Source organism: Chrysemys picta, chromosome 5, assembly GCF_011386835.1.
Source record: "Chrysemys picta bellii isolate R12L10 chromosome 5, ASM1138683v2, whole genome shotgun sequence".
Taxonomy (NCBI): domain Eukaryota; kingdom Metazoa; phylum Chordata; order Testudines; family Emydidae; genus Chrysemys; species Chrysemys picta.
The window spans coordinates 11,001,706-11,286,349 of record NC_088795.1 but is presented as its reverse complement, the minus strand read 5'-3'; the positions used below and the strand labels follow the sequence as shown (position 1 = coordinate 11,286,349).

At 50.8% G+C, this 284,644-nt stretch overlaps 4 protein-coding genes and 2 long non-coding RNA genes across 21 annotated transcripts; 4 read left to right on the top strand and 2 right to left on the bottom strand.

Moving 5' to 3' along the window:
- The first annotated feature begins 17,514 nt into the window (after positions 1-17,514).
- PRAG1 (PEAK1 related, kinase-activating pseudokinase 1) lies at positions 17,515-64,017 on the top strand. Its single transcript, XM_005283980.4, has 7 exons — positions 17,515-17,594; positions 17,853-17,922; positions 22,190-22,607; positions 25,235-26,793; positions 45,630-45,787; positions 53,984-54,648; positions 62,678-64,017. The coding sequence occupies exons 3-7, from the start codon at positions 22,242-22,244 to the stop codon at positions 63,716-63,718; spliced, it is 3,789 nt and encodes a 1,262-aa protein (XP_005284037.2). The 5' UTR covers positions 17,515-17,594; positions 17,853-17,922; positions 22,190-22,241; the 3' UTR covers positions 63,719-64,017.
- Positions 64,018-78,853: 14,836 nt separating this feature from the next.
- Positions 78,854-102,441, top strand: DCTN6 (dynactin subunit 6). 3 transcript variants are annotated; one of them, XR_010601203.1, is made up of 8 exons: positions 78,854-79,000; positions 94,693-94,757; positions 96,506-96,611; positions 97,929-98,017; positions 98,366-98,510; positions 98,893-98,940; positions 100,996-101,138; positions 101,983-102,441. XR_010601203.1 is itself a non-coding variant. In XM_065595913.1 (7 exons), the coding sequence occupies exons 1-7, from the start codon at positions 78,972-78,974 to the stop codon at positions 102,079-102,081; spliced, it is 579 nt and encodes a 192-aa protein (XP_065451985.1). In that variant the 5' UTR covers positions 78,889-78,971; the 3' UTR covers positions 102,082-102,441. The 3 variants fall into 3 exon arrangements, 2 of the variants coding, with proteins under 2 accessions (XP_065451985.1, XP_005284036.1); XM_065595913.1 differs by lacking the exon at positions 98,366-98,510 and having other exon boundaries at positions 78,889-79,000; XM_005283979.4 differs by lacking the exons at positions 78,854-79,000; positions 98,366-98,510 and adding an exon at positions 92,913-93,039.
- Positions 81,183-86,775, bottom strand: MBOAT4 (membrane bound O-acyltransferase domain containing 4). The gene is made up of 3 exons (XM_065595914.1): positions 86,527-86,775; positions 83,437-83,661; positions 81,183-82,265 (listed from the first exon to the last, which is right to left on the bottom strand). The coding sequence occupies exons 1-3, from the start codon at positions 86,643-86,645 to the stop codon at positions 81,302-81,304; spliced, it is 1,308 nt and encodes a 435-aa protein (XP_065451986.1). The 5' UTR covers positions 86,646-86,775; the 3' UTR covers positions 81,183-81,301.
- A 37,520-nt stretch (positions 102,442-139,961) lies between the features above and the next one.
- On the top strand, positions 139,962-273,879 carry RBPMS (RNA binding protein, mRNA processing factor). Of its 14 annotated transcripts, XR_006175900.2 has the most exons (9): positions 143,251-143,535; positions 175,232-175,309; positions 186,285-186,323; positions 187,711-187,773; positions 210,842-210,992; positions 238,962-239,092; positions 255,265-255,334; positions 268,528-268,633; positions 272,150-273,879. XR_006175900.2 is itself a non-coding variant. In XM_042856312.2 (8 exons), the coding sequence occupies exons 1-7, from the start codon at positions 143,473-143,475 to the stop codon at positions 255,325-255,327; spliced, it is 588 nt and encodes a 195-aa protein (XP_042712246.1). In that variant the 5' UTR covers positions 143,249-143,472; the 3' UTR covers positions 255,328-255,334; positions 273,556-273,879. The 14 variants fall into 14 exon arrangements, 10 of the variants coding, with proteins under 10 accessions (XP_065453520.1, XP_065453521.1, XP_005284031.1 ...); XR_010601684.1 differs by lacking the exon at positions 268,528-268,633 and having other exon boundaries at positions 143,244-143,535; positions 238,962-241,204; positions 273,556-273,879; XR_006175902.2 differs by lacking the exon at positions 255,265-255,334 and having other exon boundaries at positions 143,249-143,535; positions 273,556-273,879.
- Positions 195,121-203,523, top strand: LOC135983874 (uncharacterized). Its single transcript, XR_010601688.1, has 2 exons — positions 195,121-201,217; positions 201,446-203,523. It is a non-coding gene; the product is annotated as an uncharacterized LOC135983874 (long non-coding RNA).
- A 1,578-nt stretch (positions 273,880-275,457) lies between the features above and the next one.
- On the bottom strand, positions 275,458-280,881 carry LOC122174294 (uncharacterized). The gene is made up of 3 exons (XR_006175899.2): positions 280,237-280,881; positions 280,030-280,123; positions 275,458-277,670 (listed from the first exon to the last, which is right to left on the bottom strand). It is a non-coding gene; the product is annotated as an uncharacterized LOC122174294 (long non-coding RNA).
- Positions 280,882-284,644: the final 3,763 nt, after the last annotated feature.

Here is a 284,644-nt window from a genome sequence, read left to right as displayed (position 1 = left end):
CAGATACGTGTGGCTTACAACTGTGCCTAAATCCCATTGGTTTCGGAATTCCTAGCCATGTTAGCGCTCCCTTAGCCCCACCAGGTGTGAACCGCCAAGCCTGAGTGCGAGTCCTCCCTGCTCCTGCTGCCAGGCGTCGCCATGGGCCCATTTTGTTAGTTTACACGGCGAGGCGGCTTTAGACTCTATGCCGCAACCCTGCAAACCACTACACACACGGGGGACTCTGCTGATGGGACGGGTCCCATTGAGGCCAACGCAACTTTTCCCAGGAGGAAAGTTCCCAAGTTGGGACCAGCTGCTCGGCTGGTTTCAGGGGCCGTCACCCCACTGAGGTCAATGGCGCTCTGGGGATTTACAGCAGCTGAAGAGCCGGCCTTTTATTTTACTTGTTTTTAAATGAAAACAAAATGTGCAGAATGTTGTCAAATGCACCCGGCAAGATGGGATCTTGAAGGGGGGGTCTGCACACGTGCTCCCCAAGGGCTCTTCTGGGCTCACTGGGCTGTGGGTTTCTGTGGGACACGTACATTCGCCCCCATGCAATTTCCTAAAGCTCAGGCTTTAGATGCTCTGGGATAGCTCAGTGGTTTGAGCATTGGCCTGCTAAACCCAGGGTTGTGAGTTCAATCCTTGAGGGGGCCACTTAGGGATCTGGGGCAAAATCAGTACTTGGTCCTGCTAGTGAAGGCAGGGAGCTGGACTCAAAGACCTTTGAGGGTCCCTTCCAGCCCTATGTGATAAGTATATCTCCATATATTATTATTATATAACGGACCAGACTTCCAGACGAGCTCAAAGCACTGGGTGCGTGCTGAGTGGCGAGCTGCAGTGCTGACAGCACCACGTCCCGAACAGAAAGGGGTTTGACTTTATACAGCTGGATAGCCTCTGGCTTGGCTGGTTTAGACACAAAAGTCCTGCATCTTGGCAGGGGGTTAGACTACATGGTCCTTGGGGTCCCTTCTAACCCTGTGGTTCTAGGACTGTGCAAAACGTTACGATCTCACAGAGATCTGGGCCCCCTTCAGTCGCCCATCAGATCTAAGAGCAGCATGGCATGCTCCTTGGCCACGTCGCTAGGGTGGACAAAATCATCCCAGCCACCACGCTCTCAAGCTCTCCATCGACGTGCAAAGGGGTGCACGCCTGACCGGACCCGGCACCCCCCGCAGGGCTGCCCCAGAGATCTGTGGATTCATAGAACTGAGCTAGATCTGGGAACTTCACGACACGATGCCTGGTGCAACCCCGTCACCCGTCGTCACTCTGGCTGGCGCAGTGGTCCTGTGTCTGTAGCGCTGGCCACCAGTGCTGCTGCGCACGTTTGAAATCCTGGCCTGTTACGTCTAAATAACCCCTCTGTTTGTACCGATGAGTGGAAATCCTTCTTTCAATCACAGCAAAGACCCCAGACAGCATTCTCAGCACTGAGCAGCTGTGGTGCCCTGTTCACTGTACCTTGCCCCTTCTTCCAACCAGTCAGCAACACTCCCTTCTTGTTCCTCTCTCTCTGCCTCTTCCATCTAGTTCACTCCTTCTGGATCACAGCACCAGGCATCACCTCTGTCCTGCAGTGCTCGGAGCTGCCTAATTAATCTTTCTTTGGTGGGATGCCAACTTCTGCAGCTGCTTCCCTCCCTCTCCCGGCCGGTGGGTACGACACTTACATCTATTTCTGTGCAGTGGTGTAGCTGTTTGCTCCCATCATTAACAATCCACCAGCCAGGCATTCAGAGCCATTGTGTCTGGCCCTGGCTGCAGGCACCCCACCCCCTTTGCTATGCGTGTCTGTAGCAGACGGCAGGGGAAGAGGATGCGCCGTTTGTGGTGGGCTAGGAAGGAAAGCTGCTACCGGCCATGCCGATGGTGCACCTACTGCCTGTTGATTAACACCGGAGCGCTCTGACCACGTCCGTCGCAGAACGCTGGAGGCTCGAACCGCTGCGGAACACGGACCTGCCTGCTTGTTTCCTTTACAAATTGAGCGCAGGTTTCATCCGTCAATCAGACGCGCTAGACATTCAAATCGAAACAAGAGGGGCCCACCCGTTGCAGCCTGTGTGCCCCGGTGACGGGTGCTGAACAAACACACCAGCGGCGCGACTAGCATGGTGCTTGCCAGAAGCTCTGGCCTCACTTCAGCCCCCTGTCCAGCAGGGAAGCCAGTAGCTGTAGGCACAGGAAGGACGATCATGTCTCTAAAGCGCTGCACGTCTTCCCTTGTTTCCACGCTGCTAGTCCTCTAACAAAGAGAAAACGAGTCGGGTTTTGAATGTGAATAGAATTAGAATGGATCTCTGTGAAATTTACATATATTTGCATGCCGCTTGCCTGAGAGGGAGGGGGAGAAGGATGCAGGCCGGGGGCGGGGTTGTGCTAGGAATGCAAAGGGGAGCAAGGCAACAGAGGGATTCTGTGTGACGGGGGGCGGCCGGCGCTGCATTGACTGGCGGGGACAATGAGGGGGATGAGCTGCAGCACTGAATGCTGGGACGGGTAGCCCTAGAGTCTCCGGGGATGCACCCTCACGTGCAAACCCGTCTGTGGAGGTGAGGGGGTCTCACTTTTGGCTCCCTGCCTAGGAGGATCTGAGTCCTAAACACGTAGCAGGAAGCCAGGCGGCTGGGGCAAGGAAGGGGCAAGCCAGAATCCCTGCGTGGCGCTAGGGTGACCAGATGTCCCGATTTTATAGGGACAGTCCCGATTTTTTAGGCTTTTTCTTATATAGGCTCCTATTACCCCCCCACCCCATGTCCCGATTTTTCACACTTGCTGTCTGGTCACCCTACGTGGCGCAGCGAGAGCGGCCAGAGTTGCTTTGGCATGATACTGTTGCCCTGATCCTAATAGCATTCCTTGTCCAGTGTTAGCCCTCCGCTCGGTGTCTGTTTCCCCCTGTCCTTGCCCTGCCCCACTCTGTCCCCCACCATCTTTGTATTCCTGACAATGCTGGGCCTGGCTCACCCCATACAGCCTCCTTTACAGCCCCTTTGGGTGCTAGAGAGACTCCTGCTTGGCCGGTGTGCGGCGCTCTGAGGCCGCAGTCGGTGAAAGGAGCTACCGGGTGCACCGAACGCTCACTCCCGGCGTCCAAACGTGGGCCGAGCTCTGCCTGATGCTGTTGGCCTTGGCAAGGCTGCATGTCTCACGGCATGACATGAGCATTTGACAACTCCAGCACCAGTTTGCAGAGCTGGCTGGGAGCAGATGGCTGGGGTGGGGCGCTGGAAGGACGTGACGGCTGTAGAGCCCTTATCGGGCTGGCAACTCACCTAAGAGAGGTGGCTTGCGGGTGGGGGAAATAATCTTTCAGAGTAGTTCATAGAATATCAGGGTGTCATCTAGTCCAACCCCCTGCTCAAAGCAGGACCAATCCCCAGACAGATTTTTTCCCCAGATCGCTAAATGGCCCCCTCAAGGATTGAACTTACAACCTTGAGTTTAGCAGGCCAATGCTCAAACCACTGCGCTATCCCTACAGACCCATGCAGCATCCGAGGTGTACAGAGCAGAGCCCCAGTTCTGTGCTCCTCCTTCTCTGCATTCAGCCAGCGTGAGCCATTCCGCCTGTACAGCTGCGCTGCTGTGTGCGTGCGTTTCGACATGCAGCTAGACAGAGGACCAAACGCATGGGCCCACAGGGCCTTGTCTACACTCAAAAGCTGATGTAGCTAGACTGGCAACGCCTTCGAGTGTCGACCCAGACCCTAATGAAAGTGTAGCCGCTGAGCCCCCAGGAACCCTGGGAAGGCAACAGAAGCTGACCTCTCTCCCCTTGCTATAATAGTTACTCCTTTTTGGCCCTCATGATTAGCCAAGATGTGGGATCTAGTGGTTTGGTTCCGTTAGGAGGAGTAATTGATGATGGAGACGGATATTTCTTTGATGCAATCTGTTGGCTTATAAAGGATGTACAAAGTCCTGGCTCCCTGAAGACAACAGAGGTCAGACCACAGGAGACAGTTTCTTTGCTCCTAGTTCCAAGTCTCTTTCCAGCCAGCACTCTGCCCAAAATGCGCTCTCTCTCTCTCCAGGCTTTTTCTCAGGGCCCCATTCACAATGCTTGTGCTGGCTGTAGCCGTGTCTTTCCACTCCTTTTCTCCCCATTTCTGTGGTGTTTCTCACCGCATCTGGCCCACACGCAGCTCCACCGATCAATGCCCCAGCCCAGATGTTTATTACATTAGTCCCTAGGGAAACCCCTGGGGCATGTGATTCAGCTTCCACTCACGTCTTGCCCTCGGCCTGTGCTTTGGGTGGTGGCTCTTATTGTTTCAGTGACGTGGTTCCATAAAGGAGCTCAATTGTTTTTTACACTTACCCTGAATGAAGGGCAGGTGTTACAGCCACCAGCTTCAATGAAGTTTAACCCAACCCATAACTCTACCGTTAATCTATGACAGCTGTCCCTGCATCACAGTCCTTAAGAACCCCTCTCTCCTATCATTGGGCCATCCTGGTTGTTTTGGTTTTTAATTTTAGAAAATGGCCCCCTTAATCTTGGAGTTTTCCAAGAGGACATAGAATCATAGAATCATAGAATATCAGAGTTGGAAGGGACCTCAAGAGGTCATCTAGTCCAACCCCCTGCTCAAAGCAGGACCAATTCCCAGCTAAATCATCCCAGCCTGGGCTTTGTCAAGCCGGGCCTTAAAAACCTCCAAGGAAGGAGACTCCACCACCTCCCTAGGTAACGCATTCCAGTGTTTCACCACCCTCCTAGTGAAATAGTTTTTCCTGATATCCAACCTGGACCTCCCCCACTGCAACTTGAGACCATTGCTCCTTGTTCTGTCATCTGCCACCACTGAGAACAGCCGAGCTCCATCCTCTTTGGAACCCCCCTTCAGGTAGTTGAAGGCTGCTATCCCTGACATCCCTGAGACGTTCCCCCGGGTACAATCTGGACTGCCGAACAGCTGTGTCCCCTCAGTTCGCCAACCTGGGGTGGCCTTTTACACTGCTTCGCTATGAAAGCAACCACTCCTGGGCTGCCCACACACAGCCTCTAGCATGTAAATCACTCCCAGCTGTATTATATGAGTGGTATAGCCAGCCACTTCTGAATTATATTAGAGAGCCACACCAGCGAATTCCCAGTCCCCAGAAATGTGTGTCTTCTTGTACTGCTCATCTCTCTCCTTTTGGACAATACAAGCTCATAGAAAGTCTGTCATTTCAATAATAGAAAGTGATATGCGCAAATCTTATTATCCCAAATGGAGGTTCCCAAACACTTCAATCCAAACATACACTGATTTAGATAAAATAAGTTTATTAACTACAGAAGATGGATTTAAGTGAGTACAAGTAATGAGGCATACAAGTCAGAATTGGTTACAAAGAAATAAAAGATAAAACACAAACTAATACATAATTTAACAAGCTAAGTGATTTCGAAGCAAAAACACTCTCCCACCACCAGCTTCATCAGTCTCACTGGCTGACCTCCTTTCAGATGGGATGTCTCTCCAGTCTAATGATGCTTCCTTTGTCCTTCAAGTGTTGTCCATGCTGTGAGTAGAGATGAAGGGAGAGTGTCCTCTGTTCTCACTTCTTATAGTTATTTTCCTCTTCGAAAATCATCTCCAACTGGGGTTGAGGAGACAGAAAGTCTGTTTGCATGAGAACCTCTAACTCAGTGGTTCTCAAACTTTTGTACTGGTGACCCCTTTCATACTGCAAGCCTCTGAGTGCGACCCCCCCTTATAAATTAAAAACACTTTTTATATACTTAACACCATTATAAATGCTGGAGGCAAAGCAGGGTTTGGGGTGGAGGCTGACACCTCGCGACCCCCCCATGTAATAACCTCGCGACCCCTTGAGGGGTCCTGACATTGTTCCACTGCCAGGCATCTGTTGGCAGATTTCGGCAGGAAGGCGTGCCGTGCCACACCTATTCATAATGCATCGTGGTGCATTGGGCAGAACTCAAATGGGTCTGAAAATCAATGAGCTGACTTGAACCTTCACCAGAATCAGATTTGGCAGGAGTAGACGATGCCAAGACACCCAGAGAAAGCCTGTTCTTTGGTGTTTGTAGTCAGCCAGATCCAGAAAGTGCTGTGACAAAATCCAGGTTGAGGAGATTCCTAGGCTGGGGTCCAGGTTAAACAGATAGCATTTGGATTCTGACCCAGCGCTCTTCCCAGCATTAGTTGTACTTAGAGCTGGACAAACTCATCCATTCCCATCAGTGTAGGACTCAGCTCACCTTGACTTTCCTTCTGGTTTTCATGAGTTTCAGTATTTTTAAATGAAAGCGGAGAGTCTTACGTAATCACATGGATTCAGGAGAAAACTGTGATTCTTGCAATACAATTATTAGCGTTGGCAACATTGTAAAATATTTGTGCTTGGGGGTCCAGTTCTTGTTGTTTTGAAAAACAGTCACCTTCATCCTGCCCAGAGAAACTCTGCCTTTGCCAGGAGCCCTGGGACTCAGCCCAGACTCTGATTTGCAAGAGAAAGTCTTTTGCATGTTTTAAGATGCAACGGTAAATCTCTTCACTATAAGGCTGGATTGCCTGGAGAACCGCAGTTCACCCCAAGCTTGTAGCAGTGCAGGGGAGAGACTCATCCTGGGTATGTCAAACTAGTATCAAGTTTACGTGGAAACGCCCAAGAGGCACCAGAGATTTAACTTGCAATTCAGCTGCACATACGCAAGGGAATCGAAACTTTGACATCAGGAGGTGGAGCAGTTTTTCTCTAATCTTTCTTTTTTTCAATCCCTTTCTATGTGACTGGGATCTTCTGAAACGCTCTGAGAATACATGATCTTCTAATGGTGTAGGTAACAGCGAACATTTACTGAGAGATTGGAGGGCAACAATACGTCACACTGTTTTGTCAGTTTGTTTTGTGCATTGATGTACCCTATAGTCACTCTGACGGTTCCCTCTCACTAGTTCCCCCGTTGTTCGAGTGGTCTTTCACATAGCAACAGAGAAGGAATGTGTGACTGTCAGTAACAAAGATTGGCAAGTGGGACGCAGGAGGAGGCGGGGCCTGGAGCTGCTTGTCCTTATTTTGGAATGAGTTAGATTTTGGCTGGGTGGAGCCCCAGAACTTTGGCATTTCCGGCCTTTTGAGTGCTTCTCTTTGAGACATCAACTTGCTGTCTGGTGTTAGAGGGTCACTGTGTTAATGACAGGGCCCAAGTCATCTTCTCTGCAGAAACAGCCCCTCCTTCCCACCGCAGCTAGGCAGAGGCCTGGCCTCAGGAGGTTATTGGAGAGATGGAGGAAGTGCTCCCTGAGCGCTCACCATAAACCAGTGGAGCTGGGCAAGAGGGAATCAGAGGAAGGATTCACCCCCCCAACCGTTCCCATAGGAGCTGGGCTATCGGGACCTCTGCCATCAGGTATGGCCATACCCACCTGGGGGTTTCCACTGCATCAGGGCCATTCCTATCTTACAGGACAGGTGAACGATTGGACTGGAGCGGAGTTCCTCAAGGGTCAGTCTTGGGACCAATCCTATTTGACATTTTCATTCATGACCTTGATGCAAAAAGTAAGAGTGTGTGAATGAAATTTGCTGATATACAAAGTACCATCAGTACAGACGAGGATCGGAACATTATACAGGAAGATCTGGATGGCCTTGGAGCCTGGAGTAATGGAAATAGGATGAAATTCAATAGTACAAAGTATAAGGTTATGCACATAGGGTCCAATAACAAGAATTTCTGCTACAAGCTGGGGTCTCATCAGTTGGAAGTGACAGCGGAGGAGAGAGACCTGGGCGTGTGGGTCGGTCACAGGATGACTGTGAGCCACCTTTGTGATGCAGCTGTGAAGAAGGCAAATATGAACCTAAGATGTATCAGGTGAGGCATGTCCTGTAGAGAGAGCAAAGTATTGATGAAATTGTACAAGGGCCTGGTAAGACCTCATTTGGAATATGGGTACAATGCTGGTCTCCCGTGTTTAAGAAAGATGAATTCAGACTGGAATGGGTGCAGAGGAGAGCTACTAGGATGATTGGGGGAAGGGAGGCCTGTCTTACGGAGGAGACTCGAAGAGCAAAACAAAGGCTATTTCTCTCTATAAATACATTGGGATAAACACCAGGGAGGTGAAGAGCTATTTAAGCTGAAGGACAGTGTTGGCACAAGAACAAATGGATATCGACTGGCCATGAACAAACTCCGGCTGGCAGTTAGAAAACGGTTTCTAACTGTCAGAGGGGTGAGGTTGTGGAACAGCCTCCCAGCAGGAGTTGTAGAGGGCAAATAATTTGATTAGTTTTAAGAACAAGCTGGACAAATTTCTGAGGGCATTGTCTTCTGGGGTTGCTTGTGATGGTGGGGGATGGGGCTTGGCATCCCTGAGGATCCTCTCTGGTTCTCTTATGTTCCTAAATCTCATGTGTCAGTACTTCAGCCAGTCACCTGCAGGGGCCAGGGTGTCTTCTGGTGTCAAATGTATTCTGGTGTCTTTTTGTTTTTTTGGCCTCCTTCCTCTTAAGTATCAGGGATAGCCACGACTGGAGACAGGACACTGGATGGGTGTATGGGGTGGGAAGCTCTGAGGTGGCACCAAGCATCCTCTCTCTCTCAGGTACTTGGCTGGCACTTCTAGCTCACATGCTCATGATCGCCATGTGTGGGGTGGGGAAGGAATTTCCCCCCAGGTCAGATTGGCAGTGACCTTGGGGGGGGTTTCACTTTCCTCTGCAGCGTGCAGGTGACTGGCCAGGGTTATCCATGTATCTCTCACTTTAATCGTTTCTCTGCCCTTGGTGGAGGCCATAGGCACCGGTCACTCCCTCCTGTTCTCTGCCTGTGGCACGCCACAGTCCAATGTCCTGTGGGCTGTAATGTTTCGGTCTCATTTCCGTTGTTGGGTTTAGTGTGCGGGTTGCTGGTGGTGTTCATGGCCTGTGGTGTACAGGGGCTCAGACTAGATAGCTGGTGATTCCTTCTGGTCTTAAACTGTACAACGCTGGCAAATGTCCTTTGTGGATGGTGCCATGGAGTACGGCCATTCCCCCGCCGAACAAACCTCCCTGTGTCTGCAGAGCCACAAACCCCCACAGAGGACCGAGTTAGGCAGTATCTCTGTGCCTCTCCCCCCAAACTTGCGCACAGCAGCCAATTCGGTCAGATATTTGTGTGTTTCCTGGCTCCCATGTCTGGACAGGGAGCCGGTCATTCCCCAAGGGATGTGACCACAGGAGGGAAACGGTCTGGAGTCTGTTCCCTTGGCACGCAGTGAGGGGGGAATGTTCCTCAAGCAAATGTGTCAAATTAGCGTTGTCCGTTGCCAGCAGGAAGGTCAGCAATTCTCATTACAAGGCTTTTCCAACTCCGTGTGTGTGCGCACGCGTGAGCGCACAGATAGCTGTGTGTGGGGGTCACTTGGGGGGGTATATGTATGACGCTAGTCTATATATCAAATGGTAGCTGTAAAATCATACTGTGTTAGAGCTTGTCTCCCCACATGCTTAGGAAAAGAAAACCACCATTGTGCTGATGTGAGGAAGTGCCAGAGCTTGTCCCAAATATCTTGGTCATCCTGTTCCTCAACCAATTCTCCTGATCATTACTGTTTTATCCCACTTCATATGAATGCAATTTGTATTTCTGTACACAAGAGGGCATTATGCGAAGAGGGGAAAGGGCACCATCAAATCTCCGTGCTGACACATGGTCACTATAAGTCGAGGGATTGAAAGGCCTTTTTTATTATTCCCTTTGAACTCTGGGAAATAGAGTCGCCGCTGTTCTGTGCGGGGGATTCCCCCGCCCGCCCCTAATTCCAGTAAATCGCAGTTATTCTGGTGGGGGTTGTTAGCCTCCACAACGTCCCTATTATTCATTGACTGGGTAAGTAATTCGGGGCAATGAACCTTTTTCACATTAGAATTTTAAAAGTGCGACCGTTCAGATGATTGTACCATTACCATATAGAAACACAACCACATTGTCTAGTAATATGGAAAGATAGGTAGATAAGGAAACTGCTGACCACAGAGAGGGTTTTTTTTCTTTTTTTTTTAATGGAGAAGGGCTGCTGACGGAGTGGTTCTGATCTGGCTCAGATAAAGGGATCATTGTTGCTTGCAGACAGCACCACCCAGGTAGTCAGACGTCCTGTTACGGGGTGTGTGAAAAATCCTTCAACAAGACCATTTTGTGTGCAAGGTTTCTTCAGCATGGCTCCACATTTATTCTTTGTTCATAACAAACAATATGATTGTCTAACATTCATACAATACCTTCATCAGAGGATTGCAAAGCACTTTCCAAACTATAACTCATACACAACTGTGGGACTGGTTCTGCCCTCGCCTCGTGGCATAAATCTGCAGTAACGCCATGGATGTAGATGGAGCTACACTTTGAGATCACAATCGGGGCCTGTCACTTCACTTCCTCCATCGCTGAAATGCAGCCACCTTTCGAGTGTAAAGTAGCAATGCTCTGCCACACTCCACACAGCTTTGAGCAGGAAGTAAAGGAGGTACCTTTGCCCAGGGGGATTTAGAACCAGCCAGGATGCCTGGGTTCAGAGCCATCTCTTGCAGAAAGTACCACAGGTGGTCAGGATAATAGTTGAAAGACGATTACCCCAGCAATACGGTGTCCCCTAATGCCAAGCTGGGGCATAGGTTCAATACACTTCTGTGTCACCAGTATGATGAAGCTCTCCTACATCAGGAGTGACCAGAAATAGATTGCCATATGATGGCTTTTCGTGGGCATTAGATGAGTGGGCTCCATCCAGTTCCTGCTGGTGACCACCCATCCCATGCCCATGAAAAGCCGCCATATGAGGGCTTACAAACTATTTAAATCAGTGGGGGTCCGCTGACCACATCTAAAATTTCCAAAGGGGTCTGCACCACCATTCAAAACTTTTTAGGAGTCCACACATGAAAAAAGGTTGAAAACAACTGCTTTAAATAGTTTGTGAGCGCCTCTGGTGGTGCTCCCTGTGTTGCATTGGTATGCGTTCACTGCTTCTGGAAGTGTGATTGCAGCATGTGTAGACATACCCAAGGTAGCTTTAGTCTTGCTAGCTCAGGTATCAACAGCAGTGAGGCCGCAGCAGCATGGACTTCAGCACGGGCTAGCTGCTCAAGTATGTACCAGGGTCCCAGGGAAAGCTTGTGTTGAAGTCTGTGCTGGAGTGGCTTCACTGCTATTGGTGCTGGTTAGATTAAAACTACTGCTGCAATCACACATGATGATAGTCTGTACCCCTATGTTCATCCCTTTTTCCAAGTCTGTGATACATTTTGTGCAAAGTATTCCTTGTGAGGAGTTATTTGAAAATTCATAGTTTGCTGATCATTATTGTCCTGGTAAAATATGTTTGGCAACATTGTATGTAACGTGATAAGATTCTACTGTATAACATTACTCAGACATGTTCCAAGATTAGAATAGCAGCCACAAACGAGTTCCTTCGAGACAAAAGGCAAACTGATGCCTCAGCCAGATGTCAACAAAATCAAATGGTCTATCACCTGGTTAAGTGGCCATTCTTTGACAGGAAAAAGGGTGTGACGGAGAAATCTACATTTTGGCAAAGAAACAGCTGAAGGTTCCCATCCCCACAGACTTGCTGTCTCCTGAGCCTCAGTTGGAGATGATTTTCAAAGAAAAAGAGAGCTATAAGAAAGGGCAACAGATGCCCCAAAATATTTCTCCCTTCATCTCTACTTAGGGCATCAACCACACTTGAAGGACAAAGGAAGCATCTTTGGACTGGGAAGGCATCTTGGCAGATGGAATTCAGCCAGTCAGACTTCTAGAACATGTAGTGAGAGAGACTTTTGCTTTGAAATCACTTAGCTTGTTAAGTTAGGCGTTAGTTGCATTTTATCTTTTTATTTCTTTGTAACCAATTCTGACTTTTATGCCTCATTACTTGTAATCACTTAAAATCTATCTTTCTGTAGTTAATAACCTTGTTTTATTTAAACCAGTTTGATTGGATTGAAGTATTTGGGGAACTCCATTTGAGATAACAAGATTTGTGCGTATCATTTCCTATTAATAAAATGACAGACTTTCTATGAGCTTGCGTTGTCCCAGAGGGTGCTGGGTAATACAAGACACACATTTCTGGGGGGAAGACTGGGAATTTGCTGGTGTTGTTCATGGCTGGGTGGCTCAAGCACTCATACAGTATAGCTGGGAGTGATTTGCATGCTGGAGGCTGTGTGGGCAGACCAGGAGTGGTAGTTCTCGCAGCGAAGCAGTGTAAAAGGCACCTCAGGTTGGAGAATTGAGGGGACACAGTTGTCCCTCTGTCTAGATAGTATCCTGGGGAATGTCACACACCCTAATTGCATTGTGGACATGCCCTCCGTTTTAGAAGCCAGGTGGAGCAGCAGTATGTAACTAGGCCTTGCACGTTGTATATTTTTAATAAACATGGTTATTTGCCCTCCGCCCTCCTCACTGTGCCCGTGTGGTTCCTCATGTTATCTTGGTTTTATACAGAGCAAAAGACACAACAATGGGCCGATCAGCTCTCAGAACGTGCTAGGTATCTGTGGCTTGTGATTTGATGGCTTGCCTAGCTGAATCTAATCTGTCTGTCTCCAATGTGCGGCTCAGCAGAGTACAGTATATCTAGATGCCGATAACTGTAACAATATGTCTACAGAAACAGGCCAACATTTCCCAAAGCAGGTGCCTTGCAGTGGCACACAAATCAATCTACTGATAAATCTAAATATGGATCAGAAGTGCTGAGCACACAGCAGCTCCCTTTGATTTTCAGCGGGAGCTGTGGGTGCTCCACACCTCTGAACATCAGGCCACGCAAGTGATGACATTTTGAGTATCGCCTCGGCTGAGTGCATTGCCGTCAGTACACTGCTGAGTGACTCAGTCTCCATTGCCATCCTCCCGGCCGTTTTCGAAGGCATTATAACCACTTGAAATCAACATGACAACAAGAGAACAATACATGCTGAGTGGGTGCTTCTGAGGACGGTGCCTGGCTGTTTCTGTGTTACAATAGTATTGTCGCTTTTGTCATCGACCGGCAGACAAGAGCAGCACTGTGCAGTGATTTTAAAAGCCACGTTTCATTCTGGGCACCTGTTCCTTGGTAGCATTCAGTCAAGGGTGGCTGCCTGTCATGGCGAGTAACTATTTGCCAGTTATGTACTGGAAGAGAATGCCGGTTAAAAATAAACAAAAATGACCAGGGTTTAAAAACAGCAAATTCCTTTCCAAGAGGATATCTACCAATGACAGCTGAGCTAGGATGACCTGGCTGGCCTCTCCGGCGTTTTAGGAGTTACCACATGGCCCTAGGGAGCATATTAGATGACACAGCTTTATTTTAAGGAGATTCAGTGACTTAATCAGTAAAAGCTTTTCTTTTATGCTCAATTTGCTCGATCTTTTGTAGACTATTCTCCAACAAAACCACCCCTCCTGGGAGAGGCATGCCGAAACAGCTGCAGGTGTCCAGCAGCTGACAAAGACCCCTTGTTAGTCAGCTCCATCGTATGTGGTTTAGTGCCCTCCCCCGCAGCCACCACCTCAAGCAAAATCTGGACACCCAGTCAAAGGAGCTATTATCCTAGAGTTTCTTAAGCAAGCAGAGCAGAGGTCCCTCTTGGATACTGTCCCCCCGGGCCAAGAAATTGCTGCATTGGTCACTGACCGACTTCTTCATTCTCAACACTCTGTGCAGAGATGGGAATTCATAGGATTGTCATCTGGACAAAGGATTAAGCAGTGGCTTTGTTACTGGTAAGATGACTCACTATGCCATCAGTGCTGTTACTTCTTCTCTTCAGTTCATCTAAACTAACAGGGTTCCTAGTGTTGCTGTATCAAGCCAGCTCCAAGTTTTAACTGAAGTCTCACAACTCTTTGAACGGTAATGCTGCCCAGGTCCTGTGAAGGACAGGTTGCAGCAGTGCACAAAGCAAACTAAACCAATGCCAGATATAGAGGGAAATCTGGATTTTCAGGGACAAATTTGTTAACGCTGTTTGAGAAGCAGCATGGTCTGATGGACCGGATGTGGGTCTGGCAGTTAGGAGCTTTGGTTTCTAATCCCAACTCTCCTGGTGACTCGCTACGTGGACGTGCTACATAAATACGAAGCATCGATAACAACAGTGCTGATGCTTTGAGCCCGCAGATGTTAATAGGGAGTTAACTTTGTTGGGGGATGAATCAGAGACCCATTGAAGATTTCCCGTTTTAGGTCTTATTTTAGTAATCTCAGCCCAGAAATTTGGAGTTTGTTAGCAAGGTTCTAATCCCTTGGGAATCAGGGAGAGGGGAAGTGTGTGAGATTTGGGCGGGTCTGGCCTGTCTGCCTTGGAGAGAAGTCATGAGGGCTGCTTATTGGTCCTTGGGGTGCAGCTCCTGCAGCCAGCCTGTAGGAGAGGGGGAAAGCGATAGGATGAGAGCTCTGCAGGTATGGTGACGATCCACTTGCATGTAATAGGAATGAACGGAGAACTGGGGTGACTGCCCACATGATGATTTTAGGTGAAAGGGGACCTTAATTGTCAGTCAACGTACAGCACTCCAGGGGTCTGATCCAAAGCCCATTGACGTCGAAGGAACTAGTCCCATATGATAAATTGCCTGACATGTTTTTAGATCCTTAATTATTCTGCTACCGTTATTTACTCACTTATTATATAAGGCTGGTGGGTGGAGGTTCTTTCACTACTTTGTTACCTCTGACTTAATCGCAATAACATTTTTATGACTGGGATGTGGCTCAGACAAACTGCGTCTTAGCACCGGCCCCACCAGTGAGCTTTCACCCCAACGCTCTCAGCTGACATGGGAAGACACAGCACAGATGCATGGACCAGTGCCACTGTGTAGGGTCAGCCAGAGCTTTTTCCCCATGTCGAGCTGTACTACATTAAGGCCCATGGCTGTGTGGTGTTCGGCACCCTCCACTGACCATTGACAGGTAAATAAATCCTGGATTTGCTAAATAAGAATGTATAGAGAGCATTTAAAAAGGAATTTTAAGAGAGATTTAAGTATCTGTCACGCTCTCCGAATCTCCATTCAGAGGTTGAGACTCTTGGGATGGAGACAGCCATTTTAATGCTACTTTCTGTCAGGGGTTCAGTTTTGTAATGCAAAAGATGGACTGTAAAAATCACCTTCACCATCTAAAAGCACTGGAAATCAGGGAGTTCCAACCTGCACATTTGGGGGCTAATAGGACAGTTGGTTTAACTAGTAATAGATTTATATTTCAGGGGGGAGATGGGGAGTTAGAATACCTGATAACAAACATCCTTGAAACTGATCTTCATCAGTGCTTTCTAATTCTCCAACCTGGCCAGCTGGGAACTCATTAATTTTTCAGCTTTGTTATATCTGACACTCTAAAAAGAGTTTGTGACCAACTCTCCTTTTGTAAAAAGTGAAGTGCTCGGAATATTGGAGTTTTCATACACAAAGTGTCTCTGGGATTGCTTTAGGTCCCATGATAGACTGTTCATTCAGCACTCAGGAAAACGACGCATCAGACGAGAACCTGACAGGGTTACCAGAGGTGCTATAATCTCATTTTATCATTATTATATGTTTATATTTTACGGGGGGGGGGGTATCAGCAGCTTTCATAGAATCACAGAACAGAGTCATAGGGCCCTTGAGAGCTCATTTAGTCCAGCCTCCTGCACCAAGGCAGGGCCAAGATCATCCCTGACAGGTCTTGGTCCAACCTGTTCTTAAAAACCTCCAATGATGGGATTCCACAACCTCCCTTGGAAGCCTGTTCCAGAGCTTAACTACCCTTATCATTATATGTTTTTCCTAATATCTAATCTAAATCTCCCTTGCTACAAATTAAGCCCATTATTTCTTGACCTACCTTCACTGGACATGCAGAATAATTGATCACAGTCCTCTTTATAACAGCCCCTAACATATTGGAAGATTATTATCAGGTCCCCCTTCAGTCTTATGTTCTCAAGACAAAACATGCCCAGTTTTTTTAACCTTTCCTCAGAGGTCAGGTTTTCTAAACCTTTGCTCATTTTTGCTGCTCTCCTCTGCAGTCTCCCTGATTTGTCCATATCTGGCCTAAAAGGTGGTAGCTACAATGGGACACTGCTCTCCAGTGGAGGCCTCACCACTTTAGACAATTACTGCCCGTGTCTTACGTATAACACTCCTATCAATACACCCCAGAACGATATTAGCCTTTTTTTCCCCATTGTTGACTCAAATTCAATTTGTGATCCACTATAACCCGGGAATCCTCCTTTTCAGCACTACTACTGACTTGCTAATTATTCCCCAGTTTGTAGTTGTGATTTGATTTTTAACTTCCTCAGTGTAGTACTTTGCATTTGTCTTTACATTTTATTTTTATTAAATGATGTATTTAATGAATAATGTACTAAATTGCTGTAAGAGGCTCTAAGGGAGGGCTGTGGGGGTGCTGAGGAAGGTAGTTGTGGGATGCTGCTAGGGAAGGGCCATGGGGGGGCTGGGGGAAGATTGGGGGTGCTTGGGGGAGGGGTTGGAGGAGTGCTAGGGGAGGCCATTGGGGATGGGGGGTGCTGCTGGGGGATGCTGTAGGGGAGGGCTGTGGGGGCCTGGGGAGGTTCTGGGTCAGGGCCATGGGGGTGCTGCTGTGAGAGGATTTGGGGATGGGGCTGTGGGGATGCTGCTAGGGGAGGCTGTAGGGGAGGGTTATGGGGGGCTGGGGGAGGATTTGGGGCTCGGGGGTGCCGCTGGGAGAGGCTGTAGGGGAGGGTTATGAGGGACTGGAGGAGGATTTGGGGCTCGGGGGGTGCCACTGGGGGAGGCTGTAGGGGAGGGTTATGGGGTGCTGGGGGAGGATTTGGGGCTCGGGGGGTGCCGCTGGGGGAGGCTGTAGGGGAGGGTTATGGGGGGCTGGGGGAGGATTTGGGGCTCGGGGGGTGCCGCTGGGGGTGGGTTATGGAGGCTGGGGGACGATTTGGGGCTCGGGGGGTGCCGCTGGGGGAGGCTGTAGGGGAGGGTTATGGGGGGCTGGGGGAGGATTTGGGGCTCGGGGGGTGCCGCTGGGAGAGGCTGTAGGGGAGGGTTATGGGGGGCTGGGGGAGGATTTGGGGCTCGGGGGTGCCGCTGGGGGAGGGTTATGGAGGCTGGGGGACGATTTGGGGCTCGGGGGGTGCCGCTGGGGGAGGCTGTAGGGGAGGGTCATGGGGGGCTGGGGGAGGATTTGGGTCTCGGGGGGTGCCGCTGGGGGAGGCTGTAGGGGAGGGTTATGGGGGGCTGGGGAGGCTCGGGGGGGTGCCGCTGGGGGAGGCTGTAGAGGAGGGCTATGGGAGGATTTGGGGCTCGGGGGGTGCCGCTGGGGGAGGGTTATGGAGGCTGGGGGAGGATTTGGGGCTCGGGGGTGCCGCTGGGGGAGGCTGTAGGGGAGGGTTATGGGGGGCTGGGGAGCCCAGAGGGGAGGCTCGGGGGGTGCCGCTGGGAGGGGGCTCAGTGCCCGCCCGCCGGCCGGCAGCGCTGTGCCAGGAGGAGGAGCCCGGCCCCCGCCCCCGCCCCCGCCCCGCAGTGCCGCTGTCCCGGGCTCGCACGGCGGCGCTCTGCGGGCGGGCGCTGCGCGGAGCCGGGCTGCGAGGTTTGTGTGCCCCGGGGTAGGGGCCGGGCGCTGGTGCCGCAGAGCCGGGGCGCGGGCTTGGCTGGTGCCTGGTCTGCCCGGGACTCAGCAGCCACCCGGGTCCCTTGCCCGGGGGTTTTCCTGCAGTTCCTCGCCAGTGGCGGGCCCCGATCTGCAGCCAGCCCAGGGTTTGTCCGGCTCGCGGGGGAGAGCCTGGGCTGCCCTAGGCTCACAAAGGGATTTCATTCACTCCAGCAGCGCTCCTGTATTTCCACGCAGGTTCCCGGGGGTAGATCCGGCCCTGCCTTGCAAGTCAGTGACCGTATTGCGAAGGTTCCCCTTGGCGCAGGTAAGTCTCCTCCAGCACATGGCTCCCACAAAGCCACCGGAAAGCCCAGCCCGAAGGTCTGGCTGGGACGAGCTGGCCAGCCCCCGGCGTTCCCAACCCGCTTGAAAACACACCCAACGACGTGTTTGCAAAGGCAAACTCTTTGCAAACGGAGACCGGGAGTTTTGCATCAAGTTGTCGAAGGCCAGAGCACTTTAGTGTAATTGGAAACCGTGAAACAAATGTGGTCTCCGTTTGTTTAAACTGAGCTTGGTTTCCAAGTGCATTCCTGCCACTGATTGGATTCCAGTATGTGTCAAAGAGTCTTAAAATCGTGATCCGACTCTTAACTCCCTGACTTGATTTAGCCAGTGTAAGGTTGCCACTTCCTCTTCGCCTACATGTGCTTCTTACCTCCGAAATATCTAAACGTGGCTAGGCTGAGTTAAAATGTCCTTAGTTATGCGGTGCCTGAAGTCAGACCCTTATCACCTTGGCATTAGTTTAACATACTTCACAACCAGCTATCCTCTATTTTCTATCACCCAGAAGCATGGGATGTCTTTTAATGGCTTTTTATGTCACTGAAAATTCTGATTCTTTGAACTGAGTGATTCCAGGAACATTGGGTTTAGCAAGATTCAACCTGTCGCTTGAATTTCATTTCCTGTATTTTGCAGTATTGGGAATTTTTGTGGATTTTACGGTAGAAGTATACATTTAAAATTACATTGCCAATCTATATTTGTGGAAATTCTCTAACATTGTATTGGCTTCACAGCTCGGTGTGACTTGATTTGTCACCAGCGGAACTGGTATGAACAAATTTTCATAGCGAGATTCCTGTTGAATAAGGTGGATTTTGCATGGGGAGAAAAAGGAGTACAGCAAAGTCTGTGACCGGTGTCACCCTTTTGCAGAATCTGCATGATTGGGATACTTCCATTACTCCCATCTTTGCTCTTCTGGACCTGTGATAGTATCAAAATTTACAGTGTAAATTTCCGTTGATTTTAAAAAATAGTCATTATATACTACATAATGTAGATACAAGGTAAAGTTTTGCTAACAATTTAATTACTGCAGTGTGGTTGTATATAGTTGTTCTCAATGTTGATGTTACAAACCTGCAGCCATTCAGGAAGCTTGTTTTCACACAAACGAACAAAATCAGAATGTGATCTTCCATTCTAGTCCTTTTGGCTCCACAGATAACTTTATGGATGCAAATAGCTTTACCTTTTGAGCATTTAATGCTGCAGAAGGTGCAGTTAATTAAATTTCTGAGAAGGATGTACACTTGTATTTTCAAATGTGAAATTATAAAAGGTGCACCAGTCACTTAAATGATATCTTTGACCATATGTGACACAATGAGCTAAAAAATTAACAAATTATCATCTATTGCAGAATTTCTTTTTGCCTAACCCACTGCAAAGGGTTTGGGGATATAGAGGAACAAAGGTGGATGGTTTGTGTATCAGGTGAAAAAAGGTAGAGATCCCTCAGCTTAGTCTATTCTTTAGTGCGGTTATTAATGAATTTTAATTAAATAACATTAAAATGAAAATTAGAAAAGAAGCAATTTCTAGCTACTTTGATGTGGATTTAAGTTAATTTCACTGTTACTGCCCTCCCCTCCAATTATTTGTATGGTGGTAACAGTTTGTCTTTAAGTTAAGTGTCACATGACACAATAGGCCTTGTTTGGCAAATTTAGCAATTTTTGTCATGGTATTAAACATGTTTCCCATTATAATCCTTTTGCCTACTTTTTGATCCCACTACTGGTATAAAAGGGAAATTCTGCCCTCCGACTGTACTGACGTTCAAAGTTCTAAAGCAGTTAACTGCTGCATTATAAATCAAAAGCAGTTTGAAAAATCTGAAGGGAAAATAAAGCAGGAATATATTATTTTAAAAAATGTGTAGGCTACAGTAATGTGTTACTTATACTGAATTGTGGCGCTCTGGCATTCACCCCATAGTTAATGTTGCCATTGAATTTCCATTAATACCATATTTTGCCTCCTTCTGGAATCCACAAAAAGTAACATTTGACTTAAAATTGGTAAACTTAGGCCTGGAGCTGAGGTAGGCTTTTTTAAAAACAAATGAAGTAGATCAGACAAGAGGTTGCTGAGTTATAATATCCTAACATTCGAAATGTTGTTGCCACTTTACAGCAGAGAAAGAGAACATAGTTTGTTGGACTTGCTCTCTCTCTGAGAACTAGTGCAGAGCACCAAAGTTTAGTTGATCAAAGTCTAATTTCAAAAGCGAACTTTTAAATTTGGACCACAGCTAAAAATTGTTGACTCTTCTGAGCTTAGTATAATGCATCAATTGACTGCTGAGCTTTTATTTAAAAAACTCCTCAATCTTTAGCCCCTTTTCCTTGCAGAGAGAGACTTCAGGATGCAAACCGATTATTAGGGAGTCTTGTCAGTGTAAAAAGGATCGGTTTTCAACCAAACAACCCAGGAGCTGCCAAGTCTCCTAAGGCTTGCACGTGACTGATGATTCCTTCAGCACTCAGGAGGGCCATGTCGATATGCGCCTACAACATTTCATTTTAATGTTTTTGTGTGGTTGAGACCTAGAATATGATGTCTTTGTAGTGCCACCAAAGGATACTAGAGCCTCAATTTGCAGCCTAAGTCTGGTAAAGCTAGTGCTCTTTGCTTTAGGGGATTTTGTTGATAACGCCTAGCTGTTGTGATGGGTTAATACACTGTAACACAGAGGACAATGTATACCAGGGGTCGGCAGCCTTTCAGAAGTGATGTGCCGAGTCTTCATTTATTCACTCTAATTTAAGGTTTCGCGTGCCAGTAATACATTTTAACATGTTTAGAAGGTCTCTTTCTATAAGTCTATAATATATAACTAAACTATTGTTGTATGTAAAGTAAATAAGGTTTTTAAAATGTTAAGAAGTTCCATTTAAAATGAAATTAAAATGCAGAGCCCCCCGAACCGGTGGCCAGGACCCAGGCAGTGTGAGTGCCACTGAAAATCAGCTCACGTGCCGCCTTTGGCACGCGTGCCATAGGTTGCCTATCCTGATGTATACAAAAGCTCTTATTCAGAGTTCAGTACTGAGGCCTGGGGGTACTGCTATCCAGAGGATTGGGGAATGACTTTGGTTCAAACCCCAGAATTTCTCTCTCGCTCCCTAGAGCCCTGATTCTTGGAATGCCCCCAAACTAATGAGAGTTCCTAGGGAAAGGAGTTGCTTCATGTTGCTTTACATTAGCATCTGTTGACCAAAGGAAAGTTTTAGGAATAAAAGGGCTAAGGGAGAACGCGGTATGGAAGGATTTTCATTGAGAGACATGTTTTATCTGCACATCTTCCCTTCTCAGCAACCCCAGGGTTTTCCTGGGGTCAGCTAAATTGTCCCTGCTTTCTGGGACTCCAGTCCCTAAAGATTTCCCTAAGGGGTTAATTTCAGGTAGCTGTTGTGAGAATTTGGTTAAACTAGGCAGTAAAGAAAGGAGAATGACCCAAAATAGAAAAACGGTTCCTGGGGGATTTTTTCTTTCCATTACTGGAGAGGAAAGAGGGACTGGATTCCTCGGCTGCAAGTAATCCAGGAGCAGAGAGTGGTTAATCTGTGTGTTCCATTTCAACCGTGCAGACAATAGGCTATTTCAGTTACCTGCAGTTACAAATAATAGTTTCAGTTAACACAGATTTTTCTCTCCGATCAGATCCAGCACAGACGAACAGCCTTTCTTTCTGTGTCACCCTTTTCTTGGAAATGGTTTCTATTACTTTCCCATATAATCCTGATTTAGGGTGCAATTACTGTTAAATTTCAGGGGGATGTGGTGGTTGCCAAAGCACTGGGTTACAGAACTCTGAGCTCTAGTCTTTGCTTCACTGGTCCTGTTTCTTCCAGCAGTAATTTTGTTTTTAAAGGGAATTCCTCCCCCCAATCCCGCTTTCACAACCATGAATGGATATTTACAAGACACACCCTCTGTATCAGTTGCCCTTACCCTTGGTCTAGACCCAGCATGAGTCTGGTTACATGTGCTTGGTAAACAATGAATTAATTCCCGAAGGAATGTTGCTTGTTTGATGTACGCTCCGTCCTTGTAGAGTTATGGGTAGAAGTTGAGGCTTTTTAGGTGATTGTACAGCCTTTACCTAAACAGTGAAAGAAGCCTTGGAAATAGTGAACCTTTGTAGTGAAAGTAGAGTAAGTGTAATTATAACCTCCCCCCCATTTAAATGAAAATCTTCCAATTGTCATGTCTAAAATGTTCTGCCTTTCCAGGTAGTTCAGCTGCAGGACAGTCTAAATCTTTAAGACCATCTTCAAAGGGTGAATGCAAAATGAACAGCGGCGCTCAGTACACAAGATGCAGAGGGCCATCTGTCTGAACCAGGAGGACTTGAAAATGTCTGTGTGCAGTAACTTTGTGGAGCACATTTGGAAGCCTGGCTCCTGCAAAAACTGTTTCTACCCCAAACGTTCCCACAGGCTGCAGGCATCCCTGGAGCTGGAAGCTAGCAGCTTGCCCTCACGCACCCTGAATGGAATTCGAGCCAAAGCTGAGGATACGCCTCTGGAGGATGAGTGTGTGATTGCCGCACCTTACTCGAAGCCAACGATTGCAGTGAAGCCAACAATGATCAACCCAGATGTTTCTGACGTCTGGGCGGATGTGAATATGAATGCAGAGATCTCGCAGGTAATGATTAATAAGAGGTGTGGTATTGTACAGTGCTGCGCCCGTTATAATATTTGCTTTTGGTGGGGCACAATAAGGATATTTGCCATGACAAGACTACTGTGCGTCTGCCTCCATTACTTTGTATTTCTGGGGGGGTGTAAGCCAAGATCTATCTTTTCTGCCTCATCTGCTTTCCGCTGGGTTTTAAACCCCTCGACACCAGAGGTTTGTGTTTCCGATGCAAAATGCTTGGCTTCCTGCGACACTACTCGTTAAATCTAGTGGGACCTTGTGTAAATTAGATGATACTGACCAAGATCACAAACAGTTCTTGAAGAATCATGTATAAATCTGATACTTTAAAATAATGTTAGTCGCTCAGTATCTTGTTACGTTTTTAATAGTTTTTTTTTCCTGGTGAAAATTTTCTGCTTGACAACCTGAGGACTGAAATTCTCTATTTATATGCTGCATAGGGCAAACAGGGCCTGCTTGCCTCCCTCGTTCCTGACTGGGAGGGACCACCCGTAGTGGTGAGAAGATCTTCATGCCCAGGTAGTCCTTGGCCTCTCTGCTGAGACTGAGAGCAAGTTTGCCAAATGTAGCCATTGCTCTGGTGTAGATACCTGCTCACTAGTAACTGAACAACTTATTTCACACAGACCATCCAACCACCATCAGCTGTTAATGGTTCACTGTCAGAGTGGGCTTATAACCTGGCAGCCTAGTGAGTGTTTCTGTGTTCCATTGTAAATCCCCTGAACCATTCAGTGCCCCTTAATATCTTCCTAAATCCGATGGCTGAAGGGAGACCGGTGTATTAAGCTATGCTTACATCCAGAAATGGGACCAAGCAGCAGAGTTGAGCTCAGCGGTTCAGCTCTGGAGTTTTGATTCACAGCCTTTCTAGCTATGCCAGATAAATACTTGCTTAATAGCTTGAATACTGTGTGTTTTATCTTTGCCCGATGCTACTTGCTTCTCTGATATCCTTGAAATCCCTGCCTACGTGCTCACCCCCACTGACTAACCAGTGAGCAGAGGAGGTGTGTCAGGGATACAGCTGCATTACAAGGTCTTCCTCTGGGGGCTGATCATTATAGCTGTGTTGAATTCATCCTGCACCAGCCAGCCCTTTCTTTGATACAAAGACTGCTCCCACCCAGGCAGAAAGCCAGAGGATTTCCTGATGTATGCCCTTCTCCACACCTACAGTGGGGGCTGCTAATAATAGACTCGGCTATAGGGAACCGTTTTAGAGTGAGTGGAATAAAAGTGCTCCAGTTCGAGTTTCAGTACTCCACTTCGCTTCTTTTTAGGGCCAAATTCTCATTCAGGTAAACGCAGCTTAAACTTCATTGAAGCCAATGGAGTTACACTGGTTTTCCTCCTGTTAGTGACGGCAGAAGTTGGCCAATGGTGAAGCGTCAGTTCCTTATAAGCGGATTCTACCATGTCAAATCCCTAGGAATGCGACAATTTAGCATTTAACAGGCATGGATTGCACTCTTCATTCCATGGGATTCTCACCTCTCTTCCCTTATTGAACAGAGGACAAGAAGATTTATCACTACCTCATGGGGGAGGGAGGTGGCAAGGAAGAATCCTTGATTCTCAGGTCTTGCTACAGCTGCTCTCCAATGGGAGTAAAGATAAGGTCTTCCCGAATGCGGTGGGCATGCCCCCAGATACGTACAGGAGAACCTCAGAGTTACGAACACTTTGGGAATGGAGGTCGTTCGGAACTCTGAACAAAATGTTATGGTGGTTCTTTTAAAAGTTTACAACTGAACATGGACTTAATACAGCTTTGAAACTTTACTATGCAGAAGTAAAATGCAGTTTTTAACCACCTTAAATGAAACAAACAGAAATAGTTCCCTAACTTTGTGATATCTTTTATAACTTTCCCTTTATTTTTTTAGTAGTTCACATTTAACACAGCACTGTACTGTATTTACTTCTTTGTTTGTTTGTTGCTGCTGCTGCCTGCTTGCGTTCTTCTGGGTCCAAATGAGGTATGTGGTTGACCGGTCGGTTTGTAACTCTGGTGTTCGTAACTCTGAGGTTCTACTGTAGCTACTAGTGCCTCTGGCAAGGGCAGGAAGAAACCAGATGGAAAAAGAGATCTTTTGCCAAGTAGGCCCTCTCCTGTTACAGTGGAAATTCCACATACAATGAAGTGTTTTCCCCGTGGGGAACCCTTCATTTTAAGAGGGTTCCAGTCTGTAAGATGTACAGCTGCAAAGCTGGTTTATAAAAAGGAAAGGGGAAATAATGCCACATGGAAGATATACTCTTTGTAATCTACGCCTCTTTAATTCTATGTTGATTGCTCTAATAGAATACACACATCCAGTACGACAGGTTGAAAATGTTATTCCCTGTCTTGACTAGGAAGGAAAGGGGATACCTTATTCACTATATTGACATAATTAATAATGCAAGGACTGCAAAGGGTGCAGAAAGTAGGACAAGTGTAGCTTCAGCAGACAAGGTTGCAGTAATCACCAGTGTGGTGAGTACACAGGTGCAGAGCAGAACTAACCACACACCTGAGGGGAGTCGGCAACAAAACAGCATTTGCCTTTTTCTTTCTTTTAATGCACGTCCTGAACATGTGTTTTTATCGTTGGCCCACGTAGGTCAGCTGGAGAATGGCCTCTGAAAACCACCTCATTGTGAAGCCAGGAGAAGCACAAAGGACATGCCTGGACCGTTTCAGCACCAGTGCTGGGCGAAAGCCCTTCATTCATGATACACCGAATGATTGTGCTCCTCAGTATCTCCAAGGCTGCTCCAGGGGGGGCCTGCCCGGCCTGGAAAGCAGAGGGGAAAAAAATATCCCCTTCAACAGTTTGGTGTTGGAGGGCGAGATGGGTGGATGGGAGGACAGAGCTATGCTTCGTAACAAGGAGAAGTTTGCCTGTCCACAGAGAGGGTTCTGCCACCAACCCTCCATCTTTGCTGACCGAAGCACTGATTCCACCCCGGACTCTACTGGGTGTCCGGCCTTTCGGCAAAGAGAAGGCACAGCAACGCTGTCCTCGGAGAGCAGTGACAACTGCTGTTCTCCAGGCTCTGAGAGCGAGAGCGGGGAGTACTGTTCGATCACAGACTATTGTAGAGAGAGTCCTGTCCCACCCGACGCGCCGTGTCCAGAGAGCCAGGTGGCATGGCGTGACCCCGGGGAAAACTCGAGCGACCCTCGGCGCACCGTCCTGGCACCCCACCGTGCCCCTCACATGCAGCCTGCCCACGGTGAGCCCATTTATGCCGAGAGCAGCAAGAGAAAGAAGGCGCCGCTAAATCATTCTGGCGCGCAAACAAAGCGAGAGGGGCCGGCCCGCAGCCCTCTCAAAGAGCAGGCCCACGGCCCATGGCGAGACGGGGTGCGGTACCTGAGCAGCGAAAGGGAGTACCAGGATTCAGCCACACAGGTAGCAGCAAAGATTACCATTATGGCAGCGCACACAGAGGAGGATAACAGGACAATATTTCTGAGCAGCCCGGACTCCGCTGTTGGAGTCCAATGGCCCTGCGCTAGCCCCACCTCTCATCCAGACTTTGCGATCCCTTCACCTTCCTTTGGGCACAGAGAGGGCTCTCAAGCCGGCAGTGAGATGGGTTCGGGTGAAAGCAGCCCGAGGTTTCACCAGCAAACGCACAGCAAGGGCATAGTTAATGAAAGTCCCGCTGTTCCCCCAAAGATGTCCACCGGCAGCCCGCCTGACAGCGAGGGGACTCCCATGCCTTCAGTCAAGCCTCCTGGGGCAGAACTCTGTGACAATAATGGCCATGGTGACCCCAGCATCCAATTCTCATCAAGGAACTGTACAGATCCTAGTGCCTTGGGGACACTGCCTTCTCTCTGCTCTCATAGTAACAGGGTCTCTGCAGAGGACCCCAACAGGGGTCCTCCAGCCTCATCCTATGAGAGGAGGCATAAATACTACGGTGCAGGATGGAGCAGGCAGTGCCGGATAGAGGAGGAAGAGGAGGAAGAACAGGGCTTTTTAACCTGCACACAGGCCAGGGAAGTGGAGAATGGAACAGCTTGTCCCCCTCCCGTGGAAGACTGCTCTGGGCAGGAAAAAAAGACGGGGATGAGCAAATCAGCATCTTTTGCTTTTGATTTCCCTAAAGACAGCAGTGAAACTGAGGAATTTGCACCTCCACCTCCACCTCCAAAGAAACAGCCCAGGTATAGACCGATGTGTGTGAGTGTGCACGTGCTAATTTACGTCCTGTAGATAGTCACAAATGATAGGTTCTAAATCAGTGGTTCTCTGCCTAGTTACCATTGTGGGCCCTAGACGAGGCCAACATTACCTGTAGGGCCCTGTGGCTGTCACATGGGCCGCAGCTGTGTGCTGATTGGGCTGTAAGTTGGGAATCGCTGTTCTAAATGCTCACAGCGGAACTGTCTGCTGCAGGGATAGATTAGAACAGGGATGGCCAACCTGAGCCTGAGAAGGAACCAGAATTTACCAGTGTACATTGCCAAAGACCCACAGTAATACGTCAGCAGCCTCCCACCCACCAGCAGCCCCGCCGATCAGCGCCTCCCCCTCTCTCCCCGCACCTCCCGATCTGCTGTTTCGTGGCGTGCAGGAGGCTCTGGGTGGGAGGAGCGAGGGCACGGCAGGCTCAGGGGAGGGGGCAGGAAGGGGTGGAGTGGAGGCAGGGCCTGTGGCAGAGCCAGGGGTTGAGCAGTGAGCACCCCCCGGCACATTGGAAAGTTGGCGCCTGTAGCTCCAGCCCCGGAGTCGGTGTCTATACAAGGAGCCGCATATTAACCTCTGGAGCCACAGGTTGGCCACCCCTGGATTAGAAGGAAGCTTCCCCCTTTTGTCCTTATTTAAAATCTAAACAGCCCAATAAAAACTGACTTTCAGGAATGTGGGGAATTGCTGTGTAGCGGTATACTTGCTTTCTCAGCATACCAGATTGTTTGCAAGCCCTGTGCAAATGCTGTGATTAGTTATGGCAATGAGTCAGGGCTCGTATGAAGAAGTAACTCCTGTTTTGTTTCTTTGATCACCGTATTCATGTTCGTATTGAGCATTTCCCACGTCTGACATGGGCAGAGAAGCCCTCTCGCGTGCAGGTATACTCGGGTACAAACTGATGAACGTGGTACAAGAGCCTAGGTGATTTATGTGCCTCTGTTATGAGGGAGCTTATAGCACTGCCTGTCGATAAGGTTGCCCAACACTTTCCATAATAAGACCCTATGTTCAGTTGCTTGTAACTTTGCCACACTTCAACCATCTGCCCTGACACTTTTCCATGTTGGGCGTCTGCCTCCGTTGAATTTGTTTGGAAATTTTCAGCTAAAATGGTTCAGCCGTTCCCAAGACCAAAGTTAGGGGGAAAATACCGTGTTTTGTGTGTGCTTAAAAAAAAGCATTGCAGTCATCTGGTTGAGAAGCTCTAGCACCTCCCTGCTGTGAAACAGGGACGTGAACTTTGGTGGTACAGTCTGTGATCACATAACTACAGACTGTATCATGATGTATATGCACAAGAAGGGAGAATTAAGATTACACGAGCCACCTTCATTCTGGCATATTCTAACTTTTGAGTGCTTGACTTTGCAAACTTAAATTTCTTTTTAACATAGGTGTGTGTGTGTGTGTGTGTGTATACACACACACACACACACACACACACACCTCTACCCCGATATAACACGAATTCGGATATAATGCGGTAAAGCAGTGCTCCGTGGGGGAGAGAGGGGCTGCGCACTCTGGTGGATCAAAGCAAGTTTGATATAACGCAGTTTCACCTATAATGTGATAAGATTTTTTGGCTCCCAAGGACAGCGTTATATCGGGGTAGAGGTATGTATATATATCTATATCCAAAAAAGCCCTATATATGGATAGATAATAATATAGACTCATAGACTTTAAGGTCAGAAGGGACCATTATGATCATCTAGTCTGACCTCCCGCATGATGCAGGCCTCAAAAGCTGACCCACCCCCTTTCCCTTGACTCAGCTGTTGAAGTCCCCAGATCGTGATTTAAAGACTTCAAATCGCAGAGAATCCTCCAGCAAGTGACCCCTGCCCCATGCTGCGGAGGAAGGCGAAAAACCTCCAGGGCCTCCGCCAATCTACCCTGGAGGAAAATTCCTTCCCGACCCCAAATATGGCGATCAGTAGAACCCCGAGCATGCAGGCAAGATTCTCCAGCCAGACCCGCATTGACCATTGATACCAATTACCAGCGATGGCACGTTATTGACCTATTGACTAAAATCACGTTATCCCATTAAACCATCCCCTCCATAAACTATATGAGTGAAAGCTGTCCACCTGGGAAGGATATAGTTGTGCTAGGCATTAAATCTCACTTGGCTTCCACTATATAACAGGCACTCTCAAAATGCGTTAAATTCTTTATCTGCAGCTGAGTGTCCCTCAAAATTGAAACCCAGTCAGGAGATCTAGTAATGAGGGGTAGTGACTTTCCCCTTCCAGTCACTGGTTTGAATTCAGCCCAGGTCAGTAACGACTGAAGTACTAACACCTGATTGTTGTCTGGTGACCTGGGAAATGCATTTGGTGGGCTCTGTCCCATCTCAGTGCCTAGGTGACCCCTCACAAAACCCAGACCCACACCTGGACATCCCCAGTGAGTGTTAATGGAGAAGCTAAGTATTGCAAGTGCATGGAGGCTGCGCTGCCCTCTCAGGTATGTTTATTGGCCGAGGAGAGCGGGGAAGCTTGCAGGCCTGCTGCCTGTGCCCTCCCTGTACTTGTTCTGGGGATAAATGTCCGTGGAGGAGCTCAGCCTGCAGCTGGCAGCACTTTGTCAGAGCAACTTGAAACACCTCCGCCCAATGCCAGCTCTCTCAGTGCGATTGCACAGACTGAAAGCTCGGTCCCTGCAGTGCCACGGGCCGTGTAAGCACTTCGATCAGCGGATGTGAGTGAGGGTCACCGCCACACCTGAGAACTGGCTTGGGGGTGGTAACGTTTGAGCCGCCTGGCTGCGTGCGAGATGATAGATTCACAGTGTGGCCGGAGTCAGGGGGTGTCCTGCGGCTCGGAGAACAAGCTGTGAGCCAGATTCTGGTTCCCTCGCTCATGTGGGTTTGCGAAGGTTTCTTACAGCGTAACAAAGAGAAGAAACGAGCTTTCTGAAATGGTTTAACAGTGAACAAATGACATTTGTGCGTGTGGCGGAGGGGAGGAATGGCGCAAAGAACAAAAAGCTTTAAAACTCATCCCAGGCCGAGGGACAAGAGTGCGTTCCTGGCATGGCAGCTTTTCTGAACCTTACGTGGCCCCCAAGCAAAGCCAACTTCAAACGCTCTGACTGTGAATTGGGGCACCTCCAGGTTGCAGGCACAGGCAAGAACGGGGCTACAGAGAGAATGAGCTTTCACGCTTTGTTTTGAACATTTAAAGAGCTCAGCTGAGACATGTTTAGCTGTGAGCCCATGAATTTCCTTTCAGGGCTGTTCCCGCTCTGTCTCTTGCATTGAGCTGTGGTTTGTGATTGCGATTTGGTCTTGTTCAGACCTAAGAAGCAGAGCCGGTTGTGGTGGCCGGTTGCTGTTGGGAAAGGACAGTTTAGGACCTCCCTGAGTCTCACTTGAGCATGCTGGAATTTATACAGGAAATGGCTCCTAGGAGAGAGAAACAGAAGTCCCTAGCAGGGCCGGATGAAGGCAATCTGCGTCCTTCAACACCATCAGTCCCCCTGGCCCTGCCCCTCCATTGTGGCCCCACTGACCATTTGGAGTGGCAAGGTGCTCCCTCCCACGCCCAGAGAGGCAGAAATATGGAGTCCCTTTTCCCAGGCAGAAGCAGCAGCAAGGATGGTCCTCTTCCTCCTGTGAGCAGCAGGGGTGGCAGCGGTGGTGGCAGGAGGGCCCCTCAGTTCTAACACCCCAGCTACTGGGGTATCTGCTTGGGTGGGGGAGTCAAGCCTGCTGCGTTCTTCCCCTCTTGCTGGGCTGGGGTTGGAGTTAGCAGCCCTCTGGAGGCAGGAGACCGCTCCCTGCTCGTAGAGGTAATGTCTCAGGCTCTCTGAACACTCAGGCAGAGGTTACTGCAGTTGTTATTCTTGAGTCACCTTTAAAGCTTTTCTTCACATCTTTGAGGGCCGGAAAGTACTTAAAAAACATTGCGATTCTGACATCCTTATTGCATGACTCCCATGTCTCGGGTCCTAGGCAAGCCTTAAATCAGTCCTAGTTACGGGGGTGGTTCTATCCACTTGTACCTGGATGACAGTAGGCATTGGGTATTATGTCTCACTAGCGAATGCCTTGATGCAACCTGCCAAACCTACCTGCTTCTCACCCAAAGAGCACAGACTTGCCCAGCTGTCAAACCTCCTGCAGCCACCACAAGAAGCTACCCGATCAGGGGCACAGCTGCGTCAGTTGGATAAATTCCCAAAGATTGGGGTACTTTTGAGTGCCCTCGTTTTCCTTTTAACCTCTACTTCTTTGAGCACGTTTCATGCACAAGAGGCTGTACTCTTCTTTGTGGGTATGCACAGTCCGTATTTGTGTGTGTGCACTGATGTATGTACGGGGTGGGTGTGTATATCCACCTCTACCCCGATATAATGCGACCCGATATAACACGAATTTGGATATAACGCGGTAAAGCAGCTCTCCAGGGGGGTGGGGCTGCGCACTCCGGTGGATCAAAGCAAGTTCGATATAACGCGGTTTCACCTATAACACGATAAGATTTTTTGGCTCCCGAGGACAGCGTTATATCGGGGCAGAGGTGTATTATTACTCCTCTTGATCTGTGACAAATACTGCAAGCAATAGTTATACAAACTATTTATTTGCTTAATATATGAAACCTTAATACATATTATTGATTGACATGGTCAGAACACAGTCAAAACATAGTCATGGAAGATGGGAAAATCCGTTTCTTTGGCTTCCATGACCATTGAAACTCGTGTGGAGGTGCGAGGCTAGATTCTTACCTGTGGCGGAGGAACACTCAGTGCAACCTGGGAGGGGAGAGGTGTGTGCAAAAGTGACTTTAAGCCAAACTTGGCGCTCTCCTCATGCTGGGCAGTCTGTGTGCAGATCTGGCCCTAGGCTAGCATACTTTGGAACTGTCTAAAGGCTGCTCTCAGTTGTGCTCGCGGTCAGTGACATTGTAGCAGCCATGCATTGCCTGTGTGCAGGGATCACAGAGCATGCCTGCTGTCCACCAGCCACGCCCCCTACGCCAGCCTGAGGGAGGAAGGGTGGCATAGGAGCCATTGTGCCAGTTCTGTGGCACTGAAGGGTCCTTCCACATTGGAGTGATCCTCCCATGGCCTGCTAAAATGATTTAGGGCCATTTTGTGCTAGCAGAGCTGTATAAAGCAGACTCAGTGTAGGGGAGAATCTGGGCCTTAATATTTCTTGCTCATTTAAATGTCTAGTTATAATAGTAAACAGATCTTTGCTACACGCTAGAAACCAAACAGACGTTGGCATGGGAGACTAGTGAGCTTTCACACTCGGTGGTTGGCTAATGGAAGACAGAGCACGTCATAGAACCAAGTGGGGAAACGGCTTTTCTTTGGGGAGTAGATAAGGAGTGCTTGAAAATAGTTGCCTTAAACTGTACCTTGGGGAAAGGAGCTTTGCGCATCTATCCAAATGTGGGGAAAGTAATGGGGAGGGGTGAGAGATAAATATGAAGGCATACAAAGCAAGAATGGTCCTTTGAAGATGTCTGACTTTTCAAGGTAAAAGGAATTTGCCATTAACTTCTGTGGTGCCTTCGAGCAGGAGTCACCTTGAGACTCGACAAGTATAAACCATGTGCCCTGACAGTTCAGGAAAAGAGGGTCACAGTAAGACATTGTATATTGAAGTTAAGCCCCACGCACTCTTCCCAGAGTTGAATTTATTTGTTTTTCCTTTTACGTCTTGTGCTTTACTGCACACATGTGGTTTTGTGCGGGAAAACGAAACCTATTTGATTGGCTTTTCTAATGACACTTAATTACTTATTTTAAAGCAATCTAGAATATATTTTCATATTAATTTCAAAGCGGAGAAACAAAGACCAAACATGTAATGTGTTAAGGTTGTTCACCCTCAGCTATAACAGTTTAAAAAACAAACCAACAACTTCTCTGCAGTATTTTCATGGTGCAAATAAGGCTCTGGTCTGAAATGAGAGTTATCTCCAAGGTAGCTGCAGGCACATTTACAGACAGGTTTTAAATAATGGGGTTGTGCCCCCCTTTTTTGTATTTTTTGGATATATACAAAAAGTCCTGAACCTCTTGTGTATGTTTAAGCAGGAGGGGTACTGCTTGTTTTAAAACTAGACTGTTAGATCTTGTCTCTCCTGGAACTTTGTGGAAAACCGAAGAACTAGTTGAATTATGACATCACAAGAAAAGAGATTGAAAGCTGATTAATTGAAAGGGGAAGGGATTTTTAGTCTGTTTCACATTAATTAGCCATTGTAACAGTTTACAAAGCAATGTGGTGGATTCTCCATCGCTTGGAGTCTTTAAATTATCATTGGATGGCTCTTTCTAAAAGATAGGCTCTGTTTCATTCACAAGTTATTGGGAGTGATGAAGGAATCCCTGGGTGAAATTCTGTGCTCTGGGTCAGACTAGATGATCATAATGGTCCCTTCTGGCCTTAAAATGTGTGACTCTTTAATCTTTTTTTATAAGCCATTACAAAATCTCTAGGTTAAGGTTACTTTTGGCATTAGTTCTCTAATTGTTTCCAACATAATTAATACATCTTCATAATATAGTCTAATAAATACATGACTCATATTTTGAAAGTGAATGGTGTATGTAATAGACGAGTATGGCTCGACAAATTCTGTTGTTAGTCTGTGCTGTAAAACAGACAAGATAAATGAGATCAGGGCACACAAAGGCTGCCTGTTTGCGGGTTGTTGCTTTTGACAGAGGCTTTAGTGTTTTACCACGAAAAAAGGAGTGAGAGGTACAAAGTGATGATGGTAGAAACAGAATCACCAGGAAAAAGCTTAAGATGCAGAGAGATCAGATTTGTTTCGAACTGGAAATGATTGCCAAAGGGACGATCACGCTAGATCTGGTTTTTATGAATTGGTATACGATTTTACATGAGTGTCTAAGCTAGCTTTCAGAATCATCATCTATTTAAAACCCCCCACAGGGCCGCTTCTGCCATTTGGGTTTGTGTGAGTGGATCAAGGGGCTGAAATAAAGTAGTATTCTGGCTGCAATACACTTTTCTTTATCATTTCCTTTTTGTTGAATTTTTTTAGGCATATAAAGTCTATTCAAGTCAGAAGGAAGAATGATAGAAATCGACTTTATTTTTAACTTCATATTCCTAGGACCCTGTAAATGCATGAACAGTCACCGGGGTCATTAAAGAAGTCTTAAGATACATAGCCCGCGTTACAGTTGCCATTAGGACAGCCTTAACTAATGTACTGCAAATGTGTAATAGTGAGGAAAGCAGAGAACAAAATACATCTACAGAACACGCGGATGCTGACCTGGAAGCACTTCTCATGCACTAGAGAGTGTTGCATGGGGCAGGTGGCTTCTGAGGCCAGCTCAGCAAAGCATTTAGGACTTCGTGCAGTTCTGCTGAAGTCACTGGAAGATTTGCCATGGAGCGCCACAGATGCAGCATCAGGCACTTACCCACATGCTGAAATGCACGTTTAAGTGCTTTGCAGAATGAGCGACAAAACCAGGAACGCTTCTGACACTGTGGCTGTGTCGTCAGATCTCTTTGTCGGGACACTTGCTGACGTGAAGGGACAAAGGGTGTTCTAGGACAGTGAAAGAGCTGACTTGCAGTAGTCTCCGTGGTTATGGTGTCACTAGATAGATGGAGACACTACAGAAATACAAATAAGAATCCATATGTACTGATCATAAAGGTGAACATTAACCCTCAGTCACTTGATGGGGATTTGGGACACTGGAGAATTTTAGTCCCATAAAAATAAGCGCTTGGCAGAGTCGGCCCCTGTGTGCGTGTTTGTGGGTCGAGTTAGAGCGCAAACCAGTGTATGTGGTGTGTTTGCAAGTAGGGGATTGGATGCGGGGGAGAAATCCAAGTAGTATCTTGGTTTTTGTTTAAAGGAAAATGATGATTGTTGGCGGGGGCTGAGGTAGTGTCAAACGTAGATCAGAATAAATGGAAACAGGAAACATGCTTACTTTTAAAAATAGTCCCATATTGAAATAGCGATTGAATGACTTTACTTCCGTTCGTGTCTGGCCAGGCATGTGCAAGAAAGGAAAGCACAACTCAGACAGACACAGGACAGAACTCGCTTCTCCGGCTCCGCATCCCACAACGTTTTGTGTGCGATAGAAAATCATATGTTGATATCTCCGTGTATGAGTCTTCACGTGATTATTGCTTGGCATGCTGGACAAAGAAGCATCCTTTATTGACTTGGGCTACTAGTCAGCAAAGAAGGGATACATGGGGCCACCCTGTTCTTGTCTCGCAGACCTAGTTTGAATAGCTGCTCTACTTCCGTGCCCTCTGTAGGAGCTGGGTAACGGGGCATGTCCGTGGTTTCCAGAGCAGCGCAATAGCATGGTGTTAACACAAAAATGACACGTCTGATGAGAATACAAATTTCACTTCCCCCTGACTTATACTAAAGAGACTATGCATTGCTGACAACTAGGCTGAACCCTGGGTACTGCTGAATTGGGGCTCAAAGTGCTAATGCTATGAATGTAGTCAAGCACAAGCCGTGTTCAGCACCGTGTCAGAAAGGGGTTTCTGCAGTCTTGTAATTCTCTGTTTTAAAGCTTGTTTTCAAATGTTCATTCCTGTGCAAGTGGAGGGAGTTTGTTCATATACCCTTTTCCTGGCTGCACCAGGACAACGATAATCTCATGCTTTCCCACCGTGCCAGAAACCAGGGGCACCCCATAACATACGATTCCTGGAGAGTGAACGGGAGGAGAGCAGGACCCATCTGCAAAGATGGTGCCCACACAAGTGTGCACTTTGTGCCCCTCCACAAACACAACCCAAAAATCCTTATCGCTGCTCCAAGCCATCAAGATTTGTAATGATTTGACCAGGTTTCTGGAACATGCTGAACGTGATTGGTCCCTGTATACGCTTGTAGCTAGGATCGTTGTCGTTTGTGGTATGGACTTAGCGTCAGAGGTGCCTAAGATTATAATTAATAATAGAACTCAGTAAAAAATGAATTGTTAAAGTTGATGGTGTTCCTTTGAAATCAAACCCCAGATATGAGGCAGCTTGTTTGAATTTGAATGCCGGCCATGTGTTTTAACAGTATAGCTCCATTGTTGTTGTTCCCAGCTACAATAGGCTAGGTTACGTTTACATAACCAATGAGACCTCTGAATTTTATGGAGTTTTCTTGCCAGTTTAACTCAGTTTTAATGTTGCGGTCAGGTTTGTGCTTGAGTTTTATTTTGTAATAGTCAAATTGGAGATGTTTCCTAAAATGTTGTTGCAACTTATATTGACTTTGAGGCTTTGTCTACACTGCCAAGTTCTCGCCAAAACTTTTGTCTTTCACGAATGCTTAAAAAAGCTCCCACCTCCCCCACGCAAGACAAAAGTTCTGCCGCAGCAAGTGGCAGTGCGAACACGGCTTTGTCGGCAGGAAAGCACTCCTGCCGACAAACTGAACGCCGCTCGCGGGGGTGGAAGTTTTTTGTCGGCGAAATGCCGACAAAGAGCGTTTACACACGCCGACTTTTAGCGACAAGGCTGGGTCGACACAGCCCTGTGGCTAAAAGCTGTGTGGCGTAGACAAGCCCTCAGATTAAGTAGCGGTCATGAAAAGTGTTTTCACCAGTAACCGTGTCTGCATCTAACTTGAATTCAGTTGTCTGCAAATGGAAAAATAAAATCATGCCCTGGCTTCATAGATTACATATGTATAGCTCTTACGATTCTGAACTGTCAAGCAGTTATATTAAGCGTATGAATCAATAGCACCATACAATGTAACCATCCAGCCCCTTCCTCCCAGCTTGGAGGCTTCGTATTAGGCTGAATAGATGGGCCTTTGCAGTTCAGTTCCGCATTACACAGCGGAGTGCTGCAGACAGCACTAAAAAATAGCCTGTCGGGGATGGCGGACAATTATTTCTTATGTACAGCACCTAAAGCTATGACCCTTTTAAAAACCGAGCCCCCGTGTCACAATGCAGTCTGTCAGAAGAAAGGAACAGCAGCAGAACGGTATGGCCCTGTTGAGGCAAAGTGAACAAACCAGAAGGGAGCTCTGCACTCCGTTATGGAGAGCTAACTGTCTTGCCAGAGTGGAGGTAGCGATTAGGTTTCTGTTTAAACCAGTCTTTGGATTCCTCTTTTGATTTCAGTCTGGGATTTCATGTGCGTGTTTCTGCCCGAGGATTATTTTTTAACTCGGTGATTTATCAGACAGGTCATTTGGGAAAGATGACTTCTTTGTAAATGAAGGCTATGCCTTTTTTTCTTTTTCTTCAAGTTTCCCATCTTTTTTTTTTTTTTGCCACTTAAAAAGCAGTGTGGCTTGAAATTGCTAATTGTTGGCCTCATTGGGGCGTGGTGGTTTTTGCATCCTTTGGAACGCAGACGGATTGAATTTTTGCAATATTTCTAGGTTTTGCAAGTGACTTAGATCTTCATGCTCCATACACTTGGTGCGCCTCTTATCTTCTTCCACACTACAATAAATCCCTCCCAAACAGAAGGAAAGTGCAAGTTGTTGTACCTTTTTTTGCCGTGTGTGTATTTATGCAGAAGGAGAGAATTTAGGACTGAACTATAAATACTTTAAAACTTGCATGTCCCATTCCTGAGAGTTGTGATCCGCTCCTTTTGTCTCCAAGGGTATGTCTGCTTCCCAGCGCGGGTCGAACAAGATGCAGAAGCTCGAGCTAGTGGGCTTAAAATTGCAGTGTTGCTGTGGTCTAGCTGTCTGACGCACACTCACCCAACCCCCTTGGTAGCCTGAGCCATCACCTATGCCACAGTGGCCACACTGCGATTTTTAGCATGCTCACTCGTGTAGAACTAGTGCATGTCTGTCTACCTGCTCTGGGGAGCAGGCCCCCAGCTGCATACCCCAGAACTGCAGACAGCCCTGTATTCGAGCGTGCTCGTGTCTCTTGACATCTGCACAGTGCCTGCATTCTGGGTTACATGTGTGAAACTGCAATATTAGAAGAAAATAGATGGCAATATTCTTTGTCTTATCTATTGTGGGTTGATGGATTTTTAGTGGGTTGCACACCTTGACCGAAACGGAAAGCAGCAGCTGCAGCAGCTAAGGGGGTGGAGGTTAATAAGTATGAATGTTTCAAGGTGGACAAACATTCACCAGCACAATGCTCCCTTTCATGTAATGATTGCACCACGGCTGTGCTGGTCTGCACTGGAGTAATAGTGCTGGCTAATTTATTCGGGTTGCTTCTTCCCTTTTGTCGTGTACAGCTCATTTCCCCCCCCCCTTTTTCAAGAGAATGCCTTGCACAAATATCTACCAGTTTCGTCCTGGGATTTTGTTTGTTTTCCTTTCTTTCCATTTCTTACTGTGTTATTTATCAACATTGTCTTGATCACGCTAGGTCCAATCTTTAAAGCAGCTGTTTAAGAAAAAGTCCTGCAAAATCCCCTTTGGGGTAAAGTAAATGTCCACAAGTTGAAGAAACAGAGACCAAAAAGGATTTGTCTTAGTATAATGAAATGTGTCCTTCTATCATGTTAACATTGCAGGCCACTAACTGAGGCCTTCTCTATATTCAAAGCTGCACCTGTTTCAGTAAAGGTGGGTTCTGAAACCAGATTAAATAAACCAGTGCAGAACCCTTAGGGAATGCCTATGCTGCAGCTGGGAAGTGTGATTCCCAGCGCCGGTAGACAGACTTGTGCTAGCTCAGCTCGAGCTAGTGTGCTAAAAATAGCAGTGTGGACGTGGCAGCTTAGGCGAGCCCCCAAGCTCAGACCAGGGGCTTGGACTTAAGCAGCTCGCCTTACCCACCATTGGAGCCGCAACATCCACACGTGCTTCCCAAGATACACAAAGAAAGGAACCCAGGCAGACCCATTGTATCTGGCTGTGGCACTCTTACAGAAGGACTATTGGGATATAGAGAAACCATCCTCAAATCACTGACCACCCAAAGGGCCAGCTTCCTCCAGGGCATAACCGACTTCCTCCACAACATTAACAGCCTCCCTCAGAACACCATCCTTGCCATCATGGATGTCACTTCTCTGTATACCAACAGTCCTCACAGTGACGGCATAGCTGCCTGACTCTAATATTTACAGGACAATGGACAACCCTCTGAGATCCACCCCAAACACATCGCCAGATTCATCCATTTCATCTTCACCCACAACAATTTTACATTCAACAACAAACACTTGGTCCAAACCATGGGAACAGCTGTGGGTGCTTAGGACGGCTCCCCAGTATGCCAACCTCTTCATGGGCTGCCTTGAAGAAGAATGTCTGGACAGATGCACCACAAACTGATGATATTTTCATCCTCTGGACGGATGACTTCTAGATTTCCCTCATAGATTTCCACCACAGCTTCAGCAAACACCAACCGTCCATTAAACTCTCTGTGGAGCATTCCCACGCTAGCATCAACTTCCTAGACACCACGATCAGCTTCAACAATGGAACCCTACAGACAACTACACACAAGAAACCCATGGATCACCACACCTACCTTCACAGATCCAGTAACCACCCCAAACACACCAAGAAATCGGTTACCTACAGCCTGGCACTCAGATACCACAGAACCTGCTCCAAGGTGAGAGTCCGGGATACACACCTTAACACACTCAAAACCGCTTTTACCAAACAAGGACATTCCACCGGGGAAGTAAATCGCATCACGGAATGGGCCTCTCAAATGCCCCGAAAGAACCTGCTTCAATGCAGAAATAAAACCTCATCCGACCACACACCCCTAATTGTCACCTACCACCCCACACTGGAATGCATACAGGGTATCACAAACAGCTACAACCCATATTCGATGGGGACCCCATCCTGAAAGAAATCTTTCCTGAATCCCCTTTTCTGGCCTTCAAACAACCCTCCAGCCTTTCCAAGCTCATCATCAGAAGCAGGCTCTTCACCCACGGGTGCTGAGAGCCATTGACCCAAACTGTAAACCCTGTATATTATAGAAATCACTTCAAGCCAGGGGGTATAGCAGCTCCCCAGCACCCGTACTGCCATAGACCAGTACTCATCAACTCAGAACGGCACCAGACCCGGCCAGAACCAGATGAAAAACCTGCAGACATAGCGCCACTGCTACAATGAACAATACCACACGATCCGTTCTTAGGATTCAGGGTCTGGAAAACCTGCCTTACAGTGCGTTTAAGGTTGTGATTGGGTCACCTCTTAATCTGTAAGCACCTGCACCTGGTTGTAGAGGGCTCTGCAATCTAGCAGGCAAAGGTATAACGAGATTCAGTGGCTGGAAGTTGAAGCTTGAAAATGTCCACCTTATTTCCAGTTTGAATTTGTCTAGAGTGAAGGTAATTAGCCATTGGAGCAGTTTGCCCGGGGAAATGGTGTTCTCCATCCCTGGGAGTCTAAATGAAGATGGATATCTTGTCAAAGTTCAGCTCTTGGGCTTAGTCGTTGAGGGCGAGACCCACAAAGGGAGCTGAGGCCTGTGTTGCAGTGCACAACTTTTAGGCCCCCTGCCATGGGATGGAATCCAGAAGCCCAAGTTGGGGGGCCAGGCTCCTGGCACAGTGCACGGGGAGAGTTTGGCACCTGATAATGGGATCCCCAAAAGCCAGCAAGCTGAGCGGGGAGCTGCCTAAACCAGGCAATGGGAGATGCCAAGGAGAGGGGTGTGGCCCTAAGTCTAGGTGAGAGGCAGGCGCACGTCTCTGCCTGGGATTCGCAGCAATGAACCCATCCTGATATTGGGCACCACACCTATGCCCTTTCTTGCAATAAAAAGAAAAAATATGAAGAGAGGCGCCCGTGGTTGGAGCACTCAGTCAGGATGTGGGAGACGGGGGTACAATTCCCACCTCGCCTTTGGAACAGGTACTTGAACGTGGGTCTCTCACCTCCCCGGCGAGTGCCGTAATCAGTGGGCGACAGCCATGCTCTCCCTTCCACTGGCTCGGTGAATCGTTATTTATACGCAGTGGAACGATTTCAAGGAGAGAGATTGAAAGACACCCGCCCTGGAATACCTCATCCGGGTTAGGGCACTCCTGAGAGGTGGGAGATGTGGCAGGGGGGGAATTGCTCAACCCGGGGGCTAAAAGTTATAAACAAGGGATGAGGGGGAGACTCCTCCATTTTGTACGAGGCCTGACTTCTGGGTGGCCTCAGCGCACTCCTGCTGGAGCAGCCCCACAGGTAAGATAGATCGGGGGGACACCTCGTTTGAGGATCCTGCTGGGGCTTACGGTGAGATAGGTGCATGGGTATCAGGACCAAGACAGTTGTGCACACGCCCAGTGGCAGATTTTTTGGGTACCGCAGGAACTTTATTGGCAGAAACGTAAGCACCTACAGGATTAGGCAGCAGCTGAGCTGGGATTTTGAGGACCCAAGTTTTGGATTTAGATGCTGAAAGTATCAGTTACGCACCTAAATCATTTTGTAAATCCGATGTAGCCCTGAGTGACGTTCTGTCGGCTGTGCTATGGTGAGATACACTAGATGGTCGTAATTGTTCCTTCTGTGGATACTAACTATTGTCAACATCATTTTCCTTCTGTGGGAATAGCATCCAGGGAACAGCAACAGGCACCCTTGTGGTTGTGAGTGTGTCATGAACATATCCTAAAAGACCAGGGAGTTATTCAGACCAGTTCAACTGGGCAAAACTTCAATGGAAATTGAATCTGAGTGAAGGGATTTGGCCCTATGTTTTTCTGCAATAGTCTGTATAAGCCTTCATTATTTCGCTCTGACCCTACTGGCCTGGTGAGCTGTTCTTCAAACCCTGGTTACAGAAGAGGGGGATGTGGAGCAGAGACATCTAGACCATATTGGAGATAATTTGCTGCCCTAGCAGTCACATCTGAGACTGAGAGTTGCATACCATGTAGGAAGCAGCAATTTCTATTTCAGTTTTGTGCCTACTCAGGAAGTGCATTTTACATAGGTCACTGAGGTACCGGGAGGAAATAGAAAGCTCTCTGTACATCTGACTTCACCGCAGTGCTGGGTTGGGCGAATGCAACTGCCTTTGCATCAGGACCACTCCGTTCCAAAATGGTGGCTCAGAACTCTCTGTGGTGTCCCTGTAGTGTGCTGAAGGAATAGGTGTGGCTGCATGCAAGGACATTGGACCCTGCTGAACAAAGTTTGATCTCATGTTCTGTACCGGGATGGTAAGATACCTATGCATATTTTGGTTTTGCTGACTGAAAAAAAATCTAAGGAAGGATTTTAAATAGCTTTGTTTTCAAATTTATTTTTAAAAGCATGATTGTGTTACAATAAGACATTTATTTATCTTCTATACCAATGAAGAAATTCAGTCTAATTTTACACTTTGAATTTTTTTTTTCCTTTGGAGCGTTTCCAAAATATCACTTAGACTTGCAAACGGGTTGAGTCACGGGTGTGCATGAGTGAATGAGTATCATGCTGTTGACAGAAACGCCCAGCTAAGTTTTGCTAGGTATGGGGAGGGGGTATTTTACAGTGACTGTAAAAATACACTTATTGTGTGTGTGGATATTTTTACATGTTTTATTGTAAATTAACTTAAATTTGTAAGTGTAATTATTAATTGTGAATTATAAGGTGCCCCTGAAGTTTCCTAAATTGTCTAGAGGAAGCCTACTGCAATGACAAACTGTATGTGCCAAATTCATCCTGGACATATAGTCATTGTCTTCAGAGGAATTATGCCCAGGGTGAACTCAGCTCTTAACTTCCCATTAATATTTTTAGATCAAGCATGCTCCTACAAAAGGAGAAGTCTGACAATGGTTTCTTCCTGTCCTTTTCTTTCATTTTCCTGTCAGCATAGCTAGAAGAAGACTGTAGTAAGCATTCCCTCTCTCCCTCTCCTTCTCTAAAAAGCATGAAAAAATTAGACAGCTTACAGCATTTCTTGTGCTCAGAGTTTTTCTAAAGAAAAAGTAACCATATAAAAAACAGTCGCTGCATTCCCTCAGAGTGCCTCATTGGTACAATGCAGAAGAGAAATTCTATGGAACTAGGCTGTTTCTGGGTGGTAGGAAAACATCTGTCTTTTGTGGGTTTCTTAATAGCTATTCAGCCTTCTGAGTAGGAAAGGTAGACTATTTAGGGGGTTTTAACTAGTCAGACAGCAGGCACTATGGAAATCAGTTCTCCTTTTGTAAATGACTTGTTATCCAATTTTGATTTTAAGAAATATTCTATTGAATTTTATCAAACAATTACATTTTAATTTCATTTGACAATTACTTACAAATAATCTAACCTTCACCAGTCTGTGCGGATACAGTCAGAAAGTATGAACTGTAACAGAGCCGGATGCATTTGCACCATTGTAAAATGAGCAACTTTCAAGTCTGTTCTGTTATTTGCCAGGGGAAAAAATGTAGAAAAGGCATGGGTGTTGCTTATCTTAAACAAAAGTTAATAGATAATAGTTTGTGCCTTACTACAAATTATTCATCTAAACTATAACTTTGGTATACTGTAAACAACGCTTCTATGTTTCTAGATAAAAATGTGTCTAGAAAATAATGGAACTTATTTTAAAATACTTTTTTTAAGTCTTCATCTTTTTCATGGTTTCATTTTCTGTGCAGTATTTCCTTTGTCTCAAAACAGGTGAGAAGACTCCACTTCCTGCTAAGTAGTATCAGTACCATGGCTGCTTTCAGTGCCAGACCCAAGAGCCAGTCGCAGTTATGGAAATATGGAATCAGTAACAGACAGTGTTTTAGCTCAGTGTCTCAGTTTCCCCATTTGTAGAATGGGATTAACGATAGTCACATCCCCCTTTGTAAAGTGCTTTGAGATTCCCCTGATGAAAAGCACTAGATATAATTATTTCTTGACTTGCACATCAAAAACATTGTGAAAGGCAAGTGCCAGGTTTAAGGTCCAGACTCATCCCATCTGCTCTGTCCATCCAGTACTTGAACTCTGAGTATGGACTGACACTGACCTTAGAAACACTGCCAGGGCTTAGTCAGCTGTGATGCAATGTGGCCGTGGAGCCCAGACTTGGTTTTAGCTGGTGAAAGGAGCAGCAGACTAGAGCGAGGGTGGTGTTCGTTGTCTGGTGCGTTGGTTTCTGTGTGCTGGAGCACAGTGTGGGTTGGAGTTGGCTCATGTCTGTGTTGACTCCTTGAACTGACCTGTTGGCACAGTGCATTTCTTGGGCCAGAGTTGGGAAGCTGGAAGCTTTCCCTGTAGCGCTATGTTGACAATGAAAGGTTTGCCATGTCAGAGTGTTGACACTGAAAGGCTTTTTGACACCAGCTTCCAGGACTGGGATAGAGATTTTACCGACAGCGAGTGGGTTTTGATACAACTCATTTTTATTTTATTTTTTTAAACTCACTCCCCTATGCCTTGATGTGTGTGCAGCTACCCGTGGGCTCAGGTCTGAGCCTGTAAATCTTTCCATTTTGCTGTGCAAAGCATGACATTCCGGGGTGCAATCCAGAGCAGTGAGGTGTTGTCACCAACCACACACTGGCTTCCAGCAGCCTTTGGTGACGGTTTACAGGGAGACCCTGACATATTCCCAGCCCTGGATTTTCTGCCCAAATCGTGTATTCTGCACTGTTCAGCCCCCTCCTGGAAATCCAGATATATTGGGTCCCTTGCCCCTCTGCGGGGATCAGTATAGGACAGCCTGCTACCTTAAATAGAATTACCCAAATAATTCACGGCACTGGGTTCGTTTTAATTAAAGAATAAAACAAGTTTATTTAACTACAAGGAGACGGATTTAAGTGAGTACAAGTATAAGCATTACAATCAGCAATGGTTACAAGAGAAATCAAGAGAAGACACTTTCTAATCTTAAACTAGACTTGGTTCAAGGTGAAATTCTTGCAAATTCCCAGTAACATTGCGGACAAAGTTTGAGGTCAAGTTCCCCTCCCAATGTCCAACAGCTGTTTCTTTTGTTTTCTTAGGTGAAAAGGGGAGAGATGGATCGGGAGAGAGACCTTGGGGTGGTTTTGCCCCTCGCTTTTATAGTCCAGTCACCCTTTGAAATGCTTTTTCCTGAGGGTTACCCCTAGATAAAGTTCATTCCCGCTGTGAGGTTGGAATCAAGGAGTTTGGTGGTGAAAGAGGTTTCGTATTGCTGTTTGCTAAAATGTAGATTTGCCTTGTTTCCCCCTTGCTGGCTCAAGGACTTTGTTTATTACATATATGTAAATGGAGGTAAACACACATTCCTTTGTTTAAGACCTTCTTGACCAGTTCTGCCTAATCAGGGCTGCATGGATTTGAACATGTGCTACCAACAACCATTCAGGGGGAATTCATAACTTTACATAGAATGTTGCTACATACATTTCATCATATTATTGACCAGTGAATTATTAGTTTTCAAATGATAGCTCACAAGACCTATTTTGCACAAAGATTATTATAATAGTGTGTAGGGTGTGAATACAGGGGTTGCATTCCGTCACACCAGGGCAATAACAAAATGAGGTTTTTTTCCAATGTGCACAAGGGCCCATGTTAGCCAGGTGTACTCACTGGGTCCAGGGCCTTCTGCACATAGGCCTTGTGCCTGCAGGCCAGCTCTGACCTCCTCCCCGGCAGTGTGGTCATGCTGGAGAGACCCTCCTTAAAGAGAGATCTCCACCGCAGGGGAAGCGTGTCCGTTCTATATTGGGGAGCGAATACATGTGGAATGTGCGTGTGTAGGTGCCCAAGTATGGCTTCTACAGTAATGAACAGGACAACCCTGCCTCCCTGGTTTTACTGCAGGAACAAGAGGTCAGACCAAACCGGGCTGATGTTTGTCTGCGAACAGCGCAGCGATGCGTCTTCCCCAGACAAGCAATGATTCCGTTTGTTGTTTAACTTTCTAGGCACGCTTTGAAAATGAACAAGAGTAGCTCTGAGCTGGAGAAGGTTAGCAATGGCTCCGCAGAGAGCCTCGGCCCACCTTTCCGAGGGATCCACGTCAGCTTCGTGGCTGGCTCCACAGACAGCCTCAACTCTGACACAAGGACTGCCAGTGATGGAGGTAATTAAACCTTGCTTGGGTCTGGGTGTGTGGGGGGCTCATGGAGGGGGCTCTCCACAGCCCGAAAGCTGAAATCCCTTGTTCGTGCAGTGTCTAGACCATAGAACAAGTACGACATCGGCAGCACAAGCTTCCCCTACACTGGTCTCTGTCTGTGTAGCTCAGCCCTGACCTGGAGGAACCAGCTCTAGAGAGTTCAGCTTCCAAACCTATGTGGGACCCAGTGCTGCTCCTACTGTAGTCCGTGGCAATGCTTCCCTTGATGTCAGTGCGAGCAGGATCTGGCCTGTGCCCTCTCTGCTGAGCCTGCTGGCAAGGGTGACCACGCTGCTTGCGATGGTCTGGGAGGAAAGCCACCTGCTGTCTTCACAGTCCCGGCCCACCAGGCAGCCCTGACGCTCTGGCACTGCAGACTAGTGCTGGGTTTGCAGCTGGTGATCTCAGGTGAAAGATGATGTGTCCCGTTACCAGCCTCTGCGCTGTCCAGTTCTCCTAACTCTCTTACTGATTCTCTCTAGACAACTTGGGCTGAGTCCGAGCAGCCCAGATTTTATAATCTGTTTGGCCAATGCCAAAATCAGTCTGGCTGCTGTTTTTCTTAGACTCGAGACCAGCCAATCCCACACCTCCTGCCAAAGATACAGAGGGTCTTCATCTTTGACATAGGATTTCCTCCCTGGGTTGCCGGGGTAACAGAGTACCTCCTGTAGCTCTACTAAAGGAGACCAAATGTACGGAGAGGGAAAGGGGTTAGCATGACATGGAGTGCACAAGTATTTCTTGAGGGGTGGGGGGGAAATGCCCTCTTTCATTAGTTTGGATTTTCTTTGAAAAGTAGATATTCTACCAAGTCATTTTTTCCCGAAGTATATTTAACTTAGACAGGTACTGACACATTACACAGTCCAGCAACTATTTCCTTTCCAAATCGCCATCTTCATATAATGGAAATTCTGCCTCTCCAGAAGCAACAATTTCATAGCGATAAAATTCAGACCTAGTTGTCTGGAAATGACATTTTTCCAGTCCTAGCTCAGAATTTAAGAGGGAGAGTCTGCCAGGAAATTGTAAAAGAAAAAAAATCGTCTTGCATGTCAGACTTGTGCTTTCCCAACCTAGAGCTGTCAGATGTGAACAGAAGGGGAAAGAGGTTTCCTTGTTCGCTCCAGTGACACAAGGAATCTTAATTTTCTTAAGAAATTTAAAAGAAATGTTTGATTGTTTTTTTTTTTTGCTAATATAAACGAGGAGCAGGGCTCATTGGCCAGAGCAGAAATAATCAACATCCAGTTGATTTCCAGGCACGCTTGACCAGAAATTCAGTGGCAAGGGCCGTGCATTCTGCAGTGGTCCGGTGCAATCAATCGGAGGCTCTGCCCTAGCTTCAGATAAATTAAAAGAATGAGGTATTTATTAAAGACCATTTTGAAGTGTACAGTCCAGTCAGTGTAGTGTACTCTGTGCCATTTACCGGATACAGGAATTCCTCGCTTAACGTTGTAGTTCTGTTCCTGAAAAATGTGACTTTAAGCGAAACGATGTTAAGCGAATCCAATTTCCCCATAAGAATTAATGTAAATGGGGGGGTAGGTTCCAGGGAAGTTTTTTTCACCAGACAAAAGACTATCTATCCATCTATCTATACACACACACAGTATAAGTTTTAAACAACAGTGTAATACTGATACACAGCGATGATGATTGTGAAGCTTGGTTGAGGTGGAGGAGTCAGAGGGTGGGATATTTCCCAGGGAATGGCTTACTGCTAAATGATGAACTAGAACAGCTGAGCCCTCAAGGGTTAACACATTGTAGCCTCGCACTCTACAAGGCAGCACAAATGGAGGGAAGGGAGACAGCAGGGCAGACAGAGACACACACCCTGTGTGAGAGAGAGATGCGCATTTCCCCTTTGCACTGATCCCACTCTGAGTACATTGCCTTTTTGAGTAGATCAGCAAGTTGAGACAGCTCCTGTTGTCAGCAAGCTCCCTCCGTCTTGAGCCCTGTTGTGGTTTTCCCCCCACCCCCCGCTCTATGGGAATGGGGTAAAGTGAGGAGCAGGGGGGAGAGGGACACCCTGACATTAGCCCCCCTCTTCCTTCCTCCCCCCAGCACAGCAAGCAGGAGTCTCGGGAGCAGCTCCAAGGCACAGGGCAGGAGCAGCACATGGCAGTCGGGGGAGGGACAGCTGAACTGCCGGCAATTGATAGTCTGCTGGGCAGCTGCCACACAGGGAACTTAGGAGAGTGGGGAGCTGATAGGGGGCTGCCGGTCCACCCTGGTTCCAAGCCCCCACCAGCTATCTGCAACCGGCTGCTCTTCATGCAAGCAGTGGACAAAGCAGGCGGCTGCCAAACGACGTTAGAAGGGAGCATTGCACAACTTTAAACGAGCCTGTTCCCTAATTGATCAGCAACGTAACAATGAAACAACGTTAACCAGGACGACTTTAAGTGAGGAGTTACTGTATTAAATTTGATTTATTTTACACTCCCTCTGCATGTTGAATTTTCAGTGTGTGGTTGAATTTTGCACTAAAGACTATTAAGGAAGTAGTCATGGGAACGCTGGAGATTTTGGTGGTTAGGCAGTGCCCAGATGGACCTTTATGGCACGTGGGATAGGTCTAAGAGGCAGTTTGTGGTTGTGGACACAGTGTGTTATTTGGATGTTAAAATACTTTACAGTGAAATAGGAAACCATGTGGACATTGAAATTTGCATCATTAGCTTTCAAAGTGAACAGCTGCCTTTATGGTGAATGAGGCAGGTCACACCTCTCAGAACTCTGATTTCGGGCTGTCTGCAGACTCAGGCAGACCTAACTGCGTTGGTTTACTCTCTTTGAAGGATTTCTTTGCAATCAGAAGGGCAAGAAACCTAGGGCTTTGTCCACCCCAGGCCCCAACAGGGTGAGGCAAAGGTAGCATTAAGCAGGTTCTGGTTCCCCGGATTATTGGGCTATTTGGGTTCCCAGCCAGCCCCTGGCTCAGTTTAGAGCAGCCTCAGGCCTGTTCTACCCTACTGACATTGTAAGCTCTCTGGGGCAGGGACTATCTTTTCATGACTTCTTTGTCCAGAACCTAGCACTGGTCAGGGCTTCTAGGAAATACTGCCACATAACTAATAACCCATGATAGTAATCGAAACTACATTCGGCCGCAGCAGCACCCATGAGACCATCTAGTAGCCAAGATTAACTGGAGGGCAGCATAGATTCCAAGGCCAGACAGGCCTGTTGTGATCATCTAGTCTGACATCCTATATAACACAGGCCAGAGAACTTCCCCAGAATAACGCCTCATGCTCTGGCCATGCCACCTGTGCTGCGGGTTGCACGAGAGGCTGTATAAGCATTCTTACAGCATACACCAGCTGGGGGTATTCCCCGGTAGTCAGGCAGGGCAATGAATCAGACCCTCTCCTCCTCCTCCTCCTCCACCTCCTTGTCGTCTTCTCCATCTTCGTCTTCTTTGCAAGCTTGAACTCTGGAGCACAAATGTATTAGAAGGCTTGGGCTCGGCAGTGAATTCTGCAGCAATAGGACAGCCAAGTACGCATAATGCAGGTAGGCCCCTGTGCTTACCTTCCTAGATCTCCGCCAGTAGCCCATCCGCCTGATTCACAATGCCCAGACCACCGGCGAGAGGAGGATGTGAGCAGGGTGGTGATTCCTGCCCTAAAGAAGTGATGTGGGGGGCTGGTGACACAAACGCTCCCTGGTAGGGAAACCTGTTCCTGCATTTCACAAAGGAAGTGAACGGGAAGCCTTCTCTTTCTGAAGTTTGGCTTCCCATACGCATGTGAGAGTGTAGGTCAACATGCCTCATGTTGGTTAGCCATTTTAAAATCATCAATCTAGAAATGGATTTTCCTCCGGAAAAGTGTTGGCCTATTTGTACTCCCTCCGGAGAATCCAGAAAGCTGCTGGATTTACAGCCTTGTGAATGAATGTTCACGTTGCCCCCCCAATGTGCCTTCCCTGGGACCTAGCAGCACCATCTCCGGGCCTGCAATGATCGTTCCAGTACCCGTGAGCACTTATGGTGGGGGATGCACCTGCAAAGTAGACAACTGGGACTGCTAAATTTACTTCATACAGGCCACCAAAAGGCTATCAAAGGTAACAGCTCTGTCACTTGCCGCGCTTGAATCAGCAACTTACCAGTCTCCTGTGTCACCAGTTGCATGAATTTCTGTTTATAGAAAAGGCCAGTGATGAATAGGTGCCCAGTGTTTCACTTTGATAATCTGCAAATGATCTGTTAATGTCGGCATTGGAACCCGGGCACCAGGTTCCAAGAGGAAACAGGTTTTACTGCTGCCCTGATCACAGTGAGCAAAGCTCTGCCCTGAGGTTTCACAGAGCTGCCTCTGTGTACACACATTGTAGAGGGCTATGCGGTTTAGGAAGTTTTTAACCTAGTATTAAATTATTTCACGATATTTATATTGTCAGTACAGATATCTATTCTCCTAATTCCCCACGACATTTTAATATTCAGATATCCCGTGCCGTAATTTTTCATCTTTTCTAAACGATAATTATTACTCGTACATTTTTTGGCTATGATAAAACACTTTTCCCTTTTTTTCCCCATGACAAACGAGCAGCCTTACTCCTGGCCAGTTTTAACAAGATGGGAAAACATTCATCAAGTACAGCTGACTGAAACGAGCCGTGTGCCAAGATCCACAATCTGGCGTGCGCACATGGTTCAGCGGCGGCATGTGAACAGAACTCCATTCTTAAAGCAAATAGGTTTGAGACTGTGCGGACTGAGTCAGTGGAGGACTTTGCAGCAGGGTGGAGTCGGCTGAATCATGTGCCCCCCCCCCCCCTCCAAACTTGAACCTTGTCCTGCATGGGGCAAGCCGTGGAGTTCAGTGTGTCATCTCTTTCGCGCTGCTCTGACAATGCTGAATCCACAGTGCAGAGCTGTGGGTAACACGAGTGAGGCTCTCCTTTCTTCTGCCTGGCCTAGCCTGTTTAATTACTGAGCCACTGTCGTGTAAAAACTAAACCGGCTTTGTTTGAATGGTGGTTGCTGAACAAGTATCCTTCAGTATTTCATTCTGAACTCCTCACAAGTGACTTCACAGGTTAGCTATTTCCCAGCGACCAGTTTTACTACTGTCTTGGCAGCTAGCAGAGGGGAAAGCGCCACAGTGTTTCTTCAAACTACCGTCGAACATCAGCCTCTTCCTTTCAAACACCATTGACTAAATCCGATAAAATCACTTACACTGTAGGTATCCCAATATGCACGATTTGCAATAATTAACTAATTGGCAACGTGCATTGGATTTGGGTGTAATCGTATTGTTCAAAGCCAGCTATCTTGTAGGACTTCTTGAGGTTTTAAAAACCTCCCGAGTCATCGTAACCACAGTGGGTTAAGAAACCCCTCACGGTGCGTCTACGCTGCAAAACAAAACCCCACGGCAGCGAGTCTCAGAGCGTGGGTCAGCTAAAGGCTCGTGGGGCTCCTGCTATGGGGATAAATGTAGGAGGGTAGCCCGGGCGTTGAGTCTCACTGCTGCAGGGTGTGGTTTGGTTGTTTTTTTCCCACAGTGTAGAGTTACCATTAGTGCCCCAGGGAGAGTTCCCAGAGCACCTATGCCCACCACAACAAAGTCCATGGGAGGGGTCTCAGGCAGAGATAATCGCTACCTCCACCCCGCATGGTCCCACTGACAGGGGCTATGAACACCTCCCATAGAAAGGCCCTCGGGTCCTGTGGGAAGCCAGGCTTGGAGGTTCTGTATCTGCACCGGGCTCCCTGCCCACCCCAGGGTCCGTAGCAGTGCAGCTCAGGTGGTGTCATGCTACCAGGGCCTCCCTGTGGTGGGGTGATAAAGCTTCAGGCTGCATTATCCTCTGAGTAACTTCCCGGCCCACTCCTCCTCCAACCCGTCCTGTCTCCACCCCCTTCCCCCAGCTTAGACCCCAGACTAAGGGGCAAGAAATGCTACTGCATATGCAGCAGAGCCCCCTTTGCAGGCAAAGGGAAGGAGAGCTGCACATGGAAGGCTTTCTCCGTGCAAAGACAATGGGGTATGAGCTGGGACTCTCTTTGGGACGTCATAGGGGAACAGATGCCTGTAACACAAACGCAGAGAGAAAATACTGTTTCAGATCAATTAAATTATTAACCCCTTCCTGACAGCAATCTTTGGTTCCCATTTCTTGCGGGGGGAGCATGCAGATAAGGGGGAAAATACATCAACTGAGCCTGCTGTACTCTGCAGCCCTGCATTTTCCTCTGGGGTTTTAATGACAATATATAGTGACCCATGCAAATGATGCTTACGTATTGTTGGGGCTGTTTTAACCTGACATTCAAGAAATCTGAGAAACGGTCTCCACAAGGGATGTAATTATGATTTAACTAGCCGGCTTGCAACAAAGACAGATGCAGATTTCTTTTCAGTTCAGTTAGAAGGCTAGATTTGAAAAGGGGTAGCCAGGCTAGGTACTTGGGAGGGCATTTTGCTCCAGCAATTGAGATTTCACATTTCAAACTGGAGTTTTGAGTTGTGGCTCCTGGACTGTCGTATATTAAATGTTTCTATATGAACAGTATATTGCTGGTGGGTACAATACACTGTCCCACTGTGAAACACAAATACTGCTGTAAAAGTCTGCTCCCTGTGGCGCAGTATCTCACATTACATAGAGAAACGCATGCTACATTATCTAGCTACACCTCTGTACTCTCCATTACAATACCATGTGCGCTATCAAGGTCTTCTGACAACAATGGGCCAAACTTTGCCTCATATTTGTTCATAGCTGAGAGGCATGTGAGCCCCCGATGCTGGCACAAGCCAGCTCTGCTCTAGGCTGACCAGCCCTGATTATGCTGGTTGGGGACAGAACGCCATGGGGAATTTCTCCTTGCCTGGTGCCGGTGGAGGTGACCGCATGCAGTTGTGGATTGGCGGGAGGAACCGGGTATGTGGCTACAGCAGTATATTGCCTTTGGGAAGGCTGTGGGGAGATGGGGATGGTGTGTTTTCTTTTGGCTCTCTGTAAGCCACATGGCCCGTGCGTGTTTCCCAGCTGCCCATTCAGTTATTCCCTCCTACAAGGAAGGCGTAATCAGTCCCAGAGCCACCCACAACAGAGCTGGCTCCATGGACAATGCAAGATGGGTGAGAGCCGTGGACCCACCTCTCCTCTCCTACTTGCCCCAGGCATGCATCGGGGTGCGTATGTAGACCACAGCCCTGCTGTGTGCGGAAAGCCGCCCATGTCTGTTCAGAGCTCCGTTCAAGTGAGTGGTGCTGGGTGTGGGAGCAGGGTAGAGTAGAGGCTCAGGCCGAAGCTTGTAACCCTGGTGACGTGCTGTGAAGAGCTGGCCACATCAGGCCTCGCTCAGGCCAGCCCTGCCACTGCCACTCATAGGAACAGTCTGTGTCCACGTGCGCCACGCTGAACTGGGGGGGAGGGATAGCTCAGTGGTCTGAGCATTGGCCTGCTAAACCCAGAGTTGTGAGTTCAATCCTTGAGGGGGCCACTTGGGGATCTGGGGCAAAATCAGTACTTGGTCCTGCTAGTGAAGGCAGGGGGCTGGACTTGATGACCTTTCAAGGTCCCTTCCAGATCTTGGAGATGGGATATCTCCATTTAAAAAAAAAATGATTATCACTCCACAAGGGTAGCCTGCACCTCCTGACGATGGCTGTTGGCTCTGGCACAAAGCTCCCTGTACAGCCACCTTTCCTGTTCTCTTAGGAACCTCTCTATTTGGAGCTGCTCATGTACTGAGCCTCCGCTCTGGCTACTTACTGTACAGCAGATCTCCTGCAGCAAACACAGAGGTGCTTTCGACCTACTGCTTTCCAAATGAGGGACACAAGACAACTAGGAACTGGAGGGGGTTTATAATGGCGTGGATTGAGGACGTGCGATGCGTCTCATAACGTCTAGCGTTTTGGTTTCATTACTCTGCGTTTGGGTGGTAAATTATATACTAAGACCCCTAACTCCCATTGATTGATTTGTAACGGTGCCTAACTCATCTTGTGTTTTACAGCAGGAGCATCCATGCTAATAAGGGACAAGCTGGGGGCACTGGTTCATAAAGCCAGTTATCGTTATTGTGTCTTCTGGGGCAATCATCTGACCAGAGCCACTCGCTCTTTTGCACTGAAAAGCCAATCTTTTCTTCCGTTCCTTTCCCTGCAGGCTCCAGTCAGGACAGGTCTCAGGGCACATCTCAACAGCCACCTCCTCTGCCACAGAAGAAAACAGTAAGCCGAACGGTTTCATCACCTGATGGCTTTTGCTGGGGCCAAGCCTCTCTGGGTAGAACAGCGAATTCCACCAGCCCCAGACTGAACATCAGTCACTCCGAAAGCAACGTCTGTGTCCGAAGGGAATCCCCGTTCGGCTACTTCTCTCACGGGGGAAGCAACCACCACGCATTCTCCTCCTCGGAATCTCTGGAAAACGCCTGCAAAGGAAACGGCCATCGGGGTCCAACTTCAAACAAGAACAGTAGCGCCTGCGTCCAGAACAGAAACCTGCCGCCATTTTCATCCTCTCAGCTCAGTGTGTCCAGCCAGGTTTCCTCAGTCTCCACCCTTCCGCTCCACAATCTGCTCAGCAATATTGACAGCAAGGAGGGGGTGTACGCCAAATTAGGGGGGCTTTATGCCGAATCCCTGCGCCGCCTCGTTGCAAAATGCGAAGACTGTTTTATGCGTGATCAGAAAAATGAACTGCATTTCAATGAGAACAACTGGTCTCTCTTTAAGCTGGCATGCAACAAGCCCTGCTGTGTTTCTGGGGATGCCATCTATTACTGTGCCACCTGCTCAAAGGACCCTTCCAGCACCTATGCAGTGAAGGTACGTTTACTTTATTCATTGCTGTATTCGTTTCTGGACAGCTATAGCATAACGGAGTGTTCCTCAGAGAGGTCCATTGCTGTTCACTAATAATACTTCGCACTTGCAAGTTCCTTACAACCGTAGCACCCTTGTGAGATAGGTGATGATAGACCTATTTTATATGTGGGGAAACTGAGGCAATCCAGAGCCACAGAGGAAGTCAGTAACAGAGCTAGGTTGGAAGGCAGGAGTTCCTGAATTCTCCTCTCCTTGCCTGCCCTCCAGAGCATGCTGTCTGTTTAGAATGCTGCGGCTATGTCTGGATGTAAGTAAAGACTGGACATGAGAATAGATGTGGGGGGAGGGATAGCTCAGTGGTTTGAGCATTGGCCTGTTAAACCCAGGGTTGTGAGTTCAATCCTTGAAGGGGCCACTTAGGGATCTGGGGCAAAATCAGTACTTGGTCCTGCTAGTGAAGGCAGGGGGCTGGACTCGATGACCTTTCAAGGTCCCTTCCAGTTCTAGGAGATAGGATATCTCCATTTAAAGATGGTAAAACCTTAGTAAATTGCCCTCAAACTACTGTGTCATGTTTTATGAATTGTTGGCTTTGTCGGTCTCAAAGTTAACCAGGGTGATACTACACAAATGGGTGTAGTGTTTAAGTAATCCCTTCATACATCATCAACATTATCTCCCTTGCTAAGTTCATATCCGAGAAATCATGCTTCATGTGGTTGTAACAAAGGCCAGTCACACATTCGTTGGTAGGGACTTGAATGAAATAGTAGCAGTAGTTTGGTCTTCAATTAGCAGAATATTTTCTCTTTATTGCCGGAGCGGCTCTAACTTTTTTGCCGCCCCAAGCACGGCAGGCAGGCTGCCTTCGGCGGCATGCCTGCGGGAGGTCTGCCGGTCCCGCGGTTTCGGTGTACCCGCCGCTGAAGCCACGGGACCGGCAGGCCTCTCGCAGGCATGCCACCGAAGACTGCCTGACTGCCGCCCTCGCAGGGACCGGCAGGGCGCCCCCCGCAGCTTGCCGCCCCCGGCACGCACTTGGAGCACTGGTGCGTGGAGCCACCGCTGTTTGTTGCATAGTGATGAGGATCAGTTTTCACTCTGTGCTAGGCCTGTCTGCCTCCAACATACGCAAGCTGATTAAAAGTCCCATAAAAGACTGGCTGTTACCTTTCTGGCGGACAGCGTCTGTCCGAGACACCTTTGAGTCCGTCTGTTATCTCAGCACCATCTGTATTAAGACTTTATGAACCACAGGAATTGATAGAGGGATCTTTACTTACCATCTAAATAAAAAGTTTACGCACGTAACATAAAAACTGGCCGGTCTCTTTTCACATATCCTAGTGTGCCTGTTTGAGAGACAGATTTTAGACTAGAACGTTCGGCTTTCTTAATCCGAGACAGATGCAGCCTGATGCGGCCCACACATCCCAAAGCACTCAAGTGGTGGGGGAGGGGGACTGAATTTTCTCCTTGCATAATCTTGATATTTGGCCCCTGCTGCACAGTCCCTAAGGCCTTCAGAAAGGGAGCCCAGATCCTGAGGGCCTCTGCCTGTCGCAAGCCTGCTGAGCTCTGGGTAACAGTCCTTCTACTGGTCTGCTAGGCCGGGATTTTCAAAGGAACACGAGGTGTCTAACTCCCTTAGGCTTCTTGGATGCTCCCAGCCCTGCAGCGTTCAAGGCACGGTTAAGGTAACATAATGTAAAGCCTGGTCCAAAGCTCGTAGCAGCCAATTGGCAGTCTTTCCAGCGGCTCAGATTCTCGGGAAGAATATAACGTAATCCCCAGCTCGCGACACGTGTAAGATCACTCGAGCAGCCTTAACATTTGACCTGACAGGGTTACAGCGTAACCATAGAGCCCTTAACTCCAGCGACACACTGTTCTGCTACCATTATTTTTAAAAGGGAAAATAATGCTCAGACCGAAAAAGAGTGTCACACTAGAGTTACCCAGATTGAAAACACCTCCACGGACGTTTTAGTTGAAAAAGGGCAAAGATACATTTGCAAATAACATTCCAAACAAATCAAACATTCATCACCTAATTTAACCGGAGGATTTTAAGTAGGCAGAATATAGTTATAGACTGAATGTTAGTCATACTACCCCTGGATCAATGCTTACAGTGGAAACGTGCAGGTTTGACTGTACCGTGCATAAGTCCAGGTTCATTTGTACCTTCCCCCTAAAGGAAAGTCTGTCCAGCGAATTGGAATAGCCCCTTTCATTGCATAGCACAGAGTGGGGTCACCCTGGGCTGATTTGCTAAGAAGAATTTAGACCTTTCTGTTGTTTGACTTGATTCTTCATCCCAGTGTGTGCTTAGCATGGGGGGAGTTGTTGTAAAAGAAGGAAACAACTCTTTGTTTTACATAACAGGCCTGTGCTTGTGTCCCCATCTCGAATGTGCATTTATTCTGTGATCCTGGCAGACAGTACGGTGCTGTGATTCAGAAGTAGCCTTGCTGTGCACTAGTGCAACGTGTGTATCAGCAATTTCCCAGCGTCCTTTCGTTTTCATTCTTAGGATATGACGGATAGACGGGAATCGGGAGGCTTAGCCGCTGGCTGGTTCCTTCCCATGCCTCTTGTGGTATTGCACGGGGTTTCAAACAGGAAAGAGGCTACAGACTCGCAGTTAAAATTAGACCTGGACAAGCCAGACAGTTTGAAAGGTTTAGCGGAGCCAAGTGTCTGCCGAGCAGTCAGAGCCAAAACTTTGCGCTGAGCTCTTGGCGTTGATTATAGCGCACACGTGCGAGCACTTGTGTGCACACACTCATCTGGGGTCACACTGACTGCTGGGAAATCACGCCAGAATACGCTCCCTGCCTTGGCTTATGCCTTTGTTCAGGCACACAGTGCTAATCCAGAGACAGGATCTCATCTCGATCTTTCATGTCCTGCTCACCGTGTCTCTGAAACGTACCAGGCGTACACACAGTTCTGTGATCCAGGGCCGTCGTTACCCATACGCAAAGTATGCAGCTGCGTAGGGCACCAGGAAATTCGGGGCACCACATGCTCCAGCCCCTGCTTCGGCTCTTCCCCAGGGTCCCCACTGCCCTGAGGACTCCAGAAGGTCGAGCCTGCACTCACCGGTAAGTGGAGCGACCCACCCCCAGCCTGCTCCGCTCCCCTGGCTCCCAGCTGCGCCGCTGGCGAGTGCTGGGGGGCAGTTCCTCCTTCCCCCCAAGCCTGGGAGCCAGGGGAGCAGAGCAGGCTGGGGCTGGGTCACTCCACTTCCCGCACAAAGTGGCCAGCCCCCCCTCCCTCCCGTCCCCCACAGAGGCCTGGGGCCAGCCCCCCCATCCCGTGGAGGCCTGGAGGGGGGCCCCACACAGCCTCCCCCCTCGTGGGGGGGCTGCATAGGGCACCAAAATAGCTAGGGATGGCCCTGCTGTGATCTGTCTATGCACAACTGGCATGATTGACACAGGAGAAACCCTACATTCTCCAAATTGAGGCTTGATTTTGCTGCCTCCATTCACTCCAGTAAGCAGTCCTATAACCCCTTCCAGTGGGAGTAAAGGTGACAGGATTGGAGCCTAATCTTGGTTGTCTGTGCAAAATGTGCCTGGGTTTGCAGTTCCATGTAGGAAAAGTGGTTGTCTAGTTCCTGAGCAGATAGACAGGTGCTTGCAATAAAAAAAGAAATCCCCATATCATTTTTCTGTGTGCTATTTATTAGGGTTACCATATTTAACAAATAAAAAAAGAGGACCCTCCACAGGGCCCTGGCCCCGCCCATTTCCCACCCCCAGCCCCGCCCCAACTCCGCCCCTTCCCCGCCCTAACTCCGCCCCCTCCTCCCTCCCACTCCCAGCCACGTGAAAAGGGCTGCCCGAGTGCTACCGGCTTCACGGTTTGCCGGGCAGCCCCCAGACCCTGCACCCCCGGCCGGCGCTTCCCCAGCGCAGCTGGAGCCCGGGAGGGGAAGCGCCCAGCCGGGGGCACAGGGTCTGGAGGCTGCCCGGCAAACCGGGAAGCCAGTAGCGCTTGGGCTTCGGGCAGCCCCTATGCCTCCGGACCCTGCGCCCCCAGCCGGGCACTTCCCCTCCCGGGCTTCGGCGGCGCAGGGTCCGGAGGCATGGGGGCTGCCCGAAGCCCGTAGCGCTCGGCTCTTAAACAGAGCCGAAGAGTCGGGGAGGAGCAGAGCCGCCGCGGCCGGAGGCTCTGCTCCTCCCCTGACTCTTCGGCTCTGTTTAAGAGCCGAGCTGCCCCAGCACTACCGGCTTCGGGCAGCCCCCATGCCTCCGGACCCTGCGCCGCCGGAGCCCGGGAGGGGAAGTGCCCAGGCGGCGGCTGGGGTCTGGAGGCAAGGGGGCTGCCTGAAGCCCATAGCGCTCGGGCAGCTCGGCTCTTAAACAGAGCCGAAGAGTCAGGGGAGGAGCAGAGCAGCCGCGGGAGGGGAAGTGCTCGACCGGCATTTTCCCGGACATGTTCGGCTTTTTGGCAATTCCCCCCGGACGGGGGTTTGAGTGCCGAAAAGCCGGACATGTCCGGGAAAAACCGGACGTATGGTAACCCTATATTTATAACAGAGTTATTAAACTATACAGCAGGGGTGGGCAAACTTTTTGGCCCGAAGCCACATCTGGGTATAGAAATTGTATGGCGGGCCATGAATGCTCACGCAGTTGGGGTTGGGGTGCAGGAGGCGGTGAGGCCTCTGGGGTGGGGCCAGAAATGAGGAGTTCAGGGTGCAGGAGGGGGCTCCGGGCTGGGGCACGGGGTGTGTGGTGTGGGGGAGGGCTCCGGCTGGGAGTTCAGGCTCTGGGGTGGGACGGGGGATAAGGAGTTTGGGGGTAGGAGGGTGATCCAGGCTGGGACTGAGGGGTTCAGAGGACGGGAGGGGGATCAGGGTGGGGGGTGGCTCAGGGATGCAGGTTCTAGGCAGCGCTTACCTCAAGTGGCTCCCGAAAGCAGCGGCATGTCCCTTCTCCGGCTCCTACACGGAGGCGCAGCCAGGCGACTCTGCTGCGTTTTGCCCCATCCGCAGACGCCGCCCCTGCAGCTCCCATTGGCCGTGGTTCCCAACCAATGGGAGCTGTGGGGGTGGCACTTGGGGCGGGGGCAGCGTGCGGAGGGGAGCCCCCTGGCTGCCCCTACACATAGGAGCTGGAGAGGGGGACATGCTGCTGCTTCCGGGAGCTGTGCAGCGCGGCCCTTGACTCTGCTCCCAGGCTGGAGCACTGGAGTGGGGCAAGTCCCAGACCCCGCTCCCAAGAGGAGCTCGAGGGCCGGATTATAACGGCCGGCGGGCCGGATCCGGCCTGTGGCCCATAGTTTGCCCACCCCTGCTATACAGAATACATAACAAAGGAATAGCAAAAGGCATACGTACACCTACAGTAGCAAACTGATTGAATAGAAAACTGAAAGCCCTGTCCTTCTTTTATAGATCTTTGATGCTAAAGCTCTATAGGGTCGTGTGTTAATTTGTAATATTTCCATGGGCTAGTTTCCTTGAAACCGTCCTTTAACAGCATAAATGTGCAGGCACGTCAGACCCTTTTTACTTAGAAAAGAGAAAGAAAACAATTGATTTTGAATAGCTCTTCCCCACGGTACTCGGTCACTAGAGTTAATGCCCTGCAGAATTTGAGTTTGAAAGTATTTTGCCAGGAGCACAAAAGAATCTCGGCCCTCTAAGTCCTACTTCGTTATTTTTGCCCTCACTGTAAGCCGATGTCGTCGTGTCCAGGTTTGCACCCATTTTACAAGAGAGAGAAATTTGCTCCAGGGTTTGAAACCTCCTGTGCTAAGTTCCAACCCAGAGCAAATTCACGAGGCTGAAGTCTAAATAAATCCCTACATAAAAGGGCTTACAATGAAAACGCTGAGAGGCCTGTAATTGTTGCAGAGCTAATGGATGTTGCTACGATAAACCTATTTTTCTGCAGTTATTCATGCCGTCACAATGGGAAAGTTTAAAATTAAAAAAAATAACTTGAGTGTAGATTTATGTGAACTTTGACCGGGGTGGTGGGCCAGGGACCTACATAATGCTCTCCCTTTTCATTTTATGTTGGGTCTTTTGTTCATCTCTTTGCCAATCATTCCTGGTCCTCCATTGACGTTTATTTTCTCTTTAGAGTCCCCATTTTTCTTTTTGTCACGAGTATTGTCGTGAGGCTGGGCCATTGACTTGAGCTGCCTTTAGATTCGTCATCGTGCCAATACCAGAGCCTTTTGCCGGCTTTTCTGGCCACCATTTCAGTGCTTCACTAGTACGTGCAAGGCAGACGTGAAACAAGTGGTGGGAGAAGGAACAGTGAAAATAGTTCTAGGGCTTATGGGAGAGAGATGTATTTCTGAAGGCAGGAACTCCTTGAGATTAATCCTGGTTTGCACACCAATGGCCAGATAGTGGCACCTGTCTATATCTTCAGGACATAAGTACCTTTGAAAAACTGGCCTCAAGTCACTCTGTGGTCTTTAAACAGGTCGCTCTGATCCTGTCTTCACTACAAAATCAATCCTGTCTGAGGATCCGGGTTCAATATAGCTAAAGCCCTGCCTCTTTTGCAAGACAAAACGGGGTTTTAAGCATGTCCAGGGAGAAGTGTGTATGTACCCAGGTCCCATGACACCACTGCGTCATCAATTTTTTAGCTTTTGTTTCCCTGTCTGTGAAATGGGGATAATGCTACATATTGCCATCCCTCCGGAGTGTTCTGAGGATTAGCTGCTGTCTGTAAAGCACTAGGTATTACGATCGGTTTAGTGACCGATAGAACAAACTGTTCGTAGACCCCCATTTTAAGCTGCGTATTTTGTCTCTGACTTTCCTTACAATTACCCGGTGAAGCCATTGTGTTCTATCAGCTATGGAAACTCAGCGTGCTTTTCCCATCTCCTGTTTCTGCCCCGCTGGCCAGCAGGAGCCAACTGGAGCTGGATCCAGCTGCTGGCCAGAAGGATTGTGAGCACAAAAGATGAGGAGGGGCAGGGAAAGATGGGTGAATGCTCTGAACTGAAAACACGTTCTGAGCAGGGACAACAGGCTGTTGCCCATCTTCATGTTGTACATACAGCCCTGGACTCCTCTGCCCTAAATTAGCTGGTATGACTCGAGAGAGAGCTCTTGGAGTCATCACGGATAGTTCTCGGAAAACATCTGCTCCACGTGCAGCGGCAGTCAAAAAAGCAAACAGAATGTGAGGACCCATTAGGAAAGGAGTAGATGATAAGACAGTAAATATCACAATGCCACTATATAAATCCATGGTACACCCACACCTTGAGTACTGAATGCAGTTCTGGTCACCCCATCTCAAAAAAGATATATTAGAATTGGAAAAAGTACAGAGAAGGGGAACAAAAATGATTAGGGGTATGGAACAGCTTCCTTCTGAGGAGAGATTAGTAAGACTGGGACTGTTCAGCTTGGAAAAGAGATGACCAAGGGAGGATATGATAAAGATCTAGAAAATCATGACTGGTGTGGAGAAAGTAAATAAGGAAGTGTTATTTACTCCTTCTCATAACACAAGAACCAGGGGTCTCCTGATTAAATTAATAGGCAGCAGGTTTAAAACAAACAAAAGGAAGTACTACTTCACACAATGAACAATCAATCTGTGGAACTCATTGCCAGGGGAAGTTGTGAAGGCCACAAATGTCATTGAGTTAAAAAAAAAGAATTAGATAAGTTCATGGAGGATAGGTCCATCAATGGCTGTTAGCCAAGAAGGTCAGGGATGCAACGCCACGCTCTGGGTGTCCGTAAACCTCTGACTGCCAGATGCTGGGACTTGGCAACAGGGGAAGGATCATGTGATAATTGCCCTGTTCTGCTCATCCCCCCCTGAGGCATCTGGCATTGGCCGCTGTTGGAAGACGGGATGCTGGGCTGGATGGACCCTGGGTCTGTCCCTGTATGGCCGTTCTAACGTCCATCTGTTATGCTCTGTAGGAACAACTTCCTGATAAGCTGGAGGCATTGCTGTTGGAGCACATTTTGGGTGAGTGACCGTCCTAACCCGCCCTGTTATCTCTTGTTTTCTCTCCACAGATTTGTAAAACTCAAGAATCCAAAGTGTCTGCTTCGTACCACAGCCCCTCGGTGCCAGTTCACTTCAACATCCAGCAGGACTGTGGGCACTTCGTAGCCTCCGTACCCTTCAGCATGTTGCTGTCCTCCGACGTAGCAAAGAGCACTTCTCCTCCGGATGGCCCCGGCCTCTCCTGCTCCGCTAGCGAACGGGATTGCGTGGTCGTCATCACCCGCGAAGTGCCCCACCAAACCGCAGCCGACTTCATGAGGGATGCGGCAACTTGCCATCAAACCAAGCCGGAGGTGTACGAGCGGCGCGTGTGCTTCCTGCTCCTCCAGCTCTGCCATGGCCTGGAGCATCTCAAGGAGCACGGCATCATACACCGAGACCTTTGTCTGGAAAACTTGCTGCTAGTTCACTGCAAGCCTCTGACTGGCTGCAGTAAAACCAAAGATGAAAAGCACTTGCCCAGGCTTATTGTGAGCAACTTTTTGAAGGCCAAGCAAAAGCCGGGCGCCGGGGACTCCAAACTGAAAAAGAGCCAGGCCCGGCTGGCGCCAGAGATTGTGTCGGCCTCTCAGTACAGAAAGTTTGATGAATTTCAGACGGGCATCCTCATCTATGAACTTCTCCACCAGCCCAACCCTTTTGAGGTGAGGGCCCATCTCAGGGAACAGGAGTACAGCCAGGATGACCTCCCCCCGCTCCCCAGCTTGTCCATTTACTCCCGCGGGCTCCAGCAGCTCGCTCACCTGTTGCTGGAAGCCGACCCCATCAAACGCGTCCGCATCACAGAGGCAAAACGGATCCTGCAGTGTCTGCTCTGGGGTCCCAGGAAAGATTTAACGGACCAGCCTCTTAACCACGAAGAAGCCCTCTACGGTGCTCTCCAGAACTGGATCGACATGAAACGGGCACTGCTGATGATGAAATTTGCCGAGAGGGCAGTGGACACTGAGCGGAGCGTTGAACTGGAGGACTGGCTCTGCTGTCAGTATTTAGCGTCTGCAGACCCAGCTTCCCTCTTTAACACACTGAAACTCCTTCAGCTTCTCTGATCTCGAAAGCATTGCAGACCGAGCAGCAGCAAGGAAAAGGAAAGATGGTTCTAAGGCTGACGTTCACTCACGGATAATGGTACAAATCACTTTCACACTGATGGCAGATCACTTACTAAGAATAGGATGCAATCTTTTTCTCCCCCTGGGGGGGAAAAAAAAATCTGTGTACATTTCAGGTTAATTACATAGTTTTGAATACGGTAAACTGCAAACAAACAAAAAGGGGATGCCTGCTATTTTGGTATGGTAACTCTTTGGGCAAATAAAAACGTGTGCGTGTGTATGTTTCCTAACGAGCAGAACGAGTTTGGGTTGAATTTCGTGGCAGACCTCGATCCCCGTTGGAACCAAACTTTATTCCCCATAACAGATGGAGTGTTTGAGGGAATTTGCTTATTAAATGATCTCCAGGTTTGCAACACGGTTCTCTTGGCCATGCGACCAAACTCGCAGCAGTGCAAAATGCCAGCAGAAAAGCGCCAGATTCAGTGTGTGGGTTTTCAGGCTTTACGCGGGAGCAGGTAGGATGGGACACTCCTCATCCCCAGCAGGGACTGGGACTAGAGAAGCTGCAGATTTTAAAAGAACTGTTTCCGGAGCAGCAGACCTCAACACCCAGATGTGTGTACGTTTAGGAACAGTTATTTTTGCTAACCTTTTCAAGCCCCCATTTCTGTAAACCAGCAAGCACAGAGTGGTCATATATAGGCTAATCTTTGCATACCCCAGGGAAGGAGGCGCGTGCCCAGAATTTCCCAGAGTTCCCACCACCAGGTCAGGTTCATTGGGGGAGTGATGAGGGAGTCCCATCAGCTAGGCACTGAGGTGTGCTGCTGTTTATAAAGTCTGGGATCTGACTACACGTTCTGAAGGGTTACCAAAATCCCAGACCAGCTCAGCTCCATCTGATATCAGAACCAAGCCAAGGCTGCACGCGGCTTTTTAATCCACCTGGTGAGAGTGGGGAACATCTGGCGATGGGCTGTTAATGTGGATTAACGCGCGGGCTGCAAGGGGGCTCTCACGTAATGTGAGTGAGCCTTTTAAAGTTAATGAGAATGGAACTCCACCTCCAGTGGCTTGGGAAAGTGGGGTCCTAGCCAGAATCTTACTTTCCTATGGCTCTGTTTTCACTGGCCTGAGTTTAAAAACTGTTTGAATGGGCTTGGCTAGCTATAGTGACGTCCCAGAGCTGTAGCACCAGCCATAAGAACGGCCATACTGGGTCAGACCAAAGGTCCATCCAGCCCAGTATCCTGTCTACCAACAGTGGCCAATGCCAGGTGCCCCAGAGGGAGTGAACCTAACAGGTAATGCTCAAGTGATCTCTCTCCTGCCATCCATCTCCACCCTCTGACAAACAGAGGCTAGGGACACCATTCCTTACCCATCCTGGCCACTATAGACTCACCCTTGTGACTAATGCTTATATGCCTGTCTCCACGACAACCTTCTCCTTCCACCGCCCTCTGTTTGTCTCTAGGGTAGAAGCTCTCTTTGTGTTGTTGGCTTACTGTGCTTAGTACAATGGCACCCTGATTTTGGGGTCCCCAGGAGCTGCTGCAGTTAGCATACTAAATAATACTCATTGGAAATGCCTGTGTGGGTGGATGGAGCTCGGCTCCTAATATTCCCTGGCTGGAAAGCTGGAGAGTTTTCATTTGGGGAACTGTGTGGTGCAGAGCATCAAGTAGGACAATGGGACAGGCGCCTAGGGAGGTCGTGGAAGCTCCTTCACTGGAGGTTTTCAAAAGGAGACTGGACAGAGCCATCTGTCTTGGCTGGTTTAGACACAACAGATCCTTCATCTTGGCACCGGGTTAGACTAGATGACCCTTGCAGTCCCTTCTAACGCTGGTTCTATGACTCTGTGAACTGGCGTCTGTTCCCAGCTCTGCCACGGACGACTCTGGGGCCTTTGGCAAGTCGCTGCTCTCTGTGCTCCGGGTTTAGCATGCCTCAAGAATGATACCTGCTTGCGGAGACCTGTGGCTGAGATGCCCTTGGAAAGAGCTGAGTATTATTTATGTTTTTGTATTGTGGTCGCAGCGAGAGGCTCCAATCCGGGAGCGGGGTTAGGGTTGGTGCTGTAACCCCCATTGGACGCACACATGATTGAATGTATCCGAGGGAACAAGGGACAATTGAAGTGTACGTTGCAAAGTGGGGAGCCAGCGGACCCCTGCAGGCCATTCACAGCAACGCTCTCTCTGAGCTCCGTTTCCATGTGTAGACGTGGATAGGAACAAAGGGCTTCTCTCGTCTGTCAGCCGCTCCCTCTACACGTTCGTTTTGTCCTTTGGGCAGTGTCTTGCGCACCCTGTCTCCTCATTGGCACACACTCACGCTCCTGACCAGCGCGGGGACCTCGGGGTTGGGTTGTGTGCGGTGCATTCAGACAGGATGGGCTGCAGCTTAACCCTGCCGAACATGCCATGTGCTCGACACACGGTATTTTGTTTTAATGAAGAATCGAGGCGGCTCGAAATCAGTGTGTTTCCATGCCAGGACTTGGGGGACTGAGTTTCATAAAACCGGGGGGCTGTCCCCTACCCTCCTCTGCAGCCTCACTGGGGTAAATGCAGGGCAGGAGTTGGCCCCCTTCGTCATTCCTCCTCCAGCACCAGATTCTGCCATCTGTAAAATGGGTGAATAACGGGTGAGCAGCCCCACTGATTTCAGTGGAACGAGTTGCAGAGGGCAGCAGAATCCAGCACACGCAGAGATGCCGCAGTCCAGTGTCAGACTTTACTTTGGAGAGAGGGCTTGGGTAGAAACCCGTTCAGCTTTTCGCCCTCCTCTGCTGCATGGGGGTGCAGCTCACTGACTTACTCATTTCCCTGCCATGCACTGGGCACCTCAGTCCCTCCTGTTCTCTGCCCGTCACCCATCCTAGTCCAGTCAGCTGTGGGCTGGGATACCTCGCTCTCTGTTGGGTTTAGCGTGCGGGCGCTGGTTGGTGGTGTCTTATGCCATGCGGGAGGGCAGACTAGATTCTTTCTGGCCTGGAACTCTTTGACCATGTTGCATCTGGAAACAGTTCTAAGGAAATTCCCATATATTTCCCGTCTGCCTTCATTTGTATCCAAACCCAGCAGCTTTTAAACAATGAGGGTTAGTGCAGGGATACTTGACACTTTTTTTAATAGCTGGGCAGCACCTTTTTACCTTCTCTGCATCAACTGCTAACTTTTTTTTTTAAGAGTTGCTTTTTCCTCTGTGAATCAACTTGTTCCCATCTTCCCCACAGATCTGTAGCTCTTCCCGTGTAATGAAAGAACAATGCAAAAAAATCATTGGTTTTCTCAAAATTTCTGCTGCTGTTGCAAAATTCCTTCAAGTGAGCCTTGTGAAACCGCCCTGTTAAATCGGCGACGCTTTGAATGAAAACGTAGCAGTTATTAAAATTCTGTTGGTCTGAAATCGTGAGCCGCAAGGAACTTCGGCAGGAAAGCTTCCACTCTGTGGTGTGCTCTGCCCAAGTGCTGCCGGCGTTTCGGAGCCGAGAGCGATCTCGCATACGCTCCCCGATGTGCTGCAAGGTGGAGGCACAAGGAGGCAGTTCAGGATCATTGTTAATGGCCTGGCTTGCTGCACTTAAGCCTCGTGTGATAATGAAATACAGCCAGATTTCAGTGCTGAAAGCTCCTGGCAATCAGACCGTGGGGACCACTTGGCACAAATGTGAATTTTAACAAAACTCTGAACTTTCCTACCCCCCTCTGGCACCTTCTGGTTCACTGGAGATCTTTATTACCATTTGTACTACGGTAGTGCCTAGGGAGCCAGCCGTGGGTCAGGGACATGTGGTGCTAGGTGCTGTACAGACATGTAGCAAACGAGATGGCCCTTACCCCCAGAGAACTCACAATTGCCATGCCAGGATGCAGCAGGGGAAGGAAATTGGATGAACAAAGCTGGGGGTGTGTTGGGTAAGGGAATGCCAAAATGAACCCTCTTTAACGCAAATGCAGACAGGCCAGCTCCCTACTTCCAATCTAAGGCCATATTTATGGGAGGAGCTAGCTTTATACAGTGTGACGGTTTATACCACACGATGCCTCGTTTTGTGACCGCGTACGTGGCTCCGTGGCTCCATCCCTGTAGCATCGTCCCCTCAGCCGTACACGCCCAGGCAGCCCCCGGGGTCTCATTGCAAGTGCTGGACACAATGATTGATGGCACAGAGCGGCGCATTGTGGAGATTGCTTGTTCTCTGGGAAGCAGCAGGGGAATTTCATGGAGAGGGAAGAATAGCTTTACAGTATAAATAGAACAGCTGAACCCCGCAGCCTGGTCTGGGCGCGCTTGTGATCGCGCTGACGCTATTCTAGATCAGGAGGAACTCCGGGCAAGGCAGAGGAACTGAACTAGTACCGGCCTGGTGAGAGCGAGACCAGGATCAGGCCCTCAGGCCTCTGCTACAGCCAGGAGCAAGGGGGCCTCCCTGCAGCCCAGTTCCAGCTGGGGACACGCCTGTGGAAAATGCCCTCCCTGTTGCCCCAGGCCATTGTTCACTCAGCTCCCCCAAAGTCCCCCTCCAAGCCCTTCAGAGGAAGGTGACCAGAGCTATAAGGGGCCTGCCATTGGGGTCTAGGGGCTGGCGCTTCCTCCCTGGCTCCATGGAGTAATGGGCTTGTGCCCTGCAGGAGCAGCCCGAGCGGGAGTGCCCAGAGCCTGAAGCGTGTTGTGCCAGCCGATGCCCTTGGAGGCTAAGCAGGGGCGTCTGTGACACTTAGGGAAATGGGGGTGCTTGGAGGAGTGTTGCATTCAGTGCTTGCTCGGAGGAGACAGGAGAACCTAACCCCCGTGAGTCCTGCGTCAAGCCAATAACGTCTGGTTGGGCTAGAACAGATGGCATCGGTTTGAAAAGCGTTTGATCTTTCAAATACCTTCAATCTACATGTAGACGAAGGGCGACCCCAAGCTAACGAAAATCCCCCCTCGCTGGCTTGCTGGCCGCTTTTCAGCACGTTGTTCTCTGGCAGAGCTGCATGTGCCGGCACAGCAGTGAATGAACTCGCCCAAGAACTGTTTGCAGCAGCAAAAATAAACTTGCCGGGCCGGCCAAGAGCATTACTCAGCAATGAGTGCACATCCTGTCAATTAAGAGAGTCCTTTGTAAACTAGCTGTGACCGGAAAGAAGGAAATCCTCAAACACCTATCGGGCCAATCTGCTCAAGGAGGAAGGTGTGGAACAATGGAATCCCCGCGCAGCCGGGCTGCAGCATCTGCTCCATTCATCATGGCTGACTTGGACGTCCTCCCTCTCTTCCATGCACCTCGGACAGGGGAGGCCAACAGGCGCTGTTGGGTGCGCGGCTCTTTTGAAAATCAGATCACCCAACTCAGCACCATACTTTTAGGCTCCCGTTTTTTGTTTTTTGTTTTTAAATCTTGGCCTTTATTTTTAGGAATAAGCGTGTGGCTGGAGCCAAATTTACAATTCAAAAGGGCATTTGATGTTCCATGTTACAAGACCCTAAGGCATAAAAAGGGATGATAATCCCAATGTTCCTGTAGTCATTTCTGGTCCTGTCATAACGAATGCCAAATATTCCTGTAACCCCCAAGGAGCTGAGCTAGGTCCCTGGGACTCTGGGTGCTGGTAGCTCAGGGAGGTGACGCTGTCCCTGGTAAGAAGGTGAAGCCAAAGGCAGACTCAGTCTGTTCAGCAACCAATAGGGAGTGAGATGCCCTTCCCTGGGCACTCGTGTGTGTGGGGTGGGGGGGGGAAATGATTTTGGAGCAGTCTGGAGCCAGCCAGGGAAAGGGCAGGACTGGCTGCGTGGGGAGCTGGCGAGTCCCAGGCCTGCGTGCAGGGGCCTCCTGAGTGTGTCTGGGCTGCTGGGAGTGTGTCTGGGCACTGGGGTCGGAGACTAAAGTTGGCATTTTAGTAGGGTTCTGGTTTCAGAGTGGTAGCCCTTGAGCCCTGCCTCCCTTGGTGGTGACCAGAAGCAGCCTGACTCCTGAATGAAGAGGTCACCTGCCACCAGCGATAATCAGCCCTCTGCAGTGACTGAGGAGTCCAGAGCCATCTCTAAACCTGAGGATTCATCACGGAGTTGTAAATGCGCCATCTTTTAGTTAGCCAGTCAGGGAATTGTTTGGGAGACCCCTTCCTCCCTGAACTGTGTCCTCAAGCCAGGGGCTCAGGGTTTGGGGATTGTATTACCTGCTGCCTACTAAACCTGACCCCCTTATCCCACTTGAGTCTTTTGGGCTGTACTGAACCCAGTCAGCCAAGTTGCTAACTGCTGCATGGAAGATATTGTGGTCACAGGTCACCAAGGGTCCCTACAAGGTACGCATACCAATGGGATGCTAATTTTACGTTTTCTGTATCAAGTCACATGTATTAGCTGCGTGGGCACCAGTCACCCTGAGAATAGTGTTTTACCCTGTTATGTTATATTGATCTCCTGTTAAACATCATTACTCTGTTTGTTTGGGTTATATCTTAGGAGTCTTGCACTATCTGGAAAGTAAGTGGGGGTTACCCTGTGGTTAGAGTTTTCCTCCCAAGCTGCCCTGGTGACCCTGCCGGGAAGGAGCAAAGGGATGGAGCACTGCCAAATAATTTTGTATAGAAAGAAAATAAAGAAGTTACACCCTGCTAAGTGGGTGGCAGGATCGAGAAGAACCCAGGCCTGTCCATCAAAACCCATAAACAGATTGGCATTAAAGGAGTTAACCTGGTGGAGAGGAGGCGCTACATTCTGGAAGAGATATTAAATCTCCTGCTTCAGGACTTAAGCTAATTTTTGACTATCAGAGACAGAAAGCCACCCACTTATAGGTTCCGCTGAAGCATCTGGGCCAGTTGTGTCAGACTAACAATATTGTGTAATGTCCTGAACAAACCTTATGGAATTAAGATGAACTTTACTGAATTTAATTAAACCTTATCCAATTAGGGTTAACACCCTTGGCATTCATTGTATTACAAATGCAAATGTTTAAGTACAGTCAGAGATCGTATGGAACTTCTTCAGAAGGAAAACAAGATTAAGGCAATATCTGGAAGGTATGAGGAAGTTCAAAGGTCTTTCTGGAACAATAGGTGTGAGGTGGATTTCCTTAGGAAATACCTTGAGGTGAGGGGAATGCAAATTCTCGCCCTCTGAAAACAATTCTTTGATGATACACTCTGGGGGGAGAGCAAAAGAGACCCTCTATATATTAACTGCATGTGTCTGGAAACTCCAGTTCAAAGACCCCTGAACTGTATAAAAAGGAATCTGAACATGGTATGAGTGGGCTTGTTCTGAGCTACATGTAGGGCTGTCTGACTGTACTCTGGGGCTTGGGAGGAGTGTTTCATTCAGTGCTGGCATCTGGGGTGCTGGAAAAACCTCACCCCCTGTCAAAAAAGCTAACAGAATGTGAGGAACCATTAGGAAAAGGATAGATAATAAGACAGAAAATATCGTAATGCCACTATATAAATCCATGGCATGCCCACTCCTGGAATATTGCGTGGAGTTCTGGCTGCCTCATCTCACAAAAGATATATTCGGATTGGAAAGGGTACAGAGAAGGGCAATAAAATCATTAGGGGGTATGGAACTGCTTCCAGGTGAGGAGAGATTAAAAAGACTGGGACGATTCAGCTTGGAAAAGAGATGCCTAAAGGGGGATATGCTAGAGGTCTATAAACTCATGACTGGTGTGGAGAACGTGAATAAGGAAGTGTTATTTATCCCTTCACATAACACAAGAACCAGGGGTCACCCAATGAAATGAATAGGGAGCAGGTTTAAAACAAACATGAAGTATGATGACGTATGGTCAACCTGTGGAACTTGTTGCCAGGGGATGTTGTGAAGGCCAAAACTATAACTGGGTTTAAAAAAGACTTAGATAAGTTCATGGAGGATGGGTCCATCAATGGCTATTAGTCAAGATGGTCAGGGATGCAAACCTGTGCTCTGGGTGTCCCTGAATCTCTGACTGCCACGAGCAGGGACTGGATGGCAGGGGATGGATCACACAATTGCTCTGTTCTGTTCATTCCCTCTGGAACATCTGGCACTGACCACAGTCAGAGACTGGCTACTGGGCTAGATGGACCATTGGTCTGCCTCAGTGTGGCTGTTCTGCTGAGTTGAAGCTCTGATGAACTTGTAACTAGACGGGTGCCCTAAGGCGGGGGATTAAAATTGCACTTGCCAGAGCCTATGTGAGAAATGGGATGTACTCTGGCAAGCTTATTAGCATGTGAGTAGGTTCTTTTATTGTTTAATATGTTTTCTCTGTAATGCTTTGTACTTTGACTAAAGTAGGGTCGCTTTAAAAGAGCAGTGGGGTAACTTTATATGTGGAGCAATTACATTATGACCCATCTCTGAAGAGAAGAGACGCAAAGCAACCTGTGTGTGCTGGGAATGACCCAGTGAAGGCAAAAGAAGTATCCAGCCTGGAAATCGCCCGATCAGAAGGGAGACAGAGTCGCACGTCTCCACCGAAGGGAGGCACCAGCTGGGGGTGGAAACGGGCAGGGTTTCTTCTTCCCACCACATCGTCCATGCTTGGCAGCCCAGGCCTTGCACTTCGTTTATCGGATTGATGGAGAGAACGGCCTGGCCAGAAGTGAGTCCGGGGAAGTGCCAAGGGGAAGGAAGTCACTGAACAATGCCCTCTGTCAGACCGCTGATGTGTGGCATAAATAGCACAGAGAGCAAAGCTTCAAGTGCTTCTACACCCGTTACTATGGGCAACTTATTGGTGATGAGGCCTAGCAAGAGGCAGGTTCTATTGTGCTGTCTTGGTTTGGTCATGTGTCACGTACACCTTTGTCTAGGAGGTGCCTGGGGGTTCACAGGTCACTCATTGCCATCTGTTTCTGCCCCGAGGCCTTGTCTGCACTCGGAAAGGGGGCGGGGCGGGCAGGGGTCACTCACATGGTAGATAAGCACTTTTTGCCTAGGGTAGATGCACCCCTACTCTACCCCCTGTTTGAGCCCTGCCTTGGGCTCTAACAAACACCTTCTGAAAGGCTGCTCAGACAAGTTGCCATAGCACGTGCTGGGCTTTGTCTGGACTAGAATAAAGGGTGTGATGTTAGCTCAGACTGTAACCCGACCGCTTACCACATGCTAAATTGTTCACAGAAAGACATAGGTTGCCTCAACTGCCTAGATTTTAATCAGCGGGATCCCAAGGCCTCCTGCCCCCCTCTAACTTGGTAGTGTCCCCCCAGCCCGCTTTGCTTTCGCTTTGCACTGGCATAAGTGCCTAGTACCCAAGGGCACACCTTTGGGTGTGTGCTGAAAGGCACGTCCATCAGTCCCCATGGTCTGGCTGTGCAGGCGCTCGTCCCCAGGGCAAACATTGCGTAATATTCCGTGCCTGGGGGTGGGTGAGGGGGTTCTGACGCTCGCTGCGTGTTGAGAGCTGGTAAGGTGGGGTCGGGTGAGGTGTTTGCTCACCCAGCCAGACCACAAGGTAAGGAAACATGGGTGGGTTATTGTTGGGAAAGGAGCGATGTAGAGAATATTTGGCTGAGATACAAAAGCTAGAAATGTCTGGTCTGCTCCTGGCCAAAGTCCAAGCCGTCGCTGAGCGTGGAGCGGAGGGAGCCTGGCTGTGGCACGCCCTCCTGCCATGGCTGGGGGGAAGGCAGTCGGTGCTGTTCACACCAGTGCTTGGCAGAGTTCTGCCCAGGCCTGTGGGCCACTTGGGACCTGCCCAGGACCACGCCCAGGAAGCCAGGACATGCCCTGAGGCTTCCCTCGCGCATCTGCTAACATCATCACGTGAGGTAGGGAGCTTTGCAGCTGTCCCCCTGGGGTGCCAGCCTCTACCAGAGCCTCTCCCCATACCAAGTTCCTGATTCCCCAGGACAGCCAGTGCCACACAGCTCTCTGTGAGCTCTTGGGGGCAAGGACTGTCTCTGGCATAGGACAGCACCTAGCACAATGGGGCCCCCACATGATTAACAAACAGTAACGCTGCCCCTCCCGCAGAGCTGCCTGCTCTGTATCACTAACAGCATCAGCATCCTTCATGGACACTGCCCAGCCAAATTGGGGCAGGAGTCTTAAAATGCCTCCTGGTGGGGCGCAGGCTGTGTGCTAGTTAGGACTGAGGTGTGGGGAAACTCCTTTCTGCCCTGGCCGCCCCCCCTTAGCCTGCATGGGCTGCCTCTTCCCAGGCCCCTTGGGGCTCGCTTCGGACTGACAGAAATAGAGGGGCCCGACTCCCTGAAATCGGAGCACAGATGGTGCTGACGGTGATGTTCCCTTTCCTCGGGGGAGTCGCCAACGGGACGTAGCCACCGGGGGAAGTGCAGGTGTTGAGGGAGGTTGCAGGGAGCCCCCTTTTAATTCTCTTCTTCCACACAGCCGGTTGTCTGCACAAACGATGACCCAGCTGCTCTGCCTCATTGACTTCGGTGTCGGCTGTGAGCTGGAGCCTCTCCGTCTCCAGCAGGGGGCAGGCCCAGTCTAGCGCTTCTCCCGTCAGCACGCTGACGTCCAGGCTCACCTGGGCCCTGGAGGCACGTCAGGAACAGGAGGAGAAACTGATTCATAAAGCCCCGGAACTGCTGGCAGGACCCATGAAAACGTTCCGGTAGAGGAGCCCTATGACCCTGTTCAGGGCAGGGCCCTGCAAGGCGTACCTGGAACGTGGCATTCTCTGCACACAGCTGGCCCACCTGTTCCTGGAGGAGCTAGTTCTCCATGGTCAGCTGCATGATCAACCCTGCAGGACTTGGTTAACCAATAACCACCTAAAGGTGGGTGGCCCATTTGAGTGAGTCTGGTGCGTCCAGTGACAGCGGCTGGGCTGCTGGATCCATTCCTCTCACGCCAGGCCCGCTCCTGTGGGTTACAATAGTCCATACGAGCCGCCAGGGCCAAGGCGTGGGCAGCCTGGCCTAAAGGTTAGTGTTGGGCACGGGGCGAGAGGCCAGTTACCAGGAACCGGGCCAGGGTGGAGCGGCAGGAGATCAGAATCGAGACCCAAACCAGAGGGCAGTGACCAAGAGTCAGGCCATCAGGAGGGCAGGATCAGAAGGCAGGAACAGGTAAACACCGGACTGGCGGTCCGTGGCAGGGTGGACTGCTCCCGCCCAGCCCCACACAGCGATACTGTTTGCCCCTTGCCCCTTGGACTGGTCCTGCTCAGCCCCATACAGGCTGGTGCAGGAAACCACTCTCAGCATTGGGCAGTCATATTTATGTGGCCCCCGAGAGCCAGGGCAGAGGGGTTATGGTCACCAATACAGCCCTTAGACTGGCAGCCATTTGTGGGAGGAGAGCAGAGGTGTGCATTAGCCCTGACCCCTGGCCATGCCTTGAGGGGTAGCTTTCCTCTCCCTGGCTGGCTGCCCCACACATCACTTGCAAGAGGCCTGACTGCTTGGGCTCTAACTTCCCCTGCCCAGCGCCTGTGGCTTGCCGCAGCGCTGGGACGAGTCTGCAGGCAGGTCCATGCCGCCATCTGCTGGGCTATCCAGGGCAAAAGCCCATCTGTGCCTTTCCTAAGGTGCCCACACAGCGCTGCACCTGGGCTGCCTAGAGGTGGGGGGGGTTGCCCCGGGACCCAAACCAAGCGATGGTGATGTCACGTGCTGCTGTAGCAGCTATGGCCTGGTGCCAGAGCTCGCTCATACACACCAGGTGTCTTCAGCAGCAGATCCTTTCACGCTCTGCCTGCTATGGCCGAGGTTAGCTTTAAATAAGGTTGGTTACACACAGCGCCACCTCGCCGCTGAACCGTGTGACACAGATTCACCATTGAGACCAGGCGTGCGGCGTCACAGGGCCGCTCAGCTTCGGCCCGGCCACCACTCCGTCGCGGAGCGGCAGACAAGCCAAACCGGAGTGGTGCTGCAGCCGGCTTTAGCCACGTGAATGTTGGGAGGTGCGCAGTGGGGGGAGACCTGGCGGGAGCAGCAGTTGGGGGGGACGTGCAGTTACTGGAGGGGGCCAGCAGTGGCCCCTGATGGGAGAAGCCAGGGAAACCTGCCGAAGGGCAGTAGGTTGCTGAGGCCAGGGGCGGCGAGTTGTATGGGCCCGTGGTGCCCAGGATCCAGCAATATTCAGGGCCCGGGGCCCCGGCTCCACCAATGTTTGGGGCCAGGTCTCTCCCACCAGCCCCACCTGCCACCCCCCCACACACACCTTCCCCGAGTGTCCCCTGACCCCCACTTGCTACCCCCCCCCCCGCGCCTCCCTGGCCCCTAGGGTGACCAGATGCAGGAGCGGCTCTAGCTTTTTTGCCGCCCCAAGCACGGCAGGCAGGCGGCCTTCGGCGGCTTGCCTGTGGGAGGTCCCCGGTCCCGCGGCTTTGGCGTCCCCAGTGCTGAATTGCCGCTGAATCGGCAGGACTGGCGGACCTCCCACAGGCACGCCGCCGAAGGCTGCCTGACTGCCGCCCTCGCAGGAACCGGCAGGGCGCCCACCCGCCCTTGCCGCCCAGGGACGCGTTTGCTGCGCTGGTGCCTGGAGCCGCCACTGACCAGACGTCTCAATTTTATAGGGACAGTCCCGATTTTTGGGTCTTTTTCTTATATAGGCTCCTGTTACCCCCCCACCCTCTGTCCCGATTTTTCACACTTGCTGTCTGGTCACCCTCCCGGGTCCCTCCGCCGCCCCCTCCCTGCAGCTCCACGCTGACTCCGCTCTGCTGGCATCAACTGCCACTGCACGGTCCTAGTGCCCCCCATCTCCTAATGCCAGGGCAGGCTGTCCTGCCCCTGCCCTTCCGCCTCGGACCCTTCCCTTTTCCGGCGGGACCCTCCACCAGCACAGGTTCCCCCCCCCCGCCACCTGCAGTCACTGCTCCTGCCCCATGCTGGGCAAGGGGCAGCCCCACCCCCCACCCCCAGTGAGGCTACAGTGAGGGGCAGCGGCAGGGGAGGAGGCGCACATGTGATGGTAGCCCCTCCCCCCCCGGCACCCACCACAGGGGAGACAAGGGGGCTTCCTGGACCTGAGAGGGGCCCTAGGAGCACATGCAGTGACAGTGGTGGGGGTGAGTGTGCTGCCGAGGGAAGAGGAGGACCCCTCCCCCAGAACTTGCTGCTGCCGGCAGGGCTGTGGGGGGAGTCCTCCTCTCTGGTCCCAGCCCCAGGGCAGCCTGCCTGCACCTCAAACTCATCCCCAGCCCTGCCCCACCCCAGATCCTGCACCCCCAGCCAGAGCTTTAACCCCCCCACCACTCCCTCAACCCTCTGCCCCAGCCCTGAGCCCCTCCTACGCCCCAAACCTCCCATTCCCAGCCCCAGACAGAGCCCTCACCCACCACACCCCAACCCTCTGCCCCAGCCCTGAGCCCCCTCCTGCATCATGAACCCCTCATCCCCAGCCCCACCCCACAGCCCTCACCCCTGCACCCCCTCCCATCCCCAAACTCCATCCCAGAGCCTGCACCCCTCACCCCCTCCTGCACACACACACACACCCTGCCCCAGCCCAGAGCCTGAACCCAAACTTCCTCCCAGAGCCTGCACCCCTCACCCCCTCCTGCACTCTCACCCCTTGCCCCAGCTCAGAGCCTGCATCCAGCACCCAAACTCCATCCCAGAGCCTGCACCCCAGATCCCCTCCCAGAGCCCAACCTCTCACTCCTTCTGCACCCAAACTCCCTCCCAGAGCCTACACCCCAATCCCCTGCCCCAGCCCAGGGTCTGCACCCCAGATCCCCTCCCAGAGCCCAACCTCTCACCCCTTCTGCACCCAAATTCCCTTCCAGAGCCTATACCCTAATCCCCTGCCCCAGCCCAGGGTCTGCACCCCAGACCTCCTCCCTGCACCCAAACTCCCTCCCAGAGCCTTAGGCAGGTTGGGGGGGCAGAGTTTGGGAGTGCGGGTTCTGGGCACCACCAAAATTTCTACAAACCTGCCACCCCTGGCTAGGCAGCTTGTGTGGGATCCATGGTGGCTCCTTGTGGAGAAGGAGGGAGCCAGGGCGGGCTCCTTGGGCGACTGCTGGGGAGAAGGCCCAAACACCACCGACGTGGGCCTGTGAAGCCGGGCAGTTGTGGGGTTAGAGTATATTGCTCCCCGTTGGCTTAGGGTCCCTAGACCAGCAACCATAGCAGAGGGGTACCACCTAGAGACAAGGGGCTACAATCCTGTGAGGAGGGAGGCAATTAGGCTGACAGTAGAACCAGCAGGGGTCTATTAGGCCAACAGCAGGACCAGCATGGGATGACTGGGCCGACGGCAGGACCAGCACGAGGCGATGGGGCCGACGGCAGGACCCAGGCCTGGCAAACAGGCCGATAACAGGACCAGCAGCAGGGATGAATGGGCTGATGGCAGGACCAGCATGGGGAGACTGGGTTGACGTCAGGACCAACGCTGGGCAAACAGGCCAATGTCAGGACCAGCGTGGGTCAACTGGGCCAACAGCAGGACTAGCACCAGGCAAACAGGTCAATGGCAGGACCAGCACTATATGTCTAAGTGACCAAGTGACTAATGATTTGGGTACCTCAAGTTTGGGGGTCTGGTTTTCAGAGGGTGGGGGCTCAGCACTTCCTGAAACTCAGGCCCTTTAAAGTAACTCAAGTTGGGACCCCAAAATTGCTGCTTACTTTTGTTAATTTAGGCCTTAACTCTAGCATGACAAGCGGGGACTTGGAGCCACCTGTGCCAGACAGCTAAGGAGTCCTCTAGCTCCTGTCAAAACACACACGCAGGTGTAGGGCTGGGGCTCGAATGCACATGAGCACATGTGTGTAATGGGGACTGAGGTGGGGTGAGCGAGTGTCAGGAATGGGGAGTTACTGAGGTACAGGAGGGTCGGGGGACAGATCTAGCTCGGCCTTGGTTGGCTGGGCTCCACAGGCATCATGGCAAGGGGCGTCTGAAGGTGGGATCTGATGGTTCATGGGTTTCTTATCAATAGCCTTCACTTGCCCCAGAATGGCTTTATTGTCATCAAGCAGCATGTGTAATACCAGGTACATGGCAGTAGAAAACGTTGCTCTATCTAAATGTAAGCAGGGGCTGAATGAGCTCTCCCCTGACCTCTAGTGATGAACTGAGGGACAAGGCTTCAGGAACAGCCCACGTTTGCATAGACACACTTACACTACCTGGGCGCGCAGCACGATGGGGCTGCTTTGCCGAAGTGATCACTTTTGGCTGGTGTTGGGTTTCACCCGTCATTCGAGTGCAGGGGCAATGAAATGTTGTTGTCCTGATTGTATGAGTAAAGGGGGTCAGAACTGTACTTCGCCTGCCCTGATTGAAGGGATCTCCCTGACTTGAATCTCGCTCACTCAGCAGGATGCCAAGTGCCAGTAAAGGAAAGAGAAGGTAGGAACAATAGATGTTTCTGTCGGGTGATGCGGGCCTTGACTTAAGGAAGCCAGGCCCCATTTGATTCTCTCCTCTCCACTGTTTAAAGACAACTGAGTAGGTTTAACTGAGATTCCCTGTTTTGTTCAGTGATCAGTAGAGCTGAAATCACTGACAACCAGGTGCTGAGCCTTATACCTGCTGTTGGACGGTGAAAGAGACTGTACAGCCTGCCGTAGCAGTGTGGTTCCCTGCTGCCCTCTGAAATCTCTGAGAAGGGGGTTAAGTGGTGGAACCTCAGAATGTAACGTTGCAGCAGAGACGCTGTGGTGGCAGGGGGCAGCAGCAGAGAGACTGTGGTGGCAGAGGGATGACGGCAGCGGAGCAAACCATAGCGCCGTGGCGGCAGAGTTTAACAACAGTGGCAGCTCCGTGAACAGTGGCAGCTGTGAGCCAGTTGTAGTGGTGAGTGTAGCAGCTGAGACTTGGCTCAACTCCTACCCGGCCGGGGGTGGGCGGTGAATTCATGTGAACATACCTCTGAACTCTGGGTCTTCGCTGACCAAGGACAGCACCTGTGAGTGGGTGCCGTGGGGGAGAAGGGGGAGAGGAATGACAGGTTAAAGGAGCATTTGTACCTCTGACTTTCACACTGCAAGGGGGAGACACTGTGGCAAAGGACACGGCCCAATGTACTCTGGGGTGGGTGTTGGCTCATGGTCACATACTTTCGAATCATGGTTGTGGTGTTTTCCCAAATGAACGCTGGGTTCCTTTCCCCTTTTTATTGAACGTTTTCTTTGCAATACACAGACTCGGTGCTTGTGAGAGGGAAAATATCGCCTCTTAGAGTCAGCCTGGAGTGGTGCTTAATTTAGGGTGACCAGACAGCAAATGTGAAAAATCGGGGCAGGGGTGTGGGGGGGGGGGGAAGGGGGTAATAGGAGCCTATATAAGAAAAAGACCCAAAAATCAGGACTGTCCCTATAAAATTGGGACATCTGGTCACCCTAGCTTAATTTTCTCAGTTTATTGGGTTGGGACTTGAGCAGGTTCTGTTTTGTATTGTTAAGAGGAACCCCTAAAAGAGGTGCAGTTGGACACTCAGCCATCCTGCACCCTCAGTTACATTGTGCAGCCCCAGGGAACTCATGGCTAGCGCCCAGGACAGAATGTGGAATTCCCCACACTGGAATCTCTTGCTGAAAAGGGCGGGCTCTGCTGGTCACATGGCGAGTTAGGCAGGAGCTAGAAATAAAGGACATGTCTGTGCTGCAAGAAAAGCCCAACAGCATCAATAAGTCTCAGAGCCAGGGGATACAGACTCAGCATCAGGCTACAGTGGCAAAGATAACTGTGTCGTTGTTCCCACGCAGGCTGGAGCTCGGGGTCTGAGACCCACCCCTTTTGCCTGGTTTCAGAGCCCGGGCACCAGCCCAAGCAGAAACAGCTACACTGCTATTTTTAGCACCACAGCGCAAGCCCTGTGAACCTGAGTCTGTTGACCTGGCTTCTGAGGCTCGCTGCCATGGGTGGTTTTTTGCAGTGTAGATGTGCCCAAAGTTATCAGTGGGTCTTTTTTGGGAGGCCTATCTGCTAATAACGCCCCCTTGCTCAGACACCCCGGGCCTGGGGGTACTTCATTCTTCACGAACTATTTAGCAGACCTGCTCCACTCACATAAATGAAACTGAATCCTGCCATATGAGGACTGGTTCAAATGAAAGGACAATATGGACACTCCTCCCCCAATCCCCATCTGTCCCCTCTAGCAAGGGCCAGTGGCTGGAAGGTGAAGACAACAAAGTTCAAAATGGAAATAAGATGCAAATATCTAACAGTCAGGGTATCTGATCAACGTCACAGATTACCTAGGGACATGCTTTGATTTAGTTGGGGATTGGTCCTGCTTTGAGCAGGGGGTTGGACTAGATGACCTCCTGAGGTCCCTTCCAACCCTGCGATTCTATGATTCTATGCTAAATTCTTCATCACTTGGACCCTTTAAGCAAGACAGGATGTCTTCTTCTAAAAGATACCCTCTGATCCAACCCTGGGTTATTTGCCGGATGCAGGAATCACTGGGTGAGGTTCTCTGGTGTGTGCTATGGAGTAGGTCAGACTGGATGATCTAATGGTCCCTCCTGGCCTTAGAATGTGAGAGTCTATCTTATGTGATGAGATGATGGGTTTAGGGGGGACTAGGGGCATACCTAGACCTAGAGAAAACCTCTCCCTACCAAGGGGGCAATCTCCATCTCTCCTACGCTCTATGGCTCCTGGTGAATAGTGTGTGTGTGGGAGGGAGAATAGTGTGGGTCAGACACATTTTTCTTTGGCTCTCGCGACCAGCCACAGCAGTGAAACACCGTACAGGAGAGGGAAGAAGCTGTTGTAGGAGGCGCCCAGCAGCCAGAGCGCAGAGAAGCTCCTCATCTCCACCGCAACTGTGATGTACGCAATGATCAGCTGGGTCTGGACCCAGGTCAGGGCCTGATACAGCACCTTGGTGTGCCAGGACTTTGCAAGTGAACGGAGAAAAGGGTGAATCCGGTAATCGGCCTCCACCATCGCTGCCCAGCACAAGAAGCCAAACACTTGCCCTGGGTGGAGCCCGTGCCACCAGGCCGAGAAGGCAAAGGTGGCCAAGAGGGGCTGGGCCGGGCTGCGCTGGAAGACGAGTCTCCTCAGCCACCGGGAAGTGCTCTTGTTCCAGGTCCTGGTGAAGAGGGCTATTCTGTTGGTGGTCTCCAAGGTCCATATGTCTGCATCAGAGAGGTCACCGCAGCCAGCCTCTGCACCGGGGGCATGGCCAAGCTCCAGCCCAAAGCCCGCTGCGCTGAGGAGAGCCTCGTCGAGCACCCACTGGGAGTAATAAGCCAGTTTGAAGAGCAAGGCGGAACGCCACATGACGAACACGCAGCCAAAGCCGGTGCAGTCCGTCATGCGGGCCAGCGGGGCCACGCAGCTCCTCACAGCCGTTCTCAGCAGGTGCAGAGCCAGGGCACGGAGGCATTTCTGGCCTGCAGCCCTCCAGGGAGGTGTGGGGCGTGAAGCGCATGAGCCCTGGATCTGGTCCTGAAATCTCCGAAAGGAGCATAGCGGGCCTCCCAGCAGGGCAGGGAAAAAGAGCAGGTAACTGCATAGAGGCAGCGCCCGCAGCAGTGACTCCCTCCCATCCCCCCACTCAGCTGCCATAGTCACCTTCCCTTCGTGGATATCCAGAGCCAGCGATGTGACCTTCTGCGTCTGCAGCATGAGCGACGAGAGGGCGATTGTCAACCTGCAAGGGGGGGGAGAGAGCAAGCGGAGTGGCGGTGAGCGGGGTCCCGTAGTGCACGCCAGGGCTGGTGTCGCCCTGAATGGACTCGTAGCGGTGCTGCGTGCGAGGTCACGCTGTGCGGAGGGCGCCCGCGAGCGACATGGCCTCCTCCACGCGGCATGACCTTGCAAAAGTGCCAGAACATGGTTCCGTTCCAGCTCCGCTACTGCCAGGGGGCAGCTGCAGCCTCAGCCCCTTCTGCGCTGGCGTGGATTGAGGCGCGTTCTGGCTGCATGGGGCTGGACCCGGCCTGTATAAACAACAGGTCATAGCGGGCGGAGCTCTGCCTCGGCCTCCCTCTCTGTGCTGCAAACACGACTTAATACGCAGCCACTAACCACTGCCCTGCCCCTCTCATTTTCCTGCCTTACGCAGCTGTACGGATGGCTGAGCCAACCCTGTTGCATGTCTGCAAAAACCAATGGACTCCGCGAGCCCTGTGGCACCAATCTCAATACCCACGCCACACACCCGGACCTTGAAGCCTCAGCATGCTTAGTGACTGCCTGGTTATTTGCACTGGGCCTGCTCTGCTTCCGTCTGTTCCCCTGAACGTGCCTGGCACCGTCCCTGCATCTCGCCAGGAGGAGCCGGCCGGACCCAGTGCGCAGTCAGAGCGTGGGATGCCCAAGTGGGACAGCTGAGTCAGGACAGGGCTGGGAGCAGACTGACATCCTGATGGACGAGAAGTGATTCCAGTGCTGCCCTGGGGGGACGCTGAGCGCCCGGCCTGGCGAGCAAATGCTGGAAAGGTCATGAACATTTCACATCTGGTATATGGAAAAGTTGGGGCCACCTGATTTTAGCCCTTAATGACTCTGGAAGGTGCTGAGCATGAGACAGAAAAGGCAAGAACCAGGCTGTTAAACGGTGGGGGAAATCTTCTCCCTAGAATGCTGAAGACAAGCTTTGTGAAATACCGAGACAGCTTGCTATAGCATTTCAGGTGAGAAGAGAGGGCATGGTGTTAAGGGACATGGACTGTCCTCAGGGGAGTATGACTGCCTCTAGGAACCATGCAGATTCTGCTCTTGGTTATGCCCAGAAAACTCTGGACAAGTCTTGATGCAAAATCTGGCCCAGGCTGTGTCATTTGAGGAAACAGGTGGGCTTGTGCATTGCTGCCTGATACCTGATGCACGGGGCTCCTTGCAGATAATGTTCTCTGTAGTGCAGGCCCAGGTGGCAGAGAGTCTGCCAGGACATCTGGAGCACGAATGCCCATGTGTGGACCTGCAGTGGGCCGACTGAGTGGAAAATGGCCACGGAGCAGAAGGTGGGGATGAAGAGCAGCAGGGCGTACCATCCCATGGCAGCACACGCGAGAAGGCAGCCTCCCACCAGGAGCAAGGCGTACCTAGAAGAAATCAGAAATGTTTGCAAAGGCTTTCTGAGGCCGTGGAGGTTCAGTGGGTTTGGCGTTGCCCAGCACTAAGACAGCCTGCGGGTGAGGTGGGGCTCTCGATTCTCTCCTGGGCTGGCTTTGCCGTCCCTTGTAGCTTCTTGCCTTTGTACGGATTGCCCCTTCCACTGCCCTCCATCCTCCCTCGTCAGTGCCGCTTCCGTGGTCTAACAAAGGGTCCCTGAGGACCAGACATCTCATGGCACTGCCTTCCTCTTGCTTCATTTCCAGACTCATCCCTCCGCCAACCCCAAAGCAGACCTGGCCAAGTGCTGCGTTTTCTCCAGGCCCTCTCCCCTGCCTCCACCCAAGCCCTGCTGGGTTCCCTCCTTGGAGGCTCTTCAATGCCAGTAATAGCTGGTGATTCTCAGGGTTAAGTACATTTTGTCTCTAAATCGTCACAAACTCACCAGCGTAGCCCTGCTCGTTAGCCAGCCCTGCCACAACATCGTCCCTGGGCCAATGGAGGCTTAGTTCCCCACGCCAGTGCGGCTGTGTTTGACATCACCCGTCTTGGCCACACACTCTTCTCTGAACCCGACAATGTCTCCTGGGCAGCAGGCGAGACATTCCCCACACTGCTGTGCTCCGCTCTTCCTGACAGAGCTTGGCACTCACCCAGGGGCAGAGGGAAACCATCAGGGCACTTGAAGCTGTGCCTCCCTGGGTAGTTTCCTAACCCTAACAGAGCACCATGCTGCTGATCGTCACAAGCACGAAGGCACTGAGCATTGCCAGCTCTCTGAACTCCAGGGACTCACCTACCACCAGCATCGTCTTATGCTTTTCTCTGCCTTAGCTGCCCATCTTTTCCTGTCCCTCCACCCTTTAGAGGCCGGGTACCTGTGCAGCCTAGATACGCATCTAACCTGATCGCTGCTGTGACTGACAGGGTGGAGGATGCCACATTCTAACCTCCCAATGAGACAGGTGCCACTTGTGAGTTTGCCCTGCTAGCCAGCCAGGCAGATTCCAGAGGACTGTAGTCCATGGTAGACACACAGAAAGGGCTCCGGTGAAGTCCTCGCTCTGATTTGAACCTTGTATGTGTTCTCCAGGCTGGCAAATCCTCAGGGGAGGCTTTGGCCCAAACTGTCCAACCTGGGCATCCAACTCAAAGTGACTTGATTTCTAAAAGTGCTGTTGACCTGCAGTGCCCTCACATGCTGGTGGGAGAGGGGGTGCTTGGCATCTCTGAAAATGTAGGCTTGTGCATTGAATCCAGCGGCTGGCTTTCTGTTTGGTTCATTGTACAGTAATTCCTCACTTAAAGTCGTCCCAGTTAACATTGTTACGTTGCTGATCTATTAGGGAACAAGCTTGTTTAAAGTTGTGCAATGCTCCCTTCTAACATCGTTTGGCAGCTGCCTGCCTTGTCCACTGCTTGCAGGAAGAGCAGCCCATTGCAGCTCGCTGGTGGGGGCTTGGAACCAGGGTAGACTGGCAGCCCCCCATCAGCTCCCCCTACCAGCTCCCCTGTGCTGCAGCCACCCAGCAGGCTACCAACTGCTGGCAGTTCAGCTGTCCCTCCCCCCACTGCCATGTGCTGCCCTCTGCCTTGGAGCTGCTCCCCGAGACTCCTGCTTGCTGTGCAGGGGGGTGGATAATGTTAAGGTGTCCCCCTCCTCCCTGCTCCTGCACCCCGCTTACCCCTTCTCCATATAGAGCAGGGAGGGGACACAGAGGGAGAGAGACAGAGAGAGCTTGGGGCAGCAGCTGCTGTCTCAACTTCCTGATCCACTTAAAAAGACAATGCACTTAAGAGTGGGTCAGCTTACTTAAAGGGGCAGTGTGCATCTCTGGTGTGTGTCTGTCTCTGTCTGCTATGCTGTCTCCCCTCTGTGTTTGTGCTGCCTTGTGTGAGAGGCTACATTAACAACGTTTTAACCGTTGAGGGCTCAGCCGAATGCTAGTTCATCATTTAGCAGTAAGGCATTCCCTGGGAAATATCCCTCCCTCTTCCACCCTCTGACTTCACCACCTCAACCAAGCTTCACAATCGTCATAGCTGTGAACAGTATTAAATTGTTTGTTTAAAATGTATACTGTGTGTATATCTATATAATATATAGTTTTTTGTCTGATGAAAAACATTTCCCTGGAACCTAACCCCCCCTATTTACATTAATTCTTATGGGGAAATTAGATTCGCTTACCATCGTTTCGCTTAAAGTCACATTTTTCAGGAACAACGTTAAGCGAGGAGTTACTGTATCACTTGACTGACCTGCAAGTCCCGTTAACTCCAGAAGACCTGAGTGAACTTGGTGCATTGATTTCCTCTCCCCACTCTTTCCTCAGATTATAACCCGTGACTGCTGCCTTCATGCCCAACTGCAGAAGTGAGGTTTTATAAATCACCTAACAGGAACACTAGTCCCTCTGCACGTCAGGGAGACTTGTGCTTCTGAGTCACTTAGGTGCCTTTGAAAATCCCACTTGAGGGTCACAAGTTCTTCACTGATTCCTTGGAACATGACTTGTGATTTGGATTCATATAATCTCTGCATCTTCAAGGCGGATCTGCTGTAGCTTGCAGGTCTTTAGGCATTTAATGATACTTTGTGATTCTCCAGGGCTGTATCTCAAAATACTTGACAAACATTAATTACATGGGGTGAAACTGAGGCACACAGAGGTTGTGATAAGGTCAATCATGAGTAGATACAGAGAGTTTTGATTCCCAGACCCTTGCTGTGCCCATTCCCCTTCCCTAGGAAAGAGGTTAGCAAAATTGCCTCACCTGTGAAACCTGCACTTAGCCTAGAATACATCACCAAAGGTCATGAGCATGGAATTAAAGCAAACATGAACGCATACCTGGCATTTAGTGAGAGAGACCCAGAGGTGCAGAGATAGTGAAAGGAAACGGCAAATGGAAACGCAACCAGCTGGTAGAAAGCTATAGGGTGAAGAGCAAGCGGACTTGCCCAATCCATTGAGAGCCTGCTTTTCAAGAGAGTTAATTCTGCGATGGTCTTCAGTTCCTGGGGCACCTGGATGAAGAACTGAAACTCCCGTCTTTCCCCCTTCTGTTTATATGGGGCAGGAAGGCGGGGTTAAAGCCAAAGCCCCGATAAGCAGTATAAATGTGTCTGTCAGAGCGCAAAGCCAGCGTGCTCAGGAAACAAGGTTATCTGAACTGGGGGGCCTGGCACACCGTGATACAGCAAGAAGAAAAGGAAAATATTCTCTCTGTTTTCGTAAATGCCATTTCTGCTAAGTGCCTTCGTCCCAGGACTTGAGCTCACATGGAAAACATGCTGCTTCATATTTGGGCTGCTAAGTTCCTGAGCTTTTCGATCCCAGGGAGCGTTACACGCAGAGATAAGCGAGCGTTCTTTTCCAACAGGCAGCTTAAATACCAAGCTATCGGAGCACCTTGACGATGGGCGAAATGACTTCAGCAATTATCTGAGGGCTTAAGCAGGGCAATCGCGTTTGCTTTGTCTCTGTGTTCTCATACCCCCGCCCCTGCCGCTGGATGGCGTCACATTCAAGCTGTTGGAAGGGCATGGAGGAGCCAGTGGAAAGACAGCAAATGAGCTAGGCCTGCTGCCAAGGCTGCAGGAGGAGTTCAGAAGCAATACAGAGACACAACAGCTCCTTGCATGCACCCCGAGATGCGTCAGGCTCAGGTTTTCCCTTCCCACGATCTCAGGGTCAGTCACAGCAGCCTTGGGTGTGTCCCTGGCCAGTTTACCTCCAATATGGTGTCAGGTGTGTAACTTTAGGCTTTAAAACATTGGCCTAAATGTAGAGCAGAGAGCTCCAAAATGTGCAGGCAAGAGCCATGCACCCAGAAGCCACGGTGCAGCCAGTTCTGTAGTTCTGCTCCCCACGAGTGCCGTCCTGAGAGTCCCTCACTCCAGGGAACGCCTGAGGCCGGGACACGCATTTAGCCAGCTGGCTTTGTTGCATGTAACAGAAGGATAGTGGATGTCCTGCTTCATCCGAATCCCTCAGCTCCAAGTGGTGGCGATGACTATGCCTTCGAAGGGGGTGAGGGGACATGCCAGTGGAGCTGGCTGTTCCCGGCTTCCCTCGTCCCGGCCAGGCCTTTATTTCTATGGGGGATTCACAGCATGCAGGGATGGCAGGAAGCTGTTGGCAGCTACAGGTGAGAAATGAGAATATGGAACAGGAGCCTTCCCCTCTGCGAGGTCCCCAAAGGCCATTTCAGGGCAATAAACGTGCTGGTGCTCCCATCCCTGGGTGGTAACACAACTGCGGGACTGGGAATTTCAGGGCAACCGTTAGGCATTTCTGAAAGCTGGACCCTGCACCAACACTCACCCCAGGTGCACATATACATAGGGTGACCAGGCGTCCAGTATTAGGGGCCTTGTCTTATATAGGCACCTATGCCCCCTACCCTGAAAACAGTGTCCCGATTTTTCACCCTTGCTCTCTGGTCACCCTACATCTGCAGTAAGTTAAGGGTCAGTTTAACAGTGGTTACACATTCACTTACAGATCACTTTGTCCCCAGGGAGGGGAGGTAACTGGCACTCAGCACTGCCCTGTGCTCCTCCCACAGCAGGACAGTTTATTACTCCTCTCAAAGGCTGGCAAACCAGGGCATGCAGAGGAAAGACCCCCAAAGATAAAAGTGAGCGTTCCAAGAGCAAACAAAACACAGACATCAGCAAACCAGGCAACGTACAGTTAAGGTGTCATAGCCACGTGCCCCCTTCGAGCACTACACAGTCCCTCAGGCTGATCACAGTGCATTTCCCCTGCTGTCCAGCCGCAGCAACACGCACTCCCTGGATCAGCGGTGCTGCACAGGGGCTCAGCAGTGGTCCATTGAAGGAGATGAACCAGAAGGGTGATTGGCATAGACAATGGCAGGTGGTGTTAGGGAAGGGTGATGTTATATTCCCAGGGTTAGCTCCACAACAGGATTTAGACACCTAACTGCCTGATCTGCTATTGATTATGCCCAATAGTGCGGGGATTAAGGCATTTGCCTGGGATGTGGCCAGGCCTCTGATGTGCATAGGTTGGGATGACACCTTGGTGCCTGAGGAACAGATTGGGGAAGTGGGACACCTGCAGACAGTGATCCAGGATGGTGGGATAGACCCATAAGCCTGGACCAAGAAAATAGACTTGGGAATGCCTTCAGCATCTGCAGAGTAGTACAGTTGATTAAGAAACATGAAAAAGCTTTCTCACAACATCCTGTGGATTTCAGGTGTGCCACCCAGATACTGGACACCACACCCACCACAGTACATGCTCCAGTTAGCAATCGCTCCTGCTTTGGGTCAGCTGCTGTAGGAAAGGATAAAAGAGGTGTTGGAAGCTAATGTAACAAAAGAGGGTCACGGTCTATGGGCTGTGCCCACTGTGCTGGTTAAGACAAAAGACAGGAAACTGCACTTTTGTGTAGATTCCTGAAAAGTGAACCAAGTCACCCATAACATGCCTATCCCTTACCTAGAACTGATGATTCCTTACTGGCATTAATGTCAGCAAGTTTCTTCCCTACGATCGATGTAGCAAGTGTACTGGCGAATTCCCATGGTGCCAGAAGACAAAAACTGCCTTTGTAACACCCGTGGTACTTTATGAATTTACAAGAATGTCGTTGGGTTATGTAACGCTCCAGGGACATTTCAGAGATTGGTAGAGCGTTGCCTGGGCTCTGAGAACCCTGATACTGTTTTATTGTATCTAGACGACATCACTAGATATTCAAAATCCTTTGAGAAACATTTGCAATACTCGCATGTGGTATTTGACCTATCTGGGACATATGGTGGCTACTGATCCAGAGAAACTGAAAGTGGTAGAGGAGTGGCCAATACCTGCCCCTACAGTACAAGACGGTCTTGGGATTTGTCAGTTATCACCGTTGATTTCTTAAGCACTTTGCTAAAGTTGCTCTGCCATTGAATGAACTGCTAAGAGAAACACTGGAGGTAAGAAAATTTCTAAAGCTGCCCCGGTAAAATGGAGTGCATAGTGCAGCATTTGAAGAACTGAAATCTCCCCTAGTGCAACCACCTATCCTGGTATATCCAGATTATGAACTGCCCTTTAGAGTGTACATTGATGCCAGCAACAAAGGATTGGGAGCTATTCTTGCTCAGGAGCAAGGTGGCAGGGAGTGAGTTACTGCTTATGCAAGTCAGGGCTTAAAGAGATCTGAAAAAAAAAAAAAAAAAAAAAGACGGGAAATACAATTTGTTCCAATTGGAATTCCTAGCGTTCATCTGGGCAGTAACAGAAAAGTTTCAGCATTATCTTACGCAGCCTCATTTGCAGTCTTTGCAGATAACACCCCATTGACATATTTGCAAACTGCAAACTAGGGGCATTGGAGCAACCATGGGCTTCCTGTCTGGCAAATTATAACTTCACTATCAGAACAACCGACTGCACAGAATTAATGTGAATGCCAGTGTCGTCTAGGCTGCCACAAAAGGTGATTCCAAAAGAAGACTCGGGTGAAAGGGAGGCTTTAGAAATGCCGCTGTTTCTAAATGTTCCTATCGAGGAAGTACGGGTTTATTAACAATATTACTATGAGTGTGCAACTGGTGAAAGAGCAATTATCAGTGGTTCACTGTCAAACTAAGAGGGTGTATCTAGTGGGGTCCTACAGGGGCCAGTCCTGGGTTGAATACTATTTAATATTTTCATTAATTACTTGGATAATGGAGTGGAGAATATGCTTATAAATTATGCAGATAACACAAAGCTGGGAGAACTTTGAAGACAGATTTAGAATTCCAAACAACTGACAAATTAGAGAATTGATCTGAAATCAACAAGATAAAATTAAATAAAGACAAGTGCAAAGTACTTAAGAAGGAAAAATAAAATGCACAACTACAAAATGGAGAATAACTGGCTAGGTGGTAGGACTGCTCAAAAGGATGATCTAGGCGATATACTGGATCACATATGAATGAGTCAACAATGTGATGCAGTTGTTGAAAAGGCTAATATCATTCTCTGGTGTATTAACAGGAGTGTCAGACACGGGAGGTGATTGTCCCACTCTAGTTGGCACTGGTGGAGTACTGCATCCAATTCTGGGTGCCACGCTTCAGGAAATAGATAGGCTTACCTTCAGTCAATATGGAGAACAACTGATGGCTTCCTCTTTATAACAGCCCTTAACATAGTTGAAAACTCCTTTTCAGTTCCCCTTCAGTCATCTTTTCTCAAGACTAAACAGGCCCGGCTTTTTTAATCTTTCCACGTAGGTCAGGTTTTCTAAACCTTTATCATTTTTGTTGCTCTCCTCTGGACTCTTTCCAATTTGTGCACCTATTTCCTGAAGCGTGGCACCCAGAATTGGATGTGGTACTCCAGCTGAGGCCTCACTAGTGCCAACTAGAACAGGACAATCCCCTCCCGTGTCTGACACTCCTGTTAATACATCAGAGAATATTAGCCTTTTCAACAACTGCATCACATTGTTCGACCCAATGGAAGGAGATTTAGGTTAGATGTTAGGAAAAACTTCCTAACTCTAAGAGTAGTTAAGCTCTGGAACAGGCTTCCAAGGGAGATGGTGGAATCCCATCACTGGAGGGTTTTAAGAACAGGTAGAACAAACACCTGTCAGAGACAATCTGGGTTTACTTGGTCCTACCCCAGCACAGGGAGCTGACAGCGATGACCTCTCAAGGTCCCTTCCAGCCCTACATTTCAGATTCTATGACCAACAGGAGAGATTTAGAGAGTCCCAGCCCATAATACCCAATAGCCTGGCGGTTATGGCACCCACCTGGCATGCAAGAGAATGGCAGAGCAGGGACTTACCCTGTCTCTCTGACAGTCCAGGTGAGTGCAATAACCACTGAGCTACAGGTTATAAGAGGACACCACCTCTCCCCCCTTTTTTGTGTGTGTGTGTGTGTGAGAAAGGGTTGACCTGACACACCTAACTTCAGGAGAGGGTTCACAGCTGTGACTCCGGGCAGGTACAGCACCAACTCTCCTTGAGAGGCAGGGCTCAGGCCCACCCCTCTCCTTGGCATTTCCTAATGACCAGTTTAGGCTGCTCCCGAGTTAACGTCCTGGCCTTTGGAAATCCCTTTCTCTCCCCATGCACTGTACAGGGCACTGAGCACTTAACTTGGAACTGAGGAGTCTGCAGGGTGCTTAGTTAGGTGTTTCTATGTCCAGCACTGCAACACCTGAGCCCTTGGCTGGGATTGGGTCCCCAGCCCAGCTAGACAGACTCCCGCTAGCATGCCAGAAATAGTGGCGTGGCTGTTGTGGCTGCAGCAGAGGCTCGGCTAGCCACTGACCTCAGACCCAGAGGGCTTGAGAGCCCAAGCTGCCACATCCCCACTATTTTTCGCATGCTGGCTTGAACAGCACTAGCACAAGTCTGCGGGAGGCTTGCTGCCAGGTGCAGTATAGACTTCCCCTGAATAGCTCCAGCCTCAGTTCCTATTGCCATCCCCCCAGGGACTGTTAGCACACGGCGGTACTGTGTGCAGTGTCCACCTCACTGCTGCTCCTCCCTGGCCAGCACTGGGAGTCTGAGAATTAGTCGCCTGTTGCAGACAGGGAGGAGCAGCCCAGGGCAGCACTGAGCCATGGGGCTCACGTGGGAATACCCCGTTTGTGAGAAAGTGAGAGGGGCACCGTGGCAGGGACTGGGAAGGACAGAGGGGGGGCTGCAGAGCAGCATGCTGGGCACCCCCACACAGCCCCTCCCTGCCAGGGGCCCCCAGCCTGCCCCCCTGCACAGCCCCTCCCTGTTAGGGACCCCCAGCCTGCCCCCCTGTGCAACCCTTCTCTGCTAGGGACCCCCAGCCTGCCCCCTCCCGGGCACCCCTCCCAGTCCCTCTCTGCTGGGGACCCCACCCTGCCCCCCTGTGCAACCCCTCCCTGCTTTGGACCCCCACCCTACCCCCCTCCCAGGAACCCCCCCAGTCCCTCTCTGCTGGGGACCCCACCCTGCCCCCCTCCCAGGAACCCTCCCAGTCCCTCTCCGCTGGGGACCCCAGCCTGTCCCCCTCCTGGGCACCCCCACAGTCCCTCCCTGCCGGGGACCCCCAGCCTGCCCCCCTGCACAGCCCCTCCCTGCTTGGAACCCCCCCCCCCAGGAACCCCCCCAGTCCCTCTCTGCTGGGGACCCCCAGCCTGGACCGCCAGGCAGGCCCCCACCGCCCAGGGGCGGGACCACGCCCACAAAGGGGCGAGCGCGCAGAGCGACCCCCGAAGCCGCCCCGGCCCCGCCCCTCTCCCGGCCAGGAAGGCCAATCGAGCGCTGAGGCCGAGAGCCCCCCCCGCCCGGCGCGCAGGCCGAGCAGTCGCTGGCCGATCGGGGAAGATGGCGGAGAGGACGCAGAGCAGGTGAGGGGGCCGCTGACACCCCGGCCCGGCCCGGGCGAGCGGTCACTGGGCAAACACCCGCCGCTGGCCCGAGCTCGGCCCTGCCAGTGTAACGCCGCTCCCCGGCCCCGGGCTCCGGCAGCTCCCCGGAGCTTGGCCTAGGTCCGCGTCTCTCAACCTCGCCGCCCCCGGGACGGGGGGTCACAAGTGCGGGCCCGGGGCCCGGTCCCAGGGGCCAGGCCTCAGCCCGGGGCAGCGGGGCGCGGGCTGTGGGGATGGAAGACCCGTGTTTCTATCCCGGCGATTGCGGTGTAGTTCTGGGGGGCGGGAGGCGGCTGGGGGGCGGGGGCAAGACCGGAAAGGGGCACAGCAGTCTGTCTGGAAAGGCCCCCCACTGGGTATGGGGACTTCCTGGTGTCCGGCCCTGGTGTCCATCATTCAAGAAAGATGTTCCTCTGTTCAGGAGGGATCGGAGAAGACCCATGAGAATGAGTAAAGGACTGGGAAACGTGCCTTGTAATGAAAGGTGTTTCCAATGTCTTTTGGAAACATTTCTCGCTAAGGGGGGGGTGCTGGCCCTGTGAGTTAGGGGTGTCTGAAATGCAAGCAGGTCAAAGAGAGGTGGTGGTTGGTGGAAGAAACTGTGGGGCGTCAAGCCTTTCCTGTTGATGGAGGAAGAAGCGCCCTAGCCAGGGAGCACCCCATTTGCTTCTCTTTCTCTAAAGAAAGAGCTGTCCCACCCTACAGTTCCCTTCCCCTGCCAGGTAAAGGGGGGGAGGAAAGAGACCCCCACACCTCACTAGCTCTCCCATGTAGGGTGTGGGGAAGAGAGAGACTACACAGCTATTGCATAAACGCTGTCTTTAAGTGTCCTTAGACATCCATCCTGTAGGAAATTCCATTGGGTTTTCTAAAATTCCACAGGTTAGACAGCACCTGAACCTCGCCCCCGCCCACCCCCAACTGTATATATAGTCTCCATCTTGGTAGAAATTGGGATGGGGACTACCAGAGATGTGCCACTGCATGCCCTGACACACTATGTACATATACTTTTGTTTGGCTGGTCACGGTCCTGCCTGCAGATGTGAACTTGTTTCAGGTCCATTTCTTATCTTGTTCACTTTCTTTCCTGTCCCATCCTATCTCTGGATGCTGAAGTGTTGCACTATCACATAACCTCAAGACCTGAGTCTGATCAATATTAAATACTGCTACTGTCTCCCGTGCCATCTCAATGCAGTTCAGTGTCTCCTTTCTTTGTGTGTGAATGAGATGTTCCCTGTAATCACATGACTAAGACTTTTTGGCTCATCTCTGTTTAGTTAGTGCTGCAGAGATGAGAGGAAATGCAAAACAGAGGTGTTTATGAATCTAGAAAGAGTTGCTATTTTTGTCTTTCATTTCTTGGCAGAGTGATAGATTTTAAAAATTCACATTTAGAGCCCCGAGGATTTTTCTCATTGGTTTATAGAGTTATAAATTGTGACTCTCAAGTGTCTCTTTAAATGTATGTATGATCTTCTGAACTGTGGAATTCAGTGAAAATGTTGAGAGTATAGGTGCAAGTTGGATGGAATCCATTAGAACAAATCTACCCAGCTTTCTTAGGCTTCTTTCTTGGCCTTAAAAAGCATTATGTTTATTTCTTTTAATATTAACTTTTGGTTGCAGTGTGAAGATTGCTCCTGGAGCTGTTGTCTGCGTGGAAAGTGAAATCAGGGGAGATGTAACTATCGGTAAGAGAGATTACAGTGCTGCTGCTTTTGTCTTGTTCTTCCCCAGAAGCACTGCCCTATTGAATTTGAATCAGTACTTCTGAAAACGGAAGGTAGTGTATGGAGCCCCAGGTCTCTGGTAGTCAATAACTACCCAGGATTTAGTGACAGAAGACCATGTGTTTTCCCAGTAAGTTATCTGTGGAATGCTTGGGCCTCTGTGGTGGAAATCTAGCCCGAAGTGAAGACTAGTGCAGTAAATTCTGTCTTGGTGTCACAGCTTTCAATATTTCCTTTGACACAGTGAAGACCTCAGGAGTGGCACATGCAATCTGACTCACTGTGAAATGCATTAGACATCCTGTCACAGAGCACCCACTTGCAGTGCCCTCACCGTCTGAGCTGCTCAGACCTTTACACGAGTCGTGTGTGTGTGTGTGTATATATATATATATATATATATATATATATATATATATAGACTAGAGGGCAACTTCGAAGAAAAGTGGTAGGTTTCAAACTGGCTCCGCTTTCATACACACTTGCATAATTTACACACAGCCCCATTGGACTATTCACATGCATAAAGCTACTCATGTAAGCATTTGCAGGAGTGAGAGTTAAATTCTTTTTTTTGTTCTTTATATTGTGGTACCACAGTTCGCATAGTGTAATTCCCCACAGAAAAGCTTTGTTTACTGAAAGTTCAGGGTGCATGCACATATCTACATGAAGTCTGCCTTTCAAGAATTGGTGGGGTCCTGTTGTGTTTTAAATTGGAAACCCAAGAAATGCTGAATTAAGCTTGCACTGTCAAACAAGAACTCAAACTCTGGCCCTGTCGAGATGTCAGCCTAACACCTCTTCTTGTAGAGTATCAAAAATGCGCATCACAGAACATTGCTTTTATCATTTGATTCATGCATATACATCTCTAGTCCTAAGCCCCCAATCCACCTAGCTTTTCTGCAGGCAGATTCCTGTGCATGTGCAGAACAGCAAGCAGGATCAGTGCCTGGCCTTTGCTTTTCTCATGTTCTTTAATTTCTGGACTGGGCACATGAATCCTGTATATGGAGACATGCCATCTCTGTGTGTAATGGCCATTGGAATTGTAGGGTTCCATTCTCTATGTATGTCGCTTGGCAGGATTAGGCCTCTAATACAGAGTGAGCAGTTACTGCCTTCAGTGTGTTTTTTTGCCAATCAGAAACTTGGGCTGAGGAAGGCATCTTGTATTTGTCTAACCATAAAGAGTTTCACATAGCCCACCCACTACCCAGTTCAGGTTGTAGTAGTCTAGCTTTCCTGGGGTCACTGATAAAATGAAACTGTTGTGGATGGAGATAGTGGTGTGAGCATATTTATTCAGGCCACAGCTGTAGGAGCAGGGCTAAGATTGCTTGGCATTCTTATTTGAGATGCACAGCCTGAACTGTTTCTAACATTTAGATTTTGTTTTGAATGCTGACATTCTTGAATGGTGATACTCATTGTCCAAGGACATAGAGGGAGACTGGCAGATCTGGTCCCAGGCCAGTGCCTTAACCACAAGTCCATCCTGCCTCTCAATTGAGTTAAAATGTATTTTTCCTATGTTTTTCGGGTAATCATGTCCATGTCCCTTTCCTTTGTTTCTGGAATTCTTGTGATGTTGAAGCACATATGACACATCTTCAAACGATTTCCCCTCTTGGGGCCTTCTCTCTGTTTTTAGTAATATCAGTTGTTTAGATTCTGCTAGTAACAAGCTTATCTTGTTTCCACAGGACCTAGGACAGTGATTCACCCTAAAGCGCGAATCATTGCAGAAGCAGGACCAATAGTGATTGGTGAAGGCAATCTCATAGAAGAGCAGACACTGATCATAAATGGGTTAGTAAGAATCTTTCCAATGCTGTTAAAGACACAAATATCTATGTTTAATACCATCGCTGGCAGTCTCAGCAGGGGGCTCAGGACTGAAAGAACATAGATTATCTCTTAGCCCTAGAATTTGTCCCTCCAGATTGGGGCAGTGAGTGGGAAACCTCAGCTGTGGCTCCCCGTGTTGTACCTGTTCTGGGCTAAGCAGAGGACTGGAGTCTCCTGGGCGGTCACTCTAATTCATTTACCAAAAATGGGGACGCTTGCCACAGCTGCACAGTATTAGCTGTCTGGAACCAGTTATAATCTTTGGGGGCAGGAGAGAGCTGGCCCAGGTTTCAATGCAACATTGGGCCCTAAAACTCTCTCAACCCAGTACTGCTATCATTGTAGACTCTGGTCTGCCCACCTCCTCAACCACAAGGTCATGTTTACACAGCCTGAGAGGGAGAGAAACCTTCATCACCATGTTAGAAACACAAATTATTCCCATTTGTGCTTGTAAAATACATTTGTCACTTTGTCTAGAAAAAAAAATTGCCTGCAAAATTCTTCCCTCAGCTTCATGATAAAAATGGGAGATACGCCATAAAAACCAGACGGTCAACCCTTTTGAAATTGCTAGCTTTAAACGTTGCAGCACGTTCCTTGAGATTTGTCTGCGTGTAGGTAGGGCCGGGGCTTGAGCAGCTTTTGTCTTCATAGCAGTATGGTGGAGCAGCAGTCATACAGCAAAGCTGGGGTCCGTAAGTTACTATTGCCTGCTTTGTGTTTCCCTCTGAAATGGCCTGTCGGAGAGGCCGTATAAGGATGTTATGATTTAGGAAACAGTCCTCTTCGTCCCTCTCTGTGTTCTCAGTATTTCATCACTACTGAGATTCAAACTGGCTTTGAGCTTGCTGTGTTGAATTTGAGGTTCATCTCAACCCTCACAGCAGGCTTGAGGTCAAGACAACATTTTACAAAAGTTTTGAAGCTCATTAGAAATGTTTCCATGGTTATTTACAGTTCAAGTTTTTCCAGCTCTCCTTCAGATTAACTCCTTCCTCTGCTCTGTTTGTATCTTAAACACTGCAGCATTCAGTGACAGCATGAGAATCTAGAAATTGACTAGTCTTTCTTCATTGTCCAGGCTGGGAGAAATGCACAAGTAAACCAGCAACTGTATGTTTAAAATTAAATGAGATTGTTTAAATGTGTAGGATTTAATAATCTAAAATGCTGTAGAGATTCCAGGGAAGGACCCTTTTTCCTTTCACTTGATCTCTAAGGAGACACTACCCTTTGAATGTCAAGTTCTAAATGTATTCTTCAATCCTCTTGCAGATATCCTGAAAATATTTCACCAGACATGGAGGAGGTGGAAGCAAAACCAATGGTCATTGGCACCTATAATGTTTTTGAAGTTGGCTGTTGTATCCTTGCTAAGCAGTGATGTAAAACGCAAACTTGAAAACGTTAGTATTCTATATTTTCAAAGCACTGTACAAACGTTAACTAACTGTCATTCCATTCCTGTGAGGCAGTTAACTTTTATTCCCCTTTTACAGAGGGGAAAAAAGGACACAGAAGAGTTAAGTGATTTGCCCAAGTTAACACAACAAGTCAATGGGAGAACAAGGATTAGAATTTGGGGCTTTGAAGTCCCTTCCTTAGTCCATTAGCTCATGTAGCATCTCTTGATGAGCTACCTATCTGGGACGTGTATCCAAGGATTTTGTTTGTATTCCGTGTCAGTCCTTACATATCTGTTTTTACACCAGCTTGGGAGCTAGAAAGAAGAACCTCAAGGAAAACAAATATGTGCACTGGCCACAACCTGCTCTCGTTCGCAGCGTTGAAGGATCTGGAGACCATTTGTGTTCAGTCAGAAGAGGGCGACTCTTGTGGTTTGAATTTGAAACTCAAGTTAGTCATTTGAAAACACACAACTTTATATGAAATAACATGGGGGCTTTATAGCTTTCAGGACACGGGAAGCACAAGATCTTTCTGGATTCATTGTGATTGAAAAGAAAAAGGTGAAATATTAGGCAGCAGTAATTTCCCACACGTTGTCAAACTATAGGCCTTTCGGCGTGTCTTGTTGGAATCCAATAGCCATAACTTCAGTGTCCTCCCTAAGCAATGAAAGTCAGTGCAGGACACACACGCGTAGGTCCATGAGAACCTTCCTTGCTTCCTGGGTTGTGGATTTATGTTTTTGAAGGAAGGGTTATGTGGGTATTTGTTGGTGGGAATTTGAGATACGGGCTTAGAATTATATATTTTCTTTAACTATAACTTGTAGGTTCACAAGCAATGAAAATGGGAGATAACAACGTAATTGAATCAAAAGGTAAGTGTTACTAATTGTGTCTTCATGCTGAAATCATCAAACACTTCTTTGGCAGGTTAGATGCCTGTTCCATTATGTTGTGTTCTGTTAAAGCCAGGGGGTTTATGTACTTGCCTGTTGCGTAAGATCTAGTACAGGGGTCTTCAGCATGCAGCCTGCAGGCCATATTTATTTCCTGCGGCCCGCCATAGATGCCGACTCCACCGGCAGCCAAGCTTCTTCCCCCTGCCCCCCCACCCCTGAGCGCGCCACGTCCCCCCCGAGCACGCCACATCCCCGCTCTTCCGCCTACCTCCCAGCGCTTGTTGCTGCCAAACAGCTGTTTGGCGGCACTTAGGACTTTCCAGGAGGGAGCAGGGATGCGGTGCTCTCAGGGGAGGAGGTGGAGAAGAGGCAGGGCCAGGGCGGGGATTTGGGAAACGGGTTGGAATAGGGGCAGGGAGGGGTGGAGTTGGGGCGGGGACTTTGGGGAAGGGGTGGGAAGAGGCGGTGCCTCATGGACTAGACGAGCAGTCTGAGGTATGAAGTTCACCATGTATGATTCTTTGCTGTGAGCAGTTGGGAAGAATGTTTGTTAAAAGTGGCAACGTCTTTTGTATGAATAGTTACTTTAAAAAGTTCCTGCCGTTATGTTGATAGATTGTTAGTGTAGATGTGATCAGTAACACTGATGATGATGATAAGGAATAGTTACAGGTGTTTATATTATATTGAAACCGCTCTTCGTATTACAGTTTTAAAGCAGCTAATATATTGACTTTTAATAGCATACCATATTACTCTTCATTTTTTTTTCATTTTTGACTATACGTTTGTATCATATGAAAAGGTTTCAGTGATGCGGCCCTCGGGCCAATGTACTAGTCCTCATGTGGCCCTCATGGTGATTTGAGTTTGAGATCCCTGATCTAGTGCAGCATTGCTTTGGCATCTGTTAAGTCTTCTCTCAGGCCATGTGTACAGTAGGAGGGAAAGGGGCAAAGGTGTGTGTAACATGATAGCTGGTCAAGGTAAACCCTGGTCAGGAAGCTGACCAAGCAGCATGTGTTAAAACTACAACTGCCTTTGTCTGCACTAGAATTGTAACATGCTGGTGTTAACACCACACCTTTTTTCCCAGTGGACTATCCCCTACCCTTGCAGGGGGGTGGACTACATTATTGAATGGCTTGTGCCATCTCTAACTCCTGTGATTCCAGTCAATTAGCAGCGTTCCCATTTGAAAGCACAGAGCCCAGCAATTTGAAAGCAACATTTAATTGGCCTTAAAAGTGGTGAAGAGGGACCGAATGCAGCGGTGGCTTCTGTTCCTGCTGCAGAGCTTCTGAATTGGGATCAAAAGAGTTTCAAGTGAATTTTCTAATGACTTTGACTTTTGGATGCTAGTCTATGAAAGCTAAACTTCTGTTGTCTGCAGGCTGTTGGAGGACATCTCCTGATAATTGCACAGATATGAAACGGAGATTGGTAACCAAGGGAGACATGGGAGTGAAATGAAGACTAAGTTGGGCTGTGCCCAGGGTGGGAAGGGGCTCAAAGATAGCATGAAGCCAGTTGTGTGGCACCCCTCCCCCCCCCTTGGGTGCTGCAGTGAGTGCACCTCACAGGATTATTGACTCACTCCAGAGCAGCTGTGTGCACACTCGGTAACTGTGAATGCAGCTTCCTCCCTGTGAGACTGAAGTGATATACATTAGATTTGATTTGCATGTTGTATAGACGATCTGTGACAGGGTCGCAGCGCAGGGAAGGTTTTCCTGCACAATCGGATGAGGAAGCGGCTGAGTTGCCCTGAGGGACCAGGGCATGAAAGTGCGAGCACTGTGCAGTTACGTGAAGGGAACCGAGTGGGAGGCAGGTCTATTGGAGCATGCGTGAAGGCTGATAGAAGTCAGGATAGAGAGGGCTGGGCAAGCGAAAGGAGTGTTTGAGACCAGGATGGCAGTTTGAATGTGTGTGACTATTGCCTGTCCTGGCTCGCAGCGCTCTGGTTGCTTTGATTGTCTCTGCCTCCCCTTTCCAGCCACGGCAAGGGTTTTTCTCTCTGTTTTGCAGCCGTTGTTGGTCGGAATGTGATTCTGACCAGTGGCTGCGTCATCGGGGCCTGCTGCAACATCAACACACATGAAGTGATCCCGGAGAACACCGTGATCTATGACGCGAAGTGCCTTCGTCGAGTGCAGACCGAACGGCCACAGGTGGGTATCCTGTACTGCCAGGGCATGCGGTCTGCCGCTCCTCACTGAGCCACGCAGTTCATTTCCATTCAGCTGAAGCAGAGAAGAGCTGCTAAACATGGGAGCCAGGAGGGGGAAGCAAAGGCTGGGAGCCAGATTTGCAGAGCTTCCTTCCAGCAGGAAAACACCGTGTGTCACTCCAAAGAATGGCCCTCCTTGGCAACCCTGCATAGTCCCTCTGGGGCAGCAGCCAGTGGCCCCCTTTGAGGTTCACTATTCTGCTCTTCCGGGCGCACATTTAGTCTTGACAGCTTTTGAACCAACTATATTCTGGTCCTTCACTGGGAGCTTCAATTTAATTTCCTTCCATACAGTTGGTTTGCAGTATGTCAGAATTCACTGGGCCAGACTTTGAAGGCCTGTCATCCAGAAAATATCTGGAGTGTGTCTCCCCCTAGCTGCCCAATACAGCATAGACATATGACTTCTGCACTCAGGTTAAGCTTCTGTGCATATGCCCCTTTACTTGTCTGTGTTTAACCGTCCAGCCTTTAGTCTCCATAACTTGCAGTGCTGTTACAGTAATCCAAGTACCTTGGCCCAGGACCTGTCTAAAGCATGTTAGTGTCCACGTGCCTTGGCTTTACACAGATAGGTGCCAGTCCCACAGTTGGCTCTGCACTGTCAGACTCCTGCATTGGGGTGGAGTGCTGTGGCATCGGTGGAGTCTGCCCATACAGATCTTGGGGCAGGATTGGGGTCTAAATTAGGTGCCTTACTTACAGAGCCAACTCCACTGTGTTTAACATGCCTTTGTTTCTTACCCCTTGCCAGTGCTTGTCTAATTATATGTTGTTCCTTCTAGCCACAAACACTGCAGCTGGATTTCTTGATGAAAATCCTGCCAAATTATCACCATCTAAAGAAGACCATGAAGATGACATCTACTCCTGCAAAGAGCTGAGCGTTTTTCCCCCCAAGGTACCATTCCCTCATCGGCAAAAGGAGTTGATTTGGGAATTTCCCCTCCATTTCCAGCACTCCATACACACAGGAAGTAGCCGATCTTCCTCATGCGTTCCATTCGGAGAAAACGGTTTTTGTTTTTTACTATTTATATTTAGTAAAATATCTGGATCTGAAGTCTGATTGGCGGTTGCCTTGGTTATAATATTGTACACAATTCCTTCTGGATAATAATGTCACCAGTTACTCTGGTGATGTAGGACAGAAATTGTCTTTCAAAGGGGCACAAAAGTGGCAGATGATTAGAAAATATTTCACAGCTTATTTTATGCTATTAATAAAGGTGTTACCCTCCCAACTTCTTCATTTTAATGGTCCTATTTACTATTGGCTGAAAGCCTTCAAGATGAATGTCAAAATGACTAGAGGCATCCTGGCCTAGCAGGGATTGCCAATAATACCAGTTCTTATTTACTGGTGTTATGTTAGCACCTCCAGGGGCTCACAGTTTGTACCGGTAGTCTAAATAGATTAACTCCTGTGCTCTTATCTCAGCTCTGACATTGCCCCCTGGGTGGTGGTGGTGGAAAAGGCACTTGGTTTGTCTAAAGCGACAAAGAGTCCTGTGGCACCTGATAGACTAACAGACGTATTGGAGCATGAGCTTTCGTGGGTGAATACCCACTTCGTCAGACGCACGTGGTGGAAATTTCCAGAGGCAGGTATAGTGTTGGAGGCAGCTCCTCCATTTATTTACTGTGATGCTACCCTGACTATTATGGCCTGGCAGAGCCTCGAGGACGTCTCCTATTCTAGTGGGGGGGTTGGGGAGAATGGCTGGCGAAAGGTTTCTGCTGTTTGTTTTAAATAGACTTCAGAAATTTCAAAAACATCATTCAATGTTCAGTCTTTCTGAACCAAAGCCCCATCTCCGATCCTTTGACTGATGATTTAATACTTTTGCGTTAAACGGTGTGTTAGAACACTGGAAAGAAGTTAGTTCAGGAAATGGTATATTCGATAATCAATGAGTTGTTCTGACGCTGTTCCTAAAACAAAAGGAGCCCTGTCCTGTGTGTACTGAACCGTGTCAGCACTCACAGGGAGTTGTAGAACAATGGAGTCTTCAGAGGAAGGACCTCAGGAGTGAATACTGAAAAGTGCCCAAAGCCTGGAACAGAACCTTAGCCGAGACCTGCAGACATTTACCAATCCTTCAACCCAGAATTCATTTTCTTGGTGAAAAGTTGTCTTTATTAAAAATAGTAGAGAGGGTGAGAGCTGCCCAGGGGAGCTAGACGTTAACTCTAATGGGATTTGTGGGTCTGAGACCCTAAATCAGTTCTGAAATTATCAACCTGAATGCTTGAGGGCATGCCACCTTGTCAATGACATTTTGGGGATGGGTTAGGCATACTAGGAGCTGTACTCCTATAACTCCATAGGTAAATAATCACACCCCTAACTGCCCTGTTACACCAGTACAACGTTCCAGTGTGGACCCCTCCCAGCAAACCCGCTCAGGAGTCAGTGGGGCGGGCTAAGCTTCCCAAGTGCCATTAAAGCAGATGGTGTGAGGAGACCCAAAGTCAGTGTCAGGACACTTCACATGGGCCAACTCCTCAGCAGCCAAGGTTTTTTTTAGAGTTGGCCTAGCCCAGAGACGGTCCCAATGCTGCAGTCCTTCATGTTCACCGCCTCCCACTGCTGCTCCTCGCTAGTGCGTCCCATTGTCACGGTGGGAGGGTGGTGTTGGCTCCAGGTGCGGGAGCTAGCAATGCCTTGTGCCTATGGGTTTCTTGCACTGAGCTCACGTTCTTACACAGCCGTACAGGATCTGTATGGTTCTCCCACGAGCTGTTGCTCACATCTCACCTGCAGACTGTCTTGAGATCAGTGACCTAGGGCTCGTTACCCCCCTCAGCAGTCTCTTGATTAGCCCTTTCCTAGACAACATCCAGTCCAAAGGGCTTCCCCTCGCACAGGGCATGAGACTGAATGATCCTTGGAGCTGTACCGAGGGAGCAACAGCAGGGGAGAGAGTCTGAGGTCCATGATGCATTACCCCTCACCAGGCCCTCGTTGACTAATTGGGGTTTATTAAACAAGAGGCATTTCTCTTGAAGTCTAGGCCGCTGGTGGGTGTTTAAAAATCCCAGCCCCCCAAGTGCTAGACTCCCCACGTAACCTGCAGCATAAATCACTCACCCCCACCTTTCCTTGGCATCGCTCCTCAGAGGGCAATGGCTTTGTCTTTAACTGTCCCAGCCCGGCAGCCTGCCAAGTTGGTACAGAGTGGGGTGAGGGAATGACTGAGGGGTGGCACCTTCGTTACAGAGTGGGGCGGGGCCCAGCCAGGCACAGGGAGGGGAGAGCCAAGTCCGAAGCCAGTTAGAGCTTCCAAGGTCAGTACCTGCACTGCACCCAACCCCTGCAGCCTCCCATAAGGCACGGGGTGCTGGGCAACCAACCCCCGCCTCACCATGGCCTTTCGCTCACTGGCCCACCACCGTATTCTGCACTGGCTCTCAGGTCCTGGGGGGGCACCCACGTCCTACAGGCACCTCCTGCCTACATGGCTCCTATGGAGAGCTCCGGCCTGCCCTTTCCTATGCCTCCAGCTTCCCGCAGCCAGTGGGCCTTCGTCCTGTCAGCTCCCAGCACCCACCTGGCCGGCCCTTCTGGTACTGACTTCCTGCATTCTCCCAGAGAGCTCATTTCCCTCCAGAACACTCCACCCCCTCCGACAGGGCTGGGCGCTTCTCAGTGCCCCCAGGCCACATACCCACCAAGTAGCCCTGGCCTTGCCGAGTCCCATCTCTCCCCTCTCACTCTGGCCTGGGGCTCTGGGGCAGGCAGAGTGGGCTATACAGCTGGGCACCCCACTGTGCTGCTGTCTCTGGGATGCCCTGCCCCACCCCACATCTACGGGGGGCATCGCTGCACTTTCTATGTTCCAAACAACAAAGCTGAACTGCGAAAACCACTGAGTGACCTGCTCGTTGGGGAGGAGAGGAGAACCATGGGGGTGGGGGGGGAGACACACAGGGGATGGGCCACACACCAATCACTCTGTCACCCTAACAGCATCTCAGTGCGAGAGGACAAGGCGCTATCTGGTAGTGAGTCCTAGCTGTTCACCAGGTCAGTGTACCCCAACTCACTGATGTCCTAACCTGTACCTAGAAGGTGTTGGGTAAGCGATAAATGGAAAGCTAATAACATACAGATCATTAGTATTCTTGCGGGGTGTGGGGACAGAGGACAAATTCAAAATTACAAACCTATTGGGAATTACGTTCTTCAAGTGTGTCTGCCAGGCAGGGCAGACATTACCCCACCTAGACAAAGGAGTGTGGTTCTGCCACCTTGAAAGTACTTCCAAGGTACGTTAAGAGGCCATGGGAATGCAATTTATATAAAAGGTAAACCCAACCATCAAGCTAAGGGGAGGAGATAACAACTCCGCATCACAGCAGGGAGAGGAGTCTGCAGGAACAGATCAATTTGCATTTTAGCAAACACCAGTGGAGGAGGAAACCAGCATGGAGCCTCCTTCACCACTAGACTCCACGGCTCCTTCCTCGCAGTCTGAATGAACTTTACATTGGCGAGGGTATCCTTCAGCGGAATTCATTTCAGAGGGTCACTGGACTCTAAAGGAGAGGGGCAGAGAACCCTAGGGGGGCTAAGAAAACAAAGGAACCGAGCACTTTGGACTTTGTGGGGGATCCTGACCAAGGGAGTGGTCGGCCATTTTGCTGGAAGGTAAGTGTGATAAAAATCTTACCTTGAACTAAGACTGTTGTTCAGTCTTAACCTTTAGAAAGCGTTGTTTGCTTTTGAGTTGCTTGCAACTACTTCTAACTCTGTCCTTTGTGCTTGGGCTCACTTAAAATCCTATCTCCTCTTATTACTAAACTTCTTTTACTTTCGATGTGAACCAGCCCCCTGCTGGGCTGGAATGGAAGTGATCGTTAACGCCAGTTAGAGTGATCAGCTGGGCAGTTTGTCTCCCTAGAGGAGCAAACAAACATCATTGCTCTGAATGGCCCAGGAAAGGGCGGGACATCGCAGAGCACGCGGTTTGGGGAAAATTCAGGACTGGGGGTGTTGGGGTGATCTTGCCAGGTGTAACCAAGGCTGGTGGAAGGCAGAGTGTGGCTGGGGTGTCACCAGCAGGCGGATCTCCCGCACTCAGTGTAAGCTTGTCTGCCGGCTCAGAGCGTCCAGACAAAGGCGCTTCAGCAGCAGAGCGTTTTAAGGCACGCGGGGTTACAGGGCTGGCGATGACAGTGCCAGAACACACCCCTGCGTTCACACCCTACACACTATTGTAATAATCTTTGCACAAGGTACGCCTGTAAGGTATTGTGTGAAAACTCCTCGTTTGCTGGTCAGCGTTGTCCTGGTAGAACGTGTGTGGCACCATTGTATGTGAAGGTATAAGGTTCCCCTGTGATGTTAGAAGTGCATGGTCAAAACTCTGAGCATCGAACTGGTCAGGCCTGTCTTGAACAAAGGAGTGTGTGTTTGCTTTCATTTGCATTTAAGCAGTAAACAGACTGCTTCCGGGAGCTCCCTCCACCTTTAAATAGTGCTCCTGGACTAATCAGAGGCCATTTACGTCTTCTGTGGGCAGCGCTTCCTGTGGTGTTTAGTCTCCCAGGGTTTATAGTGTGTTGATTGCTGCTCTGCCGGATGATGGTGTGGAAGTGGTGGTTGCTTGGACTCTGCAGGCCTGGGTCTAGCCCCCATGAGCCTCATTTCACCCACACACACCCCTGGAGCATCACTGGACCAGTGTTGGTCAGATGGTTCCTGTGAAAACTCTCTACCAGTTTGGGGCATGGACATTATTGGGGGTGAAACTGAGGGTGGAACCTGTACTTGGCAAAAAAGGGGCTCTGCCCAGTAGAGGCATGGTTGGTGTTATTCTACACAAATTCAAAGTAGGGCAGGAGGGTGGACCAGTCATCTTGGTGATAGTTAATGAAACATCATAGATAGTGCTCTGATACTTGATTCACCTTCTCCGGCCATCCACCTGGGGTGGATATGCCAAGGAGGCATAGGCATGGACATCTAGTAACCAGAGGGTCTTGCACCATAAGCTCAGGATGAATAGTGGTCCTCAGTCTGAAGTGATGTGGCCAGGAAGTCCATGGAGGTGGATGACGTGCACCATTAGGAGCTGCGCAGTCATCTGAGCTGAAGGCGTGTGGTCACGAGGGAGGAAGTGAGCCAGCTCGGTCAGTTAATACACAACCTGGCACCCCTGGGGTGTGCTAGGCAGCAGGAGGCCCGCCCCCTCCACTCTATTATTGGGGCATCGTCCAAAGAGATGTCTGAAGTAGTCTGTGCAACAGGTCACGACTGGGACGTGGGTGGGACCAGGTGTTAGTCCTAGTGTTTTGTTACCAGATTTGCCCGTTACTTTGGGGTATGCTCATTTATTAGGGTGACTCTTCTGGGGGGGAGGGGAGTGTGTGTGGATGTTCTGTAATTCTATCAATGTACTGCTTGTGTGTTCATATGGAGCTCTACTTCTCCCTTCTGCAAGTCCCCTCCCAATGGAGCTATCCTGCAGGACCTAGGTTCCCCAGGGCTGGGTTCCTCCAGCCCCAGATCAGATGCACACACACGAACATGCACACACACGAACACGCGCACACACAGAGCAAGTCTGAGTGGACCGGGTCAATCAACACTCTCAGGTTGACCCCTTATATGCTCCTGGACTCAGCGGACGGGATCAAGCAGCACTTCCAATCTGCCACCCTCGTATGTCCCAGGTTCAGCACATCCCTATCCCCACTGTCACGTTACAATTGTTCGGGTAGTAGCCCAGTTGATGAGCAAACCCCAAAGGATTTTTGGGCATTGCAGGGATCTTTAGCTTAGGTAAGAGGAGCGTTGCTGCAGAGTAAATGGGGGAAGCCAAAACCACAAAAGCGTAGAGTTCAGAGAGAGAGAGAGGGAGGGAAGCAACCAGCTTAATCATAAAAGTTATTTATTGAATAATAGTGATGACCACACAAGGAGCCTAAACAAACATAAGTTCCATTATTAAAGATTACAACACTCAGATATAGAAAACTATACCTGATCAAACAAGTCAAGTTTAAGAAGTTATACCTTAGGTAGAAAAGAAAACGGGGGGGGGGGGGGGTGTCTCACCACTCCATGAATCTTGAACTGGTCAGGGTTCCCAGATGATGGTGGTAGCTCAGGGTCCTGAGTGCTGGAGACAGGCAGAGCCCCCAGCACGATCAGGAGAAGATGAAGTCCCAGTGGAACTGATGCAGAGTTTGGACCCAGGCATCAGCACATTTATTGAGCGTGGGTAGGGGTTTTTGTAGGGAAACAATAATGGTTCAAGGGAGAACACTAGATTTGTTTATGGGTAAACTGATGACTCAAGGGTTTTCTTTAGGCTAGACAATAGGCGCTGATCACTCCTGGCTATGGGCGGTGTTCCTTCCAGGGAGCTCACAATGCAATTAGGCAGCTTCAGTATTTTGGATATCAATCAAGGATTCATTACTAGAATTGGTCTGATCACTGCTGAGCTGGGTGTGGGCAGGTGTGGGTTCATTAACATCTGGAGCAGAGATCCCCCATGATGCAGTGCTTCCCCGCTTTTCTGGTCCCAGAGTTCCATGCAGTTCTTGCCCTGGAATCTCTGTTCTCCCTTCTGTCTGCTAATGGAGATGCCTCCTTATCCCATCTCCGATGCAGATGAGGCAAGGGGAATTGCCTTAATCCTGTCACCCTTGTCTGGGGGGCGGTTAGGTGTCTCCCCCATGGCCTTTTATTGCTTTTTGTACGTCTTTCTTCTGATGGGTTTTGATTCAAGCAGAGGCTGGGGGTGTGTGTCCTTCATGAGTCAGGCAGGCTGGATACTGCGCCCTGGTTCCCCAAGAACACAGAACTGACTGGTATCAGTTTGGAGCAGGAAGCCAGGGATCAGGCCCAGGGTCGAGCCAGGGGTCAGAGCCAGAGAAGGGTGCCAGAGCGGAGTGTGGTGTAGCAGCAGGCCAGGTACTGCCGATTTGCACAGACAGTGTCCTGGGACTGCTTCCATGGTTAGATAGTGCTCCGGGGCCAACTAGAAGTCATGGGGGGGATGCTGCCAATCTGGTCTTCAGTGGGCAGTGCTTCCTCTCCCAGGCTTTCGAGCACATTGATCACAGATCTGCCGTGGCTGCTGGGTGGAAGCATCAGTCGCCCTGCAAACCTGGCCTCTAGTCTCCCAAGCCCTCACCACTGGAGTGGGAGCAGTGCTGTGCATCTGTCACCCAGCACGTTCTGCTGGTGAGTTAGAGACCCTGTGCCCCTGTCGGCCTGGTCACACGCTGAGCTCTGGGCTTGTCCAGGGCCCTGCTCTCTCTTGAGTTCTACCCACAAAACCACCTCAGGGACATTCCCCACAGAGAGATGTGTCCAAATCTGTCCCCTCAAAACCACCAATGCTCAGCCCCCCTTGGCGTGGGGTTACTTTTGCTCTCCAAGGTGGCACACATCACCCATCAGCCCTGCTGACGCTGCCAAGACCTGCCCAGGTCTGCAGTGAAAATGGTCAGGGTGACCTCTGGCCCCACTTCCCAACAGTAAGGAGTGCTCGAACCCTTGGGGACTAAGCAGAGACCACGGTGCTGTGAGAGCTGGCGTGCTCTGACATCCGACAGGCCCAGCGGGTTAACCTGGCACTGGAAACCATGCCAGCTAGACTGCACTAGCCCCTGCACTGGCAAGGAGACAGGCTCGAGGAAGGAATCCGAGGCCTTTCCCATCGCCATGGCTCTGTGGAGGGGCACACACATGAGGCGTTCTCGGCATGCACCGATATTCCTTGTACCCTTATTGTCGGTTCTCTGCTGAGCTCTCAGGAGCCCTGGCCAGAAGGCTCAGCCCAGCACAGGTGAGCTAAGGTGGCTTTAGGCCAGCTTTGCACTTCCCAGAATCATGGCTGCTTCAGGGGTTGGCACAGCCCAGAGCATGCACCGTCCAGCTCTCCTTTATCGCAGCTCTCCATCGCTGCCCAGTGGCTTCTGTGCAGCCGGAGCAGAGTGCACTGGCCAGGCTCCTGGAACCCCAGATCCATCTGTCCTCGTATCCCGGCACACGCGCAGAGCGACCCAACAGCTGTGGTGTGCTGGTCTGACACTGTCCCAGTGCTGGGGAAATTCCCCAAGGAGCTGTTCTGGCCCCTTTACATTGCAGGAGAAGGATGGGGCCGCAGAATCTGGCCTCATGTTCTAGGGGATTAACTACCTCCCAGAAGGGGCAGATAACGTTGGCCTGGGAATCATTTGGTTTTGCCTTTGTATCTCCGGTCAGAGCACAGCCCGCGGGCATGGTGAAGACGGGGGCATGGTGAAGACGGGACCCTGGCGTGTTTAAGATTCATGCTGAAACAGCGAGGCTTACACAGGACAATGGAACCTCTTTTATCCCCGTCAACCTGGGTAGTAATGCTGCATTTGTGGTGTGGGTGAGCAAGACAGCGTGAGCCATGTTCACCGCAATGCACTTGTCCTAAACTTCCTGGCCCTGCCCAATGGCTGGGGTGTAACCAGGAACTAACCATTAGCACAGCTGGAGTCAAAGTATTGTGGAGGTTTAACTGCTGTTTGGTCCCAGCCCTTTGAAGAGCAAGTCAGTGTCTCCTTAGTCCTGCAATCCTTAGGCAGGGCAGTTTGAAGATGGCCCTGCGATTCCTCCTGCAAGGAGAGCTTCAGGCTCTTGCCAAGAAACGTCCCCGTTTTTCCCACCGAGGAGAAGCGAGAGGGCTGTGAAAACCTTGGGCTGTCTCCTATCCCTACAGCAGCACATACGCACAGGACACCGCCTGACTTATTTGGCTATAACTAATCGGAGTGCTGACGTTGATTACATTTTTTGGTTCCCCTTCAATGGAATGTATCTAGAGTGTTCTCATTAGCCCGTCTTTCCTGCCAGCCAGCTATTTTTTGCTGTTACTTTCTGTCCTACCATTAGTAATCTTGACTTTCCCCAGCCCCCTGCCAGAACCCTGGTGTGTTTCATATCACCCTGACAGTTGTCTGCAAGCCAGGAAGAGATTCCCCCCCCCTCAAACATCTGAGGTGCTTTTTGTCTAAATTGGTTCTCTCTGGGACAAGTAGATATGTCGTGGATCTGGTGTGTTTTCCTCATCGGTTCCCCAAACCCCAGCTATCGTAACCCTATACAAACATACACCCAAAGGGGCATTTCACCTCCCCGCTCTCTCCAGACCCTGCTGGAGGGATAACGGGGAAGGACGGGGACGTGACAGGTCACCGTGGGGCTGGGGTTTGCTTGGACATCCCAGCACGTGTCTTGCTACTGGCAGGGTCTTCAAAGTTGTCTGTCGCAAAAGGGCTGTGAGATGAGTGGGGGGAACAAAGGGTGGGGGGAGCGGGGCTGACACTGAAGAAGGAAAAGACAGGCGGGGGGGAGGGAGGGAGTATGATGGGCCGCCAGGCCGGGAAGGTGAAGTCAAACACCCCATCCTGGCAATGAGCAGCCTCTGCCTGTTGGAAATAAATACCAAGTGGGGAGAGCCTGTGGGCAGTGGGGATGGGGTCAGGAGGGGCTGGGACGAGCCCGCTGGCTGCAGGGGGGGCTGTGACGAAGGGAGTCAGGCGGTGGGGGAGGGGAGTGGCTGTGTAGCCAGGCTGCTATGGGGTCAGGCTGTGGAGAAGAGGAGCTGCAGGCTCAGGCTGGCTTCAGGGATCTGTGGGGTCAGGCTCTGGGGCGGAAGAGCTGTGGGGTCAGTCTGACTGGGTGGGGGCTGTGGGGGAAGGGGGGGGCTGTGAGCATCCAGAGCTCCCCCTGACCTCAGTTACAGCTGTGAGTGTTCAGCACTTGTGTAAATCGTACCCCTGGCGTGTCCCACATCAGGCACCCAGAAAATGAGGAACGCCCGGTGAGTGACCATCTGAGAAGTGTTTGGTGCGAGTGACTTGCCCAGCATCAGGCAGGAACGCTGTGGCAGAGGCAGGGACAGAAACCAGCTCTCCAGGGCAGCATTCAGCTGCCTTAGCCATGAGACTGTCCTTTCCCTGCCTCATTCACTACACACCTTCCAGCCCTTGTTGCCTGGCCCCTGCCCCATGAGCATTGCTGGCCGCCCTGACGCGCCGCCTGAGCCATCTGTATGATATCCAGCCGGTCTGCCTACGGAGCGTGCCCAGGAAACGTGTTTACACGTTCGAGTTTCACATCATCCACTTCCTCACCCTTCTGTCCTGCCCCGATAGCAGGCGGCGGAATCTGCTGCTACCTGAGGAGGGCAAAGAACCCCGGGGGCCAGTGTGTACTCCGCTCTGGTCCCACGGCCCACCGGGGATATTCATTGGCAGCTTCTTCCCAGAGCCATGAGAATGGACCCGTATCTGGCGTGGTTCACGGACTCCCACCACCTTCCCCTTTTGCAGCGAGAGGGAGACCCTGGCGCACAGGCTGCAGCCCCTCGTCCGGCTCCTTCAGAACTTCTTACTGAGGTTCTGGCTGCACGTCCCACGCACCCCCTGATCCTCGTGCACCACGTCCATAGCCCCACAAAGCTGCAGGACCTCCTTGTCAACCTCCTCCCGGTGTAGGGTGACCAGATCGCAAGAGTAAAATATGGGGACACGTGGGGGGGGGGCAGCCACAGGCTCACAGCCCCCACCGGAGCCATGGGGGAGGGAGGCACACAGCCCCGGTTCGAGGCTCTGGACGGTGGTTACCTCAGGCGGCTCCCCAGAAGTGACGACATCTCCCTCTGGCTCCTAGACGGAGGCACAGCTAGGCGGCTCTGCACTCTGCCTCGCTCGCAGGTGCCGCCCCCGCAGCTCCCATTGGCCACAGTTCCCGGCCAATGGGAGCTGTGGAGCTGGTGCTCATGGCGGCGGCAGCACGCAGAGCCCCCTGGCCATCTCTGCGCCTAGGAGCCAGAGGGAGATGTCACCACTGCCGGGGAGCTGCACGGAGCCGGGTAGGGAGCCTGCCAGTTCTGTGCCAACCGGACGCCTGGCAACCCTACAATATCAGGACAAATGGCGTCCCGATCGTACATCTGACAAAGCGTTAAATTTCGGGACAGTCCCGATTTTATTAGGACATCTGGTCAACCTATCCTGGCACTGGCCAAGACAGCCCTCCATCACTGCCGGATGGAGGATGGAGGAGGCTGGACCAGGCATGCTCTGCCACTGGGGCGGGGGCCTATTTCCGGTCCCTTGTACAGTCACGCCTCTGAGCAACGTGACTCTGGGTAGCCTCCACTGACTCCCTAAATGCCTTTGAGCAGCGGGCGCTGTCTGGGGCTCGCTGCCCGGTGCCACCTCTCCAGATTCCTTGTTATTAAACTTTGACCCCACTCCTGAGCCTCTCCCTTTTGATATCCCCAGAAATCAGCAGTAGCCTGGGCTCAGTGGTTCTGTCTCCTTAGCTGAGGGGACAGGCCTTTAATTTGGGGCCGGCCTCCACGCACCCAACCCCAGTGCTAATAGTACACACCAAGTTCTGCAACAAACAAGGCAGGGGCCCCCAGATAGCAGCCGCCTTCAGTACATAACCCGCTGCAGCCCTAGCGCCAGGGCCAGCCCGTGCACTGAACAAGGCAGGGACTGTGGAAGGAATAGCTCGTGCTCATGTGATTAAAGACAGTTTCCTAATGCACCAGGGAGCTGAATTCAGGTTGCACAGACAATCATAGGTGCTGACTTCCCCTCTTTCCTGTGGGTGCCCGATCCCTACTCAGCCCCCAGCCCCGCCCCCACTCCACCCCTTCCATGAGGCCCTGCCCCACCGCTGCCTCTCCCCCATTCCAACCCCTTTGCCAAAGTCCCTGCCCCAACTCCACCCCCTCCCTGCCCCTATTCCAAATCCTTCCCCAAATCCCCCCCGCGACCCCGCCACGTTCCTGCTCCTCTCCCTCCCGCCCCACCGGAGCATGCTAACACTGCCAAACAGCTGTTTGGTGGCGGCTGGGTGGGACATGCTGGGAAGTAGGCGGAGGAGCGGGGACGCGGTGCGCTCAGGGGAGGAGGAGGACGTGGGGGCGGGGGGGTGAGGGGAGCTTGGCTGCTGGTGGGTGCAGAGCACCCACTAATTTTTCCCGTGGGTGCTCCAGCCCCGGAGCACCCATGGAGTCGGCGCCTATGTAGGCAACTGTGAAGCTGGCATTGCCTAACTTGGGAGTGCTTGACTTTGCATCCTTACTAACGTTCTTCTAACATGGCTTAAGGAAAAAACAAATTCTGTTACGTGCAACTGTGACACCCCCCTTTTCTGTCAGCAGCAGGGTTAAATCCCTGAACTTTCAGCCTCGCAGCACTGACCTCTACCACGTCCACTAAGCACCGGAGCAGTGCTGTTATCCTCTGTGGATTAGTGGTTGGAGGGGAGGGATGCATAACACACTGCAACAGCAGGTAGCATAGCCCAACTCAGACATTTGACTGCTTCTTTCTTTGAGGCAGTGTTGCTGAGTGGTTACACCAGTGTCATGCTCTGGGTTCTAGTCCCAGTTTGTGTAACCTCTATGTATGCTATGGGACGTCGTTCAGCAATAAGGTTTATGGCAGGCACAGATATTTACCACCAGTTAGCCGATGTGCATTTAGAACTCAGGACCTCTTTGCTCCTAGACCAGCGTGCCTTCCTCTAGGCCAAAGAACATTAATAAGAGGCTGCACTCTCGGTTGTGTGTGTGTCATGCTGAAGCTAGAGGCTTCAGTCCCGATAGAATGGTCAGGGATTTAACAGCCTGTCTCTAGCAAACTCTGCTGAGCAAAACACAGCTGGGAAATGGTCATTTTTGACATTTTATAACTTGGTCACATCTGAACATATTTTCCAGGACCAGCAAAAGGCACCTCCCTGACCCCGGGACCAGTCCCCTGCTAAATTTCAAAAGTCCTGCTGCAAACATGGGAGGTTTTTGAATTCTTTAAAGAAACTGCCAAGGAAATCATTAGAATGGGTTTGGTGCCGCTCTCCTTATTACTGTATTAGCGTACAGTACGATAGGAAAGGCTTATTTATAAGTGGAGTTATTTAATTAAATTATAAATCATTTTCTGAGGACAGACCAGTTACCAGCTGTCACTGCTGTGCTTGTAATAATAACGTTTTATAGCAGTTGGATAGTAACACGTCCCAGAGGGCTGTCCAGGTTTAATAAATTACAGAAGTAAATAGAAATAAATACTTAAAGAATGGTATGTTCTAGAAAACACATAACAGAGTTACAGAGGCTGCCAAGCAGAAGGGAGTAAGAGGCAGAGGCTTCTAGGTGAGGTTTGCAATGAGGCAGAGCGGGACACGCAGACTGTTCCAGATCCTGGGGGGCTGCAGAGGGAAAAGTTCTCTGCAGGAAGTGATGCAGTTTCTGAGCATATTGGAGCTGAAATTCCCTGAGGAACAATGAGCCTGGAGCCGCCGTTCTAGTCCCTTTTTAGGCACAGCCGCCCTTTGTGACTATGGGCTTGTCTACACCACGCAGCTTTGTCGCTAAAAGCCAGTGTGCGTAAATGCTCTTTGTCGGCCCTTTTGCCAACAAAATACTTCCAGCCCCGCGAGCGGCGTTAGCTTTGTCGGCAGCAGCCGCGTTCACACTGCCACTTGCATCGGCAAAACTTTTGTCTTTCGCAGGGGAGGCTTTTTTAAGTATCCATGAAAGACCAAAGTTTTGTTGACAACTTCACAGTGTAGACATATGACAGTGAAACAATCTGGGGCTCTGGGGCTAATAGGCTCCCTGGCAACTTTGCTTGGGGAGCGGCTGTTTTCCTGCTTCCTCGGGGGACCCAAATTTTTAGAGTCAATCTTGCCTTTCCTGTGCTGTCTGCTTTGTCTTTGTTGACTGAGTAACAAAGCAAGTACTTGTACCTGGGGGCATTGCACATCCTTTCATCCTCTGCAACCGGAGTACCCATCCCTGAGAGCACGGGTGATGGAGGAGTGCTTGGCTCTTTGACCCCCTGCTATTTATGTAACTAGTATCTACAGCGTGTTCGTGTTCATCTTTTCAACCACCGTGTGTTACAAAGGAATTACTGTCTGACCTGCTAAATGCGGTAAGGAACCAGACAGGATTGCGTGGGGGCGTACCGCACCGGGGAGCTGCACTGGGGGGGGGGTCAGTTTCCTGCAAGCACTCAGGCTGGTCTAGGAACGGTACCAGGGTCTCATGGCAAATGTACTGCAGGGAGATCACTCTTCTCGGTGACCTCCAGTAAATGGAGCTAGTTGGAACCTGTAAATAAAATTACCAGGTGAGGACTGATTGGCGCGCACTTCCCTGGGTTGCATTTCTTTCCTTGCTCATCGGTTTATGTTCCTGCAGAGCTTCAAAATAAGGCTAAATTGTAAGGCTCAAACTCCAAAACCAAGGTCTCTGCGTCCGTGCCTCAGAACAGCTTTGGTGAGGTGTTGAATTTCTCAGCTATTTATCCTACAAACATTCACCCCTGGCAGTGGCCCAGTCCACACTGGCTTTATGGCTGATTACAACAATCTGTAACCTGCTAACCCCCTCCTTTTGTCTGATGACTCCAGAGGTGTTAATGGGCCACTCTACCTTGAATGGTCCCTTACAGTGCCCGCTAACTGCTTATGCTAAACAATCTGTTCCACCTTGCATTGAGCTGTGATGCTCAGAGTACCTTTCCCACACCTGCAGGAGAGCTCTGGGTGGCTTGAAAGCTTGTCTCGCTCACCAACAGAAGTTGGTCCAATAGAACAAGCGTTCTCAATCTTTTCCTTTCTGAGCCCTCTTTCCCCCGCCTCCCAACATGCTATAAAAACTCCACAGCTCCCCTGGGCCACAACAACTGTTTTTCTGCATCTCAAAGCCAGGGCCAGCGTTAGTGGGTAGCAAGCCGGGCCATTGCCCTGGGCCCCATGCCACAGGGGCCCCGTGAAGCTAAGTTGCTCAGGCTTCTGCTTCAGCCCCGGGTGCTGGAGCTCAGGGCCCTGGCTTCAGCCCTGCTCAACAGGGCTTGGGCTTTCTGCCCTGGGCCACAGCGAGTCCAACACTGGCCCTGCTTGGCGGACCCCCTGAATCCTGCTTGCAGCCCCCCAGGCCCCTGGTTGAGAATCGCTGCAATAGAAGATATACCTCACCCACCTTGTCTCGCTACAGCTACAACTACACTGCACACAACAAGAAATGACTGTTCTCTGCGATCCAGGGCTGATTCTAGCAGCACTAGGCATGACTAATATAACGAGCATGCTGGGAGTAGCGTTCAAATGTCAGCGTGGTAAGGGATCTTCCCCCCAAACAATCCTGCTAGCAAAACCCATGCTAGCCAGCGAGCGAGGGGGACATGGTGTTGTAAACAGAAGAGAAGCCAGCACTGCTGTATATGAAACTCACTCTGTGGTTTGGGGCAAGTCCCGTTTTATGTTTGCCTCAGTTTCCCCAGGTGTACATTTGGCCATTGTTGGTTAGTGCTTTGATATACAGCTCTGGGTACAGGCGAGGCCTCCCCAGTGACTCTGTCACTCCCTAACTGAGCACCTGTATAACTGTGTTGTGGGGGGGTGAGCCCCAGGGTGCTCAGGCCCATGGAATGAGTGACAAATGCAGGTGATGTCTAGAGACCCAGGCGGCCTGGCAATGCTTACAGACGGATACAATTTGCTGGGATTTCGAACGGCGTCTAAGGGCACCAGTTAGGCAGCCAGTTCAATGGGCTTTGGGGACCCGCTTTCCCGATTTTTGTCTTCGTGCGTTTGGTTAATAACCAGGAGGAAGAACAAGAGGGATGGGGATTTTTAGGCCGAGAAGCTTCTTTGAATCACGCTGCTACAGGGACTCAGGCATCTTCCCACCTTGTTTATTTAGTGGCAGATTCTGAGGCCCGGGTAACAATAACAGTGTCACTTCGGAGCCAGTGCTTATTAAAAGCAGCCCTGCCTGGTTTCTGTCAGCGAGCCCTGGCGTGGGGCGAGGGGAGGGGGGCAGAAACGCGCCTGCTGACCTGGGGCTGCTTACATGCCGGAGGATACACATGCGCTGTCACGGCAAATGGGGTCAGTGACTTGGGAGCTGGGCTGCATGGATCTGGCTTCATGCTTGGTTTTAATCACTCACCTGGGGCTCGAACCTGTGAAGAGGAATCAGTGGGGGGTGGAGGGTGCTCAGCTCCCCACATGATCAGGCATTTACTGGCATTAAATATACCAGGGGCCAAGCCCTGCCCATGAACAAGGACAAAGCAAAGGTTTGCCCTGGCAGCATGGCTGTATTAGGCTGGGGGGGTAGCAGTGGGAGCCCCCTTGGCAGGACTTTGAAAGGAGAAGCACTAGCACATGTCTTGTAAGGACAGATCCTGCCTGGACTGCATCAACCCTGGAATACAAGACCTGCAGCATGGCCTGGCTCCGCTGACTTTGGGGCTTGTGCTGCAGGGCTGAAAATGCTGGGTAGATGTTCGGACTGGAGCCCGGGATCTAGGACGCTCTGCCCTTGTGGAGTCCCAGGGCTTGGGCTCCAGCTGGCAGTAGATGGTGGTGACAGCCAGGTATTTCTTTGACGCTGTTTGTTGACTTAAAGACTGCACAAATCCCTGTGTCTCCGAATGCAGAAGGAATGAACTAGCAGGAAACAGCTTCATTTACTCACAGCACCAAGCGAGCTCTTTGCAGCCTGCATTCCTAGCCCAGGAACCTCTCCCCAGGTTTCTCCCAGGGTCAGCCACCATGCTGTCAGCTGCTGTTGAGTCCTGCTGGCTGGCTGTGTCACACTGAGTGATGTTCTCTGTCACTCACACACACCCCACCTCTCCAATGCTCAGCAAAAGCCCCTCTGCCCACACAAGCCAAAATTCCTGGGCTGACTCTATTAGGCCTTCTTTGGGGTGTGGCCCCTTAGTTGCCTCACAGTGATCACACATCAATTTCAAGGAGCTTTTAACTCCACCCCTAACAAGGCTTAACAACACAGCTCCTGAGAGCACTCCCAGTGCACCAGTGCTTCTCACAGCAGCCACCTCAGAACCAGCAGCCTCCCTGCAAGCAACTGCTGGGGACCCTCCCATAGGAGGACCCACCTGCTCTGCCCCTCTGGGGCCTTACCTGTCATAGGGGTGGGCTCTGGGTTGAAGACCTGAGCTGTGGGCATCCCAGCCCGAGCAGTTGAGCAGTAGGGTCAGGCTGACAGCTGCACAGGACTTCAGCCTAGAAAAGGGGGCTTTACCGTGAGGGATCAAGGCCCGTGCCAAGTAGGGTCAGTTCTTCCAATTTTCCATTCTTCCTATTGTTTTCCTATTGTCCTAGAGCTCTTTTTCTCTGAGTGCACTTTTCAGTTAGTCTTGGCAATGACCGCGCCCGAGGAGCTAGGACATGCTTCAAAGACGCTGTTAGGGAATTGTTAAAGCAATGAAAGGCCCCTGATCACAATGTGCAGATTAACGTCAAACTGACCCGAAACTCAAGATTTCAACATTTCCAAATCAACTTTTTTCTGAACTTTTCATTCCCCCAAAAGATTTGATATTTTGACTTTTCATCCCATCCCCAATTTGGAACAACAACACATTTTGAGCGATCACAATTTCCTGTGGGACAGAAAGTAAGACTACGGTAAGGCAAACCCAAGATTATGGCTAGACTGAGTTTAGATGCAGGTAAGGAGTTTGCCTTGGTGTCTTGGTGTTGTCTATTTGGAGTATTAAATTAGAGGCATTGTGGAACCAAAATGTTTAAAATGGAACATACTGTTACACACCAAAGCAGTGGCAGATGCAGTAAAAACAAATACAATTGCATAGAAATCAGAAGTTGAACTTTGGCAGCAAAATTACAAACCACAGCCCCTCCAGGTCAGCCTGGAGGCCCTCAAACCATGTAGACAGTCCACTGAATAAAGTCGGTACATAGAACAAAACCACTGGATAGTGTTAAAGATACAATAGAGCCATCATCTAACTGGACTGTCTACCCAAACGTGCCCTACAGACAGTCAGAAAGGCATTACAGTTGAAAATAAGGTAAAAACTATGACAAGCTGAGTGAACAATGCAAATCCTCATAGATTCCACTCTTCTCAAATACTATCTCCTATATCAGGGGTAGGCAACCTATGGCACGCGGGCCGAAGGCGGCACGTGACCTGATTTTCAGTGGCACTCACACTGCCTTGGTCCTGGCTATCGGTCCGGGGGGCTCTGCATTTTAATTTAATTTTAAATGAAGCTTCTTAAACATTTTAAAAACCTTATTTACTTTACATACAACCAGAGTTTAGTTATATATTGTAGACTTATAGAAAGAGACCTTCTAAAAACATTAAAATGTATGACTGGCATGTGGAACCTTAAATTAGAGTGAATAAATGAAGACTCGGCACACCACTTCTGAAAGGTTGCCGACCCCTGTCCTATATACTTAGCAGCATGATTTCAAAAATGAAACTGATTAATAAATTACCTAGATCAGGGGCCCCAGTCAGAAGTGATTTACGCCTTCTAGCTGTGAGCTCATATTTCATATAAGTTACATGGAAAACCTCCACAACGAGCTTCTTCTCTGGAGCAGCAACTTACTCAAATTGGTAATTGAACAGCCGAGGTTTCTCAGCACACAATGCTAGACTCATCTAGGGTAGAGAGTGTGGAGTGGTGGTAAATAGAGACGGCCACACCCCCTCCTTCACTAGAAGTAACCCTCTTCAGAGCCTGAATGAAGGGAAGAAGAGAACTGCGCTGGTAGCCACAAGGATATTGCTAGTTAATTAGGAGAGGGAGATATTCATGGCTCTCTGCCTTTCTAGGCATGACCACATGCAAGCATTCCTCATGACTTTAAACAGAGGACCATCTCTGATCTTACCAGGAAATAATTTCCAGAGTGGGAGACTGAAAATATTTGCAACAAAACCTAAAACTATGTGATAAAACCTAACCACCCTCTGGTAGAGACTCTGGGCCAGATCCTCCACTGAAAATCATCATAGCTCCATTGATGCCAACTTACCGTGCTGGGGATCTGGTCCACAGACTCCAATGAAACGATGGCTGATTTACGCCAGTTGGGGATCTAATGATTCCACTGGAGCGACATCCGTTTTACACCAGCTGGGATGTGGGCAGACACCGTAGAATTGCCAGAAGACCTTACAGTCTCACTGAACATCCACATCCCAGAAAAGAACAATGCTGCGGATTGTAATGACTACAGACAAGGAAAGATTGATAAGAAAATACGTAAACAACACTATGGCTTCAAAAGTGGAAAGGGCACGTTGAACGCCATTACGAATTTGAAGCTCATATTAGAAAGATCAATTGAAATTGGGAAAACAACGTACTTGTGTTTCAATGACTTCCAGAAAAGCATTTGACAGAATCTACCACTACAAATTGCTCGACATATTGAGATTTGTAGAGACTAATAAGGGCTGGTCTACACTGGGGGAGAAGGGGGGGAGAATCGATCTAAGATACGCAACTTCAGCTACGCGTCGAAGTATCTTAGTTTCACTTACCTGGCCGTCCTCATGGCAGCAAGTCGACCACCACGGCTCCCCCGTCGACTCCGCTTACTCCTCCTGCCGAGATAGAGTACGGGTGTCGATTCGGGGATCGATTTATTGCGTCTAGACGAGACACGATAAATCGATCCCCGATAGATGGATTACTACCCGCCAATCTGGCGGGTAGTGTAGACGTGGCCTGATGGATACAAACACTAAGTAAGAAAACAATTACACTGGAATCACAAGGTGATTATAATGTGAGATAAGACAATGAAAATATAAACAACATTTACAGTGAATGTTTGATTAAATGAATTGAAGAAACAGAAGAAGATATTAAGATGAATGGAAAATGGGTAAATCAACATTTGCAGTGCAGATGACACAGTGCTGGTAGCTGATTTCAGAAGGTCTGATGAAGTTAGTGGAGATGATATGTGAATACGGGTTAGCATGGAATGTGGACAAGAAAAAAAATATGGTGGTATGCAAGGATCCTGGGAAAATACATGAGATTCCAGTGAATGACACAGCTGTACAGCAAGTGAGAAATTATTGCTACTTGGGAAGCATCATTACAGAAGATTGAAGATCGGATAGTAAAGTCATCACCAGGATAGCAAAAGTGAAGGAGACATTCCGGAAGAATAAACATCTGATGAGAAGGAACATAAATCTGAAGATAAATTCTAACTCTTAGAAGCTTTTGGTCTGTGTCAAATTACAGCTGTGAAACATGGACATTCAAACAATCGATAATAAAGAAATTACAGTCCTTTGAATTATGGTGTTATAGAAGAATTTTTCTATATCATGGATAGATTGCCTAACAACCAAAAAAAGTGCTGGAGATGATTGGAACTCAGCAAACACTAGTCACCACTCATGAAAAGTAAGATTCAATTCACAGAGCACATTTTAAGAGGCTGAGCGGGCAACGCCTATTTATGGGCAATGGAAGGGAAAGTTGATGACAGAAGAACACGAGGCAGAAACAAAAGATCTTAGCGGGATGATGTGGTATCCTGGCTGGATCAAAAGGGCTATTCATCCACAAAGAGAGCAGGGAATCATATAGAATGGGCTACCATGGTTGCAAACCTCCAGTGATGGAGATGCCACATAAGAAGAAGAAGGGGATGTGGCCCATTGACTCCAGTGGACAGGGAGTGATTTACCACATTTGGGGATTTAGCTCCTTCCTGTTGCTATAATTTCTATAAAGCACAGTGCCTCCTGTTGTTGTTTGCCTCTATTCTGTTCAGGGGAAAAAAGACCATGTGGACATTCTCCATAAATAAACAAGATTGCACCAAAGAAACCACTGACTCGTAGCATCCATTTCTTCCCCAATGAAAATAACTCAGCAAGGCCCTGGATATTGGCTAACTGCTCGGGCTTAAAAGAGACAACCGCACGAATACATGGGAACCTCTCCTACTGAGGAGTTTGGGTTTCAAATGTGGCACCCAGTCCAGGTTTGTCTGTGGGGTCGCTGGAATCATAAGGCTTATGAGTGAGTCTTAGTTGATTTAAGACTTTGTTCATCCATGGGAAACACATCACTTTGGGTTTATTATGAACCCAGGAGAGAGGTGCAGTTTGAGCTGAGTTGTGGACAGTTCTGGCATGGCCTTTCTGGCTTCTTGTTGTCCTGCATGTGCATATAGTTGGGCTGGGAGTTGGAGGGAACACCATGGTTTTTTGTTTTTTTTCCCCTCTATTTCTTGTCACATTTTCACTGTTTCTTGGTTCTTTGCCTCTACCGCCCATGCCGTGTCAATCTGTGAGCATTTTCATCCTCTTTGGAGCCAGCTGTCCTGTTCCCTGTTTATTTTCATTCACGTCCCGCCCCCTCCCCCCCGCCGCATTCAAGCTCTAACCCTCTGGAAATGGAGTGGCCAGCACAGAATACAGGATCCAGGTGAAGGTACACCATTGCATTATAATTTCCCCCCATCCCATTCCTGCATCTGACTGGTTTCTGTGGGGTTTTAACTTTTACTGCATGCTCCTTTTAACCTCGTTTTTCAAGCTGATGGAGTCCCTTTGATTCCTATAAGAGATCTGTGCCACAATGCAGCAGCAATTATTTCAGGAGTTTGAGTATAAACAAAGCTCTTCTTTCCCGAAGTGCTAGGTACCCGGGTTATGGGTCCACCATTAATAGCTAGCCAGACAGTGAAAATCTAGGGAAGTACAATGTCAGGTTTATGTATTCAGCATGTGTGATTTCAGCTCTTGGAGACTCTCTCACTGAATCATGGCATTTCATCCCACACAAGATTCCTGTCACAGGTCCTGTCACACCCTGTATTCCTCCTCCGTGGTCCACTCTAGGCTCCAGGCTCCTCAGCTGTCACCTCTTGGGGGCAGACCATGGCTTTCTCCCTCCTGTCTGGCATGGGGGGCAGATGAACTGGCCATTGGGGGAGGCTCGTCCCCAGCCCCTCCCCTTCTGCCTGAGACCGCATCCCTCCCTTTCCCCTTTCACCCCCTCCCCCCGCCAGAACACCCCCATCATGGCTGCTGACCCCCCCGACCCCAGCCCCAGAGCATGGAGCAGGCGGCGCAACTGCAGTGCCTCCGACCTCAGCCCCGGAGCGCCGGGCGGGCCCCAGCCAGCCCCAGCCTCCCCAAGTCCCAGGTGGCAGGCCGTCCGGCCCCAGCAACAATGGGAACTCACTCCTGGGGGCGGGGCCATGCCAGGCTGTTTGGGGAGGCACAGCCCCGCCCTGGCCTATGATACCCGCTGCCCATGCTGACTGGGGTATTTCCAGTGCACAGCTCCCTGACTATACTGTGAATTCCACAGCAAAAGACAGATACCTGGGCCATAGTGACCCCGCCTCTTCCCCTCCCTGCTCCGCCCCTTCCCCGAGGTCCCCACCGCCTGCTGCTGCTGCCTGGTCAATCTTTCTCCTCCCCTCCCCTCCCGCCCCCGAGGTCCCCACCTCTCACCACGTCCCTCCTCCTCACCCCCCTGCAACCCGCAGGGGGCGAAGGGATGGGGAGGGACATGGCGAGCGGTGGGCACGTGGGGGTGTGAAGAGGGCAGGCAGGCTGGGTCTCGCAGCGGGCGCGTGGGGTGGATCTTGCGGCGAGTGGGGAGGGACGCATTGAGCGGCTGTGGGAGGGGCCAAGCAGGGAGGGGGCAGGGCCTAGGGCAAAGCAGGGGCGGGGCCTGGGCGGAGTGTGGACGGGGCTTGGGCCAAAAGAGGTGGGACAGGGAGCTAGCCTCTCTCTGGGGAAGCTTCACCTGCCGCCCATGAAACCAGGCTGTATATCCAAAAATCCTTTCTTTGTCTGCTGGTCCCTGAAAAATCCAGTCTGAACCAGTCCATGCCAACCTCTCCAGGGGGTGGGGCTTGTCTGCAGGTGTCACAGCCTGGGTGAATTTGCCTGAACACTGTTCTCAGTTCCTGGTGGAAATGTAGTTGCCCTCCCCCATGGAAATACATACAATTCCTGGCCCACAAGGGTACATAGGGCAGTCATTTAATACAGTGGACTCCAAAGATATGAAATTTAATTCAACAGGGTTTTTCCAGGAGATTGCAGGGCATTGGGGTGGGACAATTCCAGGGGCGGCATTCCATTTTTCTTTGTTTTTGCTTGGGCAGTTGCGCTCTCGGTGCTTGGGGCTGCAAAAAACCTAGACCCGGCCCTGGTCACTGCCAATCCACCTTGTTGAGCCAGGGCGAGAATTATGACTGTGCAGAAAAGTCTGAAAAAAGGTTCGAATCTGGGAGCATTTTGCACTCACAAGGCAGGAGAAAAGTTTGGCCAATTGGATGGAGGTGTGAAGTTATTTGGGCTCAGCTGTGTAGCGGTAGCTCTACACAGAATCTCTGCGCACTGTTTTAAACAAGAACTGGTTTGCCACTGCACCCCCACGCAGCCCCTGAAGGGGTTAATGTGGTTCTGGGCGGCCAATTAACATACCTGGCAGCACCTGTGAAGGAGACCCAGGTAGAGACAGCCAGGCTTAATTGAGGATGAAGTCCAGCTGGGGAGGGACTGGGTGGTGATTATGCAGCCACCCAGGAAGTTTGCAGTAGATGGGGTTGAAGGGAGGGAGTCTGCAGTCACTCTCTGGGGAATAGAGGAGGTAGGAAATGGTTTATGGAGGCAGTAGGGAGTCTGAGGGAGTGGACCTTGGCTGCCAGCTACAGGTGCCTGGACTGGAACCCAGAGTAGAGGGTGGCCCTGGGTTCTCCTACCAGTCACTGAGGAAGGGCTGAGGTGAGGGGTGTACAGACCATGGAGCCCAGAGACTAATGGAAAACTTGCTGTAAGGTCATTGGACTATAGCTGGGTTAGACTCTCTGTTACTGTGGAAGGGGTGGACTAAACTGGGACCTGGACAGAGGGCCAAGTTGTGGGAAGAGAGACCACTGCAGTGAGGGAGTGACGGTCGGCAGGGGTGCTATAGGGGGAAGACAGCTGCTGTGCCATGCCTGGCCATGAGGAGGCGCTGCTGTGGTGAATGAACACTTTTATGTGGTCAAAAGGTTTTGTTTGTTTGTTTTGTTCTTCATAAAGTTTTGATTTTTCAGCAGAAATGTGAATACCAAAAAAAGTGACTGGAAACTAAAATATTTCAGTCAAAACTGGAAAAATTTCCATTGTGAAATGCTGCTCTAGTGCCTCGTGGGAATTATTCTGGCTCTTCATGCTATCAGTCTGTCATGATGCACTGACTACAGTCTCACCTCTTGGAGTTGGGATATGGTGCATCATGGGAGATGTTGGCTGGCTGGGGAGCCCAGACCATCGGGGAATGGAGACATAACACAATAAAATTACTCCCCTTTAAGGAATTGCAGCAACATTTCCCAATTCATGTTTTTAGGCCAGAAGGGGCTCCCGAAACCCCCAAATCAGGACCCTATAAGTTAGACCCTTAGGGCCAGATTTTGAAAAGTGTTTAGGTGTCTAAAGATGCAGATAGGCACCTAGTGGGGTTTTCAAAAGCTCCCAAGGCACCTAGGGACTTTTAACTCCCACCACCAGGTGCCTATTTGCATCTTTAGATGCTTAAATCTTGTTAAAAATCTGGCTCTTCAATCTTTATGAAGGAGTCTGTAATGGATTTAAAAGCTTAATTTTAACAGGCTGCTGACTCTTGCAATCTTAAAGCAACTCTCACACTATTTGGTGCTTTTATTTAAAGTCCCAGCTCCTGGAGTCTGGTGTTTGAGGGAATCTCAGCTTTCGTTGTTTTTTTAAAAAAGTGTATGTTTCGAGCCCCCCTCCTGGTTGCAGAGAAAAGCTTGAAAGTGTTGTGACCTGAGTGCAATCTTCAGGCTCAGATGCTAGAAGGGGAAGTAAAGGATCTCCAAATGTATCAATTAAAAAAAACAACCCCCCCCCCATGATTTTTAAGCCCATCTCCTGAGGTTGTGTGGGTCTGACTCCTGGTTTTACTGCCCTGGTTGGCAATGCTGCTGAAAACTGCTAGTTTTGATAATGTTGGTGCTAGTGTCTATTCTGTCAGGCAGGGGGCAGGAGCGCTAGGAACAGGCTGTTGGAGCATTTGGTTTCTTAGGCCATTGTTTCCAATGATCTCAGCAGCGCAGTGGTCCCAGTGAGGCCTTTGGGTTTGCCGCATTTCGCTCAGAGGCTGTGTGGGGAAGATCTCAGGGCACAAGTCCAGCTGCAGTGGTTGGCTTTGCTTGTAGGGGGCAGTGATCAAGTCAAGGGGGGCTGGGCTCGGTGTACCCCAAACAGGGCTGGGGGTGGGCTCATTTCAGAAGCTGGATTTTTCCTGCAGAAGGACGGCAAATCCTGATGTTTGCTTCTCTTCTTTCCCACCACCCTGGATCTGATCCTCCCCAAACTGCTCCAAGCGAGGGTGGTGAAAGGCCAGGGGTCCTGCCCAAAGCCAAGGAGAGCCACAGAATGGCCTCTGTGGAATGTGACTATTCTGAGCCTAACACATGCCCACAGTGTTCACACTGGGGAAAGCCCCTTCAGGGCAACAGCTGCCTTTCATCTCCCTTATCTCTGGCAGCCTCACACAATCCGCATTTCTCTGGCTCTGGGGCCTTCTTGAGGCTGGTGTCCTGGTGTGAGCAGCTCCCTGCCCCTGTTCTGATCCTGCTGAGCAGAAGCATACATCTCTGAACTCCTCTGTAAAGGAAGCAGAGAGCCAGGATCCTTTCAGGGCAGGAGGGAGGGGTGTACTCACATTCATCTCCACCGGAACTGCCCTGCCATTGCCTGGGTGCTGTTCTCGTAAGGCCCAGAATCCAGTGAGGGAGTCGATATTTGGGGGTAGTGTAGCCAAGGGGTGTTCTCTCACCCCTCCGGCCCCTTCCCCACATCTCTTGCCCCTTTTGCTGCTAGCGCTCTCCCATTAACCCACTCTGGCGGTGGCACAACCCCTGCGTAGCTGTCTGCCAGCAGGACCTGGGCCAGAGACCTCCTGGAACTCCCCACGTGGCTCTAAACCCAGTGAAGGCCCAGGCCATGTGAGTCCCGCTGAGAGCCACCAGCCAAGCAAAAAGAAGAACAGGAGTACTTGTGGCACCTTAGAGACTAACAAATATGCATCCGAAGAAGTGGGCTGTAGTCCACGAAAGCTTATGCTCTATAAATTTGTTAGTCTCTAAGGTGCCACAAGTACTCCTGTTCTTCTTTTTGCGGATACAGACTAACACGGCTGTTACTCTGAAACCAGCCAAGCAAAGGCTTCTGGGAGAATCCCAAGGCTGTGGAGGGCAGTGAGCAGAGTGAGATTAAGGGCTGAACCCTTTTCTGGACTAGCAGCAGGCTACCAAGGGTCAGCGTGACTGGCTTGCACACGTCGGGCCAACGAGCATATGGCAGAAAAGACGTCAACTTTTTCTGAGCAGCAACTGGCAGAGAAGACTGTTCTGCTTTGTTTCCATGAGGCCCCAAAGTCCCTGCTCTAGGGCAGATATGTTCTGGGTCCACGTGAGGTTAATTCCATTATGAGCTCTTGGTTCCTCAGAACAGGTCAATAATAATAATTTATTAACAGGTCTACAGGGAGGCAACAATGGGTTCTGACATGCTATATTTAAAGAACTCCGTTTTTACTCCACTCTTTCAGGGTTCTTCTATCTATCTGTTCATGGATCAGGCAGGGGACAGGCCGGAGAGCTCAGCACAGGGGCAGAGCGCCAGCTGCTCGCTGTGGTGCGTTGAGAACTGTTGGAATTGGAAGCAATGGCTGTAGGGAGAATAGGGGGTGTTTCCTGGGCCTGCTTGCAAGGTGTACTAGCAGCAATCAATCTGGAACAAGCCCTTAAAGCCAGGTGAGGTGAGTAGTGCCTAGCTGTCTTAGGAAGCAGCCTGTTTTCTTTGTGTGTGTGTGTTTTTGGGTTCTTGGGTGCTAGTGTTGTTTTGACTTGTAATTCAACCTTTCAGCAGGGTATTTGTTTTTATCTAATTTCTCTGTCTGCCATGAACGTACCAGAGAAAAGCTAGCAACAAGGACGTGATTAAAAAAATAAAAGGCGAGAGTGAAGATAAAATGGCTGCCAGTGGCAATAAGGGCAGTTTCCAATTTAATGAAAAGAAGATTTTTGCAACATATACACAGACTTGAGCAGTGTTTTTATGCAAGTGTTGGTAAGAAAACAGCCCTTTGTTTAACACGGGTGAGAGAAACCACACTTACCATGCTTAACCTTATGTCTTCCACCATAAGCGGGTGAGCTGGAGCACTTCAAAAGTTTTTTTCCTCTTAATTAATGGGCCTCTCAGAGTTGGTAAGACAACTCCCACCTGTTTATGCTCTCTGTATGTGTGTATATATATCTCCTCAATATATGTTCCAGTCTATATGCATCCGAAGAAGTGGGCTGTAGTCCACGAAAGCTTATGCTCTAATAAATTTGTTAGTCTCTAAGGTGCCACAAGTACTCCTGTTCTTCTTTTTGCGGATACAGACTAACACGGCTGCTACTCTGAAAGGCCAAACAGAGATTCTAAAGAAACATGGTGTCCACCACCATTTAAAAAAAAAAAACAACAACAACAAATGTTCAATCTAAGAAACCAACTGGAAGGAGAAAAGTACCTCTGCATTTTTGGCAAGCCAGAAAAAAAATTGCTGCTTCTTGTTTTGGTAACTTTCTGACATAGGCGCTTGGAGCTCAGTTTGTTTGTGGACACTTTGAAGGCTGTGTATAAAAAGGAGCTGCCACTAGAGGATCTGCTCCGTTTGGATCTATAAAGAAAACTCTGCCAACACTTACCAAGTGGAAATTTTCAGTAATATTTTTGTGATTCTTGTGTGCGTCTCAGTTTCCTTCTGTATTTTGCATTGTTACCCAGTGGGTGAAGAAGGGTTAAATTTGTTCCTGCGGCAGAGCAGGTGCCATGTAACCGTCTGGGGTGGTATAAATGGGTCATTAAAGGACTGGTGGAAACCAGACCATCTCAATGGAGGATCAAGACAAGGGGAGTCCCAGGGACTGACAATTAACATCGGACAATGGGCACCTCCAGCAGGTGGAGCCTGTGAACTCAGCATGGCTTTGCAGGAAGACAATGGTCTGGATGTGTCCGGGGGCTAGGGTAAGAACTGGCCTTTGGACAGAGGGCCCTCACTTGGGCCTGAAAAAGAGAGACCGGGAGAGAGCCAAAAATGGAGACTACGGCTCCTTGGCTGGGGGGGGAAGCACTGACTTAACCAGAATGGACTATGACTAACCCTTTATGTCTCTGTGCTAGCCTGGGGACTTCCGATGCTGTGTTCCTACTGGCTAATACACCCTGCTCTGTTTTGAAAAGGCTTCCAGGGGTCACTGAAAATACTTGCTGAGGTTCACTGGTCCCTGAGGAGCGTACAAGTCTCAGCCCAGGCATCTATCTCAGCTGGCCTTGCTGGGCACAGCTCTCGATGTGAGGCAGGAGGGCTGGAGCCCAGAGGCTCAGACTTGAAGGCTCTGAGGCTGCATGGCCAACCCTTAAGGAAGAGGTGGGGCCCCGTGGGAATCTGGCACACTGAAGGGACTGTTTAAAAGTGGGACATAGCACAGATCCTGTGGATCCCTGACACCTGGCCCCATTGTGAACCCCCTCAGCGGGGGGTGAAGAAGCTGATGGTCATCCAAACAAAATGGAGGGACCCCTATTTATGCAGTTTGGGGACATTGCCCTGGCAGGAGCAGCATGTCTTTAATAAGCTGCAGTGCATCAAGTGCGGTAAGAGGGGACACGCCGCCCGGGCTTGCCACAGTGCCCCGCTGCACAGCGAAGGAGTTGCCAAGAGGAAGCCATCAATGCCTACAAGCAGGAGCCGCTAAACTAGTTCTGTGACTGGAGGAGTTGGGCTCAGAGGCCGGTTGTCCCTGGATGAAAAGATGCTGGAGATGGCCCAGAACTGCACGTGGCGGCAATGAACAGACTCTCACCCCCCGCCCCCTTGTTCTGTTAAGGTAATGCTGTGATAGTGACAATGGGAATGGACGGAGGAGTGGCCGTGTCAGTGATTTCTGAGGGGGTTACAAGAGAACTTTGCCTGGGGTGAGATCGAGACACTCATGTGCTTTTACAGAATTACCCTAGGGGGCAGATAGGCATGGTTGGCAGTGTAACTTATTGGTTAGAGCTAATTGGAAGGGAAGGAAATAGATGCCCATTGATGGGCAGAAAATGGCTATACAGTGGAGTCGCATCATAAGCGCATTTAACGTACGCGATTTTAACTATACGCGCTCGGCAAAACAAAAAAAGAGAAAAATAATTTAAATACTGTACCTGTAGTGCGGGTGATTCTGCCCGCCATTCCACTCAATGAGCGTTTGACTATACACGATTTTTGCCTTCCGTGCTGACTTCAGAACCTAACCCCCCCGTAAGATGCGACTCCCCTTTACTAGCTGAACCTGGGCTGGAATGGGATGCACCATATGCCAGACAGAGTGGGGGAACTGAAAGAAAAATACGCAGACCAGTCCAACGAAGCCGTTTTCAAGATGTCCATTATGTACTAGACCAGACTTACTGAGAGCACTCACTGAAAGACAGCAGACAGGGAAAATCCCCACATCATAAACCTCTTCCTAGGGCAGCCAGTGTTGCTGTGAAATCACAGGGGAGGGATAAAGTGGGGGAAAAGGTGTGGCAAAGCAGATACTGGAACCAGTGGCATATTTGGTAGAGGTAGGAGAGTTAATGAAGAGGTTTCTTGATCAGCTGTTACCAGATAAAAGCTCAGGGAACACAAGAATGGTCTGACCCAATATGGCCAATGGTCCCTCTAGCCCAGTATCCAGTCTTCTGACAGTGGCCAATGCCAGGTGCCCCAGAGGGAATGAACAGAGCAATTATCACATGATCCATCCCCTGTTGTCCATTCCCAGATTCTGGCAGTCCGAGGCTAGGGACACCCAGAGAATGGGGGTTGCATCCCTGCCCATCCCCTGGCTAATTGGTCCCTCAATGGCTATCTTCCATGAACTTATCTAATTCTTTTTTGAAGCCTGTTAGTCTTGGCCTTCACAACATCCCCTGGCAATGAGTTCCACAGGTTTACTGTGCATTGTGTGAAGAAGTACTTCCTTTTGTTTGATTTAAACCTGCTATCTATTAATTTCACTGGGTGACCCCTGGTGCTTGTGTTATGTGAAGGGGTAAATAACACTTACTTTCTCCATGTCTGTAGAGGAGCAGACTCACCCAGCAGCACCTCCTGCTGGTTATCCTGGGAATTAGCTCAATCCAGCCCAGAGCACCCCCTGCAGGCCAGTGGTCCACCTGTCCTCTGGCCCGTGTCCCTCCCAAACCCCAGTGCCCTTTTATCTGGGGTGCTGCCCCCGGCAGTACACCCCTCAGTACTAGGGTCTCCCCTCCCCAGGGAACCCCCACCCACTATCCCTACCTCACCTCAGTATAAGGCTACTGCCAGTCATTGTCTAGCCCCACGCCCTGGGGCAGACTGCAGTATCAGCCACTCATCACTGGCAAGGTTGGGTTTGGACCTGCTGCCTTGGCCTACCCCTGGGCTGCCCTCTGCAACCCCCAGTACCTTTTAGCCCCATGCTAGGCCACAGCCTGGGGCTTTCCAGGCTGGAGCTCCCCAGCTCCTCAGCCTTTCCCCAGCCCTGCTGCACTCAGGTACCCTGTCTCTAGCTCCCTGCAGCCAGGCCCTTCTCCCTCTGAAGACAGAGAGAGACTGCTGAGCTCCTGGCTCCCAGCCTTTTTATACAGCCCAGCTGGCCCTGACTGGGGCGTGGCCTAGCTGCAGCTACTTCACCAATCAGCCTAGTAGCTGCTTCCCCCTGCAACAGCCTTCTCCCAGAGCTGTTTTAAGCCCTTCAGGGCAGGAGCGGGTGTCCACCCCACTACAATGTCATTCATGATTGTATAGACCTCTATCGTATCTTCCCCCCCCCCCACCCCCAGTCTCTTTGCCGAGCTGAACCGCCCCAGTCTTGTTAAACTCTCCTCCTAGGGAAGCTGTTCTGTACCCTTAATCTTTTTTGTTGCCCTTCTCTGAATCTCTTCCAATTCTAATACACCTCTAGCTCGATGTAACGTGACCCGATATAACACGAATTTGGATAGAACGCGGTAAAGCAGTGCTCGGGGGGGCTGCGCACGCCGGTGAATCAAAGCAAGCTGGATAAGTTTCACCTATAACGCGGTAAGATTTTTTTTGGCTCCCGAGGACCGTGTTCTGTCGAGGTAGAGGTGGATATCTTTTTTTGAGATGGGGCGTCCAGAACTGCACTCAGTATTCTAGGTGTGGGCGTACCTTAGATTTATAGAGTGGCATTATGATATTTTGTCTTATTATCTATCCTTTTCCTAATGGTTCCTAACATTGTTACTTTTTACAGTAAAGTTGGAAACTGGTAAAGCGGGTTGTAGGTTTCTGGTGACTGGAGGAGGTGGCCAAGAAAGAGAGAGTGAAAGCACTCCTGCTGGAGGTAAGCCAACCAGCCTCACGAAGGAGGACAAAGGCCAGTGTCACTTTCTCTTCCTGGTCAGCCCTACCAGCTGTAGCAAACTCAGACTTGTGATCTTGTTTTTGTTGTCATTATTGTTTGTTAGGTCTGTCAAGCGATTAAAAAAATTAATCGCAATAAATGGCTTGACATTGTAAATAAGCAGGCAGCATTATCTCCCGTAAATGTAAACAAACTTGTTTGTCATAGCGATTGGCTGAACAAGAAGTAGGATTAAGTGGAGTTGTAGGGTCTAAAGTTTTATATTGTTTTGAGTGCAGTTATGTAACAAAAAAATCTACATTTGTAAGTTACACTTTCACAATAAAGAGACTGCACTAGAGTACTTTAGGTTAGGGTGACCAGATAGCAAGTGTGAAAAATTGGGACAGGGGGTGGGGAGTAATAGGTGCCTATGTATGAAAAAGCTCCAAAAATCAGGACTGTCCCTATAAAATCGGGACATCTGATCACCCTACAATACTTAGAGGGGTAGCCGTGTTAGTCTGGATCTGTAAAAAGCAACAGCGCGTCCTGTGTTGCTTTCTACAATACTTGTATGAGATGAATTGAAAATACTATTTCTTTTGTTTACCAATGTTTGCGCTGTAAAAATGATGATCAAAAATAACATAAAGTGAGCACCGTACACTTTGTATTCTGTGTAATAGAAATCAATATTTTTGAAAATGTAGAAAAACATGCAAAATATTTAACAGTATGATTAATCGTGATTAATTTTTTTAGTTGTGAGTTAACTGCGCTGAATCGACAGTCCTATTGTTTATTAATTAAGGAATTTACTGGAGAGGAGTGTGGCGTATGGATGGTGGAAGCAATCCCCTATAGGCCAGGGCTACACTAGTATCTTGTCAGTGTAGCAATGTTGCTTTTTAACATCTTATGCCAGCAATAACCCTAGTGTAGACAGTATCCCGGCAAAAGCACTTTTCCCCCAGTATTCCTTATCATGTTTGGGGAACCAGTATGAGCTGTACCAGCAGATGCAGTGATGCCTGTATTCACGGCATCGCACTAGGAGGGGGAACGCCACCTGCAAAGCTTTCTAGTGTTGACTGGGGCAGAGCGCCCACCCAGGGCGTTACACCGGTCTAGTTATCGCAGTTCAAATTCACCCCCTCCCTTATACTGGAATAACTTCCCCGGGTGAGGTCCCAATGACCGCACCCCCACGTAGGCCCCGTTGGGGCACAGAATGGAGCGAGCAGCAGGTAAGCACTGGTGCTGGGTTGCGCTGAGCCCAGAGAAGTTTTATAAGCAGGCACGGTGCTGGCTACACTGCTCGATCGATCACAGGGGTTTGCCTGGGTCTGGCTATTCCTGCTGGCTGCCTTGGGGGCACCATTCTTATGAAGGGGGGGTGGCCCACAACAGTCGAGCGCTTCACGTGTGAATCTGAACTTCCCTGCTGTGAGAAGGCCCTGCCCCTGGTGTGCTGGCACCCCAGGTTGTGAAATGAAGACAGGGTAGCGAGCTCCTGTGAGCGTGGCACAAGGGACTATTGCATAGCTGTTCCCAGCACTCCCCCTGGGGCCCCAATATAAGCACTAAGCTACCTCAGCTGACCCAGGCATCTTCTCTCCAGCAGACCTCCTGCCTGTGCTGGCATCAGTGGAAGATGTCTACCCAATTTCCTGGCCTAGTCCCACATCTGCCTTCCTTGGGCGGAGAGCTACCCCACCCACATCACGGCTATTGGCCTCTCTGTTAAGTTTGGCCACAACATTTTCTGTCAAAGCTTGTCTTCAACATTAACCATGAAATTGGGTTTTCAACACAATGACCTGTTTCCTGGGGAAGGTCTGCTTTCCAATACATCATGGCTGAACACTGGCCTATGTCCATTCAAAATGGTTCCACGGTGCCTAAAGGGTGTTGCAGGTCAGGAACCTTACTCCCATTCTCTATGGGCCAGGCTGTCTGGCCAGACTGCCTCTCCCATGATGCATCATGGCCAGGGGCTCCCCTGACACACCCCTCCCCTCCCAGTGGCTCCATTTTGAATCTAAATATTTTGGGGGTTGATGTTTTGCCAAAAAGTTGGGATTTCCCATGGAAATCCCTCTGCCTCCCATTTTCCCACCAATTGTCCTCAGGCTGTTCTCTCGCGCTGTGTCGTGGCTGCTAGGCAGCCACTTGGTATTTGGTAAGAGTAAAAGCCTTTCCTCCCTCCCTCTCCTAACAGCAGGAAAGACTTCAAGTAAGGGCAGCTCAGGGGATTCCTACTTTGCCCCTTTGAGCAGTGCCCCGATGAGCCCCAGGGAGTGATCATAAGGTGGGTGGAGACCTGCAGGAAGTGCATGGGGCATTGCGAGGGGGCTCTTCGGCCTGGTCTTGACTGGGCAAGAAACTGCGGTTTGGTTGGGCTCAGTGGACAGGAGCAAACTGACATGAGCCATGTTGCCTAGTTAAGGCAAACAGCCCCGGTGTTTACACCCATTCCTCCTTATCCTAGGATTCCTGGGGGTAGGCATCTAACCTGCTTGGGTGCTCCTGGAAATCCCGCCCTAGCTGCAGCTTTAGGCACCTAAACGCCTTTGAAAATCCAGCCCTGGGGGACTCACTCACTGACCCTGAGTCTGGGGCAGAGATGGGAGCAGAGCCCATACCCCCGGCCTGTTAGTGCTTGACCCACAAGCCAGTCCTGCGCTGCCATGGGTGAGCTGTTCACTCCGCATCTCTGCAGGAGGCACCAAGGTGGCTTCAGGGTGGGGGATGGTTTGTGCAGCCCCTTTCGCATCTGCATCACCCCTCAGCCCTTTTCCCATGGATCTGACACCCCTGGGCACGGCGCGGTGGCAGGGTTCAGCCTTACAAACCAGGACCGGGCTCTATTTCTCAAACATAGTCCAAAATCAATGCAGAGAGAGTTCTCCCTTCCCCCGCCACTGCCTGGCCAGCCCAGATTCCAGGCATTCTGGCCTTGATTGCTCCTACAACGCACCTATCATCACCTGCTCCCAGGGCTCAGACAGCAGCCGCCCAGGGTGTATTGCAAGCATTGGACTGCGAGCTGCATTTAAACCAAGCCCATCTCAGCCGGCTGCTTCAGGCCATGGTCTGGGTCACTGAAAATGGCAGAGGAGGAGGTGGGGAGGGGGAAGGGCGAGATTATAAGCCCGTCTCAAGAAAACAGCATTAGCTGAACACACTGGTAAAACGCCGGATTGGCTAAAACTGCTTCCATGAGCATGACACCCATATAAGGAGCCATCCGCTCTCTTAGGGTATGTCTACACTGCAATTAAGTGACTGGGGCACGTAGGGCTGGTTTATTGCGGGGGTAGATGCTTGGGCTGGAGGCCGGGTTCTAGGACCCTGCAAGGTGGGAGAGTCCCAGAGTTTGGGCTGCAGCCCCTTAACCCCATGTGTCTGAGTCACAACTGGCGAGCTGAGGGTTTCTAATGGTGGTGTAGACACAGCCCCATCACCACAGTGTGGATGCACCTCTGAGCTGGGGGGGAAGGTGATCTTACCCCCACTGAGGCCCACACACCTCTGCCCATGGCTGTGCGGGAAGCCTGGGACACAGCGGAGACTTGAACCCACATCTTGGAAGTCACAGGCCAGTGCCCCGCTCACCAGCTATCTTCTGAGCACTAGCCTGGCCCTCACTCTCGGGCTGGGCCCCCTGCCAGGGGATGAACGCCATGAAGGGCTCAGCCGCACTCTGTGGAGACAGAACACAGGCACAGAGATGGCACGAGAGGCTGAGTTCATAGTGCAATTCAGGCCATCTCTGGGGGTTAGCCCATCCGGCAGAACCTAGGGACGGGGCTGGGAGGGAGCAAGAGGGCTGCGGTGGAGAGCGACTGGGTTAGTATAGCCCCGAGGCTGGAGAGGAGATTTTAACAGGGAGGGAGGGATTCCATTAGGCACAGAGGGGCTGTTCTGGGTGTCACGGGCAGCACAGACTACAGGCTCCGTTCCCTGGCAAGGAGAGGGCAGCCAAGGGAAGGCTAAGGCTGGAAAGTTTGTGGAAGAGCCTGGAGACAGGGAGTGGTGTCTGACAAACAAGCAGCCCGGCCCTTTCACTGAACGTGTAGTATTGATTCAGTCAATGGTGCAGATCACTGCCTGTGCTGGCCTGGACCGTCACCTTGTGATAGGTACAGGGAGAGGCTTGTCTGACTGTATTAGCCCCAGACCAAGAGAAGGCCGTCCCTGCTGCCCCAGGAACGCTGTACAGTGCTGCACTCAGTGTCTGTCACTGCGGCTGGCTCAGGTGGTCGCTCAAGACCAGTCTGCAGACTAAGTTCCCAGGGAGGGGAGTACTGCTTAGCCAGCGAACAATGCGGGAGAAGCTGTGTGGGACTGATCCAGCTAGGGGTTGTGTTAAGCCGTGTGCCGGCAGGACATGTTTAACGTACAGAGCAGCTCACCGCAAAACAACAGCGGATGTCTTCAGCCTTCCCTGAATCCCAACCGATGGCCCCATGGTGAGATTGTGGGCTAAGAGCATGAAGCGTTCTACATCTCATCACTGCCAGTGCATGTGCGACGGGTGTTGTTTCACCAACCTGCACGTACCACGCAATGCTGGGATCTTCACCGCAGTGTCCTCTGAAACATCCCTGGGTGAAAACAACTGCTCTTCCTCCGCGATCTGCTCCCGAAGGGTCCCTTGTGCTCACTTCAGTGCAGAAAATGAGGTTTTCTTGCTTTGAGCTCCTGTCCATGCTGCAGAGCCAGGCCAGGGAGGGAAGCTAGGTGCTGCCCCGACTCGGGCATCATCAGCTGCAAGGCCGACCTGTCTCGCTTTTGCCCCTTGTGTCGTGCAAAGAGCTACAGACGTACGTGTGTGGTTCAAACCCTGTTTCGAGCAGGGTAAGGCATGGCCCAGGGCACCTATTTTGCAAGTGACTTGTAAGTTATCTTCTGTAACCAACCCACCCTGCTACCAAGCTCACTCCTCTCTGCTTGTATTAGGTCACCTCTGCTTCACCCGCCACTTCGGGAAGATGCTTTTCCCGTGTAAATTCCCAACTGCGGAATGTCAGAGAGCGACGCAGGTTCTGAGGAGCAAAATCCCCCCCAAGCATGTTTGCAGCTGGCAGGTCCATAAAGGGGCAAGTTGCTTGTGTTGTGTTTAAAGTTAACATGGAAACATCCAAGTGGCTTAATTTGGGAACTGAGTACTAGCTGTTATCAAAAATGGCAAAAACTTCAAGCAGCAGCCTTCCTGGGCGTGCACAGAGCCAACCGATTGTGCCTGCGTCCTGGGGGCTGGCCTGTCAGTGACCCATACTTTAAGATCGGGAGATCCTTGGAGAGGAAGCCCATTATGACATCATTCATGGGCTTGTGTCTCACTCAGAAGGGCATGCCTCTGTCACAGAGCCACGCAGGGCCGGCTTTAGCAGGTGCGGGGCCCCACGCCGGGATGCGAATTGTCTCACGTTCCCCCCCGACTCTGCCCCCTCCCTGCCCCATTGGATTCCCTCCCCAAATCCCCGCCCTGGCCCTTCCCCCAGCCCTGCCCCCTCACTGCCCCATTGGATCCCTCCCCAAATCCCCGCCCTGGCCCTGCGTCTTCCCCAAGCACGCCGCATTCCTCCTCCTCACCCCTCCCTCCCAGGCTTGCGCTGATCAGCTGTATGGCGGCGCAAGCACTGGAGGGAGGGGGGAGAAGCAGGATGCGGCTTTTTTCTTTTTTTTCCCCGCTCCGCCGGCAGCCCCGGACATTGCGGGGAAAAAAAAGCGCGGGGCCCCATTCCACTGAACCGGCCGAATCGGCTTAAAGCCAGCCCTGGAGCTACGCTCCAGCTTTTAAACAGACAACAGCCCCTTGTTGTGCCAGACCCCTAGGAGTCCCACGCTTTCTTTAGGGTAGGCCACGTGGCCTCAAAGCTTCTTAGATAGCTTCTGGGCTCCATCTTTCCTGTTGCTCACCAGGAGGTCTGCTCAGTGAGTCCAACTGAGAGAGACGCCTTTCCCCGCTTCAGGGATCATTGCATCTCAGCAAGTGGGGAAGGTCTCTGGTCCAGTGCAGACAGGAGGTCAGGCTAGATTAGTGGTTTTCAAACCAGGGGTCACGACTCAGAACTGGGTCACAGAATGAAAGGGTCTGGGTCGCGCTGGCTCTGGTCAGGACCAGGCCGTTAAAAGTCCTGGTGGCGGTGGTGCCAAGCTCAGGCAGGCTAGTCCCTACCTGTTCTGACACCGCGCTGCGCCCCGGATGCGGCCAGCAGCAGGTCTGACTTCTAGGCAGGGCGGGGGGCATGGGGCTCCACGCGCTGCCCCCGTCCCGAGCACCAGCTCCGCACTCCCATTGGCTGGTTCTCGGCCAATGGGAGCTGGGGGGAAGAGGCGGTGCCTGTGGGCGAGAGCTGCACAGAGCTGTTTGCGCACTTCCACCTAGGAGCCGGACCTGCTGCTGGCTGCTTCCAGGGTGCAGCGCGGTCCACGGTGCCAGGACAGGCACGAAGCCTGCCTTAGCACCCCCGCTGCACCGCTGACATGGAGCTGACGGAGGTAGGTCTGCCACCCAACCCTGCACCCCAATCCCCTGCCCCAGCCCTGAGCCCCCACAAATCTGGTGCCTCTTCCTGCACCCCAAACCCTGCATCCCTGGCCCCACCCCAGAGCCTGCACCGCCATCCCAGAACCCCCTCTCACACCCTGAAGCCCTCATTCCCAGCCCTCACCCCTGCACCCCAACCCTGAGCCCCTCCCAAACCCCTCATCCCCAGCTCCATTGGGTTGCGGGCATCAAAAATTTTCTTCAACTGGGTCACCAGAAAAAAAGTTTGAAAACCACCGATCTAGATGATCACACTGATCCCTTCTGGCCTTGGACTCTACAAAGCATTTGCAGTAACCCCAGGCAGCCTGGATGGATTAGCCAGTTGGAACACAGCATCGGGATGTCCTGGTTAGCATAGTCCATACTGGCTCTGTCCCTTCGTTTCTCCGTCCCAGGTGAGAGCTGCTGTGTCGGTCCAAAGGCCAGCTCTTAATCCAGCCAGCTGCCCCCTTTGTTCTCCAACTCAGGGCCTTTGCTCTGCTTCCCTGCAGCCAGGTGGGGGGAAAACCTCCTTCATCTTGGTTGGTTGCTAGGTGCGAATGTCCCAGCCATGGTATTCCCATTGTCTTTGCAGATCCTTCATTGATAGGGGTCTTTTCAGCCAGTGCTCTAACAATCCACCCATTCATCCCTTCTCTGACCATACTGGGAGGGGAGAGACACACCTCATGTCTCCTGCTCTGCCCCACTGCAGCTGCTTAACCCTTCTGTACCCACTGGGTAGCAACTCCTGATCAAGTAAGTCATGGCCAAGTGTATCATTCATAACAATATGATGTCTGACAAAGTGGGTATTCACCCACGAAAGCGCATGCTCCAATACGTCTGTAAGGTGCCACAGGACTTTTTACAGATCCAGACGAAGACGGCTACCCCTCTGATATGTAACAATATTACAAAAACTTCCCACTGCAGTACAGCAGCACCCTGCCACGTGCTTTGGCCTGAAGTTGAACTAGGCCTGGGGAAATATTTTGGATGGGATGCAAATTCTTCATTCATCCGTTTGTCCAGGGTAGCAATCATAGAGGTGGCCCCAGAAGTGGTTACACACAAACCCAGGGATAACATGGAGCAGCATGTTATTGGGGCCCAGTGCAGGCCGCACCCAACAGTTACCTCCAAGGGAATGAAGCAACTCCCACAGGTCAGGGAAGGACCCTCCTCCAAGCATCTCCTGCAAGGGGCTCTGGCCCATGGACATGCACAGCGTGTGCTTCCCTGTATATGTTCTGCTCAGCGCAATGGGGCTGTGGGGGCCTGGCGAGCTATGCAAGTGCTGGCAGGGTGGTGGGGAAGCTGGGCCCTGGGGCGGGAGAGGGGGTCTGTCAGAGTGGGTAGGAATCCTCCAGGGAAGGGAGCATGTGGGGGGAGCCCGTGGGTCCCTTTGTTATTCCTGTCCGTTCCCATCCCAGTGATAGGGGATTGTGCAGTGTGACCTCGCTCTCCCTCACAGGGGCAGGCTGCGTTTCAATAAGGTGCCTCTTCTGAGGGGATCTCTCGCTTGCACTCTGGGGGGGGGGTTGGTGTGCGGAGGGACAGTCCGGTCTCTCCCCTGCCCTGCCTGCAGCACGGCCACTCCTCTCTGGGCTCAGACTGCGCTCAGTGGGGCGAGATGAGGGCGGGGGGCTGGCAGTGGGCAAGGTCCAGGGGTGTAAATCGTATGGGGGGAGTAGGGACCTGTGCAGGCAGAGCCAGTTGCCGTGGGAGTGCACTGCTTCAGTGGGGCTCAGTGCGGGTGGATCCGAGCCCAAGCCGGCACCAGGAAATGCGAAGAGATGCCAATTTGAAAGCGCCCTTGGTGAGGGCGGCTGATTCCAGAGGATGCTTGTTTACTCATCTCCCGCTCGCGGTGTATGTTCAATGTTATGTTCCTGCTTAATGTAATCCACAAGTTCTCTGGGTACCCGCTAATGGAGGGAGCCCTTGTGGGCTGTTGCCTTTTCCAGCTCTGATTTCAGAGATTCCCAGGGGGTAAGGGCAAAAGGAACCACCATGATCATCTAGTCTGACCTGCATTTTGCAGGCCACAGAATCTCACTCAGGGATTCCTGCATCCTGCCCAGCAACCGGTGGTTGACTAGACTGTGTCTGTTAGAACGAGACCCCGCCCCCCCCCCATCCCTCCCCAGACTGGATTTAAAGACCCCACGTGATGGAGAATCCACCAGGACCGTAGCTAAATTGTTCCAATGGTTAATTAATCTCACTGTTAAAAAAACCTGCACCCTTTTCCTAGCCTGAATGGGTCTCATCCTGCCTGTTTGATTGCAGTGATTCGCGCTTGGCAAGTGAGAGGCGAGCGTCTCGGGGATCCCCCACCCCACCCCAGCTGAGTGGCACGCCAGCCATTGTAGAGTCCCTTTGTGCAGTGCCATAGGGGTGGGTGTGTGGTGCCTTAGAAATATAAATGGGTGATGCTAGCCCTGGGAGTTTGCACTGCCAGCAGGGCCGGCTCCAGGGATTTTGCAGCCCCAAGCAGCAAAAAGAAAAAAGCCGCGATCTCCAGCTCTACTGCCCCCGCTTCAGTCTTCGGCGGCAATTCAGCGGCGGGTCCTTCGCTCAGAGAGGGAGTGAGGGAACTGCCACCGAATTGCCCCTGAAAAGCCCGACGTGCCGCCCCTCACCGTTGGCCGCCCCAAGCGGCTGCTTGCTGGGCTGGTGCCTGGAGCCAGCCCTGAGTGCCAGGGCCCCAGGGGGTGATGCCAGTTTGGCTGTTGATGCCAAAAAGGCGCAGGATTAGGGTCTGAATTCCAGCCCCAGTGCTCTGTGCGGCCCTCCGAGTCCCAGGCGAGGGGGAGCGGGAGAAGCAAGGGCTAACAAAAAGGAGGTACAAAGTGTCCCAGCGGAAGTCCAACTGGCTGGTCTGTGACTCTGGCAAGCCCCCAGTCATGGGAACCCTTCCTGCCAGAACCCAGCCGGTAAAGGACAAGCTCAGCGTTCATGGTAAAAGCCAAGTTTCTAGGCCTTGGCTTTCTGGGAAGCCTGGGAACGGTGAACCCCCAGCTAGGGCTGAGCCATTGTCCGTGATGGCGCCTAAACATCACAGGGCGCTCGTGGGAGGGAGCTCGTGCTGAGACCGTGTCTTGGGGACAGGGAGTTTAGGGATTTCCCCACACCCAGCCCGGCTCCCCCTCCCTCTCTGACCCTCATGCCGCCCAACTTCCCCTGTCCGCCCTGCCCCCGCCCCCCACCCCCGGGGTGCCCGGGAGGGAGCTGCCCGGAGCGCGTAGGGCGCACGGACCGGGCACCCCTGGCCCAGCGGCGGCAGCACAGGCTCCCCCGCCCCCCGTCCCTCCCCCCGCGCCGCAGCTCCCTGCCGGGCCGGGCTGCCGGGGGCTCAGTGCAGCGCCGCCAGCTCCTCATGCTGCTGCCAGCGGCAGGGACCAGCCTCTCCGCAGCCGGCTCCGTGCGCCCCGGGACGGCACCATGAACAGCCTCCCCGCCGACAAGGAGAGCGGCCCGGCCGAGCCCAGCCTGCCCGAGGAGGAGGTACCTGCCGGGCTCGGGGCAAAGGGGGTAGTGGGACCCGCGGGGAGCAGGACAGGGAGCTTGGGGGGCGGAGGGGAAGCGGGGTAGGAGGAGCCGAAGGGGAGCGGGCAGGAGGGTAAGGAGGGGCCGGAGGGAGCGGGGTAGGGGGACCCGGAGGGGCGCGGGGTAGAGGGGACAGGGGGAGCGGAGCCCGGAGGGGCGCGGGGCAGGGGGGACAGGGGGAGCGGGGCAGGGGAGCGGTGCCCGGAGGGGCGCGGGGCAGGGGGGACAGGGGGAGCGGGGCAGGGGAGCGGTGCCCGGAGGGGCGCGGGGCAGAGGGGACAGGGGGAGCGGTGCCCGGAGGGGCGCGGGGCAGAGGGGACAGGGGGAGCGGTGCCCGGAGGGGCGCGGGGCAGAGGGGACAGGGGGAGCGGAGCCCGGAGGGGCGCGGGGCAGAGGGGACAGGGGGAGCGGTGCCCGGAGGGGCGCGGGGCAGAGGGGACAGGGGGAGCGGGGCAGGGGAGCGGTGCCCGGACGGGCGCGGGGCAGAGGGGACAGAGGGAGCGGGGCAGGGGAGCGGTGCCCGGGGGGGCGCGGGGCAGAGGGGACAGGGGGAGCGGTGCCCGGGGGGGCGCGGGGCAGAGAGGACAGGGGGAGCGGGGCAGGGGAGCGGTGCCCGGAGGGGCGCGGGGCAGAGGGGACAGGGGGAGCGGTGCCCGGAGGGGCGCGGGGCAGAGGGGACAGGGGAGCGGTGCCCGGAGGGGCGCGGGTCAGAGGGGACAGGGGGAGCGGGGCAGGGGAGCGGTGCCCGGAGGGGCGCAGGGCAGAGGGAACAGAGGGAGCGGAGCCCGGAGGGGCAGAGGGGACAGAGGGAGCGGAGCCCGGAGGGGCAGAGGGGACAGGGGGAGCGGAGCCCGGAGGGGCGCGGGGCAGAGGGGACGGGGGAGCGGTGCCCGGAGGGGCGCGGGGCAGAGGGGACAGGGGGAGCGGGGCAGGGGAGCGGTGCCCGGAGGGGAAGGGAGAGCGGGCGGTTCGTGGGGGAGCGGGACATGGGGTGGGAAGTTCCCGAAGGGAGCGGCCGGGTTCCAGGACCCTGGAGCCCGATCTCGCTCCCGCCCTGACCGGTCTGCCCCGGTCCGCCCCGGGCTCCATGGCCGTCCAGCCCGGGCACTGCAGCGGGCCGGCGGGGGTCGCTCAGGTGTTCGCTCCGCGCCGGCCGGGAATCGCCCCTCGCCGCTGCGGGGACAGAGCCCGGCCCCAGAGACTCCTTCGGCCCGGGCACTGCTGGGGGCCGGGGGCCCGGCTGGCGCTCCCCAGACCCTGCCTGGCTGGGGGATCCCAGGGCAGCACAGAGAGCAGCGGGGGCGGGAGGAGAGTTAATATGCACATTCCATCGAGTACAACATGGCAGGGGTGAGCCGGGGCAGAGTCCCGGCGCTGTTGAGCGTTGCCAGGGCAGTGCGGTTGCACAGGTCTGCATGCAAGTCTCCAGTGCTGAGGCACAAGGCCAGGGGGGCGGCTTGCGCTCCGGCGAGGAGAGCAGAGGAGAGGAGAGGAGAGGCGTCTCGCAAAGAACACCTGGCTCCTAGTGCTTGGACACATTTCATGACTTTTAGTAACTCTCAGCGTCATTTGGTTTAGTCTGTGTTCTAAGAGCCAGCCAGGTCAGACTCACGGGCCCCACCTCATTTTGAAGCCCAGCAAACCATCTCATCTGCTGGTACTGCTCCATTGTTACGCTTTCCTCCTGCTCTCTGAAAACTGTCCTTTTTGGAAACCATACTGTACAAAGATAACTGTTCCCCTGGGGATCATACTGTTCTGCTGGCGTGAAAGACACTTCGCCAGGGCAGGTTCTTGTGGCATCTACCTACCTTTCTGTCCAGTTAAGAAAGAAATTTCATCTTTGCGGCTTGCCTACCACAGACCCACAGAGGGAGATGTGAGCAGGCACCTAGTAGCTCCCAGTCAATAGAACAAACTTCTGTGACTTCTTACCTTGGGGATGGTGTAGTGCAGTGACCCAGAGAGATCTGTTTAGGGTGGGATTCCTGGTGGCCAGTCAAATCTCTCCGGTCTCTTTTCTCGCCACCATTCGGTAAATATTCTGTCTACGTACAGTTCGTCTACAAATACAGTGAAAGGAGTGGAATGGTGTGTTTATAGGAGTTTCAGATAATGAAGTAACTCTCCTGTCCAGCGAACTGCTAGGTTTTCCTGAACAAGTTCCCATTAATGTATTCTGCACGTCCACCCACATGGCGCGTGATATTTTATAGCACATAGGAGTTAGGGTGACCAGATGTCCTGATTTTATAGGGACAGTCCTGATATTCGGGGCTTTGTCTTATACAGGTGCCTATTACCCCGCCTCTGTCCCGATTTTTCACACTTGCTATCTGGTCACCCTAATAGGAGTATAACTATTTGGAGTGGGTTAAATCTCAGGACCTGTCCTTCAGGTAGCAGCTGTGTGAAGCGGGCGGCTCTGGGCTGCCTGCAGTGAGTGGTACTTCCCCCAGCTCTGCAGGAGGGGGATCATAGAGAAGGTTTGCCAGTCTGGAGGGCTGCGGCTTTCTGCAAAGTATTGAAGTACTTACTTTGTCATTGTGCTTGGGACCAGGGCTGCCCAGAGGATTCAGGGGGCCTGGGGCAAAGCAATTTCGGGGGCCCCTCCCATAAAAAAGTTGCAATAATATAGAATACTATATTCTCGTGGGGGCCCCTGTAGGGCCCGGGACCTGGGGCAAATTGCCCCACTTGCCGCCCCTCTGTGCGGCCCTGCTTGGGAGGGGCCTCCCATCCCTGGGTTGGGCTCACCCACTTAAAGGAAAATACCTAGGTTTCTTTTGGGACTGGCTCACTGAGTTAATGGCATACATGTATGTAAGCATGCATGGGCGCACCCCCCCCATACTGTTTGTGTGTGTCTGGTTCAGATACAATCTTAGCAAAATACTTACATATTAAACTTCATCGTATAATGGGGAGATTCTCAAACTGCTCCTAGACGGATGGAAGGTGAAATTCAAACCATTTGTATGTTACTGGAAAGAGAATATTTTCTAGATGTCCAATAAGCTTTTGGGTTTTACCTGTGACTGGAAGTCAGGATAATCTAGGTCAGGGGGTCTCAAACTTCATGGCACCGCACCCCCCTTCTGACAACAAAAATTACTACATGACCCCAGGAGTGGGGACCGAAGCCTGAGCCCACTCCAGCCTGGCCGCCCCCCTGGGGGGCGTGTGTGTGTGAGGGGAAGCTCAAGTCCAAGGGCTCAGGACCAGGTGTGTGGGCCTGTAACTTGACCCCGGCCACCCAGAGCTGAAACCTGAGGGTTTGGGGCTTGGGCTTGGGCTTAGGCTTTGGCCCCGGGCCCCAGCAAGTCTAACGCCAGCCCTGGTGACCCCATTAAAATGGGGTCGCGACCCACTTTGGGGTTCCGACCCACAGGTTGAGAACCGCTGATCTAGGTATTCTGAATATAATAACAGCCAAATATGAGCTCCTCCCAGCCTGTTAGCAGAGGGAGGACGTATCATATCTCATTGGACAGATTCGTAGATTCCAAGGCCAGAAGGGACCACTGTGATGATCTAGTCTGACCTGCATACCACAGGCCAGAGAACTGCCCAGAGCAGAGCTTTTAGAAAAACATCCCATCTTGATTTGAAAATTGTCCATGATGGAGAATCCACCATGGTAAATTGTCCCACACGTTAAAACCCTTACCCTTAAAAATGTATGCTTAGTTTTCAGTCTGAATTTGTCTAGGTTCAACTTCCAGCCATTGACTCATGTTGTTCCTGGTTCAGCTGGACGTCACCACAGAATACAAACATCGGTTAAATGGACCAATTGCATTATTTCTGACACGGATTGTAAAACTGGCTTGAAAATGTACCCGGTACTAAACGACTTGCCCGCCCTTTGCATGGCTAATAATAATAATTATAATAATAAATAATAATTATTTATTTTTGTCCATCAAACCAGTACTCTTCCCAGGTGAGCGGGCAAGTGGAACGTTGTAAGTAAGGCTGTGACAAAGTACTTTTCTCTGGATTGCATCACTCCATTGTGTATCTTCTCAGCATAGAAGGCAGGTTGTATTTCATTGTATTTAAACGGGATATAGATGGTTTTTTACTCACTGAGAGCTTAACCCTGCTTCCAGTAAAGTCAACAAGCAAAACATTGAGTAGGAGGCGGAGCAGGCCCAAAACGTTGGCGTCATGTCCAGCAGAAGACGGAGGGGGAAATCATTGTGTTTGGAATGGTGCCAGCGTGCTATGCAGAGTGCAGACCATGTTGTGTAAAGAGCGCATGACTATTTGGCTGCATTGTTCCTTAGTGCACGTTACCAAGAGTGGAACGCTCCTGATGAATCTCTATAACTCTTTGTAGGGAAGAGACAAGAGGTGGGTCCCTCTGACACGGCAGGGAACTTCCTTCCAGCCCGGGCCCATTTGGGGACAGTCAGAAGGGCGGTGGTTCTGCTGGGTGTGTGGAGGATGGTGGTGAGCACGCTGGGTTTCTCTCGTTTACTCTAGGCTCCAGGCTTGGAAATTGGCTCTTACCTTTGAGGGCCAGGCACTGAGTGGCCTTTGCACCGTATCACCGGGCTGGCTCAGGGGGTTGGGGTGCGGGAGGGGGTGAGGGCTCCAGCTGGGGGTGCGGGCTCTGGGGTGGGGCCAGGGATGAGGGGTTTGGAGTGCAAGAGGGGGCTCCGGGCTGGGGGGTGGAGTCGAGGGGTTCAGAGTATGGGAGGTGGCTTTGGGCAGAGGCAGGGGATTGGGGTGTTGGAGAAGGTACAGGCTGGGGGTGCAGGTTCTGGCGTGGGCCAGAAATGAGGGGTTTGGAGAGTGGGAGGGGGCTCTGCGCTGGGGCAGGAGGTTGGAGTGGGGGGTGCGGGCTCTGGGGTGGGTCTGGGGATGAGGGGCTTGGGGTGCAGGAGGGGGCTCCGGGCTGGGATCAAGGGGTTCGGAGGGTGGGAGGGGGATCAGGGCTGGTGCAGGGGGGGTGAGGGCTCTGGCTGGGGGTGCAAGCTCTGGGGTGGGGCCGAGGAGGAGGGGCTTGGGATGCAGGAAGGGGCTCTGGGTTGGGGGGGGGCTCAGGGCTGGGGTAGGGGGTTGGGGCACTCTCGGGCAGCTCCTGGTCAGCAGTGCAGTGGGGCTAAGGCAGACTCCCAGGTTCCCGGCCAATGGGAGTGCGGAGCCGGTGCTCGGGGTGGGGGCAGCATGCGGAGCCCCGTGCCTTCCCCCCCGCCTGGGAGCCGGACTTGCTGGCCGCTTCCGGGCCGCAGTGTGGTAACAAGACAGGTAGGGACTAGCCTGCCTTAGACCCGCAGCACTGCTGACCGGACTTTTAATGGCCCAGTCGGCGGTGCTGACTGGAGCCACCAGGGCCCCTTTTTGACCGGGCCTTCTGATCGAAAACCAGACACCTGCCCACTCTAAGGTGGCTGAAGCTCACTTTTCCCAAGTCTGGCCGAGGGGTTTGTCAGGCCTGGCTGCTCCCCGCACAGCTTCAGGCCTGCAGGGGTTCCAGACAGGAGTGGGGGACCCCCACACTCACCCCAGGAGTAGAGAGAGTGTGTTGGCCCTTGAATGCATGTGGAAGTGTGGTTGAGTCTGGCCATGGGGGAGGTCAGCGATCGCTGTTCAGGAATCCTGAGTCGGGAGGCAGCTGAAAATATTCCAGGATTTTCTGGCAATAATTCCTAGTGTCAATCTAATAACGTACGTCCACGGAGCCCATCCCTGTGCCAGCTGAGCCCCTCCCCAGCTCTACCCTCGCACTCTGGGAGGTAGGACAGGGCTGGTCCTGTCTTTGTATACATGGGAACTGAGGCTGAGTGACTTGGCCAAGGTCATGCAGGGAGTCTGTGGCGGAGCTGGAACTGAACGCAGGTCTATGAGTCCCCGGCTAGCGCCCCAACCACTGGGCTATCCTTCCCCTCTTAGAAACTGTCTGGCTTTTAGGCTGTTTCCCAAATAGCCAGTTTCCGTTACTGCTTAAGTGCCCTAGAGAATACTCAGAGACCTGAAATAACTCGGTGGTAATGCTGCCTCAGTTGTCTGCCCTTGTCCTGGCCCTGGGCTCCCACTTCACCTCCATAGTGATCTCCTGCCTGAGTGTTCGGCCTCTTGCTTCTCTCCCCTCCTCCTCTCCCCTGCTGCTGTTTGCCAGGGTCTCTGGGATTTCATGACAGGTCTTCTGATTGCTTTATTCTGCAGTGCCGATAGGCTTCATGCTGAGCTGTTGTAGGCAGGGCCGGATGAAGGCCCAGACAATATAGACCCAAGCCTAGAGCTCCACCCCCTGGGGTCACAGGATTGCATGAGAATCGCAGCTCGTGTTGTAAAAGAAATGTGTGTCTAGTTCTCAGGGGTGAAGTAAAGCTTTAAAATGTGCTTGAGTCTGCAGAGAGCCTGAGCCCATTGCTCTGAGGGGGGGAGGAGCTGCCTGGGAGTGTAACTGATATAGTGACGCTGCCTGAGTCTGCAGAGAGCCTGAGCCCATCGGTCTGGGGAGCGGGGGAGCTGCCCCATGTGTCTCACTGGGGTATTAATTCCAAGCACCTCTGCTCTGCGGGACCTGCCAGCCAAGCAGGGGGCTCTGTGCTGTTGGAGGAGCAACAGCGCAGTGGGCCCAGATGTCCCTCCCAAGCAGAGACACCCTGGTGGCGTAAATGCTGGGGGCACACCAGCTGTCACCCCTGCCTCTCAGAAGGGGAGGGGAAGCCCCTACTGTCCCTCCTGGTGGGGAGGAAGGGCCCTGTTCTGCTGGGCCTGCCTCTCTGGGAGGAGGGGGGCGCCCTGCCAGGCCCCTCCAGCTGTGCTTTTATCATGATGGGTCTGTGGGCCTGGTGCGCCCGTGTGGCCTGAGTGGATGGCATCAGCAGAGCACTCAGCCCAGCCCAGGATGAAATCTCTCTTGCCCTCTGCTTGCAGACGGCTGCTGTTCATGTGGCCACGTCCCTTCCCCTAGGCAGAGCTGCTAGAACAGTCAGCCCCTCCCATCCGGGCAGTCAGCAAACGTCCCCCTCAAATGGCTGCATGACCGGCGCGCAGGTGCCTTGGGAGCAGGGCTGTGTTGGGTGGGAACAGGGGGAGCAATGTGGCAAAGCCCCAAGCCCCGCTGCCTACAGCAGCACTGCTCACGCTCTCCCACACTGCCTCATGCCAGGGCAGAAACCTTCCTCCTCCCTTTTTGCAGCCCCCTCCGGGCCACGTGGCTTTGAACTTGTTCTAAACGCAGGAGAGCACCAGGCCCTGCGTGGCGGGGATGAGTCCTGGGGCCGGCAACCAGGCAACCCTAAGCTGCAAATCCCAGTTGGGCCCCAGCGAAGACGGTCTTGTTTATGTCAGTGAATTTGTGGGTTTGCAACATGCTTAAACAGTCCCTGGTAATCTAAACCAAACGGAGAGCAACTCCGTTAATGGAGCGAGTATTTATGTCAGGACTAATCCCCGGGCATGGAATGTCCCCTGCTGGCGGAGAGCGCTGGGCGTACCAAGCAGCTCTGGCTGCCGTCGTCCTGTCCTGCGCTGGGGATGTTACGCGTGTTGTGCGGTGTTTCGCTGTTGTGGTGAAATTCCCCTCCCCTAAAGGACGGGGGCGTTTTACAGGTCAATTTCAGGAACATCGTTCTGTGCCAACAGGAGAGAAGCCTGCCAGCTTTTGAGGTCTTAAATGATGTTGTTCTGTCTCTTCCTTTTGGCTCTTGCTCCGTTGCCCCAGCTCCTCTCCCGGCTTCGTTCCCTTCGCTGCCGCGCACACATTCATTCACCCCTTTAAAATCCTTTCCTCAAAGAATACCGTTCTTCTGCTAGCACTGGGGCTTGTAACGGCAGCGAGCGCTAGAGGCACTTCAGAATTATCCAGTGCTCATTGAGACCAGCTGTCAGTTTCACTTGTGTTGCCGGCTACAAGCGAAGACAGAGAATCCCACGGGCAGGACGTAGGGCCCAGAGCTCACTATCACTTACATTTTCCTTTTCTTCTATTCATCCCAGCCTCTTGTGACCTATAGAAATCCACTGAGTGCAATGCGCCTCCCTCCTTATCGGACATACAGGCCAGATTTCCCCTCCCTTATGCCGCATTGATTTCCAAGGGACCACTCATGCAGTAGAGAGCTACTCAATGTGAGGAAGGGTGGCCAGTCAGGGCTAATAAATTAATCTGAGACTGGGTAGCTTCATATCATCAATCACTCAGAAATGGCCTTTCCGTAGGGAGCTAGATGATGCGGTGGGAGGAGAGATGCCCTTAGAATTGCAGAAACTTTTAATGACCAACCTCTATTGTCACCCTTTGACAATATTACCAAATCGTTTCTCCAAGGACGCTTCAGTTTATTCACCGTCCGCAGGAGCTGTAGAGTAACTGGAAGCAAAGTCCCGTTGCAAAATCGGTTTGATGTTGACAAATACGGATGTCAGGCCATATGACTGTAGAGCAATTCTGGTCAAATATTCCACTGCCGTCATTTTATTCTGTAACCAGGATTCCAGTCTTCTGACTTGTAAGTGATTATTCTTGGGCAGTGGGCAGCCAACCTGTTAAACCACGAGTAGAAAATTAAAGTTAGCTCTGCTGAAGTGTGGTGATGCGAAGGCTTGGGTTAAGTATTAGTTTGGCGTAGTTAATTAAGTGCCTTGCGAGTGACTCATACTCACTGCCTTGCCAGTCACCTTTCACCCTTTCAAGTTAAAGTTTGCTTGGGAGTGTGTTGTACCCGCCAGGCAGCCTCGGCTGTATTTTATCTGTAAATCCCGGGTGTTTGGAGTCCTCTTGAGGTTGCATAATGTGACCTGAGCCGGGCTGGGCAAACAAGTTTATTGCATCCCAATGTCTCTGGAGCTGTCTGCAGGTGACAGATTGTTCCCAGTGTCAGGAAATGCAGGGGAGATGGGAGGAGAGGCTTTCCAAGTGATGGGGTCAATCAGGTGTCAATTGCTATGGAAACCACTGATCACAAGGGCCTTCTGGCTGCATTGCCATGGTCTGTTGTCATCACCATCTAGCTACATAGCATGTGTGGTGGGAACCCTGATGAGGGAGTGCATAGGGGGCCTGATTTCCCCACTGCCTGTGTCTCTTGTGTCCCACAGACGCCTATGCACAGGGCTGGCAAATGCTTCCGTTCTGATGTGGTAGCATTTTTCACTGCCTTTGCACTCACACAAGGATGTAAGTGACCAAACAAGGTGCAGAACAGGAGAGAACCAGCCTCAGCATGTGAAAGAAATAGGGAGGAATCTCATATTTGAGGTCCATGCGCGCAAACTGCTCTCTGGGGTCACCTGGGAGCAGCCAGCCTTCCCCACCGGGCTGAGAGCAATACAGAGGAATGAGGCAAAGCTGGGGACAGGGCTAGAAACAAAGACACTAACACTTCGAATCTCACTCATGTCAGGTCCTGTAGTGTCAAACACAGGGAAACGCACAGTGCAGTGTAATGACGAGAGCTAGCGACACGCAGAAATTCTGTTCCATGGGACAGTCCAACATTTTGAAATTGGTGTTTGTTCCAAATTGGAATGAAAACAAAACATTGTGAAATTTCCCATGGAATGAAAATTCTGGGGGGAAAAATTATTTTAGGTCAAGGGAAACATGAAAAAAATCAAAATGTTTTGTTCCAGGTTTGAGTGTTTTTCTTATTTTGTATTGCATTCTAATTTATTATAGTAAAACAAGAAGTCATTTCCAAACAGAACATTGAAGATTCCCCCACTCTGCAGCCAGGGAACCTGTCCTGGGATCCATCCCTTGATACAGACAGAACTCCCCAGCTGAGCTTTCACTGTTAAATCACAATCCCCCACAACTGTGACTCGGACCCGAGTGGAACCTGGGGAGGGTTGTTTCATGAGGACTCGCCTGTACTGAAGTTGCTCCCGTTTACTTGAAATTCATTGAAAAACTGGAGTTGTATTTGTGCCAAACCCTGTGCGGTCAGTTATAGGGGTTTGAACTTGTGTCAGTAAATGTCCAGCCCCCGGGTCTGATCCAGTCTGCCAGTGCCTCTGCTCCCATCCTTCACTCCTGGCTGTCTCTCTTTCACTTGCTCCAGAGCCCACGTCAGGGCCAGAGAAGGGGTGCCCAGGAAATCACTGAGAACAGCCATGAAGAGCATATGCAGCTCCTAGAGGAGTATAATGTGAGGGATAAACAGGAGAGGAAATCCTGCCCCTCGACCTCACTGAGAGCTGGCTGAAGGGGTTAATGGCCTGGTGGCTGCAAGGGGTGACTTTCAGAAGGTGTTTAGCTGAGGGGTCCCTCTCAAGTGGCCCCCAAAGTGCAGTTCTGTAAAGTGGCACTGTGGAATTTCAGCCTGTAGACTCAGTGACACTAGATCAAAGGTGCTCAGTTTACAAGGCAAAATGTGGGTGTTCTACCTCCCAGGGAGGCAGTCTCTGTGCTCGGAGAGCCAGGCTGGGTTCTTTCTGGCTCTCACATCACCCCAGCAGTCAGGATCCCTTGGGCGCATTGCACCCTCCACGTGCCTAGGTGCAATCAGAGCAGAGTCTAGCCCAGCAGTGACGTAGTCAGCAATCCTGCGGCTGTGTGAAAACAGAATCCGCCTCCCTCTCTCCTCCAGGGCAGATTGGCAGAGGCCCTGGGGGGTTTTCGCCTTTCTCTGCAGTGTGGGGCACCGGTCACTTGCTGGAGGATTCTCTGCACCTTGAGGTCTTTAAACCACAATTTGAGGACTTCAGTAACTCAGACATAGGTCAGGGGTTTGTTACAGGAGTGGGTGGGGGAGATTCTGTGGCCTGCGTTGTGCAGGAGGTCAGGCTAGATGATCATAATGGTCCCTTCTGACCTTAAAGTCTATGCTTCTCTGAGCTGGGTGGACTCTGCAGTGGTTATAGGAGTAAAACAGCAATAAAACCTTGGCTTTGGTGACCAAGGTCAGCAGCCCTGTTTCCGAGCACACCGAGAGCACACCTGAGTGAGAAAGTGGCATTCTTCATAGGTTCACAGATACGAAGGGTAGAAGAGACAGGAGAGTGGGGACGGCTGGCTGGTGTGATCCATTCTGTTATGGCTGTTGAAGTTAAGTGGACAGTGAGGCATAAGTGCTGGCACTAGAGGTGCTGGGGGGGGTGCTGCCGCACCCCCTGGCTTGAAGTGGTTTCCATTATATATAGGATTTCCAGTTTGGTTCAATGACTCTCAGCACCCCCACTATAGAAATTATTCCAGTGCCCCTGCAGTGAGGCGTCTGGGAGGAGACGTCAGCGAGACAGCTGAGACCAGGGAATGGGTCGAGGGAGATGGGCAGGTCTGGAAAGGCACCAGTGTTCAGAGGGTATTGGAAGGCCAAGAACACACAGAGAAACAGTGCGAAGGGGGAGGCCAGAGACTTGTGGGACTTGCCCAGAGCAGTCAGAGCTAGGGAGGGGGCTTGTGGGGAGGGCCAGGAGGACCTAGCTGAATTCAGGAACCGGGTGACACGTTGTAGATGAAATTCTGTGCAGAAAAATACAAGGTCTGTCCCGCATATGGGAAGGAAACATTTTACACTGACAGCTGCTGAATGAGCAGCAAGAGAGCGAGGCCTCCTGGAGAAGGGACCATGTGCACAGCAGCTTTCTGAAGAGCTAATAAGGTGCTGGGCTAGGCTAAGACGGAGGTAGAGAATATGAATGCAAATATTTTGTTGCTGCCGTTTGAACAGCTAGTCCCAGGTGTAATGTAGTCTGCAGTCGGGTCCATGATCGCTTTGTCTCAGCCAGAGAGGCAGTGTGATGACCCGTAAGCACAACAGCCTGGGGTAGCCAGGGGAGGAGTGAGATGTGGGGAGAAGTCTGGAGGATCTGGGTCAGGGCCCCAGTCCTGCGCCGCAATCTACTAGCAAGGGGGTGGCACTAGCCGATTGCATGGCACAATTGGGGAACATGGGAGTGACCAAGCCAGGTGTAGGCAGCGTTTGAAAGCAATATTCTATTGGAGTGACCATAGTTTGCAAACTCAGCTTAAAACGTTTTGCCCTCCACCGTTCGGGCTGGACAAGCTCAGGTTAAAACGCAGTAGCCTGATCTGGTTTGGAGCCTCCTTGTGGGTCGGACAAGGACAGGGCAGCGCAGGAGTTGAGATTGCAGTTCTCTTCCAGGCCTCATTTCAACCCACGGTCCCAAGTTTGCCCCCGGGCTCCATACAATTTGACCTAAGGCCAGAGAAGAGGCTCTGGCTGATTTTGAATTGAATCAGTAAAATCAATTGAGTTTTAGGAAGCTTAAGAATTTTCCCTATTTCAAAATCTCAAATTGCCTTTTTGTGTCCCTAGAAAAACAATGTGTCACCTCTTAGCCACTGCACCAACTCCTGCCACTAGTTTGTAGCTAGAGGTTGCTGCAGAGACAGCGGGGGGGGGGTGGGGGGGTGAGGGCCTCAGAGCGGGGCCGGGGATTCACAAATGGAAACAACACCGTTGGCCATACTTTGCTGGGATGAATAATCCAAAGTCTTCATTCACCCCCCTCTCCCTGCCAGTTACAGCTCCTGGTCTTTCATTGCTGTCCAGACACACTCAGAGGTTGTTTCATTTTCAGTCGTGTAAGGAGTGAAGAATTTTTATTCAAGTTGGCAACTAGGCCGCCTCCAGTATTAACTGCACCCCGCTGCATGCAGGCTACATGCAGATGTTCACTGAGCATGTAGCCAAAACACACACGGCTGCGTGATGCTTTCCCAGGGGCTCCAACTAATACATTTTACGTACGGCAGGTATAACAGCGGCACACTCATTTTGCTGATGCCAGGGGTCCAAGGCCTGCAGCTGCCATGGTATGTTTAGTCAGCTACACGGCATCATCATAACCAAGCATACAAGCCCAGAGGCATCATCAGGCAGTTGGGTTTCTGTACTTTTCCTCCACCCCGTGATAAGCTTAAGACACCAACGCCCTGTGCCTTCTCGTACATTTGCAATGGGAGCTGGTATTTGTGATCATCACTCCAACCCTGCTAAAGCGCTTAGCTTGCAGAGGGGTCCATGCAGGTGGCTCTACCTCCACCACAAGTTATGGGCTGGGTGCAGGAATCACTGGGGAAGGTTGTTCTGCAGGAGGTCAGCCTAGATGGGCATAAAGGTCCCTGCTTGGAATCGATGAATCTGTGAAAAGCCAGCTTGGAGCAGAGCTGGTGTTGCCTGGTTTTTGATTCTGACAATTTTCTGCTCCTCCACTGTCACAGTAACAATGCAGCATCTGCTGTCGGTTTGAAATGCTGCGACAGGATGATCCATCCCTCTGGTTTCCTTGCTTTAGGCTAGGGTTGCCATAGTTCCACAATCAAAAAAGAGGACGCTGGGGGTGGGGAGCCCTGCTCTAGCCCTGCCCCCACCCTGCCCCACCCCCATCCACTCCCTCCCACTTCCCACCCCCTGACTGCCCCCCTCAGAACTCCCAATCCTCCCCTACTCCTTGTCCCCTGACTGCCCCCTCTTGGGACCCCTGCCACTAACTGCCCCCTAGGATCCCACCCCCTATCTAAGCCTCCCTGCTTCTTGTCCCCTGACTGCCCCCTCCTGAGAACCCCCCACCCTAACTGCCCCCTAGAACCCTACATGTCCCCTGACTGCCCCGACCCTTATCCACACCCCCACTCCATATTCACAGCCCCGCCCCCAGACAGACCCCCGGGACTGCTCCCCGCCCCCTGACAGGACCCCCCAGAACTCCCGACCCATCCAACCCCCTCTGCTCCCTGCCTGCCTCGACCCCTCTCCACACCCCTGCCCCCCTGACAGCCCCCCCAGAACCTCCAACCCATCCAACCCCCCCCCCCCCGCTTCCTGTACCCTGACTGTACCCCTTCTCCAACTCCCCTGCCCCCTTACCGTGCCGCTCGGCTTAGAGCAGGTGTCTGTCTCCGTGTGGAGAAGGGGGAAAGCGGGGGGGGCTCTGGCCGCCACTGCCAGCCCCGCCGCCACGTTTCCTCACAGGCGCACAGCCCCGCCCCCCAGCGCTGCCGGGCGGCGTGCTAAGGCTGCAGGGGGGGGGAGCCGGGAAGGGGCCCCAATGCGAGCAGCGCTCGGCCGCCCTGTCAGCCGCTTTTCGCTCTTTAAATAGCCAACCGGGGGGAAATCCCGGACATTTTTAGATTTTTAGAAATCCCCCCCGGACGGCTATTTAAAGAGCGAAAAGCCGGACATGTCCGGGGTAACCCGGACGTATCGTAACCCTACATTAGGCTCCCTAGCAATCCCTTCTTCAGGATCCTGAAAAGTAGCATGAATGGCAGAATTGCCCCCCAGTTTATGTGCTCTGTCAGCTGTGGTTTCTGTGGTCCTGCTTTGTTTCTGGGGCTTAGCGGCTGTCTGGGGAGGGAGCCGTTCTGGCCTGCGAGTCATTCCCAGGGTAAATGAACACCACTCTGAGGACAGGGGCTGTCAGACTTGAGTCACTGATTTTATCAGGCTTTTAAAGAAGTTTTATCTCTGGCGCTTTTTTCACTCCTTTCCTATGGATTGGGAGGCCCCGGGATGTTCTCTGCAGATAAGGCAAAACCATCCTAATTTCCATGTAAAATCTTTGCCTTTTTCAATGTTTAACGAAAACATCTGCACAGCTTGTCAAGAATTATTGTGGAGAAACTACATTTGTGTATCGTCTCCACCTCATTTTTATAGGTGCCAACTCCCCACCCTGAACATGGCAGGTTTACAGAGTATTGTTTATGTAGGACCTACGCTACTTGCTGTTTTAATCTGTGCAGGAGAGTTCTGTGTAATATAACAATAGAATAAAGAACACATTTCCTGTGGTCTGTATGGAAATCTTCCATACAATTTGTTGGCTAAATGATCTGAGTGTTTCCCTTTTAGATTAGAAATAACGTTCTCCTGACTTCTCCACTAACGTAATGTAATGCTACGCTACAGGGGTTTGTTGTATTGTTGATACACGTCCGGGCATCTACTGCCTTGACCAGGTGTCTTTTTATTACTGAAATCAAAACCAATATATAAACGCCAGGTCTCATTTTCACATTTCACTAACATCGCCAGTTAGGTCTGATTTCAACTGATTTCAATTGAAGACCCTTCAAACACAGGCCCCATCTGCCACGCCAGGCCCCGAGTGCCGTCGCTCCCTCTCTGCAGTACAAAGCGGGGATAGGTCGCCACCGCTCCAATTTGGTCGCGTTTCGCAGCCACGCCGCACAGCTTAAGTCTTTACTCCAGGGGAAGGAAGTGGAGAAGCAGGCCCATAAAGTTACAGCCATTTCTGAGGAAATGTTTGTACCCCGTCGGGATGTTGTTACTAATTGTGTCTGTTCTTTAAGATGTCGTGGAAAGGTAGTTCATTTTAGTGGCATTAACAGGTGATTGGCTGCGCATGGTCACGTACCTTTTACAGTTCCCTCCTGCTGGATCTAGGGAACAGGGGCACATTCCAGAAGAGTTTCTCAGGCTTGCCCCAGAGTTTGACTGGCTAGAGTTACCATACGTCCGGTTTTTCCCGGACACGTCCGGCTTTTTGGTAATCAAACCCCGTCCGGGGGGAATTTCCAAAAAGCCGAACATGTCCGGGAAAAATACTCCCAGCTTTGCCGGCATCCCTGGCTTACCTTAGAGCGGGCTCCGGCGGCGGCTGCTGCTCCCTGTCTTCTCAGCTCTGTAAGAGCCGAGCTGCCCGAGCGCTACCGGCTTCACGGTTTGCCAGGCAGCCCCCAGACCTCCAGACCCGCTGCGCCCCCGGCCGGGCGCTTCCCCAGCGCAGCCGGAGCCCGGGAGGGGAAGCACCCGGCCGGGGATGCAGGGTCTGGAGGTCTGGGGGCTGCCTGGCAAACCATGAAGCCAGTAGCGCTCGGGCAGCTGTTTCGTGTGGCTGGGAGGGAGGAGGGGGAATGCGGGGCGCTCAAGGGAGAGGGGGGAGTTGGGGCGGGGACTTTGGGGAAGGGGCGGAGTTGGGGCGGGGCTGGGGCGGGGTCTTGGGGGAAGGGGCGGAGTTGGGGCACGGCCAGGGGCGGGGAAGGGGCGGGGCCAGGGCCCCCGTGGAGTGTCCTCTTTTTTAAAACCTTAAGCATGGTAACTCTATGAATGGCCCACATGCATGCAGCGGCATGAGTGAGATACAGTTCATTGACAGCTGTTGTCTCACTTCCAGCGCTGCTCCTCTGGGGCTCTTCGGGTGACCAGATCAAGTGTGAAAAATCGGGACGGGGGTGGGGGGTAATAGGAGCCCATATAAAAAAAAGCCCCAAATATCGGGGCTGTCCCTATAAAATCGGGACATCTGGTCACCCTAGGAGCTCTTCCTCTTGTAGCTTCTTGATGGCGAGGATTAGATGGGGGTGGCAGTGTCTGCAGGTTCTGTTAAACTCTCCTAATCTTCTGCACCGTGGAAGCCTGAGCAAAGCCAGACAAGCCCAAAATCTAACCTTCATGTCTGTATGCGCAGGCTGTGGGGGCGTCTGCAGAGGGAAATGTCAAGCTTTGATTAAATTAGGTCATAGAAATACCTGTCCCCTCCTGCCCCAAATGCTGATGATCTGATGGGCTCAGAAGAGAGGTTCTTTTTGGTATAGACACCAAGATAAGAGATCCTTTAAAGATCACTCTTAACCGGCACTCCCCCATCTCCCCTCCTTGACTAACACTGCAATATAATTTTATAGTTTAAAGCTTGGCTGACCTGAATTTCAACTCTCAAAGAAAACAAGGCATTATTAAAGAGATGCCATGGCCTTCTGAGGTCTAATTTTAGAGGACTTCTCAGAACTTTTCTCTCTAACAAATTGTAGGTCAAAATTATAAAATCTATGTTGAGCTGCAGAGGATCTGAATTTCAGGATTTCTTTGGGATTCTTTCTTAGGAGGATAGAGTCTTAATATTTGATCGTTTTTCCGTGAAAACCCATTCTGTTTTCTCCAGTGCCACAATTACGGGAGAGAACCAAGCATCAGATTTTAACCAGTGAGCGTTAGAGAGCAGTTGGATTTTCTGGGGGAATTTTGGTTATTTTTGTATGCCACTCCCTCGGCTATGGGCCTGATTCCACTACGGGTACTCCATGAATAACAGAGTGAGGTTCTACTCGGCATGAGTAGGGCTGGTAGAGTCTGGCCCTAGAGCGCTAGCCGTCCATTGTGTTTTTAAGTAGCAGGAGCTGAAGGGTGCAAGACTGGAGAGGAGAAAGTGTGAGCAGAATGTCATTTTGGGGTGTCAGGTCCCAGCTGTATTTTTTCATATTGTTTTCAGTGTTGCCCATTTGTACGTCTCACGATATGTGGTGATTTTCCTGAAGTCCTGGCTCCCGGAGTCCTGGGATTATGTGAAAATCTCAGCTTCCATTTAAAAAAAAGTAAGTTTCTAGCCCTTTTGTGGATGCAGAGAAACGCTTGAAAATCTGACCTGAGCCTGACCTAAACATTCAGGCACCAGAGAGAAAAGAACCCAAATGTATTATTTTTTTTAAAACATCTTTGATATTTTAGCCAATCCCCTAATTTTTTGAGGGCAGACTCGGGATTTTTGAGTGTCTGGGATTGGCAGTCCCGGCTTTACAACAAGGGGCTCATGGATAAATGTGATTTTAAAAGAAAACTCTGGCGTGATCGAAGACATTTTAGTCACTTTACATCATCGCAAAGAAGTTGAAATCACTAAAACAAAGCACTCAGGATGAGTAAATAAGTGCTGGTTTGTATTATTAATTGATTTAAAAAATAAATACATGAGAAATAGTGATCTATCAAACAGGCAGCAACTGGCCTATCTCCTGGGTAGATGAGGAATGAAAGAATTCAGGGCCAATTAGGAGGCGAGGGGGTGTCACAGTTCTTGTACATGATATGCTGCTTTTTAAATATTTTGGGTGAAAAAAATTGGTTTTTCTTTTGTAAATTTGCCTGTTAACAACTGTCCAACTCCGGTTTCTAATAGCGGCCAAAGGGAGCGGAATGTTCTCAACCCCCATCCGCTTCCCGACACTGCGGCTCCTAGGATGGGCCACGACTGGGGCTCCAGGAATTCTCCCAGGCAGCCCAGCCTTGGCCAGGTCACTGGAATGCACCCGGCATTTCAAATGCCTGCTGGATTGTTTGATTCCATTCAGCTGGCGGGTCCGAATGTTGCCCAGGTGCTGTGACCCTTCACCCAGTGCGTTGTGTGAGGAGTGGACGTGGAGAAAGAGGGCTGGGGTTCAGGAGGACCCTGGTTTAGGGGTGGCACTGGGGTCCTGGCATGCAAACTCCAGGCTGCTGGCTCGCTCACTGTACAGCCCTAGCATGTATCCCTGGCCTCTCAGCACACTCGGTAAAGATCTCTCTCCTCCAGCCCCTGGCGAAACACAGTGGGCAGGGCATGGAGCCAGATGGGTATGCTCAGACACGGAAGCAGCCCTCCCACATGCCCCTTTGTGCCGATTATCCTTCTTCCTTCAGGAGGAACATCTGGAGAGGGTTGCTGGCTGTTAGTCCTGTGTGAGCAGCCTCCCCGGGCGCACTGAATCCGAATTCCCTCCGCGACAGACACCAGTTTGCTATGGCTGAGATACCGTTCCCCTGAACCAGACCGTCTGCTTTTCAGTCCCAGAGCCTGCATGCCAACTGCTCATTCCGACCTATATACGGGTCACTAAAGCTCCTGCTTTGGACACAAACGTGAGCGTGCGTTCAGCACTGGGGGTCGGATGTGAATCAATGCAGATGAAGCCATAGCAGAGCATTGCCTCTCGTGGCAAGGGAATGAAAGCCAGGTTAAACTGCTCCGGAGCCACGTATCTGACCCTTGCAGACGAACATCCCACATAAATGCTGACAGAGGCGCACTGGGATTGGCTCTTTCTCCTTTTATGGTGATTTTGACATCTCGCGCTACATTTCTGGCCCCAGGCCAGTGAGATTCTAGATGAGATCGCAGCACGCCAGCCTCTCGGCGAGCTAGCCATCTTTCCTGCGGCTCTGGCCAGATGTCCCCTGATGAACTTCTGTAAAGATCTCTGCAGCCACCCATGTGCTTGTCTGGACTTGCTGCAGGCAGGCCAGGCCAGAGTCTTGACAGAGCTTAGCAGCAACCAGGGTGGGAGCGGGAATCCCCCTTTGTTCTCAGTCAGAGACCCCGGGTGCCCACACTTCTGACAACCAGTCGCTCTAGGTAGGTGCCAACTGAGCTTTTGGGGCAGTTGGTGGCAGAATGTGGGGGCCGGGCCCTTCTGAAAACCTGGCCCAGGAACTCCCTGTTTAGCAGCCAGATGCCGGGACCACGTTCCCATACAGACATCCTTCTGCGGTAACAGAGGCCGTGCCGTGCTGCCCGAGAGCCGGCAGGCTTTGGCATTGCCCTTTGCGTGTGTCAGAGAGCGGGACGTGGGCAGCCGTGCCTAGTGGTCGGAGCAGGAGTCAGGAGCCAGGCCTTGGGGCAGAGGCCAGCTGCCAGAGCCGAGGGTCAGAGTGAGGCAGGCTGCGTCCAAGGCAGGGACAGGAGCAATCGCAGCCATGGGCAAATGCTTTGAGCAGCCACCGAACTGGTGCTGCTGCCGTTGCCGGGTTTAAGAGCCGGTTTGCTGACTCTTCCCATCGGTCAGGCGTTGCAGCTAATCAGGCCCCCTGCTAAGGCCAGCCGAGCTTGTTGGGCTGTCCAGGGACTGGCTCGGCTACAGGCCCTGATCCGTGACAGGCCAAGATAGCCTGGCTCCCTCGTTTACAGAGCACAGAGGAATTCGGGCCTGGGGGGCCCAGTTGCTGCCCGTTTCTCACATCTCATGGATTTTGCAGTGTTTTAAAATGCTGCTCGTGATCTTGCAGCTCCAGCTTTCAGGCCAAGCCGCAGTTGCTGGTGCCGTACCGTCTGACGGTCACCAGAGGGCACGCTGGGGAACCTGAACATGTGGCTTTGGGGTGCAGTTTTCCATTGCCCCAAGCAGACACTGCTGCTTCCCCGGCCTGCTCTCCATGCTGCAGGGCCTGGGGGAAGAAGTGCTGGCAACTTGGCATCTTCTCACTAGTCTTGTGCCAGGGGGCATATTCATAAAGCCCCAGCTCCTGGAGTCATGTGAGTACATTAGATTCTTAGCTTCCATTTAAAAATAGTACGTTTCTGGCCCTCCTGGTGATGGATCAAAGCAGGAGAACTGAGGCTCCAGCACCAGATGGCTAAAACCCCAGAACTTCCCTGACTGTTTCCTAAAATCCCCTGGCGCTGGGAGGCCTGAATTTGCACACATGGGGTTGGTGTTGCTGGGGATAAGCTGCGAACACAGAAGCTGGGGCATCTGGCCACCATCCCCACGGACAAGGAAAAGGAGTTTCCCAGGGATCTATCTTCCCGCTGGCACAGCTGCCCTCTCCTCCCCACTGCCACTCAGGTCCCAGGCAGGGCCCAGCAGCAGGGGAGAAAAGCCCTCATTGGCTCCTGGAGGGCGTGGGACAATTTGTTTAATTGGAGACGTCAACAGTTGCTAGACAATTTTGTATCTATTTGCTTCCTTGGCATGAATAGACTGGTATTGACAAGAAGGCGAATAGCCTTGCTGTGTGATTTTATTGCAAGTCTTGTGATTTTGGGTGCATCTCTCAAACCCCAGAGAATCTCAACTTTCATTTCAGAGAAAAATTTCTGCCAGGCCCTGTGAGAAAAGCTTGAAAACGCAACTCAGGTGCTGCTTCCTAAACACTCAGAAGCCAGAAAGCAGCTACAAAGAATCAACATTTGTTATTTTTTAAAATCTCATGATTGGCTTAACAATCTCGTGATTTTAGGGCCCGACGCCTGATTTTAAATGTTTGGGCCTTGCTGTGCTGCAGTCGGTGTTTTTACGCAGCCTCTGTGTGCACGTTATTTACGGCTACATTTGTAGATTAGCAGGATAGAAAGGGACGTCCGACACAAGGTGTAATATTCCCGAAAGGAGTCATTTCAACTCCTTCAGACTCCTAAACACAGACTGCACTTGCTTGCAACTTCAAAGGGAACCAAATCTGTACCCTGAGCCTAAGTGGGGCAAATTCGTTTGATAAACAGGGGAATAACAATAAAGAATTTTAAACTCTGCTTTAACTGAAAATCTCAACTGCCCAGAAATGATGGTGTGTCTAATGAGGCCTCCCCAATTATTCTGGAACGACTGAACCCTTGTGTAAGTGATGTCAGGCTAGACGGCCAGAAATGTTTTCTGTACCGGTTAGTTTTGTTTTTCTTGATTTCCTGGAACAAACTGAACGTCTTGTTGCATTTTATTGAAGCCATTAATCTTCTGTCCCAATACGCTGGGTAGTTATCCGGAAAGGAAGGAATAAGAAATGAAAATAAGCTTGCAACAAAGATAAAATTCAAATGAATTTCATTGCCGACTCTCAACCCACACACTCTACTTTGGAACTCTTCCTTCTTAAAGGGGCTGCCAACGCTCACTCGAACGGTTCCTGTACGGCTGCCCAAAGCTGCTGCATTCCTTGCCCAAATCCTTTCTGTGTGGGCATGGGCCAGCCCAGCCCTGCCCCGGGATGGCATCCCCGCTCTCCGGCTCCCGCTGCAAAGACGACACAAAGCAGGGGTCTCTTTGGAAGGGAAGTAACAGAGTTAGGTGATGAGGTTACGTGGATGCTTGTATCAATAGCCAGCGGAGTTGGTAGCTATAGTGAAAAAGCCAGCGGCCTGGTGTCTAGAACCACGTTTCTCCCCTCTTGGGAGCTGCCAGTTATCAGACCTGCTGCTGTCATCCAACCCTGGGCATGCGGGTCGGGCTGCACTCGACCCCAGTGCGCGTACCCATGGAGCTGGGGCTGGATCCAGAGGAAAGGCCTAGGAAGGGCCCAGTTCTTCCCCCCATCAGAGAAAGATGCTGCTCACAGTGAGGGAGGGTGGCAGCATCTGGCCTTGACATCCGAGGCAGGAGCGTAGCCCACACCAGTCAGGAAAGCCTCGATTCTCTGTCCTGCTGCGGTGCTGGGGCTCCAAGCCATGGCTCCATCGCCGTCACTCCCACACTGAGAATGGCCTAGCTCACGCTCCCCATAAGGCCCCTTTACACTGGCAGAAAGGGGCCCTAAACCAGCTGAATCTGTCTGCCAAGGAATTCCCTTGGTATTAGGGGCTTCCCTGGCAAAGGCTGCCCTAGCCTGCTTCAGGTACGAAAGGCCAGAGATAGGGGAGGTGCCGAGTGGCTACACACCTCTGGCCCAGTGATGATTCCCGAAGAGGCTGGGTGTCCCGTGTTTGTGGCATCTATGAGGGAGATTAATAAGAGTGGGACTGTTCAGCTTGGAAAGGAGACGACTGAGGGGGGGATATGATGGAGGTCTATAAAATCATGACTCGTGTGGAGATAGTAAATAAGGAAGGGTTATTTACTCCTTCTCGTAACACAAGAACTAGGGGCCACCAAATGAAATTAATAAGCAGCAGATTTAAAACAAACAAAAGGAAGTATTTTTTTCACGCACCGTCAACTTGTGGAATTCTTTGCCAGAGGATGTTGTGAAGGCCAAGACCATAACAGGGTTCAAAAAGGAACTAGATAAGTTCATGGAGGATAGGTCCATCAATGGCTATTAGCCAGGATGGGCAGGGATGGTGTCTCTAGTCTCTGTTTGCCAGAAGCTGGGAATGGGTGACAGGGGATGGATCACTTGATGATTACCTGTTCTGACATTGGCTGCTGTCGGAAGACAGGACACTGGGCTAGACGGACCTTTGATCTAACCCAGTATGGCCGTTCTTATCCCATTGCTAGGCTCTGTATCGGTTATTCTGTCACCCATTCAATGCACAGCGTGAGACAAATTGTAGCATCAGTACCTTGGGCTGGGGGGTTTAGGCCTAAATGACCTTGTTATAAAGCATCAGGAGAAATCTCTGAGCGGAGCCGACGTCCCCGAGTTAGGTTATTAATGACAGAGCTAGCTTACATATTACAGAGCCGAAGGACAGGGGGAAGTGCTGCGGGCTCTGGCTGGCAGTACAATTGTAATTAAAAGGGGAAGGGATCGTCGGGGGTCAGTAACTCTGGCTGCTGATTGCGGGGAAGATCTGGGTCTAATATTAACTGGAGTCTCTCTTGTTTGTGTGCTGCAAGTTGAAACCATTCTACATCAAAGGACGGAGGAGCATGCGGGTCCAGCCTTGCCAATGAGGACTCATAGGGCGTGAGGTGAAGCCAGCATTCCTGAGCAGCAGTAATGTCAGGGGGACAAAGGACTCAGTCTTACTCCTTTGACTTAGTTCCTGGTGACTTCATTTTGGGGTCACCGAGGTAGGAGTGATTAAACAAGGAATCCAGCGAGGCCTGTCTGTGCAAGGAATGAGTTTCCCTCAGTGATAGGTTCCAGGGTATGGATGCTTCCCCACCGCACTGGAGATAATTTCACAAGACAACAAATCTGCTCAAGGCCCCGCAGGAAGTGCTGCAGCGGGCGAGTGGGGACCTGGGTGTTCACCCCGGACCTGGCTGAGATCATAGGTGAAGCGCAGTAAGTGGCTCCACCTTGTCACCTGAAGACGTCCCTTCAAAATCCAATATTGGCCCTGGGCATCCTGGATGGGATCTGGACCCCAGCGATATCGCTGGCAAAGCTCCCATTGGCTTCCGAGGGGGCAGGATTCCCCCCATGGCTTGTCCACACTAGATGTGATGTTTCCATTCTGCACACAGCCAAGGCTTCAGAACTTGTGGTTGCTCCTAGGGGTATTTCAGGGTGACGGCTTGGACTCCTAAAGCAATCAGTTGGATACCGTAAAAGCCAACATCAGCTTAACCCTGCCCTTCCCCCCTTGCTTCTCCCCACCCTGCTCATTCCCCATGCCCTTTAATGCTCACTGCTCACTCCGTCATGCCCGCTAGTTTCTGTCGTGAATAAGTTAGTGCGTCCCCCTTCCTCGTGACTGCTGCTGGTCACCCGTGGCCATGCTCTGCTCTTTCCCGCTGCTGGCGCACTGTCTGGGAGAGTCTGCACGGAGACTTGGGGTGTGGTAAACTGCCTGCTACACACTAAGCGTCCGGGTGGACCCTGCTAGCGCGTGCTAACAGTGCGGTGGTGCACATGGTGGTACTCGCATTCCAAGCAGCAGTAGATCTGTGCACGCCAGGGAACTGTGAGTACGTGGCAGCAGGCTCCACGCGGACAGGGTGTGTGTGGCAGGCTGGAGGTGCTGAAGATGCACACCTGGACTTGCCGTGCACCAAGTCTCCGTGTGGACAAGCCCAAAGTCAGTGTCTTGGGTGTGAAGCAGCGTGGGCAACCTTAACTTGGGCATTTCCTGGCTCAAACTGTGCAACTGGAGGTCGAGAGGTTCAAAAATAAGAGCCTAACTTGGAAGTCAGTGGCCCGACTGTGAAAAGAACTGAGCAACCAGCAGTTCCCACTGGCTTCAGTGGGAGCTCAGCATGGCTGGAAGGGAGATGACTGACGGAAAAGCAGAAGAAATGAGGTGGCATTACATAGCATACAGCGGTCGGCTAGACCATTACTGGAGTCCGGGTCCAGCTCTGGTGTCTGTCCTCTGACACAGACGGTGAAAACTTGGAGAGGGTTCTGACAAGAGCCACAAGAACGATTTGTGGGCCAGAAACCTGTATTTTACCTCATTGGAGCCGCTGGGAGCTCAGCGCTTTGAAAAGTGAGGCCACATTATTTAGGTATCTAAACAGAAACGTGGGCAACTGGTTTTGCGAATCATCCCCAAAAGTAATATATATATATAGCGAGAGAGAGAGAAGAAAAGACCTCAGTTGGCTGCTGGCACATTGCGTGTGCGCTTTTATGAAGCTTCCCGATTAAAGCAGTTTTATGACTCCGATAAAAGCCCATTAATGGACTATAAAGTGGAGAATGCCGTAAAGCAGAGGCAGAAAGATTCCCTGGGTCTGTCTGTTATGTTGGCACAGAGGGCAGCAGCCACGCTCATCTGGCCGGTGCCTGGCTTGTCTCTTCCAGGTTTCCCCACAGCCAGTGGACTTGCTCTGGGCTCTCCGGTCTTTCCTCGAAGGGCTAATAGAGCTGGGTTGTGCACTGTCATGTCTCACTTTGTCATAGCCGACAGATAGCAAATGAGCCACCCCCAGCGTTATCCCCACCGTTGACACAAGAGCTGTATGGTGTTGTGTAGCCAGACTAGGATACCCGTCACCGTTTAATAGCTGTCTGCCTGTAGGTCAGCCAGGGGTTATTTGTCACACAAACCAGGAATGCTCACACTCCAGAACTAGCCAGAGATTTTGATAGATATCAGTTATCTGCATGGGAAGAAGCAAATGTAAAGAAGAGAAATTTTCCTGACTTGGCAGTTTTATGGGCATCTGAGCACACGAGCTTGGCCGGGGGCTGGACTGACTGAGCGTTTCGCTAAAAGCAGACATTCCCTTCCTCCACCCTAGGCAGCCTTCACTCCCTGCTGACTCCCTGTGTCTCCTTGGCCCACCTCTGCTAAGGTCTGTAGGCGCCTGACTTCCACTGAAATCCGTGACAGTTAGGTGCCTTTGTGGATCCGGGCCTTCGTCTCTCTGTGCCTCAGATCCCATCTGTGCCATAGGGATAACAGGTCTGCCTTGCCTGACGGGGGTGTGAGGATAAACACATTAAATACGGCACAGTGCTCAGAGAGAAAGAGATCCCTCCCTAGCCTCTCTACCTGTCTGGCTTTCACATTGTCTGTCAGGGCACACTGACATTTGTGCCAGACGCACAGGCTTGAGAGGCTGGGATGGTTTCAGTGCCTTACCCCTGAGTTTCAGTCATCAAGGAAATACTAACCGGGATTGGGTGTTTACTGGGTGGACAAACCTGGGAGAGGCCAATCAATTTCACAGTGGTCTGGAGCTAAATTGCTGGATAAGCCGATGAGGAATGGGCACCGCTGTGCCCTTTCATATCTGGCAGTAGCAGAGAACAGAACATGCTTACCTATTCCCCTGGTTGGAAATTGATTAAAAAGCCACATGTCTTAGTTAGATAACTTGTATGTTCCTTCATCATTTCCTGTTCCCTCTTCAATTTATAGATCTGATACTGCTCAGACAGTCCACCTCGCATTCACATGTGGGGTGGAGTAAGATTTTTACTTGAGGCTGAGTTTGCTGATATTTGGCCTGCACATGAATGGAGAAGCCTGAATCTTGTTTCCACACAGAATACGCTTGCAGAGAGAGCCGCGGTTTCCTTGTGTTGAGGTCAGCTTGGCTCAGTGCTGAAACTCCCCTTCATCGGGCAATAACAGTGATCTAAAAACGTTTGCAGTACATTTCAGGCTGGATAGACCTTTCTTTGGCAAGCTGCCCTGGGTCACCCAGCTGAGATGAGCTCCGATCGTCCTCTTGTGCAGAGCAGCCACGTGTCCCTGAAAACTGGAAACTTCCCTGTTCCAGGGCATGTCCGGGGATCCTTGTTGGTTACGTGCATTTGGTCCCCTGTGTCTGTGACCCCTGCAGACTTGCTGCATGAAGGAGCCTCTGCCCAGGGCAGCCGGTGAAACTGACAACAGACTGGTGGCGTGCGTGTGCATTTCAAGGACCAGCCTACACCAGGCCGGTCACCCTCTGACACTCCTCCCCAGTCCCAGCAGCATGGCCTCTGGGGGAGTCTCCCCACCCAGTCTCACCGGCTCTCTCTTCAAACTATTCTCTGTAAGGCTGCCAGCCTCCCTGTGGAAAGTAAACACTGGGCTATTTTAAGTGCTGGCAAACATCTGGGTGAGTTTGTCACATTCCTGTTCCAGCATCCACCTTGACATGCCAGGGGCTGAGTGGTAATGCAGACGTGTGTCTCTAGGCAGATGCTTGGGCCGTGGTCTATGGGCAAGGAGGAGTAAGGACTGAAAGACCTCTTGGGAGCAACATTGTAACAGCCCACAGATTGGTATATGGACGTGTGACTCGTGGGCCAGACCCTCCGCTGGAGTAAATCAGCCTAGTGGAGCTCCGACTGATTGACATAGTTTGTGGATTTGACCTATTGACTCCAGTGGAGCTACAACTGATTTACATCAGCTGGCGATCTGGCCCATTGACTACAATAGAGCTGAGCTGGGAGACCTAAGAATAGAAGCCCCAATCTGTCCCCGAGCCAGTGGCCTACGTGCTCCCTGATGGGCGGGGAAGTCTGCTGTAATTAATTAATTAATGGAGATATCCCATCTCCTAGAACTGGAAGGGACCTTGAAGGTCATCGAGTCCAGCCCCCTGCCTTCACTAGCAGGACCAAGTACTGATTTTGCCCCAGATCCCCAAGTGGCCCCCTCAAGGATTGAACTAACAACGCTGGGTTTAGCAGGCCAATGCTCAAACCACTGAGCTATCCCTCCCCCCCCCTGTAGTATAGCCCTGTCCTGTTTGACCAGCAGAATGTAAGGACCAAAGGTTCCCCTTTAAAAGGTGGGCATCTCAAGTGCAATTCCCCCTCTTCTGACTGTCCCTCTTGGCTTTTCGATCCTTTGAGTGTGTCTTTGAGTGTCCCTGGCCTGGAGGAAAGGCACTGATAGCAAATCTCTGTGTAATGCCGCAGGGGGAGTGAGCGAATTCAGGGTTGGGGAAGCGTGGGTGTTCTGAACAAGGATTCATGTCTTTCAAACTAGCCTCAGAGAGGAGTGTTTCATGCAGACATTTGAAATATGATTTCAAGGAAGATGCGAGTGACTCCTCAGCAAGGGAGCAGATTATGATGAGATTCCCCACCCAGAGAGGAAAGAAACGCGTGGCTGAAAATGCATCTTTCCATGATTAAATGTCAGGATGTACCTTGAATTAAGGACAAGGACTGTACCGCGTTTGCCAATGGCTGGTCTACACTGGGAACTTACATCTGCATAAGTACTACACCCCTGAGAGATGTAGCTACGCCAACCCGACTCCCGGTGTAGACAGTGCTAGGGCGATGGAGAAATTCTTCCATCCTTTCGGGGCGGTGCATTACCTCTGCCGATGGGAGAACCTAGACTGAAGGGCTACAGCGTGCAGCTGCAGCGGTTTAAGTGTAGACATACCCTAACTGTCGGTCAGGCTAAGAAGAGGATTTGGCTATTATCACATACCATTGTGTGAACAAAAAGGGGGCTTTCAGGGCTTATTTACTCAATTTCACTGCCAGGGAGACCACGGGCACCTAATCTCTACAGGATGGTTATGAGGTTATAACATGATGGGATCCTGTCTACAGAAGTGATCTAGCCAGAACACTGTCAGGGCATTATTTCAGAGTAATATGATCCACCAACACAGTCCGACTTGCTGTGTTGATGGGATCTGACGACTTCCGATGGGTTCATTGGGTAGGTTCTAATTTCCTAATGAATACTGAATTCTGGAAGCAAGATTCATTCGAGCTGTCCTCATCTTTACGATGGGGCACCCTGGCTAAGGCTGTGTCCCTGCTCTCAGGCCCACCCCAAAGACCCTTTTAAACATAAACAGCGGTGCAGAAAAATCCTGGCAATGTTTTTAAAAGGAAATTGTAGTAAATCAGGACGTGCAATTTAAAGGGTCCTGCTCTATCAGAGAAGTGGGGTTTTAAAACCAGTCACATTCAAAACATTGAAACTGACCGTGATCCCTTCCACATTCTTGGAACACAAAGTGGTTTTGGTTTGCCTTTCTCAGGGCATGTCTACACTGCCTCGCAGTTTGGACTCTGGAGATGTGAATAGCAGCACGCACCAAAGTGCTGCGCTGTATCTCCCCTGTGTGGACGTGAACTAAAATTAACTTGTTCAGGGGCTAATCTTCAAAGAGTCAGCGGACATTGTTCTCAAAACAGTGGTTCTTCTTGTAGATTCTCCGGAACATCTTGTTTTGCAGGCGGTGTGGGAAGAATCTATCCTGAAATGAAAGTCTGCACTCTGTAGAGTAGCACCTCTGCAGAAGATGATTTTTAGCAGTACAGAGTTTTCAACGAATGAATCACAGTAGCTACGGTGCAACTAGCTTATGAATAGGGTCCTACCAAATTCACGGCCATGAAAAACGCATCACAGACCGTGAAATCTGGTCTCCCCCCGTGAAATCTGGTTTTTTGTATGCTTTCATCATATACTATACAGATTTCACGGGGGAGACCAGTGTTTCTCAAATTGGGGGTCCTGACCCAAAAGGGAGTTGCGGGGGGGAGGGTGTGTATCACGGTATTGCCACCGCTACTTCTGCGCTGCCTTCACAGCTGGGCGGCCCAAGAGCGGTGGCTGTTGGCCAGATGCCCAGCTCTGAAGGCAGCGCCCCGCCAGCAGCAGCACAGAAGTAAGGGTAGCAGCACCACAACCTCCCCACAACAGCTTTTTGGGTCAGGACCCCTACAGTTACAACACCCTGACATTTCAGATTTAAATAGCTGAAATCATGAAATGAACAATTTTTAAAATCCTATGACCGTGAAATTGACCAAACTAGACCATGAATTAGGTAGGGCCCTACTTATGAATGACAGCGTTTCAGAAGGGGCATCTTGCTGTTGTCCGTGTGCTCCAGTTCACATTCAGGAATTATTCTATAGCCCAGACTCTCTTCTATGCCAAGAGTTGCTTGGTGCAGGGTCCTGGCATAAGTTATAGCAGCCTAAAGGCTGTTTTCGCTTGTGGCAGCCAGCTGTGGCCCCCAAGGGACTGTACTGGAGTTACGCAGGGGCGCTCCACTCCTATGCTGGGTACCGGCGGGGGAAGTTGGCACAGGAGCCAGCTATGCCAGCATCGCATCCACTGAGAATTCCCAGATACTGGGACATTCTTAGCTGGCCAGGTGGAGCCAGATCCCAGGCAGGGTGTACCCCTGTTTTATTCCATTCCATAGAGATTCTTATACCGCCCTCACCCCTGTGGTGGCTGCGCACCCTAGGGGAAAGCCGCTGGAGCAGACGAAGAGAACCGGGGCCTTTGAAGACACCCCATGTGTAGTCTTAGGGCTTGGCAAGCTCCCTTCCACGTTCCCTGTGAGAACACTTTCCACTCTTGCTGAGTGCAGGGTGGTTAAAAGGCTGAGACTTGGGTCTGCCATATGAGCGAGTGGGTTTCTAGTCCCAGCTTGGGTAGCCCAGGAGGTCTTGCCCAGCACTGAGAGTTGTGCAGGGAGCAGGATCAGTAGCAGCAGTGAGTGTAGTAGGATTTCCAAAAGCCCGTGAGTTAGGGGCCTTAATCTGCTTAGGTGCCATTGAAAGTCCCACTCAGCAGCTGTCTGCATTCTGAGGGGCCTCAATTCCTTTGGGAATATGGCCGCTGGTCCCCAGCACAGTGTACGTCCCCGTGGCCAGTGAGCGCTGCGATGGGGTAAGCAGCTGCCTTGGAAGAGGAGGATCCAGGTTTGTGTCCTGGCTAACAGCTGCCAGGTTGTGTGTGGAATGCTAAACGGGGCCATGCCTGGGCTGTGCTGATGGGATGAATACACGGGAAATGCCATCGTGAGCCAGTTAGAGAGATTACACACCCAGCAAATACACAAAATACACAAATTGTGAAATACACAAAAGCAAGGAAATGGAAATTTAAGCCATCCAACAGTACAGACTCTCTACTGTAATACAGATAATAAACATAATAATACAAGCACACATCTTACCATGACCACAGATACCCTCCACCACAGACGCCCTGTAGCCATGACTCTGTCTCCCGTTGTCCATTCATCATGCACACCCCTTTCCCAGATTACATTACAGAGTTGTGGGCGGTTGGTGTAGTAGCTGGTTCTGCTTGGAGATGGTAGCCTGGCAAAGGGGTGTTACAGAATGGCAGTGAAGAGGTCTGATCGAAGGCTGGCATCTCTACGGGCAGAGTTAAGGGTGCAGATTTTTGTGTATTAACTTTCTAGGTTTTTTTTAATGCTTGAATTGGGGTTGGATAGGAGGGGGCTACACCTCTAGGGGAGTGGGAGAGAAGTGCAGCTGCTGGTGGAGAAGATTTTATCCACCAGCAGCTGCAGATGAAAACCTCTCCATTGTAGGATAACGTCTGAAAGAAAAGTGTAGCTCCTGATGGAGAAGGTTTTGCATGCGCCTGGCCCCAGGCAGACAATCAAGTTTGTGTGTGCCCAGCTGTGCTCAATCAGGGTTAGGTGCACAGTACATACATGTTCAGTCCTAGCATGAATAATAGTTAAAAGTGACCATCAGTCCAAATTCTGTTTTTTAAATAGCTGTTGCACAAGATCGACTCAGGACCCACCTCTCTTCAAAGTGCTGTGTGGAGAAACAATGTGTTTAAAGCAGTAGCTGTGTTGCTCAAAGATTTCCCGTTAAAATCTAGATGGAAGAACCAAACAAACTGTATAGAAAATCAAAGGACCATAAAAACGAATCTGGTGCGGAATTTAATGCCAATTGGCCATCTACTTTTAGGGGAAACCAGGAATTCATGACCCATTTCAAGCCCAATTTAGAACTCAGCCTGAAGTATGGAGTTGTCAGCCAGGAGTCTTCATAATGCTGAGGGATTTTCATGTGCTGCCAAAAACAAGCTATACCGTGTGAACCTCAGACCAGCAATGGCCATTGTCAGCCACCCGAGGCCAGCAAAAGGCACCTTCATGACCCAAGGAACAGTCCCCTGTCAAATTTCAGAGCTCTTCCAAACTGTGTGTTAAAACTCTTCAGGAAAAGGTCAAAAGAATCTTTACTAGTGCATCTCTCTCCTTTCCCACCAGGCTGTAGGAGACATCTGTGTTTACACCTGAAGCGAGCTTTAATTAGGTTCCTCATATGGATTGTCTGGATAATTTCAAAGCCTGCAGTAGATTTTGGATGCGTATCTCAATTGCATGTTTGTCTTTGTTGATTTCTAGGTCCGGACTCTCTTTGTGAGCGGCCTTCCCCTGGACATCAAACCGCGGGAGCTCTACCTGCTCTTCAGACCCTTCAAGGTACTGTTTGTCTGCTCTGCAGGAACGCTCAGAGGAGCGTATTGTTGTATCTGACACACTTCTCCACTAACATGGCCACGTCGTTATATAGCTAGTGTCAAAAGGGGGTGCAAGCGATGTGAGTAACATAGAGTGATGATGAATGGCTGAGTATAGAATGGAGAGAGGTGTCTCAAGGTGTGAGCCAGGACTCAGGAATAGATTTGGTCTTAGTTAACACACCCATTAGACAACTACCAATTGGCCAAAGGTGGGCTTATGGGATGGGGCTCAGGAGATCTGGGTTCAGTTCGAGGTCTTGCCATGCACTCTCTGTGTGCCATTGGACCAGTCGTTGGGGCCTGAAGTTCTGTGGAGCTGCAGATCCCATTGACTTGAGTTGGGGATGCTCAGCACATCTGACAATCAGCCTCATTTCCCCATCTGTAAAATGGGGGTATCATTCCCTCCGTATGTCACAGGGGTGTTGAGAGCCTAAATCCATGAATGTCTATGATGCGCTCAGATACTGTGCTCTTTGGAGCCACTATTATGGGGTAGTTAGTGGCAGAGATGCCTAGTTCAAACCAGACTCTACTTTACACTTAAAACAAGAGTTCATCCTCTGCTTTTCAGACGAAGCACAGCATGGCCAAGAGTTTCAAAGGTCGGGCTCCTAAATCAATGTTCACGCATCTAACGAAGGAACCTGATTTTCAGACGTGCTGAGCATCCAGCACCTTCTATTGACATCGCTGGACACTGCTCAGAACTTTTGAAAATCTGGCTCACTTTAGATTTCTGGGTTTTTTTTTATCTTGGCCTGAGGTAGAAGTGGGCAACATGTATTTGAACTTGTAATGCATGTGGTGTAGCATGGTCTAGTGGTGTTTGGAGCTCATCATACTGTACTAACATAAAGGCAAGCTAAGGGTGTAAGATTTCTCTACTATATTTGGTGCTAGGTATCGGGATACTAAATATGCCAGGAAGCAGGAATGAATTCAGGCAGTAAATAAGTCTCTAGAGAGACTGATTAAAAGAAAAGATAAAAGCTAACTTTGTATAGTTTGTACTCATACTTGTAAAGTGTAAACACCAGTGGGCGAGGAATTGTTTAAGCAGGTCCAGGGAGGTCAAACTGAAAGTAGTTAGATAATATTAAGGAGACAAGGTGGGTGAGTGTTATGGGGTGCACTAGGCCCAAAGGCTCTCTGCTGAAAGCCTCAGAATCCTGCCACACCAGTCCCAGGAAAGGAGCAGTAAAGGAGTCCTCTAAGCAGCCTAGAGTGGCTGCAGAGGGCAGCCAATCAGGGCCCAGGAGGGCAATATTAAAAGGAGCTGCAGTGCAGACCATACTCAGTTCCTTGCTGGAGCCAGAGGAGTACACATGGTGCTCCTGGCTGGCCAAAGGAAACTGCAGCATCACAGACAGCTCAGTGCTGGCAGGGACTGGGGGACCGAGACCAAGCTCCTGGCTGGCTGCTGGGCCTGAAAGTACCTTTGCCCTGAGGTCAGGGTGAAGCATTGGTGAAGACTGGGGCTGAGGGGAAGTGGCCCAGGGATCTGAAAGTATTTTTTGTATAGGTTCACAATGGTGGCTGCTATTCTTAGGGTCCCTGGGCTGGGACCTGGAGTAGAGGGCAGGCCTGGGTCCCCCTGTAGGCCACTGGGGAAGTGGCCCACAATTAGATAATGATAAACCTCCCAGAAGGGGATCTGAACTACTCAATGGCCCAGCTGGGGTCAGAAGGTTCCAAAGAGGCAAAAACCATTGCCTCCAGGGAGGAAGCCCTGGAGGTATGACCCGACCCGATGCCAGGCCTGGGACTGTTTAAAGACTGCAAATACACCCGACCAGAAGGGGAGCTCGTGAGAGGTGCATGCCACGTTGTTACAGTTGATCTTTTATCGGTCAACTTCTGTTGATGAAAGAGACAATGAATGGAAAACCTGTCTTATGAAAGGAGACTCAAAGAGCTTGGCTTGTTTAGCCTAACCAAACGAAGGCTGAGGGGGGATATGATTGCTCTCTATAAATATATCAGAGGGATAAATACCAGGGAGGGAGAGGAATTATTTAAGCTCAGTGCCAATGTGGACACAAGAACAAATGGATATAAACTGGCCATCAGGAAGTTTAGACTTGAAATTAGACGAAGGTTTCTAACCATCCGAGGAGTGAAGTTCTGGAATAGCCTTCCAAGGGGAGCAGTGGAGGCAAAAGATCTGGCTTCAAGACTAAGCTTGATAAGTTTATGGAGGGGATGGTATAATGAGATAGCTTAATCTTGGCAATTAATTGATCTTTGACTATTAGCAGTAAATATGCCCAAAGGCCTGTGATGGGACACTAGAGAGGTTGGGATTTGAGTTACTACAGAGAATTCTTTCCTGGGTGTCTGGTTGGTGAGTCTTTCCCACATGCTCAGGGTTTAGCTGATTGCCATATTTGGGGTCAGGAAGGAATTTTCCTCCAGGGCAGATTGGCAGAGCCCCGGGGGGGTTTTTTGCCTTCCTCTCCAGCGTGGGGCAAGGGTCACTTGCTGGAAGATTCTCTGCACCTTCAAGTCTTTAAACCACAAGTTGAGGACTTCAGTAGCTCAGACATAGGTTAGGGGTTTGTTACAGGAGTGGGTGGGTGAGATTCTGTGGCCTACGTTGTGCAGGTCAGACCAGAATATCATAATGGTCCCTTCTGACCTTAAAGTCTATGAGTCTGTGACATAATATGGAGCACAGAAACATATGGGCTAAAAGCATCTAGGGCAGGGTTTATCCTGTGGCCCATCACCATGGCCTCTGAGCACCTTCCCTGTAAAATCCATGATGATTTCTTTGTATTGCGGTAGCCCCTGTGGTCCCAGTCAAGGTGATGGCCCCATTGTGCTGGCTCTGGACAGAACAGAACAATCCCTGCCCCCAAACTCCGTAGTTTAAAAGACAAGACAGACCGAGAGCTATCAAGCAAGTTGTCAAAGCCCCAGTAGAACGTTGGACGTAACAACCAGAACTGGCCGGGAATTTTTTTGTCAGAATGTTTTTTAGTCAGAGATGCCAATTTGTTGAAACTAAAACTTTTAGCAGGAATGTACTGGGGTTTGCAAAACGTTGGTCCGGAAAGTTTCTCAGGTCCAAGATGGAATTTCTGGTTAGAATGTGAAAAAGCCCCCAGAGTAGCCAGTAACCTAGTGGGCATTCATCTGGGATGTAGGCGATCCAGGGTAAGTCCCCGCTCTGCCATTCTCCCTCATGCCAGGTGAGTGAGCTGGCCTCCAGGCTGTTGGCATTTTGGGGCAGGTCTCTCCATCTCTCCTGCTGGAGATGTTCCACTCCGTAGGAATAATTAAATGGTCATTGGGCCAGAGAAAGCAAGATAGTGATTGGCTCCATAGGCTGATGGTTAGGGCACTCGTGTGGTAGACCGAGAGTCAATTCCCTGTTTCTCACATTCCAGATGAGCGGCCTGACCATCAGCTTGTAGAGTCAGTCTGTCTCTCGCTCTGCCCAATGAATATGAAATATTGATACCATGTTGTATAACAGCTCCAGTAGGAGAGGTCACGAAGCCCACCCTTGTATAGCCTGGTAGTCAGGCTATTCAGCTAGCATATGGGTGACCTGCTTCCAATCAGGCAGAGCAGGTATTTGAACCACATCTCGGGGGAGCGCCCTGACCAGGGGCTATTGGCCACTCTGGGTTCAGGCTCTCTCGAAAGGTCTCTGTTTCATCCCCATGCAAAAGGGGGGAAAGTTTGAAATCTTGCTGTTTCATGCAGTGAGAAATCTATTTCCACGCCAGCTCTATAACAGTTCCTTTCCCCACCTACCCTCTGTCCAGCTGCCAGTCAATGCCCTTCACTATTATTCACCCCAAGTCCCCTCTGTCTACCCAGCCCGGTCCCATAGGGAGATACTCAGCCTCACTCTAGTTGGAAGAGTTCTAAAAGAAACTAACCTGCCAAATTGTGAGCAGGTCCCAGCCGCTGCCCATCCCTGCCTTCTATGCGTGGTTTTCAGACTTTGCATAAGAAGGAGCAGCTACTGACTTCATCTCAGCTATGTCCTCCATACCTGCACTGACCCCTGTGAAGGGGTATCAAACCCTGCACCAGCACGGGAGGGGTTAAGGAGCTGCTTTGGGCTGGAAAGTCCCAGCCCTCCACACCTGCAAACCAAGCCAGGGCTGGAGGAGGAGTTAAAAGGAGGGAACTCCGCTGGGATGGGGGCAACTGGCTGTTGAGCTCCCCAGCACCCAGACAGAGGGCTGGCAGCCAGCAGTGCCTCTGCCCTTTCAGAAGTAGGACAAGAACCCCCTGGGCTAAGAAGGGGAAAGAGACTGACTTGCATTGGGGACCCAGTGGACTCTGGGGTGGACTGCGTTGGTACCAAGGCCCTCGGGATTAAGAGAGGCCAGTATCCTGATGGAAGCTACCTTCAGGCTTTCTTTGTCTTCCTTTCCATCTTTATTAAAACTTCATCCAATGTTGAGATAAAAGTTACATTAATGATGGTGTCATGGGGGAAATTTTTACCCCGAATGCATTCAGAAACCAAGAACAATCCTTCAGTGTTTTAGGTGAAAACACTTTATGTAACGAGCAAATTGAAAGAACTAGCAGGAGTCCCATTCAGCATAAGCCTATGTGCAGATTTCACCCATCAGCATTGATGTGGAGTGGTCAGTGCCTACAAAGTCACTGCGTTCTCCACGTTGTTTGCAGTTCTTCTGGTCAGCAGTCCTTGGGCAAGTATGGCAGCATCACTGTTGAGTTTGCCAGGTGCTCCAGTGGTGGCTGGTTTTCAGTGGTAGCCAGGGGACAAGAGTGCTGCTTTGATGGGCATGGGGAGATGATGGTTATAGAAGATTCTTCTCTTTATATGTGCACCTACAAGTTGTTCTCCTAGACTGATAAGGAACAAGGCGTTTTCTTTATCTTGGTCAAGTGTGGTGCCAAACAGGATTGTTGCTGATCCAAACAATGAAATTTGCAAAGCCAGCAACGTCAAACATGTTGACGAAAAGAACCGTTGGCCACTTATTTATCTTGCACCTGCAGGAGTGCATTCTTGCAAGATGGTCCATGTTACCAGCACCACTTTTAGTATCAGTGTAGTGGAGAATTAGGTGGGAAAACTATTTCTCTTTTTGTCGTCATCGGGGATTTGCGGCCTGTCCGGGGGGTGGGGGGAGCAATCCCTCACTCTCACAGACCTTGTGGGACAGGACAGCCCTCCCAACCTGAGGCAAGATCCCGGTGCTGACTCTGTCCATGTGTCTATTTGGGGGACACCATCGTAGGACCTGGCCACATCGGCCGCGCCGTCCGGGGCTCGTTCACCTGAGCGTCTACTGGTGTGGTGTGTGCCATCATGTGCCAGCGATGCCCCTCTGCCATGTGCATTAGCCAGGCCGGACAGTCTCTGCGCAGAGGAATGGATGGACATGGGTCTCCTATCGGGAATCGTGGCATTCAGAGACCGGTGGGAGAGCACTTCGGTCTCTCTGGTCACTCAGTGATGGACCTCAAAGCGGCAGTTCTTCAACGAAGGAACTTCAAAGACAGACTCTGCTGTGAAGCTGCAGAACTGGAATTGATGTGTGGACTGGATGCCATCAGATTAGGCCTGAATAAAGACTGGGAGTGATTGGGTCATTGCAGGACCTGAAACTTGATTTCCGCAGTGCTGATTTCTCCCTGCTCTTGCTCACACATTCTTGTCGGCTGTCTGTGATGGGCCACTCTCTTGCCACTTCAGGAGTTGTTTTTCCCCACCTATATTTCTTCCAGTCTTACACTAGGGCTGAACCATAATCTCCTCATTGTTTGTTCATCAAATTTGTCTTCAATCAATGGAAACAAGGTCTTCCTTTTTTAGAGCAACTCTCAACATGATCTGGCACAAAGTCACTATCACATAATACGTTGTCATAACACAATAACTTGCTTTCAGAGTTGCAAATCATTTTGATAAGGTCAGAAGCAGAATACTGTGCCCATGTGTTTGCAGTCTTGAATCCTGCAACTCAAGAGTCTCTTGAATTTGCAGTGTTTGGAGCACGATACCTAGACAGAAAATCCCCTGAAGAGTATTATGAAAAGAGAGCCAGCATCAGTCTGCTCTGTGTTGAGGATACCTGACAAGCCCGGATTTGAAGGGACCAACCTCCCTGGAGTACCTTCCATATTAGGATGACTGCATACAGCAACCATTGTCACTGCCATTACAATATAAGATACTCTCACTAGACGCAAATGTGTACATAGAACTACTAAAAATAGAGAATAACCGTGCAACACATTTGGGGTACCTTTGTACCCCACATACATTTTTTTGATACAGAAAAAATGTTTTTCATGTTAAATTTTTTTAAAAATTGCTGAATTGTGTACATGTGCCTAGGTGACAACGTCCTAAAACAGCATAGGTGGAGGGTCAGTAGTTCATGAGTTATCACAAAATGTATGTTTGTGGGGTACAATATTACCCCCACGAATGTGGATGAAGGTTACCACTCAGCTCCTAAAGGGGGCACTCTGCAAAGATTTGTGACAGACCCTCTATCTTTTTATGCACACTAATTGTGTGTGTGTTACCTCCAGCATTTCCTGTACTGATGGTATAACCAATGAATCCCTGTTTAAATTGCCTTTCATCCACTTTCCACTGCCTGAGGGAATTTTGTTAAGTGGGAGACTCCTGAAGTCTTAAATTCCTCGAAGTAATGCGGAGGACACACATTGTATATTGGAGCCCATGAACACAGAGAGTTTCTCTTGAATCCCAAATTCTGAGTTAGAGTGTTTCCTGTTTGCGATTTATTAAACTAGGATATAGACAATACAGTGTTAAAAACACCCCTCTCTCGTCATGGTTTACTGACATTTTAAACTCAATATTCAGATTTGCATCTGGTTTTGGCTGAAGCGTCACTGCGAAGCTGAGGAAAGTCCATGAATGTATTTGTGCAGCACCTAGCACAATGGGGTCCTGGTCCAGGAGTAGGGCTCCTAGATGCTATTGTAATGCCCCTAATTAATAACAATGTTAATAATTTAAAATACTTTGCCAGACTGTGGAACCCAGTAGCCCCATCAGAACCCATACGCTTTGCTGAGCTGGGGGAATACTGCAAAACAATGGTTGCAAATGTTGGACTGAATTTTTAAACAAATGAGCTTCAGCTGTGGCCTGGGCTACACGGGTGTGTGTGTGTGTGTGTGTGTTCGAACTAAGACTGAAGTCGACGTATCTTAGTTCGACTTACCTGGCTTTCCTCACGGCAGCAAGTCGACCGCAGTGGTTACCCCGTCGACTCCGCTTACTCCTCCTGCCGAGGTGGAGTACAAGCGTCGATTCGGGGATCGATTTATCGCATGTAGACGAGACGCGATAAATCGATCCCCGATACATCGAACGCTACCCGCCGATCCAGCGGATAGTATAGACGTACCCTGTGTTTGCCCTCCTTTTGTGCTTCTCTTTCACAGCTATGCCAGCAACCACATTTATTGGCAGGAATGTTCGCAGGAATAGCAAATTGTCCGTGAATATTGCACACTATTTGCAGAAAGCCTCTTTTGGCTTTGTAATCCTGAGTACTTTCACTGGATCCCTGATTCTAACAGCTGCACTCCTCTGCTCAGGGAACAGACACACTGTAGGGGAGGTGACAGGTAAAACTTATTCATACCGAGTTGGCTTTTCAAAAGCACCCTAAGAGTGCTGCACGCGCAAGACCCATTGACTTGCAATGGAACTTGTGCTCCTAACTCATTTAGGAGCTTTTGAGACTCTCACCAGAATCTATCTGGTGAACCATTGCATATAATGAGTGCTTACAATCAAATCACTTGGGAAAAGAAAGTGGTGAAATGTAAATAAATGATGAAGTATGAGTCACTCCCCGAAGAGCTGAGTTCTGTATAGGGGGCACAGTGAAAGCTAGCAGTCGCTCAGCAGTGCTGCAGAATGTATCAGGTCATGTTTTACCTGTTGCATCATCAGTTTCCCCAAGAAAGGCTACTTCATTGATCATTTCATTCATTGCCCATAGACATGATGACAGAAGATGTCGCAATATTTTTTCCTGGCAGAAGATTGAGAAGCTATTTCAGTCTGCCTGATTACATGGGAGGTCCAAATGCTGCATTGACTTACATTTAGCCACGTGACCATGTCACCTTTAACCTTTAACCCTCTCCAGACCCACAGAGTCTCTTAACCCCGCAAGAACTGAATCTGGGATATTGTCTCTTTTAAAATACAGGACCCCATTATTCACATGAGGATCACACTTCAAATGTTCACACAGCAATACTATGGACTACTGTGGAATTCCAGATGCTGGGATAATCCTAACAAGCTTTCTATCGTTTCTTACGTCACTTCGGTCTTAAATTAGAACCACACAAAATGCGCATTTCCAGTTATAAGGAACGATTGGAGACAGGAAGGCAGCTCCAGCTTTTGCAACTAGAACAGTTGTAAGCACTGAATCCCATAGCTTAGGCTCTTAGGGCTTGGCACAGGCCCTGAGGTGGCGGACAAAGGTGGCTATACACCACTTCAGCCCTGCAATAATTTAAAGCAACACCCCTGTGACATACAAGGGGACAATCCAGACTAATGCGTAGCTGTGTCCAGAGGTGGATTATGCTTTTGTGGGGCCCCGGGCCACAGCAAGTGGGGGGCCGCTCCCCACTCCTTCCGTCTGCAGTCCCTCCCCCTTCTCACGCTCCTGCTGGGGAAATGGGGTTGGAACGCGGGGGCTTTCCCTGCTCCGCCAGCGCAGTGCTTGTGCAGGGGAATGGGGTTGGGGTGTGGGGACTTGCCCTGCTCCACCCGCCTGGCGCTTCTGCCATGGGTGAGCTGGGCAAGCACCTGCGCCCCGACCCCGCTCCCTAGAAGGAGTGCCGGGTGGAGCGGGACAAGCCCCTGGGCCCCGACCCTGCTCCCCGACAGGAGTGCCGAGTGGATGGAGCAGGTCAGGGCATAGAGGCGCCCATTTTTCTGGGGCCCCCCAATTGGCCAGGGATCCTGGGCACGGACCCCGTTGGCCCAGTGGCTAATCTGCCACTGGCTGTGTCACCTCTGCTCTGTGACCTGGTGTGTCCTTTACAATTTGCCGCTGTAGCCTCCGTCCTGGCCTGCTCACAAACAGCTTCCAGCATGTCAATCACTCCCAGCTATGTCTGTGTGTGTGCTAGGGCCCAGCCAGCCATGCCTTGGCTCTTACCAGCCTTGATTATACTGCAGGGTGACTCCAACGCACTCCCAGTCTTAGATTTCCCCCAGAAGTGTATGTCCTGTACTGCCCAGCCCTCTCCTGGACAGTACAAGTTTATATCAAGTCCGTTATCTCTTTGGTAGAAATAATTTGCATACAACTTGTCACCCTAAATGGAGTTTCCTAAACACTTCAATTTAAACACATTGGATTAGACAAAACAGTAAAATTAGTTTATTGATTACAAAGAGAGATTTTAACTTAGTGCAAGTAATGAGGCATAAAAGTCAGAAATGGTTACAAGAAAAATCAAGATAAGCCCTTAGGCATTGTCTTCACACACAATGTTACCGCTGCACTGGTGCAGCTCGCCACTGTAGCACTTTAGGGAAGATGCCACTGCCCCGATGCTGTCAACATAGTTAATCTCCCGCTCCGAGAGGCAGTGGCTATGTCAGCAGGTCTGTAGTGTGGACCTGGCCTAACTTAACAAACTGTGTTCAATTCAAAACAACGTTTTCTCACTACATGCTTTTGGCAGTCTTACTGACCAAACTTCTTAGGCCAGGACACCCTCTCCCCAAAATCCAACGAATGCTTCCTTAGTCTTGTTGCTTCAAGTGCCTTGAATGTGATGGGCTGGGCGGGGGGAGGGCGGGGGCTTTGCCCCTTCTTTTTATATTTTCAGTCCCCCTTTTGGAAAACATTTCCAGCTGGGTACCAGGAGACTAAAGGTCTATATGGAAGGATGTTCCCTGCTGCTTTTTTCTCACTGGTTTAAGCTTCCTTTGTCTCCCTTTCCTGATTGATGACCCTGTTTACTGCTTAAATGCAAATTAAGCACAGCACTCACCCCTTTATTTGAGACAGACCTATTTGCCAGCCTCAGTTTGGAACATGCGTTTACACCGTACAGTGGAATCTTATAACTTCACATATAATGTTGCTACACATTTTACCAGGACAATATTGACGAGGAAATGATGAGTTTTCAGATGATGCCTCACAGGGCGTACTTTGTACAAAGATGATTACAGTCGTGTGTAGGGTGTGAACACAGGGGTAGGTTCTGTCACAACCCACTCCTTTGGGCAGCCCCTAACACATCCCCTAGGCTGTGGGGGAGTGAAGGAGAGCCAGGGGAATCCTCTCTTTGGGGAGCTGTACAGCCCCTTTGCACAGCTTTGGCAACACCAAGGGCTGTAGCATGGGCTAGTGCCTGACCCCTGTTTCTATGCCCAGCAAAGGGGTGTTCTCTGTGCCGTGTCCCTTATAGCTGTTGGGGAGCTCACACCCTCCCCATCCTGGGAGCTCTGACCCTGGGAAGGATTATTAGCTGTCTGATCCATCCCCAAAGCATGCCCACTTCTCTGCCCCATCCCAAGGACCCTTCCTCGGGGTTCTGCAGAAACCGCACCAGAAACTGGCCTCCTAGGCCTCCTGCCAGCCACCTATGGTGAGATCCAGAGCGCCTCTCCCAGCCTCTGGCTTTCTCTGCCCATTCCCGTGGCCCCTCCCTGGCTGAGGGTACAGAAGGCTCCCTTCCCAGCAGGCCTTGCTGTGGCCTGTGGTTCCATATGGCTCTGGTCTAGGTTGGCATGGCTAGTGGCCTGTAGCCTGCCTTAAAGGGCCAGCGTGCCCTGTAAAACAGTGAAAAACAACACCAAACCCTACGCTTTTTGCCCTCTTAGCTTTAAGCACTGACTGTTCGCCACGACCTGGTGAGTGCCTTGACTAAACAACGCTTTTTCTCTTTTCTTGCAGGGTTATGAAGGCTCTCTTATAAAACTCACCTCTAAACAGGTAAAGGCCTAACCAGTGCTCAGAACCTCAGTATCCGACATTAGCTGTAAACTGATTAGAAACAGCAAATGAGCACAGCTAACGGCCTCGCCGCACACCCAGGTTCAGGATGTTCTCTTGCCCCCACCCTCCCTGCGGCCTAGCCGCTGGCTGTGCTCAAGGCAAGGAGCAGAAGCCTGTATTTCTTTGGGGGGGTGGGGAGCAGGTGATTTAGGAATGAGCAGCAAGGTAATGAAGTGCCCCCAATGGGGTATGTACTGCGAAGGCAGCACACTGTTACGGCCCCAGACCTGTGAGCTCTCCGTGAAGATGCTGTTGAGTCTGTGCTTTCCGTGGACAAGCAGAACCGTGAATCAAATCTAAAACGCTCGGGAGCGGCATGTCCAGCAGCCCCGTCCTCCAGCACACCTCAGTGTTTCATTGCAGCGTCTTTACCCTGTCGTGGAAGGCGTGCAGGCCAGCTGGGGCGAGCGGCTCAGGGCAGTACCATTCCTAGGGGGAATCAAGCCTTCTGGAGAAGAGCTCAAGTTGAGCCTCACAGATAATGGGCTTTTTTCCCTGGCGTGTGGGGAGAGCTGCCCGGCGCGGGGTGCATCGCTTAGCCTGGCATCCGGCCCGGCGCAGGGAGAGCCACCTGGCGCTCAGCCTGGTCTTCAGCTCTTTCCCCCTACACGTAGCACCAGCACCAGCAGCAGCCTCCTCTAGGCAGAGCTCATAGTTCTGTGCCACGGCTCCTCTGGGATTACCCAGCAGGGAAAATGGAGGGAAGCAAGGATGCAGGAGTAACCTGGAGACTCCAGACGCATCTTCTCCCCCAAGCACCTGGAAGAGAGCAGGAGTCCTGTGGTCGCCCCCGAACACAGCTTTCCTGCGCAGTCACAGCACAGCCCTTCTAGTCCTTGCCAAATAGGTAGGAGTCCCCGTCCGGTTTGTGGCTGTCCACAGTGGAGCTAGACCTAGATGAAGGATGGAGGGTCCCTGAAGGCTCCACTTTAAGAACATAGTTGAAGCCAACTGGGGAAGCCATGCTGTTTCAGTTACACTGTACTAGGCCTTTGGGTACACAGTCCACCACATGTCTCCCAACACTCATCCAAGCACTGCACACTTAGACCTTCCAGAGGAAGGTGGGGAAGGCAGCAGAGGTTGTGATTTTATAGCAGAGGTGGCCAAAGTGAAGCCCATTGGGCAGATATGGCCCTTGGAGATCTGCAGGGTGGTTCTCGGCTCCCCTCAGCTCTGACACAGGGAGATGACTGTTGGGGACTACAGGTCCCAAGTATCCTTAGTGGGTGCTAGTGAGCAGGGTCCCTGTATCTGTGAGGCGAGGGTGCTGCTCCTTCCCTGAGTCATCCCCTGACCCTCTCCTCTTCTCTTTTCTCCTCAGCCTGTAGGGTTTGTCAGCTTTGACAGTCGCTCAGAAGCAGAAGCTGCTAAGAATGCGCTGAATGTAAGTACCTGATGCTATAAGCAACAGTTCCCTTTGGCTGATGCGTTCACGCTGTGTGTGGAGGAGGGCTGGGGGGCAGCATGGGCAAGGGAATGAACTGCAGATGTGCATTCCTTCTATACATACGTGGGGTGAGATATCACCTTGATAGCAGACTAACGGCTAAGCCCTCTGAAAGTTGCTCCTGAGTTGTGCATACAAAACATGGAATTCCTCCTGTACGACGCACTGAGATGCTGTATCCAACATTTAGCAAAGTGCAGATATTAATTGTGTTCTCTTCTTCCATTTTATATCTGTATCCAACATAGCAAAGAGATTGATTGTACACAGGTTGCTCTTCATAAACACGCTGCTTATTGCCCATGTTTTCATTTTCCTCTGGTGTGAAGGTTTACCGATTTATATTCTTTTCCCAGGGATTTTAGTTAGATTTACTGATTCGCATGGTTTTTGGGTGCTGGGGAAGATCAACATTTTTTCTTCTGTCCTTTTCTATTTCCCCCAGTTCTCCAGGACTTTCCCCAAATGATTGCCAGTAGTTCTCTAAATTCCTTCAACATGGGGATATATATCATCTGCACCTGCTGATTTGTAAATATCCCGTTTCCCAAGTGTTTCCTGCTCTGCTGTTTATCACCTGCTAACTGAACATTCCTCACTACTTCCTAAGTGTCCATCTCTCTTCCCCATTTTTATACTTTGCTGTCCACATTCCTCATTTTATTGGCATATACTCGAATCAGTCTCTTTTCAGAAAAACAAGGGCTTCTGCGATCTTCTCAGTTTTCTGAAAATCAGGGGGCATCTTGCAAGGAGAAACCCTTGATACCAGGAGCTCAAAGTCTGAGCACGCTACATCAGAGATGTGAATCAGATTTACTCTTTGAATCTCACAGTTTGATCAAGGTCCAGCTCTGTCAAACAATGGCTACAACCAAAACTAAGCCCAGTGAGTTTTATTTGTACTCGTAGAGTTCTCAGGAGTCCACTTTGTCAGCTGAATCAAGGAGCTCACCTGAGACACCCAGCAATGCTACTACAGAGACATACCCAATCAGATCCTCGGCTGCTATAAATCAGAGCAGCTCCATTGAAGCCACCAGCTGAGGTTTGACCCCACATACAAGTTCTTATGGGTGGGGCTAGTTGTGATGTCTGAACTTAATGTTGCCTAACATTTTCCATCATTATACTTTATTTTTAGTTGCTAATTCTTTTGCCAAACTTTAACTGTTCGGTTTGAAATTATTTTCGTTTGCTCTCTGACCCTGATGAATTCCTTTTTGTTAAGTTTCCCTTCTCCACTGGAAATACCTCGCTTGATGCATCCTAGGATCACATTAGCCTTTTTCATGGCTGCTTCACATTGGCAGCTCATAGTCATCCTGTGAACAACCACTATACCCAGGTCTTTCTCCTGCTCTGTGCCTTCCAGCTGATACAGCCCCAGCTTAGAGCAAAAACTCTTCTTGTTAGTCCCTAAGTGCATGACCTTGCACTTGGCACTATTAAATTTCAGCCCATTTCTATTACTCCTGTTTACAAGGTTGTCCAGACCTCCTTGTATGATATTCTGGTTCTCCTCCATATTGGCAATACCTCCCAACTTTTCATCATCCACAAATTTTATTAGTACACTCCCACTTTTTGTGCTAAGGTCAGTAAGAAAAGTGTTAAATAAGATTGGTCCCAAGACTGATCCCCAACGAACTCTGCTAGTAACCTCCCTCCAGCCTGACAGTTCACCTTTCAGTATGACAGGCTGTAGTCTCCCCTTTAACCAGTTCCTTATCTACCATTCAATTCTCCCATGAATCCCCATCTTCTCCATATGGAACTATATCAAATGTCTTACTGACATCCAAGTAGATTAGATCTACTGCATTTCCTTTGTCTAAAAAATCAGTTTCTCCTCAAAGAAGATCAGGTCGGTCTGGCATGATCTACCTTTTGTAAACCCATGTTGTATTTTATCCCAATTACCGTTCACCTCTGTCCTTAACTACTTTCTCTTTCAAAATTTGTTCCAAGAGCTTGCATACGATTGAGGTCAAACGAACAGGCCTGTAGTTTCCCGAATCACTTTTTTTCCTTTCTTAAAAATAGGAACTATATCAGCAATTCTCTAGTCATAGGGTAAGACACCCAAGTTTACAGAGTCATTAAAAATCCTTGCTATTAGTCTTGCAATTTCATGTGCCAGTTCCTTTAATATTCTTGGATGGAGATTATCTGGCCCCCCTGATTTAGTCCCATTAAGACAGTGGTCCCCAAACTTTTTACCTTGTGTCCCTCCTTACCCATGTCTGCGTTCCCCCTGGAGCCCCGGATGCAGGGCTGGGGCCAGGAGTGGAGCTGGGTGGCACTCCAGAGATTCCACCATGGACATTTCTACCTCCATATCCTCATTTCCATTAGCCACCCTGCCACTATCCCTAAGCACCTCTTTACCCTTATTTAAAACCCAGGCAAAGTATATGTTTAGGTGTTGGGCCATGCCTAGATAATCTTTAATCTCCACCCCATCCTCATCCCGAGGTCTCACTTATTGTTTCCTTGTTTTCTTCTTCCTTATATGGCACTAGAGCTGTTCATTATTGGTTTTAATTCCCTTGCAAGGTCCAACTCTGCTTGAGGGCCAAATATTTACTAACGGGCTCCTCGGTCTAGCAGAGGAAGGGATAACATGATCTAAAGGCTGGAAGTTGAAGAGCCAATTCAGAGTGGAAACAAGGTGGACATTTTTGACAGTGAGGGTAATTAACTATTAGAACAATTTACGAAGGGTCATGGCGGATTCTCCATCACTAGCAAGTTTTAAAGCAAGATGGGATGTTTTTCTAACAGATCTGCTCTAGGAGTTATTTTGGGAAGTTCTCTGGGCTGCGCTATACAGGCGGTCAGACTAGATGATCACAATGGTCCCTTCTGGCCTTGGAATCTACGAAGCTATGAAAGCTGTAATTAGATAATCCGTTAAAAATGAATTTTAAATGACTCCGTTAAGAAAGTCTGTCAAACCTATTTTTGTCCTTAATGGTCTTAGTAACAGAATAACACAGACTATTCAAACTCAGTGAAATCTTGTGCATGGACTATATTTATAGTATTATTTTTAGGATTCTTGGTCTCTTTTGCTATTCTACTTCAAAACTGAAAGTTTCTTCTTCAGCAAAGGCTCACGGATAAGGTGAGAATTCCACAAAGATCTTCCCTCTTTCAAAATGGCTAGCATCAAAGTGAGGCTGCCTTAGCAAAGATGGCCACTGCTTGCATTCATTCACCTCCTAGTGCAACTCTCTACCTCCAACAGCACAGTGGCAAAAAATGTCCATAAACCACCACAGGCCAAAGTGAAGGTTATTCGGATGCACTTCTTACCGTCACGTATTTGGATGTGTTTTAAGTTTAACCTTCTCTGCAGATTTCCAGGGATCAGAACACTCGGTTTTAGGATAATTACAACATCCCTGTAATGTAATTATTTTAATTAGAATCGTAGTAATGTCGGGCTGGAAGGAACCTCAAGTCTTCTAGTCCAGCCCCCTGCGCTGAGGTGGGACCAAGTAAACCCAGACCATCCTTGACAGGTGTTTGTCCAGCCTGTTCTCCAATGATGGGCTTCCACAACCTCCCTTGGAAGCCTGTTCCAGAGCTTGACTAGCCTTGTAGGTAGGTTTGATATTAGGGAAATCTTTCTAACTCTCCCTTGCTGCAGATTAACCCCATTACTTGTCCTACCGTGTACTCCATCTCAACGTGATTCTGTCAGGGAATTTTTCATAGCTAGGCCAGACTCTCGGCCCTGCTCCAGGTGTTTGTGTGACCGCAGCAGCAGCTGGAAGGCAGCTCTGGGGCAGAGAGGATTGCCCGGATAGAGGGGAATCCCCAGCTGGTTTCAAGCTAGCTCTAAGCACCTCCTCCTCCCCTGCCCGTGAAGGGGCTGAGCCAGGGTCAGGCCAGCAGGAAGGCTGACATTGCCCCCAGCATTCCTCAGCTTCACTGACTGTAAACTCGCTGTGAGTGCAGATCCGGCCCATCCTGTGAGCACATGGTCTATAGATAGCATACCCACAAGTGCGTCCCTGACACCACAGGGAAGTACAAAATCAAGAACTCCCAAGTTATCAAATGCCAATGCAACCCCCCCTCCAGCACCTCACCCCTCCAACCACCACCTCTTAATCCCTACCCTCTCTGCTCCTATCCAACCAGCGCCAGCTCCTCCCTCCCACCCCCTCCAACCGCCACCTTCTATCCCCTACCCTCTCTGCTCCTATCCAACCAGTGCCAGCTCCTCCCTCCCACCCCCTTCCAACCTCCACCTCCTATCCCCTACCCTCTCTGCTCCTATCCAACCAGTGCCAGCTCCTCCCTCCCACCCCCCTCCAACCTCCACCTCTTATCCCCTACCCTCTCTGCTCCAATCCAACCAGTGCCAGCTCCCACCTCCCATCCCCTCTAACCGCCACCACCTGTCCCCTACCCTCTCTGCTCCTATCCAACCAGCACCAGCTCCTCCCTGCCACCCCCTCTAACCAACACCACCTATCCCCTACCCTCTCTGCTCCTATCCAACCAGCGCCAGCTCCTCCCTCCCACCCACTTCCAACCCCCACCACCTATCTCCTACCCTCTCTGCTCCTATCCAACCAGCGCCAGCTCCTCCCTGCCACCACCTCTAACCGCCACCACCTGTCCCCTACCCTCTCTGCTCCTATCCAACCAGTGCCAGCTCCTCCCTCCCACCCCCCTCCAACCTCCACCTCTTATCCCCTACCCTCTCTGCTCCAATCCAACCAGCGCCAGCTCCCACCTCCCATCCCCTCTAACCGCCACCACCTGTCCCCTACCCTCTCTGCTCCTATCCAACCAGCGCCAGCTCCTCCCTCCCACCCACTTCCAACCCCCACCACCTATCTCCTACCCTCTCTGCTCCTATCCAACCAGTGCCAGCTCCTCCCTGCCACCCCCTCTAACCAACACCACCTATCCCCTACCCTCTCTGCTCCTATCCAACCAGCACCAGCTCCTCCCTGCCACCCCCTCTAACCAACACCACCTATCCCCTACCCTCTCTGCTCCTATCCAACCAGTGCCAGCTCCTCCCTCCCACCCCCTTCCAACCCCCACCACCTATCCCCTACCCTCTCTGCTCCTATCCAACCAGTGCCAGCTCCTCCCTCCCACCCCCCTCCAACCTCCACCTCTTATCCCCTACCCTCTCTGCTCCAATCCAACCAGTGCCAGCTCCCACCTCCCATCCCCTCTAACCGCCACCACCTGTCCCCTACCCTCTCTGCTCCTATCCAACCAGCGCCAGCTCCTCCCTGCCACCCCCTCTAACCGCCACCTCTTAACCCCTACCCTCTCTGCTCCTATCCAACCAGTGCCAGCTCCTCCCTCCCAACCCCTCCAACCGCCACCTCCTATCCCCTACCCTCTCTGCTCCTATCCAACCAGTGCCAGCTCCTCCCTCCCACCCACTTCCAACCTCCACCTCTTATCCCCTACCCTCTCTGCTCCTATCCAACCAGCGCCAGCTCCTCCTTCCCACCCCCTCCTTCCCCCTCCAACCACCAGCTCCTACCTCCCACCCCGCTTGCCCCCTCCAACCACCAGCTCCTACCTCCCACCCCCTCCTGCCCCCTCCAACCGCCAGCTCCTACCTCCCACCCCCTCCTTCCCCCTCCAACCACCAGCTCCTACCTCCCACCCCCTCCTACCCCCTCCAACCACCAGCTCCTACCTCCCACCCCCTCCTGCCCCCTCCAACCACCAGCTCCTACCTCGCACCCCCTCCTTCCCCCTCCAACCGCCAGCTCCTACCTCCCACCCCCTCCTGCCCCCTCCAACCACCAGCTCCTACCTCCCACCCCCTCCTGCCCCCTCCAACCGCCAGCTCCTACCTCCCACCCCCTCCTTCCCCCTCCAACCGCCAGCTCCTACCTCCCACCCCCGCTTGCCCCCTCCAACCACCAGCTCCTACCTCCCACCCCCTCCTGCCCCCTCCAACCGCCAGCTCCTACCTCCCACCCCCTCCTTCCCCCTCCAACCACCAGCTCCTACCTCCCACCCCCGCTTGCCCCCTCCAACCACCAGCTCCTACCTCCCACCCCCTCCTTCCCCCTCCAACCGCCAGCTCCTGCCTCCCGCCCCTCCAACCACCAGCTCCTACCTCCCACCCCCTCCTACCCCCTCCAACCACCAGCTCCTACCTCGCACCCCCTCCTGCCCCCTCCAACCGCCAGCTCCTACCTCCCACCCCCTCCTTCCCCCTCCAACCACCAGCTCCTACCTCCCACCCCCGCTTGCCCCCTCCAACCACCAGCTCCTACCTCCCACCCCCTCCTGCCCCCTCCAACCACCAGCTCCTACCTCCCACCCCCTCCTGCCCCCTCCAACCGCCAGCTCCTACCTCCCACCCCCTCCTGCCCCCTCCAACCGCCAGCTCCTACCTCCCACCCCCTCCTGCCCCCTCCAACCGCCAGCTCCTACCTCCCACCCCCTCCTGCCCCCTCCAACCGCCAGCTCCTACCTCCCACCCCCTCCTTCCCCCTCCAACCGCCAGCTCCTACCTCCCACCCCCTCCTGCCCCCTCCAACCGCCAGCTCCTACCTCCCACCCCCTCCTGCCCCCTCCAACCGCCAGCTCCTACCTCCCACCCCCTCCTGCCCCCTCCAACCGCCAGCTCCTACCTCCCACCCCCTCCTGCCCCCTCCAACCGCCAGCTCCTACCTCCCACCCCCTCCTGCCCCCTCCAACCGCCAGCTCCTACCTCCCACCCCCTCCTTCCCCCTCCAACCGCCAGCTCCTACCTCCCACCCCCTCCTGCCCCCTCCAACCGCCAGCTCCTACCTCCCACCCCCGCTTGCCCCCTCCAACCACCAGCTCCTACCTCCCACCCCCTCCTTCCCCCTCCAACCGCCAGCTCCTACCTCCCACCCCCGCTTGCCCCCTCCAACCACCAGCTCCTACCTCCCACCCCCTCCTGCCCCCTCCAACCGCCAGCTCCTACCTCCCACCGCCTCCTGCCTCCTCCAACTGCCAGCTCCTACCTCCCACCCCCTCCTTCCCCCTCCAACCGCCAGCTCCTACCTCCCACCCCCTCCTTCCCCCTCCAACCACCAGCTCCTACCTCCCACCCCCTCCTTCCCCCTCCAACCGCCAGCTCCTGCCTCCCGCCCCTCCAACCACCAGCTCCTACCTCCCACCCCCTCCTACCCCCTCCAACCACCAGCTCCTACCTCCCACCCCCTCCTGCCCCCTCCAACCGCCAGCTCCTACCTCCCACCCCCTCCTTCCCCCTCCAACCGCCAGCTCCTACCTCCCACCGCCTCCTGCCTCCTCCAACTGCCAGCTCCTACCTCCCACCCCCATCTCTTACCCCCTACCCTCTCTGCTCCTATCCAACCCCCTCTCAATATCCAGATGAGTCCATATCACCCATTCCTATCCAACACCCTGTCTCCTACTCCCTCCCCCATTGCTCCTATCCAACACCCTGTCTCAGAAATACGCACACCCCAGCTCCACACCCCAGCTCCTATCCAACACCCTGTCTCAGAGATACACACACCCCAGTTCCTATCCAACACCCTGTCTCAGAGATACACACACGCCAGCTCCTTCCCAACTCTCTGTCTGTGTTGTTGAAAATTGTAAAAGCTTGAAACAGGGAGTTATAATGAGAAATGTTGGGTAATCTTAGCTATCAGCATCACTCCCAGCTCTGCCTAGGCCAGTGATTCTCAGCCAGGGGTCTGTGAACCCTGGGGGCACACAGGGGTCTTCCAGGGGGTACAGCAACTCATCTAGATATTTGCCTAGTTTTACCACAGGCTACGTACAAAGCACTATGGAAATCAGTACAAACTAAAATTTCATCCAGACACTGACTTGTTTATCCTGTCCTCTATATGATACACTGACATGGAATGTAAATATTGTACTTACAATTGTTTGATTTGATCATTCTATGGTAACAATGAGAAAGTCGGCAACGTGTCAGTAACAGCGCGCTGTGACACGTCTGTATTTTTATGTCTGATTCTGTAAGCAAGTCATTTTGAAGTGAGGGGGGGAACTTGGGGTACCCAAGACGACTCAGACTAAAGGTTGAGAGCCACTGGCCGAGGGTACTGTGAGTGCCTGTGTATCAGTCTATATAAACAATAACAGTGCACCTGCTTTGCTGAAAAGATCAATTCTAATTTTGTCAAACCCACAAAGTGCTAGGCAGGCAGCTATAAATGCACAGTCTTCTTCAGCCAAATTTTGCTCCGTGAGATCTTGTGTGCCCCCCATCACTTGCGAGCTGGATCCCGCTCTCCCTGGCTAGGGAAGAGAGCACTGTGAAGAGTATTTGGGGGGGAACATTATTTAGGGGGTGGTGAAAGTTTCCCTTCAGGAATGCACGACCCACAGACAACAGGAGGCCCTGTCTCAGGCCCCTCGCTTGACATGAGCCAGCTATCCAGCCTCTGACCTCCCCTTCGGGGGTGGGGGTTATTGAGTAGGTGCTGCTGGAGGAACTGCCGTTTCATCTTGACCCCAGTTAGCCAGCCCCTTTGCCAGGCAGCTTTTAGACCTAATTTTGGACCAGTGATGTATTACCTATGGCGGACAATCCCTCCCTAGCAACAGGCCCAGAGAAACCTGTTATCTCTAGGAGCAGCCTTTGATACGCCTGGCCAGGAAGTGTTGTTTCACATCTGCAGGACCCTGTAGGAGTGGATGGATTTATTCTTCCCTCTCTGAGAAATTGGAAAGTGTGGTACCAGGGACTTTATTTTCTTCCTTGAAGGCTGTCACCAGAAGGGTTGCAGTCCACCCAGTGACTTTGGTATGGCTGCCAGGGAGGCCGAGAGGTCCTTTGACCTGCCGTTGGGGGGTTGGGTCAGTGTAGACTCAGGAAGGAGTGCCACCTGCCTAGGAGTTCCTTGAGGTCTCTTCCATTGTGACTAGCTCAGCCTAGCCCTTTTTCGCCTGGGAGAATGGTGAGGGTCTCTGCACGGGGTGGTGACCTTGCCCTCAAGTACTTGCCCTGTCCCAAGGTCTATCTGGACAAGCCAGCTTGTTGTGCGTTGTGGTATTCCTGCTGCATTGCAGGGGGTTGTTATTTACCTCTGGAAGTTGCTAGTCATCCAGTAGGCTGTGCCACCGGAAAGGGAGAGATACATCAGCGGAGGCTGAGGAGAGGTAGTGGGGGTGGATGGGAATTGTAACCAACTTAAGCTGGGCTGAACTGGCCCCCAGCGGGTCATGTCAGGAGGATTAGGAGGGAGGATGTTTGTTTGCCACATCCCGATCCTCCATCTCCCTCAAGATAAAGAGGAACATGGAGAGGGCACAGGACTGTGATTTTCCTGGAGGCCAGAGGAAGGTGTGCATGGCTGCACATGCAGCATATGCTGCGCTGGCATGAGTGGAAGGAGCTGGCCCGAGGGGCAGAGCGGCACCCTCCAGGGGTAGGTGAGTCTTCTCCATACGCTGAATACCATAAAGCAAAGCTCTGTGACCAGACAAGTCCTGCTGCTTAGCAGAGGAGCATGTCGCTGGCTGGCACATCTGGGCAGCTGTGTCACATGTCCGTCAGCACAGGCAGCAATGCTGAGTTCTGCCCACGCAGTCTCTGCACACAGTGGAGGAACACTGCGGGAGCATAGAACTGACACCAGTTTGGGCTGGCATGTCTCCATTCTCGCCTAGATGGGGAGAGCCAGGTCACCGCCTCGGTAGGAGATGGGGCCAAAGCTCAAGGATCAAGCCTTGTAAGTTTCTTAAACAATAAAGAGATCTGGACGAACTGGTTCTAGTGACACCTCCAAGATCAGTTTTATGGCTTCTTTAAAGCATCTGCTCTTGCTTCATTGTCTGCCCTGATTCGTTCACATCACGGCTGTGCCCTCATGGGAAATGCTAGCTAACACAATGCATATGTCTAGGGGGGAAACAATTATGCAGCTATTCCCCTGCCAGGTCTGTTTCCCTGCCTACAACTTGCTACCACCTTGCTCTCTTGCAAAGTTCATTCAGGATCTGGGGCTAATCTGGAGCTCCGTGCTCAATATGCCAGCAAAAACTGGAGGAGAGGAGGAGGAATACCTGGTGTCAGATGAGGGTACGTTGAGTAGCAGAGCGAATTGTGGAGCTGGGCTAAGAACACACCATGGAGGAATAGCACAGACAAGGTGCCATCCAAATGTTAGACGTGGAGGGAAGCCGTTGCTCCATCCTGCAAAGCGAGTTGGAAGCAGCATCTGCTTTCTGAGTCTTCTCTCCAGATCTGCCCAGGGCTAAACACTGCGATCTCCGCAGTTTTCCAGGTGCCTCGTGTTTGGGTGACAATGCGGTGGACGTTTGACAGGTAGCCTGCGAGAGTGCGCGGTGCTACCATGACTGTGTGTGTGCGGTTCTGAGGGCACATGGTAAGCCCCAGAATGTGGCGGGGGGAGGAGGGAGGGAGAAGGCAGAGGCCTGTAAGCAGGTTTCTGGTTACACAAAGGTGCCGCTGCTCTAATTTGGACATTATCTGTATCTCCACTCATAGGGGTAGCCTAGGGATGGTGGGATTTTACTGCCAGGCCCCTCTGAGATGAGCAGCTGAACTGCCTAGAGGGTCATAAAATCATAGAAGATCAGGGTTGGAAGAGACCTCTGGAGGTCATCTAGTCCAACCCCTTGCTCAAAGCAGGACCAATCCCAACTAAATCATCCCAGCCAGGGCTTTGTCAAGCCGGGCCTTAAAAACCTCTAAGGATGGAGATTCCATCACCTCCCTAGGTAATCCATTTCAGTGCTTCACCACCCTCCTAGTGAAATAGTGTTTCCTAATATCCTCCCCCACTGCAACTTGAGACCATTACTCCTTGTTACTCGGTCATCTGTCACCACTGAGAACAGCCGAGCTCCATCCTCTTTAGAACCCCCCTTCAGGTAGTTGAAGGCTGCTATCAAATCCCCCCTCATTCTTCTCTTCTGAAGACTAAATAAGCCCAGTTCCCTCAGCCTCTCCTCATAAGTCATGTGCCCCAGCCTCCTAATCATTTTCATTGCCCTCCGCTGGACACTCTCCAATGTGTCCACATTCCTTCTGTAGTGGGGAGGCCAAAACTGGACGCAATGCTCCAGATGAGGCCTCACCAGTGCTGAATGGAGGCGAATAATCACTTCCCTCGATCCGCTGGCAATGCTCCTACTAATACAGCCCAATATGCCGTTAGCCTTCTTGGCAACAAGGACACACTGCTGACTCAATCCAGCTTCTCATCCACTGTAATCCCCAGGTCCTTTTCTGCAGAACTGCCGCTTAGCCAGTCAGTCCCCAGCCTGTAGCCGTGCATGGGATTCTTCCATCCTAAGTGCAAGACCTTGTTGGATCTTATCAGATTTCTTTTGGCCCAATCCCCCCAATTTGTCTAGGTCACTCTGGACCCTATCCCTATCCTCCAGCATATCATAGAATATCAGGGTTGGAAGGGACCTCAGGAGGTCATCTAGTCCAACCCCCTGCTCAAAGCAGGACCAATCCCCAGACACATTTTTGCCCCAGATCCCTAAAAGGCCCCCTCAAGGATTGAACTCACAACCCTAGGTTTAGCAGGCCAATGCTCAAACCACTGAGCTATCTACCTCTCTCCCCAGCTTAGTGTCATCCACGAACTTGCTGAAGGCGCAATCCATCCCATCATCCAGCTCATTAATGAAGATGTTGAACAAAACCAGCCCCAGGACCGACCCCTGGGGCACTCCACTTGATACCGGCTGCCAACTAGACATGGAGCCATTGATCAGTATCCATTGAGCCCGACGTTCTAGTCAGCTTTCTATCCACTTTATAATCCATTCATCTAATCCATACTTCTTAACTTGCTGGCAAGAATACTGAGGGAGACCGTATCAAAAACTTTGCTAAATTCAAGGTATATCACATCCACCACTTTCCCCATATCTACAGAGCCAGTTAGCTCATCATAGAAGGCAATGGGGTTCATCAGGTATGACTTGCCCTTGGTGAATCCATTTTGACTGTTCCTGATCACCTTCAAGTGCTTCAAAATGGATTCCTTGATGACCTGCTCTATGATTTTTCCGGGGCCTGAGGTGAGGCTGACTGGTCTGTAGTTTCCCAGATTCTCTTCTTCCCTTTTTTAAAGATGAGCACTATATTTGCCTTTTTCCAATCATCCAGGACCAACCCCGATAGCTGCTCATAGACCTTACAGGGGTCTCAATTCACTGCATCAACTCCGGGAAGGGGAGACCGCTCAATGGAGACCTCTGCTCAATGGGCAGCTGCAGTCAAAGGATCAAACAAGAAGTTCGTATGGGAAGGAGAATAATACGGATAATATTATAATGCCATGCTAGAAATCAGTGGTATGGACGCCTCTGGCTACAACATCATGAGTCAGACCCGCCCCAAAATTACGAGATTGACGTGAAAAAAATGAGATTTAAAAAAAAGAATCAATAGGAAGTTCTTTTTATTGACCGTCTGGCATTTGAGCTTTTAGGTGGTCACATTTTCCAGTTTTTCTCTGCAACTATGAGGGCTGGAAACGTCCCTTTTTAAAAATAGAAACTGAGATTCTCACCAAATCACCTGACTTTAAAAATAACACCAAATGCGGTATAATTTCAGTTACCCAAATTCCCTCTATCCCCAAATCCTAGTTATCCGTATCTACAGTGCGTTCCCCCATGTAGCCCTCTGTAAGTTAATCACCACTAACAACTTCCCAGTTCGTCTCTTGGCATGCTAATCAACGGTTTGTAGTTGTCTAGAACAGGGGTTCTCAACCTTTTTCTTGCTGAGGCCCACCCCAAATTGCTATAAAATCTCCACGGCCCACCTGGGCCACAACAACTGGTTTTCTGCATCTAAAAGCCAGGGCCGGCGGTAAGGGGTAGCAAGCAGGGCCATTGCCTGGGGCCCCCACAAAGCTATGTTGCTCAGGCTTCGGCTTCAGCCCTGGGTGGCGGGGCTCAGGGCCCTGGACTTCAGCATTGGCTTTCTGCCCTGGGCCCTAGCGAGTCTAACACTGGCCCTGCTTGGTGGCCCCCCTGAAACCTCACGGCCCCCGGACCCCTGGTTGCGAACCACTGCTACAGAGATTCTGAGAGGTCACCTGCAGTTACCGAGACCTAAAGAAATGCTCACAAATGACAGACTGTCATTCCTTCGTTTATTTGAAAAGATAAATACTTCCTAAATAAAGTATGCCCTACAGCACTGGTGTTTTAATAAACTCAGTCATTTGGTGTTTTTTTACTCTTTAATAAAGTAGAAAGTATATAACAAACATAAGAATTACTCCCTTCGTTCCCTGAATTTTTATCCCAGTAAAACTGCAGCTCAAACCAGCGCTTCCGGTTACCTGAGTGCTCAGTTCTCCAAAGGGCTTAGCTGTCCCTGGGCTGTACTGTATCGTGAGAAGTATCAGGGGGTAGCCGTGTTAGTCTGTATCTACAAAAACAACAAGGAGTCTGGTGGCACCTTAAAGACTAACAGATTTATTTGGGCATAAGCTTTCGTGAGTAAAAACCTCACTTTTTCGGATGCATCCGAAGAAGTGAGGTTTTTACTCATGAAAGCTTATGCCCAAATAAATCTGTTAGTCTTTAAGGTGCCACCAGACTCCTTCTTGTTTTTGTATCGTGAGAGTTACAAGAGGACTATGATATTTGGCAGCGCTGGGAATGTCTCTCGCGGGATAGATGTGTCCAGTGTCCTGCTGGGAGAGGAAGAGGTGGCTAGTTAGCCAGATCCCCAGAGCCTGACAGGCTCAAATCAGCCAGTGCCTTGAAACACGGTCCGGTCGAGGCCAGTGCAGTTGGTGGAGCACACGCAGCCCGTGAGCCACACACTCAGCATGCCCTGCTCTGCATTAGCTGAGGGCAGCAAAGGCCAGGAGAGCTCAGGCAAGATCCGCACCATCCAGGATCAGCTGGGGAGCTAGGAGGACGCCCTCCCTGTTGCAAGCTTGACTAACAAAAGGCAAGGAAGCCCTCGCGGTGGAGGCTGATGTCTTCTGCCTCGCCCTGTTATTCTCCCATGGCTTCCACCCTCGCCTTTGTCCTCTCCGAGCATCACATAGCGAGCCTGCCATCATCCCAGCTCCCGCCTCAGCTAGACATTGACACTGCCCTTGCATGGGGCGTTTCCTTTTTAACCCTCTTCCACGCGCCTCCCCAGCTCTTTTTCTCACAGAGGCTTCACTGCTTTGTTTCCCCAGCTGCTGAAAGATTAACTTCTACCCAGCAAAGTGTAAGACCCCAGGGCCGGCTCTAGGCCGATTCCCCCGATTCGGGCCCTGCGCCTAAGAGGGCCCCGCGCTCTAAAGAAGAGTGCCTAACTTAGGCGCCTTTTTAATTTTTACTCACCTGGCAGCGGTCCGGGTCTTTGGTGGCACGTCCTTCACTCGCTCCAGGTCTTCGGGGGCATTTCGGCGGCGGGTCCTTCAGTGCCACGGAAGACCCGGAGCGAGTGAAGGACCTGCCCCCAAAGTGCCGCCGAAGACCCGGACCGCTGCCGGGTATTCAAATTGGGCCCCTCACTTCCTAAAGCCGGCCCTGTAAGACCCACTCTCTCGTTGGGGCAGATATCTGGGGCTATGGAGAAAAGGTCTGGAGTTTCTGCAGAAAGATTCAGAATGGTTGCAATGGCTCATGGGAAGCCGGACGCCTGTTTGCATATCTCTTGGTGGAGGCTGAGCCCAGCCCGGCCCCTGGAACACAGCAGTGTGCCGGGGAGAGGCTAGCGGGTCTCAGGAAATGGGAGCCGTGTTCTGCACCCTAGGAGAGCGTGCGCTGCTGCTGTTAGTCAGACACTATTTCTGTGGCTTGTCTCTGAAAGCAGTAGCTTGCCTTTTAAAAAATGCAATAGGATTCATAAACCACCTCTGTCTGGCAGGCTGGGGCAGGCCGAGGGAGGCCAATCTCCCTGAAGCAAACACCAAATCCTTCTTCAGGAGAGAGAGAAGCTTTTAGAACTGCCCTAAAAATCCTGGAGATGAATGAGACTTGGCAGCTCTGCATCCATTCTCCAGGAGGAACCTCACTCCAGCCTGTGCTGTTAGCTCAACAGACTCACCCCTAGGGCTTATTTTTTTTTTATCTCTTTTTTTCTTTTCTCTCAAAGTGTTTCTGGTGACCGTGGTCCCTTTCCGTATGTACTAAGAGAAGATATTCAGGAAACCGTCTTCTCTCTAACACTGAAAGGGTTCTAGCTTCTGAAAGCCATATTTGCGCATACCTACAGTGCTGGATAATGGGAGCTGGGGTTGAGTTTCCTTCCTGACCCTTATAGTGATCAGCTGATGCCCTGAAGCATGAGATTCATGCATGAGCCCTGAAACATAAGATTAGACGGCTCCCATCTTAGCATGTTTAAGTGCAAATATTATTGGTCATAAAATTATCCAACCATCTCATAAACCTTTTGCCTCTTAAACTACTTAAAGCTTCATCTCAATTAGGTTTAGTCTTGTGCATTAGTGAGCAGGGGGCTCATTTCACACATTTCTTCTACTGGCAGAACAGGGGTTAAAGCTGTGGGAGAGCTTTAGAGGTATGAAAAAATGTGTGAAACATGTCAGTGGAGCTCTGCACTTCCTGCCGGCAGCACTGACTTTCACGGGCATTGTGCCATATGAGATGAGGTAAAAGTAGATGATGCCAAGGCTTGTCCACGTAGGTTAAAAAAAAAAACCCTTGGAATGCAGGGTCAGCCGTTCCGTGCTTTGTGGTGTTTGTAACATTGCAGCAGAAAGTGGGGATGGGAGATTATTCTCCGATAAGTGTCCCATCCCATCCAGCGCTCCGGGGCTCTTTCACTGAAAGAAAACATAGGGCCGTGGGAACTGCCATGCGGGATCACACTTGCCAGCAGATCGAGGGAAGTGATCATTCCCCTCGATTTGGCACTGGTGAGGCCCCACCTAGAGTATTGGATCCAGTTTTGGTCCCCCCACTACAGAAGGGATGTGGACAAACTGGAGAGAGTCCAGTGGAGGGCAATGAAAATGATTAGGAGGCTGGGGCACATGACTTACGAGGAGAGGCTGAGGGAACTGGGCTTATTTAGTCTGCAGAAGAGAAGAGTGATGGGGGATTTGATATCTGCTTTCAACTACCTGAAGGGGGGTTCCAAAGAGGATGGAGCTCGGCTGTTCTCAGTGGTGACAGATGACAGAACAAGTAGCAATGGTCTCAAGTTGCAGTGGGGGAGGTCTAGGTTGGATATTAGGAAACACTATTTCACTAGGAGAGTGATGAAGCACTGGAATGGGTTACCTAGGGAGGTGGTGGAATCTCCTTCCTTAGAGGTTTTTAAGGCCTGGCTTGACAAAGCCTTGGCTGGGATGATTTAGTTGGTGTTGGTCCTGCTTTGAGCAGGGGGTTGGACTAGATGACCTCCTGAGGTCTCTTCCAACCCTGATCTTCTATGATTCTCTTTGTGAAGCCAAGTAGATTGAACTCCTTGAATCTTTTGCTGTTTTCTAATCCTTCAGTCATTCTTGTGGCTCCTCTCTGACCCCTCTCCGATTTATCAACATCCTTCTTGAACTGTGGGCGCCAGAGCTGGACTCGGTTGTAACTAAAGCACACTTGTGGCCAAGATGAGTCTGCTCTGCGGGTGGCTCTGGCCAAGAAAAGGCATGTGCAGGAACGAAGCAGGGAACTTCCCCCCCTCCTTCAGCAGGGGCACCTCTTCCAACACCCCTGGAGTAATCTCACCACCACCACCAGAACAGTACAGTGAAAATAGAAAGGGAAATACGTATTTACAGAGGGATGAATGGAGCAAAGCAACAGGGGGGAAGATGGGGGGGGGGGGGCGGTAAAACCGGCTTACATCCAACATGAGGACCTATGGGCCCAGTGGTTCTGAGATGCCCAGCACTGAATCTAGCCAGCGGTATCCAGCAGCAGTCACATCAATGCCAAATACAGGGGTAAAATATCTTCTCTGCTCCTACTCAAGATTCCCCTGTTTATGCATCCCAGGATCACATTCGCCCTTTTGGCCATAGCATCACCTCAGCAGTTAGTGTTCAGCTGATTATCCACTACTACCCCCAAATCTTTGTCAGAGTCACTGCTTCCCCGGATAGAGGCCCCCATCACGGAAGCATGGCCTCCATTCTGTGTTCCTAGATGTGTACATTGACGTTTAGCCATATGAAATCACACATTGTTTGCATGTGCCCAGTTTACCAAGCGATCCAGTGACCTGTCCTCTTCATTATTTACCACTCACCCAACGTTTGTGTCATCTTTATCAGTGATGATTTTATGTTTTCTTCCAGGTCACTGATAAAAATGTTCAATAGTGTAGGGCCAAGAACCGATCCCTGCGGGACCCCGCTGGAAACACACCCTCTTGGTAACGATTCTCTGTTTACAATCACATTTTGAGACCTGTCCGTTAGCCAGTTTTTAATCCCTTTAATGTGTCCCATGTTAATTTGATATTGTTCCAGTCAGTCACGAGGCCCTTTGTTCTCTCATAGAATGGGATGGGCCAGAAAATTGATATGCTGGGTACACTACACGTACATTTCAGGTAAATGATCGGAGTTCCAGTGCTGTCTTTTTGCAAAGCGGGCACTGTCCCATGGGTTATATAGCTCACCTTGCACATCCACAGATTATAGCTCTCTGAATTACGTCAAAAACCCATTGAAATGCCGTCCCAAATGGAAAACCCTAACTCAGTCCCACTGGCAGTGCTGGGTCTGTGTGCCTAAACTGGACTGGCCGTTCTCCCCGGCATGCGGACAGAGTCCCTCTAGAAGTGGGCTGGGATTCGTCCCGGGTATAAGGAAGTGCAATTCCACTGGCCTCAGCGCAGCTCTGCCCTTTTACAACCAGGCTCAGTTTGGTCTCTGGGCCCCTGCGATCAGTTCCCTGTTTTCCCTCACACACTAGCAGTTCTGTGAGCTTCTTCCTTCCTTGTGCCAGCTGAGGCAGGGCCTTTGTTTCCAACTCTGGGATGGCTCCGGCCCAGTTCCAGGTGCGGTAACTAAGCCAGGCTGGGGGTGGCCTGGGCTGTATGTCACTGATTGTTGCGAACCCCTCGCCTTGATTTCATGTGATTTGAACTTGATTGAAAACCCAGCAGCTCCCCTTTGCAGGGTTAGTTTTTGCCTCTGCTTCGATTCATTTGGGTTTGCACCCAGAGTCTAACCCTTTAAATTCCAGGTTTGACAACAAGGCCCAAAAACTCAAACCCAAACCAGATGAAGCAGCTGAGTTTCATCTGGATTTGCATCAGAACCAAACCAAACTGGCTCCAGGTTTGTGCACTTAAGTGACTCTTCCCTCAAACCTTGTAGTGAAACTTTAGAACAGGGGAGTTTTGCTTGGTTTTGTGCTTGGCGACAAAAGTTTGGCACAGATCTCAATATGGCAATCTGGACCTGATGATTGCTGTCCCTAGTCCCCTCGGGACACAAGAAGCAGCGGCCTTGCCCTGAAGGAAGCCATTTTCTAACCTCACAGTTAGCGAATTACTCATTTACAACCTGCTTTTTCCCATGGAAAAAAAAAAAAGTTGATTTCGACAAGCCCAGCTCCCCGCTGTCTGTACAGAGTTAAGCTCATTACGATGCCATTCTGGGTGAAATCATGGAACCCCCTGAGTAATCTCATCAGGCAGGGATAACAGCAAACAGCCCGTTCTCTAATTTCTTTCTCTGTTTTTCCTTGTCGTCTCTTTAAATGTAAAATATTTTTGGCTCTGCTAATCCCGGAGGATAAGGGCTCAGAGGAGCAGGATACCGACTGCCAAATATGGTGCTGATACTAAAGATGTTAGAGGAATGTGACTTGCTCTAAGCCTATGGACTCAGAATTTGCTGCCAAACAAATTAGGTCATTTAAACTTCGCAGGCTTTAAAGGATGTTGGAACTTTCATTTGGAACGAAAAACCTGGTGTTATTTTTGCTAAACGGCTCAGGGTCCTGGGGAATTTAGTTTGGCACTTTCTCTGTGTCCCAGAGCTGGATTGACTTCCGCCGTAATTTAGATGCGCCATTGTGCACACGAAGATATTACGTGTAATCTGTGTGGATGCTCACTCTCATGGCACGTTTGTTGGTGTGCGGATGTGGCCAACCAGCTGCAGGGCTGACTAGTTACACATACAAGGTGATTTGCATGCACGATTTCATATCTAACTTTTTGGAGGTGAGGCCCATTATATCCTGCTATGTAGCGTTTAGATGACAATGATGGTTGACAATAGCGGGAGGTGACCCAGCGGCAGCCTACAGGCAATGTGACCCATAGATTCTGCCGTGTGAGCCCTAGGCACCGTCCCCGTTAATAAAGAAGTGCTCCACAGAAACACAAGTCCCAGTGCTCTGTCTTGTTCGGAGCAGCCCAGCCCGTAGCAGTCGGATGGAGTTTTGTAGGAGTCCTCTCAGCAGCCACTCATGTAAATTGTTTCATTCATGCGAACTTGGGTAGGGCCTCGAGCTTCTGGCATCTTAGTGTGCCCCCAGTTTTACCTCGTGTGTCTCTCCCGCGTTCCTAATGTAATGGATGTACCGAGTCCCCAGCAGTCGAGGTGCAATAGGAGCTGCCATTCCACTCCAGAGCCGTTCCGGAGTTCGACAGGGGGAAGAATCGGGTTGGTTTGGAAGATAACAGTGACGCACAGTGCAGACACCTTCTCTGGCTGAGGGTCCCCAGTGTCAGCATCGCCTTAGGGCTGCCAAATCCTAGAGGCTACTCATGTGAGTTTTGTTAAAGCAAAGCGGCTGTCATCTGCACGGCGCCGTCACTGCCTCAGTATTGCTCCTTTTGCGCTCCCCCTGCCCTTCCTGGGGCTGGCGTGCAGTACTGGCCCAGCTGGGTAGCCGTCGGGTCAGTCCTGTACCCCTAGGAGCATCTTTCCAGCCAGCTATGGCAGCATTAGCCACTCACCCAGCTGACTGTTCCGCTCCGCCCCGCCCATTCGTTCGTTTCTCCTCTAAAGAGAGAGCCTTGCTTTGCTTTGGGGCTGCGACTCGGCACTTTATTTAACGTTTCTCACTGTGCCTGGACTCGGGGATTTCTTTGAAAGGCAATTTAAAAAGTGTGGGTTTGTGCGGAACAGCTCCTTCTTCCTCAGTCTGTCAGACGGTCTGAGAAGAGAAGGGGCTTTGAGACGTCGCCGCCGAGCCTGCGCGTTACAGATTGGAGAGGCCGCAGCGCTCTGGTGAGGCCGTGCCCCCGCCCCAGCCGGGTGGAGTCGGGTCATCAAAACAAGGGCCTGTTTCTATCCCACATAAGCACAGGCCTGCTACTGGAGATCGCATAGGAATGGCGACCGTACACACCCCCAGGCAGATCCTTCTTCAATGGAGTCCTGATCATTCACACTAGTGGAGGATCTGCCGGCATGTTTTCAAACCAGATTTGGCCCTTATTAGCTAGCTCCAACTGTGCAACATTACCAACCCCGAGTGTTCAGAACTCACGAGCGAGGGGCCAAAAGATCTTAGGACTGGCTTAAAACCACGAGATTTTACAAAATACTAATGTGGACGTTCTCTTCATTTGCTTTCTCAGGTGGGAGCATTGGGGGAGGGGGTGTCACACTCTCCAGCTTGCCCCAGAAAGTCATGAAAGGGGAGAGTCTCGGCTAAGAACCTGACCCCCGCGGCTGGGGCTGTAAGAAAAGCACCAAGCGTTGTGAGAGTCGTGAGCGTCCCAGTGCCCGTGTCATAGTGTGCAAGGAGCGGCTTTCGCCTGCCCTCTCTCTTGCTGGACATAGTTGTCATTACCCTCTAATAGCAGTAAAAGTAAAAATAAACACACGATCGACCGAAATGGCCCCCGGACGTACGCTGTCCTCTTGCTGAAGAATTGCTTGTAGTCAATGCCAGAATCGTAGCTCTGGAGACTACAGGGCTTTACTTATCCGGAGCAGGCCACCAATGGAGGCTTTTCTCCCCCTCTCAGGGCAGTTCCACCTCCGTGCCTGCTCAGTCCTTGGTTTCTCTGCAGTGATGACATGAGAGCCAATGAGCCGGTCAGTGCCGGTTGTCTGGGAGGCCTGGGTTGTGGACACGTCTGTGGAGCAGTGGGGAGAGGGTCGGCTCTCCTGACACAGGACATCAAAGAGCTGTCGGGGATCATGGCTTTTGGTCACTGCAGGCAATGGACATGACAGCCTGGGCAGGGCTAGAACCTCATCCCTCCCCCACACGCAAGCTGGGAGCTAAACAAAGTTACCATTGTGGTTGGCTGGTTCCACATACTTCTACACCTCCATTATTTGTTGTCATATTTAGCGCTCTCTACCCAGGGTCGGGCCCCATTGTGCAAGGGGCTGTATCATGTCCCTGAGCAAAAAACTTACCATCTAGGCAGACGAGTCAGACAAAGGGGGTGAGAAAGGGAGGCTCATTCGCCCCATTTTACAGATGGGAATTGAGGTGTGGAGACACTATAGGCAAAAGGTCCCAAAGCGCCTCAGTGACTTGTAAGAGTGACTCAGGAGCCTAAGTCTCATCACAAGTCCACTCTGTACGTTCCTTCGGAAAAGCTTCCCGGACGTGACTTGTCCAGGATCACACTGCGTCTGTGGCAGAACACTGAACACGCATCTCCGGAGCCCCACTCCCATGCCTTGACCACAAGCCCCTCCTTCGTCTCCTGGGTGGACCCAGAAGTGAAAGTGCCAAAGTTCCAGGGGGAAAAGGCTGTTGTGGTGGGTATTTTTGGCCCATGCATAAAAGCAGGAAGCTCTGGAGAGCTCACAAGCAAGCCTGTTCTAACGAGATGTTCAGTTGTGTTTAGCTGGAGTTTCAGAGAAGCGTCTCGTCAGGTGGGTCCTTATATAACAGAGCCATTCTGTAGCTGTGCATCGTCACTGTCGCTAAAGAACATTTCAGCTAGACGTGCCCTGAGCCCCCAAGTCCAGACCTGGCTTGTTCTTAGCTAGTTCGGCGTGGTTCTAATTCCAGTTTGGGGCTGTGCTCTTCACTGCCTTCAGGGGGAAGTCATTCCCAGCTCCCCGAGCCATCTGCCCCGGCTCTAAGAAGTGTAACAGTTCAAAGCCAGGACATTAGTGAGGCAGATGTTTCTCTTTTCCTTTATTTGTCCCCTCCTCCTTGCCTTTTTGGACCCTGATTGGGTTTAATTCTGGAGCTTGGGAGCCCAGCCTGAGTTAAACATGAACATTTCTCCCTCTTTTTAATTTTAAAAATATTCCTGGAAGGTTCCTCATCCCCCGCCCCAGCCTTCCCAAACAATCCCTCCCTTCGTTTAGACTCTGAGCCTTTCAGCTGCTCTCCCTTCCCCTGATTTTAGGATTGCTGCCCTCTACCTCATGTATGGCCATCCTGCCCTTTCTTCCCCAAGCCTCCGGCAGGCTCCGCTGTCACTTTACAGTGGAGTTAGTGATAACTGGAGTCCAGAGATCAACTCACTACCTTGTGCCACGTAACTGAATAATGCTGTCTGAGTTTGGACAGCCCATGGCCTGAGGGCGCCTGGTGTGTATGAGATGTTGTCTGCCTTGTGAACTATGTTATGGTCACAGCGATTGCAGTTCCAATTCCGTAGTGGTCTATAAGCCAGCTGAAGGCAAGTTCTGTTATTTGTGAATAAATTAAGGAAAACAAAGCCCTTATTGTTGCCTGTTTTATCAGCCGATTCAATAAAGATCAGAATTTGCTTTAAAAACAAGTCATTGGATTCAGCTTTAAAACTGGAATTTTGGTACGTTTTTCTATGTACAAAGGCCCTTCTCCTGCAATCCGCTCCACGCACCAAGACCCTAGTGACCCCTGGAGCCCTATGCAAGTGCTGGGGCCTGCCAGCAAGGATCTCGCTGTGGGATCCCAGAGTCAGAATTGTGGAGAACCATGCCCATCCCAGTGTGGTCTGTGTTTGCTTTGTTTGGCTTTTCGAGCCATGCGCTTGAGGTGCTGGTGATCTGAGCCGCAGCGGCCTCTCCGTCTGGTGTTCGGGGCACTCGTCCATAGTGCTGATTTCATTCAGTGGTTTTCCATGTTGGCTGTACAGATAACTGACACGCTCTGTTTTCTTGCTTTGACAAAGGGAATTCGCTTTGACCCCGAAATTCCACAAACGCTACGACTAGAATTCGCCAAGGCAAACACCAAGATGGCCAAGAGCAAGCTAGTGGGAACCCCGAACCCGAGCACTCCTCTCCCCAGCACTGTACCTCAGTTCATTACCAGGGAGCAATGTAAGTGTTTGGTTTTATGGTCTTCTTAATTAAACAGCGGGTAGAGACGGCCAAGGAGCTGGATCCCGTGGCGCTCTGTGACTTAGACAACCCGAAAGAGGAGAAACGACTGCGTTAGTTTGGTGTCTCTGCAAAGCAATGTTAGACGTGAATGAAGCGCGCCTCCCTCGCGCTTGCTGGAAGATGAGGTGGTTTTGTCTATGACCAAGTCCTTTGTTTGTAGACCAGGATCTGGAGGTGATCTTCTGCCTCTGGCAGACTGCTTAGGCAGCAGGTACAACAGAGTGGCCTCTTTCGTTGTTGGTGCTGTTGTTGTCTGGCAGTATAGTTGATACTGATACTCTCTGGATCGTCCATGCACAGCAGTGGCGTCACTAGCCTGGGACATTTGGGTGGGCCCCGGCTTTGGGTGGGTGGGCAATGACAGGGGCAGGACACGGGGGGACAGGAGGCGTCGGGGGGCCTGCCTCCGCCCCCCTCCAATCCAGCCGGCCTTGTGGGGGGCGATGGATGCTCTGGGCAGGAGTCCCCCGGGGCCCCGCGTGCGCACCCAGCTCCGGGAGGAGACGCCGCTCTCCGCCGTGCATGGCTCCCATCCCCATTGCACTGACCAACGCCGGGCCTGGCTCCCCGAGGCAGCAGGCCTACGTTTTTTAATGATCGCCGCCACTGGGTGGGCCGGCTGCCCTCCCGCTGCTGCGGCGTGTGTGCATGCGTGGCGGGCTTGTCAGGCGCTCCACTGCTGTGCCGCCTTGGTTCCAACCCTCTCATGTGGCATCCTCCACATCTGGGTGGGGCTGGAGCAGAGCCGGGGCTGGGGGGTGGGCCTGGATGCTAAGTGGGTGGGCTGTGGTCCACCCAGGGCCACCCATAGTTACACCCCTGATGCACAGTCACTTCTGGAAGCAGAGACTGAATGTTTACACCTGGCAGTGAACACTGGATGATGTCGATGTCAATGTATACATCTAAGAACAAAGAGAGTAGGCCGTACTTACAGGATTGGGGACTCTATAACCTGGGGTCATGGTGGATAATCAGCTGAACCATGAGCTCCGAGTGTGACACTGTGGTCAAAAGGGCTAGTGCAGTCTTTGGATGCAGAAAAAGCGGAATCTCAAGTAGGAGTAGAGAGAGATTATTTTACCTCTGCATTTGGCACTGGTGCGACCGTTGCTGGCATACCGTGTCCAGCTCTGGTGTCCACAATTCAAGAAGGATGCTGATAAATTGGAGAAAAGAAAGAAAGGACACGCAAATGATTAAAGGATTAGAAAACCTGCCTTATAGCAATAGATTCAGGGAGCTCAATCTGTTTACAAAGTGAGGGTTAAGGGGTGACTTGATCATAGTCTATAAGTAACTATATGGGGGACAAGTATTTAATAATAAGCTCAGAGAAAGGCATAGCATGATCCAATGGCTCCAAGTTGGAGCCAGACAAATTCAGACTGGAAATACGATAATTTTTTAACAGTGAGAGTAATTAACCATTGGAACAATTTACCAAGGTTCATGGTGGATTCTCCATCACTGACAATTTTCAAATCAAGATGGGATGTTTTTCTGAAAGCTCTGACCTGGGAATTATTTTGCAGCAATTCTCTAGCCTGTGCTATACGGGAGGTCAGACTAGATGATCACTGTGGTTCCTTCTGACCTTGAAATCTATGACTCTGTGTTGAAACCACGTCTGCTCTGATTCTGGTAGCTGGGCACTGGAACAAACCATTCAGTTCGGTAGCATGTCTCCAAGAGTAGCCAACGGTGGATGTTTCAGAGGAGTTAGTAGCCAACGGTGGATGTTTCAGAGAAGATAGCAGCCAATGGTGGATGTTTCAGAGGCGTTAGTAGCCAACGGTGGATGTTTCACAGGGGATTGTAAATCCATCCCTACCCCTTCATGGGGGCAGTCCCTTCCTCGCTCCCTCTGGCTTTTCACGTGTAAGGGCGGCTTTCCCCAGCGTCCTGTGCAGTCACTTAGCCCTGTGCAAATTGAGTGTCACACGCTCTGATGTGGTGACAGCATGTGCCCTCTGCCTCACCTGGACGGGGCACACCAGGGAGTCACATTGAGGAAGATGAACATGCCCGTGAGCTCAGCTGGGCTCCTTGTGCTTGGGTGCCCTGTCCCAATGTTGCCCTGGTGCCTTGCAGTTAGAGCGGGGCCAAGCTATGTTTTTTTTTTTTTTTTAATTTGGAGGGCTGGAGGGAGTTCAAAACAGCTCTCAGAACTTGCTCCAATTCTCAACCCTGAAACAAGCATGTGAACTACCCTGTAGTCATTCTGCAGTGAGGCTCCTGTGTGATAGAGGTCTGGACCACACACCAGTTTATTCTGCAGTTACAGTCTGAATGAAAAATAACTTGGGTTTAGTGGCATTATTTGGTGGCCAGGCACATTCTTATCACACCATTTTGTTAGGGGAAGGATAGTGCCATTAGGGAGCTAGAGATGTCAAATAACCATATTTCTTAATCACTGCGCTGCCCTGAGACGAACTCTATCATGTAAATAGCATTGTTTCTATATGACGGATGTCTTTTTACAATTGTACACGTTACCGTCAGAAATATAGTTTGTCTGAATTTCTACAAATAGGCTAGAGTTCACATTGTATTACGTTCTGCATCTCAACAAACCATTTCTCCTCTACAAATACAGCTGTGAAAGAACAGCAAAGCTAAAAACACCCTGTTTGGATAGTCTCAGTCAAGGTTGCCAGTGAATGTTAGTTCTCTTTAATTAGTAAATCTCATTCTTAATAGTGAAATTAAATCCTAACTCAGACAATACAAGTCACTACAGACAAATACCTACCACATCATGGTAGGGGGTCCACTACAGACCACCCAGTCAGGAGGAGGAGGTGGATGAGGCATTTCTAGAACAAATAACAGAAATAACAAAAACACAAGATGTGGTAGTGATGGGGGCTTTAACTTCCCAGACGTCTGTTGGAAAAGGCGTACAGCAAAACGCAAAATGTCCAGTAAGTCCTTGGAACGTCTTAGGGACAGCTTCTTGTTTATGAAGATGGAGGAAGTAACCAGGAGGACCATTTTAGAATCGATTCTGACTAACTGAGGAATTGGTAACAAAGCTGACGGCAGAAGGCAATTTGGGGGAAAGCGATCATGAAATGAAAGATTTTATGATTCTAAGGAAAGGGGGGGAGGGATAGCTCAGTGGTTTGAGCATTGGCCTGCTAAACCCAGGCTTGTGAGTTCAGTCCTTGAGGGGGCCACTTAGGGATCTGGGGCAAAATCAGTACTTGGTCCTGCTAGTGAAGGCAGGGGGCTGGACTCAATGATCTTTCAGGGTCCCTTCCAGTTCTAGGAGATAGGTATTTCTCCATATTAAGAAGAAGGAGTGAGAGCAGCAGAATGAGGACAATGGAGTTCAGAAAAGCAGACTTTAACAAACTCAGAGAACTGGTAGGTGAGGTCCCATGGGAAGAAAATCCAAGGGAAAAAGAAATTCAGGAGAGCTCGCAGTTTCTCAAAGAGACAGCATTGAAGGCACAATAGCAAACACTCCTGATGCAAAAGAAAGATAGAAAGAATAGAATAGTAAAAGGCCAATATGGCTCCATCAGGAGCTCTTTTATGGCCTGAAAATCAAAAAGGAATCCTACAAAAAGTGGAAACATGGCCAAATTGTAAGGATGAGTACAATAGAATAGCACAAGTATGTAGGGACAAAATCAGAAAGACTAAAGTGCAAAATGAGTAATAGCTAGCAAAGGACAAAAAGGGCAATGAGAAGAGGTTCTTTCAATAGCTTAGGAGCAAGAGAAAGACAAAGGAAAGCCTAGGTCCTCTGCTTAGTGGGGAAGGAGCGCTAATAACAGACAACACCAAAAAGGCTGAGGTATTTAGTGTCAGTTTTGCTTCAGTCGTCACTAAAAAAAAAGGTTATTTGTGACCAGATACTTAGCACACTTCATATTAACAACAAGGGGGAAGGAACAGAAGGTAGAATAAAGAAAGAACAGGTTAAAGAATATTTAGATAAGTTAGATGTATTCAAGTCTGCAGGGCCTGATGAAATTCACCCTGCGTTACTTACTGAAGCAACCTCGGAACCATTAGAGATTATCTTCAAGAACTCATGGAACGCAGGTAAGGTCCTAGAGGATGGGAGAAGGGCAAACCCAGTACAGTAAAAGCTGTTTTATCTGGCACTTCACCAACCGGAAAGCTCTATAAAGTGGTATTTCTGATCTTCATTGAAATTCTGATTTATAGTCTGCTTGGTGCAGGGCCAGCAGGGGTTTGGGATATGGGAGGGGGTGCGGGGTACAGGCTCTGGAAGGGAGTTTGGGTGTGGAATGGGGCTCGGGGCAGCAGGTTGTGACATGGGAGGGGGTGCAGGGTGACGGATCTGGGGGGCGCTCACCTTGGGCGGCTCCATGCAGGTGGTGACATGTCCCGGCTGCTCCTAGATGAAGGTGCGGCAGGTGGTTTTGCATATTGCCCCTGCCCCCCCGAGCACTAGCTCCACAGCTCCCATTGGCTGGGAAGAGCGGCCAATGGGAGCTGCGGGGGGTGGTACCTGCGGGCAGAGGCAGCGCACAGAGCTGCCTGCCGCACCTCCGCCTAGGAGCAGCTGGGACAGGTCGCCGCTTGCAGGGAGCTGCCCAAGGTGAACGCCCCTGGATCCGGCACCCCCCACCCCCCAATCCACTGCCCCGAGCCCTCTCCTGCACTCAAACTCCCCAGAGTCTGCGCCCTGCACCCCAACCCCCAGCCCCTCACCCCCTCCTGCATCCAAACTCCCTCCCTCTTACCAGCATTTTTCACTTACCAGCACCCCCCATTGCCCCAACATGTTGGATAAAACAGCTTTTACTGTACCTGCCTTTAAAAAGGGGGACAAAGAGAACCCAGTGATTTATAAACCAGTCAGCCTAACTTTGATACCTGGAAAGCTACTGGAACAAATGCTTAAACAATCCATTTCAAGCACCTAGAGGATAATAGGGTTATAAGAAATAGCCAGCATGGATTTGTCAGGAGAAAATCATCTCAGACCAACCTAATTTCCTTCTCTGACAGGGTTTACTGGCTTATGGATGGGTGGAAGCAGTAGATGTGCTATATCTTTATTTTAGTAAGTCTTTTGAGATAGTCCCACCTCACACTCTCGTAATAGAGAAATGTGGTTTAGATGAAATTATTATAAGGCGGATGCATACCTGATTGAAAAACCATACTCACCGAGTAGTTATCAATGGTTCGCTCTCAAATTGGAGTGTGCATATCTAGTAGGGTCTTGCCGGGGTCTGGTTCAACATTTTCATTAATGACTTGATTAATGGAGTGGAGAGTCTGCTTATAAAATTTGCAGATGACACCAAGCTGGGTTGCTAGCACTTTGGAGGACAGGGGAATTGGTCTGAATTCAACAAGATGAAATTCAATACAGACAAGTGCAAAGTATTAAATGTAGGAAGGAAAAATCAAACGCACAACTACAAAATGGGGAATCGTTAGCGAGGCAGTAGTACTGCTGAAAAGGATCTGGGGTTTATAGTGGATCACAGATAGAATATGAGAGAACAGTGTGACGCAGTTGTGAAAAAGGCTAATATCATTCTGGAGCATATTAACAGGCATGCTGTACGTAATGCACGGGAAGTGATTGTCACACTCTACTCGGCACTGGTGAGGCCTCAACTGCAGTGCTGTGTCCAATTCTGGATGCCAGGCCTAAGGAAAGACGTGGACAAACTGGAGAAAGTCCAGAGGAGAGCAACAAAAATGATACAAGGTTTAGTAAACCTGACTTGTGAGGAAAGGTTAAAAAAACTGGGCATGTTCGTGAGAAAAGGAGACCGAAGGGGAACCTGATAACAGTCTCAAAATATGCTAAGGGCTGTTATAAAGAGGATGGTGATCAATTGGTCTCCATGTCCAGTGAAGGTAGGAGAAGAAGTAAGGAGCTTAATCTTCAGCAAGGGAGATTGAGGTTAGAGATTAGGAAAAACTTTCTGACTATAAGGCTAGTTAAATTCTGGAACAGGCTTCCAAGGGAGGTTGTGGAATTCCCCTCATTGGAGGTTTTTAAGAACAGGTTGGACAAACACCTGTCAGGGATTATTGAGACTTACTTGGTTTTGCCTCCATGCAGGGGGCTCGAGGTTCCGTCTAGCCCTACAGTTCTATGATTCCATGATTCTGCACTGGCTGTTATTCACACATACCCCCTCAGCAAAACACAACTATTATAAACTGAATGTAGACACCGTGACATTATTTTTCTTGCACTTTGCAAGTGGTTAATGGTGACGTGCAAAGCAAAAACCAAACACCCACAGCTGATGCCCTCATTGCCTCTTTACCGTGGAAAGATTTGACCTCTGGGTTTTTTTCACAAACAGTATCTGAAATCAGTTGGGTTTGTATTTTTTGCGTCTTTCTTTCTATTAGATAAATCCAGGGGTCAAATTGGGGGAAGCAGGAAGTGGAACTCTTCCAAGTCCACCCACAAACCAAGTTCCACCTTCTCTAGATGCCAACATGAGATGCTGCTGTCAGTAGGTTGTGCAGATGTTCAACTTATGATCATGTGTGCTCTCTGGCGTCCACTGTGCTCCTCAGGTCAGGCCATCCCTCCTGGGGCTCAGGTGTCCTGTGACATCCTTGGGCCTGGCCACTCCACTGTAGGGACACAGGTGGCCCTTGGGCTCCTTGGGCCTGGCTTCTTCTTGATTGAGGAAACAAATAAATGAGGGTTTCTCCCAGGCCAACCAATTCTGGCCCCAGAATGAGTGCTCGCTCCGAATAGATTGTGCACAGCTGCATAACGTGAGCGTCTCCTTTCTCACATTGGCATCTGAATTAACACTCATCAGATTGAATGGGGCAGTTCACAGCTCAGAGCTACTGTTCCAGGCTCTCTACAGACTCAGGCAGAAATCTCTGACACTAGAGAATCAGGAGTGCTGTCTCCTGGCTTCTTCACTGACAGCTGAACTCAGTTACAGACAAAGGAGAAGGTGGAAAACAGTTAAGGAAGATCAAGGGGCAGACACAGTCAGGCTAAGAAAGTGTGTCCCTCAGACTGCATGGACAGTCGTAGAGGTGACATAGACTCTGGGCTGAGAGCCGCCACTCTTTGGGGACAGAGGTGCTGTTACTAGTGCAGAACAAATAATAAACAATCTAACCGTGCCCACCACACCAAGGTCTTGTGCTTGCCTTCTGCACAGAGGTGAATTTTACCCTCACAGCATGTGCGTGAGATTTTGGGTGGGGGGGCATTTTCCCCAGAGTTCCATGCAGCTGGTACTCAGAGTGGGAAAAGGAGTTTCGCAAACTTTCTTTTTCTGCAAAAACAGCAACTTTTTTACTAGACACAACTGCCAGCTCTGCAATATTTTTGCAATCAGGCAAGCAATGTTTTAAAACCAACTATGACTGCAAATTCCTACTGTCTGGAAGTACTTTGGTTACCTTTTACAAGTGCAGTGAAGCAAAATCTTTTAAAAAGGAATTAAAATTCACTAAAAGGAATATTAAATTATGTAAAAAGAAATCCAAGTATAAGCTTCATCCCCTCCTCTGAAGTAGATCATATTTTAAGGAGCAGCTTATATGGAAAAAAATGGAATTTGCTTGAAACAACAAAGTTCCCAGTGTTGGGGCTACATGAGGAAGAGACAAAGTGAATGACAAACAAAAGAAGACCAGGAATGATTTTTATGTAACATGTTAGCTTTTTTAAAGGATCTGTCAGCTGACTGGATTTTTGCGTGTGCAACAAAAATACCTACACATTGCTTTCGGGACGGGGACGGAAAATGAGTTATGCTGCTAGATCCATGAATAAACCCCAATTTTCCAAAGGGATTACAAATCCCTGGTGAATACAGCGCGCTGAGCAAAGATGGAGCTGAAGCGTTCAGATTTTTCCATTCTCCTCTCCCAGACAACCCTTTTGTAAAGAACAAATATTCAGGAGGGGTGAGGTTTTCAATCCAGGGCTCCGGTTCTGCCCAGCCAGCGGTTGGATTCAGTTCCTGTCTCCCCCATTCTCTATCCCTAAAGTTTTGAAGGGAAGGTGAACCCCAGGTTTTAGTTTGGGCCTGATGAGTGCAACTCAGCGAGGCCTAAAGAACGAAGGCAGGGGGTGTTTCGTCTGTGATGCTCTAAAAGCAAGCGTTTGGGCAGGGCCAGCTCTGGCTTTTTTGCTGCCCCAGGCAAAAAAGCCTCCTGCCGCCCCCCCCCCCCCCCCCGCCCCCGCGTGGGGAGCGCGGCACGGGAGGGCGCCGAGCCCGGCTGCAGGCCCGCTCTCCCCGACCGGCCAGAGCACTGGGGGGAGGGCAGCGAGCCCGCCGCAGCTCCGCTGGCGGCCGGAGCGCCGGGAGGAGGGCGGAGAGCCCTGCCGGGGCCCCGCTCTCCCCGACCTGCCGGAGTGCCGGGAGGAGGGCGGAGAGCCCGGCTGGGGCTCCGCTCTCCCTGGCGACCAGAGAGCCTGGCCGGGGCTCCGCTCTCCCCGGCAGCTAGAGCGCCGGAAGGAGGGCAGCGAGCCTGGCTGGGGATCCGCTCTCCCCGGCGGCCAGAGCGCCAGGAGGAGGGCGGCGAGCCAGCCGGGGCTCCGCTCTCCCCGGCGGCCAGAGCGCTGAGGGGAGGGTGGCGAGCCCGCCGCCGCTCCACTCTCGGGCTGGAGCGCCGTGCCGCCCCCCTCCAGGTGCCGCCCCAAGCACATGCTTGGTGGGCTGGTGCCTGGAGCCGGCCCTGCATTTGGGGAGGTAAAGAAAGTTAGATAAATGTTGGGGTTAACATGAAAGTCAGACGCGTTGTGAAGTGGTGCAGTGATCCTGGAATAGCCGTAGGTGTAAAGGCCAGGAGGGACCTTTATGCCCATCAATGTGTGCACCCGTGTAGCACAGTCTGGAGCTCACCCAGGGATTCCTGCATCCAGGAATTAGCTGGAGCAGATTCGTTTCCCTTTTCTGCCCTCTGCCCCACAGCACGTAACCGTGAAAGGGCCCCATTTCACCATGTAAAATCCACAGGTTCGAACACGAACTGCGTCCGAGTGTAACCAAACGTCAGCAGCAGTGAGTGGTGCTGTCCGGAGAGCTGGCTGGTAAATGGAAAGAATTTCAGTGTTCCAAACCTGCGTGGCAGGTTTCAGAATAGAACCATCTGCCCTTTTTCACAAAAGTTTCAGTGACAGTTTTATGGTTGTTTTTAACCCACATTTTATCAAGAGCATGTGCAGAATTGGGATCACTCATTTTCATTTCCTCAAACCGTGTAAACAAATTCCAAGAGTGATGCAATGCGTCATAATCAACTCAGCCACGTTTGAGCTAGCGAGAGATTACAACAGAGCATCTTGTAGGGCCCATGTCCTGGCTCCAGTCAAAAATCCCCAAATTCAATGGGTCCAAACTGTGTCGATGTTAGACACAGCCCAGCGCCTCTCATGTAGCCCTGATGTAGGAAATGACCTGCTACTGGATCAGTGTGGAGAACAGTGTCACGGCTAGCACAGATGCCAGGAAGACATTTTCACAGGTTCCTTTGTAGCTCGTTTATAGTGAACTTCCCTCTGTGCAGAGAGCCGCACAGGCCCTGCAGGGAGGACATAAGTGGGGCCTAGATGGCACCTTGGCCTCTTGCTGGTGGAACCACCCAACCCTTTGTTTTCTCCCCATGCTATGATTTTGATGGAAAGGGAAGAAAGCACCGTGGTGGGCCGAGTCATGCCTCATTCACCAGGAGAGACAACGCTTGGCAAGTATTTTCAGCCCGTTTTGTATTCCATTCCCTCCCACCGGATAGCCGGAGTCCCTCGGCTCTGAGTCAAGCTAAAGCCCCTTTGGGAAAGGTTAGGGTGCCCTATTTGGCGTGCGCTTTCCCCTTGCAATGAGCTCTGGCCTTAGGAATGAGTGGCGGGAGAGGGAGTTGTTTATGTTAGCACTTGCCAAGTTTTCACTGTTTATCTTACTTTAAAGTCAACAGCGTAAACTCTTCATCTCCTGTGTCATTCAAAGGCTTCCCGAGCAGGCTTTGGTTTCTGTGGGGGGAGGTTATTGCTGTTGACTGTTTCGGCTGTTTTGGCTTGGGGTGAGAGAGGGAAAATGGTTTGGAACAAGACAAGGGACAAAGGTGCAGTGAAACTTTCAGGGCCATTGCTAAAGAAGGGAGGGGGATGGGCAGTGGGCAGCCCCCACCAGGCCGGAGGAGCAGCTGAAGGGGGAAGCAGGGGAAGCCAATCAAATCTACATCCAGTTGTTCCGATTACTGGATAGTTAAGGCAAATGGCTCATATTTTGCAGGCTGCTGCAGCGCTCAGAGATCTGCAGCCAGGGGCAGCGCTGAGGGGGTGGGGGAAGAGGGCTTGTGGGGGCTATAGCCATCCCAAAATTTGCATTAGCCCCACACACCCCATAGCCCACCCATAGCAGCTGCTGCTCTCCGGCTGCCCAGCTCTGAAGGCAGAGCACAGAGTGGTGGCTCCTGGCCGGGCGCCCAGCTCCAGCAGCATCAGAGAAGTAAGCTTGGGCAGGAGGCCGGGAGGCCCGAGAGCAGCCCCTGGCCCGTGTCCCCACTTGCCAGAGCACGTGGTCCAGGGCAAATGGATGGTCTGGGGCTCCCCACAGCAGCCTGGACTGATCCTCTCTGGCCTAGGCTCCTGGGCCGTGCCCCCTGCAGTCGCTGCTCCTTGAGGGCTCTGCCGGCCAAATTTCTGTATGGCCCACCTCAGCCACATCTGGAAGAGGCTGGCACTGCCACTGTCTGTAGCACAACTATCTATCTGTGGTATTTTCCCACTCCATCATCAGAGTGCCTGAGTTCCTCACAATCTTTAATGGATGCATCCTCCTGTGAGGCAAGGCAGTGCTGTGATCCCCACAGGACGGATGGGGAACTGAGGCACAGAGAGACACAGGGATTTGCCTAGGGTCGCATAGAGATCTGTGACAGGGCAAAGAACTGAACCAAAGTCTCTCAAGCTGCAGGCCAGCATGGTCCCAGCCTTCCTCTCCTCATTGTGCATGAGGGCTGGGCCTCTCGGCCCTGACTGAAACACAAACTGTCAACTGAGGAGAAAGTTTGTTTTCCCCCAACCCCAGCCTGGAGTGAGGAAGAGGAGCAGGAGGAGGGAATTGGCTGAACTGCAGTGAGTGGCGAAGGCTACCTAGCCTCAGGCTGTCAGTCTGGAACTCAGGTGGGGGAGAAGTTTCTTAGAGCTTGTCTACCCTAGAAAGTTTTGCAACATTAATGGTAGGGGTATAGTTGAAGTGACCAAATATCCCTAGCATGGGTGCACGTCTCCTGGGTTAAAGGCACTGACACCAGTACAGCTTATTCCAGTTTGGGAAGGGAATGAGATGTACCAGGATAGCGCACAAGGGGTTGCACTGGTATAACATCGATAACAAATCACACTCCTAGTCATAACTTTGCTAGACACTAAAAATCATGGACTGACTAGAGATACTGAAATTATGGCTTATTACAACAACCCACTAACAACCTTCTCTCCAGCAGCTTCCTCCACCTCCTACCTTCCTTTCCTCCCTATGACTGGAGGGGAGTTAGCGGCCCACTTCACCTTGAATGGTCCCTTGAAATGTGCGTTAACCACAGGCGCCAACTTTCCAAAGTGCTGGGGGGTGCCTGACCCCCAGCTCTGTCCCAGGCCCTGCCGCCACTCTGCCTCTTCCAGCCTCCGCCCCGCCTCTTCCTGCCCCTGCTCCACCCCACCCCGCCTCTTCCCACCCAGTTCTGTCATCGCTCCTCCCACCTCCCCTCAGAGCCTCGTGAATGCCGCGAAAAAGCTAAGCAGCGTGGGGAGGGAGGGGGAGGCGCTGATCTGCGGGGCCTGCCAGCAGGCGGGAAGCACTGGCGGGGGAGCCGATGAGGGTTGCCAGTGGGTGCTCAGCACCCACCATTTTTTCCCCATGGGTGCTCCAGCCCCGGAGCACCCACGGAGTTGGCGCCTATGGTGTTAACTACTTATGCAAAACAACGTTCGCCTTCTGGCCATGCCTACACTACAAAATTATGCCGATGTTGGACTAGAGCCGCCGCAGTTATTCCATCACTTGTGCATGGGCACACTTTGTTCCTCGTATCAGCCGTGCGCATCCTCACTTGGAGTGCAGTGCGCCGCACCATGGGTAGGAATCCCACTGCGCAGCTTGCCACCATCAACTGCAGGGTGTTTTGGGAAGTTTTTGCAATGCCTGATGGGGCCGAAACAAGTTGTCCAGGGATGACTTCCCATAATGCAGTGTTCTCCATCCCATAATTTGTCTCTGCATCCCATAATATTTCATGCCTTCTTTTCAAAATCTGCACAAACCTGCGTGGCTCTCCTTGCTGTCCACCATCTCTGACAGAAGCATGGAGACTGCCCCAGCTCTGCACTATTGTCATGAGTGTTGCAAGCATGTGATCCTGCAGTATTTGCAGAGCTGCAAGAGGGAACATTACGATTCCTTGGAGGCTACACTGCTGTGAGACATAGAGAGAAAAACAATTCAAGGTTGTTGGTGGAGTTCACAGAGCAGCTGGAGATGGTGGAGCGCGGGTTCTGGGCCTGAGAAACAAGCACGGACTGGTGGGATCACATTGTCATGCAGGTTTGGGATGATGAGCAGAACTTTTGGATGTGCAAGACCACATTCCTGGATCTGTGTGCCGAACTCACCCCAAGCCCTTCGGTGCAGGGACCCAGAATGAGAGCCGCACTGACAGTTGAGAAGAGAGTGGCGATTGCACCATGGAAACTTGCAAAGCCAGATTGCTACCAGTCAGTTGGGAATCAATTTGGAGTCAAGAAATCCACTGCCGGGGCCATTCTCATGCAAGTGTGCAGGGCCGTTAATTGTCTCCTGCTACGCAGGAGTGTGACTTTTGGCAGTGTGCAGGACACAGTGGGTGGTTTTGCAACAATGGGATTCCCAAACTGCAGCGAGGCAAAGGATGGCACACACATCCCTATTTTTGCACCAGACAACCTTCCCACACAGTATATCAACAGAAATGGCTACTCTTCTATGGTAATGCAAGCGCTGGTGGATCACCGGAGACACTTTACCAACATCAATGTGGGCTGGTCAGGGAAGGTGCATGACACTCATATCTTTAATAACACAGAACTGTTCAGAAAGCTGCAAGCAGGGACTTCCTTTCCTGACTGGCAGATTACCATTGGAAATGTTGAAATGCCAATACTGATCCTGGGAGACCCAGCCTACCCCTTACTCCCTTGGCTCATGAAGCCATACATCACCCATCTTGACAGCACCAAGGAGAGCTTCAACTATAGACTCAGCAGGTGTAGAATGACATTGAATGTGCATTTGGTCATTTGAAGGGTCGCTGGTGCTGTTTACTTACAAGATTGGATCTCAGTGAGAAAAATAAGCCAGTGGTTATAGCTGCCTGCTGTGTCCTGCATACTATCTGTGAAACAAAGGGTAGAGGAAGGAGGTGGAGCAGCTGTCTGCTGAATTTGCACAGGCAGATACAAAAGCTATTAGAAGAGCTCAGTGTGGAGCTATGCAGCTCAGGGAGGGTTTGAAAGACCATTTTAGTAGTGAGCCAGAGTAGTGTATGTTGTTGTTGTATGCTCTACCTGGCCTTGCTCTTTGGCAGCCTGGTATGAAACAGTGATTGCTGTGTATGTAGGAATATACCATTGTCAGTGCACCTATTAATATTGTCTGTGAATGATGTTGTGTGTTCTGTGACAAAGTGAAGTAACAGGAAATTGGTGGGTATGAGACCTGGGTAGGTCCGATACCCCCCCACTACCACCATCTCTAGTAGCCTGTTCAAATATAGTAAAACCCTCCAGTTATACAATAGTTTTAGGGAAATAAGCAATTTTCTGGTTCTCTTCCTGCCTCTCATGTTGCTCATTCAGGGGCTGGTTTGATGGGCCCTCCTCCTCTCCCTCCTCTCCTCTCTTGTCGGGGGTCCCTCTGACCCCCATCCTCAGCCCTCACCTCTTCTCTCTATGCCTTTCTGTGGGTTCTCAGCCTCGGCCATGGCTCTCACAATCAGCTCTATGCCGACAGCTCACAGATCTACCTCTCTGTGTGGGGCCCTCCATCCCAACCAAACCCTGGGCCTCTCTCTCTGACATCTCCTCTTGGGTGTCCAGTCATCACCGAAACTTAAACATGGCCAAACCAAGCTCCGGATCCTTCCCTTGAAGCCTCCCATCACACATCCTGTCTGATCCTGATGTCAGTAGCATCAACTGCACCCAGAGATAACCCACAACCATAGCGTTATCTCTGACTCAGCCCTCTCCTTTGACCAGCACAGCCTGGCTATGCTAGATCCCGCTGCTTCTCCAGGCACAGCCCCTCTGAGATTAGACCTTCCCCCCTGCCCTCCTGGCCAACACTCTGGTCCAAGCTCTGATAATCTCGCTGCTGAACTCCTCTCTGGCGTCTCACTCACCCTCGCCTAACCTGCCTTCTGACTACATCACACCCTTTGAGTCCCTCCATTGGCTCCCTCCTCCACCACCTCAAACCCCACTTCCTGCCCTGCCTGACAAAGCCCTCCGCAGCTGGCCCCTGTTCTACCCAACCTGCTCCCAAGGTGGACTCTGCCCTTTACGCCACTACCAGCGGCAGCTCGATGGCCCAGTCAGCACTTCTCCTCACGCTCTCTCCCAGGCCTTGTGCTAATCAAAGGCACCAATGGGACCCAACACCCAGTGACATCCAAAGGCGGCCGGGCACCTAGCTGCCCTGCGTGCCTTGGAAACTCTCAACAATAACGACAACCCTGCAACCACATTCTAACAAAGGGCCGGTGCCCAGAGCTCACTAGGGTCATGCCGGTGAGACACTTTTTCTGTGATCTTCCTCCCTAGCATGGCTCGAGGAGGAAGATGTTTGCAGGCACTCAGAAGCGGCTCCTAAACTCTTGGACAGCATCAATTTTCATCACTTCTTTATGAGCCTATGTTCTTAAAGGGCTGGACTGAGCTTTCAGTGCAGCTGTGCTGCCCTGGGGGGGCTCCAAGCCGCAGCTGGGTCATAGAACAATTCTATCCCTGAGCCCCTCTGGTCAGAGGGCAGGGAGAAAGATTCCTCATTCTTTCATGGGTATACTCTATTTCCCCGGCACACCCAGCAAGCTCTGCCGGCTAGCACGTGGTGAGGGGGGATGCAGAGCTATGCATCCGCCCACTCGTGCATTTCCCTGCCCACTTGCTCACAGGCAGTGGGGTTATGGAGCCCACAGCAGACTCTGCTCTCCTGAGCTGCAGAGTGGCCAGGCGTGGGACAATCCAGCCCTAATTAAATACATGAAAACACCGCCTCCTGAAAACTCCAGTCCGAGGCTGCTACTCTGGGGAGTTGTTCACAGAACTGGAGCGTTCTTATAAGTGGGGTGTGCATGAAAAATGCAAGAGACATTTTAGAAATGCCAGTGCAATGGCTGTGAGTGCACACACCAGCCTTGTAAATGGCAGGGGAAATGAAATCAGGTCACCCTGCCGGTGGGGAGCGTGGAGGAGCTAAAACATGCATTAAAGCAGGCACTCTCCGGTACACCAACTGAGGGGGGCTGTTCCTCCAGCCACGAACCAGCTACACTCTGTCTGCCGAGGACCTAGTCACCTTGGGGCGAGACATAAATTGTCAGCTGCTTCCTTTTTAGCAGAGTGAGATATTTATGCAGGTGAGCAGCTGCGCCTAGGAGGGAAAGGGCAGCAGAAGTGGAGAGGTGAAGAGAGAAGGTGGCGGTCACTCTGATTGAAACGAAACGACGTCGCTTTCCTGCCAAGCCCAAAGAGCAGCTCACACATTGCAGCTCTCAAGGATCCCGGGAACATTTGTTCTGTAGCGCAGTGTTTCCCAAAGGGCGGATCCTGATCCACGTCCCCCAGAGGTGCCCCCTCCCCTGTATGCTCTCGCTTCCCGGTGGCAGCTGGCTGCTGACTTTCTGCTCACTGGCCCACCTGCTTCCTCCACACCGCTGCTGCTTCCTGGATCCTGCTTTAGTGTGACCTCACCCATGTCTCTTTTCCAACTACCAGTCAGGCCCTGGCCCCATCCATCCACCCCCGCACACACATGCTTTTTACTCATTAGAGTGGCTGAAGGTTGCAGTCAGGCACTCTTTGATTATCACAGTGCATGTGGACAGAAGGGTAACCACAGGCCAAGTGCACAGGCATCGTAGCTCAGCGCCGGTCACGTGGAGCCGAAGCATAAACAAGACTGTTCACTGGAGAAAGTTGTACATGGAGGTTCGGATTCCAGATACACAGGGCTGCAATTATGGCATAATGCTACTTGCAATAATCACAGTAGTCACTGTCTGCTAGAAATGCTGGTGTGTTTTCATATTACCTGGCGTAAGGGAACCAGCCCAAAGTGCTCTCACACGTCCACGTTCCCGAAACTAGGCAATTAAAACACAGGCTGCTCTTAAAGCTATAGACATGATGCAGCCCTGCCAAGTGTGAACATCTCTGCTGTGGACGCTACAGATCTACAGTGCGAAAGAAACACTACCGTACAACATTCTAGTGGTGCACCAGCACCACTATAATTAAGGTTGCATCAAAACATCCGTTTAAAGCTCGGTCTTTCTATACCGTCTAAAATCGACCTGCTTAATTGGATTCCTTTGAAATGTGGTGTGACTCAGATGGGTATGGGGGTGGGCTAGTGACCCAAATTTGGACTTATTTGAGCCAGGGGTTCCGGAGACGTAAGCCCAGAAATAATACCTCTTTTTTAAAACCCATTTCTAGGTGGGGATTTTTCTTGTCCAGAGCTAGCGATCAAACTATTGCTGTGATGCAGGTAAAAATGGTCTCGATCTGTTGAGTTTTGCCCACAATAGTGCCTGGTATCCACTACATTTTTGTGGGACCCAAATGGTGAACAATATGTCAGAAAATGGACATTTTTACCCTGCGCATGCGCCAATACAGAAAAACAGCGAGAGTCTTCCATTCCTGCCATTTTACAGGCTTTAAAACTCAACTCTTCTAAGTGCTCTAAAATCCAAATGGTTACTCGTATTGCTTTGAAATTTACTATGCCTTGTGGCAGGTTGTAGTGTTAGTGATCCAAATTTGGGGTCATTTGACCTAGGGGGTTCCTGAATTATAGGGCCCCCCCAAAGGTTTCCTTCTGCCGCCTGGCACTGTTAAACTGGGCAGTGCTAATGACTGGACGAATCACAGCCCGTATTGCGTTTGATGACTGCGAACTCCCCCTTGGTGGCAGCGAACTCACCCTTCAGTTAACATAACTAAGGACACGTTAATCATAAGCCTCCACCTTAGACCAAAGGAGTTTGGGATTAAGTGGCTGGAGATTGCTACAATTTGTGTCCTGGTCTACACTGGAAAATTAAGTCAGTTTAACCGCGTTGGTCAGGTGTATGAAAACGTCCCCGTGTAGCCAGCACTGGGTGGCCGGAAGAATAGCTCCATTGACCTAGCTACCGCCTTGCGGGGAAGTGGATTACCTGGGCCGATGGGCGAACGCCTCGCCAGTGTATGTAGTATGTACCCCGCAGCACTACCAGGGGAGTGGGGGCGGGGGGAACTGCTGCAGCGTGTTAAGTGTGCAGCCGTGTGAGGGCAGGTCTACACTTACAACACCGCATTTAATGGAGCTGCTCTACACGGACAGGAGAGCGCTCGCCCATCGGCGTGATTAATCCACCTCCCCAGAAGGGGCAGGAGCGCTTCCCCTGCTCACATAGCGCTGTCTACACGGGGGTTAGGTCAGTATAGCTCCGTCACGCAGAGGGGTGAAGAATCCATCCCCCCAGAGCGACATAATTGCTATCGATATAGGTCTGTAGTGTGGACCTGGGTCATGAGTGGCAATTTTGTTTTGAGGGAATGTAATCAGAAACTGGGGGGGAAGATTAGACGTGTGAATGGTTCCTGGAAGGGGAGGCATGATTAGGTGGCGGACGAGTGGGGGGAATAGAGGGAGAGGGGTTCAGGGCTGCGGCAAGAGGCGGGGGCTGGGGAGGGGGATGGGTGGAAGGGGAGCAAGGGGTTGGGGTTCAGGTGAGGAAGGCTATGGGGTTAGGGTAAGTGGAGGGGGCGGGACAGTGGGAAGGGAAACATGAGGGTGAGTAGTCTGGGGAAGATTAGGGGCAGGCACAACTGTTAGCCCCTCAATCTTCCCTCCCATGTGGATGCCCAGATCGGGGGGGGGGACTTTTGCTCTTCTTGGGGTGTCCATGCCCCCTCGTATGAGCTGGGATATGCCCCTGGGGGGGGGAGGGTCTGACCCCTCTCACATGCCAGGAGTTGGACCCCCTCCCTGTCTCTCCATTTGAGCCAGGATCTGGGGAAATCCTGCCCCTTTGGGTGTGGAACCGGCATGTCCCATGCATAGCAGAGGCTCTAAGACACTCAGGCGGGGGATGGGAACCCCCCCGAGATGAATGGAGCAGTTCACATGTTTCAGGGTGTATCCGCCTGCATGGGGTGTTCTCATTCAGCTGCTGCGATGGGTGTGGAGAGAAGCCCTTTCCCTCCTTCCTGTTTAAAGGACAATGCTCTAAAATGTGCACGCTTGCACTGATTGTCTTGGAATTTGCTATGCCTCGTGGGAGTGCAGAGTAGGGTTAGCAAGCCACGTTCGATAGCATTTGAGCCAGGGCTCCAGATAGCTAAGCCCTGAAAACATAGCTGCTTTTCAGAAAAGTTTCTAAGTGTTTTTTTGCTGAGATCTAGAGCTTAAACTGTCGCTGTGATATAGGTCAAAATGGTGTCAGTTGTTCACCTGTGCAATAAACATGTAATAATTCATGTTTGCTTGCTACAAGTTGTCTCTGTAACAATATACTGTATTGACCCTGGACATGGTAGAATAGTCAGCAGCCTGTCCAACCAACATTCTTGGAGACAGAGGACTTTGTGGGGGGCAGATACGGATGGGGCAGACAGGGAGAGATGCTGTGGCTGTAAAGGGGTGGGCAATGCAGATGGGTGGTAGGCAAGCCTTGGATTGGTTGTTTGGGACCTTTTGTATTTTATTAGCCCCTGGGGAAGTTGGGGCGGGAGTGGGGAGAGTGGCTACTCCCTGATCTTTGGGCAGATGTGGTGTTTCCAAAGACACAGAGCGCGCAGGTTTGGAACTCACAGCGCAGGTACATTGACTGCTGAGGGAAAAGTGATACGTGCACTGCCAGAGTTGCTAACTGGCCATTGAACTGTGGGGCTGGCAGAGTAAAGATGTTTGTGTCAACGGGGCGTAGCGGGGCAGTGCGGAAAGAGGGCAGAGTTAAGGTTGGATGGGCAACCTTAACTCTGCATTTCCTGGTGTCCAGAAGTTTGTGTTTTGCTCAGCTCAGGGCAAGGCTGCACTGCTGTAGCACTTTAATGAAGATGCTCTACGCCGACAGGAGAGAGCTCTCCTGTCAACGGAGTTAATCCACCTCCCCGAGAGGCAGTAGCTGTGTCGGTGGGAGAAGCTCTCCCTTCGACACAGCACTGTCCGCACTCAGGGTTAGGTCGCTCACGGGTGTGGAATTTTTACAGAACACTAAGTATAACCTCAGCGGTCTGCAAGGGAACGACCTACCACCAAGCAACCTGAACTCGGCATTAATATCGTTTTTTGCCATTGAATTAACTAAGGACAGATCTACACTACAGACTTTTATATTGATATAACTACGTCACTCAGAGGTGTGACAAATCCACAGCCCTGAGCGACATACTACACCGACCTAATCCCCCGCGTAGACAGTGCTATGTCAATGGAAGAGCTTCGCCCACCAATGGAGCTCCCGTCTCTCGGGAAGGGGGATTTCTCTGACTCTTAGATCACATTGTGCCTTTCTCCAGGGGCAGTCCACGCATAGAAGATAACAGCCTCCAGGCCAGGTATGGGTAGGGTTGAGGTTATGAGCAGATTCCATCCATGTCTGTTGTGAACCACCTTTTGCGCCTTTTGGGGACTTGCCTGGATGGTTTTATATACTGTTATCCACTGTCTCTGTGGATACCCTACAGCCTCACTCTCCATTCATTCTTCCATAGAGAGTAATTTAGGCCGTTGGTAGAGGGTCATTCTAGCAACATGGGCAAACAATTGCAGTTGGTATCTTTTGGCGACTGTAGTCACCCACGGCACTTTCAGTCTTCTAGGGCTGTTGTCCTTTCTTAGTCTATCTAGACTTGTCAACATTAGGACATGGTGCTGTTCAAATGTCTGCAGCTTTTGCTCCACATGCTTTGTCAGTAACAATGTTTCACAACTGTAAAGTAATGGGGGTACAATGAGCATTGTGTATAATCTGGGGTTAGCTGTCATGTACTCTGATGTATGGTTCAAACCGTTTTTATTGAGGCATGCAAACATTTTGCCGGCAGTAGCTATCCACTTGTCAATGTCATCTTCATAGCAGTTACCATGTGGTATGATGGAACCCAAGCAGCAGGAGATGTCTGCTTGTTCAGTGTCTATATGTTGCATCCATTAAGGTTGCAAAGTTGACACCCCAGAGCTAGGAAAAGCGAGAATCAAGGCAGCCCAGGCAACCTCTGCCCGGCTCCCGGGTACTTAGGCATTATGATACTGTCTGTAATTACGTTAGCACACACTGTTTTTCCCCTGCCTCATTCGGTGCAGAGGATGGATGGCGTTCACTTTTTATCTGCACCAGTCAGTGGTCCCTTACCTTATTTCCGGCCCACCCTTCGTACTGAATTACTCAAATAACACACCCTTCCACTTGTGGCTCACCAGCCCAGCTCAGCAGTAATTAAAAGTCATGCCTGTCTGATGGGTGGCTGGTGGCCCCTAGATGAGCTGAGTTTGGTGGGCCCCAATTCCAGCTCTCACATCACAAACTCAGCGCTCAGCATAGGAAGGCTCATGAGAGAGGCCAAGAACTGCCTGGGCCATGGAGGATGACCCCAACAGATCAGAGTTGGGCAGGTTGGCAGAGCAGCGTGTGGGGGAACAGCCCTCTAGTTGAACAGAGAACTGCAGTGACCCGAACTGGCAAAGCAACATCGTTCATCAACAGTAAATCCACATCTCTTCAAAACAAGGTTAAGCTGAAGTTTAGTGTAATATGCAAAGTATTTGCAAATTAACTCATCAACTAATTTGCATACAGGGTCAGGCAGGGAGCTGTGCAAGGCTTGGCAATTGTGATGATGAAGGTCACAGGGTATCAGTGATTTCTAGTGGAGGAATGAGGATGGAACAGCCGCTTGTTCGCACCACGGTTCAGATAGCACAAACTGGTGGAAGGGGTGAGTTGGAGAGCAGGGGGTCAGCGTGGGGAAAGCTAGAAGGCTTTGAACGAAGGGGGTCTCTCTATCCAGCGTTTTCAAACCTTGTTGGTTGCTAAAAGGCCATTGTCAAGCCAATCAGTCTTACAACGACCCTTCAGGATTTGTCTTTCAAAGGGATGTTTGGTTCACCCAGAAGTGAAGCCCAACCAAAGCCGTTACCAGCCACACGGTGCACTTGCAGCTTTGCCTGCAGTAACCACCTCGGAGGGCTGCACTGACCTCACTGCCAGGCTGATACCCAAGGACGGGGGCCACGGGTAACATGCCAACAAAGCTGTGCACGTTCTCTTCTGAGAGCTGAGTGCGGGGGCTGCTTTGGGTGTGCGAGGGGAAGGTGCTACCAAGGGGAGTATCGTCACCCATTGGCTGAAGGGGAGAGCTTCCAAAAGCGATCGGTTTGTAACATCATCCCATTGCGGCTGTGCTGGTGGTAAATGCAGGGAAGCGGGCAGCTCGCTGCAAAGAGTCTGGGCATGTCTCTGAACTCAGACACTTGGTTGTTTGTCCTTTTTGATGGTTTTTGTTTTTTTTTTAATTTAAAAAAAATGAGCCTGGAATTTCTCATCGCTTTCTGCCTTTGCTGGTTCAGAGTTGTTGTTTCTGACTCAGCCCATGTACGCGAGATGTTCATCTCCCTCTGTCTCGGAACCCTCTCCAGCAGTATCGTTAGATGTAATTCAGTCTACGTGTGCGTATACATGTGTGCGTGTATAAAACGTTCGGTAGAGCAGCCTACACAAGGCTAGCAAAAGAAACACTTGAGAATCTGGAAATGCCGGCGTTAAGGCAGCCTGCACAATGTCCACTCTGCCTCCTTGTAGGTAGACACTATGGCTTGGTCTACACTACCCCCCTAATTCGAACTAAGGTACGCAACTTCAGCTACGTGAATAACGTAGCTGAAGTCGAAGTACCTTAGTTCGAACTTACCTTGGTCCACACTCGGCAGGCAGGCTCCCCCGTCGACTCCGCGGTACTCCTCTCGCCGAGCTGGAGTACCGCAGTCGACGGCGAGCACTTCCGGGTTCGACTTATCGCGTCCAGACTAGACGCGATAAGTCGAACCCAGAAGTTCGATTTCCAGCCGTCGAACTAGCGGGTAAGTGTAGCCAAGGCCTATGATACAGTCATCTCACTTCTTATTTAGTGGTCGTGTCTAGAAGCTTCAGGTGCAGACCAGGCTGTACATAGAATCATAGCGTATCAGGGTTGGAAGGGATCTTAGGAGATCATCTAGTCCAACCCCCTGCTCAAAGCAGGACCAAGCCCCAATTTTTGCCCCCTCATCCCTAAATGGCCCCCTCAAGGATTGAACTCACAACCCTGGGTTTAGGAGGCCAATGCTCAACCCACTGAGCTATCCGTCTCCCCCAAACACAAAACAGAAAGGCAGACTGTGCCCCAAGGAGTTTACAATCAAAGTATAAGACCAGAGACAGCAGGTGGATACAGGCAGACGGGGGAGCACACGCAAACAATGAGACAGTCAAGTCGTTATTTGCACTTAGGACCAGATTTTCAGAAATATTCAGCACGCACACTCAGGGCCAGATTGGCCGAAGAGCTTGGCTCCCAACACGCGGAGGTCTGCTGAGAATTTGTCCGTATCTATCACAGTGGAGCTTCTGGGTACTGAGCTCTTTGGAAAACCTGGTCCCAGTGTGGGTGCTAAGCACTGGAACCTATGCCCTTAGTGTCCATGAAAAGTTCTGGAGAGGAAAGTGCTCTGTCCATCCAGGAAACAGGCAAAGTATGGGCAGCATCCCATGTTACTCCTGGGACAGCAGCGCATCCGTTGCTGCCGGTTACACTGCACTGGGACCACAAAAAAGCAGCTAACAGTGAAGTCACTTTTTCAAGCTTTTTTTTTTTTTTTATGTTGAAAGAATATTGTGGTTTCTGATCAGGGAGCATTTACTAGTAAGTGAACAGCACCGTAGTCTGAGTGGGACCACGCTCCCTTGCTGTTTCTGATCAGCTGCCGCTGGCAGAAAAATTGAATATGCTTCTTTTTATGGAAAAAAAACCTCATGAATGAATCCGGTCCGAAGCATTAGCTGTAAATAAACCTCCAATAAAGTTCAGTGTGCGTAAGTAATGCAAGCCCTGGGAGTAATAAATCCCACAATTTAATCAGAAGCTTAAACCTGGTATCAGCTTCCCTACTGTTATTTATCTTTTTGGGTAAGCACCTTCTTCCATGGTTGTTACCCCACAAATAATTTATGATGCTGTTAAATCATTCACAGCTGTGTCGTTCCTGTGGAGTCTACACAGATCAGTAAACTGAAGGCTCACAACTAACCCTAGGAAAACAGTAAATTAGAACAGGCAGGTTCTAAAACAAGGGAATTATCTAGCAATTGCAGCAGTTTTGCAAGGCTGGTGTTCTTGTCAGATATGCAATAGGGCAGAACAGCCTTAAAGGGGCTTGTACTGAGCCTTCCTGGCATGCTCCTCAGCGGGCGTAAATCAGCATAGCTCCACTGATGTCAAATGATCTGTCCGATTTACACCAGCGGAGGATCTGGCCCTCCCATCCCTGACAGGACCTGCTGTGTCTGAATACCGCATGCCCGCAGTTCCCTAGGACTTCTCTCCGAAGAGAGCCTCTGTTGGAAATGGTCTGGGACCGGGACCGAGAGGAAGGCCAGTTCCTGTGACTCCTTGGAGAGATCCTGCTTCCTGCAGAGCATAAAATGTGATGGAAGCTGCCAGGCCAGGCCAGCACACACTGGACAATGAGGGCTTGGGACCCAGGCTTTCCCCATGCCACATCTCAGCTAAAATACCCTGTGAGTGCTGAGAAAAACCCTAAGCTATCACCTCCCTAGGGCTGGCGAGGCCCTTGCAGCTGAGGAGGGGCTAGGGCTGGCAAGGTTCGTGCGGCTGGAGGGAGAGTCTTGGGCTGGGGAGACCCACATGGCTGGGGAAGGTCGGGGGGGGGGCGAGGCCCCCATGGCTGGGGCGGGTTTAAGGCTGGTGATGCTCCTGTGGCTGAGGAGGGTTTAGGGCTGGCAAGGCTCACGTGTCTGGGGAAGGTCTGAGGCTGGCAAGGCCCCTGTGACTGGGGAAGGCCTAGGGTTGGTAAGACCCCCGTGGCTGGGGAGGTTCTTAGCCTGGCAAGGTCCCTGTGGCCGGGGAAAGTCAAGGCCCCCATGTCCGGGAGGGTCTAGGGCTGGCGACACTCACGCAGCTAAGGAGGATCAAATGTGAGTTAAAATTAATTAAAAACTGGGCCCCTAAAGCAATGTAGCAACTGTCAGACTTTTCTTTGTCCCAAATGATCCTAACAACAGACTAGCACATATACTCTTCAAACTCTCTCTATAGGGAAAGTTAATGATGATCTTGCACATAGGCTATATTGGAAGAAATGGAGCTAAGTCATCAGTGGTAGTTGTCTCTAATTGCTATCATTATACAGGCTACAGACAGGCCCTATAGCTGAGGTAACTTTTATGTGAGGCCATTTTGACATCACAGGTGATTCAACCAGTCACCATTCTTCCTCTGCAGCTAATCTGCATTCAGCATTGGGTTGTCTGTAATGACTCAGGGATAGGATGGAGACTGGACGTACATCCAGAATCTTCATTGGTAGATTATTTGGCCCAACTGCTTTTCTGTGGCTACCTCCTGGCCCAGATGTCAGCGCCTGAAAGGTTTCTCATAGCACTGCTGCCTCGGCTCCCCTGTGCGCTGAGACACAAGCAAAGCGGGAGCCTGTAAAGCACAGACAATTGGACGCAGGCACTGGATTGCCCCTGCCCCCCTTCCCATGGTGCCGTCTCACTAACACAGCCCTCGAAACAATAGGTCAGTGGCAAATCAGGGCTGGCTTCACCAGTGTGCCATGTCTGCTTCAGTGATGCAAAGCAGCTATAAACTCAGCCTAAGTGATTGGTGCATTCCAGCTGCTTTGTGCTGGTCTGGTGTACCGGGGAAGCTGTCCTTAGAAGTTAACATTTCAACTATGGTTTAAGGGCATCTATGTAGCTTCAGATCATTAGAAATATCACACGGCAGCATGCTCTTTGGGTCTCTCATGTAAGTATTCACATAGGACATTTTAAATAATTTTTGCCAAACTAAGGAAATTTAAAAAAACAACAACAAACCTTAAAATGGAGTTACGTTGAGATTATGTATCAGTAATTTAAGGGTAAAAAAATGACAGGGATTCTATAAATACCCCCAAACCAAGTGTGTTAAACCCAGAAAATTCACAGTTAAGAGTACACTTAAAAGAAATCCAAACTTGTTAAGAAATGCACAGTGAGGGCACCTGAAGAACCACAAGGAAAAATACGGAAAAAAAATGAATGTGTTTTTACAAATAAATGCAATCCAATCTGGGACCACAAACACTGAAATGCCTTACCCAGACCCGTGGGGTTCTCACGGGAACATAAGAACGGCCATACTGGGTCAGACCAATGGTCCATCTAGCCCAGTATCCTGTCTTCTGACTCGCCAGTGCCAGGTGCCCCAGAGGGAATGGAACTGACCACGGCACTTATCAAGTGATCCGTCTCCTGTTGTCTAGTCCCAGCTTCTGACAGTCAGAGGTTTAGGGCCATCCAGAGAATGGGGTTGCGTCTCTTCCCATCCTGGCTAATAGCCATTAATGGATCTACTTATCTAGTTCTTTTTTGAACCCTGTTATAGTTTTGGCCTTCACAACATCCCCTGGCAATGAGTGCCACAGTTGACTGTGCATTCCTTATGTTTGTTTTAAATCTGCTGCCTGTTAAGTTCAGCGGGTGACTCCTGGTTTTTCTGTTATGAGCAGGAGTAAATAACACTTCCTTATCACTTTCTTCACACCAGTCATGATTTTATAAACCTCTAGCCTATCGCCCCTTTTCTAAACTAAAGAGTCCCAGGCTTTTTAATCTCTCATGTGGAAGCTGTTCCATACCCTTAATCATTTTTGTTGCCCTTCTCTGTAGCTGGTCCTATTCTAATACATCTTTTTTGAGACAGGGTGACCAGGACTGTACATAGCATTTGAGGTGTGGGCATACCATGGGTTTATACAGCCACATTATTATATTTTCTGTTTTATTATGTATCCCTTTGCTAATGGCTCCTAACATTTGACTATCACTGCACATGGAACAGAAGTTTTCAGAGAACTATCCACAATGACGCCAAGATCTTTTTCTTGAGCGGTAACAGCTAATTTAGACCCCATCATTTTGCATGTTCAGTGGGATTCTTTTTTCCAATGCACATTACTTTGCCTTTATCAACACTGAATTTCATCTGCCATTCTGTTGCCCAGTCACCCAGTTTAGTGAGATCCCTTTGTAACTCTGCCACAGCGGCACTACCAACCATCTGGGTCTGCTCTGCTGCCCTTTGTTCCCTGGCTGCACTACCGTGTGCCCCGTAGACACTTCCCACTGAGAGTGTTGCCTGTAGAGACCCCATTGATTGAGGATACTAGAAAGAGACAGGGAGATGGCCAGATGGCCACTAGCTGCCATTTCCCCCTAGCCATCCTCCTCCTTGTCCCCCATCTGCCGCCTTCTGCGCCTCTCCTTGTTTCCCATATGGCATAATGGACAGAGAATTTCTCTTGGTGGTCGGGCCCCAGCTGTGCACCTTTGGCAGCTGGTAAATGGCTCTGACCAGACAATCAGGACATAGTTTGGGCACGCAGTGTCCACAGCCAGGCTGATGGTCCTAACTCCCAAAGCGACGACACCATCAGCTTCCCTTTCCCACTAGCCAACAGAACTCATGCTTGGCCCCTCTGCAAATGCCCGTGTTTGTAATGGTTTGAGTTCTTCTAGACCCATCATTGCTCTGTCACCCCTTTCCCCGTCAGGCTGGCTCACGGGGCCTGCGCACCATGCACAGAACCAGTTCTGTGCCACCTCCGCAGGAGGCCCAAGGTGGAGTGGAGGGACATCCTGGGGCAGGAAGGGGCAAGGCCAGTGTGGATGCACCCTAGGGCAGGCCAAAGTGGTGTCCCAGCCTGTGGCAGAGGGTGCAGTGGCCCCAGACTCTGAGCAGGGGGGCACGAGCCAGGCCCTCTCTCCCTGCCCCAGCACAGGAACGATCTGGCCTACGGTGCATTGCAATCACTGTAGTGCCTTTGTCACACACGCCCCGGGCAGAGTCAGCACTCAGTCAGTCTGTGTGTCTCTCTTACTGCTTGCTGCCTTGCATCACTAAATGGTGCACGGTCCTGCCTGGCCCTGCAAACCAGGTCGATGGCTCAGCCTGTAACTATGGGTAACAGTCTCCACCCAGGGGAAATGCTCCCCCTCGGAGCGACACTGACAGCGAAACACCTCCCGTCAGTTGTGAAAGGGCTCAGTGTTCTGGCAGGTAAACGGTCCCGTTGCGGGAACCCTGGTCCCCACGCAGTACAAGTCCATCCGAGGGGGAGTTTCTTCTGCCAGCTGTCATACCGTCATCCCAGTCACCTACTCTCCCACCGCTGCCCTGTCACGTTAGCACACAGTCCTGCTCTGATCCCTGGGGCTCCGAGACCCTCCTCCAGAGCAGTGTTTTTCCCCCTGGTCTTTTGGCTTTTCCCTCTGAGCTTAGGTAACAGTTGCCGGAGGAGTTGATTGATGTGAAGCGAGCTCTCTTGTTCGGTTGTTTTGAACATTGCTGTTTTGTAACCATGAACTCTCCTTATTCTTTTCTTGCAGATGAGCTCACAGTGCCTGCACTTTATCCCAGTAGCCCTGAAGTGTGGGCGCCGTACCCTCTGTACCCAGCGGAGTTAGCACCTGCTCTACCTCCTCCTGCTTTCACCTATCCCGCTTCACTGCATGCCCAGGTAATTTATACCAACCAGCCACAACTTCACTCACTCTACCACCAGTCCTTTCGAAGCTGGTCCCCCAGCGCACCCTGTCCAACTAACCCCTGTCCGGCTAACAGACACTCCTCCAGACGATTAATGATCTCACCCCAATCAAGCTGACACATCCTCAGGGGACGAGTGGGGACAGGCTTCCCGAGGTGATAGCACACACTGCCTGATGTATCCCAGACACCTCTCTCTTCCTTAATCCTTTCACTTTCCTTCACACAAAGACCACAGGAGGCAGTTCTAGACTCTACCGGGTATTGAAGAACCCTGGACATATGTACCTCTGGATATACGTACTGTGCAGCCCAAACTGGCTCTTGCGGCTAATTCTCTGGAAGGCAATCGGTGTGGTGTGTGTTTGCGTGGCTGGGTGTGTTTGGAGATGGCCATCTGTGAGGTCAGGAGTTTGGTGCTGTAGCCTAGATGTCAGGGCTCCCGACTCCAAGGCAGGTGATCTACTCCTGAGCTACAGGGACAGCTGTCACTGCGTGGACAGACCCATGTGCTGTAGCTGCAATTGGTTACTGGCATGGTGTTGGCTGGTGAATGATGCCTGATTAATAGTGCTCCCTCCACCTCACCCACCGGTGGTTCCAGGTCAGTAGCCACCGCCGCTGCTGAGAGGAGTTCAGGCCCTTTGCCTGTCCCATCCCTGGCAGGTCTGCTAGGCTGTGGACAAAAGTGTGGGGGGATAGGTCATTCTCCCCCAGCTTAGGTCTGGGGTGCCCAGGGTCTGCTTGGGGTACATTTTTGCAGCTGCTACCACGCTCTGCTCTAAGGAGGGCAATGTGAGCAAGGAGACGAGGATTTGCAACAGCCCCAGAAACATTCTGAGTTCCGGTGATCCCAGCCGAATGAAAGGCGAGACTCCAGGCACGGTGCAGGCAAGGGTTGAATAAGGCTCCCAGGCACTATGGGTTGAATAAGTTGGGTTCCAGCTTCTTAAATGATAGGATGGAAGAGAGAACAGAAGAACTCACTTTTGATCGTGCCCTGAAAAATTACTTACCAGAAACCTTAGTGACTGCAGTCTTAGTCCTTGAAACCTTCCGACGCTGACTCCTGCGGGCCAGGGGCCAGGTGATTCCCTGCTGTGAGCTGGCCACATGTGACGACAGCTACATGTAAGTGGCAACCACCACCAAGCACTTCGAGTTTCCATGCCCCTGAGGGGCCAAGTGTGCAGCACGATGTTACCAAAGTTGGGGAGCTCCTTCCATCAGAGACGTGTTTTATCACTCCTTGATAGCAACTGCACATGTCTCAGTAGCCTGGCTTCTGGAGGGACTTTTCCTGCATTAACAATCCACATAGAATCATAGATTATCAGGGTTGGAAGGGACCTCAGGAGGTTATCTAGTCCAACCCCCTGCTCAAAGCAGGACCCAGACAGATTTTTGCCCCAGATCCCTAAATGGCCCCCTCAAGGACTGAGCCCACAACCCTAGGTTTAGCAGGCCAATGCTCAAACCACTGAGCTATCCCTCCCCCCTGCCATATGTTGATGCTCTTCTGATCTTGCATACAAATGCATGTAGTCATGCATGGCGTATCTGAGTAGCTAAGCTGGAGGAGATGCTAGTGATTTCCATGACATTACACTTTGAGCAATCTACAGCCCAAGAGAGAGTCAAGCAGTGTGAATTCCATAGAGGGACAGGCAGAAACCCTATTCCAACATGTTATGGAGCAGTGTGGGTTTCTAAGGGGCAGAATGGACAGCAGCCCAGGAGCGTTCACACTGAGATAAGCAACAGGAGAGAGGCAAGTCTTACTGCTGTTTGTGACTCCCTTCTCCTCCACCCTATGTCCCAACACATCACAGAGAGCAGAGCACTTGAGGCAGCACCAGGCAGCCAAAGAAGAGCTGTTCATATGATCCCATGAACCGCACCTCCCAAGATGACCGTCAGAGATGTGTAGGCATTTCCTGGTGCTGCTACCTAAACCAAAGGGCTGGGTGTTACATGCCTGCAAGCTGTGGCCACTGAGGTGCCCTACTACCAAGCCAACCTGCAAGTTGATCCTCTGAGCTAGGCCAGGGTTCACTTTGCTGCCGCTCAGTTTGGGCCTGTGGTGAGTTCAGTTTTGAGATTTCATAGCTAGCTCTGGTCACTGCAGATTCTTTTGTTCCTCCGTCTCCATCAGCGGGTGACACCGGAGTTAGACATAGACTAGGCCACCTTTGGAAAGTGCACGAGCACAATGAGAGAGGACATTTTAGAGCCAGCCTCTCGTCTTTAGGGCTGTCACACTCAACTGTGATATCACAGCCCCTTCCGGGAAAGGACCGTTCCCTGTACCCTGTCAGCCACGCATGTGAGGGAAGAGCGCTTCTCGAACTACTTTCTGCAATGCCGAGTAAATCCATCCCTGGCTGTAGCTGCTCCCCCGTCTGTGGGTAATTGTCCTCCTTCCAATATTTATGCTGAATGCATTTCCACGGGAGCTGAGCCCAAGGGTTACCAACTAGCGAGGGAGGCTGAAAATGTAGAACGGGTGACCTAGATCAAGGGTAAACGTGGGAGAATTCCCAGTCACGCTGTTGCTGCGGATCTGTCTGCGACTGAAAGTGTTGAGTGGGGGTTTCGTGTCAGTCCGGGATGAAAAGCCACCAGACAGTGAGAACAAAACTCACTGCTAGATTCAGAGATTTTAGGGCCTGAAGGGACCAATAGGATCATGCGTTTCTGTTCTGGTCTGTAAAGGTTCTTTTCCCTTGCTGTGCGTTAAAGGGCGGGACTGATGGACAAATAGCCATGCCAGGCTATCATGTAGGGCAGCAGTGCAAGGCTCGGTATAAAACCCAAGGCCTTTCCTTGTTTCCTCTCCCAAGAAGGGCAGGGGTCAGTGCTTAACGTGTGGCAGCTGGGGAGGGAGGCTCTAAATACATGAGTTGATTATGGGCCAGTTTTTCAAAAGACCCCAACACCCAGCCGCTCCCAGTGTTTGCTTTTGGAAAGGCTGGCTTAAACTTAGCCTCTAGATTCTCAAGAGAGGGGCCTGGACTGGACCAACAGGCCAGGATCCAGGGGCCTAGGACAGACCCAGTCACTTGCTGACTCAGTAATTTAGCAGGCCCTGGCCCTGGAGGGGTGGAACCATTTGACACTGGATTTCCTCCCCCTTGGCAACGTATGTCCAAGCAGCTGGCTTGCCAGCGCCAGGCATCCTGCTAGAGAGACCCGTTGAACCAGCACTTCCAGCTGGTAATGCAGGGGCGTTCCCTACAGAAATTCAGATAGTTCGTGGAAACGCAGGAACTCAAGTGAGCTCACGAACTTCAGCGTGAGGCAAAGTGACTGTGACAGGGATGAAAAGGAAAATGAACTCCAAACGGAGGGCCATGTTTTATTCACAACCAGCGGTGGGGCAGTCTGCTGGCTAACGCAGCCCAGCAAAGTGGAAGGCAGAAACACCAAGTAATGTACGCTCTGTCACAAGCACTTTTCTGCTTGTTGAACCCTGAAGTTGGGACCCCTAATGGCCCTTGATAGCAGGAGTACTGTAGTTAAAAATTAACGAGCAAAAGCAATAATTAAATATGGATGACGAGCACTCACTGTGGACTTGGCCTGCCAGCAGGCTGTGCACGCCTGGCTGCTCCCAAACGGCGCGGCGCGGCCGGAGCCTCTCGACCATCTCAGTCCGCTCAAGGGCGTTCCTGAAAGCAATGCCCAGATAGCACCGGTGGGAGGGGCTCATTCACAGGCAGCCCCGTTGCTAGGAGAAATGGGCCCGAGGAAGGCTGTCCATGCCAGGGCGGGGGGGCAGAGAGAAGGCAGGCAGGCCATGCCTTCTTGTCAACCTCCTCGCCCAAGCAACAACCTTTCCTGTCCCCCGGCTTCTCTTGTCCCCACTGTGCAGCATGGCATGGGGTGAGAAGCGTGAGTCTGATTCAACCGGGGGAGGACTGAGCCAAGGACTAGTGCAGGGGAAGGGCCATGGTGGTGACGTGATTTGGTTGGTGGGGAGTGTCCCTTGGCTGTATGTGCTCAGCTGACCACCGGACGGTCTAGCTGGCCAGCGGCTCCTGTGGGTGACCAGTCTGCTGGGGCTCACCGAAACCAGATCAAACCAGCAGGGATGCAGACACAGGCCTTGCAACTGGGCCACATAGTCCCCTTGGGCTTGAACCAGAACCCAGATCAGAGCTTCCCTGAAACCTTGGAGCGAAATCTCAGCTCTAGTTACCCAGTTCTGCCACCCGTACTCCCACGGAGCAATCCCGTCTCTGGGCACGGCCCCACTGATTTCTGTGGACATGCCGGCAGAGTAAGGCACTGCTCATTGGGAGTACATGTGGCAGGATGGCACCCAATGGCTACGCTGTGGGTATAAAAGTCATGTGGCTGGGGAAGTCACACTTCCCTTCTCTGAGCCTGGCTGGGGCAGGGAGCCACACGGAGGTGGCACGTTGTGTTTTCCAACCCCGGTGCGAGTCCAGGCTTGTTATGAGAGGGAGCATTGGGTGGTTCAGGTAGAAATGGGAGTCTGCATCATTTGGTGAATGCAGGAAGATTAACCACTGGCATGTGGTGGATTCTCCATTCATTGGGTGTATCTTTCTAACAGCGCCACTCCAGTTTAACCACACGCTAACTGGGCTGGATGCAGGAATCCCGGGTGGGGTCATAGGGTTTGTGCTTTGCTGGGGGTCTGACCAGATGATCACAATGGTCCCCGCTGGCCTTATACGCATTCAAGGTCTCAGCCCCACAGGTGACTGCATGTACAAAACTGCAAATGAAACCAGGCCACGTAAGTTATGAGACTGAAGCCGCACAGAGGCTGGTCGTTGCAGATGATTTTTTGTGCTTCTGTAACTCATAGTGGTCCCTATTCTGTGCTAGCAATGTTGGGATCTAGTGGTGGGCAAACAAACTGAAAATTGTTAGTGTGCCGCTTGGTGGTCAGATTATTTGCTATGAGATAGACATAGGCCATATTTATAGAGGACTGTTAGTAATATGTGCCAATGACTTTTCCAGGGCAGTGGATTATTACTTATTTTTAATGCACATAAAAGATGTGCATCAACTTTGTAATTAGGAAAACGAGGGCTAACAGCACTGGCTTTTGCCACGTGCCGGCTGGGGATTCCCTGAGGCCAGCTATACTAATACGTCTGTGCCCTGAACCTCCAGCGTGGGGGGACCTCCTAGTGGAGGCTGCCAGTCAGCCCAAGATGGCTGGTGGTTTGGTAAAATGGGCAAATGGCAATCTATGGCTCATGTAATCCAACAGCTCGCCACTAGTGACCAAATCAGGCTTTAAAGGCAGCACGCCAGAGAGGAGCTGAGACTCCAGAGAGCTCTGCACAAAATACTTACATTGCTAGCCGCACTTTGGGGGAAAACGAGTTAGCAAGAAGGTGAGAGGTTTCCAGATTTGCCAGAGAGGCGTTTTCCTGCATGAATGGCCACCTCTGACCCACCGAGAACCCATTTGCCTAGGGCACCAGGTCACATCTGACCCACACTGAGAACATATTTGCCTGGGACACCTGGCTGCTTCTGGACCCATATTCAGAGTGTGTTTGCCTAGAGCACCAGGCGATGCCCGACCTACACTGAGAATGTTTGCCCACAGCCCACAGCCACGTCTGACCCATACTGCAAACGTTGGTCTGTGACACCCGCTGGCTGGAGCTTTGGCTCCATCATTTTATAACATCATTGTGTTTCTGCAATGAAAGTGGACTTACAAAAACCACTGGTGAGAAGTTTTCTTCTCTTTCAGCTTGTGCAACGAGAGAAGCTAGGATTTGCTCAGTGCCTGTCTGTTTTTGTTCAGCAATGCACTGAAGGTGGCTGCAAATAGACAAGGGTTTTCTAGATAAGTTCCACGGTACCTTTAAAGATTTTTGGCCCAACCCCATCAGTTTCCCTGAGGCAAAACCCCCACGGAGGTCAATGAGAGCAGACGCCGTCCATTTATTTACAAGTAACAGTTCACAGTGTGCAGCGTCTGAATGATCAGAATCCGGCCCTAAAGCAGAGCTCCCCAGTGGAATCTAGCCAATGGGTAAAGCTGTCTCAGGAATATTCAGCCAGCTTTTAATTACCTTATTTAACTTTCTAATTAAAGCTAATTGGGAGAACAGTTGAGAGCTTCCTAGTATGTTATTTGGGGATCTGAAAGCGCTTTCTAAACATTCATTAATTAACCCCGATGAGGTCGATTAGTATTCTACCCCTTTTACAGCCTGGGAAGACGTGTCACAGTGAGTGAGTGACATGGCCAATGGCTCACAGCCCAGCATTGCTGCGGTACATAGCAAAGCCCTGGTTTGCAGCCCTCTGCTCTGACTAGGCGACAACGTTAACAGTTCTGGAGCCATGTAACAGAGATGGAAACGAACCTTTTGCGGAGGAGAGCTGAATCCAACATTACTTAAAATTAGGGTTGGGCAAACTTCTTTGCTTTAAAAACCAACTTCAGATTTGGGCGAAAGTCCAGCTTTTCAGCTACTGGTATGTACGGGAAGAAAGCTGATAAATATTCCGGCAGATATATCTGTGTCTTGTCAAATAGCATTTGACAGGCAGCCCCTGCCATGGGTCTGAGACACAGAAAAGAGCAGACAGCTGACTGGGTTGGTGAATTACAAGGACATGTACATAGCAATGTGATCCTCCCCTCTCTAAGAAGTTTGCAAACGCAAGATACAGAATCGTTTAATGTGCATCTTAGTCACGTCTAACTTGAGTAATAAACAGTGTGTCTGAGAGAGCTTTATTGCTACTTTATCAGCCATTCTTAATCTGATGATTTCGCTCATAGCTTTTATTATTGCAGAGTTCTGGGAACTGGAGCAAACTGACGCAGGATTAGCTCTTGCACAGATGAATGTACAGAGTTAAAATCAGCATGGTCTCTGCACAACTCTTCTGGGCTGTAGTTGAGTGAGCTCTCCCCGGATGAGCGTGGCTAGCCCAAGTCATTGCCGGAGCAGTAGCCTGACTACACACGCCTACGTGCTGCAGGTCATGGCACTGAATGGTGACTGAATGCAGACGTTGCCTCTGTTAGTTGTGAGCCAGCCTGGTGCTAGAGGGCATGTCGTGGCTGGAGGCATTGTCTTTCCAACAAGACGTGAGCCTGAAACTCACGGTCATTTCTTCTCATTTGATCTCATGGCCTATGTCCCACTATCAGTTGTCTCTGGGCACATTTGAATTTGTGTAATTAGGCATTCCCCCTACTTAAAATTCTCTGCAGAGTGTCATTTAGGTGTGAAATCCTTTGCTTCCTTCTATCTTCAACTGTTGCATAGAGTTGCCACGTGCTGTTAAAAATCTTCCATGTTCCAGCCCCGCTGCGGTTGAATTTCAATTTGTGCAAATGCTTGGAATTCTTAGAGCTGAAAGGCACTTACAGTAATATAAGTTATCATTATTCTAGAAAGGAAAGGGCCAGAACTTTAGCTGGTATCTGAAGAGATACCAGAGATAAGTTTCTATTCAGCATAATGAAAACACAACTGCAGACTTATAGGTTTGCAGGGATAATGGTTAAGAGATTTTAAAAACACAGGCAGCCACACAATTTCCTAGTGGCTAACAGCTGAAGAGTTTCAAAGTATAGGTTAGTCCCATAAAAGCCAGCCGTGAGCCCTCCAGAGCGAGATGATAATAGAGGAAGAATGGGACCGTTTTCACTACATTCACATATGTGGGGTAAAAATGTTCCTGTGTATGAAGAGTCACTGACTGCCGATGGGAGAAGGTAGCTCAGATAACGAGCGTGGCTTGGCCCGTGGCAAAGTTCAGGCAAACAGGAATAGAAGTGAAGTGATAGATTTCAGTCCCTAGTGAGGGCAGGAGATGAGCGGTACACATCTGAGGGCCGAACGCAGCCCGTGCTCCCAGACAGCAAGTCCCACATTTGTATTGTACCAAGCAAGAGATTGTCATGATGCTAGAGCCGTGGATGGGGTTATTTCCTATACCACAGGCCCTGGCCACGCTCTCAGGGTGAGTGCCTCACACCCACCCGTATGCTAGTTGAAAGGGCAAGAGTGGCATAAAGGGTCCCAAATAGCCCCACTTCTGGGGGGAAGAGGGTGGGGAAGAGGCTTCCCCCACTGCAGGGAACCCCATACAAGTCCTGGTGTAGTGGGCATGCTGAGGGCAGAAGAGGTGTGCCGGGAGCAGGGCCACAGCATGCAGCACTGTGTGGCCTCCCGGCAGTGCTGCAGCCCCACAGCACCGCCTGGGGAGACTACCACAATCAGCCAGGCCAGGCCCCCCAGGGCTGTCTGAGTGACGCCAGGGACCTCTCCAGTCCCCAGAGCAACGCACGCTCAGGACGGGCAAAGGTTGCTTAACCCCCCTCTCCAGGGGCTGGGAGTAAGAGAGAAACAACGGCCTGTCCAATGCAGTGACACTGCAATGCGTTTAAAGGCAATAAAGCGCTAGCAGGTCCCACTGTGAGAACCACTGGGTTCTAGCTGTGACCGGAACTACAGAGCTACTCGCCCAGTTCTAGCATCAACCCACAAGCCTAGGGCGAGAGACCATTCTCTGTAGCTGCTGTACCCAGAGATTATTTCAGATTATCTCCCAGCTAACCAAGTTCTTCTTTAGCTCACGCACCAGAGGCCCCAGTTCATGGTGTTGAAGGTCCCTGGCTTTCAGGATGTGTTGTAGGTAACCACAGCGGGGGAGAATGGCATTCTCTTCTGCTTCCATGGGGGCACATCTGCCCTGCTGTGGCCATGCGATCTAGCTCCTGGTTGCCCAGAGCTGGGCTAGCCCAGTCTTAAGCAGAGCCGGCTGACCCTTTCTAGCTTCCTGTGTTAGTGCGTTACAGCAGACAGGTGGTAAAGTGAGCGTGGTGAGCGCATGGCAGTGAGTGTGCAGAGGTGCAGGCGGGAGCCATGGTAAAGCACAGCTCCCGGAGCAGGGCAAGCTGCCAGTCCCGGGCACAGAGTGGGAATCAGACTGTCTTCTGCCTCCCTGCCTTCCCCTCTTCATTCTTTCCTTTCTTCCTCTGTGGAAAACACCAGCTCTTAATCAGTTTGGGTCCCCCTGGGCACCTTTATCCAACCCACAGGATGCACCAATCTCCACCTGCTGCACCCTGACACTGACAGCAGTTACACACATGTACCCTTCCCCCCCTTCTATCATGTGCTGTCCTGGCTCTGCCCCAACCCACTGTGGTAGCAATGCCCCCCCCACCCCCACCACCTATCCCAGGAAGGCAACGCCAGCGCTCCTATTTGACTAGTGACTTCATGGACTCAGAGGCAGCAAACCATAAGTAAGGGGTAGGTGCTTCCTTTTATTTCCCCACACACACACACACACACATTTCTGTTACATATTGGGGCTATTTCAGCGTGGTGGGGGAAGACATTGGGAGCCTGTTAAGCCTAGTGGGAGTTAAACAACTCCATTTCCTTTTATCCTGCTGGAAATTCAGCCCAGAATTTTCTACCAAACTCCCATCTCCTCTGCTGATTCGAAGAGAGCCATTACCTCACCCCTCTGGGGAAGTAAGTGGCAGGGGCTTTTGGTGGTGTGCTGCCCAATGGCAGTTCTGTGCGGTGTGTGGCCCGGCAAATAAGAGAAGCAATGACATTACCCTCAAACAGTAGATACAGAAACAGCTGATCCTCCTTCCCAGGTGCAAGCTCTACCTGGGTACTTGGGCTGGGTACCCAAGTAATGCCTTGGAAGGATGCTCCAGCATGCTCTGATGTGCTGTGGTAACGCCATGCCCCGAGGGAAACGGACACACGTGGAACTAGATGGGGGAAAACACAGGAATGTTTGTCATGTTCAGAGTAATAAATGACTGAAAAAGGGATCTGTCTGTCGTAGGCTATGGCCCTAGGACAGCGCCAGTGCTGTTTAATAGGGGTCAGGCAAATAGGCACTTTACCTCCCTTCCCAGTGTTCATGTAGCAGCCAGCTAGTCCCAGAGCCAGCTTTGTTCTGAATTAATCCAAGGGGGAAGTACATCCAATGTCCTGGGGGCCGGGGCAATGGTCGTGTGGGTATGGCTGGCCAAGGAGTGAGGGACTGTCACACCCATCTCGAAATCTGCTTAGAGCGGGGAGTCTGAAAGCAGGTCACACTCCCCTGCTTTAAGGATGGGAAGGGAGAAGGATGGACAGAACCACGGTGTATTGGCACCGTCTGGGCCCCTGTATGACCAGCACTGCAACCCCAAAGGCTCAAGTGAGCAACTGCCGCTCCACTCAGGCCAGGAACATTGGGGCTGCATGGGGCCCTGGTCGTGTGCCTGCATTGAAGGCTAGTTCAGCAAGAGAGCTGCCTACATAACTAGCGCTGTAGCATGTTCCCACTTGGGCCAGAGGCAAGCCACACGGAGGTGGGTCTCCATGGTCTTGACCAGCGTCAGAGCCCACCTGGTTAACAACGAGCTGTCGTTAAAGGGATACGGGCAGCTCCTTTCAGCCCACATTTAACATACCTTCCAAACAACACTGTCCGCCTGGCAAGGCCAGGCTTATAGCACTTTCACAGGGAAAGGTGGCCCCTGCAGAGCCCCCGAAACTGAAGCTGCTGACCTACAGAGCACACAGAACACGGACAGCAAGACACGTTCCCCTACCGTGCCCCTCAGCCGAGCCATCCAACCAGGGTGTCTTCTCTAGCCCACAGCATCCAGGTATCCATATAGTTACCAGATGTTCCTGGATGACCCTCACAATGCTCCTGGCAGCTAGGGGACCATTATGGCCCCATTTACAGACCCGGCTGGTGAATGGCACCAGGGAAACTGGGGAGGCGGAGACTGGAGCCAGGGGCAGTGCTGTGCAGCGTAGGGTAAGTGCATTCATGGACCCAGTGGCTCGCCCTCGCTCCGGTGAAAGATGGGAAAGGGCAATAATTTTCTTTAAAGCCCAGCGGGGCAGAAGTGAAAGAAGAGTAGGCAGGAGCCTACGGGGCAGGTCCTGGAGTCAGGAACGCGCGTGGCTAGGAGGAACTGCCTTTGCTCACTAGGCCTTATTGTTTTATCTGCCTTGAAATGGGGTCTGTGAGCGTTTTGGCCGGATCGGCGTCCTCGTTCCACTCACTGGTCATACGGCTGCTGTTTGAGAGCTGGGTATTATTAGCTGATAGTTTTGTCCGCCGTGGGGCCAACTCTCACAGTTTTATCACGGCTCTCGTGCTTTTGGGTTGTTTGCACCTGCCTCGTGAATACACGATGAAAGGTGCCAACACGGGAATTGTCCCTGATTCCAAATGGCTGCCAACTGCCACGCCAGTGAATGGGGCTGAAGCCAACACGCTGGGCACCATTTCCATTTCCCTGTCTGCGTGGGGAAGGGAGGCTGCCCTTGAGAAAGCTGTCTGCCACCTTCCATTGTTTCCAGTGAGACTGAAGCCAGGCCCACAGGCAATGTGGCTGTCACTGCATGCTTCAGGGGGCTGGACCGGGCACAAGGACTGTGAGGAGCAGCAGAGGCCCTGTGATGGGGAGCGCAAGGGGGCTCAGGAGTTTGATTTAGAGGTTGCAGGGTGATGGGGGGTGCAGGGAGAGGCAGAGGACAGTGATGGAGTGGGAGATGGACGGGATCCAATGGCAGTGCCCACAGCCTAGGGGGAGTGTTGGGGACGGGTACCAGCCAGGGGAAGGACTGCCAATTTGCAAAGGGACTGTAGGATTCTGTCACAGGGTTTCAGCACCTACAGGAGGAGCTGTTGCTGTGACATGAGAAGTGCCCCTGATCCCGTGTTTTTCAGGGCTGGCAGAGCTCTGTGCGAGAGCCTCAGGGCTGAGGACACAGACCTGCCCTGCCACTAAGCCCTGCCTACATTTATGACCCTAGAGCAGAGAGAGAGTGCCGGGGTAGTGGGAGGAAAGGGAGGGAGGGCGTCAGGGAGGGGAGGCAAGACAGTAATAGGAAATGGCTGGCAATCCCCCATTTTAGGGGTGGGTGGAGTCTCCCTTTGAGCCGTACATTAAAGGCTCACTCTGTCCACCTGGTACACAGACGCCGCCCCGCCGGCCTCTGTCCGCTGGCTACACGCAGACGCCGCCCCGCCGGCCTCTGTCCGCTGGCTACACGCAGACGCCGCCCCGCCGGCCTCTGTCCGCTGGCTACACGCAGACGCCGCCCCGCCGGCCTCTGTCCGCTGGCTACACGCAGACGCTGCCTTGTGGGCCTTTTTCCATAAGCAAAAGCAACTACAAACTGTAACTGCTAGAGTTAAATATTCTGAAGTCAGTGGGACCAGGTAGCTTGCATCCAATAGTCCAGTTTAAAAGATATTGGCTGAGGTGATCTCTGAAACGTTGCTATCCATTTTTAACAAACCTTGGAACACCGGGAAAGTTCCAGAGGACTGGAAAATAGCTAATGTTGTGCCAGGATTTTAGAAAGGTAACTACAGGCCAGTTAGCCGGAGATCAATCAGTGAATAATTCAAGGCTTGCAGCATAATTAATAACCAACATGGTTTTATGGAAAATAGGTCGTCAAACAAACTTGATATTGGATGAGATAAGGTCAGCTGATCAAAGTAACTGTTTTGACATAACATACTTAAAACAACATGAGTTTTAATACTGCCAAATGTGCTCGGGGCGGGGGCAGCGCGTGGAGCCCTGTGGGTTCCCCCTGCCTAGAAGCCGGACCCACTGCTGGCCGCTTCCATGGTGCAACGTGGTGTCGAAACAGGTAGGGACTAGCCTGTCTTAGCTGGGCAGCACCGCCGATGGGACTTTTAAGGTCCAGTCGGCAGAGCTGACCAGAGCGACCCAGTGCCTGACATGTCGTGACCCAATACTGGGTCCCAACCCGAACTTTGATAAACGCTGCTCTAGTCTGTGCCATGCAGGAGGTCAGACTAGGTGGTCATGGTGGTCTGTCCCATCTGGCCTTATAACCTATGAATCTGATACTTTCCTCTCTATCAAAGCTGCCAGCCACAGGGGTTAGAAATAAAATACTTTAGCAGAGAAAGTTTCCCTCCTTATTTTTCAGACCAGTGATTATTAGGATACTCCAGAGTTCTTACCCAAAGTAGTTTTCCAGGCCATCTTCATCAGGAGAGCAAGCTCAGAGCTTACTCAGCAAGTCCCATGGCTTTCACCTGGGCAGAAATAGTCAATGCATCCCATGAGGAGAGCAGCCTCCGGACACCTCTACATCCCTCCACCAAACACTGCAGAGGGGAGGTGGTGTCAGATGCTGCACTTGGTTACCAGCTTCTGTCCCATTCTCCCTCAATGTCTCCTTCCCTTCTGGCTCCACTGATCTGCTATGGATACAAACCAAAATCTGATAGGGCCCCCCAGGGAGTGCCAAGGGAGCAGCAGCAGTACCTGAACAGTGAAATATCAAAAGGTAAATTTAAAAATGAGTGTGCAAAATTGTGGCACATAATTTGTCCATGGAATTACTGCGATTGCATATCCAAATGATCAGTTAGACGTCTAACTGCCTATTTGCATGTACAAATTATTTGTGCACAGTTGTGCTTTCAGGTCTGAAATTTCGGGACTCATTAACAGCATCCTCATTGGTTATTAATGAAATAAGCTGATGACATCATAATGGATGCACAGAACAATAGTCTCCATGGTCAAGGGTCCATGTTTCAATTCACATGTGTTTGAGCCCCTGCATTTCGCAATGAATTTCTGGCTTCAAATGAACCCAAAACTTAGTCAAAATCATCAGGTTTCACCCAACTTCAAACTGATACAATGAGAATCTTCCAAGTTTTGCATGTCAAAGGGCCCAACTAACCTGACTAACCTGGAATGAAACCCAGAGCCAGGAGAGCTGGCGTTGGGTTCAAGCTTCATAATTTGAGGGTGAAGATGTATAAAAAAAATCTGCCCTCGCCCTGGGATTCGGCCCCAGACGAGCGTAATATTTGACTAGAGGTAAATTGTGCAAGATGTGCTTTGACTTCTCCCCCCATCCCCCCACCAGTCCTGCCCAACTCTTCCCCTCCTGAGCCCCTGTCCCCATTGGCGGTATGAGTGGGCTCTTTTCTTGTCTTTCCTTTCTGCCTTGCTCTCATTCACGCACTTGTGCTGCCTGCACAAAAGGCATCAGCGGGAAATGATACGTTTCCATATAGTTGGACAGGCCGCTCAGTGGCCAAGTGAAAATTGCCCAATTTCACTCTGATGGTTGCGGTTGGATATGTTCCGTGCAGCCTGGCCGGGGCCAGAGAGAGCTGGCACACAGTGAAGCACATGCAGGACAGAAGGAAAGAATCTGAAGGCCTGCTTCTGCCACCCTCATGCTGGTTAGCACCTTATACACCAGCAGGCCCTGTGACGTCAGAGCAGCTCCTCACAGGTCAAGGGGAGTCACAGGGCAGAGTCAGGCCCTCATGCAGACCTTGCATGTCACGTGGGACTCTCCACCATATTTGTGAGAGGAAAAGCAACTTTTCAGGCCAACCCTCACCAAGTGCCTTCTCCAGAGCAGAGTTCTCAAGGTGTTCCCTCCTTCTGCATCTGTAGCGTTAATAGTGTTGGTGCTACATGTGCCGCTGCAAAGAAGCTATATCCCCTCAGAGCGCAGACATTATTGCTTTCCTAAACCCATCTACAGATGCAGCGAAGGCGGGAGAAGCCATCCTTTCAGCAGTGGAAGAGACACTAATATCTTAGTGACTTTCTCAGTTGCTTAACAACAGTTCCTCAGGCTTGCTGTCACGCGTATGTGCTAGAATGCAGTTCTGCGCTGTATAAAAATGGCACCTCCTCCTTTCTCAGCAGATCTGCCCGCTCTGCAGAGCCAGGGTCCCAACTGCGAGCTGCAGTGACTGAAAGAAGCGTTCACTGCTTTTAGTCCCTTTTGCCCTGCACAACTAACAGCCAAGAGCGAACGAGCGAGTCCATGCCTCTTTGTGCAGCGCTGCTGATGGAGCTCCAGCGAGTCACTGCTCTGCAAACCTGCCCAACGCCATGGGGTTCGCAAGTGCAGCTTTGGCCTGCAAAACGTAGACTATTAATGATAATGCATGGGAAAAATTGGATCTGAGCTTAGGTTGAGATTGCAGAGCTGGATCTTAGAGGAGCCACCTTTTTGCTTGTAAACCGAGCATATTTTCAGAGTCACTGGTCAGATCAGAACAGCATTTTCAGGCAGCGTGGTGCAGCATCTCTGGAAAGCCACGCAGGAGCCTCCTGCGATGCTCAATTTCAGCATTCAGACCTAGAGCTGGTGTGACTGGCGCCAGGAGGATCAGGCAGTGCAAAGGGGTCCTCTGACGTTGTAGAGCCAGCAGAGGCACTGCTATTCCCCTTTCATCTGCCGGCGTGGCAGGGAGAGGGACATGTTCGAAGGAAAGGGAGCATGGGACACTAAACTACCGCCCTCCTCCCCCCCCCCATCCCTGACTTGGGTTTTGATTCCTTTAGTTTCGTGTTTGGGTCAGACCTGCCTTCAGGCAATACCGTCTCTGCAGGAAGGACCACGTAGCAGCAGGAAGAGGATAGCGAGCACGAAGATGAACTCTAAGGCAGTGGTTCTCAACTAGGGGTCCGGGGCCCACTGGGGGGCCGCCAAGCAGGGCTGCCATTAGACCTGCTGGGGCCCAGGGCAGAAAGCCGAAGGTCCATCACCGAAGCCTGAGCAAGTTAGCTTCACAGGGCCCCCTGTGGTGTGGGGCGCCAGGCAGTTGCCCTGTTTGCTACCCCCCAATGCCGGCCCTGGCTTTTATAGGCAGAAGCAGCAGTTGTTGTGGCACAGGTGGGCCGTGGAGTTTTTACAGCACGTTGTGGGGGGAGGGGGGCTCAGAAAGGAAAAGATTGAGAACCCCTGTTCTAAGCCACAGCTCCAACTTCGGATGGGCAGCTCAAGCACGGGCCCGGATCTGCCCAAATCCAGCCCCACGGGTGTGCTCTGGCAGCGGAGTGCTGGCCTTGGCCCTACCGGTGAATCCGCTTGCAAGTGGCAATGGACGGGGGACCTAACGTTGGGGCTGCAGCTGTGAACCGCCCAGAACTGAGGAAGGGGATGGTGTTTAAAGCCGGGTTTTGGGGCTAGGCCTGTCTGGCACTTAGAGTGAGCCCAGAACAGGGCCCAGCTCTTCGCAGAGACCCAGGATGTGGTTTGTGCAGGAGTTGAAGGCGTGTGATGCCGCCTAGCTCATGTTTCACTCCCGCCTCTCTTGTCATTTCAGATGCGCTGGCTCCCTCCCTCAGAGGCTGCTTCTCAGGGCTGGAAGTCCCGTCAGTTCTGCTGAATACTGTGTAAGTGTACGGCTCTGCGTGGGCTTCCCTTCCCCGGCACCAGCTGGAGGCAATGGCTCCTTCTAGCAGTCACTGCGGGCTGGCGAGGAAGGGGTGTCCTGCCATAGCAGAATTCACGTCCCTGCCCCTGGCTCTGCTCCGAGTCTATAGGCGTGGGAGGAATGTCGGTATCTCATGACGCCTCCCCAGGCCCTTTCCTGGCCATGGCTGATTGTATGTATCTCATCACTCCACTACGTGGATAATTCACACGGAGGGCGTTGTACAGCTTCTCCTCTAAAGCTTGGCCTCATGGGGAGAGTGTTCTGGAGTTTGGGGGAGACAAGGCCCGGCACCCCCAGCTTCCTGTGATTCACCGTGACTCAGCCAGACAGTAGAACAGAAGGTTTATTACACGACAGGAACACAGTCCAAACCAGAGCTTGTAAACATAAACAGGACCCCTTAGTCAGGTTCTTCTGGGGGGGTAGGGATCTTAGACCCCTGCCTTGGGGTTCCCTCCAATTCCCCAGCCAGCCCAAAACTGAAACTCCACTGCAGATGTCTCATTCCCCCGTCCTCCCGGCTCCTCCTCCAGCCTTTGTCCAGTTTCCCGGGCAAAGGTGTCACCTGGCCCCATCCCCCTCCCAGCTCAGGTATCGTCCCTCAAGTAAAGTCTCCCCCGGCTATTCTATTCCCCATGCAGACAGTCCCAGTAAAACTAGACGACATTCCCAGGTCAGTCCGTCCCGCTCCCTGCTGCGTCACAGAGAGGTCCTACGTTCCTCTCCCTTGCTGTCACCGTCTGACAAAGCGATTCAGTGCCCGCAGCTGGCATTGGGGGTGGGTGACAGAGCCTGGGGCACCAAAACTGGAGCTTGAAGGCAGTCACTGGACAATGCTGTTGGAGTGGCTGTGATGCCATTCGTTCGGTACGAGGCTGCCCCTCAGGAGCGGAGCCAGGAGGGGATACGCTGGTTGGAAGGGAGGGTGCTGCACATGGAAAGACAAGATGCGTGTGTGTGTGAAGGCAAAAGGGCGAGGGTTGGGCTCTGCGGGACTTGTGGAGCCCATAAGCCGAACCACATCAAAGGGACGGACAGGGAGAAAATGCCCTAGGTCGGTCGAGTGGAAGGCCAGAAGGAGGCTGCAGGTCTAGTCCGACCTGCCTGGCCTAGGCTGTATCCTTCACTCAGGGGCTCCACCCTGTGGCTGCCCGAGAGCAGATCATTCAGAGCGCTCACGCGTGCTCAAGGAAAGCGTGGGTTTTTTCTATACGTTGACTGTGAATCTCTTTCCTTCGGGTGCATGTTTAGCTGAACAGAGCGCTGGCGGGCTCTGCGGCTGGAGAGACTGGTTTCGCCTCCGTCAGGCAGAGATGGCGAACATTTTCCTTCCCCGTTGCTTTGTGTTTCTGTCACACCCCCTGGAGAACAGGGCCCCAAACGATTACAGCTGAACTAACTAAACCCAACAGGCCGCTCTTAGCTCCGTCATTCCCAGCCTGGCTTTGTCAGAGCCCCCAGTGCGATAGCTGGGTGGCTGGGTACCCTGACCCCACAGCCCTTGTGCCCCATGCCCCCTGGCAGACTCACCCTGCCTCTCCCAATGTCTGGCCTGGCCATGCGCTCTCCTGTCCCTTGTTTTCTCTTTCTAGTCTTATCCCCCCCGCCATTCCTGCTCTCCCTGCGGCCCAAGGGCTCAGGACACAGACTGTGCCCCCAGAGCTGGAGCCTGGCACCCTATTGGCACTAGCTGCTCCAGGCCCAGCTGTGCTGGGGCCCCCTGGAGCAGGGAGGGGAGAGGATTGCAGACGCTACCCACAACTCTGGCCACAGCAGCATGTTTGTGCTGGGAAGTCATCATGGGTTCAGGGTCATGCCCAGACACCACTGTTCATCTCCTCGGCCCTGTGCCCCACAGTGCCATGCTGGCAAGGCACAGATTGGTGGGTTTGGTGCTGTGGCCGGGCTGTATTGGGAGCAGTCTCTCAGAGCTGGTAGCAGTGGGCAAGGACCTTCACAGATCCACCCACAGAGATGTCTCACACTGGCTATCAGCTCTGTTGAGTGTGGCCTGGAGGTGACTAGCAAGGGCTTCCAGGGGAGGCTGGAGAACATGACATGGTGTCTGGGTGGCTCAGTGCAACGGCTCCGGCTTGTGCACTCATGCCCAAGCATTCCTCATTCACAAGACGTGGCTCATTGTAGGCACCACGTTCCCTACGTGCCACACAAAGCTGGGGTCCCCTCATCACGTTCCTTGTTGGGAACGGCCTACCTCAGCACTGCAGGAGCCCACAGCTGCGGTCACAGAGAGGTCTTGCAGTGCTCGGCACGTCTGGCCTGAGTCGTCTCTCTTGTTGTGGGGACCTGGTGCCCACGGCAGGCCCTGGCACGCTGAGGGGTGCCCCACATGCTGCTGCCCTTGTCTATTGCTGACATTTGTGGGTGGTCCCTCATGCAGGTGTATGCGGGAGAGATTCTCCCTGATAGTGGCCCCAGCACTGGCTGATGGCACCTCTGGCAGTGCACAGCCGAGGGCAGCCTATCTGAAATACCCAGGCTACCAAGCAGGCCCAGCCCCAGACAGCAGGTCTGTCAGTGCCAGTGGAGCTTCTAGCTACTCACCAGTGTGCATAGGGAGTAAATGGCACCAGGAAACTGCCTTTTACCAGCTGCATCATGTTTGGGTGTCCTGTCGCCTGCTGGTAGGACATGCTGTGGTCTCACTGATGCCCTCCCAGTGACTGCGCCAATCCTCAGCCCATTCTCCTTGTCCAGCTGATTACCATCTCAGCCACACTGCATCTTACTGGACTTGAAAGTGCCTGCAGTCTGCACCCCTCTCAAAACCATCTCTGCTAAGAAACCAGGGGATATACTTCATTTAGAGAGAGAGAACCCTCATAAGCTGGTATTTTCTCAGCTGAAAGAATGGCTCAGTCACACTGCCACTGACCATTCTGCAGGGGTAGTCAAAGCTGTAACCCAGACTCATTCACCGTGGCACTGAACTATTCAGCAAATCTTCCAGAAGCCTGGCCTCAAGTCACCTGTAGACAACATACACCACACGTCTGAACATCCTTGTGTGCATACGCAGAGAGGTGGGATCACCTCTGCTTAGGACATTAGCGAGACCATGACTGGTTACTGTGTCCCACGCCGATGTCTCTCACTGCCAAAAGGATGCTGAGAAGTCGGAGAGGGTTCAGAAAAGAGCTACAGGAATGATCTGCACCTGCCTTCAGAGAAATACTAAAGCAGCTCAGGCCTTTTAGTTCATTCAAGAGACGGTTGAGAAGTGACTCTCACCGTCTGCAAGTACCTGGACAGGGAGGGGCTTTCTGAAAGCAGAGGACTCTAACCTACAGACCAAGGCAGAACGAGATCCAACAGCTGGAAGTTGAAGCTCGACAGTTCGGACTGGAAATAAGGGGCAAAGGTTTAACTGGGATGGTGATTAACTGCTGTAACAAAGTACCAAGGGACGGGGTGGATTCTCCAGCACTTGACGTCTGTCTCTCTGGACGCTCTTTCTAAAATATATGCTCTGGCTCAAACGAAGTTATGGGCTGGATGCAGAGATGGCTGTGTGAGGTTCTCTGGCCTGTGCTGGACAGGGGGTCAGGCTAGATGATCACAATGGTCCCCTTCTGGCTTTGGAATCTCTGAATCGAAAAGTGCATACAGAATACAGCTTACACAGATTCTCCACAAAGAAGAAAGCAAGGAGGCTCCATTCTCCCTGAAATGCATAGATCCTTCCTTACTCTCTACAACATGCATGTCCAAACACAACAAAAATGTCTTATTAAAAGTTAATGAAAACTCCCTTGGCAGCAGATCAGGTCAGGGTCCATAAATGGAAAACACATGTGGTTACTGAGCACAGATTACCACAGCACAGGGGGGAGTTTATTTTATTATACAAATGTACTCTTTTGATGCAATCCGTCCTGGAAGAGAAGTTAGAGAAGATACAGTCTGTAAATGTTGCAGCCATTTGTGAATAAATAAACTGTGGAAATTAAAACAAAAAGTAAAACCACTAGGCCAGTAGCAGTGCTAAGCCCTAATGCATCTACCCAACTGTTCCCAGGCGTCACCCACTTTCACAGCACATCAGTCTAAACTCCTTGTGATTCTTGACATGCAGCTCAGATAAAAGGGTTCAACAGTCTTCCCACCATACACATGTCGAGTTCACCCACCACTGCGAGCTCCTGGAGTCAGGGCGGACCGTCCCTCCCAGTGATACGGACTATGGCCAGACAGCCTCCCCCTTTCCCTCACACTCCCCACTAGTTGTGCATTTGAAATATAAAGCTCAATAACGGTGACTGTCACAAATAAAACCCAGGGGATACATTTCGTAAGGCAGCTCAGCGAACGCTGTCGCATCTGGCTAGCTGTGATGTTGTATGTAATGTCCAACTAAGCACCTGCACATGTCCTCAGTGAGAGATTAGTGCCTAGCAAAGGGGCCAGGCTGGCAGGGCTAGATTCCCTCCATCCTCTGCTCAGCCACAGCTCTTCATTAGCGGTAAGCACCTCCTGCCCCATCACTGGGCTGCAAGCCTCTTCTGAGGCCCTGCTCTCCCACTCTGATCATAGAATCATAGAAGATCAGGGTTGGAAGGGACCTCAGGAGGTCATCTAGTTCAACCCCCTGCTCAAAGCAGGACCAATCCCCAACTAAATCATCCCAGCCAGGGCTTTGTCAAGCCGGGCCTTAAAAACCTCTAAGGAAGGAGATTCCACCACCTTCCTAGGTAACCCATTCCAGTGCTTCACCACCCTCCTAGTGAAATAGTGTTTCCTAATATCCAACCTACACCTCCCCCACTGCAACTTGAAACCATTGCTCCTTGTTCTGTCATTTACCACCACCGAGAACAGCCGAGCTCCATCCTCTTTGGAACCCCCCTTCAGGTTGTTGAAAGCAGCTAGCAAATCCCCCCTCATTCTTCTCTTCTGCAGACTAAACAATCCCAGTCCCCTCAGCCTCTCCTCATAACTCATGATCTGGGCAAGCAGGCCAGTGCCTAGCCCCGTGTGCTCAAGCTATGCAGCCTGACCTGAACCCGACAGGAGGACCTGACTACGAGTGTTGGGCCCGCGTTGGGGCAGGTGGGAAAACAACTGGACCCTCTCGGGCTTCGGTCAGGTTGGCTCTCCTCGTCCTGCCTGGGTGTTGGTGTGACGGTGGCTGCTTGCCCCGCTCCCGCCGGCTACCACAACCTCCTTCTGCTGTGCAGTGAGTGCGCCAACAAGTCCCAGCACCGCTGGCTCCACGGCACACAGCCAGCAGGGGGCAGCAGCCGCAGCCACCACCAGGCCAACCGCCCGGGCAAGAGGCGGTGCTGGCACTCACTCAGGTTCAGGGGGAAGTGTCGGGTCAGAAAGTGATTCACGCCTCTCAGGCTGGGGCTTGGGTCTGGGCTGGGTTCAGGTCGGGCTCAGACATTAGGCCTGAGCAGACCTCTGCTCTGAGACTTATGGGAGCAGCAGCAAGACATCCTGACACAGACGCGCTAGAGCCATTTCGGGCAAGATTTTTGCAATCCGTTAGTGCCTTTCAGTGCCCAATTTGAGAGCCCTCAGAAGGGCCTGATCTCCAAGGCTGGGTCTGCCCGGCAGTGCTGGAAACTTGTACCCAGGCACCTGAAAAACAAACACCACAAGCGGTCACGAATTGGACCCCAGAATCACGAGTGGCTTTAGAAAATCTTGGCTTTAATGTTTACACGGCAGCTGGGAGTATTCGTCCCAGCCCGGGGAGACCACATGAGCCAGCGCTGCTCAAGCCAGTGCATTACAAGTGACAGGTCACAGCTCGGGCTAGCCACCCCGAGTATGTGCCCACAGGTCAGGTGGGATTGTGCTAGGGTGGCTAACCCAGGCTGCTGCCTGGGATCCACAGCCACGCTGCTATTTTTAGTTCACTGCCTCCTGCAGAGTTAGCACAAGTCTGTCCCTCCGCACTGGGAAACACCCTCTCAGTTGCTGTGCAGACATACCCTAAGATAAACAAATACATAGAAGAAACCACAGCACCAGCTAGGAGTGCCACCTCTGAGAGACCCCAGTGCCTTGGAGAGACCCCCGTGCCAGCCAGGTGTGACACATCAGAGAGACCCCAGTGCCTCGGAGAGACCTGAGTGCCAGCCAGGTGTCCCTCCTCAGAGAGACCCTGGCACCTAAGAAAGACCTCTGTGCCAGCAAGAGGCACTGCCTCAGAGAGATCCCAGCACCAGCTAGATGTGCCAACTCAGAGATACCTGGCGCCTCGGAGAAACCCCAGAGCCAGCCAGGTGTGCCATCTCTGAGAGACCCTGGTACCTTGGAGAGACCTCAGTGCCAGCCGGGTATCCAACCTCAGAGACACCTGGTACCTTGGAAAGATCCCAACAACAACCAGATTTGCTGCCTTAGCGATACCCTGGTGCTTTGGAGAGGCCCCAGTGCCAGCCAGGTGTGCCACCTCAGAGAGACCCTGGCACCTAAGAAAGACCTACACGCCAGCAGAGTGCCCCAGCCCTAGCTAGGTGTGCCACCCCAGCTTCACCCCAGTGCCTTGGGGAGACCTGAGTGCCAGCCGGGCATGCTGCCTCAGAGAGAGCGTAGTGGGAGAGCTTGGAGAAACCCTGGCACCTAAGAAAGACCTCAGGGCCACCAAGGTGCACTGCTTCAGAGAGACCCTAGCACCAGCCAGGCATTCCACTTTGGAAAGACCCCAGCATCTCCGAGAGAGCCCGGCGCTTCGTACAGACCCCGGGGCCGGCCTGGCGCAGCGTCTCCGAGAGAGCCCAGCGCTTCGTACAGACCCCGGGGCCGGGCTGGCGCAGCGTCTCCAAGAGAGCCCGGCGCTTCGTACAGACCCCGGGGCCGGGCTGGCGCAGCGTCTCCAAGAGAGCCCGGCGCTTCGTACAGACCCCAGGGCCAGCCCAGCGCAGCGTCTCCGAGAGAGCCCGGCGCTTCGTACGGACCCCGGGGCCGGGCCGGCACACCGTCTCCGAGAGAGCCCAGTGCCTCACAGGCACAACCAATGGCTGAAGGTGCAGTCAGCAAGCATCAAATTGGAAATCTGATGCAGAATTTTACCAGTAATATTACTAACCATGGCAACTGATACTTACTAAAAGATAAGCTGGATTGTTCCACTCTCGTCAGCCACAGGTTGTGGGCTTGAGGCAGGAGTCACTGGGTGACAGACTGGCCTGTGCTGTGCAGGTCAGACTAGATGAGCACAATGGGCCACTCTGACCTTACAGTCAGTGATTCTATAGAACGCCAACATGACTAGAGAAAACTCACGTGTCCTGGACTAAAAATACAGACGTGCCTCAGACTGACGTTGCTGAAGTGCTGCTACATCTATTCGCTAGTCCGGAAGCACTGACCGCAATCTGGCGGAGAGAAAGCCTGCATCCCCGGGGATTTATAGTTTCTGAGACCGGAAAGGACCATTGTGGTCATCTAGTCCGACCTCCTGTGTAACACATGCCAGAGAACCTCCCCATAGTAACTCCTAGAGCAGATCGTTCAGAAAAACATCCCGTCCTGATTTTAAAATGGTCACTGATGGAGAATCCACCATGATCCGTGGTACATTATCCCAGTGGCTAATTATTCACACTTAGGCCTGGGCTACACTAGTGGGGGGGTTTGAACTAAGAGACGCAATTTGAAATATCTTAGTTCAACTTACCTGGCCGTCCTCACGGCCGCGGCTCCCTCGTCGACTCCGCTTAATCCTCTTGCCAACTCAGGGACCGATTTATTGCGTCTAGACGAGACGCGATAAATCGATCCCCGATACATCGAACACTACCCGTCGATCCAGTGGGCAGTATAGACGTACCCTTACACACTTGTTTCCAGTCTGAATGGGTCAAGCTGCAACTTCCAGCCGTTGGATCGTGTTATCCCTTTCTCTGCTAGACTGAAGAGCCTGTTGTTAAATATTTGTTCCCCACGGAGGTACTTACAGCTCAGAGGCTGTCGCGCCCCTCCTTAACTTTGCTTCTCTCCTTGCAAAAGGCACGTTCAGGGCCCGGCTGGCCCCACATCTCTGTTCTTTATAGGACACGCAGGTGCCCTGGCAACAGGCTCTCAGACCCTGATCACATGGTCTTATCAAGCCTGTTCAGTTGGACTCCCCTTTGCTCAGCCTCCCATCCGTATGGGTGTGCGCTGGTGTTCCTCCCCACCAGCTGGAAAGAGACCAGCAGCCATGCCCAGGCTAGATTTCTGCCCCTTTCTTCGGTGCTCTGTTCATTGTCTTTGCAAACAAGAAAGGAAAGTGTGCAAAAAGCAACACAAACAACAGTTTGGCGAGGGGTTCAGACTGTAGGCCTCTGGCAGCTACCAGATAGGACCCTCCCCGGCTCCACGGGGCGGGGCGCCACAGGGTCTGTCCACTTGCCCACAGCCTCTTACTCTGGTTACCATCTCCTCGTTTCCCCCCTTTATATTGTCCAGCTGAGAGCATGAGCTAATCATGCAGTGCTGATCAGAGGCGTTAGCTGATTCTCTGCACCTGGCTGGTGGGCTTCTGTCTGGGGCAGGGTCAGCTGCTCCCTGTTCCCCCAGTCCCCAGGACTTAAAGGGGGCAGCGTGCGCTATTACATGCTCTTCCCTCCCGCCCCAACCTCCAAGAGTGGTGCCCAGGATACATTCTTTGTCCACCAACCTGCCTCCTTCCCGTGAAAAAAAGTCTGCGTTTACGTGTATGGCTCTGGGCCGGTAGTGAACTGTAAATACATACAGTTGCAGGGCTAGGTACCACTGTGTCCATCTGGGGGGTTGTCTCGCACATAGCAGGATCAGTGATGAGGATGAAGTTTGCGCCAAGCAAATAGTACCTCAGGGCCTCAATACCGCCAGGCGCTCCGTTTCAAATCACTGCCTAGTTTTGTTCCCAGGGCAGGAACTGTCTCCTCAGATGTCGCATGGGGTGTTCCCCATCCTCAAGGATAGCCCCTCCCCCCATTCAGAGATCCATCTGCAGGATGAAGTCCCTCGTAAAGTCCGGGCTACGTGGCACTGGTATGTTGCAAAGGATTCACTTGATATCCCAAATGCATCTGCACATGCAGGAGCCCAGGGCACCTTCCGTGGGGCCTTGTTGTGCAGAAGGTTCATTAAAGTGACTGATTGTGAAGAACCAGGGTACAAATTGCCAATACTATCCAGCTAGCCCCAGAAAAGATTTGACTTGTCGCTTAGTGGCAGGGACTGGCAGGTCTACAAGAGCCTCTACCTTGTCTACCAGCAGCTCGATTCTCCCATTTCCCCAGGGTATCTCAGGTATTTTGTCTCTGCACATCCAGTCCAACATTTCATGGGGTTGGCAGTGAGGCCCAGACGAGAGCACCGCTCTGACCCGCTGGAGATGTTCTGCCCAGCTCCTTGTATAAATCACAACATCACCCAGGTAGGCCGCAGCATACACCCAGCGAGGTAGGAGGAGCTTAGCCATAAGTCTTGGAAATGTCACTGGGCCCCCATGGAGACCAAACGGAAGGGTTGGAATTGGTAGAGGCTGTTAAGTGTGGCACGTGCAGTGAGCTCTAGGGTGAAGGGGGGAGGGATAGCTCAGTGGGTTGAGCATTGGCCTGCTAAATCCAGGGTTGTGAGCTCAATCCTTGAGGGGGCCATTTAGGGAACTGGAGTAAAAATCGGTCTGGGGATTGGTCCTGCTTTGAGCAGGGGGCTGGACTAGATGATCACCTGAGGTCCCTTCCAACCCTGATATTCTATGATTCTATGAAGGGGCTTTGCCAGTAACCCCTAGTAAGGGCCAGTGTTGTTAGGTTTTGGGCCTGCCCCAGTTCATCTAGCATCTCATCAATCCTAAGCGTACGCTACGCATCAAATTTAGAAACTGCATGTACTTTGTGGCAGTCAATACAAAACTGAACACTGGGGTCAGCAGGCCTCAGCCACCTGCTCAAAGGTCTCTCGGAAGGACTGCGGGTCATCCTCTGGTCCCATCTTAGCGAGGGCGCCTCTTCCCACGCTGGCAACCTGCACCAACCTGTAGAATGTGGGGGTCCCAAGCCAATATTTTGAACATGAATTGCTGATGATCCTCTTGATGCTTCTGCTGGAACAACGTTTGCTGCTGCTGCAATTGTAGCTGTCAGGCACTGTTGCGGCCGCCGCTCTCCTTTCCATGTCACAAGAGCAGCAAGACCCAGGCTTCTCCCCGGGCCATGGAAAGCTATGCCCGCATTCTCCATTATGTGTACCCTGGTGGCTCTAGTCACCAGCTGGAAATAGACAATCAGACACACCCAGGTTCATTTTCTGTTCCTGTCTTCGGGGCTCTGTTTATTGTCTTCACAAACAAGACAGACAAGTGTGCAAAAAGCAACACAAATAGTCTGGTTAGGGGGTTCAGACTGGGGTCTTCTGGCAGCTACCAGCTGTGGCCCTCTCTGACCCTGCAGGGGAGCTCCACAGGTTTGGCTGGTCTGCCTGCAGTGGTTACCAGCTCCTCTCTCCTGATTTTCCCCCTTTATATTGGCCAGCTGAGTGTGTGGGCCAATCATGAGGTGCTGATCAGCTGTTTCCCAGCATCTCTCTGCTGGGCTTCACGCTAGGGCAGGGCCAGCTCTCCCCAGCCCTCTCCCTTTGCTAGCCCTGTTACCATGGGCAACAAGCCACCTCCACTCAGAGGGCTCATGCCCCTCCAGTTCAGTATTCAGAGCCATCGGTACCATGTCAGGGAGGCCTTTCGTTCCTGGGTGCTAATTCTCCAGGCCCTGGGGAAAGAGAGAATGTAGATTTCATTCCCCTCCCAGCACGGTACGCATGGAGCAATCCAAGGCAGTTACAATGAGTTCCCTCCTGACTCAACCCCAGCGTGCCCACAACGCAGCATCGCGCCCCTCCCACTGCGCTGGGCCCTGCACAACACAGACTAAGAAGCAGTCTGTGCCCTGAAGAGCTTACAAGCCAACCAGCCATAGGGGTGACAGACGGACAGACAGCCGAAATCCCAACGGTGCATCTTGCGAAGTGCTTTTTAACCAAACCCGCCTACCCCTTCCCATCATCCAGCTACCCCTTCCCAAAAACCCTCCCAGCCCACCCCACAGAAACAAGAGCAAAGGGGGAGGAGCCTGTCCACTCGCTAGTAGTAACCGAGTCAGATTCCCACTCCCAGCCTCCCACCCCCACTAACACCACCTTCTAAGATGACAACAAGAAAAATTCCCACCAGTGAGCAATGAAAGCTCACGAGCTGGACAGACTGCACAACAGCTGGCGGGGGAGGTGCTGCGAAAGGGGGTTGCGTACTGTTTGAGGGAGCGCTCCCCACTCCAAGCCACCAAGCCCACGCATGACTCCACCCAGCCACATCGTTAGCTTGACTCTTCCCAGGCCCTCACAGCTAGCTGGAGACCCCAGAACAGATCAAAACCGGCATTGCTGGAAATTTATGGCTGTTGCATTTACACCTCCGCATCTTGGTACTGTCTTTTTAGGAAAGGACATGATGTCCAGTGGCTATTTTCATGCCTGCGTATTAGAAAGCGAAGCATGAAGAATCTGTTTTGAACGTTTGGGAAGCAGCTTTTTTTTTTTTTTTCCAAAATACGGATTGCTCCAACAGCACCAGTGGAAACGTACACAATGCCATATTTGGGAATGGTGTATTATTAGTTCCCCCGCGGTACTCTGGCTTCTGCAGCAACACAACCTAGCCCAGGAAAGAACAGCCCCTGCGCCTCGCTGCACGCGGGGATTAACACATCTTGTCGTTTGAGAAATGAGGCCCCCACATTTCTCTCCAAAACAGACTGGTGACGGTGCTCGGGCAGGAGAAGGGCTCCCCCTGCGAGGGTCTCGAAGGACGGGGTTCTGTCTCCAGCAGAGTTCTGTTCCCAGCTCTTTTGCAGATTTTCTGTGTGACCCTGTATGAATCCCTGAAAGTCGGAGAGGCGGGGAAACGTTCCCCCTGCAGCACAGCCAGTCTAATTCATTAAGGGCTCAATCATGCTGTCATTATTGGGGTGCTCAGGGCCAGGCACACCAAACCCCTATGGTGCCAGTAGCATGCTGGGTGTACTACGACTCAGAGACAAGCATTGTAGGTGCTTCGGCAGCTAGGCCTTGTAGGCGCCAGCCCTGGTGGATCGCACTAACCACTCACATGGCTACGGGAGAGGGTATTTATTAGGGCTGGCAGAAAAGGGGAAGGCTGCAGATGCCCTAGGTACAGAGGCGACACTTACGGTTCAGAGTGAGCAATGGCAGGAAATGTTCGGACTGCCCAGTCGAGAGGCAGGGCTCTTCACGCCTAGTGCAGTCTGTCTCATGCGTCTTGCTGCACTGCCGTAGCAGCGACTTGGGGCGTTCCACTTGTCTCTCTGGCACTCCTTCCTAGTGGGAACAGGGCAGTGGGATGTGTCCCAGGCACACAGGGTCACTGTCGCTCTTCGCTGGCTCAGACTGTGCCAGGTGCCTCCTGATTTGCACCTCAATTGTGTGGTTACTGCCTATTTCTGGGGAGTGGCTGCCTGAGCTTTGCACGTCACTGTGGCAAGGTCCTGGGACCGCGACAGTTCTGGGCAGGGATCTGTGGCAGCTGGGCTCACTGCTGGGTTTGATTTGTTCTGCCCAGTGACTCGTCTTAGTTACCGGTCTAGTATGTTGAACATCTAGTATGAGATCATTTGCTCCTGGGGTCAGGGTGTTGGGATTGGCAAGCCCAGTGCAGACGTTTGCTGCGTTTAAGCCACCAGTTAAGGAAGTCCAGTGGAGAGTTAGGAACTGAACAGTGCGTTTATGAAGCGTAAAATTAATTCAGCTGTAACTGCACAAACAACAAAGAGAATGGTAGTTCTAGCTACTTTCACGCACAGCCTGTCCCCCACAAACCTCCTTAGCAGGATATGAGGCCAAACTCCTGACATTGCCACCACAGCAGCCTCCCAGGTCACCCGTGAAGGCATGAGGCCACTTCCAGCGGCTTCACCCTTTCCTGGGGCTGTGCATCCAGCCCCTTGCTCCTCTGAAACAGATGTGATCACCTCCATTGTTGACAACTTGGACACAGTCAGTGTCGCATGAATGGCATCAAGTTCTTTGTTGTTTGGTGCCCCTCCGCTTGGATTTCTAGACCCCCGTGTCAATTCAGAAACATACACGGTTCCTGTGGAGTTTCTGACTGTGCCTGTCTTTTTTCTGTCACAGGTATCAGGTGTGTGATGGTGGCTACAATCAGTCTTGTGGGTATTAATGGAGCCTTTGAAGGTGGCTACTGGTTTCTCATGCCCTCCTGCAAAACTACAGTGTGCTGGTAAGTTAGAGGCAATCACTAACCACACACTGCTTTGGGGATGAAACCCTCCTGGCAGCCAAGGAGCGGGGTCAGCTTCTTCACCCCTAAGCTGCAGTGGTGCTTACAGTCATCATGTGAGAGAATTATGGTCTCAGACCTGCAGTGAGGATGCAGTGTCCAGCGCAGTGAATCCTGGGACTGGCACTTCACCATGCTCCTGTGTCTACGTGGCAAATGGCACAGATGCAGTAGCAGGGGCACATAGAGAAGAATACATTCATTAGCCCACATGCTGGGTGCAGAGCTGGACAGTCACCTGCCCGCCATGCAAAGCACTTTGCAGCTGTACAGGAAGGATGGGCGCCACCTAAACCAAAATAGAACCAGACGGCTGGCATGCAAAATTACAAAGGTGGTCCGTGACTTTTTAAACTAGGGCCTGGGGGAAAGCCAACAGGTGGAGAGGAGCACAAGGTTCAGAAAGAAAGATCCCTTAGGGGAGGATCTGTTAACGGGGATTCTCTATAGCCTAGTGAAGCAGAGAGGACAGAAGTTGATAAAGTCCCAGAAGCCGCTGAAAAGAAACAGTCATTTGAAAAAGAATCCTATTCAATTACATCACATGACAACTAAACAGTGACAAATTGTATAAGTGCTTGTATATACATGCTAGAAGTCTATATACTAAGATGGGTGAACTTGACTGCCTGGTACTAAATGCGAATATTATTATAATAGGCATCACAGAAACGTGGTGGAATGAGGATAATCAATGGGATATGTTAATACCAGGATACAAAATACACAGCGATGTGTATGGTGGGGGAGTTGTACTATATGGGAAAGAAAGAAAGAGTGTCAAATATAGTAAATATCTTAAATGGATTAAACTGTACCAAGGAATCTCTATGGATACAAATTCCCTGTTTGAATCATAAGAATACAGCAGGAGGAATATACTACCAACTACCTGACCAGGATGGTGATGGAATCTGAAATGATCAGGGAGATTAGAGAGGCTAAAAAAATAGAAAACTCAGTAACGCTGGGTGATTTCAATGATCCCCATATTGAGTGGGCATGCGGCACTGCAGGACGGGATGCACAAATAAAATTTCTAGACACCAGTAATGACCGTGTCTTGGAGCAGCTGGTCTTGGAACCCAAAAGGGGAGGAGAGGCAGTTCTTGATTTAGTCCTAAGTGGCACACAGGAGCTGGTCCAAGAGGTGACTATGGCTGAACCGCGTGTTATTAGTAACCATAATGTAATTAAGTTTAACATCCTTGTGGGAGCGAAAATACCAAAGAAGCCCACTACAGCAGCATTTAACTTCAAAAAGGGGAACGACACGAAAATGAGGAAGCTGGTTAAATGGAAATTGAAAGGAACAGTCACAAGAGTGAACTGCCTGCAACCTGCATGGAAACTCTTTAAAAATACCATAATAGCGGCACATGCTAAATGTATACCCCAAATAAAAAAACCAGTGAGAGGACCAAAAAAAAACACCACCAGGGCTAAACAATAGACTAAAAGAGGCAGTTAGAGGCAAAAAGGCATCCTGGAAAATAGAAAGGCGAGAAAAATAGCAAGGAACATAAACTCTGGTAAGTCATGTGTAAAAGTACAATTAGGCAGGGCACAAAAGAATTTGAAGAGCAACTAGCAAAAGACACAAAAACTATCAGCAATTTTTTTTTAAAGCCCACGAGAAGCAGGAAGCCTGCCAAACAATTAGTAGGGACCACTGGACAATCAAGGTGCTAAAGAAGCACTCAAGGAAGGCAAGTCCATTGCGAAGAAGCTAAATGAATACTGCAGAGGATGTGAAGGAGATTCCCACACCTGAGCCATTCTGTTTAGGTGACAAATCTGAGAAACTGTCCCAGACTGAGGTGTCAGTAAAGGAGGTTTTGGAACAAATCAATACATTGAACAGCAATAAGTCACCAGCACCAGATGGCATTCACCCAAGAGTTCTGAAGGAACACAAATATGAGATTGTAACCTATCGCTTAAATCTGCCTCTGTACCAGATGACTGGAGGGGAGCTAATCTAACGCCAGTTTTTAAAAAAGGCTCCAGAGAAGATCCTGGCAATAATAGTCTGGTAAGCCTAACTTCAGTACCTGGCAAAGTGGTTGAAATTATAGTAAAGAACAGACTTATCAAACACATAGATGAACATGATTTGTTGGGAAGAGTCAATACAGTTTTTGTAAAGGGAAATCGTGCCTCACCAATGTATTAGAATTCTTTGAGGGGATCAGCAAGCATGTGGACAAGGGGGATCCAGTGGATATATTGAACTTGGACTTTCAGAGAGCCTTTGCCAAGGTCCCTCACCAAAGGCTCTTAAGCAAAATAAGGAGTCATGGGATAAGAGGGAAGGTCCTCTCATGGATCAGTAACTGGTTAAAAGACAGGAAACAAAGGGTAGGAAGAAATGGTCAGTTCTCACTGTGGAGAGGGGTAAATAGTGGGATCCCAAAAGAATCTGTACTGGGACCTGTGCTGTTCATCATACTCATAAATTATCTGGAAAAGGGGGTAAACAATGAGGTGTCAAAATTTGCAGATGATATAAAACAACTCAAGATATTTAAGTCCAAAGCAGACTGCGAACAGTTACAAAAACAGCTCACAAAACTGGGTGATTGGGCAACAAAATGGCAGATGAAATGCAATGTGGATAATTGCAAAGTAATGCACATTGGAAAGTATAATCCCAACTATACATACAGAATGCTGGGGTCTAAACTAGCTGTTACCACTCAAGAAAGAGATCTTGGAGTCACTGTGGATAGTTCTCTGAAAATATCGGCTCAATTTGCAGCAGCAGTCAAAAAAGCGAACATAATGTGAGGAACCATTAGGAAAGGGACAAGAACCAGGGGCCACCCAAAGAATTTAATAGACAGCTAGTTTAAAACAAACAAAAGGAAGTACTTCTTCACACAATGCACAGCCAACCTGTGGAACTCATTGCCAAGGGATGTTGTGAAAGCCAAAAGTATAACTGGGTTAAAAAAAGAATTACATAAATTCATGGAGGATCGGTCCATAAGATGGTGTGGGGCACAACCCCATGCTCTGGATGGCAGGGGATGGATCACTCAGTAATTGCCCTGTTTTGTTCATTCCCTCAGAAGCATCTGGCCACTATCAGAAGACAGGATACTGGGCTAGGTGGACCATTGGTCTGACCCCATGTGGCCACTATATTGTTCTGATGGTCCCTTCTGGCCTTCAAATCTATATGTCTATTATGTGGTAATAATTTCCCTCTCCAGCAGCCTTCTATCCGCTGTACGTACATACACACATACACCCATGTCTTATTTAAAAATAAATTCTCCCTGTTGCAGGTGCCCAGAGAACTCATTCATTAGATGTGTATGACAACTCTCCAGGCACATACTACTGCATGCGAATGCATCTAAAGCATCCTTCAAATCCAGTTACTTTTAATCTCCTCCATTCCAAGATCTCAAAGGCTGTTCTAACACACGTTTCTCTCCATTGTTGCAGGCTTGAAAAACCTCACACAAGTTTTGATTCCTTCAAGACTTTGCCACAGCCTCTATCACACATCTGCTCTCGTAGAAGAAAAAAGCAGACAAAATAATGATGTTTTCCTTTTTTACACTGTATTATTGTAAGGAAGAGTGTTACTCGTGAAAGCACAGTCGGACAGTCATTGCTGTATAGTTTGAAAAGTATTTTCAAACAAAAAAGCCAACTATCAAAGCCAAAAGAGAGCAAGTATTTTTATACCAAACATTGTGCGTATAATGATCTTACACCGGGTTAGATCACAAGTTTTGTGCTTGACTTTTGAATGCGTGCAATTAAGAGTCTCTCTTTTTTTTTTCTTTTTTGTAAGCTGCATGCATTCAAGACATGTTTTTAAATCTTGTTCAGAATTAAATAATTGTATTGTTAGGTTTATAGGCATTGTGCTTAGGCTGGGCGGAGTTAAAATGTGCTGAACTACAGATCTGGGTATATTTACAGTATTAGGGTTTTATTCCCCAGTGTACCATATCCTATCAGGCAGGACAATCAGAAAACAACTTAGTATAATTTTTCTACCTTAGGGCTACAGTTACATTTTGCAGGGTGAGGCTTTAGGCTAGCAGAGAGCTGTGCAGGGAAAAGCCATGCATGGAGCAAGTGGAGACTTATTAACGAGGGCTCTCCTTGTGCTTACTTCAGGGACAGTTACATTTGCTGGGTCACATGGTATCTTTCCAGGGGCAGGAAGGGCTGGTTCCGGTAATGGCTTGAAATTTTTATTGGCAATGTAAACTGCTGTAATGAGAAAAAGTTGACCCCAATTCAGCAACACACTCAAGACCATGCTTAAGTCTAGTTGAAGTTAATGGGACTTAAACACATGCTTACAGCTACACTTAAGTGCTTTGTTGAATTAGGGCCTCAATGAACAGTTTATGCCAGTCCAGCTCCTTGTTATGCAATATACTGGTATTTTCAATGCAAAAGTGAAGCCAAAAAGGGAGGCGTTGACATTTTCTGCTAAACCCTGTTCTTTACTCCAGTCATTGTCTTGAAGCAATATTGGTAATGTCTACTGAGAATACGGTACCAGCGACAAGAAGCTCATTTTACCAGTACATTCCTTTTCCCCATTGCTTTTCACTCTGCATAGGAATAGAATATAAAAATGAGTCTGTTTTCTTGTAAAAGGATTGACAGCTCCTTACCCCTAAAGGCAACTCTCTCTCCACCCACTCACCCGTAAGCAATGCTATTCCGCAGCCTGCACTGATTGGTTCAAGAAGGACCTGATTGTTGGCAAGTGTGGTGAACGTGTGCTCACAGGTTTCCCCGTAGTTTTGTTCACCTTGTGCTGAACACGTAGTGATGTCAGTGTTTTTATGACGACAACACAATTGTTCTTTGTGGAAATGCAGATGTTGAGAATTCTTCAGTCCCAAGACCACGATAGCTGAAAGCATAAGACAGAAAAACAGAAATTCTACTTTTGTTTAAACAAAGCGACAAGGATAACTTGAGAACAGATTAAATTCTAAGACAAATGTTTAAATAAATCTAAACTGACGTGTATAAGTATTCTAACCAATAGACTAGTTCTTTACAAAGCTGATTTTCTGTATTTGTTTTGGGTAATGGAGGAAAGAAACATCCACGTTGTCTACTCTGCTTTTTTGAAATATGTTTAAAGGTACTTTTCTATTGTAATTTTTAAAAAATAAAACAATGATTATTATAACTTATACCACAGCCTGGGGTGCTGTTTTGCTTATGGCAGGGTGACCAATCCACGCGCACCTGGGAACCTCACATGTGGCTGGGGTCCCAGTCCTGCAAGAAGCTCTGACGGGCTTCACTACATTGGCACACTGGCTCTAGAATGAATATTACAAGGCCCTGATATCCGAAAATGAATGACAAGATCTGAGCACTGTACGTGATTGTTAAACATGGCAAACCATTATTTTCAATAACTCAGCATTGTTGTCAGGCAACCAACCTAAGATCATTACAGACCAGTTCTAGTCAGCAGCAAGTAGCATTCATGTTTTTCAGCATTTGGGGGGCGAACATGGGGGGTGATTTTGGACTGTATATGCAGAGGCCTCCCAGCCCGGCCCACTCTCTTCTGGCTGGTGCTATGCAGGAGGTCAAACCAGGTGCTCACGATGGTCCCTTTTGCACTTTTAGAGAGGAAACAGAGCATGTCATCAAGGAAGTAGACATGGGAATAGCATGAGTGTGTAGGGACAAAATCAGGAAAGACCAGGCAAAGAATGAGTTACAGCTGGCAAGGAACGTTAATGACAAGAAGGGGTTCTTCAAATATGTCAGACAAAAAAGGAAGATCAGGGATGGTGTGGGTCCACTGCTCATGGAGAAGGTGAGCTGGGAATGGAAGATGATAAGAAGGCAGAGCTACTCAATGACTACTTTGCTTCAGTCTTCTCACAAAAAATAACATGCGACCAGATGACTAGAGAAGTTACCAGAGACAATAAAGGGGAAGGGAGGCAGATCGGGATAAGTAAAGAACACATCAGAGATCTTCTGACTGATCTGAATGGCCTGATGCTATTCACTCCAGGATGCTGAAGGAATTAGTTGAAGAAATCTCGGCCCCATTGGTATTAATATTTGCAAATTCATGGATGACAGGAAAGGTTCTAGAAGACTGGAGAAAGGCTAATGTAGTGCCCATCTTTAAAAAGGGGGGAAAGGAGGAGCCGGAGAACTACAGACCAGTCAGCCTGACCTTGATACCTGGGAAGCTACCAGAGCAATGTATAAAACATTCAATTTGGAAATAGCTGGAGGATGAAGGGGGTGAACACTAGCAGCGAGCATGGATTTACTAAGAACAAATAATGCCAAATCAGCTTGATTTCCTTCTTTGACAGGGTAGCTGGTTTGGGGATGTGGGAATATTATGGTGGACATAATATACATATACTTGAGCAAGGCTTTGAACACAGTCCCACATGACATTCTGACAAGTAAGCCGGAGAAATGCGGATTCGACAGAACTACCATTAAGTGGATATATAATAGGTTAAACAACCACAAACAACAGGTAACTATTAATGGGATGATGTCAGCTTGAAAGTAGGTCTAGAGTGGGGTTCCACAGAGATCTGTTCTGGGTCCAGTGTGATTTATCATCTTTCTTAATGACCTGAGTGTAGGAATAGCGAGCTTCCCCATCAAATTTGCAGATGACACAAAGCTGGGGGGGTGGAGGGTTGCAAACACTTTGGAGGACGGAGCTAAAACTCAAAGGGATCTTGATAAACTGAAGAACCGGGCTGTAGATAACAAAATGAAACCGCTACACTTAGGGATGAAAAACCAAATGCACAAATACAGCATGAGGGATACCTGGCTTGGCAGCAGCCCTGCCGAGAAGGATCTGGGAGTCGTGGTGGATCACAACCTCAACATGAGTTAACAGTGTGATGCTGTTGCAAAAAAAGCAGAAGCAATTTTGGGTTGCAATAACAGAGGCACAGCGTGCAAGCCACGGGAGGTGATAGTACCGCTCTATTTGGCGCTGGTTAGGCCTCAGCTGGAGTAGTGTGTCCAATTTTGGTCACCAATGTATAGAAAGGATGTAGAACAACTGGAAAGGACCCAGAGGCGAGCAGCAAAGATGATCAGAGGGATGGAATGCAGCCATACGAGCAAAGACTGACGGAACTGGGTATGTTTAGTTTGGAAAAGAGGAGATTAAAGGGGGACATGATAGCGGTCTTCAAATATTTGAGAGGCTGCCATAAAAAAGATGGAGAAAAGTTGTTCGCTCTTGCCACGGGGGCAGGACAAGAGGCAGTGGGTTCAAACTACAGCAGAGCAGATTTAGATTAAATCTCAGGAAAAACTTCCTAACTATACGGACAATGGGACAAAGGAACAGACTGCCTCGCGTGGACACTCCTTCACTGGAGGTTTTCAAAAGGCGTGATTTCCCACTGAGTTACGCATGAAAAACACAAACAGCAGACACTAAGGGACAGACTGTTAAAGGTATTTAGGTGCCTAAACATTCATTGGGTCAGAGAAAGCATGTGAATGATTTTCTAGCCTAATGGTTAGGGCATCATCTCTAAGGGGGGTGACCTGGTTCAAGTCCCTACTCCAGTGACTATTTCAGTACTTCTACAAAGTGGACCATCATCAACAGGAGAGCTTGAGAGAGCTGCACCCTAGAATACCTGCTAGCCCAGTGGATAGGGAAGTCATGGGTGACGCAAGAGATCTAGGTTCAAGTCCCTGCACCAGGTCAGGTAGAGGAGGGTCTCCCACCTCCCAGGTGAGTGCCCTCACCAGGGAGCTATTGGCTGAAAAGAGGGGGCAGCACCACCACATGGTGTGGGACCTGATCCAGTAGATGCCCTTTGTGAGCACCTATGAGCACACTTACTGGAGTGGGCCCCTGCAGGCAAGATAGGCGGGGGAAATGCCAAATTCATGAATCCCATGGGGCTTAGGTGTGAGATAGGCACCTAGAAGGTTGACTTAGATGGCTTTGCATATGCCCACCGACAGACATGCAGGGTTAGGTGGCAGCACAACAAAGGTTCTGAGTATCTAAATGTTGGATGTAGTTGCTTAAATCCCTTGTGTAGCTAGCCCTAGGTGCCTAACTCCCCTTGGTTGCAACGGGATTAGGCATCAGGCGATTTTGAAACATATCACTAGGTGTCTACTTGCATCTTTAGGCATATAAATATCATTAAAAATCTGGCTCTAAGGGCCAGATTTTCAAAAGTGCCCAGCAGCTCCCACTGAGAACAGGAACGTGGAATGTCCCCGTGGGAGCCATCAAGTGCCGAGCATTTTTAAAACTCTGGCCGTAAATCTGCACCAGAATTTGTTCATTATAAAGTGGGTGACAATGCCTCTGTCCTTATACGTCCCACCAGCCTCTACCAAAGAGTAAGATGCTTAAAACAACATACTGATGAAAAGAGCCATCTTGGTGAAAGAGCCTCGAGAACCATAGTACATAAACTCAGCCTTCATCAAAATGATTAAAATGTGGCCTTTGCCTGTGGGAAAAGCCCTGTTTGTGCCACATTAATGAAGGCCATGAGAATCGAGATGACCTGGGAAGCTATTCTCAACCTTATACACTAAGGAAACCCCAAGGTGAACAGCACAGTCACTATTTTCTTTCCAAGACGCGTTCAGAAGAGAATTTTTGGCAGACACAGAGCAGGAGTTAGGCATGTAGTCTAGGGAGTCTAGTGGACCCTGCTGTTCCAAGGGCTGGTGTTTCAAGAGCTCATTGGGCCCACGTTTAATAAAAACAAACCCCAACCGTTCCATGTGTCTCCACAAGCAAAGGGGGTAATAAATGACCCAGGGAATCCATCATGGAACTATGGAAATGCCCTACACACCCCTTACCTCAGCATGGCATGTGTACATGCTGGTGACCACAATGACAGCAGGATAGGGTTGGAAAGCTGGAATTCCAGGGCCAATACACCAAGTCAAATCCCAGTGGACTAAATAGGATGGGTTGGAACACCTGTAAATGAGAAAAATATACTCATTCATTAAGTGTCCCAAGTCATTGTTACACCATCTACTAAGTTGCCTGTATTTGTGCTACGTTACAGCCCCTTGCAATGTCCATCTTTTCACACAGAAGTGAATCTGCCCCAATGTCTAAAAATCACTAACATCTAAGCTAATATTAATTAAACAAACATACAAGTCACATTTAGGCAGATTAGTAGTAGTAGGTAGTTGTGATCGTGCCCGCGGTCTACTAGGCCCTTCTGAGAACCTAAGGACAGCCCATGTGCTGAACAACTCCCAATCAAGCAGCCAGGGCTCCGGGAAGGACCTCAGCAATAGGCAATTATCTACAATCACCTTGATTCACCATAGGCAGTGCAGCGAAGGGAATATTAAGAGGGACTTAAATGGGGACAGGGATGAGCAACGGGGCTGTGTAGGCAACTGTATGAGAATCTTACAAAGAGGGGACTGGCAAAGTGGAGGGGACAACACGCAACGCTTGACACGTGAGGCTATGTAGGAGGGTCAGAGTGACATTGCGCTTTGAGGGCAGCGACAAGGAGCTGAAATACAAACTGGTATTTGATGGGGAGCCAATGGGAGCATTGTAACTAGGAAGTAACATGAGCAGACCGCTGGGCAAGGAAGAAGAGGTTAGTGGGGTGGAAGGGGCGATGCGTGTGTTTGGGAGAGAGAGGAGGGATCGAGATGCTGAGGGGGAAGTGGTGGCAGGATTTGGAATGGGCTGGATGTGTGGGATAAAGGAGCGGGAGGGGGGGTCAGAAACACCTCCGGGTTGTAGGTCTGACTGGCAGGGAACAGTGGGATTGCCCACAGATATAGAGAAAAGGGAAGAAAAGGAAGTTTGGGTTTAGTCAAGTTCATCTTAAGAGGCTGAGACATCCCAGGGGAGATTCCAGGAGAGAGGCTGAGGTGGGTGTCACATTCCAGGATACAATCCAGACCAGGGAGAGGCTGTGTCAGCACCTGCCCTGCAACCTTGGGTGCCTCCCAATGCTTTGCTGCTGTAACTCCCAACCTGGGCCACTCACAAACGGCCTGCTGGCGTGCAGGTCACACCCTGCGTGTCTGTGTCTAGCTACAGGCCTGATCCAGCAGCTCTGACCCCAGCAGCCTGTCAGCCACACAACGGCCATGCTCTGGCTTCCAGGAGCCTTGGTTACCACCTGCAGGGTGACCCCAACACACTCCCAGACCTAAATCTTCTCCAAAATGTGTGTTCTGCACCATCCGTAAGAACGGCCATATTGGTTCATCTAGCCCAGTATCCTGTCTTCTGACAGCAGCCAATGCCCCACTCCTCAAAAGCAATGACTAGAACGGGGCAATCATCACGTGATCCATGCCCTGTCATCCACTCCTAGCTTATAAGAACATAAGAAAGTCCAGCCCTCTCCTGGGCAGCTCAGGGATTAGGGTCCGTTGCCCCTGTAAGAGGGTCAATGTACCAGAGTCTGGTACTTTAACCGGAGTCAACACTACAGTTACACAACACTGGATTCGTTTTGGTTAAAAAATAAAAGCGTATTTAACTACCAGGAGATTGATTTGAAGTGAACACAAGTATAAGGCATTAAAGTCAGAAATGGTTACAAGAGACATGAAGCTAAAACACTTTCTAGTAACTAAACGTAACCAGCTAGACTGGATTCAAGGTAAAATCCTTCCCACGTGCGCCCAGCCACAGGAATTGTAGTGAATGTAATATTCAGAAACAAAGGCAGCCTGCATACCCCGCACCCCAGCTCAGCTTGACCAGAGCACAACCACCCCCTCCGAGACCCACAGTGTTCCTTTTTACTTCTTTAGCAGAGCTCCAAACCCTTAAAGATACAGGGGGCAGGTAATGATAACCCTGACGGTCCCTTATGAGTGCTACAGGGCCAGCAGCCTGGGGTCAGCCAGCCCTGATCACTAATCAGGTGCAGCTAGGAAGGCACAGGTGTGCCCTATAAGGAGCCGGGCTGTCAGTATGGAAGGAATAGCAGGGAGGTCTCTGGGAGAGGCTACCAGAGTCTCCTGGGAGGGGAGGCAGTGGGGACCTGCTGGGGAAAAGGGCCTCCTGGGTGGTGGGGCTCAGCTGAAAACGGGGGGAACAGTCCTGCAATAGGCCCTGAAGCAGGAGGGAGAGTGTGACAAAGGGAAAAAATCCCTCCGAACTGTACCCCAGGGCGGGCTGAGGAATTGGGCATGTGTTTTTGCCTATTGCGGTGGGGACAAGCCCGTACCTTCCGGTGTTCTAGCGTCCCACCCCTTGCAATCCCATGCAGTTGTTTCGCTGCATGCCCACGGTTCCGGGGTCTGTGCGCTGAACAGGAAGTCCAGAGATTAGTAACACTCACACGTAGGATCCAGACAATGGAAACCAGATCTGCCCATCTTCAAATGCAAAACACTTGGGCAAGTGTAACCTCCCCTGAGCCTTTATTGCCCCATCTGTGTAATGGGATGAAAAGGCCCCGTTAGCAAACGTGGATGAAAAGAGCTACACACATGCTAAGTATAATCATGCCCTCAATAGAAATGCAGTATTTACAGCAGATTGGTACCTGAGTTTTCAGAGCCTTGGAGAAGTGAAGAGGGAAAGTCACACAGATAATGTCTGTCATGAAAATGACTGAAAGCAATGTTCCAGCATGACCGTTCGGAGACCCTTGCCCAACAGCAGTGCTGCTCCTCGCAGGTCCTGCGTGTCAGAAAAAGGTTCCAGGATACAGAAAAGTACCTAACACCCCATAACTCCCTGGGAAGGATGTGGGTAAACTGCACACTGGAATCTTCTATGTTCAATGACACACAAAAAGTCAGAACTATACACTACTGGGTAACGGAGAGAAAAGCACTATTTGCACATCAAAGCCTGGGGTAGTGTGACACAACAGTCACAAAATACAGCTGTGTCCATATCCTTATCTTCTATTGAGACAACCACTACACACGCTGCTATGGGATACGGGATCCATCTGGGGGCTTCTTGTGTTCAAGGGGGAAAGTGGATTTCAAATGCCCAGAGGAGTAGGATACTGTGCAGGTGTCCTATAAAGTCACTCTCGGGACGCCTGTGGTGGCCATAAAGCCATTGTTAACGCAGCCGGTTACACACGACCAGTTGCTTCCTGGCCATAAGTGGAGTTTTGAAACTTAGTCTAAAGAGATACTGCCGCCATTAGCAGTGCCCTGAAGTATTTGTTAACAGTCTAGTGCTGGGGGGGGGGGGGAACAAATGGAAAAAGAACATGCACAATGGAGACAGGAGGAGAAGAGACTGGTGCTTAATGCCTCGGATAATGTACCCGCTGAAGTGCAGTCCTGGTCAGAAAATGTACTTGGTAAAAGTGGAAGCTCCTTATTCAATAGCTTTTCTCCCTCCGTGTGCCCTTGGTGCTGTCTGATTAACACACTGCCCTCGACATGTTCACTGCTAAGCCAGCAGGGTCAGCGGCGTGTGAGAAGGATGCTATTCTGGCTTGAGCATCAAAAAGACACGAACGTTCCAGCTACGGAAACGTGAGCTGTGTCTGCGAAGGCTATTTTCACAAAGAAACTTCTAAGACTAGAATTCCACGGACGTCAAAATTCCACCCCAAGTGCTGCCCAGTTTAGTGAGGTCTAGGGTTGGCTGAGGGGCAGCCTCTTCCTTTTCAGTACTGAGTTTGTGACGCTCCTTCCACCTCATCCCAGCAATGAGGGGTGTCCATATAGAACACACCCATGTGCCAACCAGTCTTCTGGACCTGCTTCAAGTATGTGGCTCAGTGCCTGCTGGGATATTGTGAGCAGAATGCCCGTTGGCTATGCGCACAGAGCAACACAGCACAAGGATGGCCTGCTTACCCAGAGCTGAACAGAAGACGACAGCGGTTAGACAGACACAGTTATGGGTCTCATCAAAAGTGAAAAAAACCATGGGCCAAACCAGTGAAACAAATGTGGCTAGGGCAAAATATGAGTTTCATAGAAGCATAGACTTTAAGGTCAGAAGGGACCATTATGATCGTCTAGTCTGACCTCCTGCACAACGCAGGCCACAGAATCTCCTCCACCCTCTCCTGTAACAAACCCCTAACCTATGTCTGAGCTACTGAAGTCCTCAAATTGTAGTTTAAAGACTTCAAGGTGCAGAGAATCCTCCAGCAAGTGACCCTTGCCCCACACTGCAGAGGAAAGTGAAAAACCCCCAGGACCTCTGCCAATCTGCCCTGGAGGAAAATTCCTTCCCGACCCCAAATATGGTGATCAGCTAAACCGTGAGCATGTGGGCAAGACTCACCAGCCGGCACCCAGGAAAGAATTCTCTGTAGTAACTCAGATCCCACCCCATCCAACATCCCATCACAGACCATTGGGCATATTTACCACTAATAGTCAAAGATCAATTAATTGCCAAAATCAGGCTATCCTATCATACCATCCCCTCCATAAACTTATTACGGTCAGTCTTGAAGCCAGATATGTCTTTCGCCCCCACTGCTCCCCTTGGGAGGCTGTCCCAGAACTTCCCTCCTCTGATGGTTAGAAACCTTCGTCTAATGTCGAGTCTAAACTTCCTGATGGTCAGTTTATATCCATTTGTTCTTGTGTCCACATTAGTACTGAGCTTAAATAATTCCTCTCCCTCCCTGGTATGTATCCCTCTGATCTATTTATAGAGAGCAATCACATCACATCCCCCCTCAGCTTCATAGGCTTTAAGGCTACAAATGACCACTATGCCCATCTAGTCCGATCTCCTGCATAGCAAAAGCTAGAGAATCCCAGCCAGTGATTCCTGCACTGAGACCATCACTTCTGGTTGAGTTGGAGCAGATCATCTAGCAAGAGATGCCCAGTCTGGATGGACAGACGCCAAGTGATGGAGATTTCAGTGTCATTAATTCCTCTCACTGTGATTAAACATGTTGTGTGTGGACAGAAGCCATGACTAGAGCCTACCACGTCACTAACGGGGGGCAGGCAGGTCTGAGTAGTCGTGTAGACAGAGCCTAAGTATTGGTGGGGAGATTTTCAGGGTTGGGCACTCAGCTCCTTCCCAGTGCAGGGCCCAGGGTCTAGGGCCGGCTCCAGGCACCAGCCCACCAAGCTTGTGCTTGGGGTGACACCTGGAGGGGAGCGGCGCAGCGCTCCGGCTACCGGGGAGAGCAGAGCCGCAGTGGGCTCGCCGCCCTCCCCCGGCGCTCTGGCCGGTCGGGGAGAGCGGCCCGCGGCCAGGCTCAGCACCCTCCCCTGCCGCGCTGGGGGGGGGGGGGAGCGGCAGGAGGCTTTTTTGCCTGGGGTGGCAAAAAAGCCGGCACTGCCAGGGTCTAGCAGAACAGACTTGGCAGGACAGCAGGCTTGGGTCCTTTGGTGAACAGGCAGTGAGCGCAGTCCCTGTCTGCAGACACTAGTTACACAAAGTTCTCTGGTAAACTCGAACCATTTTCATCCCCACCGCCGCTGTCCTTCCCCAGGACACAGCTGCTCTGCTAACCGTCTCCAGGCAACAGCCCGTTCCTGAATTCCAGGCTGGAATGTTAGCAGTAACCTGAATATGAGCAACAAAGCAGGAAATACTCAGGTATCGTTGCTCTTACTTTCTCTAATCATCCTTGGCTTCCAATCCCTCCTCATGAAAGCTATCAAGAGCCCAGCAGCCCCTGTGCCCGCCTGCCATCTGCCTGCACATATCGGAAGTGACAGGAGCAAGCCTACCTCCGCCAAGTGGGTATTCTTGGTCCAGGCTGGTTTGCCTCTCTCTTCCAGCCTGGAATGATTGTGATGAATTATAGATCAGATGCACCACAACCTGCCTTATGTCAGTGTTCTTATTCAGCCGTGCAAAATCCTCCTGTCCCCTGCCCTCCCAGTCAGTAACAACCAGGGAGGAGATGGAAGAATTCTTCAATCGCGGTAACTTTGCGGGAAGTAGCCAATGCATCTGTGGGTCTTTCATTGCAGTGCAGATATACCCAGAGATCTCAATCTGTTTTGCTTCGCAAAGAGAAGTTAAGGGGTGACTGATTACAGTCTATAAGTAATTACACGGGGGAAACATAATGGGGTCTTCAATCTAGCAGAGAAAAGTTGTAATGGTGGTATGTAATTTATCGCTTAAATCAGCCTCTGTACCACATGACTAGTGGGTAGCTAACGTTTTGACAGTTTTAAAAAAGGCTTAGAGGTGATCCTGGCAATTACAGCCCGGTAACCCTAACTTCAGTACCAGGCAAAGCAGATAAAACGATAGTAAAGAACAGAATTATCAGCCACATAGATAAACACAATACGTTGGGGAGGAGTCGACATAACTTTTGTAAAGGGAAATTGTGTCTCAACAATTTATTAGAATTCTTTGAGGTCAACAAACATGTGGACAAGGGGGATCCAGTGGATATAGTGTACTTGGACTTTCAGAGAGCCTTTGCCAAGGGCCCTCACCAAAGGCTCTTAAGCAAATTAAGCAGTCGTGGGATAAGAGGGAAGGTCTGCTCATGGATCAGTAACTGGTTAAATGATAGAAAAAAAAAGGGTAGGAATGTGGTCAATTTTCACAATAGAGAGAAGTAAATAGTGGGATGCCCAAGGATCTGTACAGGGACATGTGCTGTTCAACACATTCATAAATGGTCTGGAAAAAGGGGTAAACAATCAGGTGGTAAAATTTGCAGATGATATAAAACTAGTCAAGGTAGTTAAATCCAAAGCAGATTGCGAAGAACTACAAAGGGATCTCACAAAACTGGGTGACCAGGCAACAAAATGCCAAATTAAATGCAATGTAGATAACGGCAAAGTAACGCACACTGGAAAACATAATCCCAGATGTACATATAAAACGATGGGATCTAAATTAGCTGTTACCGCTCAAGAAAGAGATATTGGCGTCATCTTGGATAGTTCTCTGAAAACATCCACTCAATGTGCAGTGGCGGTCAAAAAATCTAACAATGTTAGGAATCATTAGGAAAGGGCTCGGTAATA

What these genes read in the sequence shown, in the direction of transcription:
- PRAG1 (XM_005283980.4), top strand. Translation starts at nt 22,242, where the DNA reads ATGCAAAATGAACAGCGGCGCTCAGTACACAAGATGCAGAGGGCCATC. An exon ending in TGAATGCAGAGATCTCGCAG is followed by an intron (nt 22,608 to 25,234) that starts GTAATGATTAAT and finishes TGGCCCACGTAG; the next exon opens with GTCAGCTGGAGAATGGCCTC. An exon ending in AAGGACTGCCAGTGATGGAG is followed by an intron (nt 45,788 to 53,983) that starts GTAATTAAACCT and finishes CTTTCCCTGCAG; the next exon opens with GCTCCAGTCAGGACAGGTCT.
- DCTN6 (XM_065595913.1), top strand. Translation starts at nt 78,972, where the DNA reads ATGCCAAGTGCCAGTAAAGGAAAGAGAAG. An exon ending in CAGACACTGATCATAAATGG is followed by an intron (nt 96,612 to 97,928) that starts GTTAGTAAGAAT and finishes ATCCTCTTGCAG; the next exon opens with ATATCCTGAAAATATTTCAC. An exon ending in CAACGTAATTGAATCAAAAG is followed by an intron (nt 98,941 to 100,995) that starts GTAAGTGTTACT and finishes TCTGTTTTGCAG; the next exon opens with CCGTTGTTGGTCGGAATGTG.
- MBOAT4 (XM_065595914.1), bottom strand. Translation starts at nt 86,645, where the DNA reads ATGGATTGGGCAAGTCCGCTTGCTCTTCACCCTATAGCTTTCTACCAG. An exon ending in TCTCTCTCACTAAATGCCAG is followed by an intron (nt 83,662 to 86,526) that starts GTATGCGTTCAT and finishes GATTTCTTCTAG; the next exon opens with GTACGCCTTGCTCCTGGTGG. An exon ending in CAAGGAGCCCCGTGCATCAG is followed by an intron (nt 82,266 to 83,436) that starts GTATCAGGCAGC and finishes CCCCCCTTGCAG; the next exon opens with GTTGACAATCGCCCTCTCGT.
- RBPMS (XM_005283974.5), top strand. Translation starts at nt 143,473, where the DNA reads ATGAACAGCCTCCCCGCCGACAAGGAGAGCGGCCCGGCCGAGCCCAGC. An exon ending in CCAGCCTGCCCGAGGAGGAG is followed by an intron (nt 143,536 to 175,231) that starts GTACCTGCCGGG and finishes GTTGATTTCTAG; the next exon opens with GTCCGGACTCTCTTTGTGAG. An exon ending in CTGCTAAGAATGCGCTGAAT is followed by an intron (nt 187,774 to 210,841) that starts GTAAGTACCTGA and finishes GCTTTGACAAAG; the next exon opens with GGAATTCGCTTTGACCCCGA.